At 46.6% G+C, this 225,202-nt stretch overlaps 4 protein-coding genes and 1 pseudogene across 7 annotated transcripts; 2 read left to right on the top strand and 3 right to left on the bottom strand.

Annotated features, from left to right (window-relative positions):
• Positions 1–5,251: 5,251 nt before the first annotated feature.
• SFXN2 (sideroflexin 2) lies at positions 5,252–29,329 on the bottom strand. 3 transcript variants are annotated; one of them, XM_055300367.1, is made up of 12 exons: positions 28,852–28,900; positions 15,850–16,034; positions 15,506–15,676; positions 14,108–14,206; positions 13,103–13,178; positions 12,707–12,792; positions 11,332–11,392; positions 10,920–10,986; positions 10,110–10,159; positions 9,723–9,772; positions 7,347–7,394; positions 5,252–6,538 (listed from the first exon to the last, which is right to left on the bottom strand). In XM_055300367.1, exons 2-12 carry the CDS (start codon positions 16,008–16,010, stop codon positions 6,439–6,441), a joined length of 969 nt encoding a protein of 322 aa, XP_055156342.1. In that variant the 5' UTR covers positions 16,011–16,034; positions 28,852–28,900; the 3' UTR covers positions 5,252–6,438. The 3 variants fall into 3 exon arrangements, with proteins under 3 accessions (XP_055156342.1, XP_055156341.1, XP_055156340.1); XM_055300366.1 differs by lacking the exon at positions 28,852–28,900 and adding an exon at positions 20,311–20,373; XM_055300365.1 differs by lacking the exon at positions 28,852–28,900 and adding an exon at positions 29,194–29,329 and having other exon boundaries at positions 5,253–6,538.
• Positions 29,330–29,601: 272 nt separating this feature from the next.
• Positions 29,602–64,634, top strand: ARL3 (ADP ribosylation factor like GTPase 3). The gene is made up of 6 exons (XM_055300607.1): positions 29,602–29,630; positions 36,890–37,033; positions 42,401–42,517; positions 53,839–53,889; positions 55,392–55,577; positions 64,354–64,634. Exons 1-6 carry the CDS (start codon positions 29,628–29,630, stop codon positions 64,399–64,401), a joined length of 549 nt encoding a protein of 182 aa, XP_055156582.1. The 5' UTR covers positions 29,602–29,627; the 3' UTR covers positions 64,402–64,634.
• A 14,176-nt stretch (positions 64,635–78,810) lies between these two features.
• On the bottom strand, positions 78,811–93,797 carry TRIM8 (tripartite motif containing 8). The gene is made up of 6 exons (XM_055300425.1): positions 92,215–93,797; positions 82,374–82,469; positions 81,840–82,073; positions 81,012–81,043; positions 80,764–80,879; positions 78,811–80,413 (listed from the first exon to the last, which is right to left on the bottom strand). Exons 1-6 carry the CDS (start codon positions 92,782–92,784, stop codon positions 79,806–79,808), a joined length of 1,656 nt encoding a protein of 551 aa, XP_055156400.1. The 5' UTR covers positions 92,785–93,797; the 3' UTR covers positions 78,811–79,805.
• Positions 93,798–102,033: 8,236 nt separating this feature from the next.
• Positions 102,034–223,623, bottom strand: SUFU (SUFU negative regulator of hedgehog signaling). Of its 2 annotated transcripts, none has more exons than XM_055346342.1 (12): positions 223,253–223,623; positions 219,004–219,138; positions 182,047–182,183; positions 139,976–140,118; positions 138,970–139,055; positions 138,624–138,696; positions 134,274–134,430; positions 131,906–132,017; positions 118,012–118,146; positions 116,327–116,465; positions 107,645–107,713; positions 102,034–105,221 (listed from the first exon to the last, which is right to left on the bottom strand). In XM_055346342.1, the coding sequence occupies exons 1-12, from the start codon at positions 223,432–223,434 to the stop codon at positions 105,132–105,134; spliced, it is 1,458 nt and encodes a 485-aa protein (XP_055202317.1). In that variant the 5' UTR covers positions 223,435–223,623; the 3' UTR covers positions 102,034–105,131. The 2 variants fall into 2 exon arrangements, with proteins under 2 accessions (XP_055202317.1, XP_055202318.1); XM_055346343.1 differs by having other exon boundaries at positions 134,274–134,427.
• Positions 214,128–214,295, top strand: LOC129493992 (U2 spliceosomal RNA; annotated as a pseudogene).
• Positions 223,624–225,202: the final 1,579 nt, after the last annotated feature.

Here is a 225,202-nt window from a genome sequence, read left to right as displayed (position 1 = left end):
TTTTCCCACACTTACACCAAACACTTAAGAGATCCCCAGTGTGCTGCGCTATAGGACACATTGCCATACAGTTCTCTGTTTATAAACTCCTAGCTCCCCCCCCCCCCCCCCCCGCCGCCACCGCCCTTGTTTCTTCTGGATTCTCATAACACTAACACACATTATATCTGATCTATAATATCTGCCTGGCTGACACCTCCCACTAAATCTGCAGCTTCTTGTATAGCACAGCAAGTCTTACTCTTTTTTTTTTTTTTTTTTTTTTTTTTGAGAAATCCCTACAACATCCTGTACAAGGCCCAACCACGAGCCCAACAATGTTGGTAAAGTAAATGAACAAATGAAGACCTAGGCTGGAGAAGCCAGATGCCTGTAGCTGCCAATTTCCTCTCAAAATCCTGCCAAACCATTTTGCAGGTTGGCCTAGTCTAGCCCACAGCTGAGCCCAGAGGGAGTTTGTTCTTGGCTAACTGGTGGCAAAGTAGGAAACAGGTAAAAGTGAAGAATTTGGCTCTGTCCTCAGCTTAAGAACATACACGGTTGGGCAGCCCCGGTGGCGCAGCGGTTTAGCGCCGCCTGCAGCTCAGGGCGTGATCCTGGAGACCCTGGATCAAGTCCTACGTCAGGCTCTCTGCGTGGAGCCTGCTTCTCCCTCTGCCTGTGTCTCTGCTTCTCATTCTCTCTGTGTCTCTATGAATAAATAAATTAAAAATCTTAAAAAAAAGAAAGGACGTCCATAGTTTTGCCTCTTCTTGATCCTGCTTTCCCAAGTGTTACAAAAGGTGACAAATATTTTTGCCAATCTCAAAAGCCTTAGAAATTCATTCATCCAATCAAGCTCCTTAGGGAAGAAATAAAGATTCAGTATTAGGCAAGGGCCAAACTACTTTCATAACACAGGGTGTCAGTCCTGGCCTCAATTTTTTCTAAGTCCTCCTATGTAAAAGCCAGGTATTATCATCATTAGGAAACCCCAATAGTTTCAACTTAACAAACACAGGATGTTTTATCCTAACTTCCCTTCCTTTCTTTACCTGAGAGCTTAAACTGAGCCACTGGATGGGACAAACACTAAAGCCTGCCCAGTCTGGATTAGTATTTCCCAGACAAAGTCATTTGAGTCACCCTAACCACCTTGCTTTCCACATCTCACAGGTGCCAACTCAAAGAAAGCAGAGAGGTCTTACAAAATGGAACTGAGATGCAGTTTGAATTAGTGTGTTTTAAAGTGCCTCTAAACTATAGCCACCACATATTCCAGACTTTTCCAAAAAAGCCATTGTCTATAAAGGGAGGAGGAATGCCAGAAAGATTTAGGAGCTGGGTAGGAAAGGAGAAGGTTGTCAATTCTCAAAAGAACATCAGTGTGGGGGCGCCTGTATGGTTCAGTGGGTTATGTGTCTGCCTTCCGCTCAGACTGTAATCCCAGGATCCTGGGATTGAGCCCCTGTTGAGCACCCTGCTTGATGGGGTGTCTATTTCATCCTCTGCCCCCTGCTCCTGCTCTCTCTCTCTCTCCCTCTCTCTCTCAAATAAATAAAATCTTTAAAGAATCAGTTTGGAAATGTTTCCAAGCTCTGCTAGCTCTGGTAATGTTTGTCCTATTTGTCTTTGGAAATGCATTAAGTGGGATCCCTGGGTGGCGCAGCGGTTTGGCGCCTGCCTTTGGCCCAGGGCGCGATCCTGGAGACCCAGGATCGAATCCCACGTCGGGCTCCCGGTGCATGTGTCTCTGCCTCTCTCTGCTTCTCCCTCTGCCTGTGTCTCCCTCTGCCTGTGTCTCCCTCTGCCTGTGTCTCCCTCTGCCTGTGTCTCTGCCTCTCTCTCTCTCTCTCTCTGTGTGACTATCATAAATAAATAAAAAATAAAAAAAAAGGAAATGCATTAAGCTGAAGCCAGATCTCCTACCCTAAGAAAACTAGCTCAATGACACAGTTTTCTGCTAGAAATCAGCTAAAATCAAATTGCACATGTTACAGCATGGATAAACTTTGAAAATATTATGCTAAATGAAAGAAACCAGACACAAAAGACTACACATTGCGTGGATTTCTTTTCCGTGAAAAGTACAGAATAGGTCAATCTATAGAGGCAGAAAGTAGATTAGGGGTTTTTGTGGGTTTTGGTGGGTTGAAGGGGATGGAGAGAGACAGCCAAAGGGTACAGAGTTTCTTTGGGGAGTACTAAAAGTATTCTGAAATTAGTGATGAGGATTGCAACGTTGTGAATATACTAAAAAAAATATGCTGAATTATACACACTTTAAAAATATGAATTTATATGAATTATATTTTAGGGATCCCTGGGTGGCGCGGCGGTTTGGTGCCTGCCTTTGGCCCAGGGCGCGATCCTGGAGATCCGGGATCGGATCCCACGTCGGGCTCCCGGTGCATGGAGCCTGCTTCTCCCTCTGCCTGTGTCTCTGCCTCTCTCTCTCTCTCTATGACTATCATAAATAAATAAAAAAAAATTTTGAATTATATTTTAATCTTGAAAAATAGGGAGAAAATTAAATTGCAGCCAGAACCGTGGCCTCAGGGAAGAGGCTTTTTCTTTAGAGCAGTAGTTCTTTTTTTTTAATACTTTTATTTATTTTATTTATTTTATTTATTCTAATTTAATTTAATTTTATTTTATTTTATTATTTTATTTTATTTATAGACACACACAGAGAGAGGCAGAGACACAGAGGGAGAAGCAGGCTCCATGCAGGGAGCCCGATGTGGGACTCCATCTCCAGGATCACACCCCAGGCTGCAGGCGGCGCCAAACCGCTGCGCTACTGGGGCTGCCCTAGAGCAGTAGTTCTTGAAGTGTGCTCCCCAGACTAATAGAAACCACATCACTGGGCAATTACTAGAAATGCACATTCTCAGGTTCCACCGCAGACCTACATAATAAATTCTGGGGATGGGGTACCACATTTTTTTTTTCATTTTGATTCCAGTTAACATACAGTGTTATGTTAGTTTCAGGTATACAACATAGTGATTCAACAATTCTATACATTACTTAGTGCTCATCATGGTATGTGTATTCTTAATCCCCTTCACTTATTTCACCCATCTCCCACTCGCCTCCTTTCTAGTAACCATCAGTTTGTTTTCTGTATTTAAGAATCTGTTTTTCGGGATCCCTGGGTGGCGCAGCGGTTTGGCGCCTGCCTTTGGCCCAGGGCGCGATCCTGGAGACCCGGGATCGAATCCCACATCGGGCTCCCGGTGCATGGAGCCTGCTTCTCCCTCTGCCTGTGTCTCTGCCTCTCTCTCTCTCTCTCATAAATAAAAAATAAATTAAAAAAATAAAATAAAATCACCTTTAAAAAAAAAAACAAAAAAAAAGAATCTGTTTTTTTTTGTTTTGTTTTGTCTCCTTTTTTTGTTGCTCATTGATTTTGGTTCTTAAATTCTATATGAGTAAAATCATGGTATTTCTCTTTCTCTGACTTATTTCACTTAGCATTATACTCTCTAGATCCATCCATGTTGTGCAAATGACAAGATTTCATTTTGTTTTATGGCTGTGTAATATTCACTTGCATATATATGTACAGCATCTTCTTTATCCATTCACCTATTCATGGATATTTGGACTGCTTCCATAACTTGGTTATTGTAAATAATGCTGCAATAAACATAGGGGTGCATATATCTTTTTGGTGTTTTTGGGGACACGGGTGGCTCAGCAGTTGAGCATCTGCCTTCGGCTCAGGGCATGATCCTGAAGTTCTCGGATCAAGTCCCACATCAGGCTCCTGCAGGGAGCCTGCCTGCTTCTCCCTCTGCCTCTCTCTCTCTGTGTCTCATGAATAAATAAGTAAATCCTTAAAAAAAAAAAAAAAAAAGAATTAGTGTTTTTGTATTCCTGGATCACATGGTAATTTACTTTTAATTTTTTCAGAAACCTCCATACTGTTTCCAGTTCCATAGTGGCTGTACCAATTTGTATTCCCGCCAGCATTATCCACATCCTTGCCAACACATATATTCTTTATTTATTTTTTATTTTAGCCTTTCTAATAGGTTTGAGGTATTATCTCATTGTGGTTTTGATTTGCATTTCCCTGATGATGAATTATGTTGACCATCTGTATGTCTTCCTTGGAGAAATGTCTGTTCATGTCTTCTGCCCATTTTTTATTAATGTCCACACCCAATGTGAGGCTTGAACTCATGACCCCAAGGTAGAGTCTCATGCTCTACCGATGGAAACCTTTTCTGCCCATTTTAAAATTGGATTATTTGCTTTTTTTGTGTTGAACTGTAATACATTGTGTATTTTGGATACTAACCCTTTATCAGATGTCATTGGCAAGTATCTTCTCTCATTCTTTCAGTTTTGTTGTTTCTTTGGCTATGCAGAAGCTTGTTTTAAGATTTTTATTTCAGAGAGAGTGAGAGAAAGCACAAGCAGTAGAAATGGGTAGAGGGAGAAGTAGACTCCCTGCTGGGCAGGGAGCCCAGATGTGGGATATAGGCTTGATGTGGGGCTCCATTCCAGGACCCCAGGATCATGACCTGAGCCAAAGACAGACGCTTAACTGACTGAGCCACCCAGGCGCCCCAGAAGCTTTTTGTTTTGATATAGTACCAATGCTTTATTTTTGCTTTTGTTTCCCTTGCTTCCCTCAGGAAACATAACTAGACTCACAATCTGTGTTTTAACAACCCATCCACAGGACTCTGACACATGTTCTAAAAACCATGGCTCTAGGGCAGCCCCGGTGGCGCAGCAATTTGGCACTGCCTGCAGCCTGGGGTGTGATCCTGGAGACCCGGGATCGAGTCCTACATCGGGCTCCCTGCATGGAGCCTGCTTCTCCCTCTACCTGTGTCTCTGCCTCTCTCTCTGTGTCTATGAATAAATAAAATCTTAAAAAAACAAAAACAAAAAAACCCATGGCTCTGGAGTAGGGGAAACTTTTAGTATAAAGGGTCAGAAAGCAAATATTTTATGTTTTGCATGCCACATATTCTTGGTGTCTCCCCTTCACCCCCTTAAGAATATAAAACATTCTTAGTTCCAGGCACACAGAAACAAGTAGCAAGTGACTCTGGACCCTGGCATCATAGTTCATCAACTACTGCTCTGAAACAACAGTTCCCATTTTGGAGTCTCCAACAAAGATGGGTGGACTTTTCCTTTGCAGAATAGGAAATAAACAATGGCCTCCAGGCATCAGAGCAGTTCCCCTTACAGTTCTTGCAACCTCTTCCACACCAAGGACAAAATCAGACCAGATCCTGCTTTCGTTCCGGCTTTATTAACTCAGTCTGCAGACAGTTCCTTGTGCTCTTTCAAGAAATTTATTTGATTCACAGTGATATCCTTTGAATGGTCAGTAAATTCTATTAGAACTCAATACAGAGATTGAAAAAAAAAATGAAAAAAAAAATACAGAGATTGATCCCAGGTAAGCCACAGTGGTCCCCTTCCACCCCCACCCCAACCTCCTGAGCCTGAAAAATCACCTAGAGCAGCTGAGAGGGAAAAGGATAAATGGCTGCACTTTGCTGTGTGTCCTTCCAGGCTCTTTGGTCCTGGTTGATTACTTCTCAGAGATATCCAAATAAAACTTTCCTATTCAATACACACCAGTCTTTAGTGTTTAGCCCAATGGGCTGAGGAAGAGAGGCAGCTAGGAAAATATACCCACTAAAATGTGTAATTAATACCTCCATTCAATCTGTCTTACTTATAGTTAGTGGACTTATCTTTTAAACACAGAGACGTAAAATTGGACAGGATTTTGGCACAGAACAGATTCAGTGTTACAGGCTCAGAGCACCATGAAACTTTGTAGCCTCATGTGATGGCCTTTTTTTTAAGCACTAAGAACTCCCAGATGCCTGATCAACCCAAGCCTAGCAGCACTCCCAAAGACACCTTCTGACAAGGGGGCACTGGGGACAAGAAGGGGGAAGAATGGAGAAGAGCCCCAAGGGGACAAAGACTTCTTCCCTCTCCCTTCCTGGGTTAGCTAGAATTACAGGGGCAAACATTCTGTATTGTGACACAGATGAGGAAGAAGGGAAGAAGAAACAGAGGTAGGAGCTTTCCTTAGTCCCAGGGGCTCTTCCCCCGTCCTGGCTGGAACTAGAATCCCAAAGGTTTCCTAATTTTTTCATATGGTTTGCTTGAGTATCTCCCCCCAGGTTCTAGCAACTTCTCCCCAGGATGTCTCAACTCCTGGTCTCCAGGGGATGGTGGTTAAGGGGGTAGCAGAAAGAAGACTTGGCCTTTGCTCCCGTTGTTCACTTCTATCCCCTGGAGTCCAATAACCCAGGTGCCTGGATGAAAACATGAGGCTCCCCACCCCCCAAATGCACCCTAACTTTCAGGCCCCTTTGGCAGAGGAATGAGGGCACAGGTGTACAAGGCAGCTAAGGAAAGGCTGGTGAGTATGGGTGCAGACTGGTCCTTGCTGGGACAGGGCATTTAGAGGCCCTTATTGAAGTAGATATAAGGCATAAGTTCTCCATACTTGGCCTTGATAGTGTCTTGGAGTTCTGATTCCAGATAAGAAACTGACAATTCACTGAAAAGAGAAAAGAAGGGGATTATGGGCATGCCAAATGGATAAGTAACAAATTACCAGCAGATAAAATCTAACTCAAATGCCACCTCTAAGAAGCCCTTCCTGATTTTTGCATCAGAACTAATGGCCCCTGTACAACATATGTTGCTTTTTCTTCTACTCAGGCCTGACTGTATTCTCCCTGCTGCTAAACTTCCATCTTCTCTGTTAGATTATAAGCACAGTGCTTGGACCCAGGCGATGCCTGCAGAGGATACTGAAATATGAGTAGGAAGGCAAAGGAACCTGGTATCTTCTTGGTGTACATCCAAGCTACACCTAGTCTCCTGGAGCTAGTCCTCTCCCTCCCCCAGTCTGATGCTTTGTTTCCCTCTTCCATCATCACTTTGCACACTCCTTCCCTGCCAAGGCATACAAGGGAAGTAGAGAGGTCCGAGTCATCCAGCCCCAAGCGAACACAAGCCAGAATAAGTACCTATCCCTTTGTTCAATTTCAAGGACCAGATCTAGCCAGAGAAGATGTGTCTAACAACCCAACCAACGGGGACAGAAAGTCTCTTGTTCCCCTACTTCTCTCCAGGGCAGCCCTTCCTCGACTGGGAGGGAGCAACTCATCTCTCTGCCCCTGAGAGATCTGTTTTGGTTTACCATTCATCCAGAGTTAAGAGGCCCAGAGTTTAGGCTGATAGGCACCTGTCCTTGGCAAAGGGTGCCCTTACTGCCCATCCTGGTCTGCTTCAGGACAGCAGGCAGGTCAGGGGGAACAGGAACAGGGCATTTGGTAACGTGAGGAGCAAAGAACTATTACCATTTCTGTGGGAAGAGCCCACATGCCACTGGCACCATAAAGATGAGGCTGGAAGAAGAAGAAACAAATCGTTAGGGACATCTCCTACAGACCTGCTCACACCCCATCTCTGAGCCCCCCGAAGGAAGTAGGGAGATGCCCATCACTACCCTGCCTTCCACATTGCCCCATGGCTCCCCTTCCTGCAACTCTTCTCCTGGCCTCTCAGTGCCAGGATATTTATTCTGGCATGGCATGAAATCGGCCTCCTCTACCTCCCATCCCTCACTCCACATCCACCTGTCGTTCAAGCAGGTGAAGATAATAAAGGCAGGAGAAGATAACAAAGGCACTGGGATTATAAGTAGCAGCCCTAAAGAACACAAGCACTGAGCAGTGAGGAGTATAAAACCCAAGGTTCTGCCCCTCTGGCCATGAACCCCTAGGCTGGCCAACAACAGAACCAGGCAGTCTCTCTAACCTCCCTGAGCACACAAGCACCTGGAGGAGCTCATTAAGAGGCAACGCTGGGCAGCCCGGGTGGCTCAGCGGTTTAGCGCCGCCTACAGCCCGGGGTGTGATCCTGGAGATCCTGGAGACCCTGGATGGAGTCCCACATCAGGCTCCCTGCATGAAGCCTGCTTCTCCCTCTGCCTGTGTCTCTGCCTCTCTCTCTCTCCTGTGTATTCTCATGAATAAATAAATAAAATCTTAAAAAAAAAAAAAAAAAGAGGCAACGCTAATGCAGTAGGCCTGGGGAAGGGCCTATAGTATTTCTAAGGTCCTCAGATGCTTCAGGGCCAGAGCCCTGTCTTACAGGACATGGGAATCTGACAGAACAGGGTTCAGATCCCACTTGGCTACTCACTTGCTGTGTGAACCTGGGCAAGTGAGCCCTGAGCCAGCAGAGGGAGGACACGAGTGCCTGTTCTGCAGGGCTGCTGTGGTGTTCAACCCATGGGAACCACTCACTCAGGGGTGACTCAATAGCAGAAGGTAGCGTGGTGTGTGAAACTGTCGGGAATCAGACCTGAACTCCAGCAATTATGAGCTACAGAGCCCTGGGCAAGTCTCATCTCACCAATCCTTGGGATCTTCGTTTGTGTTTTTTTTATTTTTATTTTTAAAATTTTATTTATTTATTCATGAAAGACACAGAGAGAGGCAGAAACATAGGCAGAGGGACAAACAGGCTCCCCGTGGGACTTGATTTCAGGACCCCAAGGATCACAACCTGAGCCAAAGGCAGACGCTCAACCACTGAGCCACCTAGGTGTCCCGGGTTGTTCATTTGTAAAAGGAGATGATGACAGGACCTAGACCTTTGGGGCAGAGGGGATTAAGTGAAATTATAGATGTGGAGCATGAGCACAATGGGGACACACAGAACACCTTCTGCATGTGTTGGTTGTTTCTGTTGCTGTCATTAGCCCCGTGGCCTCACAAAGTGTTACTGATGCTAGGATGTGGCGAGTCACTGGCAGGCACCGAAGCACGTTGCCGTGACCAATAGTGTTTTCCTTTTGTGTGAGGTTGGGACACCTGAAGCCCCAGGCTGTCCCCTCATTTTTTTTATGTCTCAGTATATTTATTTATTTATTTATTTATTTATTTATTTATTTACTTATTTACTTAGTTTATTTATATTGAGATATAGCTGATATACAACATTGTGTACAGGTAAGATGTATAACATGCTGATTCAATACAGTGATACGCTGCAATGTGACAACTAGAGCATAGGCTAACACCTCTGTCACTGTCATAGAATTATCACTTCTTTATTTTTATTTTTTTTTATTCTTTATTTTTAAGTAATCTCTACACATCCAACATAGGGCTCAAACTCACAACCCTGAGATCAAGAGTCGCATGCAAGGCAGCCCGGGTGGCTCAGCGTTTTAGTGCCACCTTCAGCCCAGGGCGTGATCCTGGAGACCCGGGATTGAGTCCCACATCAGGCTCCCTGCATGGAGCCTGCTTCTCCCTCTCCCTCTGTCTCTGCCTCTCTCTCTCTCTCAGTGTCTCTCAGGAATAAATAAATAAAATCTTAAAAAAAAAAAAAAAGAGTCGCATGCTTTACCAACTGAGCTAGCCAGGCGCCCCTAGAATTATCATTTCTTTTTTGTGGTGGGACTGTATTGTGGTTTTCATCTCTTCCTGAGTCTGCAGGTCAGAGGACAGGAGGGAGCCCACACATGCAGATGTGTGCATGGGGCCTAGCCAGCCTGGTGCCCTCAACAAAGATGGGGCAAGAGCTCTCTGGATGGCCCACGGGTGTTCTGAGCTCAGGCACTATGGAAGTCAGGTAAAGGAGTACATGTTCGCCAGCACGGGAAACACAAGAAGATAGTTCTTAGGACCATAGGACCCAAACCAAGAAAACATGCTACTCACAAGCACCCAGACAGTAGAACTTGCAATGGGGCATGCAGGACCTTGACTTTCTGCACAAAAACAAAGGAAAGACCCACATAAGACATACAAAGGCTCTTAATGTGAACCCCACACCTGCCCTACCCCTGATCAGCCAGCTGGAAACCCACAGGCACAAAACTCCTGGCCATGAAGGAAAGGAGAGAGGGGCTCCTCTCGCTCTCTGCGGTAAGGCCAAGCAACAGGCTATGGCATCTAAAGCAGGCAGCTGGCAGGGACTGGTATGGGCCCTTCTTGAGCAAGATGAAGGCCAATTACTAGAGGGAAGGATGAGGATCAGGAGCTCTTATGTGTAGATGTGGCTGGGGGGCTCTGGGAAAAAGAGATGCAAAAGCGAACCCCACTCACCTTCATGAAATGCAGCTTCTCCAGCCTTTCCATGATGACTGGCAGCAAGACTGGAAGAGACCAGGGAGAACCCAATGGGAGGGCTGTAAGACTCTCCAAAATCAGATCAGGGACCAGGTGATTCCCCCCACCTCCCCAAAAGTTCCAGAAAATACTTTTGGAATGGAAGACTGTGTAGGCATGGTCACGTCCCCCAAGACCTAGCAGAAGGGTGCTTCCCAAACTTCTCCCCCTGCACACCTCTAATAGGGCATGTACCACAGGCCCAAAGAGTCCTTCTCAAAACTCAAATCTTTGAAGGTTCATGCAAACCAATCTCGTATCCTACTTTGTAACATATCCCTGCTGGATGCAAAACCAGGGCAGGGGATTTATTTTCTTTACCACTGTCTTCCTGGCACCCTGCACTGTGTCCAACACTGTGAAGGTACTTAAGGAATATCTGTGGAATGAAAAGAACTTTCTTCCCTAGACCTCTGATCAACTGATGTTCCAAGATCTACAGTGTGGTTCTCTCATGGGTTTCTGCATTCAGCACTATGTAGGACACACAGAACACCTTCTGCACTATGTAGGTATACCATATACAACATGTGGATTTGATACATTTATACACTGTAAAATGATTACCACTGTAGCATTACCTACAATCTCTATCACATCAAGGAATTTTTTTATTGTGGTGGGAAAAGTTTGAGAAGCATGGCTGTAGAGGCTGGGGCCCCACCTCCCATCCAAAAGCTAAGTGTGGCTAAGGCCTCCATCATGTGTTCCAGGGACTGCCAGGATGGGAGGACTTCTCTATCTTACTCATGCCAGGGGCTGCCATGGTGATCCGAGAAATAACCACTTGGGTGATGCCTATGGCTGCAGCTCTCTGAGGAAAGAAAAGAGTAAATTGTCAGGAATGACCCTTTCAGTATCCAAAGGGCTGAGTCAAGGGTCACGGTCAAGTCAGACGTGGTAAAGGGGAAGGGGTGGATCCACCAGGGGCTGTGTTCTCACCCAGCTAGACTTTTATGGCTTCAGGACCAGAAATGATGGAGAAAAGACATGACAAGCCTGTTCTGAACAAGAAATGTAGGGAAATCAAGGGGAATGAGAATGGAATCAGGGGAATCCTGTAACAGAACGAGGGCCTGCTCTAATCAGAGTAGTAAGAACAGGACAGGGTATAAGAGAGAATTCCCTCCTCCCACCCCAAAGGGATGCCTCTGCTTACCCGGGAATGTCCAATCTCATTGTTATTCCTGTCCTTCACGCAGATGCCCTGGATGAGTTCCCTAAACATGGACAGGAGTTGCTGGACGTGAGAAAGGGGTCCTGGAAGCCTGCCAGTGATGTGACACACTAGGGGACCAAGCACACTCAAGCTCTAGGAAGCCACCTCCTGTAGCCTGGCCCTTTGGTCTTCCTTTTGCATTTCAGTGAGTGGTGTCTCAGAAGTGATCTAGGGCAGTGGCTAAGAGAGCTAGGCCGGGGCTCAGACTGCCTGGGTTGAATCCTCAAACTGCAGAGTAAGTTTCTGAACTGCAGCAAGTTCCCCAATCCTTCTGAAGCCTCAGTTATCATCCCCTGCAAGATGGGGATCAGACATGGCACCCAGGTCATAGGATTGGTGATGATTAAAGGAGACAATGCCTGCAAAGTGTTTAGTTCAGCGCCTGACACAGAGTGCTCCACAAACACTAGCCATGCTTCTTCTCAGGCCAGTTCCTGAAAGCACTCAACCCCAGACCAGGTAGGTGGCTGGGATTCCTTCCTTTGTTGGGAAGGAGCACCTGGATGGGGGAGGGAAAGAGGAGAGGAACAGTGTGTATGCATGACTATTCTGGTAGTGTGCTCCTTCTGCAAGAGCTGTTGTGAAATGTACCCATTTGCTGGCAGTCCCAAGAAAACGTGGCTTGTGAATACTGGTGTTGGTGATGAAGGTGATGATGATGGTGATGGGAGCAATAAAAGCTAACACATACCATGTGATATCTCCCAGGCGCTATCGTGAGTGCTTTATGTATACTACATAATTAAGTTTTACAGCAGAAAAAAAAAGTTTTACAGCAGAGGAATATCTATGCTTTCTCTAGTCAAAAAACAAGAACTGCAAGACACACGGGTTTCTCCTTTTACCTTTCCTGCTGTGAAGCTTAGAGCCAGGTGCCTGGAAAACATCTATCTATTCCTCTGGCTTATTTCAAAGCTTCTTGGCTCTGTTCTATCTTTGGACACCTCCCTCTGCTACATTTCATTCTGTAAGCCATCAACCAGGGCTTTGGAAGTAGGCAGAGCTCACAACTTCAATACAGTTGCAGTTGAAAGGACATGATCTTATATAAATCCCCATAGGTCCACCCCACTCCCTGCCATCCCACACCATACAAACAATGACTCCCACAATACTCATCATGGATTAAACTTAAGTCACCTGCCACTCCCAATGGCCATCACCGTTGGAGCAGCCAATCCTTTGGAACCTTTCAGAGGTGCAGCCCAGCGACCCTCCCCATACCCACCTCAGTCCCCAAAAGCCACCCACTGCCATGGTTTCCTGCCTTTGCCCCACTAACCTTGTAGTTTGTAAAAGGGATCCCCATACTCACTGCTGTCGCATCATTGGGATGTTGACACAGTTAGCAGCAGCCACAGCAGCAAAGGGTACCCAGCGGCCCACCAGGGGTGGAGCTCTCTGTTGGGGGAAGGGAACAACAGAGTTCACTGGAGATGGGAGGGGAGGGGGCTTAAGGACTACAAAATGTAATCAGACTTCACTACTGATGCATATTCAGACACTTAGTCTAGGAACCCAAATTCCCTCAAAGACCCGAGAAAGAACAACCTGGGGAGAGTTCTGGTACATTTCCCACTAGTTGGCTGGGCTCTGGCCATACCCAACTCACCCAAACAAGGGCAAAGCCAGGCTTGGGAGGGGGAATGTTTTCCCTAGGACTTTGCTGCCACCTAGTGGCCACCATGCCCACAGCAGCCCCACACAGTACCTTTGTCAACATGTTCATGCCCACAGCAGTGGCCACCGCAGTGGTTGTGGCTGTGATGTAGGAAAGGGCCATCTGCCTAGTGAAGGAGAGACACGCTTGGGAGTGGGGAGCCCTGCCAGCTGAGGGCAAGACCATGGCTTGATTGAGAAAGTCCGGAAATGAGGCTTCAAGCCTGAGAAGCTCATGAGCACTCTCCCCAGTCTCATCTTGTGACATCCCCGTCCTAAGCACACACACAACGCTCCAATCCCATTGGCCCCCTTTCAGTACTTTAAATATGCCAAACTCTTTATTGCTTTAAAACCTTTGCATGCTGCTGCTCCCTCTCCAGGAAATTCTTCTGTAGGCTAAATCTATATCCTTCAGAAATCAGCAGAAACATGCACTCCACAGAAAAGACTTCCCCAACCAGCCCATCCACACAGATGTCCCTCTTCTGTTTGCTATCCTGTCACCTGTTTGCTTCCTTAATGGCAGGAGTCACAAGCCAGGATTACAGTGCTTGTTTGCTTTAAAATACCTCAAATTCCACAAGAATAAAGACCCTAGAACCATGCCTGGCACTTAACAACTACTCAAGAAATAGCTGAAGGTGCCTGGGTGGCTTAGTCAGTTAAGCATCTGTCTTTGGCTCAGGTCATGGTCCCAGAGTCCTGGGATCAAAACCCTGTCAAACTCCCTCCTCAGTGGGGAGTCTGCTTCTCCCTCTCCACGCCCCCCAACGCTGCTTGCTCACTCTCTCTTAAATAAATAGAATCTTTAAAAAAAAAAAAAAAGAAAAGAAAAGAAATACTTGAGAATGAATGAATGAATGAACTTTGGTCTAGGAAAATATTCTCTTAGCCGCAGAAAATACTTGCAAACCCTAAGAGGGGGGCTTGGTCACCAGCTCTGTGTGACTTTCACCCAAAGACAGCCTGAGAGCCCTTCAGAAGGGCTGGAGACAAGAGGACAGGCACCTGTGCTCCATACCCAGATGGACAGCCTAGAATTCCAGTCTCCTACCTGCCGGACGTGGGGGAAGCTGCATTCCTGTTGGTGTAGTTGACTAAGGCATTGAAGGACTGGTTCACCCATTGCCAGAAGATCACCGCCGGCATCGTCCTACCATAAAGGAGGCCCAGAGGGCAAAGAAGAGTCCAATGGAAGGGAGGCCTTGGTGTACACCAGTCAAACCAGACTGCCTGCTGTTCCCCAAACTGTTCCCACGTTGTTTCACGCAACAGGGCTTTTGCATAGGCTGGAGTATCTACACACGCGCGCGCGCGCGCGCGCACACACACACACACACACACACACACACACACACATCCTTCCATACATGGCTAAATATTGCTCTGTTGAGAGGTCACTTCTTCTTGGGAACCTTCGTGACCCTTCCTTCCCCTGCCCTTCCTGGAACAGTGAGTCATTTTGTGCTCCCTGCTCTCACAACTCCATATTCTCCCTCTGACCTACCACCTAGCAAGCTGGGCTATAACTGTTTACTTGTTGGTCTCCTCAACAAAACTGGAAGCTCCTTTAAGGGAGGGGCTAAGTCTTTATATTCTCAACCCCAGGCCCAAGGCCTGGCTCAATAACTGGACAAATAGATGCATGGGGGAGGGGAGCAGAAGTAAGAGAGGAAGGAGAAGGGGAATAAAATATCCAGTAGCTACAGAGAAAGTTTATTCTCTCTCCATCAGGCTGAAAAGGTCTTCCTATTTTAAGGGTGGTATGGGGGGAGGTCATCTCATATTTTTTACTAGGACATCACATTATAAAAATACATTAGGGGCACCTGGCCAGATCAGTTGGTTAAGTGCCTGACTCTTGATTTTGGCTCAGGTCATGATGTCAGAGTCGTGAGATCAAGCCCCAGATCAGGCTCTGCATTGGGGGTTGAACCTGCTTGGGATTCTCTCTCCCTTTCCCTCTGCTCCTCCCCGTGGCCACCCTGTCCCCGTCCTCCTCCCCCACCCTCCACCCCCGTTCACGTGCTCTCTCTCTAAAGAAAGTACATAAATGAAATAAATTCTAAAATAAACATACATTAAAATTTCATTGTTGAATAAGTACTTTCTAAAGAGGGGATTAGGATGGCTTATTCATTGAGAGAGTTCTAGAGACAACTACCTCAAGTTAACACCCAGGCACCCATATTTCCTGGCTGTGTCAACTTAGACAAGTTACATAACCTCTCTAGAACCTCGGTTCTTCATCTATAAAATGGAGATGACGATAGTGTCTCTCTGTAGGGCTGATGAGAAAATTAAATGGGGTAACACACAGAAAGAATTTAGCCCAGTGCCTGGTATTTGGGAAGAGGTCCATAAAGATGGTTATTATTCTCATCACAATATGGCTCCCTGCCTAGCAGATCCACATGGACACACTGCCCACTGCCTCGCTCCCAGGTTCTACCTGTAAAACTGGAGCATGAAGCCCGTGATGATCATGCCGCCAGGGACCTGGAAGGACATCCGCCCAATGACGTTCATCTTCTCCCCAGTGTCAGGGTGGAAGGCTGAGTCATACAGCTTCTTGGCATACAGCAGCTGCTCCACTTGGGTGCCTGGTGGCACGACCCCCATTCTGCCACCCAATGACAACACACAGAGTTACCTCCCAGGCCCCTCGCCCCAAGTCATCCTGCTCCCTCTTTCCCGAGAGCTCTGCCTTTTCCCTCATATTCAGTCTCCACCTCCTCTCCAGGGGATCTACCAGTGTGATCCCAATGCCTCCAGTCCCTTCCCGTAACTGCTCACCTGCTCTTCTCCACCATCACTTTGGCCCAGTCCAGCTCCCGCTCTGGTACCAGGACAGTGCGTGGGTCTGTGATATTGAAGAAGTGTTTCACCCGTCCCAGGAAAGTGCACTGGTCCCAACGGGGGGCATCGATGTTAAAGCCAGACAGATCAGTCTCCATGTTGCTCACACACAAAGCTGTGGACTTAAGGAACAGAAGGAAAATGAGGATTGTCCCCCAAACCAAAGTCTGCCCCTGAGGCCCTGAGCACCTCTCATTATAGAACCTCTGCTTTCATCAGCCACTAGCATCACTTGACTAGGCTCGGGAAGGTCCCAGTGAATGGGCACCAGACCAAGTAGCCAGGCCAACATGTTTCCTGAGTACCTGGGGTAGCCAACCCTGTGCTGGATCATGCTGTAGGAGATGCTGGAAAAAGGGACAACACAGTGCCTGTCCCTGTGTCCACAGTGCCTGTCAGTTACACCCTGAGCTGAGTGTAACTGGGGAAGAACGGCCTACCCAAGTAACGGAATATAATCTATACAGTAACGGTAAGTACAAGAGATGAGAGAAAGCAGAGACGGGGGAGCACGGCTAGAAAAGGAGGTTTCCAGGGATCCCTGGGTGGTTCAGCGGTTTAGCGCCTCCTTTGGCCCAGGGCGCGATCCTGGAGTCCCGGGATCGAGTCCCACGTCAGGCTCCCGGCAAGGAGCCTGCTTCTCCCTCTGCCTGTGTCTCTGCCTCTCTCTCTCTCTCTCTCTCTCTCTCTCTCTCTGTCTATCATAAATAAATAAATAAATCTTTAAAAAAAAGAAAAAGAAAAAGAAAAGGAGGCTTCCAGAAGAGATGGAATGTGAGCCCCAGAAGACAGATTTATCTGAAGGAGGGAGAAGGCATGGATCATATTCAAAGTAGGAACAGTTACAGACAAAGGTAGAAATGAATGTGGCATGATCACTCTCATTATTTGTGTGTGTGTGAGTGGTGTGTGCACGTGTATGGTGCACGCAGCCCTGTGGAAGATCCCAGGCCATGGCTGTGGGTGAGGCACCACGCCTGCCCTCAAGGAGTTACAGAATGGGAAGTAAATGACAAGTAGAGCAACAAGGATGGCAGTGTGGACATGTCATCCTTGGCATGAACAATGATGTGGACAGACAGTGAGGGCAGTGGGAAACCAGAGAAGCAGCATCTAAAAGTGAGATGACCATATCTCCCAGTTGTCCTAGGACTGCTGTCCTGGTGTGATTATGAATAGCAGCCCCTTTCACTCTCAAAAGTGTCCTGATCTGGATGATAAATTATATGGTTACCTTATCTAAAATGGTTGAGACATTCTGAACACGTTCTGTGAAAACAAGAAATAAACAATGTTTTGAAGGATGAGTAGAAGTTAGCTAGCTAGGTAGAGGAGACATTCCAGGCAAAAAAAAAAAAAAGAAGAAGAAGAGGAAGAAGAAGAGCCAGTGTTAACGGCACATAGGACACATGGGGACCAGATAATGATGATCACACCTAACACCGAGCTTTGACTCTATGCCAGTCACTTTGCTTGGGACTTGATGTGCATTTTCTGAATCCATCTTCACAATACTATGAAATAAATACCCTTTAATCTAACTCCATTTATGGATGAGAAAACCAAGGCACAGAAAGTAACCTTACCAAATCACACATGCATAGCCAGTGACAAAGCCAGGATTTTAATTCTGCCTGATTTACTTTAGAACTTTTGCCTCTAACTGGGTTCTGGTATCCATGTCTTGAAAAACTAAGGCAGGTCTGACATGTAAGGAGCTTGGAAACTGTCACTCCTGTCCTTCCAACAAGAAAAAAGCTGAACAAACTAAAAATCAGCAACTCTTCTTAGACCCATCAATGAATTGAGGTCACAGGGCAAACCACCATCCCTAAACATGGAGAGACAGGCAAGTACAGAGAATGACAGCTTGCTGGGAACAGAAGCCCTCCTCTGGGTAAGTACCATTGGAAAACTTAAACTATAACTGACAAATTGCTGGAAGCTCAATGTGAACAAATTAAAAATTCCAAGGGGATTCGATCTTGAGTGTGGGGGCCACACTTTTGAGTTTACCTTCAGGAGTCCACCAGGTTCTCAGGGTGAAGATCAGAGAAAAATCATCTAGTACTTCTGACAGGGAGATGGAAAAAATAGTCTTTTTTTTTTTTTAAGATTTTATTTATTTATTCATGAGAGACACAGAGAGAGAGGCAGAGACATAGGCAGAGGGAGAAGCAGGCTCCATGCAGGAAGCCTGATATGGGACTTGATCCCAGGACCCACAACCTGAGCCAAAGGCAGACCCTCAACCACTGAGCCACCCAGGTGCCCTGAAAAGTAGTCATTCTGAAGTACACCCAGAGCCCCCTGTTCTTCTTAACAAGGCCTGTCCTCAAAAGAGCCTATTTTACCAGAGCCTAGCCATTTGGGTTTTAGTAGAATCTAACTTATTTGGGAAAAGGTAAATACCCAACTCCAGCCCTTCCTAACCTTCCTGTTTCATTTAAAGAAGGTGAGAAGAGCCTGAGAAGCACTTGTGAAGGTCCAGGGGTACAGGCTCACTCAAAGTCTGAGAACTAATCACAGGACTATAGAACACTCTCTCTTCTCACACACTTGACCACTATAGGTGGTACAATGCTCCTATGTGATAACAGGGAGAACTGAATAACAGAAAGAATCACAAGTCTCAGACCCTATTTAAGAATTAAGAAGTCTTTAAAAAAAAAAAAAGTCTTTAGAAACCTAAAGATAACAAGAGAGACAAAACAAGGACACCAAAGAAAATGTTAACCTCTGCCACCTAGAGTTTCCACAAACAGTAAATACAACCTAACATCTCACCAGATAAATGTAAAACTGCACACACATCTGGCTTTCAACAAAAGAGTACAAGGTATACTAAAGAACAAAACCATAGTTTGAAGAAAGAGCAAGTGTCAGAACCAGATGATAGAGATTTTGGAATTATCAGAACAGGAATTTAGGGGCGCCTAGGTGGCTCAGTCAGTTAAGTATTAAGCATCTGCCTTCAGCTCAGGTCATGATCCCAGGATTCTGGGATTGAGCCCCACGTCTGGGCGCCCTGCTCAGCAGGGAGCCTGCTTCTCCTTCTCCCTTTGCCTGCTGTTCTCCCTGCTTGTGCTCTCTCCCTCTCTCTTTCTCTTTTTTTTTTTCTCTCTCATTCTCTGTCAAATAAATAAATAAGATCTTTAAAACACAGACACACACAAAAAAAACTGGGACGTCTGGGTGGCTCAGTGGTTGAGCATTTGTGTTTGGCTCAGGTCGTGATCCTGGGGTCCTGGGATCAAGTCCTGCATCTGACTCCCCGCTCAGCTGGGAGTCGGCTTCTCCATCTACCTCTGCCCCTCCCCCTGGCTTGTGCTCTCTCTCTCAAATAAATAAATAAAATCTTTGAAAAACAAAAAACAAAAAACCACCAAACCCTCAATTATAGAGAATGAACTGATGGTTACCAGAGGGGTGGTAAGCAGGGGGATGGGTAAAATAGGCAAAGGGGATTAAGAGTACACTTATCGGAATATGAATAATAGTGAAAGGGAATATAAGGGAAGGGAGAAGAAATGTGTGAGAAATATCAGAAAGGGAGACAAAACATAAAGACTTCTAACTCTGGGAAATGAACTAGGGGTGGTGGAGGGGGAGGAGGGCGGGGGGTAGGGATGAATGGGTGACGGGCACTGAGGGGGACACTTGACGGGATGAGCACTGGGTGTTATTCTGTATCTGTATGTTGGTAAATTGAACACCAATAAAAATTAATTTATATATATAAAAAAAAAAGAGTACACTTATCATGATGAGCACGGAGAAATGTACAGAATTGTTGAATCACTATGTTTTACACCTGAAACTAGTATAACACTGTATGCTAACTATACTAGAATTAAATTTTTTTAAAACTCTACACCTGGGGACACCTGGGTGGCTTAGCAGTTGAACATCTGCCTTTGGCTCAGGGAGGGATCCTGGAGTCCCAGGATCAAGTCCCACATCAGGCTTCCTGCATGGAGCCTGCTTCTCCCTGTGCCTGTGTCTCTGCCTCTCTCTAGGTCTCTCATGAATAAATAAAGTCTTAAAAAAAAAAAATCTACACCTAGTCACATTATATTATATTCAAACTGCAGAAAATCAAGCCAAAGAAAATCAAGGAAAGGGGTGCCTGGGTGGCCCAGTCAGTGAAACATCTTGCCCTTGATCATGATCTCGGGGTCTTGGGATCGAGCCCTACTTTGGGCTCCCTCCTCAGTGAGGAACCTCCTTCTCCCTCTCCCTCTGGTTCTCCCTTCACTTGTGCTCTCAGTCTTTCTGTTGCTCACTTGCTCCCTCGCTCTCTCTCACTTACTCTCCCTTTCTCAAATAAATAAATAAGATCCTTAAAAAAAAAAAATCAAGCAAGAAGTCTGAAGCAAGGAAAAGAAAACACCTTACCTATAGAGGAACAAAGATATGAGGAAGTTCACTTCATTGAATTTCTCCTCAGACGCCATGCAAGCACAAAGAGCACAGAGTGAAATATTTAAAGCACTGAAAGATAAAAGCCCCACCAACCTAGACTTCTACATCAGCAAAATTATCCCTTACAATGAAGGAGAAATACAGGCTTTACCAGACAAGCAAAATTGAGGGAATTTATTACCAACAGACCTGTCTTGCCAGATGCTAGAAATTCTTCAGAAAGAAAGTGATATAGGTCATAAACTCAGACCTACCTAAAGAATGTCAGAAGGAATAAATGGAGATAAGATAAAATTTTTATTTTTCTTATTCCAATTGTTAAGTTAAACAGATAACAGTTGGTTCAAAATAATAACAGCAACAATGAATTTGATGATTATAGCTTATGTATAGGTGAGATGAATGACAATAGGGCTATAATATATGGAAAAGAGAAGCTGGGGATACTGGTATAGATTACCTGTACTACTGGAGAGGTGCTTTAGGGTAATTCTTGATCTTGGGGTTGTGATTTCAAGCCACACATTGTAGGTAGAGGTTACTTAAAAATAAAATCTTTAAGGGGGCTCCTAGGTGGCTCAGTCAGTTAAGCATCCTACTCTTGGTTTCAGCTCAGGTCATGATCTCTGGGTTGTGAGATCGAACCCCACATCATGCTCTACATCAATGGGGAATCTGAGATTCTCTCTTTCCCTCTCCCTCTGCTTACCACTCCCCATGCATGCATACTCTCTCTCAAATAAATAAACAAATCTTTAAAAAGAATTTTTAAAAATAAATAAAATCTTAAAAAAAAAAAAGCTAAGTCTTTTGAATTTTTGCCTGAGAATTTCGGGAAGCCATTAAAAAGTGTTAAGCGGAGTGACAAGATCAGATGTATCATTTAGAAAGAAAACTCTGGGGCAGTCCAGGTGGCTCAGCAGTTTAGCACCGCCTTCAGCCCAGGGTGTGGTGATCCTGGACACCCTGGCTCAGTGGTTTAGCACCGTCTTCAGCCCAGGGCATGATCCTGGAGACCCGTCCTCCAGACCCCTGGAGATCCTGGAGATCCCTCTGCCTGTGTCTCCGCCTCTCTCTCTCTCTCTCTCTCTCTCTCTCTCAAATAAATAAATAAATAAATAAATAAATAAATAAATAAATAAATAAATAAATAATAAATAAATAAAATCTGGGGATCCCTGGGTGGCGCAGCGGTTTGGCGCCTGCCTTTGGCTCAGGGCACGATCCTGGAGACCCGGGATCGAATCCCATATCCGGCTCCCGGTGCATGGAGCCTGCTTCTCCCTCTGCCTATGTCTCTGCCTCTCTCTCTCTCTCTCTCTCTCTGTGACTATCATAAATAAATTTTTAAAAAATTAAAATTCTTCAAAAAAAAATAAATAAATAAAATCTTTTTTTTTTTTAAAGATTTCATCTATTTATTCATGAGAGACACAGGCAGAGACAGAAGCAGGCTCCACGCAGGGAGCCCGATGTGGGACTCGATCCTGGGTCTCCAGGATCAGGCCCTGGGCTGAAGGCGGCGCTAAACCACTGAGCCACCCAAGCTGCCCAATAAATAAAATCTTAAAAAAAAAAAGAAAGAAAGAAAGAAAGAAAACTCTGGGCAATGACACGAAAATAAACTTTGGTGTGGGAGGACCTCAGAGGATACAGAGAGATCAGCTGAACGGGAATTTGAGTAATCCAAGCAAGAAGAGGTGGGGCTCATGTGAACCCAGATGCACTGGAACAGACAGGAGAGAACAAAAGGACAGAAACTTTTAAAGCAGCACAATCTCAGGATTTGCTAAATGACTGGTTATAGAAGGAATATTCTATTAGTCAGGTGTCAAGCACAGATGCAGAATCAATAGGAAATACATATCCTTTAAATATATTCATGTGATATTGATAAATTTATGAAAATGGATTGAGTACAAGAAATTAGTAAATTGGCTTACGTAATTGTGGGTGTTGGCTCAGCAAGCCTGAAGCCACCAGGGCAGGCAGTTAGTGAGGGTCAGGCCAATCCTGGGGAGGGAAGGAAGCAATGCAGGCCCAGCTATGGCAGGACTTGTGACCCCAGGGGATGCCTAGCCCTCTTTTAAAGGGATTCCATCTGATTAAATCAGGCCACCCAGGATAATCTCCCCTTAGATTAACTCAAAGCTAACCAATTAGGACTTTAATTGGTTTGATTTGCAAAATCCCTTCACCACAGCACCTAAATTCATGTTTGATCGAATAACTGGGAGATGTGTGTACTACAAAACAGCTGCTTCTTCCTCCTGGCCCACTCTGGCTGGAAGCTTACCAGAAGGGGGATGCAGGGGATCCCTGGGTAGCAGGGTGGGGGGTTGTTTGGCCTAGCTAAATTGATACATCACAAGTATCTAGAATGATACCAGGGTTTCTGGCTTAAACCATAATGTGCAGAGACAAAGAATATAGAAAAATAGGCTTTAAGGGAAAAATCAAGGAGTTGGATTTTCCATGTGTTGAGTTTCAGGTGCCATGGGACTTTCTTAAATGCAATAGGACCTGTCTCAGGTCCTCTATAAATGCCATTGCTGGTCCAGAATACTGTTCCTTTCCCTCTTCCCTAACACCTACTCATCCCTCTTTTCTTTCTTTCTTTTTTTTTTTTAAGGAATAATTTTCAAATTTAACTCTCAATCTTCTACTGCTAGGTCACTTTTTTTTTCCTTGAAAAATGTACCCTGGGGGATCCTTGGGTGGCTCAGTGGTTGAGTGCCTGCCTTCAGCCCAGGGCATGATCCTGGAGTCCTGAGATCGAGTCCCACGTGGGCTCCCTGCATGTAACCTGCTTCTCCCTCTGCCTGTGTCTCTGTCTCTCTGTCTCTCTCTCTCTGTGTGTCTCTTATGAATAAATAAATAAAACCTTAAAAAAATTTTTTTTAAAAAAGAAAGAAAAATATCACCCTGAGGATTTTTCATATATATTATATTACAAGCTCACAGGCACAGGTTGAGCAAGATTTAAAGTCATTTTGAGGGGCACCTATGTGGCTCAGTTGATTAAATATCTGCCTTTGGTTCAGGTCACGATCCCAGGGTCCTGGGATGGAGCCCCGCATCTGGCTCGAGCCTGCCTCTCCCTCTCCCCTTCCTTGTGCTCTCTCGGTCAAATAAATAAAATCTAAAAAAAAAAAAAAAAAAAAGTCATCTTGAGTTATATAATCCTCAAAATTCAAAAGCATTCACAAAATTGAGCAAACAAAGCCAGTATTTGAGTATTAGGGAAAGAAAATACATTGCAGATGGAAGCTACAGAGCACTCAAAAAAAAAAAAGTTTTATATTAAGTAGTGGTAAAATGAAAGGAGAATTCTACCCACGACTCCCACCTCCATAGAGCCCCATGTACCACTGTAGCTGCAAGGGAAGGCCACAGCAAAGCCACCTCAGAATAGAGAGCAGCCTGAGGGACACCTGGGTGGCTCAGCAGTTGAGCGTCTACCTTCAGATCCCAGGATCAGGGATCCAGTCCCTCATTGGGATCCCTGCAGTGAGCCTGCTTCTCCCTCTGCCTGTGTCTCTGCCTTTCTCTCTCTCATGAATAAATAAATAAAATATTAAAAAAAAAAAAAAGGGCAGCCTGAAAAGTAGATGTATTATCACATAACATCAGGGTTCCACCCTCTCCCTCAAAATGTAGCCTTTTGCTCTCCAGGACAGTCTAGAGTTACTTTCAAGGAAGCACCTACTCATCCTTCAGATCTTGACTTAAACCTTTCCTCAGGGACTCCTTTGAAAGACCTTTGAGCCTTCTCTCCCCCAACCAGTAGATCAGGCGCTCTGCTATAAGCCCTCTTGGCTCTGTTCTTTTTCTTCAGAGCTATTTCAGTTTGTTCTAACACTCTGTGATTTTATTTTAATTAATTAATTAATTAATTAATTAATGACCTTCCTCTCTCGGTCATTAGCTCCTTAGAGCCAGGGATGGTGTCCATTTTGCTCAGCACTGCTACCCCAGTGCCTAGCACAAGAATTCAAGTATATGCTAAGTAAGAGGTCCAGCTTGTCAGCAAATGGATATTTAGGATTAAAAGAAAGTACAGAGATCTGAGTTAGAAATAAAATAATGAGTCAGCAGCATTAAGGTAGTTTAAGAGAAAGTTTTCCAGTGAGGACACACAGAATAGGAAGAATAAAGTGCTAAGGACATAGCCTGAAAACCACTATATTTAAGAGGCAAAGGAAGTCCAAATAGATGAGAAAGAAAAACCAGAGACATAGGAGGCATGAGGAGCCAACAAATGCAGTCAAGGAAGAGATGGTCAATTCTTAGATTTTTTGTTGATGTGGGAGAGACTTCAGCAAGTTGACATGCTGCAGGTGGGTCATTTCCTGGGAGGAAGGAGCCAGGAGAGAAGAGGAGGCCTAACTTGGAGTTTTCATGGCACCCTCACCTGGCCCTGAGGCCACCATTGAGTGGCAACCTCTGGAGAAGTTAGAAACCAGACAGCGAGTGTCCACTGCTAGAATTCTGACACTCTCACTCTGCCACAAAGCCCAAGGAAAGCTGACTTGACCTCCTATAGGCTGGTTCAAAGACCAAAGGTATTTCATGCAGTCACAACTGAACCCAAGAGTGGGAGAGAGGCAAGAGTTACATGAGGCTAAAAGGAGTTGCTGGCCTGGCTGGCAGATCACACGCTGTCTGGGATTCCAGAGCCCCAAGCTGGGGCCCCAGCCCCTCTCCTGGAGAAAGCTGAATAGAACATGCTATGCTTCCGTTTTTGTTGTTGTTGTTTTTCTTAAAGACTTTATTTGAGAGAGAGAGAGAGAGAGAGAGAGAGAGAGAGAGAGAAAGAGCATGAGGGCACACAAGCTGGGAGGAGGGACGGAGGGAGAAGTACACTCCCTTTGAGCAAGGAGCCTGATGCAGGGCTCCATCCTTGGACCCCAGGATGATGACCTGAGCCAAAAGCAGGAGTTTAACTGCCTGAGTCACCCAGGGTCCCGAACATGCTGTTTCCTTCTTAACACACACACACACAGCCTGTCCTTGGACATCTCTCGACTCTCAACCCAACACTGGGAAGTCCTCTGCCTTTCATAATGGAAGCACTTCTACCATGAAGGAGTAATCATTTGCTAAACTATTCAAAAAACCTTATCCTCATTACCGAGGTCAGCATAGGAGTTCCTGTCCTGACCTCGGTTCCTGTCTTACATAAAATAAAAGGCCAGGGGTGCCTGGGTGTTTCAGTTGGTTAAGCATTTGCCTTCAGCTTGGGTCATGATCCCAGGGTTCTGGGATGGAGCCTCACATCACAGGGAGTCTGCTTCTCCCTCTCCCTTGCTCATTTTCTCTCTCTTTTTTTTTTTCTTTTTTAAGATTTTATTTATTTGTTCATGAGAGACACAGAGAGAGGCAGAGAAATACACAGAGGAGAAGCAGGCTCCCTGCAGGGAGCCCGATTCAGGACTTAATCCAGGGACTCCAGGATCACACCCTGGGCCGAAGGCACTCAACTGCTGAGCCACCCAGATGTTCCATCCCTTGCTCATTCTTTCTCTCTCTCTCTCTCAAATAAATAAATAATATCTTAAAAAAAAAGACAAAAAAAAAATCTAAATTCTATGTCTAAAACATTTCCCCCGGGATCCCTGGGTGGCGCAGAGGTTTGGCGCCTGCCTTTGGCCCAGGGCGCGATCCTGGAGACCCGGGATCGAATCCCACGTCGGGCTCCCGGTGCATGGAGCCTGCTTCTCCCTCTGCCTGTGTCTCTGCCTCTCTCTCTCTCATTCTATGTGACTATCATAAACAAATACAAATTAAAAAAATTTAAAAAAAAATAAAGCATTTCCCCCTACACCTGCTGCCCCCAATGGGCACAGTTCCATGACTCCTTCAGGGCAAACTCAAACCCTTCTGTCATATACTCTCCTAGCATCCTGTCCTCATTTGCAACACACTCAGTTTTGTAATCACTTTCTTGTTACATACAGTTATTTGTATAAAGTTGGCCTCCCCTGGCAGATTGTAATGTTATTGCTGTAGCTCTCTCAGGCCCTCTAAAAATACTTACTGCTTGCCTAAAATACATTTCAACTTATTCTTGGGCTCTCTGGGCATGGAGGACATCACTCTTTCAAGTCAAACTCAGAACCTGTCTTGGTTACAGAAGTAAGAGCAAGTTTTGGGTCACGAAATTGCAAATGGTCTACCTCTCCTCTACTGAGTCCTATCTGGTTTCTAGGTTTTTCTCTAGAATAGTTATTCTCCCTCTTCCCACATAAACTGCATCTAGGTATTCCCTAAAGAGGTCACTACCACATCCAGGGTGGCCCCAGTTCCAAAGGAATATAATTCTGCTACTAGGAACAAGGGGAGAGGGCAGCCCTGGTGGCTCAGCGGTTTAGCGCCGCCTTCAGCCCAGGGCTTGATCCTGGAGACCCAGGATGGAGTCCCACGTTGGGCTCACTGCATGGAGCCTGCTTCTCCCTCTGCCTGTGTCTCTGTCTCTCTCTCTCTCATGAATAAATAAATAAAATCTTAAAAAAAAAAAAAAAAAGGAACAAGGGGAGAGCTGGACATCAAACAGGTGACCGACCAGTAATTCTCTTGCTCTGAGGAAAATATCACAGCTCAAAGATGTGGGGATGCAAGATCTCAATTTACAGAATGGAAACTGATGCTTAGGAAGGTCCACATCGATTGAGCCAATATGCTGAACATTACACACAACCCTGCCCTAACCAGAGCTCCAGTCTTGTCCATTCATCCAACAATCTGACAATAGCTAGGGCCTACTTTCCCAAGGCCACAAAGCTTGGGGTCACTTAGACGGATCCTCTGTCTACTACAGGCCAAAAGAAAGAGAGAGGAAAGAAGAATAAAAAATAGAGAAAAGAGGAAAAAAATGAAACAATCCATTACCTCTCCTGAAGTCATCCTTCTTAGAGTTGAGTTCTGGGACACCTAACTAGCTCAGTTGGTAAAGTATGCAACTCTTGATATTGGGGTCTGAGTTCAGGCCCCGTGCTGAGGATATAGTTACTTAAAAAAAAAAAAAAAAAAAAAAACTAAAAAACTAAAAAAAACAGAGAGTTGATTTTCTCTGGCAAACCGTATCAGAGCTCAGAGAACAGACTTCCAAACTCTCTCTGGATATCCTCTTGCAAGGGGGTAAAGTACTCAGGATTTCCCTGTCAGTATTCCAAGGCAGGAAGAAAAACATCATCACTAACACTTGCACCAGAGGAAAATCAAGGCAGCCAGACTCAAGAAGGTCAAACACAAAGACCACTTGAGATAGGTGACAGCTGGTGCCAAGGCTGTCTACAGAAACTTGGACAATGAGGTTAATAATTACACACGCAGGCCCAGGTACACTCCCGTGACCCCAAGGCAATCATGATGTTAGACACCAGAAACTCAGAAAGTGAAATCTGCCCTGCCTTTTTCAAAACAGAACCAACAGGCTAGAGATGAGTAGGTTGCAGGAGTGTATCCTCTGAATTAGCCATTTATCTTGCGTCTACTTAATCAAGCTTCTGAACAGAGCTTTCTCTCCAATGATCTGAAGCAGGTATGCAGCTAGCAGATGTTTAAAAACATATTTTAATTGAATGCATAAATAGCTAAGAACCATTCAAGAAAAATCTGCCTTCATTCCAGTAGTCTTAAGTAGACTGTTAAGCCTGCTGGTAGGAAGAGGGGCAAAACACCCAAACCTAGATGAAACAGTAACAGCTAAACTCTATGTAGCACTTCCCATGTGCCAGTAATATTTTATGTACTTGACACAATAATTCACATAATCCTCACAAGAACTCAATGAGGGAGGTAAGAGGCACACACATGCTGCAAATGTCTACGTTTATCATCAGTGCCAATACTTTACCAATTCTTTTTTTTTTTTTTAAGATTTTATTTATTTATTCATGGGAGGCAGAGAGAGAGGCAGAGGCACAGGCGGTGGGAGAAGCAGGCTCCCTGTGGGGAGCCCAGTGCAGGACTCTATCCTAGGACCCCGGGATCATGACCTGAGCCAAAGGCAGACGCTCAACCACTGAGCCGCTTTACCAATTCTTAAAAAGTTCTGGGTTTACACCACAAATATAAGCCATTCTGTTCCTCCTACCTAGACAACACAATAGTGTTAAAATCGCTTTCTCCAGCGTCAGAACTGGGTTCAAGTCCCAACTTTATATGGCTTAAACAGCCAATTCCTAGGGCTGTGAGAATGAAATGAAATCTTGTGTGAAAAGCATTCCACTAGGAAGTATGTAATTTCCATAAGGGCAGATTTCGTCCCTTACTGTTCTGCAGAGTCTAGAACAGGACCTGGCACACATGTGATTAACTCTTCTTCCCGTCCTCAGCAGGTAGCGCCTCTCAACCCACCCAGAACCCCTTTCGCTCTCGCGTGCCTGCAAGTGCAGGCCCATTTTGGCCTTTCTGGGGCTGCAGATGGTGCACCGGTGCACCGTCCGGTCCAATGCTGCTTAGCAAAACCTGGCCATTCCAAAACGTCTTTCACTCCTGCTGTCTGCTCACCTCGGCGTTCAGGGCCAGTGCCCAGGCTGCCCCTTGCCCTCCGACAGGCGGCCTCCCACCACCGGGACGCCTCCATCCTGGATTCTCCACAGAGATGTGGAGATAGATGCACAGCCCATAACGCCGTCACCCCTCAGCTGGGACCTCGAGCGCCGGGGGCCATTAAGCGAGCGGTCCCCGCACAGCCCCAGACCACTATTAGCGCCACGTGGCTTCGGCAGGTGGATGCCCAGCCCCCGCAGCAGCCCCGCCTGAGCAGTCAAGACAGAAATCCAAGCTCCCTCCCGAGATGTGGGGTCTAGAGGAAGGTGTGGTGGGCGGCCTCCTCCCAAGACCCCTTACCTCGTCCCGGGAAGAAAGCACCGGAACAACTGCCAACAGAAGCAGCCCGCGTCGGAACCCTGGCCTGCATTAACCTGCGGCCTCGGCCCGGGAACCGCCCCTCGGCCGTCCCGCCCTGCTCCCCCCGACCAATCACAGGCTGAGCGGCGCCCACCAGCCACGTGGGCGAGCTTTAACCAGTCGCAGGGTCCCCCCGAGCCGGCAGCCGCCTCCAGGCGCTCCAGCAGCCCGCCCGCGCAGTGGGCGGGCACTTTGGCGCGCTTGCGCACTTGAGGAAAGCGGAGCTGGACCCCGCCCCGGACGAGTGCTTTGCTCCTCCACTGTGCGTGCGAGGGACGTCGGGGGCGGTGCCGCAGCAGTTGCCCCTGGTAACCGGGAGGCAGGAGGAGGAGGAGGAGGAGGCGGAGGTGGAGGAGGAGGGACTCGGCGGGAGGATGGTGAGTGTGGGGGCCCGGGCCCCTCCGGAGCTGGCCGGTCACCCCCCCGCCCGTCCCCAGGCCCAGGGCGGGGCACTGCGCTTGAAGCCAAGGAGGGAATGAGAGCCTGCTGCCTGGATCCTGGATTGGTTTCAGGGGGCAGCGGGGAGCGGAGGGTGGGCCCTTGGAAGGAGACCTGGGCCTGGGGAGGAAGGCGGGGCTTGCAGCCAGTCCGAACTAGGGGAAGGGGCTGGAAGGTTGCGTGGCTATCCCGGTACCGAGCCGGGGCTCCATCAGTACTAAGGACTGAGATGAGGGCGGATCCGAGTAACTGCGGAAAGCAGCCTCCGCCTGCAGGCTTAGATCTTCCTAGGGAATCGGCCTCCCCGCACCGCTGGAAAGTGGGTCCGCTGGGGTCCGGCCAGAAGCGGGAAGAAGGGTCTGCGCTACTGTCTTTGAGGTCGCCCTCGCGGTACCAGGGGAGATGGTAGCCTAGCTCTCCTCTTCCTCGAGAAGTGCGGGCCTCTGGGGGGAGGGGTGTAAATCCCAGGATACAAAGAGGTACGGCTCAGAAGGGATGCCTGGTGGATTTTACGCCGTCTGGGTGTCTCCGTGGCAGGCGCACTTCTGCAGCGACGAGTTATTTATTTGCTGAGAGTTCTGTAAAGTCTGGTTGTTGGCGATGATCGACGTTCCCTTCAATATCTAATCCGTGTTGATGGAGACAAATTTGCTGCCCGGTCCTAAGTATTTCATTTCAAACCTGTTGCAGCCTTTTGCATATGACCACTCCAGAACCAAAGATGAGGTGAGAACCAAAGATCTCACCTCAGGATCTCCAACCTAAGAAGTATGGGAAGTTAAAACCGGAGTGGCTATCAATTGGCTTTCCTCTGTCAGACCTAATTAAAGCTTTCCCTAGATTATGAATTATGATGCGTGACAGATTTGACCGTTGACATGTTATTCCTTGTTGATTTTTGTGCAGTTGGTTGGAGGGTATTGAAATGGAATTGAGTAGTTTTTGAGCAAGTCAAAGCAAAATTGACTTTGAAGCATTTAGAATAGGTTGATTGGCTTACCAACTGCACAGAGCCAGGCACTCACAGGTACTTCCCCACCCGCCGTACCTTTTGACTTTCAGAAATGTCGAACCATGTTCATTAATTTATGAAGAAAAGACTGGGGGTGGGGGGTGGTACGCACCTTTGGTATTCTAATGAGTAAATTTTGATAGGAAAAAGAATTGATTTTACATTGTCAGGTTGCTAAAGAAGAATTACTTGATCTGAAGTTGCCAATCACATTTCACACTTGCTACATTGCAGTTTTATTAACCGCAGGCTAAACAGATTTTTACATGTTATCTTTTTATTAATCATTTATACATGAGCTGTCCATTTAAAGGCGAAATTTTTCTCAACAAATGAATACAGACATAAATATTTACACAGAAAATAACTAGAATTGGAATGAAAGAAACATACCAAACCAACAGAGAATGAGATACCATCATAAATGAGAAACACATGAGAGTTGGCTAACTTTTCCCGGTTTATCAATTAGGTGGACTGTGTAATTTCATGATTGTTTAACTTGTAATTACTGACCACAATAAATTAACCACTGCTCATGTTTCCAGGTGCAAATTGACACTGTATACAGCAAATTGACAGTGCTGTAGCACTACTGTATACGACTGTTGTGTTCATTGATCAAGACAGACTTTGTCTTTATTTTTTCCTAAAATGAACAATGTGAAATTAGGGCAAATAATTCTGGATTCTTTATCTGGTTCCAAAACACATTTTTTTTTTTAATCTCCAAAAGTATAAGCTATTCTTAGAACTGAAAGTGGAACATAGAATTTAACCATCACTGGTGTGATTAAGTGTGTCACATCTGGTATCCCACCAATCCCTATGATAACTGTACAACTAAAGACTGAGTCCAGGTTTTTGTTTTTGTTTTTTAAACTTTCAGCTGGAACTAATACATTTTATTTTTTATCTAAAAACCTAAATGTTTTCTCCAAACATTTAGCCATCTATTTTACCCCTGCCTTTTGGTAGCAAGTCTTTGGTGAAATACTAAGATGACAGTAATGTTAGTGCTTAAGTAATCACTGCTATTTAACAGATGACTCCTTCACTCAGGAATTATGTATGGAGTACTTTCTACATACATGAACCTAGTGGTAGTTATCAAGCATGTTAAGCATTTGAAGATTGTTCCTTGGGACACCCGGGTGGCTTTTTTTAATTCTTTAAAAAAAATTACTGAAGATTGTTTTCAAAATTGTGTTTTATGGTCAGAAAATAGTCAGTGAAAAGTTAAAACAACATAGCTACTGCTTTGAGTGCCTACTACATATGTAATGTTTTACATACATTACTTCGCTTAATCTTCATAGCATTTTTCTTTTTAAAGATTTTATTTATTCATGAGAGACAGAGAGAGAGAGGCAGAGATATAGGCAGAGAGAGGAGCAGGCTCCATGCAGGGAGCTTTGATGTGCGACTTGATTCCAGGACTCCAGGATCACACCCTGGGCCAAAGGCAGATGCTCAACCACTGAGCCATCCAGGCGTGGCTTCATAGCATTTTTCTTTTTTTTTTTTTTAAGTTCTTTTTTTTTTAAGATTTATTTATTTACTTATTTATGATAGACATAGAGAAAGAGAGAGAGAGGCAGAGACACAGGAGGAAGGAGAAGCAGGCTCCATGCTGGGAGCCCGATGTGGGACTCGATCCCGGGACTCCAGGATCACGTCCTGGGCCAAAGGCAGGCGCTAAACCGCTGAGCCACACAGGGATCCCCTCATAGCATTTTTCTTAAGATCCAGGTATTGTTCCCGTTTTCTAGATGCCCAGGGTTACACATGTAAGAAAGGTGAAGTCAAGTCTATGAAATTCCAAAACCCATAATGTTCTCTCTTTTTTTTTTAAGTTTTTTTTTTTTTTTTTTTTTTTTTTTTTTAGTAATCTCTACCTTGAACTCAACGACCTGGAGATCAAGAGTTGCATGGTCTAGGGCAGCCTGGGTGGCTCAGCGGTTTAGCACCGCCTTCAGCCCAGGGTGTGATCCTGGAGACCAGGGATGGAGTCCCACGTCGGGCTCCCTGCACAGAGCCTGCCTCTCCCTCTGCCTGTGTCTCTGCCTCTCTGTGTGTGTGTCTCTCATGAATAAATAAATAAAATCTTTAAAAAAAAAAAAAAAAGAGTTGCACGGTCTACAACTGAGCCAGCCAGGTGCTCCCCCCCCCCCCCCCCCCCGCCAGCCGCCAGCCTTATTAGGACTCTGGTGAGATGGGAACCCACTCTTCTGAAGAAATGTCCATATTTTGTTCCTCGGAAACATTGTATTTATTTAATAGAGAGGTGAAGAGAAAGACGACAGGTTTGGGTGAGGTTCTCCCTATCAAAACTATAGGAGTTCCTGGAAGTTAATAAGGTCTCCCTGAGCGGCATAATTTTTTTGTTAAAGAGGTTAAATACAGTGAAGTCAGTTACACTTAAGCTAGTTATGGGGAGTACATGTACTTGATAGTTGGCTTACTAATTTTTTTTTTAAGATTTTAGTTATTTATTCATGAGAGACACAAAGAGAGGGGCAGAGACACAGGCAGAGGGAGAAGCAGGCCCCATGCAGGGAACCCGATGTGGGACTTGATCCCAGAACTCCAGGATCACGTACTGGACCAAAAGGCAGACGCTCAACCAGGCGTCCCTGGCTTACTAATTTTAATATTTAAATTTTAACTGATCCTCACAGCCAAGTACACTTTCCATCTACTATGACATTCTTCTCTCACCCTCTACCACCCCAGTTTCTTTAAATGACCTAGTTTGTATCATTTTAGGTCAATGCACCATGCCTCTGCCAGTAGCTGAGTTTAAGCTGATTTTGAGGCAGATAAAATATCTGCAGTCAATAGTACATCTATTCATAATTTGCCTGTAGAAAGTTTGTTCAGATGTTTTATGACTGAGTCAGACCACTTCTGTCCACCAGGGTGCAGATAACTTATATGCACACATACTGATAATAGACTTTATACAATGAACTAAAGTTCTGATTTCTTAAATTGCCTTTAATGTCATAGGAGTACAGATCCAACATAGAAACCATGTCTGTGGGCAGCCCCGGTGGCGCAGCGGTTTAGCGCCGCCTGTAGCCCAGGGCGTGATCCTGGAGACGCTGGATCGAGTCCCACATCAGGCTCTCTGTATGATGCCTGCCTGTGTCTCTGCCTCTCTCTGTCTCTATGAATAAATAAATAAAATTTTAAAAAAAAGAGATGGCCAACTTAAAAAAAAAAAAAAGAAACCATGTCTGTTTCTCTCCATTGTACTTGGAGCACATTGTGGGTATTTAATGTGAATGAAGGAATGAATGAATGGGTATTTTACCCAAAAATGCACTTTAAAAATTTGTTTCCTTGTATCTATACTGCAAAACTCAGCCCCATAATAAAATTAATTTCTAATGGCTATTTCCATTTGACATTTAGAATAAAGTATGGACATTTATGTTTAGAAACATAGACTTATTCTGCTCTCTTTCCTCCAGCCTCTTAAATCAGCTTACTTTGTACCTTTCAGTCAGAACTCTGATATCTATAAATATCCTCTTCCCTATTTAGCAAACCCTGATAATCCTGTGATCCCCTGTCCTCAGTGTTGGGTTAATATGATGCTGTACTGTATTTGCATTTGTCTTCCCTAGACCACACTTCAGATGCCATTTATCATTATGATAGAAGAAAATAGTAGCTGAACTTTCCATTTCTCTGTAATTTCACTTGAAGGTGAAGCATATAAAGTTATTGTTCCCCAATAATGAAAATCATGCATTAGAAATATAAAAGTATTATTTTTTATACCATTAGGTTAATAAAGTTTAGGTATAGTTAGAATGGTTTTCTGTGCTTTGCTTCTCTCCTTTTAAGATGAATAGAGATTACTTTCTCTTCATTATTCAATTTCAAATATAATGAGTGTACAAAAAGTCTCAGCCTGGGACTCCTGGGTGGCTCAGCGGTTGAGTGTCTACCTTCAGCTCAGGGCCTGATCCCAGGATCTGGGATCGAGTTCCACATCCGGCTCCCTGCATGAGCCTGCTTCTCCCTCTGCCTATGTCTCTGCCTATCTCTGTCTCTCATTAATAAATAAATTAAATCTTAAAAAAAAAAGTCTCAGCCTGCAGAGACTTTTTTTTTTTAAGATTTTATTTATTTATTTATTCATGAGAGACACACACACACAGAGGCAGAGACATAGGCAGAGGGAGCAGCAGGCTCCTCGAGGGTAACCTGATGTGGGACTCAATCCTGGGACTCCGGGATCACACCCTGAGCCAAAGGCATACTCTCAACCACTGAGCTACCCAGGAGTCCCAGAAATAGTATTTTTATTTACAAATTTGTTTTAAAAGAAGAGACACATAAGGAAAAACCTAAAACATTGATTTTGAACCTTGAAAGTATTTTATAGAAATACCTTTCATGATTTCTACACTCATAGATAATGCATGAGAATTTTACCTGTACTGTTGTTTCATGTACTGATGTGATAAATTCTGGTTATTTTTTAATTTTATTTAAAAAGTAATGAGGACATCTAATCAAGAACTCAGGATGAGTAGTACCATGTGTTTTCCCTGTTCTAGCCTTTTTATATTACCAGTCCCCTGAGGATCTCAGAATTCTAATTTTAACAGTTCTGAAAGGTGGTATTATAAATGAGTGATTGCAATGTAGCTAATAGAAGCCAGGGAGACGTCTCATAAATATAGTTTAAAAAAGGAATGGTGTCAAAGTATTCAAGGCCAGATAAGATAAAAACAAAAGAAAAATGTCATGCCAAAAAAAAAAAAAAGAAGAAGAAGAAGAAGAAGAAGGCCTGCCTATCTTTTTGTTTGTTTGAAATCTATTCAATCACTTTTCCCTAAATCTTTTGGTATAGAATTTGTCTTTCTGTCTTAAACTAAATCTTCCATTTTATTGCTGGAAAAAATTAAGGCACAGAGAGGTTAATGTAATCCTTAGCAAGTCAGTGCAAATACAGAATACTAGAAGTGGTAAACAAAGAGTCTCTGAGACAGAAAGGAATTCTTAATAATTATGCATATTTGTATATCATTGTCCAAAGACTCAATTGTTGAGAATTATTTCACAGAAGTGTTATTTGATCTTAGTGAACAGACTGGTTTGAATTATTGCCGGGTGCAATAAGGATAAAAAAAATAACCATTTTATATAATTCTAAGACAGCTTGAAGGAATTTCTGCTTGAGCTGGGAGATTAGATTATATGCCCTTTAAACTGTGGAATTCTTTGATTCTTGTTGTAACTCATGCCTCATTGGAACAAAATTGTCAGCTGCAGGATGCAACAAATAACTATCTTATACAATTTTTCTTATGTTTGTAGCTAAAAAGCAATATGGTTTATTTCTAGCCATTAAAAAATAATAAAAGCAAGAAACAAATATTATATTACTAGTCAGAAATACCTGGTTAAATTTTATTCTTTATGACTGACTTTGACAATTCTCTAACTTCTCTGATGTATCCGATTCTTCATCTGAAAAACATAAGTTATACCATGCACTTATAAGGGTCTTGTGAAAATTAGATGGTGATAGAGTTTTGAAGTTTTTTTAGATGATGATAGAGTATTTTGAGTGATGAAGTCTTAAATGTAAACTGAAATAAAGTCTTAAACAATTTTATACAACTTTTTTTTCCTGTGTGTGTGTGTGTGTGTAGCACCATAAAATCTTGTACTTGCTTGGGTGGGTAGTTGTATTTAATTCAACAACTAGTAAGTGCCAGGCATTGTGGGAGACCAAAGCTATAACTCTTACCTGCAAGAAACTTCATTCTAGGAGAGAAACACAAAAATCAATTATCTATAGTCTGATATGATGCATGCTCTATAAGTGTATATGAAGGGCTTTAGGAACATGAGTTGAGTAGTAGTTCATACTCACAGAAGATGTGGAGTGACTGCTAAACTGGATTAATAGGAATGGAAATAAGCCATGCCATTTATTGAGTTGCCGAATTTATTGAAGTACTTCTGCCAAAACTTAGAAGGTGGAAGCAAATGAAATAAATGACATTGAACTGGAATATACATATACTATGAGCTCTCTACAACCAAGAACTTTTGTCAAAAAAAAAAGAACTTTTGTCAAGGAGAAGATATTCTTATACCTAATAACATCAAAGTCAGTGCCCCAAAAGTAATCTCTCTTCTTCATGGTTGTTTAAGGGCTTGCTCTCAATTTTGCGCAAATTGAAAAGTGCACCAGACCAGGAGGTGAGAATCCTTCTCCTGGGCTTGGATAATGCTGGCAAGACCACTCTTCTGAAGCAGCTTGCATCTGAAGACATCAGCCACATTACACCTACACAGGTAAGCACTGCCCTGACCCCAGGTGCTTGTGTGACTTATGGGAAGTGATCATAGCCATATGGAAGACAAAATGGGAAATATAGTTTTGTACACTCTCAAGTTGTGTTAATGAGGGGCACCTGGGTGGCTCCATTGGTTGAGTGTCTGCCTCTAACTCAGGTCGTGATCCCGGGATCCTGGGATCGAGTCCCACGGTGGGCTCCCTGCTCACGGGGAGCCTGTTTCTCCCTCTCCCTCTGCCCCTCTGCCCCTCTGCCTTCCTTGTATGCTCTCGCGCGCTCTCTCTCTCTCTCTCTCTCTCTCTCAAATAAAATCTTTAAAAAAAAAAAGTGTTAATGAGAAAAGTTATACAATTTAAAAATAATACAAGATTTCAAAAATATGTCAAGAGATTCCATAGATATAAGGTTCTTAGAGTAGTCAGATTCATTCAGACAGAAAATAGAATTGTGGTTACCAGGGGTTGGAGACAGGGGAGATTGGAAGGGTCATTGTTTAATGGACGCAGAGGGTCAGTGTTGTAAGTTGAAAAAAGGTTCTGTGGATGGCTGCTGGTAATGGTGGCACAACAGTGTGAATGCACTTAGTACTACTGAATTCTACACTTAAATTCTACACTTCTACACTGGTCAAAATGGTAGATATTATGTCTATTTTACCAATTTTTAAATAAAGAATTTAAATAAGCATATGTATATATCAAGACAGTCAATTCCCTCAGCTCTAAGTGATTACTTTTAAAAAATAACTTAATCTTCTCACTATGAAATTAATATGTGTAGAAAATACAGAACGTGTAAAAGAAAAAAACCCAATACCGTGAGGAAAAACTACTGCTAATATTTTAGGGTGGATTTTTCAGATTTAATAAATATATATCTTTTAATTAAAAAATAACCTATATTTTTTAATCCAGCCTCTTTCCTAAGGCTAAGCCAAAAAAAATACAAAGGATAAGGCAACGGTGGTGCTGCCAGTGTGGAAGTTGAAAGACAGATCCTAAGTGGAACAACCCTCCTCCTTTAGACCTCTTTTCTTTAGACCTCCTTCCCTGTAGGAAATCCTGAGAAAGCTTGACCTTTGCCCAACTCATTGGGTTTCCTAACTAGAGGACAGCCTTTTTGGTCTTAGTCACTTTAAAGTATTTGAGCATTAGAGGTTTTAGCAAAACCAGAGGGGTTTTTTTTTAGCATTTTCCATCACTGTACTGTGATACGAGTTTGGTGTCAGGTTTGAATGGCTGTGCTGGTGTGTGTACTTCACGGCTTGGGAGTCTTACTGATCTGCAACTTCTTGCAGAAAAGTCATTTCAATTGCTACCAAATGAGCAATTTTACAGCTTCTGAACAAATTTAATGTATAGCCTAAGGAGGAGCAAATTACAGTAGTCTAGCCTAGAAGGGCTAAAAAACACATATTACTGTGTCAGGATTTCTGCCAGAAAAAGAAAAGTCTAGGATTTTTTTCTTTTTAATTGAGTATTAGCAGTAGGCTGTATCTCTTAAGAGTATCACTAAAATGAGAACGGCCAGCACCGTGAATATGGAAATGAACTCTTAAGTTATGGGTTCAAAGTTCCAATTCTAACTTTCAGGCGTTATTTGATGTATTATAGGTGACTTTGTCATTATATGATGTGAAGGTTTCATGTTTATTTTAGTTTATTTTATTTTAAATTTCTTTATTTGTGGGAATCCCTGGGTGGTTCAGCGGTTTGGCGCCTGCCTTCAGCTCAGAGCGTGATCCTGGAGACCTGGGATTGAGTCCTGCGTTGGGCTCCCTGCCTGCTTCTCCCTCTGCCTATGTCTCTGCCTCTTTCTCTCTGTCTCTCATGAATAAATAAATAAAATATTTTAAAAATAAATAAATAAAATAAAATTTCTTTATTTGAAAGAGAGAGAAAACATGCATGTACACGAACCGGGGTGGGGGGGGTGGGCAGAGTGAGAGAATCTCAGACTCCCAACTGAGTGCAGAGCCAAATAGGAGGCTGGATCTCATGACCCTGAGATCATGACCCGAGCCAAAATCAAAAGTCCAAAGCTTAACCAACTGAGCCACCCAGGTGCCCCCCTTTTTTGGTTATTTTTAAGTAACTGGGTGTGGAGCTCAACGTGGGGCTTAAACTCACAGCCCTGAGATCAAGACCTGAGCTGGGATCAAGAGTTAGGTGCTTAATTCACTGAGCCACCCAGGTGCCCCCAACTTACTCTTTAAAAACAAGCTTTCAGGGATCCCTGGGTGGCGCAGCGGTTTGGCGCCTGCCTTTGGCCCAGGGCGCGATCCTGGAGACCTGGGATCGAATCCCATATCGGGCTCCCGGTGCATGGAGCCTGCTTCTCCCTCTGCCTGTGTCTCTGCCTCTCTCTCTCTCTCTCTCTGTGACTATCATAAATAAATAAATTTAAAAAAATTAAAAAATAAAAAAAAATAAAAACAAGCTTTCAGGGCAGCCCAGGTGGCTCAGGGGTTTAGCGCTGCCTTCAGCCCAGGATGTGATCCTGGAGACCCGGGATTGAGTCCTGCGTCAGGCTCCTGCATGGAGCCTGCTTCTCCCTCTGCCTGTGTCTCTCTCTCTCTGTGTGTCTCTCATGAATAAATAAATAAATAAAATCTTTAAAAAAAAAAAAAAGCTTTCAGGGTGCCTGGCTGACTTAATCAGAAGAACATGTGACTCTTGATCTCAGGGTTGTTAAGTATGACCCCCACATTGGGTGTAGAGATTATTTTAAAATAAAATCTTTTAAAAATTAAAAAAAACAACAACCAAGCTTTGCATTTTTGTTTTATATTAGAAAAAGTAATAGGTGCTCATTATAGTAAATTTGTAAAACATTTGTAAAATTGCAAAACTAGAAATCACCTATAGTGCCCAGACATAACCACTGTTAAAAATTTTTTTTACCACTGTTAACATTTAAGAATGTATCCATTTTTTTTCTATGTATGTATGTGATAGGTTCATTTAAAGATTTTATTTATTTAAGATTTTATTTATTTTAGAGAAAGAGAATATGAGCGGACGCTGAGGGAGAGGGAGGGGAAAGAATCTCAAGCAGACTCTGCACTGAGCACAGAACCTGATGTGGAACTGAATCTCATGATCCTGAGATGATGACCTAAGCCAAAACCAAGATTTGGATACCTAACCAACTGAGCCACCTAGGCGTTCCTTAAAGATTTTATTTTTAATTAATCTCTACACCCAACATGGGGCTCATACTTATAATCCTGAGATCAAGAGTTGCATGCTATGCTGCAACTAAGCCAGCCAGGCACCCTTATGATGCATATATTTAAAATAAAAATGACGGGCGGCCCGGGTGGCTCAGCGGTTTAGCGCCGCCTTCAGCCCAGGGCCTGATCCCAGAGACTTGGGATCGAGTCCCACGTCGGGCTCCCTGCATGGAGCCTGCTTCTCTCTCTGCCTGTGTCTCCGCCTCTCTCTCGCTGTATATCTATGAATAAATAAATAAAAATCTTTAAAAAAAAAAAGACTAAAAAAATAAATTAAATAAATAAATAAAATAAAAATGACTCAGAATATATCATATCATCATTTTCACTGAATAAATACATCTTGAACATCTTTCTACTGTTATATATGTAAATACTTACGTATTTACATTTCTAAATGTTTGCACCCATTATTATTTCCTTAGAATAATTTCTTAGATTTGTTGGTCTTAATAGATTTCTTTTCTTTTGATGACTTTTAGAATTTTAAGGCAGTTGATACATATAGTTAAATTCTAGGAGCTACTCTTATTTATCTTCTGCTTCACTCCATAAAGATTTGACATTACTGGCTTTGACATTTAATATTGTAGTTAAGCGTACAATTTTTAAGCACACAAAAGTGGTTTTGTCAGTGAGTCAGAATGAAGCTGCCGTTTACAATAAACTTAAGCCACTTCCCTTTGGAGTTCTTAAACTTCTAATTTATTCAGTTGTGACATCTTACAGGAGCTATAGTCAGCATCATCCCCAGGTATTCTCTAGTGCCCATTTATCCTCAGTGGAAATTGGGTGGCAGTGCTCTGTACTGTCATATTGTGCCTTGTCCTTCTGCACTAGGCAGTAGTGTTGGCAAGCTGCCAGGTGAGGCAAATGTTTATGGAGACATCCCCAGGCCCACTTCCCTCCAGCTATCCTGGATGAAACCTCACTTTTGTGGTAGCAATCTATTGATTGGATTTTTCAAGTCTTGATTTCACTATGTCATTCTCAGAAAAAATATTTCTTTTTTAATTATTGCTCACGAAATGCCTTTTCTCCAAACCCCAGAGGTCTTGTTAATTTGTTTCTCTGCACACCAACTCCCAGCTCCACTTGCCCCTGATTTGTGCACCTTTCCCAGAGTTCCACCTTGAGTCACTGTCCTGAGAAATGAATACTTTCAAGTTCATCAGAGATGCTTACGAAAGAACAGTTTCCAATGCCTGCTTGTTTATTTTCATCACTGCTTATAACTGAGGGCCCCCCCCCAAAAAAAATAAAAAAATAAAAAAAAAAAATAACTGAGGGCCCCACTTCAGAGTTTGAACATGCTGTTCTAGCAGGCCATCCCTTCCTCATTGGGCTAATAGTCCGTTTATAAACCAGCTTCTCCCATAGTGTCCTAACTTCAGCTCCTTCTTTTTCCTGATTTGATCCATATGAAGAAATTTCTTAAAGAATCCTATCTTCCAGTAGCTCTTGCCTCTTTTTATTTTTTTATTTTTATTTTTAATTTTTTTAATTTTTATTTATTTATGATAGTCACACAGAGAGAGAGAGAGGCAGAGACATAGGCAGAGGGAGAAGCAGGCCCCATGCACTGGGAGCCTGACATGGGATTCGATCCCGGGTCTCCAGCATCACGCCCTGGGCTAAAGGCAGGCGCTAAACCGCTGCGCCACCCAGGGATCCCTCTTGCCTCTTTTTAAACTCAGGATTTGTTCTGTTCTGTTGAATCTGCAGATTCAGCTTCTGTTTTTTTGTTAGTTAAATGTAATGTTCTATTAAATGTTATCATCTTGAGGATCCATCAGAAGGTGTAGTCTTTGTTGATTATTAGAACTCATTCCAAGTTGTCCTCAGCAGTTTTGTGTGTGTGTGTGTGTGTGTGTGTGTGTGTGCACACGTGCATGTGTGTACACTTACTAGAGAAACTGTCATGTTAATATTAACAGTGACTCCAAACCTGAAGTAAGCATATAAAAACCCATTTCTTTCTTCCCTATCATAGCAGACAATTTTCAATATTACCAGTATCACATCTGGCAGAGTACCTCATAATTAATAAATAACACAGCTGTTAAATATAACTTTGTCAGAACTATGATCTAAAGCTTAATAAAGCTTGGTGTTTTGCCTCTCTTTCAGGGTTTTAACATCAAAAGTGTACAATCTCAAGGTTTTAAACTGAATGTATGGGACATTGGTGGACAGAGAAAAATCAGACCATACTGGAGAAATTATTTTGAAAATACTGATATTCTCGTAAGTACTCCTTCTAATGCACTAATTCATAATATGTTCTGCAGTGTGTTAGGAAATATAAACTGTAATGTTCTTTCTTGTCAGTAATTCCACTACTATAAGTCACTATGAATTTAGGGCTAGCAGAAGGCTGCAGATTATGAGAAACATTTTTGTATGGTTTGTATAAGAGTTTTGCTTTTGCTCAGTGACAATGTTGTGCCCACACTCACCTTGGCAAAATAAAATATTTATTAATTTAACATAGTGATCTGAATATCAGAAGGGAAATCAGAAGATAGTGCCACTAACTCCATTATCCCAAGGAAATCAACAAGAGTATCCCAAAGAGCCAATCAAGAGGGTGGAAGTCCTGGAAATAATGATGCATATGAAATGGCTGAACAACAGATGTTCTTCCCCCCCCCCTTTTTTTTTTAAAGATTTTTGTATTTATCTGAGAGAGAGCGCACAAGCAGAGTGAGGGGCAGAGGGAGAAGGAGAAGCAGACTCCCTACCGAGCAAGGAGCCTAACATGGGACTTGATCCCGGATCCATGGGATCATGGCCTGAACTAAAGGCAGCTACTTAACCAACTGAGAATATCCCCAGATATTTTTCCTAGAAAAGAAACTTGGAACTATTTTCAGTTGCTTCAAGAGCTATCTTGAGCAAGAGAGTTCTCTGCCTTATCATGAAGAGTTCTAGAAGACTGGGTGAGGAGCGATTTGGGGAATATTAAGTGGTAGAGTTTAGCTCAGAGTAAGGAAGAAGTCTCCTATCGTTTTAACTGTCCAAAAGTAGAAGCAGGGCAGCCCCAGTGGCGCAGCGGTTTAGCGCCGCCTGCAGCCCAGGGTGTGATTCTGGAGACCCGGATCGAGTCCCATATTGGGTTCCCTGCATGGAGCCTGCTTCTCCCTCTGCCTGTGTCTCTGCCTCTGTGTGTGTGTGTGTGTGTGTGTCTCTATGAATCTTAACTCCCAGCTCACTGTCACATTCTGTGACATTCTGTAGTACTGCTGTTTCAGAATTCTTGAAGATTTCACTATCCACATACTTGATTTCTCCAACGCCACAGCCTCTCAGTTCATTCACCTTCACTCCAGTGATTTTGTCATTCCCCTTACCTTAGTTACTCATGGTCATGATCATAGCCTAAAACCAGGGAGTCTCATGAACTTGGATAATAAAAAAACCTGTATGCTATTTTCATTAAACCCTAATGGAAACTCTGCATTTACTACAATTCTACCCATAGAGAAGGAACTGCCATAAGGTCAGCCATGTTGGTGACTTCCATTACCAGTAGAAACCATCTTGCATCTCAAATAACTTTGCTCTCTGCTTTTGCTTCCTATGTGTCTTTCAACTAGATCATTCTGTCGGCATGCACACAGCCTGTGGCAACTCTTTTTTAGAAACAAACGAAAAAACCTCTTGTCCTGGCTGTGTATCCCATCCAGATACTGTCTTATTCCTCAGTTTCTCTTTAAAACGAAAAGAGTTTTCTGAGCTCTCTCCTCACTTCCTCCTCCCATTCTCTCTTGAACCCTCCATTCAGGCCCCCCAGGAATTCCCCATTGCTAAGGTTTGCCATATTCCTCTTACTTGACCTAGCTGCACAGTTAATAAAGTCAGTCATGGGGTCCCTGGGTGGATCAGTGGTTGAGGACCTGCCTTTGGCCCTGGGCGTGACCCTGGAGTCCCGGGATCCAGTCCCACATCAGGCTCCCTGCATGGAGCCTTCTTCTCCCTCCGCCTGTGTCTCTGCCTCTCTCTTTGTCTCTCATGAATAAATAAATAAAATATATTTTTTTAAATCAGTCATAGGGATGCCTGGGTGGCTCAGCGGTTGAGTGCCTCCCTTTGGCCCAGGGCATGACCCTGGAGTCCAAGGATCGAGTCCCACATCAGGCTTCCTGCATGGAGCCTGCTTCTCCCTTGGCCTGTGTCTCTGCCTCGCTCTCTTTCTGTGTCTCTCATGAATAAATAAATAAAATCTTAAAAAAAAAAAAAAGAACTTGCTTCAAATGCAAAAAAAAAATAAAAATAAAAAAATAAAATAAAAGTCAGTCATACTGTCATTGAAACATTATCTTCCCATTTTCCAGAATACCATTCTGTCTTGGATTTTCCTCGTATCTCGCTGGCCACTCTTCCTCAATCTCCATTGCTATTTTCCCCCTTGTTACCCTCCAAGTGTTGGAGTGCTCCAGAGTTCAGGCCTGTGCTTTGCTTCTCTAAGTTGTAGCGTAGGTGACCTCATCCAATTTCAAGGCGTTAATTACCACCTACATGCTGGTGAATCCCAACCTATTATATTCAACCAGAAACTCTCCCCTGAACCTCAGTTTTATATATAGCTAACTACCTATTTTACATCTCTACTTTAGTGGCTAGTAAGTCCCTTCATCCTCAGTATGTCCAGAACCAAATTCCTATCTTCATCCCTCCCAAAACCTGCTGCTTCTACAGTCTCCTCAGTAAACAACAGCTCCATTCATCCAAAAGCATTGGAGTCATCCTTGACTCCTTTCCTTCTCACTCCCCACCTCTGACCTATGCCAATCCTGTGAGTTCTACCTTCAGAATATTTTTAGAATCTGACCACTACTTTCCAGCCCACTGCTACTGTGCATTGATTATTGCCATGTCATCCCCACTAGTCTCCTTGCTTTTGCCTTTCCTCCTGAAAAATCTCTTCTCAAAGGTATATCCATAGGGATCCTGTCCCATCTCAGAATAAAGCTAGAGTTCTTACAATAGCCTACAAGGCCCCCTGCCTTCTGGCTTGGCTTATTTGTCTTGTCTTCCCCCTTCTAACTTGGTGCCAGCCGTACTGGCGCCTGCTTTCTGTCCCTACAACACAGCCATATTCCCACCTCAGGTCATTACTATTTGCAGTGTTAAGATTCTTAGATATCCTTAGCTATCATCATGGCTTATTCTCTACCTTCTTCAGTCTCTGCTCACATGTCACTTTATGCCACTGAGACCTTCTCTGATTGCTATATTTAAAATTGTGGCTCCTATCCCTACCTTTCTGGCACTGTAATTTTTCTCTGCTTTTTTTTTTTTTCTTTGATCAGACCTGTTGGTACCCATCACCATCAGAAATATTTTTATGGGCAGCCTGGGTGGCTCAGCGGTTTAGCGCTGCCTTCGGCCCAGGACGTGATCCTGGAGACCTGGGATTGAGTCCCACATCAGGCTCCCTGCATGGAGCCTGCTTCTCCTTCTCCCTGTGTCTCTGCCTCTCTCTTTCTCTCTGTGTCTCTCATGAATAAATAAATAAAATCTTTAAAAAATTCATTTAAAAAATATATTTTTTTAATTTATTATGCTTCTCCCCACTGGAATGTAATGTCCACAAAGATAGGGACTTTGCTTCCCCTGCCCCGCCCCAAGTGTTGTATCCCCAGTGCTTAGAAAAGGGCCAAGTGAAATGGACAAAAATTTATAAGATACACTTCATTAGAATTTAAAACTTCTGCTCTGAGAAAGACACTGTTAAGAAAATAAAGCCACAGACTGGGGAAGATATTTGCAAAAACACATCAGATAAAGTACTCATATCTAAAATATACAAAGAGGGGCACCTGGGTGGCTCAGTTGGTTAAGTGTCCGACTCTTGATTTTGGCTCAGGTCATGATTTCGGCTCAGGTCATGATTTCAGGGTTATGAGATCAAGTCCCTTGTTGGGTTCCATTGGGCATAGAACTTGCTTAAGATTCTCTCTGTCTCCTTCTCTGCCCTCCCCACCCTCTAAAACACACACACACACACACACACACACACACACACAGCTCAACAATAAGAAAACAAACAACCCAATTAAAAATGGGCAAAAGACACCTCACCAGTGAAGATACAGAGATAAGTATATGAAAAGTGCTTAACATCTTAGGAAACAGAAAATTAAAACAATGAAATTCCACTACATACCTACCAGAATGGTTAAAATCCAAAATGCTGACAAAGAGAAAAAACAACAGGAACTCCTATTCATTGCCAGTGGGAATGCAAAATGGTACAACCACTTTGGAAGACAGTTTGCATTTTCTTACAAAACTAAGTATAATCTTACCAAACTATGTGATCCAGCAATCACTCTTTGAGGAGTCTACCCAATTAGATGACAACTTATGTCCACACAAAATTCTGCACATGAATATTTATAGCAGCTTTATTCATAATACCAAAAATTGGAAGCAACTGAGATGTCTTGCAGTAGATGAATGAATAAATGAATTGTGTACATCTATATAATATTATTTCTTGCTAATAAGAAATGAAAAAAAATTTTTAAATGAGCTATTCAGCCCCAAAAAGACATGGAGGAGACTTAAATGTGTATGGCTAAGTGAAAGTCAGTCTGAAAAAGGATATGTACTCTCCGTTTCCAACTATATGACATTTTGAAAAAGGCAAACTATAGAATTTAGTAAAAATCTCTACAAGTAAAAAATTAGTGGTTGCCAGAACTCCCAGGGGAGAGTGGAGGGATAGATGAATAAGTGACATATAGAGGATTTTTAGAGTGACAGAACTATTCTGTATGAAACTATAAGGTGGATACATGTTAATATGGGTCAGTCAAAACCATAGAACTTTAAAATACAAAGAATGAACCTGATGTATTGGTTCAGTACTGGTTCACGAATTGTGAGAAATGCATCACACTAATGCAAGATAATAATGCAAGTTACTAGGGGAGACTGGGGGAGGGAATGGAGGTGGGGTAGGTATATAGAACTATCCAATTATTTTGTAAATAAAAAACTGCTTAAAATTAAATTAATTAAACTGTAGATTCAACTCAAATCATTATGCTATACACCTTAAACTTATACAGTGCCATATGCCAATTATATCTCAATAAAACTGGTGGAGGATGAGCTTGTGTTTTTTGAGTCAAGAGTTAGGAAAAAGCAGGTGCCTGAGAGAAATAACAATTCAGTCTGTTCATCTGCTAGATTAAGGTACTTTGAAAGAAATAACCCAAATAAGAGTAATACATAAGGACATTCGTGACCATGAGGCTAAATAAGGAGGCCTCAACTTTTCTTGTCTACAGGTCAGGGTAATTTTAAAGCACAAGCTCTCACACTTTGAGGGTAGACTGACTGCAAGGTAGTTGTAACATGACCCAGATTCTACACCACTTATTAGCTGAGAGTGCCCAGGAATAATCGGAAAATCCAGTAAAAGTCAGTTCTGAGCTACTCCAGAGGAGCTTTCTCCAGCTACTTTAGGCTGCCAGTTCCAGACAGGGTTTTGGATTCTGAGTTAACCTTTCATTATTTTCCTGTGCCGTTTGAGATTAAACAAGTCTGGGGGAACAGCTGAGTCCCCAGGGTTAGATTCTAAGGCCTTGTGACTCAGCCCTGTCTGCCAGTTTCATAAACAGCTTGGAGTGGCAGTGGTTGATGGGTTAGGTTATATTAGTTTGTCTGTATTTAATAGTCTTTCATTATTGGTTAAGAAGACCTATTACTCTAGTCTCCACACTGCCTAGAAGAGTAGGGTTGAAGCTTGACACAATTAATTGCCTAGTTAACTTTTCTCATTTATCTCTAGAGTGCAATCAGAAATTCTTTATTTTTTTAACAGACACATTCAGTGTCATGATCAGACTATTACATTTAGCAATCAACAGCATGTGTGCAAAAAAATAAATCTACATTAAAACCCTTTGTTGGAATGCTTTATATTTTCCATGGAACAGAAACAAAAACAACCTATTATGCAATTAGTCACAAATACAGTCCTCTAGTTTTTTGCCCATACACATGAGTATTGTCTAAAACATGTCTTCTTTGTAGCACATAGGGCCGGCCACCACTGTGCTTAGCTGAGGCCACAAATCTGTTATAACCTGTAGCTTCCCTGTCGCTTCTCTGGTTCTCCTCTCCTGCTAAGCTTTGCTTCCTGGCAGTAGTGAAAACCCACTGTCACTGCCATAGCCACTGCAGCTACTGGAACCGCCATAGGCACCTTGGTTTTGTGGTGTGGCAAAGTACTGGCCTCCACTACCATAAGACCCAGAGCTTCTGCCTCCAAAATTTCCTCCTTTCGGGATCCCTGGGTGGCTCAGCGGTTTAGGCCCTTTGGCCCAGGGCGCAATCCCTGGAGACCCGGGATTGAATCCCACGTCAGGCTCCCGGTGCATGGAACCTGCTTCTCCCTCTACCTATGTCTCTGCCTCTCTCTCTCTCTCTCTGTGTTATTTACTATCATAAATAAATAAAAATTTAAAAAAAGATTCAAAATCTCCTCCTTTCATGGCTCCAAAATTTGAGGATTGATTGTTGTAATCATTATGGCTTCTGCCACCTCCAGAGTTGCTTCCATCATTAGTAAATCTGTAAGAGCCATCCCCACTGCTGCCATGTCCACCACCACCTTGACTGCCACCAAAGCCACCTCACCCACTAAAGTTCCCTCCATGACCAAAGTTGTCATTCCCACCAAAACTACCTCCACGACCACCACTGAAGTTTCCAGAACCACTCCAACCTCTTTGGCTGGATGAAGCATTAGCCATCTCTTGCTTAGAGGGGGCTTTCCTTTCTTCACAGTTGTGCCCATTCACAGTATGGGATTTCTGAATGACAATCTTGTCTACAGAGTCATGGTCATCAAATGTTACAGAAGCTAAACCTCTCTGTGCCACCGCCTCGGTCAGTCATGATCTCAATCACTTCAGTTCTCCCATACTGTTCAAAATAATCTCTTGGGGACGCCTGGGTGGCTTACTGGTTGAGCCCTAGCCTTTGGCCCAGGGCGTGATCCTGGACTTCCAGGATTGAGTCCTGCGTCGGGCTCCTGGCATGGAACCTGCTTTTCCCTCTGCCTGTGTCTCTACCTCTCTCTCTCTCTCTGTCTATCATGAATAAATAAAATCTTTAAAAAAATAATAATAATCTCTTAGATGATCTTCAGTGTCTTCTTTCATGCCACCAACAAAACTCTTTTTCATAGTTAAGTGGGCACAAGGCCTTTGAGAATCTTGAGACAGCCCTCTTTGGTCCCACAACTCTTCCATTTACCTTATGTGGCCTTGCATTCATGGCTGCATCCACCTCCTTCACATTGGTGTACATGACAAACTCAAAGCCTCTGGAGCCCTTGGTGTTAATGGTGGTCATGGATCTCTCATTACTACATAAGCCATAAGCATTCCCCATTGCTCAGAATGGCCCCTCAGATTCTCATTAGTTGTTTCAAAGCTCAAATCTCTGATGAAGAGCCTCCACAGCTGTTCAGAGTCTTTGGGAGACCCTGACTTAGACGTGATGGCAGTGGGAGGGGAAACTTTAACAATGCTTACTTGGCGGTGTCCATAGGCAGAAAGAAGTAGTCCCAAGAAATTCTTTAGAGGAGGTGTTGACAAACTGAATCAGCCTGCCTCCTATTATTATATAGTCTGAGCTAAGAATGGTTTTTATATTTTAAATGGTTGAGGGGAAAAGTTGAAAGAATAAGATTTCATGACACATGAAAATAATGTGAAATTTAAAGTTAGAGTCCATAAATAAGTACTATTGGAACACAGCCACATCCACTTGTTTACAGATTTTTTTTTTTAAGATTTTATTTATTCATGAGAGACACAGAAAGAGAGAGAGAGAGAGAGAGGCAGAGACACAGGCAGAAGGAGAAGCAGGCTCCATGCAGGAAGCCTGATGTGGGACTCGATCCTAAGTCTCCAGGATCAGGCCTGGGCTGAAGGCGGCGCTAAACCGCTGAGCCACCCAGGCTGCCCCGTTATGGATTTTTTATGGTTGCTTTTGCACTACAGCAGCAAAGTTCAATAGTTATGAAGAGATTACATAGGCCACAAAGCCTAAAATATTTACCACCTGACCCCTTACAGGAAAAGACTGACAGACCCCACTTTTGAGCATTAAATTGTTGTCTAGAGGTTTGAAAGAGTCAGGACAACTCCTAAAAGTGCCAGGTATTCTCAGGGAAGATGATGTTGAGAACTGCTGACTTCAGCTTTCATGATTTGGGGGAAGCGACTAAGAAAAAAAACTTGAGGGGTCATAGAAGGGAGGGGACAAAAGATCTTCCATTTCTCTTAGGCCTGAAGGTAACAGTTTTTTGATAGATTAAAAATACACAAATTTTTTCAAGATATTGTCATATTACTCCTAAGCTCCATTTACTTTATTATCAGTTCTGTGTTCAGATGCAACATAATAGAAACAAAGTAACTTTGTCATCATTTCCATATCCAAAGTGTAGGACATCAAGTGAGGTAGATCTCAACCAACCATCACTTACACTGTTTCTGTGATATCACTTGAGCTTCAATACTTCTAGAGCACAAATAATCAAAAACCTTATTACCCAGAAGCCTCATTTCTCAGTTTCAACTTCCTCTTAGACTTTTCCTGGAGCTAACATACAAAGCCCACTTCTTAGTGTCATCTTTCCTTATCTCTGCCTATCCCTCTTGATGAGAAATACGTAGGAGCAGTAAAATGGCCAAAAGGTGGCAGCAGGAGGGAAGAGGAATGGAAACTAGAGGAGAGACAAAGAGCCCTCCATTCACATGGCTGGATAACTAGTCTCTGGGTATCTGGAGTTGGATTAAACTTCCATCAAGAAAAAAATCTTCTCTGGCTCTTCCTCCCACAACCAAATAAAACTTTCAAAGCAACTGCCAAGGAAGATATGAATTGGCTTTGCTCACGTAAAGCATCATTCTAAGTGCCGTGGAATATAACTTCATTTTAGAATAGCTTTATGCAACCTTTTTTTTTTTTTAAGATTCTATTTATTCTTGAGGAGCACAGAGAGAGAGGCAGAGACGTAGGCAGAGGGAGCAACTTCATTTTTGAAGACCATAATGTTTTGTTTTTGTTTTTTTAATTTTTCTTATTTTTAAGGGATGCCTAGGTGGCTCAGCAGTTAAGCATCTGCCTTTGGCCCAGGGTGTGATCCTGGAGACCCGGGATCGAGTCCCACATCGGGCTCCCTGCATGGAGCCTGCTTCTCCCTCTGCCTGTGTCTCTGCCTCTCTCTCTCTCTCTCTGTGTCTCTCATGAATAAATAAATAAAATCTTTTAAAAATAAATAAATAAAAATAAACCGTCTTTCCAAACCTCCCTTCTCTCCATTTGTGTTTCATCATATCAAACATCAATTTCTTAACTGTATCTTTGTCTTCTCAGCCTTGTCTCAGTTTCCTCTTTGCACTCTTACCTTCCTACTCACACTCTGCTCCCAAGTAGATTTTCTTACTTTGTAAATTTCTTTCTTGCCCAGTGACTTGCTCCCTGCCTTCAGGCAGCCTTCTGAGCCCGGAAACCCCCTCCCAGTGATCACTTAACCCTTTCTTCTTCCCTCCCATCTTCTTGCACTGATGCCTGAGTGAAGATCATCCTAATCCACTGTAGACTCCCCACTAATTCCAATCAATTCTATATTTGTATTGAGATTTACTTTCCCATTGCATTGCTTCTTTCCACATCTATGTTTATACGACGCCTGCTATTTTAAAAATGCCAGACCCTCTGGGGAAAAAACAAAGCTACCACCTTGTTCTCCATGCTGACTTATCAGACAATCAGTATCAAATCTGGGGTATCTGTGGGCAGAGCCCATTAATGTATGTATTGACATTGAGTCACAGTAATATTGACAACAACAATAATAAGGCTGCAAAAAAAAAAAAAAATTACCGAGACCAAACACATCCATCTTTCCTCTTCCTGTGATTCTCCATGAAAGAAGCATAGGTAGAAACGTAGGGTATTCAGAGGAACAGCTGAAACTTGGTTCCTGGTATAACATTTAGTATGAGTGACTCTAAGTGAGAGAGCACCAAGGAAAGGAATTTTTTTCTTTCAAAAGAGAGCGAATGTTCAGAGTAGCACAGAATTTGACATGCATACAGTGCATTACAGTGTACCAGTTTATGTAATTGAAGGGAGGTAAAGGTGAGGCTTGCAGATTGTTCTTTGCTGTTTTTATGTGAATATGCTTTCCCAAAGGAGTGTTTTCATAATACCATTAGTTTAAAAACAATTTTAAATTCTTTAAAAAAAGTTTGCAAATTTGATAATTTTTTAAGATTAGCAACTGGGAAAACATTTAATATGTCTCTAGTGGAAAAAAAGGCCTATAAGGGGCTCCTGGCTGGCTCAGTTGGAGGAACATGTGACTCTTGACATGAGTTGGAGCCTCACATTGGGTTGTAGAGATTACTTAAATAAATAATATTTTTAAAAGGCCAACAAAATTATATCTATATTTTTTTTTAATTATGAAGAAAAACTAGAAGGGAACTTTCACAAGAAATTAAAATAATTAATGTATTTGGGTTCTATAACTAGATAATTTTTCTCTTTTGGTCTTATTTCATTTCCCTTATTGTTATTTACGCAATTAATAAAATTCAGTGATGGGAGATAAAGCTTGAGATTTATACTTTACGGTGACTCTTAAGACTTGTCTTAGGTCTGGCAAAGCTTATGCCCTTTCTATTCCCAATACTTGATCTTAACCTCTCAGCAAGCCTGAGAAGGTGGGAATGAAATGGAGATCAGTGGGTCTCCTCCCTTGGCACCTGAAATCAGTGTATAGTTAAGACTGCAGAATGTACTTTCAGAGCCATGATGTTCCAGGACTGTGGTATTTGTAAATGCCTCAAAAAACTATCCCTTCCTGACAATGTGGACTTTACTGTCAGGTAGGCCTGAGTTTGAATTCCAGTCTTGTTAGAACTTGGGCATTGGGCAGCCTGGGTGGCTCAGCAGTTTAGGGCCACCTTTGGCGGGGGGCATGATCCTGGAGACCCAGTCCTGCGTAGGGCTCCCTGCATGAAGCCTGCTTCTCCTTATGCCTGTGTCTCTGCTCCTCTCTCTCTATGTGGGTCTCTCGTGAATAAATAAATAAATAAATCTTAAAAAAAAAAAAAAAGGACTTGGGCATAATACTTAACTTCTTTAGGCTTTTGTTTATCTACATATAAAATGGGAAGATAATGTAACCTATCTCATAGAGTTGTAACAGGGATTGATAGGGTAAATCTAAACAAGAATTTTTAGTGAATGTATAATAAATGTACCTATTTTTATCCTGCTTGGCTTTCCTGACATCTACTTTGAAGCTTTGTTTGGCATATTTTCTGGGTATCCGTATTTAATCAATCAGTTAATTAATTAATTTGTTTATTTGGCATCCATAGATGAGGTAAGACTTTTCAGCCAGTTTCCATTTGCTGTGCTAATGAGAAATCTGACTGAGGATCCTCTGCTCCTTCTGCAGAAGGTACCCTGTCTTTTTCCATTTCTGCTTATTGAAGTAACCTTCTTTTACTTTACAGATATATGTCATTGACAGTGCAGACAGAAAAAGATTTGAAGAGACGGGTCAGGTAAATAATTCTTCTGTTGAGATATTTTCCAAATAACTAGGTATTCATTAATCTACCTTGTAAATGTATGAGAGCGAGGGAGGTATTTTTTGTTTAACCTTTGCAGTTTAAACAACGCAGTCATTCTGGCAAGCAAGCAAAAATACCAGTTACCAAAAAAAAGTTGCATGAAAGGAAATTAGTTGAGAGTCCCTTAAACTATTTTTTAATGATAGCCTTTTAGTTTTAGTCAAATTAAATAAATAAGATAGAAGTAAATGGAACTTACCCCCATGCCCAAAAGCTCTTCAGGGTTCTTCCCAGGCCACTTAGAAATGAACCCAGAGGAACAATTCACTTGTCATTTCTACGTACATTTTTCAATACCAGCTAATTGATCCAAGGGTACCTCTGACAAATTTGTGAAGGGATGGGAAGAAATATGTAAGCCAAGACTAAGTTCCTCTTGTTTCCAATCAAGAGGTAGATATACTTTGAACCCAAATGTGCCTTAAAATGCAAAGTACATGTCAACATGATTACATGGTGAGATTTGTGTACACAATTTTAAATAGAGAAGCAGTGGGCATAGACCATTTTACCCAGATGGAGTATACTGATAAGAAGCAAAGAGTAGAATGACCTCTTTAGGAAAGTGTGCAGAGTCCTTGGCCTATATCCTAAACTATCACAGGTGGCCTTCCAAAAGTAGCATTCCCCGTGTTTATGTTCCTTTTTCCTAAAAATTAGTTTGGGAACTCTTTTCCATACCTTGATGATTTCTATATCATCACTCATGTGAATCAATGCTAAACATGATCTTAGAGGTAAAAAAGTTATAAAATGATCTGTCTCTTGAACTATCCAATTCCCTTTGACAGCCCAAGTGTCCTAAGTAGCTAAAATGAGAGTTTAATAGGGAAGAGTTGGGTCCTTTCAGGTAAATACACACCATCTCCTATGCTTATTGCAGACAGAATCAACATACAATTAAGACCCCAACCAATAACCAAAATATCAGACATACTGCCAGGTGGACTAAGATAATTATTCTAGGATGTGAGTTTGATGAAGTGCAGTGCACATGCATTCTTGCTTTGAAAGTAAGATTAATGAAGCAGAATTATAAACTCTAAAGTCATTGTCATTTCTAGTTTAAAAATGTGTGTGTGTATTGAAAGTCATTTGTAGATAGCAGTCCTAAATTTTAAATATCTATCTACAACTTGTTTTCTCCTTTGACCAGTGTTTCTCAATGATCTCTGAATCCATAGCAGAGCCACCTGTTGAAATGCAGATTCCTAGGCCCTATCTCAGACTTTCCAAAGTCAGCATCTCTGGGATGGGCCCAGGAATCTGCCGGGAAATTCTTCCATAGGCTCAAGTTTGAGAACCATTGCCCTTGGAAGTTGTTAGTTTATTAGCTTAACACTTCTGTTTGTTTTTTTTTTCTAATTAAAAGTACATGGTTAAATATCATAGATTTCATCCTTCCCTTCCCATCCATTCCCAAAATGATCCAGGAACTAGCTGAATTACTGGAGGAAGAAAAACTAAGTTGTGTGCCAGTGCTCATCTTTGCTAACAAGCAGGATTTGCTCACGGCAGCCCCTGCCTCTGAAATTGCAGAAGGACTGAACCTGCACACCATCCGCGACCGTGTCTGGCAGATCCAGTCCTGCTCAGCTCTCACAGGAGAGGGCGTTCAGGTGAGATTACCAGAAGGCTCAGTTACCTGGCAACATGGTGCCCAACCAACATAGTCTGTCTTATTGGTTGAACTGAGCTAGATAGAAAGAAGATATAAAACAAATAGCCTTTGATTGGCAGATGAACCACTCCAGGATGTGAAGGGCATGGAGGAGTTCGGTTCTTTTTTACTTAGCAACCAATCTGATAATCATTAACTGTTGCAGGAAAGCCATAGATAAACCACCCCACTTGAGGGACAAACTACCCCATTGGGTAGGAGGTCAGAACAGAAGATCTTCAAAGATGCTTTCTAACTAGGATTCTTTGATCATTGGGTTGGGGGTTTTGTGTTGTGTCTAATATTATGGATGCTAAATACTTGTGCTCCCAAGGTAACAGCCATCAACAATCATGCATACCAGTTACCCTAGAAGGGTTTTGATTTTTCTCTTGGCTAACTCCACTGCCCTCAGGGCTGGTGTCTCTCCTGCTACTTCAGGTTGGTTTCCCACAGGGAGGCTTCTGCTGACAGCCCCACACTTTATACTGAGGAACTGCAAACTGGAAGAGCATTCTCCCCCTCATTTGATATGAATTTAGGGCAGAAAATGGTTGTATCCCAGATACCTGAGAGCCTACATCTTCAAAGAATGATAGTTTCAGCTCTGATGCTTCCCACCAAGCAGCCTCAAACCCATTGACACTCAGGGCTGCTTCTTTATTCTGGAGCCCCAGAATGCCGCACAGACTTCATTTTTTTAAACATCTGGTGTACCTGCCAGGGAAGTGACAGTGCTGTGAGAACCAGACAGTACTATTCAAAGATGCTGGGGGGGTTTAACAACATCTGAAGAAATGATATCTTCCCTCTTTGCCATATGGCGTGTGTCATAACTGCATGGCCAGTTTGCTTTTCTCTCAATTTGGTCCGTTGTGATTGGATTCTCAATTTTTGTCCTGCAGCCTCTTTCTATTTCCCTTCTAATGCTCTTCTTCCCTCTCCCCTAAGACATTTGACATTGATTGGTCTTAAAACTATCTGACTGTTTTTATCTCAATCAAATAGTCGCTTCCAAGAATTATCTCAGTTGTTCCATCTGTTTGCTGCTTTGGCTTTTTTCTTGTTACACAAACAGCCAGAGCCCGCTTCTATGCTTGGCCTCTAGATTGGAGGGCAGACCAGTCTTCACAGGAGGAGCACCTCCTCCAGACTCCTCAATCCACGAAGCTGTGTGTGTGTGTGTGTGTTGGGGCTTTCAAGTAGCCAGAGTGGCTGGCCCTCGGCTGCATCCCCAGAACAGATGCTGGAACTCTGGGGGGGTGGGGGGTCTCTGTGAGATTTAGGTTTGGGAGGGGGCCAGTGTTGAGTCTTAGGTATTTCCTTTAGTCCCAGACTCTGGTTAGGAAAGTAATATAGTCTCATTGTTAATCATGTACAAGTATATAAAACTAAAACCTGAAAAGTTCTTTCCTCCCCTCTAATCCCACTTGACAAAGGAACTAATCACACTAGTAGTTTTTTCTTCTCAAGTCTCTTCTATAAATTGCAATTACATATGTGATTATAGGTCTATCAGGTTTCAAATTAAGTGCATTTTTCAGTTTAATTTATAAGCTGATCCAACAAGTATACTACAACCCAGCATGTTTTTGATAGGTAAACTCTGATCATTTTATTTAGCTTCTCACTGTAAAAAAAAGAAACCCAAGTTTTGCCTAAGGCGGTTCCCTGGTTTGTGCATAAAATGGTATTCACGAGGCCTGGGGTTATTTTGGTGAGGAGGCGGCCCGGGGAAAAGATAATAGCTTTCTTGTGTTTGTACAAACTACCTCAGGAAGAGGATTCTGCCTTTCTAACTGGTTTAGAACACAAATACAGAAAATAGAGAACAGGGGTGCCTGGTTGCCTCAGTTGGTAGCGCTTGCGACTCTTGATCTTGGGGTTGTGAGTTCAAGCCCCATATAGGTATAGATAACTTAAAAATAAAAAGGGAAGGTAGAGAGTGTCTTGAGTTGCAGACTCCAAAGGTGGTACTAGAGAAAATGTATGTTGTAGTCATATCCCTGAGAAAATGGGAATTGACAGCTCCGTAATCTTCCCTGGGCCAGAGTATTGAAAGGAAGAAAAAGCAAAGCTGGAATTAACAGTGAGGCTCTTGTTTCTTCAATCAGCCTTAAGGATGGATGTCAAAGGAGGACTAGAGTTATCTAGAATCAGTATTTAGAGTATTGGCATTCAAGTCAAGGGTGCTTCTTCAGAGGAGCCTGGAGGTTGGGAGAGAGCACTCCTTATTGTCTGTCCAGCCCCCACTCTCCTCCTGCAGTCAGGCAGAGATTAGGAAGGTAGAGAGCTCTGTGTTCCTGGCTATGTCAACCATAAGAATGGAGTTCCCTTTAAGTAACAGGATCTTTATGCCAAAAAAGAGGCAGGAAGCTATCAGACCCACGGTGGGGATAGGCAAGGGTGGTCTTTAAAATCAACCAGTTTGAATCAACTGAGATAAGTCATGTGTGGTTTGATTTTGTTCAGAAAGTGCTTCTCAGACCAGGGACCTTCAGCAAGCAGGTTCGCAGGAAATGATATCAAGAGAGATACAACAAAGAACTGTGAACAAGAAAAATAATGATTTTATATGGAGGAGAAATAGTTTGAAGGTCACTTAATTAGTTTAGTAGATAGTACCATGGTGTATAGAATTGGGTAGTTAAGACTGGGATTTCAAGGTTAATGAGATTAGATTATGGTTAATAGAATGACATAAATTTAGAGAATTTAACCATTATTTGAAATGAGTTATTTAATAAAAATGTTAATTAAGAAGGGAATCTGCTGTCTATTGTCCTCTAATGGTAACCTTTGGGGAGGGAGAAAGGTCGGGGAGTTTTCTGTGGAAACACTTTTCATTGTGAGGCACCGATTGACCGACTGTGTCCCTCCCTCAGGTAATGCCTCCTACCTCAGCTCTTGCCCACTCAGCCAGTTTCTTGGGTTTCACTTTAAAAAGAGTCACTTACATGGAATTCTTTTCTTGCATTGCTTAGGTCAAGTGCAGGCCTTTAATAATTCTTATTAATTAAGGCTTTGAGTATTCCTTAAAATCAAAGACGTCACTAGAAAAATGTCCATAAGATCACTTTCAGGCATTGGATACTGTGTCATGAAGACTAAAATGCCCTTAATTCCTATTTCATCCTTCCACTCTTCCCTCCCACCCTTCCACCTACTACTCCCTGAAAGCTAGTCAGCCATGGGCAAACCTACCAAAATGATCAGACATTAAATGGATCAAGTAACATCTGGCACTGCAGTTCTAATGACCCTGAAAGAAGATGTACAAAGGTTTTTTTTTAAAGACCTGGGATTTCTGTTACAGTTTCAGGTATTCAAAGACAGTGTCCCTATTTGCATTGTGTCTGAGCATAGGGGTTTAATCTAAACACATTTGTGAGACGGGTCTCACACCTGTAAGTAACAGCCTCCAGTGGGTGAGCAGATCCGCTAGATAAGTGAGCTAAACCCTCCCGATGGATAAGGCAAATAGATTGCTTCTGCTTAGCTGAGTAGCTTAAACACATGATTTGAGACTATGAAAGTGAACGATTCCTGGGATGGATTTGAGATTCTTGCTCTACCTGATATTCTTTTTTTTTTTTTTAAGATTTTATTTATTTATTCATGAGAGACACACAGACACAGGCAGAGGGAGAAGCAGGCTCCATGCAGGGAGCCTGGTGTGGGACTCGATCTCAGGTCTCCAGGATCAGACCCTGGGCTGAAGGCAGCACTAATCCGCTGAGTCACCCGGGCTGCCCATCTACCTGATATTCGGAAGGCAAATATGTGCGATCTTTACAAGGACAGGCAGCGCATATGTTGTTCAACATCCCTGCGCCGGCTATGGAAATGGATTTTTGAGGGCTTCGGGAGAGTTGAGAACAGGTCTCTCTTTGCCTGATTGACGGCAATGGGGAGGCCTGGCCATCATGTGATTTAGGCAGGTTTTCATGGGAAACCTTCAAGAGCAGAGCCTAGGTAAATGGCACTAGAAGCTGAAAGAGAACATCAATCTTGGAAGCTGTCCTGCTGAGAGGCCCACAGTCCAGAGGGTGGTCGGAAGAGGCCCAAGTATATCAAGGGGCTGAATGCAGAGAAAAGGGAATCTGAACTATATCTGGGATGGGAAACCTGCAAACCCCCCCCCCCCCCACAAGGCTGACTTGGAAGCAGCCTCCCTGCATGCCCTCGGGGCTAGGCCCTATCCCAGTGCACAGCATCTAGCTCCAGGAGTCCCTTCTTCCCCCTGGGTGTCTAGAAAATGGTTAACAGAGGATCTGGCTTAGAGCCAGAGAAAGGTGGAGAAATCAATCCCTCTTCTACCTACAAACCTGAATTGGAACCCTGAACCACAGCTCTCCTCTGCTCTTATAGTTATATGTGGTTGAAGATATCCCCTCTCTAAAATGCTGTATGTGTTTAATTAAAATTATACTGGATTAGAATTTCCTTTCAAAGCAGAGATCAGCAATTTCAGCCTGGTCTCCAGCCTCAGTCATAACAGAGGCCTGCCTCCACTAGGAGCTCTGAGCTAGCAGATTTCCCTACGGATTACTCTCCGTGCCCTCCACCTTCTGCTCACCTTTTTTCCCACATCTCTTCCACATTCTGTCTTCCTTCTCCAAACAAGAGTCATGATCCAGCTCACAATCCTCTCGCCTACATGGAAAAGACCACCAACTATCTGAGCCCTGCCTGATGTGAGCTTTGCACACCACCACTAAACATTCACTAGCTAAGTTTCTCGTTTTTGTTTCTTTTTTTCCTTGATTGAGGGGACTTATCCCTTAATAAGCCAACAGAATTTCAGTATTTTAAAAAATGACATTCACCACTTCTTTCTAAGGCCTGACATCAGTTATTTTTTACTCCAAGTGTACATGGAACTGCTTATCTACAAGTCAGACCTCAGGTTTATTTTTAAATTTTCAAGCCTCTTTATAGACCAAGAAAGCAAACTCGAGACATGTGATTTTGCTACCTCTCTGATGCAGTACCCTTTGTCACCAGAAAAAATATTGATAGCAATATTTTATGTATGCTGCCTTCAACTACACCTTGACTCCTTGAGCCCAGGGGCACAATGGGATAGGCTGCACTGCTCAGCAAGGGTGCAAGCTCCTCCCTTCTTAAAGCAGTTAACTAATGTGATCGGGTAGTCCTCCTGGCATTAAAAACCAGGCCCACGCAACCACGGCTACTACTGCTTCCTTCCAACCATCAGGCAGTGGTAGATACATGGTAGAGAGAGCAAGGTCAAAGGAGCATGGCAGTCGGAAGCCACTCTTCCCCTAGAAAGGAGCAGCATACCTCCAGGCTTGGAGTGCAGGGGCCTGGGACTTCTGTGTTTCCACCCACATGATTAGGGGCAGCCTTGTGTCTCCCAGTATTTATCGGAGGCAATCATATCATGACATAGTAAAATGTAAAAATGTTTTTCCTTTCCATAACGCTAAACCAAGCTCAGTTGAGGTCCAAGGACTCTCTTTAGTCTTAATGAATTGAAGCTAATCAATTCAGATTGGGTTTCAGCAAGGTTGGTCAGGGGAGGCACAGAGGAGGGACTACCCATGACTTCGTCATCCCATGACGAAGATCAGATGTGCAGAAATTTGGTCAAACCAGTTTTTAACAATAAAGGTCCAACCATTAAACAGACCTATGAGTTCACTTCCTTCTCTGGAGGCAAAGCAGTAACCTACTTCAGGTAGACAATCACCTTTTCTCAGTCATCTGTTTAAAAAAAAAAAAAAAGGCCTGGCCAAAGTAAGACAAGGGCAGTGCGGTGCACGGACAGGAGCCTGAGGAGCAGAAGGCCCCTCCTCTTGTTCTCCCTGAGTATGGAGTCGCACTGCAGGCAGTGGTCCGGCAGATAGTTAATACGCTGGGGTCGTGCAGCCGGGTAAATATATGCAGTCTTCCACATGCAGCCCGGGGGCTTGAGAGTTAAGTGACCAAAACCAGCTTTGGATACCTGGTGAGCTGCCTCAAAGCCACGCGGGTTGCTTGGCTGGGGGCACGTCCAGTGTGGTGGCCCTGCTGCCGCTGGGAGTCCTTAGGAACATGGACCCGGGTCTCCCCCCTTTCCCAGCTTCAGGGTGAGGCCTGCCTTCTCTCTGAGCTTGAGGCATTCACTGAGAGGTGCCACTGACTAAAGAGCATGGGTGCTGGAGTTCTTGCCTGGGTTCATGGCCTGCCCCTGCCTCACACAATTCTGTGTCCCCATTTCCTTATTCTGACTGGAAATTCTAACAGAACCTACTTCGCAGCGTGGTTATGAGGATTCATTTAAAAGATACCAGTTTAGCATCTGCTGTAGGCCAGATACCAGGATACCATGCTAGGCTCTGTAACCACCTCCTCAGGCCAGTCCAACACAGACCCTCCTCTCAGGGATCCCAGACAACACTACTGAGTTCCCCTTCCAGGGGCAACTTGGCACAGCTTGTCCCTACTTGATCGAAGGGGCATCATCCCCATTGACTGTGGCCTCCCCAACACCTCTTATCTCCAGCTCAGGTTCTCCCCTGGATAATAACAAGAAAGGTACAGCTCCTCAGCCTCCAGACACTGCAGACCAGGGCAGCCCCCAACCCCCCCCTCCCCCAGAGCCAGGGCAGCCACAAGCCTTTGTCCCATTTAAATCTCCCCATGCTTCCCACCCTCCAGGTTCCCACACTCTAGGCTAGAGGCGGCAGCTGTGGAGGGCCCAAGATCCCCCCTTCTCCCCTCCCCCCGCAGGTCAGCTGGTGGCTACTGACCTCTGAGCGCCCTCTGTCGGCAAGGCTGGCTGGAAGGGGCCTGCCACCCCTGGCCCTCATGGACATCTGGAAGACACTGCCTCTCAGCAGGACTCCCCGGGTTAAATCCCCTCTACCTCCATAACAGATACCCAGGAAGAATCTGCCCCTCACCCTCCACATTCTGCTTTGGGTTCCTGCAGCTGAGTAAATATTTTTCCTATCTCTTTTGACCGCATTCATGTTCAGTTACATACAATAAAAGAACACCCCCCCCCCCATAATCAGCCATAAAACAAGAGGAAAAAGTACCATTTGTGTAGTGTGGGAACACAGTTCTTGATTTCTCTGAGAGGATGATTTGATAAAATCAGCAAGTCTCTTTAGAGGAGAAAATATTGAGGTGCACACACCGTTGATAGTGTTTGTACGGGTTCCTGAAAGTGGAAAGTGCTAGAGAAGTGCTGAGCTATTCAGCTTCAAAGGCAAGGAGAAGATGGTTATCATACTCATCCCTCTTTTATTTGTAAAATCTTTTTGTCTCCTGGCAGGTGAGCATTTTTTTTTCCTGGAAACCAATTAGCTACTAAAATTAAACATGCTTCTTTAAATTAATCCTTTTCATAAAATGGTCTTAAAATTGGCCTCAGCTTTTCACAGTAAGTAGCTGACCCAGTTGTAACTGGAGACACATTTGGAGTCCATCTTCTCCCACCTCGGCGCTCCCCCATCCTTGCCCACACTGCTGCTGCCAGGTGCTGTCCACCTTTGGGCTTTGGGCCGTGGCCAGCCACATCTTGGCAAACACCCTAAAGTCTGCCCTGGGACAGCCAACGGATTATCTGGTTCTCCTGCCCAAGTGCCCTGATGGCAACTGGCAGAGTTTTAATCACTGTAAATTCAGGTTATGGTCAGATTAGCCAGGAGATAGGATGCCTGCTGGTTGTTTTGCAGTGATGTATTGTTTATGGGATTAATGCTCCAAACGGCCAAGGGTGTCAGCTGATATTTATTACTTTAAGCTGTCTCAGCTGTTCAGGTTCAACTACTAGCTCCATGGTCACAGGAAATGCAGGGCTCTGCATGTCATGAATGCCCTGAGATGTGCAAATGTGACTGGGACCTCAGCGAGTATGTGTTACAGATGCAGAGCAAAGGGATTCGTTGCAGGAGCCTTCTTTGATTTTGTTCTGGGCTTCTGAGGGAGCTCTGCACACCCCTGAAGGTCGGAGAGAGACTCTGGGGAATGGGGGAGCATTCAGAGATGGCTCCAGAGGGGGCTGAAAAGGAGGTCATCTCTGGCAGACCTGGCATCCAAGAGAAATCATGCTGCCTGCCAGGTGGCTGTAGACATTGTGTGGTTTTTACCGCTGCCCCTCTCCAGCCTAAGAGAGGACACTTTCAAGGTCACTGTGCCTTTAAGGGAACCTTCTCCCCGAGTCCCTCAGCTTGGTGGTGCTTAAAGCTGCAAGAATCAGACCAGCCCTTTGGAACCTCTGTGTAGTGCTGCACTAAGAGAAATAAATGCACATTGCCCCAGTGTGTGTCTAGTAACACACACTGCAGTTGGTTTGTTTTTCCAAAAAAATTTAATTTAACCCAAGTGTACACTGTCACACTGTAAACACACTGGGGCACCAGAAGGGTGGCTTATTGAATTTAATGCCCTGGCAAAGGTCAGCTTTTAGAAAAAGCCAAAAATGGCTGGAATCTCTGATAGCTCTTCAATCAGGCCTTGGATCCAGGCAGATGTGTTTATTTTTTCAGAGGGAGTTCCTGAGGATCCATCTCAAGTTCAGACACTGGGCACTCCCCTCCCATCTCCCTCCTGTGCTCTCCTCCCCAGGAGGCCACTGTCCCTAGTCACCCAAGTGGGCCCCTGGGGGTGGGGGAGGGAGGACCCAGGACACCCCCACTCCCCCCACTCCCTGCTGGGGCTTGAGTGTGTGGTGCCCTTCTTAAAACTAATACGCCTTTCTCTGCCCATTTCCCTTAAAGGACGGCATAAACTGGGTCTGCAAAAATGTCAGTGCAAAGAAGAAATAAAATCTAGACGAACGGAGAGACGCAGGAGCTGCGGGAGCTGAATTCTGTCCTGAAAAACACTAATTTGCTGCTTTCTGACCAAATGTTTTTCCATCTGTGTACAGCTACAGCTGTTTGAAGAGAGGGAACAACACAGTTTAAAAAGAATCCCCATTCCAGCAGTAGATTTAACTGATCTCTGAGGTTCAGTATCATTTTTCAAATAAAGGAATTATATTATTTCCTCTGCATAATTGAAATAGTATTAAATGTCTCAAAGCACATGATTAGAAAATGAGATCTTTTAAATGAGCAAGAGATTACATTGCAGTTTAGACAATTCCAGTGGGCTTTTCTTTCAAAAAAAAAAGAAGAAAGAAAGAAAGAAAGAAAGAAAGAAAGAAAGAAAGAAAGAAAGAAAAAGAGGAAGAAGCAGCTTATGCTGCATGCATTTATTTCCTGACCTGTCCCTTACATCCCCCTCCTCCCCCTCCCATGGTTCTGAAACCACAGACTGTGTTCTCTGGTGCTGGGCAGTGATTTTTACCATCACCAACCAAGCTAGGGTGGGAAGCGGCTGGTGGGGGGAGGGGAGGGATAGCAGATGATTAAACCATCTTGTCATGCAGGTAGGAGACTGTGTATGTAATCCTCACCCTTTGGAGAGAGAGGGGGAAAAAACCTTTCTTGCAAACAAGTCACCACAGAAACATACCTCATCCCCACCCCACCCCCCAACCCCCATGGCCAGCCACACAGGGAAGCAAATTCTTATGACTTCTGACTGTAATGACATCTGGAATGTAAGGAGAGGTGGGAGGTTTAATTCCAGAAAAATTACAAGGTCCTTAAAAAGCCCTCACATGGAGGGCTCAGGCTAGCGTAAACAGGCTTTCTCCAGTTCAGTGAAGCAGTGAGCCTCAGACTCTGAGATTAGCTGACTTCTCCATGGCCGTCCTATAGAAGGGATTTCTAAAGCTCAAAGAATTCTGTTTAAATGATCACAATAGGCTGCTGCTATCAGATTTTAAAAATAAATGCGGCTTTACCATGAACCTGCTCCACTGAGAAAAGGCTGGCAGATCGATTTTTAGAGGAGATCAATTTTTACAGTGCTGGCGACTTGGTGGTGTGGGATGCTCGTGGGTGGAGAGGGTTTGCTGCTGGGAAGAGCTTGGGTGTGTATGATCACCGATCGCTGGGGCCATGCCGTGGGGAGCCAGGGTCACCCTGGCTGCTGGCGTCCTCTGCATCTGTTAGCAAAATGTGCCTCTGAGAGTTGAATGGAGAAGAAGGGCAGGAGTGTCCTGCCCTGCATTGCCAAAAGAGCTTGTCTCCTGGAGCTGTAAGAAATCCCCAGCTTCAGCTGCAGACATGGGAAAGCAGGCCAGAGCCACACTCGGCTCCTGAATTGAACTCTGTTCTGGTGCCTGAGCGCAGGGGTTTTCAGAGTGTGAATAAGAGACTGTTCAGTGGCTAGTGGGTCCCGGGAGGCCAGCTGCCTTCTCATCCAGGGAGGTGGCCCTTCCCAAACCCACCAGGGCCTTGGAGCATACTAAAGGGATCACTCTAGCCCCTGGCCCTCAATCCTCAGCACTTTTTTTTTTTTTTTTTTTTTGACTAAGTTGTGCAGGTGAGGCTGCAGCAGGGCCAGATTCAAAGACGGTCTGGGGTGAAAATCATTAACAATGCCAGACATGAAAAGGTGCCCTGGGGGTTGCTGTGGACAGACCAGTAAGGACTTGCAAAACAAAAGCGGGTGAGGTTTTTTAAAGCGCCAAGCTACTTGTTCCCTGCAACCTCCCTCTCTGGCTTCTCTGTCTCCCCCAGGTGCCTCTCTCTTTGAACAGAGGCAAAACAGAATGATAAGGAACCAGAAATCTGTCTTCTGTGAGGCTGAAAATGTGTCTATAGTGCCTGCAAAATGGTTTTTCCCCTCCAAATAGAGCACCAAGGATGTTACCTGAGGGGGCAAACTGCCTGCCTTGAGGTCTGCAACCGAGAGCACTGTGGCATGGAACTTTGACTCTGCCAGTGGATGGTCTGCAAAACGTTTCTGTTCTTTTACCACCAACTTAGGGAACTGTCTGGGAGAGCCCTCCCAAGGCCGCGGCCAGCCCGCAGAAGCCACTGGCCCTCCTCTGATAACAGCCTCTGTGAACGCTCAGATTTGCTTTCCAGCTAAAGACAGAGATCCTGCGGCCGGCCCGAGCTTTCATCTTCCCCCTGAGCCCTCCGGAACCCCCCAGGGGCCAGTGGGATAGATGAGCAAAGGCTGCAACACGCAGAGTCTGAAAGCTCCCATTTGTAAAAACAAAACAAAACAAAACAAAACAAAAAAAAAAACGCCTCTAAAGTCCTCCCTCCTCTCCCAGCCCCGCCCCGCCCCACCCCTGTGCCGGGACCAGAAGGTGGAATTCGGAGCCAGGAAGGGGACCCCGGGCCCGGCGTCCTCCCAGCCCCGGGGCCGGGGGGCTGCCCCGCAGGCCTGGTGCCCTGCAGCCCCGGGGGGGGGGGGCGGCGGGACGGGCCCCTCCCCGGCTGCGCGCCCACCCCGGCGGCGGCTGGAGGCCCGCGCCCCGCGCCGCACACCCTTTCCCCTTCACTCTCCCTTGGTTACTATGGAAACAAGGGTGTCATTGATGTGGGCTGAGCCGGGGAACATGTCGGCGCACAGCTGAAAGTCAGCGATTGTGCCGGCGGGTGGAAATGTGCCGGGGTGGGAGAAGTCCGCAGCTCCGCAAACTGCGGCAAGGACGCGGTCCTGCCCCTCCCTCCCACTGCACCCCCCCTCTCTCCTGGCTTTTGACAAATTTCTTTATTCCCCTCTGGGCTCCGGCGGCGGCTATTTTTGTGGCACTCGGTGCCCCACCCTCGCTGTCGGCCGCTCCTTATCCGGCCTGGCCTGGAGGGTGACACTGTGTCACCCTCGCCAGGACTCGTCCCTTGATTCCCGTCAGAGTTTGCTTTGATTTCTCTTTCCTTCTCAGGGGCCAGTTCTTACTTCCTTTTATTTTTAGCTCTGCACTCCATGTGGTTTCAGGGTTCAGTCTGATCCATGGAAAGGTTCTTTTTTTATCGTCCCTTTTGAAAATGATAATCAAAGGAAGGGACGTGGTATTTGGTCATGTGGAAAATTCAATGTATAATTTAGACGTCTGTCAAAAATCTGACAAATAAAATTTAGCTGAAACGAAGGCAGCCCGGAACGTGTCGTGTTCTTTGCCAGCGCTCGGAAAGGGCTTCGAAAGTGTTTGTCCTTTCGGAGGTGAGCGTTCCTCAAGGTGCTCCTTCCAGAGGGATATAATGTAACACCGCCACCAACAGTGCAAACAGTACTTTATGGAGCCCCTGCTCCGCATCAGGCGCGTTAGGTTCGGTTCCAGGCAGCATGAGACCCACTTTGCAGTCGAGAAGACAGAGGCATTGGCTTGGGTTAAGGACTTTGCCCGACATCGTAGAAACTTCAGTGCAGGAGGGGCCTGGGGCCTGGGGCCTGAATGCTGCTGGAGCGAGCTGTCACCTGTGTGGGACAAAGACAGTCACAGCCCCTTTTTCTCCCCCACCTTCCAAGTCTACACTGGCAGTGCCCCCTGGGGTTCCTCGTCCCCGATGTTTGGTGTTCCCTGTCCTCACCACAGTGCAACCATGGATTTTGTACAATCTTTCGCAAGGATGGGAAAAAGTGACAAGACATTGGGGAAAGGCTTGGCGAGGAGACTTGCAACAACCTAGTACATGATACTGCGTCTTCCTTTTTTTTTTTTTTAAGATTTTATTTATTTATTCATGAGAGACACACAGAGAGAGAGGCAGAGGCACAGGCAGAGGGAGAAGCAGGCGCCATGCAGGGAGCCCGACATGGGACTCGATCCCGGGACTCCAGGATCACACCCTGGGCCAAAGGCAGCTGCCAAACTGCTGAGCCACCCAGGGATCCCCATTGCATCTTCCTTTCAGAGAGAGAAACAGACTTCCCCAAAATCACACAGTAGATGTTGGAGCAGGCACCTGCTCTGGGTTCTGCCCCTGGAGCAGAAAAGCATGTCTTCCCCTTGGGCAGCCTCACTTAAGCTGCCTGGCTACACACCCGAATGGCTGGTCCCAAGGGCCCGCCTTTAAAGGTAAGCTGTTGACAGAAAAGAGGGGTGCTTGAGTCAGGAGGAGCAAGGCCTAAGGTTGCCAGGTAAATGGCAGGACATTTAGTTAAACTTTTATTTCAGATAAACAAGGAATTGTTTTTATTTTTATTTATTTATTTTAAAGATTTTATTTATTTATTTATTCATAGAGAGAGAGAGAGAGAGAGGCAGAGACACAGGCAGAGGGAGAAGCAGGCTCCATGCAGGGACCCGACGTGGGACTCGATCCCGGGTCTCCAGGATCACACCCCAGGCCGCAGGCGGTACTAAACCGCTGCGCCACCAGGGCTGCCCAGGAATTGTTTTTAATACAAGTATATCCCACACAGTATCAGGGACATACTTCTAATATTCAAAAAAATTCTTTGTTTATCTGAAATTCAAATTCAAAAACTGTCCTTCTCAGTGTTTTGTTTGTGTTATTTTACTAAATCTGGCAACTCCATCCGGAACACCCTGCTCAATGAAGGGGCAGGGGAGGTACAATTCAAAAGGCCATTCTCTGGAGTCAGAGAGGCCCCGGGGTTCCATCCTTGCCTCTCATGAACCAGCTCTGTGATCTTGGCAAGTTACTCTCGTGGAGTCCTGCCACTTCATCGATGAAATGGTACTAAAAAGGTAGAAAGATTTAAAAGAGGTAGGGGCACCTGGGTGGCTCCGTTGGTTAAACATCTGCCTTTGGCTCAGGTCATGATCTCAGGGTCCTGGGATCGAGCCCCACATGGGCTCCCTGCTCAGCAGGGAGCCTACCTCTCCCTCTGCCCCCCTCCTTGCTTGTGCTCACTTGTTCTCTCCCTCCCTCTCTCTCTCTCAAATAAATAAATAAGTTTTTTTTTAAGTTTTAAAAGAAATATAATGTAAATAATAGGGCAACAGGTAGCACCAAGTAGGGACACTGTGTGCCTCAGTTTCTTACCTGTAAAATGAGGTACCATTATCCAATTCCCCAGAGGACTGGACAAAGTTAGGCATGTCCAGTGTATAGTAGGTGCTAAACCAATGGTAGATCTTATAAGAACTGGCAGAAATTCTGAAGTCCAGACCTTCCCAGGCCCCCAAGTCCTCTGCCTTCCCTCCTTTCCCCCCATGTAGCTCTGGAACTTTCAAGGCAACAAGCAAGGGGCCAACAGTCTCCTGAGGTGCTGGCAGCCCCCTCCTCTCCAGGGCTCCCAGGGCCACCCAGACACACCTCTTGCAATTAGATTTGTGAGTGGGAACAGTCTCTTTTCTGAAGCTCCTGATTGGCTCCAGGCAAAAATACAGTTTAGCGCTCAGTCAAGCTACATTTTAGGGCCTCTGTCTCTCTCTCCCCCCTCTCCCCTCTTAATTGCAATCTGTTCAGTAATTTCCTCTTCCAACACTGCAGAACACAGGGAAGCTGCAGCGCCAGGAGTTTGGTAGGGAGGAGGGAAAGAGAGCTCCTGCTCCCTGCAGTGAATCTGCTGGTCCAGTGCCCTGTGTGTGTGTGTGTGTGTGTGTGTGTGTGTCCGGAAGCAGACACATACACACACATGCGGGGATATGGCCAACAACCAGGGCAAGTTGTCAGACCGGGGCAAGTTGTTAGGGGGCACCCACTAGCATGGGGTACTTCACAGTATCTTATTTAATCCTTGCAACATTATTATTAACTATGGGTATTTTCACAGTTTGGAGGTAGGGCTCACATAAGTTGAATCACTTGCTCAGAATCGCACCGGAAGAGCAGGGCTGAACCAGATTTGCACCCGGGTCTGTGCTCCTGGGCCCCAAGTACACATCATGACACAGGTATTCCTCATTTTCCGAAAGCTCATGTTTCACCACTTTGCTATTACAAAAGACCTACATTACTACCTGTTTTCACTAACCAAAAGAAATCTGAAGGGGATTTTCACTTTTACAAAAAAAAAAAAAAAAGCCATTACCATACTACCGTAGGTCTTACATAAAAGCAATGTGGCGTAATGTGAACTTCTGGAAAGCAGGGTATACTCTGCTTTACGCCATTCTGTCTTGTGAAAGGTTTCATATGAAAGCTCTGCTTTCAAAAAAAGAAAAAGAAAAAGAAAGAAAGAAAGCTCTACTTTCAGATGGCAGGGGAAGAGGGGCCTGTACCTTTTCACCTTTTGGCTTCTAAGCTCAGAAAAGGAGCTAAGGAAGCCTCCTGAACAAAGGAACATGAGGAGGTTTCTTTCCCCAGAGTGAATAGCAGTGTCCCAGGGACAAAAAGCCTTTGCTAAAGAAATAAAATATTAATGGCAGAATTGCAGAGATCAAGCTAAGTCAAAGAGGGGCAGAGTTTATAGGAGAACTTGCTCAAATACCTGAAGCCAAAAGCTACAAGGGCTGGGGGCGGCTTTGCTAAGCAAACTGCCAGCCCTGTTCGTCAGTCCCTGACTAGATCCTTCTAGTAGCCTTACAAATATTCCCATCCTGATTTCCTAGTTGGGGAAACCAAGTCTCCTAAAGGTAAGTCACTTACCTAGAATCACACCACTAGGAAATGGCTTGTCTGGGATTTGGGCTGCCTGGAAAGCCCATTTTTCTCTAGGATGCCCTGCTGACTAGACACAGGGCTGTGACGTGCTAGGAGCAGGGGTCAGGTGAGGCTCTGGGAAATAGGGAGGTGAGTAGGAGGCCTATCTTCCTCTTTGTCACCCCTCTCTTCAGGATGCACAAGACCCTTCCCGGAGTCCCAGAGGTGGCTGCTGCTCTGGTGGCCACCGGCAGAGGGGGCAGGGGGGCCCAGCCCCTCCCTGACAACAAAGGAAGAGGCTGGGGAGGCTGTTGCTCCCTGGGCCCTGGGCTGGCATCAGTTGCCTCCATTCTCACCGGGGCTCTGCAGCTCCCACCCAGTGCCCTGGCCCAAAATGGAATAGAGGGAGCACTCTTTCCCTCCTTGGACCACCAGAGGGAAGAAGGATGGGCAGGCTGCCAACAGATGCACACCAACACTGCCTGGTCTTGCTCCTTCTTTGCCTTGTTTGCAGAATGCATGTTCCTGAGACTGGACAGGCCTGTCACCTGGGCCACTGCTGACTCATGTGGGAGAAGAGGCCACACATCAGGGCACGAGGCTTGGCACTAGCTGAGAGTCCCTCAGCTGGGGGCCCTTGTGTAGGTCACAAGCTGCTCAGCCCTCCCTGGTGGCTGGGCATATCCCTCCAGCCAGACCCCTCCCTGGGCCTGGCTTTCAATACTGGGCCCCCTGACTCCCAGCTGGTCGACCTGCTCTGGAGAGTTGGAGCCCAGCAGCCTCCCTTCCTCAACCTTTCTCACTTCAGAGAGGTGGAATCAGGCAAACTCCTGCCGGTGCGCCACCCCCACGCCCCAACGGATTCTGTCTGGGGGCACACAACAAGCCTGATCTGGGGCTTTTGGTATGAATGAGGCTCCTCTGGGGCCTCTAGATGACAGGGCCAAAACACTTTTCCTGCCTGGATGCCACAGATGGCTTGGGGAGAGAAAGGGATAAGGAGCTTTGGTTTGTAAGCAAAAGCCCATCCGTGTGGCAGGGTTGTGGGGAGGACACAACCCAGCCCACTCTCCCCTTCGTTCCCCCCAGCTCCTGCGGGTTCCCCCTGACTCCCTGGGCCCCTTTCCCACTCCAAGACCTCCAGATCTACCAGAGCAGCGAGTGGGGAGGCAGAAAGAGGGAGGAAGGGAAATTCAGGGGCTGGGATGCTGCTCCAGGCAGGGGGAGGTGTCTGCACAGCTGCAAGCGGCCCCCCTACTCCCAGTCTGTGAATGGGCACATCACCCCCTCCTGCCCGCCTGCCACCACTCCTGAAACAGTTGGTCCTAATGAACGCAAAGCAGGCAGGGCAGCTGTGAGCATTATCCATATGCATGGGGTTGGGGGTGCTTATCCTCACGTCCCACCCCACCCTGCAGCTGCTGCCACCCCCTGTGCAGGAGGGCGAGTGGGCACGAGCGCCCAGGCTGCTCCAGGCCCTGGGCCTCCTCTCCTCCCGGCCCTCCCTCCCCAGCCCACGCCCACAGCCTTCACTTGACCCATTTCGGAGGCAGAAGTTTGTGTGTGTGTTTGAGAGAGAGAGAAAGAGAGAGAGAGAGGAGAGAGAGTGCTAGTGCGCACACATCATTTCCCCAGTTGGTGCTTTTTGATTTCCTCTGAAGTATCTTGATTGCGGACGTACAATGGCATCTTGCTGCCAGTGCTCCCTCAGCAGCTTCTGGCTTTGCACCGCCTCCTCCCCGGGGCCTGGGGTTTTCTGCTGACTCCAGGGCCCCGGCCGACTGGCAAGGAGGGAGAAGGCCTGATCCGGGCTTCCATTCCTTGGCTGAGTGGTGGGACCTGGAGGCCCTTCCTGTCCTGGGCCCAGGCCAGCCTGCACCCCGCAGCCCTACCTACTCTTTCACTTGGGCCTCCCTCTGCCTCCTACGAGCAATCTTGTCCTGGGCTGTCTGGCCTTCACGCACTTAGTGCTCAGAACCATTGTTCTGCTCAGATGTCCTCGGGGGGCCTGCCAAACTGTTTATCCTATCTTTCCAGACCCCTCTGAGCTGACCCCAAACCTTTTTTACAGATCTGTCAGTCATGGCCTCTCCTGCATACACTGAGCTTCACATGAGCTATCCCTCAGTCCCCCAACCTAACCCTCTCAACTTTATTTCCCCACCTGGGCTCATAGTCACCTTCTCCCCAGAGGGTCTGCCCTTCTTTTGTGCTTTTCTTTTTTTAAATAAATTTTATTTTATTTTAAGATTTTTATTAATTTATTCATGAGAGACACACAGAGAGGCAGAGATACAGGCAGAGGGAGAAGCAGACTCCATGCAAGGAGCCCAATGTGGGACTCGGTCCTGGGACCCTGGGATCATGCCCTGAACCAAAGGCAGATGCTCAACCACTGAGCCACCCAGGCGTACCTCTTTTGTGCTTTTCTTACTCCTCTCTTAGGGCATGATTCAAGTCCCATATGCCCAGGAAGATGGCCTGGGATCATCTAGCCACAGGATTCTCCTGTGAAACTCCTAGAGCCCCAAAAGCCTTGGCATTTGGCATCCATCCATCCATCCATCCATCCATCCATCCATCGATCCATGCATCTAACCATTCATTCATTCATGGGTTCATTCATTCAGTAAATTATCTCCTAAGCAGAGGCAAAGCACTTATAATGCCTCATGCCCTGGGCCCCTTCCCTCATGTCTTTTTGACTTTATTATTCACGGCTCTGCCTCTCACTCTTCCCAGCCACACACAGCCCCTTACTGTTCCCAAAACAAGCATCATCTGCCTCTGGCCTTTGCACTTGTTCTGTCTGCCCGGAACACTGTTGTTTCAGATGCCCTGAGACCTTGCCTCCTCACATTCTGAAATATCTGCTCAATGTCACCTTCTCAGGAAAGCCATCCCTGACCATATATATATAAAACTCCCATGCTCCTTACCTTACTGACATGTCTGACCCCCCTCACCCTGTTTTACTTACCTTTATAATACTTATCACCAACTCACATTTATTGATTTATGGTTTGTCATCTGTCCCCTCCCCACTAAATTATCAGCTCCAAGAGGATAGAGTTGGTCTTATGTTAACTGATGTATCCCCAACGCTGGAACGTTGCCCAGCATTAGAGGGACCTCAATAACTATTTGTTGAATGAATAAATGAGTGAATGAAACAGGCACTGTCTTGGGCTCTGAAAAATCAAAGATGACTAATATTTCATGTCCCCCAGGGACTTACAGGCTAGTTGGACATGTATGCTATGCAGGAGGTACCCTGACATGTAAACCACAATAGTTAGAATACCGTGTGAGGCCTAAGTACATAGGAGTGTGGTTGCCTCACAGGAACATAAACATTGTGATTGCTATCAGTGCCTAAAAGTGTACTGCGCCAGCAACAAACCTGGCACTTTGCGTGCATCATTTCATTTGCACTCACACGTGACTTCCTGGGGAGGGAGGGGGACACAGAGGAGGCAAAACTCTGACCCTAGGTGTACCATCCAGGCAGAGGGCTCAGCAGAACCACCAGGGCATGGAACCACCTGGCTGCTGGAGACTGACTGGAAGCCTCTGATGGGATAGGCGGAGCTTCAGTTGCTGCAGCCAATGGAGATGGCATTTGGTGGGACTGAAGAGTCTGTATCCCTTAGGCTGGGAGTTACCCATTTGCATGTGAACCCCCTCCCTGCTCAGTGCCCTGCAGCAGACACGGACAGGGAGAGTGTCGAATGACAACATCCAATTCACAACCAGGCAGCCTGGACATCCATATGTCAAGTGACTCATTGCCATTTTTTTCCAGGTGGACCAGAAGTCCACACCATCCTTAACACCCAGTTCTTGGATACCTGCTCCTGCATGTCATTCTCTACCTGCAATTATGAGATGTGGACGGTGCCACCACTAACACCCCATTCTACAAGCTGTTGAAAACTATGCCACACACCATCCCATACATTTCCCTCTTCTTGCCTCAATGCAAATAAAGAAAAATAATCTACGGCACTGAGCAGATGGGTTCTTTCTCAAGAAAGATCCAATTATTGAAGATCTAATGCAAGGGGAAGTCATAAATATCCCAATTTGTTGCCGTTGAGAGGAATTAACCACACAGCAATTAAAGAAAACTGGTTGCCCATGGAGGAAACATGCAGATTTCCAGTGTAGAACACAGAGGTAAGCCTCTTACCAAGGCCCTGCGTCATACACACCAGGGACAGGGGATTTTAGGGAAGAAGCCCTGGGCTCTTGAAGGCTTCGCTCACTCAGTGGGTGTGATTTCTATATACCATAGAGAATATGGTAGAGATCAAAGCTCTACCCACCAGATTTCTATTTATCTGTAAGAACTTTCCCTGTGGAAGCAGTGTCTTGAGGAATTCAAGCAGAGAGTGACTATATCTTGTTCTGGAAGGGAAGAGAGTCTTTGGAAAGTATAGAGTGTTGGAGGAAGAGAAAAGCTGCCAGAAGAAGGTGATATTCTTGAAGCCAGCCTACCTCCTGGCTCAGAGCTATAACATCTCACCTGATGGGCCTCCAACCTGGCTGCCTCTGTCCCACTCTAGGATCTGTCTTATTTCCTTCAGCCTCCATGGATGTTTCTGGTATTTTAGCCCTGAATCACAAGGCTTCACCCAGAGTATATGGAAGGGGCAATCCAAGACTGTTCTCAATTTCCTTCCTTGCCCCTTAACTAAAGGAAACAGGATTCAGAAGTTTCTAGAACCAGAGCAAGGATCACAGGTTCTAGAGACCACTGTTTCTAAGGTACCTCCAAGGGAGAGTTTTCCAAAATCATACAGGGTAACCTTCACCCTAAAAGAGGGCTGAAATGTGGTGGGGAATCGGTTTTCTACCTCCCTTTCCTCGGCAGCCCCAGCAGGTCAACATCCCACTCCCCTTCTTTTGTAGGCCTACAACACTAGGTTGGGGAAGGACATATCTGAGACCCTACAACCACCCACCTCCGATTTACAGGGCGCAGAGGTGGGGTAGGGAATCCCCCAGGGGGCCAGGCTCGGTCTTGAAAGTGTGCCCCGGTTCTCCCCCACCCTCAGATGGGAGAAATTGAAGGTGTCTGAGGAAGTGGCAGGGCGACAACGACAGGGCCTGAGTGGGTAGGTGTGAACAGGAATGGAAGAGCTCAGCAGTGAGGTGAGGAGGTGGGGTCTGGCCTCAGGAGAGGGGCCTGGGGCGCTGACTCAGCGGCGACGCCTGCAGGGTGCTCCAGGCCGCCCACCGCCGGCCCAGCCCTCGGGCGCCCTTTTGAAGCCGGGAGGGGGCTTTGATCTGAGGCCGGCCCCTCTCAGCTGGCCCTGCCAGATGCGTTGGGGGAGGGGCGGAGGAGCCGGCCACCCCGGCCACCCCGGCCTCGCCCTGCCCCCCCGCCCCTCCTCCCCGGGCACCGGGACTGTTTCCGGCTGTTGCGGGGGCACCCGACCCTCCCCCCACGCCTTGCAGCTGTTCCCCAGCTGCGCGGCCCCACCCTGAAGACAGCTGGGAGAGAGGCTGGGGGCGGGGAGCGGGGCGCAGCTGCCGGGCCAGGCCGGGGCGGGGGCGGGGGGGCGGGGGGGCGGGCAGCGACATGAAAGGGCTCGGGCGGCGCGGGTGGCGGGCGGAGGAAACCCCCCGGCGGTCGCCTCCCCGAGGCCGCGCACATCTGGGCCACAGCAGCCGCCGCCCCCCGTCGGCCGGGTGGGGGAGAGGCGCTCCTGACACCCAGCCCTTCCGGGAAAGGGGAGGAGTGGCCGCCTCTCGGGGAAGGCGGGCGGGCAGCGCCTGCGGGGGGAGCCGCTATCTCCGAGCCGTTCGCGGTGTGAGGCACAGGGTGTGTGCCTGCGGCGCCCAGAGGTGTGGGAGTGCGCACACCGGGGCGGGGTGCGGAGGGCCCCTTCACACCTTCTCCCGCGGGCCTTGTGTCTTGGGGCGGTTCCAGCTCTTTCTGGGCCTCCTCTGCCCCTGACCCTTTGGGGAGGTGGGTGACAGCTGCTCCTGCAAAGCCGGGGACAGCTGGGTGGCTGGGGACAGCTGGATGGGGTTAGCAGCTCCCTGCTTCCCTGGCTGCCCAGGCACCCCCAGGCTGTCCTACTGGCAGCTGGCTGCTTTGCCTGCAGCCTGTGTGCCTAAGTGTGTAATTGGGGTGGGCCTCCAGAGCCAGGGCCTGGTGGGCTCAAACCTACTCGACCCCCACCAGGGTCTCCCTCCATATCCCAGTCCCACTGCTCTTTCTGGAAAGAGGACCCCTCCCATCAGCTAACACAAATATAGGCCAACTGAGAGAAATTGGGCAGCTTTCTGTCTTAGCTGCCAATCCTTGGCACAGAAGATGTCCTAGGGCCCCTGAACCAGAGAAAGGGATAGTGAGACAGGGGCAGATGTGAGTGGAGTTAAATGTCTGTCCACCAGCACCTGCCCCCAGGCATCCTTCCACCCTGGGCTGCAGGGGCACTGTGCTCCAACCAGCTGCCCCCTCGCTTTAGTCCCAAACAGGTGCAGGGGAAGAGAAGGGGGCAGGCCAGCTGTTGTCATCCTGTCCTGGCTCTGGGTCCCTGCCAGAGTGGGGAAGGGGGAGCAATGAGGCAAGGGTCCACCCATCCAACACAGTCATTTTTTGTTCCCACAGGATGGGCAGAGCTTCTACTTAGCAGGACCAAGACTGTTTTTGTCTGGCCAGCCCAACGGGCCAGGGGAACATGGCTGGACCATGCCCTCCACTCTGGGTCCTTACTTTTATGAGGGGGGGGGAGGTGACTAAGGAAGGTTAGATGAAGCTTGAACCCTTGGGACAAGACAGGACTTACCCATGGCTCTCTGCCTTGCTCTAAGCTTCCTGGCGTAGGAGGAATCTAGGCCCTGATTCTACACAGACGAGAGGAAAGAGAACTAGGCACCAGCAAAGCTGCCCCTCCTAGTATGGAAGAAGGGCATAGGCTGCTTCATGGCAAGATCCGTGCAAAGTGTTAGGCAGCAAGCCAGAGATCCCTTCTAAGGATCACTGCCCCACCCCCAACAGAAGTGTGCTCTAGCCCCTCCTTCTCTCCTCAGAGGCACGGGCATGTAGACCCTAGCTGCCAATCCTTCCTGGCAGCACTCATTTTAACCAGAGTTAAAAACACAGATTCCTGGGCCCCTGATGGTTTCCATGGAGCCAAAGCCGGCCCCAGGAATCAGCCCTTTTAATAAACTCCCAAGAGACACTAGAGTGTTTGAGCAGCTCTGCCAAAGGGGACGGCAGTAGGATGTCTTCTTCACCCTGTTGCCCTGCCTCCTTGCCTCTCAGAACCAAATATTTTCCTGCCTGCCCTTCCTCCGTGAACAGGGGAAGGGGCCTGGGCCCAGGTCACTTAAAGGAAGCGTGGAGCTCAATGACTCCTCCAGTGGGGGCCAAGGTCCCTAAGTTACAAAAAGAAGGACTGCTTTGTTTATACCCATGGCCCCGCACAGTACCTGGCACTTAGCATGTGCTCAATAAATATTTGTGGACTGAAGGAGGTAATTTTGCAAGACTCATAGAAAGGTATTTCTTCCTTTGTCTGTCCTAGCTAAGAACATGCCGGCAGAACCTCAAAGAGATGCCAGGACCTCTGAAGCAGGGGGCTGGGTCTGGGAGGCCCTCGCTCAGCAAATATTTGCCAAACGAACCCCAGGCTGAAGGTAGATGGAGTTGACAAACTGATGAACTGACATTCACAGGCCTGGAACAGTCTAGGCCGAGCACAGAGCCAAGGCAAAGAAGGCAAGGGCTTCCCATCCCTCAGTGGCCTTTCTTGTACCAACACCTGGAGACCCTTGGCCTGGGAGAGGGAGGGGAAGAGGCGAGGCAGGGAGTGGGACTGCGCCATTATGTTTATTAGAAGGTTGGATTTCGGTGTGTGCTCTAGAGAGATTACAGAATAAATACCTGCGCCTTGAGAACAGGAAGTCCACGATTCATACAAAGTGCTCACTACAGGAAGTTGCTGTGTCAAAATCCAGGCAAGGACCCAACTTGGGGCAGCCCCTCCTCCCCCACTCACCTCAACAAGGGCTGTGCTATGTTTTTTTTTTTTTATTTTATTATTTCTTTTATTTCTCTTTATTATTATTAATATTATTATTATTTGCTTTTGCTGTGGTCACTATCATTGGCAAAGTTCCTTTTCCCCTTTCCTGGACATGGGGTTCCTGTCTTTAAGATTCCACTCTGAGGCTGAAGGTGCCAAAAGCTGCTTGAGAAGTGGCCTTTGAACTCCATCTGGGAGGATGTTGAGAAGAAGGAAGCAGGAGAAATCATTCTTGGTTTAAAAAAAATTAAAAAACAAAAAACAAAAACAAAAAAAAAACCAACCCACGATCTACAGGTCATTTCTTACTCAGTCAGTGATCAAACTGCCCAAAAGAAAAACGAGAGAAATAGGCCAGGGGGTGGGCACCACTGGTCCTTCCTCCCAGGGCTGGGTCAGAGGGTTAGATTCCCCCCCAAGGCTTTAGGGGAAGCTGAGGCTTCTTCCAGCCATGGAGGTGGGAAGGAGAAGGAGTGGAAGAAAAAAGGACAGAGAGAGAGCTCAATGCCTTGAAGTAGATGCTTTCCCAACTCCAGGGCCACCTGTAGCCCAGGCCAGGCCAGGCCAGCTCTCACTGTCGCCTCTGTGTCCAGGAGATTCATTAAAAAAAAAAAAAAAAAAGCCCCAAACAAAACAAAATCCAAAAGGAAAAGACTTGGGGGAGATGAAGAAGGGAGGGAGGGGAGACAGGAAGTGGAAGGACAGGTCTCTGGATGCATAATTCCCGAGCCACTGAGGGTGCGGGGGAAGATTCCCCAGCACCCCACTGCCTGCGTGGCGTTAGCTCGTCACGTAGTGTTTGGTGGATGGCTGCCCATACACCCTGTAGAAATCCTGGTGACCAGGCTGCTGGGAGGCGTCGAGCCAGTCTCTGACCGCCAGGCCAGGAAGGGACTGGGGGACGGAGGGTGTGGGTGGGAGCGGGTGTGAGTACTCCTGCGAGGGCACTGTCCAGGGAAAGTGGCCGGAGCGGGGGTAGGGCTGGTGGCCACCATGGTTGGCCACGGAAGAACAGTAACAGTTGTCCACAGAACAGACGAGAATCTTGCGGCCGCCATACTGGGGGAGCATGGGCTGCTGGGTGGCAGAGCCATTGGGATACTGTGATGGGGGGAACACAGGACTTGAGTGCACTGGTTGGGCGCCGCCCGGCAGGGCCACCAAGTGCTGCGTGGAGCTGCAGGGCCCCAGGGGCTGCCCTGACTGGCCCTCGCTGCTGGCTGTGCCTGCTGCCCCATATTGGCTGCCCACGGGGCCTGACGATGTCTCTAGGAAACTGGCCTCCGGGAAGGCCGTTGAGTGCTTGCGCTTCTCCGCCCCAGAGCTGCTCACGCCACAAGGATACAGGGGGACGCTCTGCAGGAAGGGCACCGGTGTGCTGAAGGGGCCTGTGGAGAGTTCGGGACAAAAGTCGCCAAAGCTCCCATCCCAAGCAACCCAGGCCTCCGCTCCCCACTTTCTATCTGTAGGACTAAGTTCTTATATCATGCACTATCTTGGTCGATGTTGCCTATGCCATTAGCAGGTAGATACTATTATTATTCCCATTTTACAGCTGAAGAAACTAATGTCTAGGGAGGTGATACAGCTTTTCCCAAGGTCCAAAGCTAGAAGTGGCAAAGCCAGGATATAAAGAAAAGACTATCTGATTAGGCCATGCTGCCTCTCAGAGAGAAGGCTCTGGCATTTTTCCTTGCCCAAAGGGCTCTCTCCTTTCCATTGAGGATACCACCCTCACCTTCTAGCATCTTCCGCAGCTGCTTCTCCTTCTTGGCCACCTCATTCAGGAAGAGCTTGGAGTTCAGGTGGCCGATCTTAGGGGGAGAAAGGCTGCTGCCCGTGCAGGTCTGGGTCCTGGGGGCAGTGGACGGGGCATCTGCTGTGAGGAGGTATCACCGGTGAGCCTGCCCTACCTCCCCCCAGTGGGCCTGGCCCTCCCTACCCTCCCCCAGATGTCCCCCTGGGGGCCAGTGGTCATCTGCTCACCTGTCCATTAGGATTTTCACAGACTTGGTGTTCTGGGGGAGAGAAAAGGATTAGTCAGTGGGAAAGGCAACATGGGAGAGCTGCCCCTCCTCCCTCTCCCCAGGCAGGGCTGACCATCTGATTCCAGCCAGAGTGTGGGGGGAGGTGGGGGAGCATCTCCATCTCTACAAGATAAGAATAGCTAACATTTATTGAGCACTTACTATGTGACAAATCTATGTGACAAATCTATACATCCATACATCCATCATTCTCTACACAACGACCCTAGGAGGAAGGTGTTGGAGATGCTCAGTCCTTTATCCGAAATCCTTAGGGCCAGATGTGTTCTGAAATTAGGAATCTGTAGGATTTTAGAAGGGAAATAAGCTGCTTGTACTATATATTACATATTATTCCCAGTAGGATGCCATCACCCAATACATCAGTGTTCCTGCAGCAAAATGTTTGAAGACTTGCATCAAGCAAGGTAAATAAAAACGATAAACTGCCAAGATGAGTTCAGGCCAATTTGTTCTTTTAAATGACCGGTCAGAATTGTTCCTACTAGTTTTCAGAGACTTTTAACATTTGGAATTGTGGAGAAAGGACAGTGGCTCTGTATTACGAACCCAATTTTATAAGTGAGGGGAACTTAAGCTGGGGAACATCAAGGACCAAGCTCACACAGTGAGAAAGAGTGGGGTGGGAGGGTTCTGAATCCACACAGGCTGCCTCCAAGACCTGTGAGCACACCGCTGGGGAGATTCGTCGGGGAGCAAGGGCTGTTGGACTCCACAGCCTGGGAAAGACCCCAGGTGCCCTCACAGGTGGCCTGGCCGCGCCCACCTTCATGAAGCTGACGTCCTCCGTCTTGTCAAAGAGCAGCTGCAGGGAGCCCAGCAGCTTCTTGGCCTCCTGCATGCGCTCTCCGAGGTGCAGCGCCTGCGCTGCGTTCTCGCTGCAGAACTTGGCCTGGGCCTTGTCCAGGACCTCCACCGTCTGCCGCAGGTCCTCATCCAGCAGCTGGTGCAGCTTTTCATACTGCAGCCGCACCTCCTCCTTCAGCTGGCTCACCTTCTCCTGTAGCCACAGGGGTGAGGGTGGGCAGCCGGTGGGCGCTGGGGGCCTCTGGCTGCCGCTCCTGCCTGTCTCCTGGTCCTGAATGGTGGAGTCTGAGACCTCCTCCCTACCCCCCCGGCTGCCCAAGGCTCCTGAGGGCGAGGGCTGCTAATTCCCTGCTCCACCACTGACAGTTCACTGAATAACTGACCAAGGAGTTCTGGCCCGGAGTTGACCGCAGAACAGACCCTAGCCCAAATAAGGAACCAGGCCCTGCACCCAAACCTCCCCACCCCATACCATGGCCTTGGGCTTAGCTACCTCCACCAAGCGCTTGTCTGACTCAAGTTTGTACAGCTGGTCTTCAATATCCTGCTCTCGCTCCTCCAGACGGTCCTGTTGCTTCATCAGCATCTTCTGCAGGGACAGGTGGGGAAGGGGTGTCAGAGGGGGCTGCAGCTCTACCCCTTACCAAGGATGGGTGAGCTCCATCCTTCCCATCCCATAGATTCTTTGACTCAGATGGCCTACATTTCTGCCTTCTAATCCTTTCTGGCGCCCCCCTCCCCCCAATTCCAGGGGCCTGGTGACAGCTGTCTGGCCAGCCCATTCCCAGGAACAGAAAGCCCTGGAATAGCTTCCCACACATATCTAAACCATGAGCTTTCTGAGGGCAGGGCCAGGCCAGCCCCTGTTCTAAGTGCTTTTCCAGTATACACTTATCTAATCATCCCAGTAATGCTATGAGTTAAGTACTATTATTATCCTCAATTCAGAGAAGAGGAAACCAGAGAGATTAAGCAATTCATCCAAAGTCACACAGCTAGTAAATGTCAGAGCTGGGATACAAACCTAGGCGATCTGGCAGTAGGGTCTATTTTTTTTTTTTTAAGATTTTTATTTATTCATTTGAGAAGAGAGAGTGAGAGAGTGAGAGAGAGAGAGAGAGACAGAGAGAGCGCACACGCACAAGCAGGGGGAGGGGCGATGGAGAAGGAGAAGCAGTCTCCCTGCTGAGCTGGGAGCCCAAAGACATAGGGCTCCACCCCAGGACCTGGAGATCATAAACTGAGCTGAAGGCAGACGCCCAACCATCTGAGCCATCCAGGCGCCCCAGTAGGGTCTATTCTTATACAAGTCATACCACCTCTCTCTGGGGAGCTCCTTCTTAGAGATGAGTACCCTAAGATGCAGAGGGACACCCTTCCAAGGTCATACAGGCCTTCTGGTCTAGTCTACAGATCTCATCCTCTACTTGCCTTACCTGCACTTGGGACCCAGGGGCATGAAGGGCAGCTAACCCTTCTTTTATTCTTGACGCTGAGAACTAGGCCTCTAAAGTCCTTGCTAGGGATCCCTGGGTGGCGCAGGGGTTTGGCGCCTGCCTTTGGCCCGGGGCACGATCCTGGAAACCCGGAATCGAGTCCCACATCGGGCTTCCGGTGCATGGAGCTTGCTTCTCCCTCTGCCTGTGTCTCTGCCTCTCTCTGTCTCTCTCTGTGACTATCATAAATAAATAAAAATTAAAAAAAAAATTTAAAGCCCTTGCTAGCTCCCTCAGACTCTTAGCTGGAACCCGGTGGGAGGGAGAAGCCAACTCTCCTAAGAACCTGAGGCCAGTTTACTGGAAGGTGCTGGACCATGCTCAGCCCTTTATCTCCCATCTCCACAACCCCTCCTCTCCCAGCCCGGTCCACCCTGGCTGTTCCATCCATCCTGTCATCCTCTCTCACCAGAGATGCCTCTTCAAACATGGTTTCTTCCTGCTCAAGAACCCTCAGTGACTCCCTCTTTCCAATACTTTGGCAACAAAGGCTCTCTTACAACTTGACTCAGCCAGCCAGGTGGGCTGCTATCCCGTCCCCAGTGCTCTCTGTGCACATTTGAACTCTCTGCACCCTGCTGACATTTTTCTATAGGCCACAGTGCCTTCTTCCTCCCTCTGTCCATCCTTCAAGGCCCAACTTAAGGTAAACTTTCTATGGCCTGTGCTGGAACTTTGTACCAGTCCCTCCCTGTCCTTGCCATGCAGCCAGGCTGTCATATTGTGCCTTCCCTCTGTAGCTCTCCTGTCGAATATGGTAGCCATTAGTCACATGTGGCTATTTAAATGTACATGAATTAAAATAAATTCAATCAAACATCAGTTCTTTAGTTGTACTAGCCTCAGTTTCAAGTGCTCAATAGGTACACGGAGCCAGTGGCTAATGTACTGGACACGAGAGATACAAAACATTATCATCATCACAGAAAGACCTACAGGACAACACTATTCTGTAGCCTGCCTCGCAAAGGGTGGTCTGATCTCCTTGCAAAGCTCCAAGGCTGCTGAAAATAAGGTGTTACCGCTGTGTTTTTCTACCTCCCTTCCCAGTCAGGCCACAGAGAGGCCCCAGCACCCTACAGATGCATAACAGGTTGGCTGAAGACAGCCACAGTTTTGCCCCCAACGTAAGGTTTGCAAAGATTGTGCAGAACCTAGCTCATAGTAAGTGTCTACCCAACATGGAGTGGTTCTTGTTCTTCCTCTGTGTGGGCCTCAGAATGACCCTCAAATTTGACCTTTGACCCCCACCCTTCACCTAGACCCAGCTGGTTTCCTAGAGACAAATTGCCACGAATCCCTTCCTTGTTGCTCCAACCCATTTTACATTTGGAGAAACCAAGGCCAGCCAGAGAATTCAGTGACCTCATTATGAGTTGGTGGCTGCCCTGGAAACAAACAGGACCCTGGGGACAGGAGGAGGTAGGGGGATAAGGCTCTCAGATTCCAAGCTGGAGGGATGCCTGAGTGGCTCAGCGGTTGAGTGTCTACCTTCGGCTCGGGGCATGATCCCGGGGTCCCGGATCAAGTCCCACATTGGGCTCCCTGGGAGGAGTCTGCTTCTCTCTCTGCCTATGTCTCTCTTCTCTGTATATGTCTCTCCTCTCTGTATGTCTCATGAATAAATAAATAAATCTTAAAAAAAAAAAAAAAAAGATTCTAAGCTAGAGAAGCCTGGGGAACCCCCTGCTCCAACAACTCGACCAACGACTTGGACAGAACCTCTAAGCACCATCCCCAGGACACTCTGATCTGCCCCCAGCACTTTGGCCTCCAGTGAGTCCCCACACCAGTCCAACACACACAGGGGTCTGTCAGCCTGAGAGTCAGGGCCTGTAGGGAAACACAGCCGGTGGGGGGAGGGAGGGGCAGTCATGCATCCTCCCTGCCTGCCTGTCTGTGAAACTGCCTACAGCTCTAGGAAGAGGGTAGGCAGCACCTCGTAGCACCGCCCAGAACATACAGGAGCATGTGTTGCCACCCGTGCCCTGGGACCACCTCATGCACACAGCTACACATATACAGGCATCCAGTCCCCTATGCTATGAGGACTAGGCCTCTTGAAAACCCTAGACAATTAGGGGAGGCCTGCCATATAGGCAAGGTGGTCACGATACCCCTTCAAGAACATTAGGGCTTTTTATCTCCCTCTTAACTACTGGCCCTCAAATTTTTGCCTTCTACCCACAGTCAGAGAACAGGGCACCACCCCCCTCCCTTCAGATGTGTCTCCGATTCCAGGCCACTCTCATCTTTCAGCACTGAGGATATCTGAAAGCCCAGGACCCCACCCACTCACACATCTGCGCATCATGGTCTCCCTGCCTAGCTACTTCTCAAGACCAAACACATCAGTAGCAGATTAGGGACACGCCTGGGGCTGAGTCCCAGATGAGACAGCCCCAGGTAGGTTCCCCGCCCAGTTTCCCCAGAGGATCAGAATGGGGTCTGTTTCACTCTACCCTCTCCCGCCTACCTGGAACCCCTTCAAGGAATTCATGGCTGACTCCTCGGGGGAGAGCCAAAGGAGGCACCTCCTGTCCAGGCCTAGGAGTGGAGCTTAGCCCTGTCCCTCTTCTTCTAGGCTTTTCTCAGAGCCTTTCCTGGCAGTACTTCTACTCTGGGGCCTTGCATGCCCAGAGTCCTCTGGGTTGGGAGCCCAGTCCAGGCCTAGCAAAGGCAATGACCACACTCTCCAGCAGGTGGCTGAGTTTTACTTCCCCTCCCCCAGCTCTGAGGACATTGAGCTCCTGTGTCTGCTGCAGGGTAGGTAGGGGAGGGGGTAGGGATGGGAAGGAAACTGGCCAAGGGTTGCCAGCATGGAGGGCTGGGAGGGGGACCTGGGGGCCCTGTGCTGCCCAGCTCAGCCTTGCAGGAACTCCCCTCCCTGAAGCCAGATGATTAATCCTGCCACTGACAAAACCTGGGGGAGGCACGGGGTGGGGGAGTTACTGTCACCTTAGGGGCTGTGAAAATGGGGGAGGGGGGAAATGTCTCCTTACTGCCTCTATACTGGCCCCCACCTCTGTTCCACCAGATGATTGAATCGAGTTACTGAGAAGCTGGAAGATGGGAGAGAAGAAGCGAGGCTGACACCCATCCCCACTACCGGCAGCCTCTTTCTGTCCCAACGTCCAAGGAACTGCTGAGAGCTGAGGCCCCATTTCCCATCTGGGAAAAACACACAGTTGAGAGATAGGACCAGATTTTCCAGCTTATTCAGAGCATGGGGCTCTTAATGCAGGGAGCACAGAGCGGCAGGGGAGGGTGGGGGGTGGGGGGCACCTCACACAGGGCTCCCAGCCCACAGTGAGTCACCCGGACAATGGCACACCTCAAGGGCGCAGGTGCAGGAGCGGAGCAGAGTGGGGGAACCATGGTCTAGACTAGCGCTGGCAGTAAGGAGGAAGAGCAATAGGAGGCCTTGCTCCACTCAGCAGCCTCTGGCCCCATGGACCTGCTCACTTCTGTCCCTCCCTGAGGACCTAAGCCTTCTGTGGTCTGCTCCCGGGCCTGTGAGGGAAAAAGCATCAAAAAGACTTGGGGGCAAAATAAAAAAAATAAAAAGACTTGGGGGCACTCCATTCCCATCTCATCATACCTGGCAGGTAGGAGGAGCAGGCCCCAGAACATCCTGCTCCTCCTACCTGTCGCCCAATGTTTTAGACTTTGCCTTGAGCTGCTCTTGGATGCCCCTCCCAACTCGGGGCAGGGTGGGCACCTGGAGCCCCTTACATTCCTGCCCCAGGAAAGCCTCACATCCCTCTGGAGTCTAACTGGCTAGGCCCAGCTGGCATTTTTGACGCCAGACTGGACTGGGCAGACGGGTGAGGCCATGGGGACTCTAGGCTGCATAAAAGTTAATAAATAATAATAATAAAACCCTCAAGTCAACCTTGAAGAGAAGCAAGGTCAGGAGGAAACAGGGCCCCAGGGGCTGGGCCAGAGGCAGGCCCGAGGTTTTCAGACAGGGCCAGGGCTGGATCTAGCAGCTCCTGTGCTGGTGGCGGTGGTGGTGGTGAGAGGTATGGGGGCAAGAGGGAGCTGGGCTGCGAACACCTCTCTCTGCTCAAGCCCCTGCCCAGATAGCTCTTATTCCAGCTCCAGCTCTGGCTGTAGCCCCTGCTCAGAGCTACCCCATCCTAACCACCCCCACTTCCAACCCCCCGCCCCCCCCCCCCCCCCCCACTGAAACCCTCGGCCCAGGAGTATGCTGGCCTCCCTCTCCCTGGGCCAAAGTGCTCTCCCCTGTCTCCCAGCAGCTTCTGGCTGACCTAGACACTCCTTTCCAGGCTCCTCGGCCTCTGCCTTGAGCTACCATGTGGATCCCTGGGGCAGAAGCAACCAGAGACAGAGAGAGAGAGGAGGCCGTGGGGCAGGAGCCAGGGCAAGGAGAGAAGTGGCAGCTCTGAAACAAGCCCCGGCAGACCCCAGAGAAGGTTTCCCAGCTGCAGAGTGGAATTAGCTTTTGCCATGCAGAGAGCAGCGCTCTGGGGCAGCAGAACAAAGAGGCGAGAGAGAAAGCCCCCCTTTGTCTGGGTTTGAATGCCAGGCCAGCCGGGAAGGAAGACTTTCCCAGAGCCAGGGATGAGGCCAGCCAGGCCTGCCTGCTCAGTCCGGGGCAGGGGCCCAAGCTGGGTCCACCTTCTTCCTCTGCCCACCCACACTGCCCCCAATACAGCATGGCAGGATCTGCCTGGACCTCTGCCTCCAGGACCTGCCACAGGCAGCAAGTTCACCTTAGGGTGAATTCCATCTTTTCATCCCCTCTGCAACACCTCCACCAGTTGACAAAGTCACACAAGCCTCAGAGCCTGAGCAGGCAGCCACACGCCAGCAACATGGTGCTGACAGCCACGCATACCCACTCGACTTCCAATCACAGGTGTACAGCAAGCAGGCCATGCCGTCACCTTCCTCTCTCACGGACACACACTCGCAAGCCTTCCTGGCCCCGCAGCCACACACCAGACAACTACACTATCAAGTCAGTCACTCACCCGGTACCTTCTCAGAGATACACATGGGAGATACAAAAAATTAGTCACATGTAAGAGACACAGCCAGACACGCTGGTTACACACAAGCGTGCACACACACCTGCAGACAGACATGGATGCGCGGCCACCCGGAGCTGCAGGAGGCAGAGTAATCAATAGGGCGTGCATGACAGGCGCCTGGCTGTGTCAGCAGGATCCTGGGTGGAGGCTGGGCCTCTGCCTGAGACTCCTCTCTGCCTGGAGCCTACCTGCCTTGCAGACTCAGGATAGTCAAGGAAGGGGCACGTCACACACACCCCAGCTACCACCCCACCTGAGAGGTCAGAAGGGAATAGAGGAGCCTGGTGCTGCCTGAGACAGCTGGGTCCGGGCAGGCCTCGCTCCCACGGGTCACCCAGAGACAGATCCTGGTCCAGGGTCCCCATGGGAGCCCTCCAGCCAGGGGCAATGCGAGCAGCATAACCTTACCTCTAGCAGCTACAAACCCCAAGTTGGCCTGAGTAGTGGGATCCTCTCCCCTGGGATCCCCTCCCCCCTTCCCAGAGAATATCTCCTCTCAACACTAAACCTACCAGAATGCAAGGAAAAAAGGTTCTGGCAACATTTCCAGCTTTGATCTGAGGTCCTGGGAATGACACAAGAGCAAAACTATGACCTGAACACACACAGGTGCGTGCAGACATACATACGCACACACACACCCTCATCCATATAACTAGGCCTTATCTTGGGTTTTCTTTCCGTGTTGAAGGTGGTCCCAACTTACCCCAGTTCCTTGTTGCTCAGATGAGCCCCTAAACCAGGGGGCTGGAAGAGGGTTTTACCACCTACGGCTGCCAGGCTCCAACCTACTTGGATATCCCAATTTTGGGAACTTAGCCTCTCAAGGCCCCAAAGGAGAATATATTTGGGGTCTAGGCTAGTCCCCAAAGAGTGGTCTTTGGGGTCAACCCAGTGCACAGCCAGGTTTCAGGGCAATGTGGCCTACACACTGGCTTCCCAAGGACAGAGCAGGGCAACAGGGTTTGCAGACCTGACTCCAGGTTCCCTGCTGTCCTCTGGCCTGGAAAGGAGCCCTGGTTGCCTTCCTGCTGGGACCCCTGCTCTAGACTCCTGGCCCGTGCACATGTGGGTGCTTGTGAGTAGGCGATAAGGGCCGCTAGGGCGCGAACGATCAGTTTCCTATTTCTAGCGGATAGGGCACAGCAGCAGGCCCCCCACGCCACCGGGAGGGCAAAGGAGAAGCACAAGAAGCAGAGCTGTATTTTAAGGCAGGTGCCTATATGGAGAGTTCAGTCACATTGAACAGGGCCGCAACAGAGGCCCTCAGGCCAGGGAAAAAGGAGCCAGGAAAAGGCCCTTGCCCCTTGGCAGGAAGCTGATCCCAGGAGGGGTTCTTCCATTCAGGTTCCCCACAGCTCTTCCCTTCCCCTGAGGGTGAGGCTTCTCTTCCTCCACAGCCAGTAAGTCCAGCTCACACGGATTCGTGCTGGCCTGTTGAAGGGTTTCCAGCTCCAGGGCCCTGGGTCACCAGAGCAAACCTGGAGGGCCTGGGCTGGGGGCGCCTGGAGGGGGGAAAGACTCAGGCTGCTGGGCACAGATGCTAATTAGGCGCATGGAATTACATATCTGGTATGAAGCAACCCCACTATTTGTGAGCCTGTCCACACCAGGAACAAGAATGAACACATGAACACACACGCACGCACGCACACAGCTGCTGACAAAGTTCAGCACTTCCTTCCCATCCAGTTCCTTCCATGAGCCAGGAACAGGGACCTGCTGGTGGGAACCCTGCAGTATACTCCGCATGCATGGGCAAACCACCTCCCCCCGCCCCAAATCCCCAACTGTACAGATGAGAGACAGGTGCACTTAAGGGCAAAGCAGTCTCAGAGACACTTGCAAACACAGACACCCATCTAAAGAAACCCTCCTACTACCGAGTCAGACACAATTATGTTTTCTCCCCACCCAAATGAAAGGCACCCCAGCACTCAGACACAGTTAAGAGCAGAAGCGTGGGTGCAGGCACACGTTCACTCCTCACCCTGGCTGCTGCCCCTCCCCAGCTCCTTTCAGCCACATCCCCGTCTTTCCCTTCCTGTCACTTTCTGCCGCCAATCCCAGGACACAGGACTGGACAGCGCTCCTTCCTCCTGCCTCTGCGCCTTCCCCTCCTTCCCTAGTCTTTCCATCTTTATTAATAGCAGCAGCTTCCCAATACTGAGAAAAGTCTGGGCTCTGCCTGCCCTGACTTGGAGGTGGACACCAGGGGCTCATCTGCTTCTCCTAGGCCTCTGCTTCTCAACTCCAGGGAAAGGGAAGAGAATGGCTCCTTCCTCTCTCCATCCTCTACACTTCCCTTTCAGAAACCAGAGGTCCTGTCCTGGTACAAAAAACCCAGAGCTAGCCCATCCGATTAGAAACTAATTATACAGCAAATTGTATTTGTCATCCCTGCCCTCAGCCTGTGGCGGCCCCCCTGCCTTTTGTTAGTTGTATGTGTATGTTTTTTAATTGCTAAACAGTGACTCATTCTGACTGGTCCCCCCCCCCACAGGAAACAGCCCCCCGTCGACAACCGTCCCCTATTCAGAGCTTCCTCATACCCCAGCTCCCCACTGGCCTCAACTAGCCTCCAGGGGCCCCCACCCATTAAACACTCCCAGTCCGACCAAAGCCCAACCTCACCCCCATGATATCACACCCAGGCTTCAAGCTGGGGCTCTGAGATGGCTCAGTCTCAGGCCAACCCCTTCCTTCTGGTATGACTCAACCCTGAAAGCCAAGGGACCAGGGAGGGACCTAGGAGGAGCCCCCCTCCACTGAAGGGGACGGAAGTATTGCCTCAGTCCAGCTCCAAAGCCAGGCTCAGAGGCCTGAGGGGGAAGGCGGTTTTGACATTGGCCGCTGCTGCCGGGTGTATACAATGGGAGGGGATGCGGTTCTGTAATCACCCAGCCAGCAGCCCAGGGGAGCCAGCTGCCTGAAACCAGATTGCAAGGCAGCTCAACCTTAAACCCACAGGATTCTTTTTCCGTCTTCTACTTCCCCTCCCCAAATGTGGGAGGGCTGTGATAGAGGGCTGGGCTGGGAGGAAAGGGCTCAGGGTGATGAAGACACATACTTTAAGGTTTGTTCATGCAGACGCAGGCCACATACATCAGCACACAGAGGGCAGTGATTCTCACACATGAAGAGTGGGCTATTGGGAATAATCAGAATGGCTGCGACACTGCTCAGCGGTGCCTCCGGCTGTCCAGGCCTTGTCCAGATAGATACCAGAGTTCTGTTCTCCCTCCGGAAGCTCCCCTCCAACCCCCCCCCCCCCACAGTGTGTTTCCAATAGGGCTTGAAACTAACATGGCTGCTTTTGTTTACTTCCTCATTGGTATGCCAGCATCATGGATCATGTCAGCCACAGCAGCGGCACCAGGACACTCATTACATAAACAGCAGCTGGAGAAGCAGGACCTGGGTCACTGCCTTGGTGACTTCCCACAGGGCCTACAGAAACAAGGCTGGGGAAGGGAGCTGTGCGCAGAACAGCAGAACAGAAAAGCAACACCCAAACTCCACCCCTCACCTCAATTCTATAAATGACTCAAAAGATGGACCCTATGAGCACAGGTGCAGGAATGTATCAAGTAGCAGGGGACCCTTCCTCCCAGGACCTTGCCCCTAAACTTTCAGGGTAGAAGTGTTTGGAAGCGGGCCTCTGGCCTGATGTCACAAGAGTTGGCCTGTCTGGATGGGTGGTCCCCACCCGGTAGGGAGTGTGTATGTGTGTGTGTGTGCGTGCGCGCGCGCGCGCGCGCGCGTGCAAGGTACTTGCCCGGATCTCATTCCTCCGGATCTCCACGTCGCACACCGAGTGTCCCTGATGCGCACCGCTGTAGTAGCAGCAGTACTGGCACACGGCCACCTGCTCGGCCTCACAGTGGTAGAGGCGGTAGGCGTTGTGCTGGGGGCAGCTCCAAGCCCGCACGTCGTCCGCCTCCACCAGGAGGTGCCCGCGGGCGGTGGAGGGCTGCTGCAGGTGCGTCTGCACGTGGGACTGGCAGCAGGGCGCCTCGCAGCGCAGGCAGACCTTCTGCGCGGGCAGCGGGGGGCCGCGGCGGCAGAACACGCAGTGCAGCGCCGCCGGCGGCTTCTCCACGTGCAGGGCGTTGAACTTCTCCACGATGTTGGTGAGCTTCAGGTTCTTCTCCAGGCCCGGCTTCTGGTTGTAGGCCTGGTTACACTCCGGGCAGCGCACCAGGCCGCTGTCCTTGGCCCACGCCTCGCCAATGCAGCCCCGGCAGAAGTTGTGTTTGCACGGCAATTGCACCGGCTCCACGAAGACATGCAGGCAGATGGGGCAAATGAGCTCCTCCTCGAAGCAGTTCTTCCAATTCTCCGCCATGGCGGCTGCGGGCAGGGGGCCCGGGCAGGCCTCCCCAACTGCCCAACTCTGGGGGTCCGTCCCGTGCAGCTGCAGGCCCACCGAGCCCCGAGCTCCGGCCCCAGGCAGCCGCGACAGTCGCTCAATCAGCAGCGCCTTCCGCGCGCCTGCCCCCCAGAGGAGAGAGCCTCGGTCCTCCTGCCGCGCGCGCAGCCGGCTGCGTCTCCTCCTTCTCCCGAGCGCCTAGCGGGAGGCGGCGGACTGCGCCAGGGCCGCGGCCGGGACACCAGCCCTGGAGGGGAGCGCCGGGGTCCAAATTCCATATAAGAGGCCGCCCCCCCCGTGCGCGCGGCTAGGCCCGCGGCGGCCCGCGGCCTGCTCCCGGCTTCGCGGCTGACATTGGGGCGCGCCCCGCAGCGGACAGAGCCCGGGAGCCGCACACTTCCTCCGGCGACGGCGACGGCGGCGGCGGCGGCGGCGGCGGCGGCGACGGGGCTCCCTCCCGGCTCGCCCGCGCTGCACCTCACCCGCCTCGTCCGGGGTCCGAGGGGCCGCGGAAGTCGGGGCGGCCGCGCCGAGGGCGGCTAGATCGGCGGCGGGCGGGCGAGGCGGGCTGGCGGTTCCCGGGCCGCGGCGCGGGCGCCCCCCGGCTGGCCGGCCGAGAACGGGTGCGGGCTGCGGGGCGCAGGCGGGCCGACTCCGGGGCGCTGCGTGCGCGCAGGGGCAGTCATTCAGATGAAATTCCAGTCCCCGGCCAGAGACACCAGCCCGCCTCTGCCTTCCTCCTCCCTTCACAAATAGAAACGGAAGGGGGAGGGAGAGAAGTGGAAAAAAAAAAAAAAAAAAAAAAAAAGCCAACCAGAAAGGGAGGGAGAAGCCCCGGCGGTGCTCCGGCCTGACCCCTCTTCGCGACTTCTGCGCTTCCCCGAGGCCCGGCGCCCCCGCCGCAGAGACCCCGCTCTCGGTCTCCGCGCTGGGCGGGCGCCTCGGCTCTGCCGAGGAAAACAAGGATTGATCAAACTAGAAAGGAATTTTTCTCAACTGCTAATGAACAGGAGGCTCGGCTCCCGGCCCTCCCCTCCCCCCCGCCCCGGCCCTCCCCCTTCGCCACCCCGGCCCCCCTCCCCCCCACTTTCTTTTCTTCTCGGCCTCTGCTCCGGCCTGGAAGGCTCGGGGCTGCGGTCGGAGCTAGCCTGCGGCGGCGGGGCCGGGCCGAGCCAGCCGGGCCAGGCTGCCTCCCTCAGAGCCCAGCCATCTTGGGGTCCGGCGCGCTCGCTCGAGGGTCCTGCAGCGGGCTTTCTCCGCGCTCTCGCTCGCTCGCTCGCTCGCCCTCTCGGTGGGATTTTTTTTTTTTTTTTTTTTTAAGGGGAGGGCTGGCGGCCTCCCTCAAATTAGGAGAGAGAGAGAGGAGAAAATGCCAAGTCCCGATTTCTCTCCACCTCTGCTCCACCCACCCCGGTCCTTTCCAAAAAATAAAAAAAGATTAGAATTGGAAGAAGTCGGCAGAAAGGCGAGCACCGGCGGCCCCCGGCTGCTGCCCAGGCGACGCGTCCGGGGCGGGCCCACGCCAGTCGCTCTGCTCTGTCTGTGGGTCGGTCGGTCCGCCCGAAGCTTCACGACTGAGGGGAGGGCACTCCGGGCAGGGTCTCCGCAGCGGCAGTCGCCTCAGAGCTTTATCCTCAGATCAAAAAAAAAAAAAAAAAAAAAAAAAAAGAAAGAAAGAAAGAAAAAAGAAAAAGAAGAGAGAGAAAAAACCCCAACACTCTCATCAGGGCCACCTTCAGCCATCTTGCGCTTATTATTATTATTTCAGGAATAATCTGTTTAATAAAAATAGCTGCGTCTCTAGCCCCCTCCCCCCCATTCTTGGCCCCCGCCCCCTTTTAATAATAATCTCGATAATAAAAATGATCTGCGCGCCGGGCACTGCTTTCCCTGCCTCTGCTCGCTGGGGCTCTGGCGCTCCCCCCGGGAAGCGGGCGGGGAGGGGGCGCCGCTGGGGCGGGGGTGAGTCCCTGTTGCCGGTCGGTCGGCCCCCTCCGCCTCAGCAGGGAGGGAAGGGCGCCCTAGCCGCTACCTAGCCGAAGCGAGGAGGGCGGGCGGGGGAGGGGCCCCGGCTCCTGAGACCCGCTGCAGGGGCGCACAGGGGTCCCCGATCTTCCCGCCACGGCCTGGCCTCGGAGTCTGCAGCTGGGGGCGAGGGGATACAATGGGCTCTGGGCAGAGTGCGGCCGGCAGGGCGGGGATGCGGGCGGGCGGGCGGGAGGGCAGGGGGTTGCGGTGAGCCGGACTCTCGAGCTCGAGCGGAGACAGGCGGAGGGTGGTGTCCCTACATCAAGGCCGGTCCCGCTACACGGGAAGGGGGCGGGGAGGCCGGGAGGGGGATTGGGAGAGAAAGCGGCAGAGCAACTGCGGCGCCTTTAATCAGCACCCGCTGGTTCGGCCCACCCGGCACTGGAGACCCAGACGGACCCGGAGGGGAGGGGGGCATGGGGCGGGGCGTATTGTCCGGAAGTGCTGTTACAGCGGCTGGGGCTCCCGGCTCCTCCCCTTTTCCCTGTCTGGAGTTGGGGCTGTTCCGGAGGCTGCGCCTCTTATTGGTCCCCAAGCTGAGGCTCCGCCTCTTCAAGGCGGGGCAGACCCGAGAGCCTCACGTGACTCGCACTTACTTCGGTACCTTAAACACTAGGGTGGGAGGAGAGTGCCGTGTTTCTTAAAAGGGCGATGATGCCGCTGCGTAGTGGGACCACCTCTTCCTGGGCCTTTTCACCCATAGCTCTTTTTACCTGGGAGGAAAAGGAGGGTTTGTCGGATCCGCTCCTTCGGTCTGATGGAAGAGAGCGGGGAACTGCAAAGGTTCGCTGTGGGGCAATTTCCCCGATGTCCTTAACACTTTCCCCCACATTTCTGACGTTTAGAACTACCAAGCAAGATAGGCATTATAATCCCTCTTCTATGAATAAGGGAACGAAGGCTTAAAGAAGGGAAGTAGTCTGCTGGAGGTCGAAGGGTCAGTTAACAAATACTTAACAAAAGCCTGCAAGTGCCAGGCATTTCTCTAGGCCCTGGGGATTCCCTGGAGAACATATACCTAATAATAATAATAATATAACTAAATATACAGGATAATTCCTGTGATAGAGAGTAAGGGGCTTACACAGGGCTCTCCAGAAAAGTGACATCTGAGTCAAGACCTGAATATTCAGGAGTCAGGCCATTAACAACCCTGGGAAAGAGAGCTTCAGTCAGGAGAAACAAATGGGAAAGCCATAGATTAGTAGGCATGCTCCAGGACAGAAAGGAGGCCATGTGAAAGACAAGGACATACAGGGTTTTTTTAGGTCATGGTAAGGAATTTAGACTTGAAGCTGATTATGAGAAGCCCTCAGATGTGGGATATATTTTGGAAATAGTGCCAGCAGGAATAGATATGGGTTAGATACGGGGTGGAGGGGAATCAACATGTTAATAGGAATGGGATCAAGATATGCTTATCACTGTATATAGTATATCCTCTTGAACTTTTTTTTTCCTCTTGAACTTTTTTTTTTTTTTTTAAATTTTTTATTTATTTATGATAGTCACACACAGAGAGGGAGAGAGAGGCAGAGACACAGGCAGAGGGAGAAGCAGGCTCCATGCAGGGAGCCCGATGTGGGATTTGATCCTGGGTCTCCAGGATCGCGCCCTGGGCCAAAGGCAGGCGCTAAACCGCTGCGCCACCCAGGGATCCCTCCTCTTGAACTTTTGAAATGTTTCCAGGTATGTACAATTTTTTAATCCCTCCAAGAAGTTGTTGTGTTTTTTTTTTTAAGATTGTATTTATTTATTTATTCATGAGAGACAGAGAGAGAGAGAGAGAGACAGAGGCAGAGACACAGGCAGATGGAGAAGCAGGCTCCATGCAGGGAACCTGATGCGGGACTCGATCCCAGGACTCCAGGATCATGCCCCGAGCCAATGTCAGGCACTAAACCGCTGAGTCACCCAGGGATCCCCCTCCAAGAAGTTTTTAAATGACTCTAAGGATTTGGGCCTCATGGCGGTGGCCTCATTTGAGTCTGCATGGTGATACCATTTACCAAGAAGGAGAGAATTGGAGAGAATTAGATTGGGTAGGGAGATTTTTTGGTAGTTCTAAGTTAAATCTTTTTTTTTTAATTTTTATTTAGTTATGATAGTCACAGAGGGGGGGGGGCGGGCAGAGACACAGGCAGAGGGAGAAGCAGGTTCCATGCACCGGGAGCCTGATGTGGGATTCAATCCCGGGTCTCCAGGATCGCGCCCTGGGCCAAAGGCAGGCGCCAAACCCCTGCGCCACCCAGGGATCCCCAGTTCTAAGTTAAATCTGACCTAGCTCAGCTATCCCAGTGGAAATGTTGTGAAGACAATCATATATATACAGATTTGGAGGAGGTTTGTACTGAGATTATAGATTTTGGAGTCATCAGCAATTACATTCCAAATGGTAGAACTGAGATTCAAATCCAATTCAGAGTAACCAATGAGTCCCTGATCCCTCCATAAAACCAGAGGGCCTCTCTGATCTAGGACTTCCATCTCCTTATTCCTCATTGGGGGGCTAATGTGGGCCCTTCAAGGACAGAGCCCATGTCTTAAGTACTTTGCATTCCCTCACATGGGAGATCATATGTTGAATGAATGAATGCTGTCTGTCTGACTGAACAAACCAAGGCGAAAATGATTTTCAAGCCCTAATCCTAAATTCTATGCTTAAAGATGGTATAGAGAAACAATAGAATCTAGCTGGCAGCTGTTGGAGGGTCCTTCTCTGGCTTTCTCACCAATACCCTCCAGGATAATCTAAAGGATTCTTTACATTCCTCACCTTTCTAGACCACTCCCCTTAACTTGTAAGATATCATACTCCTGGTTTTTTTTTTTTCTTGTCTTTCTAACCACAGACTTCTCCAATTTCCTTTTTTTTCTTTTTAAGATTATTTAGTTATTTATTTATTCATGAGACAGAGAGAGAGACAGAGGCAGAGAGGCAGAGAGATAGGCAGATCCATGCAAGGAGCCTGATATGGGACTCAATCCCGGAACCCCAGGATCACGCCCTGGGCCGAAGGCAGGCGCTCAACCTCTGAGCCACCCAGGCATCCCAACTTCTCCATTTTCCATCTCATAAATGTTGACAGTCCTCAGAGCCCTGCCCTCCATCCTATTCTCTTACTAATCTACCTGGAGCCTCTCCTAAAGCTTTATTACTGTCCTTATACTGATGGCTCCCTACTCAGTATCTCCAGTCCAGAAGTTCACCCTCCTGGTGGCAGATCAGTGTAGTCAACCATGCCATCCACCCAGATGTCTTACAGGCACCTTGATTTCAATGTATTGAAACCTACTTTTTTTTTTTTTAAGATTTTATTTATTTATTTGACAGAAAAAGAGACCACAAGCAGGGGAGCTGCAGGCAGAAGGAGAGGGAGAAGCAGACTCCCCAAGGAGCAGGGAGCCGGATGTGGACTCAATCCCAGGACTCTTGGGAGCTGTAGGCAGACACTTAACCGACTGAGCCACCCAGGTGCCCCAAATCTTAACTACTTCTTAACATTCCCATTTCCTCACTGTATCTCTAGCCTGGATTATTTCAGTAGATCTTTTTTTTTTTAATTTTTTTTTATTTATTTATGATAGTCACAGAGAGAGAGAGAGAAAGAGAGAGAGGCAGAGAGAGAGTCACAGAGAGAGAGAGAGAGAGAGAGAGGCAGAGACATAGGCAGAGGGAGAAGCAGGCTCCATGCACCGGGAGCCCGACGTGGGATTCGATCCTGGGTCTCCAAGATCGCGCCCTGGGCCAAAGGCAGGCGCCAAACCGCTGCGCCACCCAGGGATCCCCATTTCAGTAGATCTTAACCAGTTTCTCTGCATCTACCCTTACCTCCCCAGTCATTTCTCAATATAGTAGCCAGAGAAATCTTTTAAAAATATGCCAGAATGTGGGGCACTGACGTGGCTCAGTTGGTTAAGTGTCTGACTCTTGATTTGGGCTCAGGTCATGATGTCAGGGTCATGGGATCAAGTGGCTCCTAGGGCTTCCGCTCAGCCAGGAATCTGCCTGAGATTCTCTCCCTCTGCCCCTCCCCCTGCTCACTTTCTCTCTAAAATAAATTTTAAAATCTTTTTTAAAAATGTCAAATTGTGTTACTCTTCTGTTCAGAATCTCCCAATGGCTTCCCAACTTCAACCAGAATTAAAGTCAAAGTTTTCTAATTGCCTGCAAGGCCCTATACAAGCTGCCCTCTGTACAAATGATCTCCTGTTATTCCCCTTCTTTTATTCTGCTCCAGCCACACTGGCTTCTGCTTTTGTTCCAATACACCTGGTGTGTCTCTCCTACCCCCAGGGTCTTTGCAGTTGCTCTTCACTTTGCCTGGATCATTCTTCCTCCAGATGTCCCTATTGCACACTTCGTCTTGTCATTGAGATCCTTTGCTCAAATGTCACCTATGCAGCAAGGCCTTCCCTGACTTCTGTATTTAAAAACACACCCCACCGTATCCCTCTCTCTCCTCCTCTGCTTTATTTTTTCTCCATAGTACATATATCCATGTACTATGTATTCTATTTTAAACAAATATTATCTATCTCCCATCACGAAAACATAAGATCTGTGAAAGGAGGAATTTTCTTTAATAATGTTATCTCTGGTGCCTAGAATGGGACCTATAACATAGTAGGTGCTCAATAAATATTTGTTGAATCAATGAATGAGTGTCATTCTCTGTCCCTACTGCTTCCACCTTAACCTAGGCCTGCCAGGTCCTTGCCTCTAATCTTGCTCTCTTTCAGAATATTTTCCATCCAACAGGCAGGGGAATGGTCCTCAAATGAAAGCTTCATGCCTTAAACCTTAAGCAAGTTGAGCTCTACAAATCCCAAGAGTTTGGGGGCTTTTGCCCTTGTTGTTCTGTCTGCCTGGAGGGCTTTTGATAATAAAGCCTTTCTTCTTTTACCCTTCTAGTATCCTTCCGTTTTGACTTAGATGTCACTTCTTTCAGGAAGCTGGTTTTAACCTCCCCAGTTGGGTTGGGTACTTTTTCTATGTCCATAGCATTGCCCTTTAATAGGGGTTACCACTAACTGAGCAATTACCATGTGCCGGGCATCTCAGGCATATTATCTCATATAATCCTCCCAAAACTCTGTGAAGTGAGTATCTGTTTGCAGACGAAAAAACCTGCCTAAGGTCACACTGACAAGTGGTGGGGTTAGGGTAGGATAGAAGGCAGCTGACTGCCTTTCTCTTCTGTGGCTTTTCCTTACAATTGTTTCGTTGTCTCATTTCCCCACTGCACTACATACTCCTTAAGTCTCCCAGCATATAGCAGAGGGCCTGGCATGCACTTGTTGAAAGAAGGAGTGAATGAATGCAGACTGTGGATACCCACCAGCAGGCATCTTGCCCCTTCCCCCATCCTGTCCTTAGCTCCCTCCCCAAGACTTCCTGGCAGCAAGGAGGAGAGGAGGGGACTGGGTCAGTCCCATGGTGCTCCCACAGAAGGGGCCTGGAGATGGTTGCTCCTCCCAGACCACATCCTGACCTGCCTCCCCCATGCCTTTTGTGACAAATCTCTCCCTTCCCTGGCCTAGCACAGCACTTCCTCACCCCCACCCTGGCTTCCCCACCTCTTTGATGCAGCCTGCAGCTGCCTCAGTGCCTGGCAGGCTGGGCTGACTCACTTCCAGCTGCATTCTCCTTCTGGTTAGGCCAGTTTGGCAAATCTCTTAGGCTCCCTAGATCCATGGCTCTGGAGCCTGTGGGTTCTCCTCACCCAGGGCCCTGACACTCTCCCACCCCACATGGGGCAGAGCAGATGCCTGGAGGAATGTACAGGCCTTTTGGAGGCAACATGACATCACATGGCAGATTTCTTCCCTCCCTAAACCTAGGGTGGGGTCTCTGCTATAGGCCCAGGAGCCTTTTTCCAGAAATAACCTCAGCCTAGTCCTGTCTCTTGGAGCCACCTAAACACAGAATCTTGCTATTCTGTACTCTCTGGGGCAGGAGCTTCACTCTGCCCCTGGGTCTTTCTAGGCTGGTCAGATGAGGAGGATTAGATAATAAGCCCTTCCCTCCACCCTGCCCCCCAATCTCCAAGGGGAAAAGAAAAGGGGAAGGGGTGTGGCCCAGGCCATTCTGTGATTGTCAGTCTGGCTCCAAATCCTCCTAGTTCCCTTGCTTTGCCTGCCAGAGTGACTGCCCCCCCCCCCCACAGGACCTGCCCCACTGCTCCAGGGGCCAGCCACAGTTCAGTAGGAGGTCACAGGGGAAGGAGTACTGACCTCTGCCTGGGGAAAATCCCCCAGCTACAGCTGGTTCTCAAAGAGGACAGAGTGCCTTCATAAGAACTGACACCCTCCTCCCCCTCCCTTCTCATGATACCCCCAGGACTTCTGCCACTAGCCCCAGCAGAACACCCTGGATGCTACAGTCCATCCTGAGGACTAGGAGAAAAGGCCCTGCTGTTCTCCAAGACAGACAACCAGGCCTAGCACGGAGGGTAAGAACTCGGGGAGGTCTAGAGGTCTGTGGGTTCTGGGAACCCTTTCTGGGTGAGGACATCCTCTTGCCTGCCTCTAAGATCCCAGGCTGTTGCCTTCTCCTCATGGGGACTGGGCTCTGTTGTGCCATGTCAGGCCCCAGAGAGACAGGAGCTGGGTGATCTACTACCTCCTCACCAAGGCCTTGGCCCAGAGGGGCTCACAGGAAGGGAAGGCTGGCTTGTGTGTCACCCAGTGGGTGTGACGGTTCTGAAGCTGCCTGTCCATCCCACCACTACCAGGTCATGGGTTAGGAGGTTGAATTTCTATGTTGAGGGGAGTGGCCATCACCTGACCTGAGCTGGAAGGGACATAAGAACCCTAAAACTAGAGGGAAGGAAGGCCCATCTTCTCAAGGGGAAAGGGCTTTTTGAGAAGAGAGAAGAGGAATAAAGAGGGTCTTGACCCACCCACTCCTCTCCCCAGACCTGTTCCTTGCTCCCACACCCCATGACCTTAGAGGAATTTAAGACCAGTGAAAGGGAGCCTGTCTCTGCAAAGTCATTTCTGCATGACTCTAGAGTCACCAGCTGTGTGATCCTGCTCCTTGGCACCCCCTTCACTCCCAACAAGAGTCTTTGGGGACCTTTCCCCACCCTGGCTTCTTTCTAAGTGGCTGAATCCAAACCCACCCCCTCAGCCAGGCCTCAGGCTTGCCACTCCCCTACTCCAGGCATCCAAAAAGGAGCACAAGATCCAAACTTCTGCAAATATGTTTAATGCACTTAGATTACACAGAGGAAGAGGGAGCAAGAAGGAAACAACATCTAAGTGAGTCACCCAAAAATTCTTACAAAAGTCCCAGGCTGGGTGCAGCCCCCAGGAACCGAGTCACTGTCGACATTAGAAACTAATATAAAATTTTATAAAAGTCTGCTCATTGCAGCATTCAGGTACTTGTACAAAAGGAAGGCTCTCTCTATAGGGTTCCTGACTTGTAACAGGGACCCAGGTACCTCACCTGGCATGGAGGACCTGGAAGCCAGAGAGGAAAACAACTGGATAAAAAAATACAGTCAAGGGAGTTCTCTGCTGGTTTGCCCCATAGGGGCATCGACCTTCGTAATTTTTTCCCCTGCTCTCAACTCAATCTCAAAACTCAGTCCCAAGACCCTCTGTGCATTTTTTAAAATGCTCTAGCCCTTTAGACTCTTCTGAGGCTTCCTAGTCCCTTCCCTGAAGCCTGGCCTTTGGAAGAGGAAGAGAAGGGCAGGAAGAGGCACCTGCTCCCTGGCCAGACCTGAGACCTTGCATGAGACACTACCCCTCAGAATGACAGCTGGGTCTGCAGCCCTCTTGCAGTCCACCCTGGATCTGAGGAGTCCAAGAGTCTGCCATATGTAGGTGGCAGGCCAACTGCATGGGGGAGCCCCTTCCTCTCAGAAGCTTTAGCCAGAGGGACTCAGAAGGAGGGGGGTAGGACCGGGCAAGCCACAAGGGAGAGAGGCAGATTTAGAGAAGGAGACTTCTCACCTCCCCAGCTCAGTATGTCAGGGCTCCTGAAGAGCTGCAGGGAGGGAGAGAAGTGGTACATTTAGTGAGTACTCACTCTATGCCAAAGGCCATGCTGGGCATGCTACACGGTAAGCCTCACTTGGTCCTCAGTGAGGGTCCCCTCTTGCCAGCCAGCAGAGCCCCCTCCCAGAGGAACCTCTAGAAGGCCTGGTCAGAGATGGTGGATGCTCTGCTACTCCTCCAGAGCCAATGCACCGTAGGGAAATGAGACAGAGGCCTGGCCCCAGCTGGACCTTGGAGGTTCCTGACGTCATAGGACAGGAAGGGGCCACAGGTTTCATGGACTCACAGTCTCAGAGCTCACCTGCTTCCTGCCTGCCTCCCATACTGATGACAACACTTAGTTCAGAAAATACCTCCTCCCCACCAGCCAAAGCAGGCAGGCAGAGGCAGGTCCCCAGAAAGAATTTGCGGAGAGGCAAATCAGGGTGGCATGGAAAGGACACAAGCTAATGGCACCTCTCTGGCCATGAAACATTAAATGATAAGAGCTTCAAAAGCAGGGATGTTGTGATGGGCAAAGGCCAGAAAATGTCCTTTTGGAAAAGTCCTTGGAGCAGAAGGCACAGCTACTGCCAACATCAGTTCCAGAGGAGCTTCCATCTTCATTGGTGGAGGCCTAGAGCCTCTCTCTCCCATTATTCCAGGATGATCCACCTTGAAGCTCTGAGTTTGATGGAGTTAACTGGGTAGCCCTGAGAGTGTGTACAGAGAAGCAGCCAGGGCCTTGTAGCCCTTTGAAAGTCCAAATCTTGCTCCCTGGAGAGCCTGGCCACTGCCCTCATGACCACTGGAGGCAGCTCTTTGGCTGAGTCTCTCATCAGAGGGGTCTTGTACCCCAGGGGCCACCTATGGCACTGTTGTGGTGCCCATGTGGGTGGCAGGTGCAGACAGGGCAGTGTCTGGTCCTCTGAGCCCCCTGACAGACCAAAGGACTTTGTTTTGGAAAGGCCTGAAGGGAGATCTTGAAATAGCAGTCCCTAGAGTCAGGGGTGAGAGGGCCCAAAAGGGAATTGTTGATTCAGGTCAGACAGTGGTGGGAGACAACCCAAGAGGAGCCCCAAACCCACAGGCCAGAGATAGGTCTATTTCTGGGAGGAAGACCATGAGATCTGCAATAGTGGGGCATGGGACTATGAGACCAGGATGCAGGAAAAGAGGCCCAGGGAATGAAATGGGGCATGAAAGACAAGAAACGAATGGACGCAGGGAGGATGAGGGCAACACAGTGCAGTGTTTGCAAAATCAAAGTGAAGGACATGGTGAGAGGTTGGTTTTTTCCATTTTTAATATGCCAGAGTCTTGCAGCCTGGAGGCTGGGAGGCCTAGGGTAGGAGGGAACAGGACAGGAGCTGGAGACCTAGCCCCTGAATGGCAGGTGGGGATGGTCTACGTGGTGCTGGGCCTCACCCTCTCTCAGGTAGACCTGGATGGGTGGACAAGGCCTGGAAGAGGAGGCTGGGGTTACCAAGTCTCTGAGACCATGGTGGTCCTTGAACTTTGCCAGGGGGCCTAGTCCATTTGAGAACCAGCAGCACCTCCTCTTAGCCCCAGCTAAACTGGGCTGAAGACTGCACCGGGACGCATCTCAGCTCTCCCCCCTTCCCCAGACTCCACCAGGCCCAGCTGGGAAGAAAAGCCTGTGAAGCTGGCTCCTCTGGGGCTCTGGGCTGGCAGGCAAACACTGGCACCATCTCTGGTGGTGGCTCATGGGGAGACAGCCCCAGGCCCTTGTCTGAGAGAATGAGAAAGTTCATCTGGGAATAAAGTTCTGTTTAAAAAACATTATATACACGGCTTCTGGACATCTTTGAAGACCAATAAAATACCATCCGGTTTCTACAAAATAAAATAAGGAGGAAGAAAACCAAACAGGATCGGAGGGATTGTTCCGTGGCCAGAGGAGCTGGCCTAGCAAAGGCTTCCCAGAAGAGAGCTGGGCAGTGTGTGCACCGGCCGTTCCACTCCCTCCTGCCGGACTGCGTGGCAGGGGATAGGTGAGAATGAGGCCTGTCTCCACCTACGGTCACATCAAAGGTCCAGAGTCAAATCTCAAACCACAACCTATGGCAGCAGCAGGAGGGGAAGGTTTGCGTTTGCCCACTCCCAGCCCAGAGGGCTTGGCCGGCTGCGGGGGTGAAGCCCCTGAGCTGCAGGTGAGGCAGGTGCGGTGGCTGCGCAATCTTCCTCATACATGTCCTTTTATTTGCGGGAATCTCTTTTACGCAGTTGTTACACTGGAAGCAGCTGGGCTCTCCCTTGGCCCCTGCAGGGCCCAACTCAGGCTAGTGCAGTGGACTGTCGAACACCACATCAGGCAGAATGGAGACTTTCAGCTTCTTTTCAGGCCAGCTGTACTCTTTGGGAAGTTTGAACTATGGAAGGGAGCAAGCACAGAGCCAGAGTGTACACAGTTAGCAGAACTCACTGCCTTCTTTCCAAGTTGCCTAAAGAGATCCCAGAGCCCTCACCTATGTGCTGTCCCCCAGGTGCTAGGGGCAAGGGAGGCCAATGGTGCCTGGCTTCGATTGCAAATGCTATTCCCAGGTGGGTGGCTGGGGTTAAGCTGCTGGAGTTCCGTGACCCCTTCTTTCTCCTGGCCCTGCCAATAATTAACTGGGGTTGGAGGAGGCATGTTTTCTAACTCTTTCTTGACTGTGCTGACCTCCCTCCAACTCACTTCCTTGGTTCTGCCTCCGGCCACAAGCATGTAAGGAATCTGCTCCCTGAGGCCCTGGGGCTGGGGGCTGGGGGGCAGGGAGGAGGGTGCAGATGCTAGAGGGAAGTGGCTTGAGGTCTGGAACTCTGTGGTCCAGGCTCTGCCATGGCTTTTCTTGCAGAGGCTGGTGCCGAAGGACCCCGGAACCCGCCCTCTGTGGCCTTTGCCAAAGGGTCCAAAGGGAAGGAGGCCCTGGCTCGGCCTCAGTTGGGGAAGAGGGGCCAGACAAGGGTGGCTGAAAGTGATTTCTTGGGCCTGGTGTGCCCCCATCCTGCTCCCCTTTGTTCAAGCTCATCTGTTCCCGAGGGTCCCCAGCCTGAGCATGGTGCCAGTGGGGGCCGGGGAAAGCCCACATTCTTCCTACTCCAGTCCAGGGATCACTGATTTGCTTACAGTTCTGTGTCTCAGCCTTTGGTGTGGGGTGGGGGAAAGAGGCTGCTAGATCTTATTTCCTCTGTATTCAAGGACCTTGCATGTGGTCTGGCACACAGCTGGTGCGCTCACGCTCACGAGATGCTCACTGACTTGAAAACAGGGTCTGCCTCTTATGACCCCTACTGCCTCAGGGCGAGGTGAGAAGTCAGGCCAGACTGGAAAGGAGGGAAGAACAGGGCCCTCAGCCTGCCTAGAGCTGGAGCTGGAAGTGGACAGGCCTGATGCTTCCTGGTTGGCTCCCTCTCCCTCCCTCTGAAGGGGAACTTCTCCAAGCCAGGACCAAAGTGGAGAGTGAGGCAGGGTGTGGGGACAGCCTCTGGACAGAGAAGCAAAAAAAAAAAAAAAAAAAAAAAGTCATTTTTAGTGACCTACTTTCCTAAGCTCCCCCTGGCTCCTGTCCCTCCTGCCTGGACTGTCCCCCTCCTACCTCAACACCCAAGCTCAAAGCAGCGGTCTGGCGCAGCACCATCCCAGTGCGACATGGCCTCTCCGGAAGCACTCCTGGGCAGCTGGCTCTGGTCTGACTGAATAGAAGCCAGGCCTCAGGGATCAGTGACTCGAGGGGGTTGATTGGCTGGCATGGATCGGGTACTTGGTGACTTTGGAATGTATAAATTTGAGTGAACTTCTGAAGCCACATCCCAGAGGATTGAGGTGACCTCAGGCTCTGAGGAGTTGCTGTCCACCTGGAGACCTGGATAGGGTAGTCTCACCCTGTGTCCTCTCCTCCACCTGGTTGATGTCAGAGGCCACCATGTGATGGCCCATGTGGCCCTGGGAGCACTGGCAGCTGTAAGCTCCAGCCCTGGATGAAAGCTAGCTCCTACATGGCCTCCTTCTGGCTTAAAAGGCTGGCCCCTGTGTGTACTCCCCCAGACACACTTCCCGGCAGAAAGGGCAATGGAAGGGTCTGTCTGTCTCTGCCACAACAGGCAGGGGAGGGCCCAGAAGAGCTCTCCAGAGGCCTGGCTAGGTTGCTAATGTTCCACTAACCTATGGGGCATTGAGGCCAGGAAGGCTCAGATCCCACTGGGGTGCTGTAGGAGGCTGGGGGAGGGGAAGGGACTTTCCAGAATGAGGTAAGTCCCTGCAAATGAGGATGCCAGGAACAAGGAAGAAAAACAAAGGGGATTATGGGCTCCATTCCTGCACCCCAGATGAGTAGCCAAGGAAGGCACAAGCCCCCACCTGGCCTGCCAGCATCTCCGCCTGGAAGAGGCAGACCCAGAGGGGAGAGCTCATGGCTGGAGAAGGGAGGAAGGAGACTGACTCCTGGGTGGCCTGAGGCAAGAGCAGGAGTCCCTTACTGCCCACCAGAACTCCCCAGTGGAATGTTCTCTGGCAGCAGGCGTGGGCTTTCTGTTCAGAACCTGCCAGGGAACAGCAGGGGCTGGGGAAGAACTACCAGCCTGAGGGCCCTGGCTGCCTCCTCAGTGAGGTTCTCAGGAGCCGCCAATTCAGACAATTTGCTGAGTGTCCTTATAACAGGGTGGGGCAGGGGGTGGTGGGAAGCCAGAAATAAGCTGTTTAACATCCCCAGGATCTCCTTTCTGGCCCATCCCCACACCTCCGGGACAGACAGACTGAAAGACACACATGGGCTCCTGGGGATTGGAAGCCGCTGTTAGAATGAAACAGGCTTACTTCCTCCGGAGAAGTCAAATCTTCTAAGTCCTCCAACATTTTCTCTACAAACTCTTCAGTCAACAGAATCTGGGAAGAAGGTACAAGACAAGCGTTTATGATTATTTTTTAATATATGGTCTTTTTGTCAACTGCCAAGCCACAGCACTTTCTTCTGGCCATGGAGTAGATATGAGCCTGTTTTAGGGACAGAGAGAAGTGCTCGAAGCCTCTCCCAGACCGTCATTGTTCTCCCCCACCTCCACCTGCCTGCAATATGGCTAGGACCAGGGCAGAGAAGGAAGGGTGTCAGAGGACAATGGGGAAGCAAGGCGGGGGATGTGGGAAGAGAGCATCGCTGGGCCCCAGAAGGGATATGAGTCCCTGTTCCAGCAGTCTGCGCCTCTTGCACGCTGCAGTGAGTAGAGGGGGCAATGGAGAAGCAGGCACTAGGCAAGAGCCCCATGCCCAGCGGGGCTCACATGCTCCCCCTTACTCCCAACTTGGTAGGACAAAAGGAATCTGTTTGGATTTGGAATACAAGCCATGTCTGGAATCTGGAAATGCCCCGGAAGGTACATCCAAGAATGTCTGAGCTGGAGAATTTGTGGAGATTATGCACCAACCTCTCCCCTTTTACAGACAGGAAAGGGACTCTCAAGTCCTCTTTCCATCTGTAGCATCCACACTTTCTCAGGTCGGAAGCTCCCAAACCCCTGCCCTGCTGACCTCATTCAGCCACTGAGTTCTTCAAAACTTCAAGAACCCTCTTCTGCAGGTCACCTCCCAGCTGTCCCACTTCGCTGTTCTAGTCTGATGCCTCATCACCTCATGGCCCCACTATTTAGTGGGCACCACCCCTCCCCTCTTGGGCATTCCTCAACCCAATGGGCCATTTTCCCAATGGCTCCTCTGCCCAGGCTGGCTCTGCAGAGCCAGGCCAAGCTCACACCAGGCCCAGGCTGAGGATGTCTTTCCTCTTCCCTCCACCTTTCTCCTCCCTGTGCTGGCCCAGGGGGCCTCCTGGCCTCGGCACCAGATCCTTCTACACCTCCCCCGGCTGTGGCTCCACCAACTTCTGGTTTGCCTCCTCCAGCAAACTCTGAAGGCCCTGGGTGAGGCACAGAGGGGGAAGGACAATGAAGACCAAGGTGAGGGACTCCAGTGAGGGAAAGCCCTCTAGAAGGATGGGGATAAAGAACTTGAGAAAATACCCCTCAGGTTCTCCTGGGAGTTGTCCACTCTGGTAAGTGGAATATCTATACATCTAAAATACAGTCAGCTTGTGAGATTAAGTGAAATGGTGCAGAAGAGCAGCAAGCAGGGTCTCTGGGGACCCCACAGGATGGAGGACTCCAAGGGAAGGAACCTGATGGGGTGAAGGTACGAGCAAGGAATGAGAAGCCTGAGTGAGGAAACCGCCGATATACTAGGCATTGTGCTGATGGCTCATGTAGCTTATCTCCTCTAGTCTCCTCCCAGATGAGGAAACTGAGGCATAGGCAGGTTATGTAATGTGCCCAGTGTCACATGGTTTGTGAGTGGCTAAGATAAGACCATATCCCAGTCATGTCTGGACTCTAAAGTAGTGCCTGAGGTATAGTGTCCACATCTGGGGCTCTTCCCCACACAGCATTTATGCATTTATTTACTCTTCCACTCATCTGCCCACCGATCCATTCAATTCCACAGCACTCCCTAGGCGCCTCTGCTAGGCCTGGCCCTGGATGGAGCCCCAGGGACACAGGCATGAGAGCAGTCCATACTCTACCTGGACATCCACCCTTTCTTGGTTGACAGGGAGCCAAAGAATGTCTCCTTCTCAGGCTACAAGCCAATAGTCAGCAACAAAATAGCTCTGACCACTGGCTCCCATCTCACCAAAGGTTTTTCTGTTTGAGGAGCTCAAGCCTCAAGTGAGGACAGAAACCAGATTTAGATGGGCAAAGTCAGTCCAGGGAGATGCCCACCTGAGGTGGCCCCTACCGCCCCCCTTCTTCCTCCAAGTGCCCCAGGTGGCTCCTTCCAATCATGCCCCAGTCTTCCCACTTCCAGAGCCCTCTCTACTCCTCTTACCCCAGGGTTTTGTCCCCCCCTCCCCCCCGTCAAAGTCCAGAGTTTCCCTACCAGTTATCACCAGTCTGCTTGAGTAGCACAAAAGTCACATTCATATTTTTGGCATTTCCGGGGCTTGTTGCCATCTCTGCAAATGCTAGCACAAACACAAGCATACCTAAAACCCAATTATATTACAATGGCTCCAGTCCGGGCCAGGCTGGGCTGATTTCTAACCCACAAATAATTTAGAGGGAGGGACTTTCTGCCAGAAAGGTAAATAGGCCTGGGACTGTAGTGCTGGGGCTGAGGTAGAGGGGAGGGTTCCCAGGGACAGCGACCACCCAGTGAGACACCAGAGAGCTGTTACTTAACAAGGGGAAAGGCAACCCCACCAATGCTGAGCTCAGTCCTAAGCCAGTTCCTCTGACAAAGGTCTGGAATAGGTAGTGGAGAGAGGGTATGTTATGGTGGCTTTTAGCAGAACCACCACCAGTGCACACCATCTGTGTGTGGACTCATTTTATACTCAGCTGGGGGAGGGGATGGCAAGACCAGAAAAGTGGATAAACCCTGGTTGCTCCTCAATTTTCACTTTTGGTGACTTGCTGGTTCCTGCTGGAAACTTCACATCATTTTAAGAGAATTGAACAGAGAAAATTATACACAAGATCTGCATGATATTAAGGGTGACATTCCCTGCAAAGAAACACGACAGACTGTCATAGCTCCAGGCATCTAATTTAATTTCCTTTGGGAGTTAAACCTTAGAAGCTTGGATTGAACAAACAGGCCCGTTCTTTGTATATTTCAGACCTGGAGCTGAGAATGTTAACAGATCTTATCAACAGGACACTGGAGATAGACAACTGTGACGGAGCAGCTCCTGGGCGCTCTCCTGAGCAACAGACGCGCCGTTGTGATGCAACTGTGGGAAAAGCCTGTGCAGTCTGGGGCTTGAGGCGCTGGAAACTCACTGTGTCCCCATGGGGCTGCCTGGTTCTGCCACAAATAATAACAGGATGGTTACGATGCCAGTAGTAATGGTAACACCACCACCAGCAGAAGCACTAATTCTTCCATGTGCCAGGCACTGGGCTAAGGGCTTGACTGGCATCATTTCAGTGAGCCCTCCTGGCGGTCTTGCAGAGGAGGTAACTGTCACCCCCATTTTGCAAATGAGCAGGTGTTGAGAGGAGATAAGGCTCCTGGACTTTAGAACAGTGATCTGACCCCATTGTGGTATAGGATACATTCTTCCGGCCTGGGGAAAACACCCCAATTCTAGACGCCTTATATACTCAGGACTAACTCTTCTCTTTCCTCTGATGGGGGAGGTGAAGGTGACTTTGGCTTCTACCAATGGCTGAGAGGACCAGTCATCCCAGCCCAACCAGCCACACACCTCCTCAAGAGGAACAGCCCTGCTCACCTCAAGAGGGCTGAAGTCCTGAGCATCAAAGGCACCCAGCTGCTCAAAAACCAAATTGACCACTTGGAAAGGAAGGCAAACCATACCCAAAGATCATGTCCAAGTGGGAACAGCAAGGCACATTTACAGGCCAGCTTAGTAAATGCATACATAAGGCAACAGTTACTCTAGCCCAGAAAACAGCAATAGAAATAACAGTAATAATACGGAAAATGACAATACTACTCAGTAATGTCTGCACTCACCAAGAGCTGGGCATAAAATGCTTATGTTTGTGCACAAATAGCCTGTAGAGGGAGGAGGCTCTCTAGAGAGCAGCTAACTCCTCTGGGAATCTTCTGAAACTATGGAGATGTCATCCAGACGTTCTAAATCGGAATACCCCGACAAGGCCAAGGCACCTGCATTTTTGAGGCACCCCAGGAATCGTGGAGTGGAGAATACTCAGACACACACGGGGGCGGGGGGGTTTGGGCACAGGTTTAACCAACAGAGGTGAGTTGGTGGCTGCAGCTTTACCATCATGTAACTGGCCAAGCTGTGAGGGGAACAGTGGCTCCCTGCTCCCCACCTCAACCTCCACTCTTGGAATCCAGACCAACAGCCTTCTCCAAGGTGTTCACACCAGGTGCCTTAGGACAACCAGGCTGGTTAGTGATGAGGGAGGGCTGTCAACCATCTCCCAATTCCCCAGGCCCCAGCAAGTTCCAGAAGGAACCCGAAAAGTGATCTTTTGTGGTGCCTGCTCTGGGCAGGCTCTGCGTGCTGCAGGCAGAAGCCCAGCTGCTGCAGATCTGATTCAAATGTCTGTGGTTGGTGCTATTTCTGAGTCTGCAAACAGCGCTGACAATGCCCACTCCTTCCCCTCGATATGACAATCCACACTTTGTCCGGGGCCCTGTTTGCTCTTCGTGTTGACACGTTGTTCTTGCTTCCCGACAAGTTTGGCTTTCTTTTTCCTTCTCTTTCCTTCTTTCAGAGGCGGAAATGTGTTGTTTACAGGGTAGGGCCTGCCAAGGAACTGCTCTGGTGCCCACAATGGCCAAGGAGGAGGCAGGATGAGGATGCAGTCCGGTCTGTGTACCCCCAACTCCAATGGGTCAGACGAAAGCCAGAAAACAGCTTGGAGACCCCCCAGACTTGGGAGCAGAGGTGTGTGTGGCACACATTCATTTCCTGTTCTCAGTGGGTGGTGAGAAGTTGGCTCTGGTGGCCAGGAGCAGGCTCAGACTCCTCCTGCTCTGGTGCCTGGCTGATGAGGGCACAGTGGGCCATTACAGTCTTCTCCCCAGGCACAGTGGTGGGATTTAATCATATCTGGGTGTAACCCTGGATAATGAGGTTCCATGGCAGCCCAAGCAAGGGTCTCTAGGGAGAACAGGTTGTGGCCAGGTTCACCAGTAGAAGGAGAATCAGTAGAGGCGCTGGAGAGGATCTGCACAGGGCCTGGGCTAGGGACTGCCAAGTGTCTTCCACACAATGTCCAAATGGGTGGATGGGGACAGGAGGAGGTGGGGACTTGTCCAGAGGACAGTGGTGAGTCAGCCACCAGGCTAGGATGAGAGCCCAGCAGTGATTCCCAAACTTGGCCTGGAGTGGCGAGCCCACTCAGGACAGCAGCTGGGCATCTTCTCCCAAGCTAAAGCCTCCCATCAAGGCTGGTTGGGAATGGCTGGGAATGGGGGTGCCACCTGGGTGAATTGTCAGACACCACACAGCTGAGAAAGCATTGCGGGGCTTAAAAAAATATTCTCATATTTGGTGGTGTGACCTCTGGGGCAGACTTCTCCCACTTCAGATCAACCCTAGCTGGGGACGGATGAACGACTCAGTCTGGGACGGGCTCCTGCTCAGAAGACTAACAGCCCAGTGTTGACAGACTCAAGGGAGAGAGGCTTGTTAAAGCTACCAGGCTATGGAATGCTGGGGGAAGGTGTGCAAGAAAGGATGTTGGCAGGCCTCCCCCAGGATCTGAAGACCCTCCTGCAAAGCTTTGGAGTTGGCTGACAGGCCTTCCAAACTCCACAAGGATGAAAACAGCAGATGGTAGGGCAGATGGAGTCAAGGTGTTGACCTCCGGAAACTGCGAAGCCTATAGAATTGGAGGATTCCTGCCTTTCCAGCTCCTCCAGGAAGCAGGGAGTGTCCACTGAGTTCACCCTGGGGTTGCAGACAGCCCTGCCTTTCCGTATGCTGGGACCTGGGCTTCCTTGGGGCTGGAGAGATGGGGGGAGGAGAGGTGCAGGACCAGGAGAAGGCAGGTGCGCAGGCCTGTTTGGGGCCACTCCACATGCTCCAGTGAGGTCCCCGATTCCCTCTACCTTTTTCTTTCAGCCTCTCCTCTGTCGCTCTTCTCTCGTGCAGGGTGTCTCTGCCATGCCTTTTCCCCAAGAGATAACAGGCCTGGGCTGGTAGCCAGAACAAAGTGCCAGGGCTGGGCGCAAGGGCTTCCAAGGCTGTTGAGGCTGATGTAAGAAAGTCATCCTGGCCCTCCTCATTCAGCTGGGATCAACAGGGAGCGTTCAAGTAGCAGCCAAGAAAACAGAAGTCTGGAGCTCTTCATGTATGTGGGCCTGCTGTATTCAGCTCCTTCCTACTCCTTCTGTCCCCAACAGGCCTGGTACACACAGGGGCCAAGGAGACACCCCTGCTCTTGGGAGAGTGAGTGAGAGACTCCTGTGGGGGGAAAGGGTCAGTCCCCTGCATGTTGGGGAACCCCCTCCAGAGGGGCCTGGCACCCTTCTTGGTCCAGTGGAGTGGCCCTTCCTCAGTGATGAGCCTGACACCAGGCCTCCATGAGGTCCTGCAGACTCCTGGTAGACCAGCAGCGCCACAGGGAGCCTGAGAGGCCCCCAAGTAATTATAAGCCTGGATTCCCACAAGCTAGGGAGCTGCCTGTAACCACAATGGCAAGACCCTAAAGGGGAAGGCAGGCTGGCAGTCAGAAGCAGAAAGTGCTGACTGCTTTGGGGGTGGGGAGGAGGGCTGCTGTGGGTGTTGGCTCCATGGCTGAGGACTGGCTGGGGGCAGAGGCAGAGGGTTTCCCAGAGCTCCCTGGAAAGGGCCTGAGAAACCCCTCGGTGAGTTGAGGGTGCATGCTTGGGGAGTGGGGCCCCAGCCAGCCTTCCCGGGAGCTCCCCTGTGAGCTGGCCCATGGTGGACCACACTAATGAGCCCATAACACAGGCCTTTGATTAAGCAGCTCCCAGCACAGCAACTTTATTGAAACATGCCGAGGCAGCGGCTGGTTCCCACCGCTCTGGTTCCCTGGGCAACAGTGCATGGGAGGGGCCATGCCCAGTGCTTCGTTGCCTGAGGGGCTGCCCAAGGGTGAGGGGAATGGGCCTGGGAGCACAACACCAGTAGCTCTGGGATAAGGGGCCCTGGGACTGGGGTTGGGGTCAGAACTCTGGGGGCACGGAGGGGCAATGTCACATCTGCTGAGTCCTTTGGGGGCCAGGGCTCCTGGGCTGCTGAGAATGGAAATGGTGAGCATCCCTTCCTCAGGGTAGGAAGGTATTCCAAGAATGGCAAGACTCCAAGGACAAGTTCAGAGGTGAAGATATAAGATGTAACAGGGGAGAATTTCTTCTTGAGTTTGGAGAGTCTCTGGTCCCTACTTTCCTAAGAAAATGTTCTTGAACCTTCAATACACATAAGTGCTACCTGAGGGACACTTCTGAGACCTGTGAGCACAGTCACCTACTGGGAATGATGACCTGTGAACTCGGCTCTCAGGGGATGCTGGGTTCTCCTGCTGGGGCCCTACCTCCCCCTTCCTTGTCAGTTCTGCCCAGGTAGGAGGCAGCCCTCCTCCTCTCCATGGAGGCAGCCTGGCTTTGGAGGACATAGCTGGGGGTGATGGGGAGGTCCTTTCCACTTGTGCAGTCCTAGTTTCAAATGTTACACTTCAGAGCTTTTGCTACAGTAACTACCAACACCACATGGACAGAACTCTAATGTTACCAAGTGGGACTTTTAAAATGTATTTATAACTTTATGGTTCAAAGTAATTTTGTTATGAAACAATGTAATAACAACAGTGGAAAAAGGCAAGATAATTTATGGAACACAATATTCCTAAAGCACTAGCTTCCATTTCTACCTCGTTCTGTCTGAGGAGTGTGGTTGGTGTCCTTTGTTTGCTGTTTGTTTTAATTAAGGGTTAGTATTTGGGTGGGGGGAGGAGGGAAGAGGCCCAAAGGAGGAAAAATTCAGCTGCAAGCTCTCTCTCTCTCTCTCTCTCTCTCACACACACACACACACACACACACACACACACACACACGCCCCCCCCACGCCCACATTACCAGTAAGTATGCTTCACAGACCCCCCAGACTGGGTTAAACCCACAAAATCAGCATAATTCCCTTCCCCTCTACTATAACCACCCCTCCACACACCACAAACAAGGCATAGTCAAGTTGTGCATTAGGAACAGATCCCCTTTCTGGATACTCCTGAGAGAGGTAAGGTAGATGTTCTTCCTCCCAAATGCCAACAAAGAAAAAAGGGTGTTGTTTCCCTAATATATCTGGGAGTGTGCTGGACCAGCAAAGTACCCATTAGAGACCTGGGACAGGGTGGGGGCTGGAAGGAGGCCTGTGACTCTCAGGCCCCAGCACCCCACTTGGCAGTGTCTCTGAAGCTGTGCTCCAGCCAGAAGAGCAAAGGAAGCACAGAGTGTTCTGGACAAGCCAGCAGGTTTCTGTGTAGAAAACGTTTCCACTAGGAGGAAAAGGAAAGCCATTAGATGAAGAGAATGGGGAGGCTCTGTCGGCTGAGGCCTGTTCATCCCAGCCCTGGTCCAGGTCCACATGCCCATTTTCTAGGAATTCTGGTGGGATTTCCACCGAGCCACTTAAGAGTGGCTTCCATACTTCCTCCTATTCTGTTCACTCTTGGTTTCCTGGACTTTGGTTTATTTAGGGTGCAGAAAGTCTCACATCCCTCAAATCTGGATTTCCATGGAAAACCAATGGCCAAGGCCTAGAGAGTCATCCCTGGTGTTGAGTGATGGGAGGAGAGGCCAGGAAGTGCTCTAGAGCTGATGGGATAGGGAGCAGCATTCACACTCCACAAGGCTTCCCATAGCTAGGCCCTCAGGAAGGGAGCCACCAAGAGCTGCTGAGGGAGGAGAAGGAGGGGAGGGAGAAGGCGGGTGCGGGAAGAGCCCACAGAAAGAAGGTAGGGACAAGAAAATGAGCCTTCTCACTTGTAACCAGGGTCCATGGGCTGCGTAAGGGTGCTCCTCAGTGGCAAAGGCGCCTTCCACTCCCGTGGAAACGAATGTGATGGCCATGTCACCTGTGATACTTTTATATGTAAAGTGCCGTCCATGCAGGAGTCTGCCCCTGGGGGTGGGAACACAGAGACAGTGAGTGGCAGGCCCCGGCCAAAGGACAGGGTGCCCAGCAAATGCCCTCCTGCCTGCCCACCTGCCCAACAACAGGGGACTGTAACTGAACATGTTCATTTCAGCACCTTCCAAGGGAAGCCTCTCATAAGCTCTCTACTGTCATTCCTCCAAAGTGCTCAAAGCTAGCAGAAACATTAGATCAGCATTCAAAGGGTCTGCAAGGGAGTGGAGTACACCTCCTTCATGTCCTGGTGAGGAAATTGAGGCCAGAGAGGGCAGTTAGCAATGTGCCCAAGGTCATGCCCAGAACTAAGAGTGGGATCATGTCCCCCCTTTCGAGGGTGAGGGTGAAATCTCCTAAACATATTTCCCAAGCCCCTGGGAGGATGGCATAGTACCTTCACAGCACAACCCCTGTGTCCAGGGCAGAGTCGTCCACCAGCTCCTGGGCTCTCCCATAAGATTAAAATGGCTAGCCCCAAGGCCACAAGCACGCCTCAAAACAAACCAATAACAACAATAATAATAACAACAACAATAACAATAACAACAACAATGGCTGAAGCCAAATGGGGTCACTCTGAGGGAGCCAAAAGAAGTTACTGTTAATCCCCAGTCTAGAAATACACCTGGGGGAAGGGCAGGCAGGGACAACCAGGGAGGCAGAGATGCCAGTCAGTAAAGGAAGTACCACCTGCCCTTTGCTTTCTCAGGCTGCCTCAGATTAACCCTTCAAAAGTCCTGAGCTTGAGCCAGAGAGGGAGCTGGGGAGGAAATGGCTGGGGTCCTGGTGGGGGACCTTGCCAGCCCCCGTTCATTCAAACCACTTGCTATCTTTGCCCTGCTGCCCGGGGTGGCCAAAGCTGGTTAGCATCCAAACTTCTTTCTCAGGCTCTGGGGACAGTGGGAAGGGACCAAACCAGGGCAACCCCCTTCTTCCTTGTCACTGTTGTCTGAGTTTAGAGTTATTCTGGTCACCTCCCTGCTATAAAAGTGAGGATGGAAACCCCAAGGGCTATGCAAGAAGCCAGCTGAACAGATTAGGCCAGTACATCCCCAAACAGAGAGCTGAATTCTGGCCACAGGGCTAGATTTCTGGCACTGCAGACAGCAGCAGAAAGGACACAGCTGGGCTTCTCGGTCCCTCAAGGAGTCTGTTGTGCTGGCCACTGGGTTTGGGGGAACTGAGTGTTTTGCATGGGAAAAGTAACCAGTGGAAGAAAATAAGAGTCCAACCCACTGGAGCCCCTGCCCTGATCCCCAGTGCTACTGACCCTGGGCTTGTGGAACAGCAGGGGCATCTGGGTTTGCTAGGCCGCTGAACTCCCTAAGGGACCATGGTGGAGGGACACCTCTCTGGACAAAGGAGTGTTCTTCAGCACAGTGGGGGTGACAGGCTGGCTCAAGAGTCCACAGCTCCCCCACCGCAGGCCCAAGATGGAATTGCCTGACCACCTCTCCTCTCTCCCAGGATCCCTGGACTCTACCCAGGGGTGGGGGAGAAGGCTCCCCGAGAACAGGCTGTGTGCTGCAGGGCTCACCTGAGGCAGAGGGGAATGAGAGCCCCTGACTCCTGGTTGAATTTCAGATGCACACTCTCCAGTTGTCGTGTGCGGATCAGCTCGTGGGGAATGATGGCTGTGGAGCTGTCACTTTCCAGGCTGTCTTTGCGGCTCCTATGAGGCAAGCACAGGAGCAGGTTCAGCACAAGGTCAACACCATCGGGAGGAGCAAGACAGGAGTCTTAGGCTGGGCTCCTGAATAATGACAATGATGGTGAGTGACCACGGTGGGGTGGTAACAGCAGCCACCATTCACTGTGTCCTTGCTAAATGCCAGACGTTGTGCAAAGCACTTCTCACTGACTACTCCTCTCAACATCCCCAGGAGGTAGGTACTAATCCCTTTTATGGATGAGGAACTGGGGATCAGGGAAGTTAAGGAACTTGTCCAAGTCACCCTGTCTGAGAGTTTGGAGCTGGGATTTGGTCACAGTTAGAATGTGCTTTACAGCCTCATCTTTGGCCAACACACTTCTATAAAAGTTTATGTCACAGTGGCTTATTCTTCCCCATACAGCAGCAAGAGCATCTGGGAGCCCTTCTTCCCCTGCCCTGGAGCCTCGGTTCCCAAGTTCTCCAAAGCTGGAGTGCTAGAGTATCAGGAGGCATGGCTCCAAGAGTTTCCTTCCAGCTGACCCTGAAAAAGCTGTGACTTTCCGCAGGCTCTGAGCATGCACACTCCTGCTAATGGCCAGGAGCTGCAGTGACATACACATCCTTCATCTGACCAGGAAATGATACAATCCTCAGTGAGGGGGTGGAAACCAGACTCTCAGGAGTCAGACTAGTGGGCCTGGCTGGGCAGCAGAACCAGGCCACCATCCTACCGGGTTTTGAGGCCCCAGGAGCCCTGTACCAGATTTCTCCTGACTGTGGCCTTGGCTACAGTGAGTCTGTCACTGCTGTCTCACACTCCCTCCTGTCCTGCTTCCCACCAACAACTTATCCCACAACCGGGCCATGGGATCCCTTTGCAATCTAAGATATGCTCTTTCAAATTCAGCTGCCCCCACTGACAGCCTCTCAAATCTGCCTCAGCCGGAAATGAGGGTTACCCACTGATCCTATTCAAAAGGCCGGATCCTAGTTTGGGCTGTGAATCTCAGAACAATTCCCCAAGTGTCCATCAAAATACTGGGTGAGAGGCTCTAGTTGTTTATCATTCAGGAGGCAGGAGCCATCCAGGATGTCTAGGCTCACAGTCAGACAGCCAGTGAGGGGCAGGCCCAACCTCCTCACACACTGGCGGGGGGGGGGGGGGGGGGGGGGGGTGGCAGGGGCGGGCACTGAGTGGCCAATAAGGCACCCTGACAGGCAGAGAACCTCCCCAGAGGGAGGGTGTGAGGTCAGCAGGCAAAAGGATGGAGGGCCCAGGGCCCTTTAGAGGCAGTGGTTTATAAAAGCCTCTAAGGTAATGGGGACCCTTCCTACCAGCTTGTGTGGATCTACTCCAGATACAACTGCTCTTTCACAAAGTGGTCTCTTCCTCTGGTTTCCCAAAGCAAATTCTGAAACTGCCCTTTGCCCTAGCTTCTCCTTTGACAAACCCTTTCACAAGACCTGTGAAGGAGACAAAATGCTATGGCCAAGAGGGTCATGGAAGTTCAAGACTGGAAGGAAACTCTGAGGTGATTTAATCTACTTCTTCCCTTCACGAAAGACAGCTGGTGACGAGTCCAAGGCCACAGACCTGGTCTGGGGAAGGCCAGCATGGGAGCCTAGGACCTCTGACTATATCTCTTTCCCTAACACTCTGGTTGCTATACCTCCCTTCTGAGGAGGGAGACAACACACACCATTTCTCAGTGGGTGCCATCAGGGCCCAGACAAAAGCAGAACTCAGAAGACAGGCACCCTACTCTGCTCCAGAGCAAGGAGTCCATAGACTCACTGGACAGTGAGCTCCCCATGTATATTCTATGGTTGTCCCTTCTTTCACAGATGAGGAAATGGAGGCTCAGAGAGGTGAGGTGATAAGCCTGAGGTCAGAGTGAGTTTAAGGGGAAGAGCCTGGGTGTCATTCTTAGTGACTGCCCCATGCCACCTCTGACAATGGGCCCATGTAGAGACATACCAACATGTGGCTGAAGGGGGCTGAAGCCTGGCCGCCAGGCGGGGCCTCAGAGCCCATGGGGCCCACTGGAGGACCGCTGCCTCTCTGGCATAAGCAAAAATGCTGATGAATAGCAACTGAGGTGGGGGTGGGGAGCTGAGAGAGAAGAATCAACAGCACACAGGGCTAGAGACATCTCACGCTGGAGGGAAAAATAAATTGTTGAAAGTCAGCTAAAGTCACCTTGGTAACTGCTACAACACACTCACCCAGAACGAGGACATCAAACCCAAAACTGCAAACAGCTTTAAAGAAATGGAAAAGAACTTAATCATCTGAAGAATTAATGTGACAAGTGCCCACATTTACACCTCCCACCAACCTTCAATCATTTGAAAACGTACTTTAATCTTTTAAGAGAAAAAAAATTGCAAAATGCTAGATCTGCAATCCTGGAGCTCGGGTATTTCCGGCATGCTGCTTCAATGGAAACGCTGCTGCTACACACACACACACACACACACACACACACACACACACACACGCAGGAGCCCAGCTTTCTGCTGATTTGTTTTTTCTGGACATCGATGCAGAAGCATGAATTATTTGTGTGGGCTGGGTGAGGTATTAAATCTGCAGCCAACACAGGTTTGCAATGTTTTGCATGGTTGTCAGCTTAATCTTAGTCATAAAAAAATAAGTACTGTGCTCGCCAGCGTGGCCTAATTTTTCAGCTGGGCTGTTTTCTCCCTGAGTTCCCAGTGGAGGAGAAGGCAGAGCTTCGGGGGGGTTGGAAGGGAGAAGGACTCCCAGGGAAGTATGCCCTACACCCACTGGGGACTGCTAGGGATACAGGGCCAGGGGGTGAAGGATGAGCTATCACTCCAGGTGGCAAAATGGGTAACACATAGGTTCTGGGTTCAACTCTCACATGAGCTCAGGCAAATAACTTACCCTCTCTCTAAGCGTCAGTATCCTCTTGATGGGAATAGATAATAATACCCTTTCGTTATAAGGATTAAACTAGATGACCCATGTGAAGCATCTAACGGTGCCTGGGGATGTAGTAGGTGCTGAAAATACATCTGGAATGCATTAACAGGATGTTAGGTGGCTACCTCTAGAAGTTTATCTGCACTTCCTGCAAGACAGCTTAGGAGGGAATTATTTGGCTTTACCAACTGCCTCTGACCAAGTCAGTCCCACTTCTGAGCAAAGGTCCCTGCCCTGAGCTTGGGAGGGGGTACTTCTGAGCTGGGGCCTGAAGGGCTCCTGATTCCCTGAACAGATACTACAGGCCCTGGTCAACCACTGGTCCTCTTGGAAGGCACAACTACAGGCCAACAAAAACCCTTGAGGCTTTTGTTCTGCTAAGGGAGGTGCTGGCAGGGCCGTCTTCCTTCTACAGAGCACAATGGTCTTCCTGCAATTCTCATCTGCTGGACCTCAAACTGCCCAGAAGTAGTTTAATCCCTCATCCCATGACAGCCTTGCAAATCCCCAAGGCTGCTCTCACAGACCATCATCAGCTTCTCTTTTCCAGTATTTGTGAACTATATTCTTAAGACGTGGTTCTGAAATCTTCCAGCCACACAAGTCACTCTCACTTGCATTTACTCTGGCTTGTCAAAGCCAGAATGTCATGTCCAGAAGTGATGTGTCATGTGTGGAAATAAATACAGCATGTGGTCTGACCAGTGCAGATCAAAGAGGGACTATGAGCTTTCTTATTTGGGAAACCTTATTTCTATTAAAACTGTCATCAAATGGTCTATTCTTTGTAACCCAATCATACTACCAGCTCTTACAGCATACCCTCTGTCAACAACCTTTCCCTTAGGCTCTCTCTCATGGCCTGTGCTTGGACCTCTTCTTTCCCATCTTGTACGTACTGTGTATTAGCTGGAGCTAAAAGCCCAACTCTGCATTATCTGGCTACTGTTTCAAGCAGTTCAGGTATTTCTGAAACCCGGCTCTGGCATTCATCATACTGGCATTTCGCCCTGACTTCATATCACTGATGAAACTGTTAAACTCACCATCAATGTTCTCATCCGAGGCTTTGATTTAACAGTGAACAGGACGGGGCCAGGCAGACAGGCTAACAGAATGACATTATTACTTTTGAGGCATGCTCATCTGACCAATTATAAATCAACCCAACCATTCCATCACCAAGCCCTTCACCTTTCTGGATGCTCTCTGCACATTTCTCCATCATGCCAACAATGATGTCAGAAGACATTCTGAAAATGTCTTGCTAAACTCCACCTATAGAAGTCTACAGTACTTCCTTTGTCTACCAGGTAGAAATAGGTAACTATTTTTTTTTCTTTTCTGTTTTGTTTTCTAAGGTAAAGTTTTTAAAAAGGCTTTTCTTTATTCATTTAAGTAATCTCTACACCCAACGTAGGGCTCGAACTCACAACCCTGAGATCAAGAGTCTCATGTTCCTACAACTAAGCCAGCTAGGCAACCTGGTAACTATTTCTAAAAATAAGGAGAATGGTCTGGCAGGCCTGATTCTTTCTGGATCCATGCTGACTCTCAGGGCTTACTGTTCCTCTTAAAGAGTGCTCATAGTCTGCCTGCTGAATAACCTGGTCCAGAATTTTCCCTGAGAGTTGACACTGGGCTCACTTGTTTGGAGAGTACAGGATGCTTTTTACACGTTGAAACTCCTGAGTGCTTTCAGCCTGCCAACATCTCTCTCTTATTCCCTCGAAGATGATGGACACCAGCTTCATAAATTTCATTTGCCAATTTGTCTGGTGTTCTGGGGCATCATCAATGCCTGTTTGACTCTTCCTGCTCTGATAACTTTTTTTTTTTTTTTTGAGATGGAAGCATAACAGAACTTGAGTAAATCTTGTTTTCTCTCTGCCACTGATTAAAGTTACTCTGTCCAAACAATGGGACCTACGTTTTCTTATTCTTGTTGTTCCAAACAGTAGTACAAAAACTAAAGTCCTTTTTGCTGGTCATAGCACTTTTTTTTTATAAGACTCAGTTCTTCTTCAGTTTCAGCTTTTCTCGACCCTGTTCCTTAATAGTCTGTGCTGGTATAACATACTTCTCCTTCCAGATTTTGTTCAAATTCTTCAAGAAATCTGAGTTATGTAAAAGATTCTCTACATACCTATACTGGTCCCTGGAGGTATTACACTTCATTTTAGTTTCCAGGGGACTGGTGACAATGATAATATTAAGAGGCACCTTTTATTGAGTGCAGACTCTGATGCCACCTCCTCTGCTAAACCTTTTAAAACTTTGCTTCCTTTCATTTTCATGGCAACTCTATCAAGAGGTATTATTTTCCCCATTTTACAGATGAAGAAACTGAAACTCAGAGACTTAAATAACTAGCCCAAGGTTACACAATGAATGAATAAAGGGCTGAGGCAAAATCCCCAGGTCTTCCTGACGCCAGCTAAAACAACCACAGTTTTTCTCCTTAAGAACTTCCCATTCCTTTGAGTGGGCTTTCCTTCTGGGGCTTCAAGGCCATGAAGACACATCTATTTTTTTCCCTGAACTCTTAAAAAAACTGCTTCCTAGAAGTCAAGGCAGGACTTCCCAAAGGGTATTTGATGGAATTTTAATTTAAGGGAAGCTTCTAGGAAAGCAGATGGGGCAAGGGCTAGATGCAACACACTGCATCTCAGATGAAAGACCTAAAATGTTGGCATTTAGAAGACCAAGGCGGGGGGGCTGTGGAGGCCAAACCAGCCAGTTTCATTCTAGGTGAGCCGGCATCTTCCAATCTTAGCCACAGAACCACCTCTTCACTTAACACCCAACAAAATCCCCTGAAAGGCTGCGAAGACCCCCGATCTGGGGATAGCAGGGCACAGGGTTTTCCTTTTTGATCTCACTCTGCCCAAGGTGCTTTCTTGCAGCGCCCTGGCACTTGCACTCTGAGCACCTCCATGGCTGGTCAGCATCAGGGGCACAGCTGAGTGCCCCTCATCATTCCCTCTACATGGAGACAGGCTCTCAGGAGGCCTGTTGGGCGGTCACAGCCTTATAATCTTCAACTCTTAGCCCAGTGCAGGGGCAGTGGAAGTGCCTCTGCACAACCAGGGCTGCCTCAAGGCCAATTCTGTGATATCGATCTATCTATCTATCATCTATTTATTTAAAAAAAGATTTTATTTATTTATTAATAAGACACACACACACACACACACAGACACAGAGAAGCAGAAACACAGGCAGAGGAAAGCAGGCCCCCCACAAGGGGCCTGATATGGGACTTGATCCCAGAGCCCGGGATCATGCCCTGAGCTGAAGGCAGACACCCAACTCCTGAGCCACCCAGGCATCCCTGAGTCTGTGATTTTTAGTTGGAGCGGGTTAGCTTTTCCTTTCACTGGACAGGGCGAGCTGTAATAGCTCCTACAACATCACTTCTTGGACTTTTACTTATGACTCTTTTTTTTTATTTTTATTTTTTAAAAGATTTTATTTATTTATTCATGAGAGACACAGAGAGAGAGAGAGAGAGAGGCAGAGACACAGGCAGAGGGAAAAGCAGTTTCCATGCAGGGAGCCCGATGCAGGACTTGATCCCGGGACTCCAGGATCACACCCTGGGCCAAAGGCAGGCGCCAAACCGCTGAGCCACCCAGGCGTCCCTATGACTTTTTAAAGTTTAAAGAGTCACAGAGTCCTATTGGATTCGCAGTCACCAGTCTTCCCACCCCCCTTTTCAGAGACAACCACTCTCATTGCTTTTAGCAGACTTTTCCGGTATCTTCCTCCATACTTCTAATGTACTTCACTTCTATTTCCTGGTATTCCTCTTCCTGGCTTCACCTACTGACAAAGGAATATGAGCTCTTAGCTCTCTTCTGTACCACCCTCCCACCCTCCCACCTTCCCAGGAGACCTGTTCGTAAGTCTGTTTGGATCAGCATTAAGTGTCTACATTATTATACGAAACTAATGCTTATTTACTACTGAGGCGTGTAATACATTATCGTACATACTTTTAGAAAAGTATACTTTTCTGGTGTAGTTTCCTATTTTCCTTGGATTTAATAACAATCTTGGTTTTCTGTGTGTTTGTCACTAATTCAATCCTAAACTAACTACCAATGGTCTACAGATTTCCTCCAGGATATTCAGATACATCAAGTTTTTATCAATGTTATCTTTTTTAAAGCCCTTCCTCTGGAGGTGGCTTCCAAACTGGCTGCCTTCTATTCTTGCTGCAAAGCTGCCCTCACAGTCACCCTAGTGATTCCCCTGGCCTCTTTCCCATGCTGGACCCCATTTCCTGTACCCCACGTCTTTCTTACTCATTCTGGTGGAGTATATCCTCGAACAGATTTCACCGTATTTTTTGGCATGCCTTTGTCAACCAAACGGTGCCCACTGACCTGCCAACCTTATGGGTTTCAAGACAAACTAAAACACCAGCTTTACTCTATACAGTGGCATATATAAACTGCCAAGGCCTACTTTCCAGTTACTTTTTCCTTGAATTGGCAGGAAACCACTCCACATTTATCCTCTTTTACAGGCAGTACCCAGTGGTGGTGAGGACTGGATTAAACAATCTAAGGTTCAAATCTTGGCTCTGACACTTATTCTAGCTTACCGACCCTAGGTAAGAACACTCTGTGTTCTAATTTGTAAAATGGGGACAACAGCAGCTCACAACACAGGGCCTGGCATGTGGCAATGCCCAATCAAGACTGCATGCTCAGTCACTAGACACTGTCCAGCCCAAGGTTCTTCCTGTAGTGGGAATGACGAGGGGTGGTTTACAGGATGGCTTAGATGCACACCTAGGTAATTCAGGAATTGATCTAAATTCTAGCATTTATTTCTTCTTTACCACCTGTCTATATAACACATTCTATATTTATGCTTCCCACTGCATACGGTGACTTTTCACATATTCTAAAACACTCTCTCCTTCCACTGTCAGGATAGAGTCCTGATTTTCTAGTACTGTATAGTTCATAGCATATGCCCCTGTTCACCCTACCCACACTTTATGGACTGATGGAGCTACATCCACGTTTCCTCTCCATCCAGGTCTCTTCAGATAGAAAAGTCTTAATTTGCCCATTTAAGCCTAAGGGTATCATTTATTGGTCATGTTTTATCAATGGCAGCAGGTGTGGAAAGGAGAGGAGCTGAACAACTGAGCCTCCATTTAGCCAGAGTCCCAGTCCTGGGATAGTGGTGACATCTGCACTGGCCACACAACTTCGGGCCTTCTCCTTGGGGATGCCTGGGAGTGGGAACCAGGGCATCGGGGTTGGTAACTATTCAACCGTGAAGTGGATTTGGCCTACTAAGCCAGCCCAACCTCTGGCTTCTGCCTCTAGGCTGGGAGATTATTTCTTTTGCTTTCAGATTGCTGACAAAAGCTCTGAACTTTCCAGAGAAAGAATCACTTGAAGGTCCCCTTTGAGGCAGGACTGGGACAGGGTATAGGCGTGGGATGGGGGTAAAGGCACCGGCTCACCTCCACGACAACTACTAAATACAAGGTTGTATTACCTGGTACACCAATAACCAAATGATAAAGTATGGCATTTTTATTGTGAGCACCCCAAGGACGGGATGTGATGATGGAACAGTGGGGCAGGGTGTGACTTAAGAAGAGAGAGGGAGCGAAACTGGCATGATGATTAGAGGATTCTTTATTCAACCATTAACTCCTCTGGGCACCAGAGACCTCTGCCCCCTGCCCAGCCTTCTGACTTGGGTGGGAGATAAGGATGCCTGCTTTCCTGAGCGAGCTCACTCTCACCAGAACGCTTGACTTTCCGTTTTCTGAGACATTGAGTCATTTCCTCTCTCCAGCTCTCACCTTTGAGCCTTCCTTTTCCCTTCCCTGGAGAAATGACTCACTGGTGAAGTGTTGGGTGACACTGAGGATCAAAGATGGGTGATAAAAATACTCCTGATTGTGCAACTTTGAAGATGAGGGATGCGCTGTGGACTGAGGATTCAACATGCTGGCCATGAACTCCAAGGCTACGGTGTAAACAGTGGCCATGGCTCCATCTCTCTGGGGAAGTGGAGCAGAGAAAGGAGTTCAAACAGAAATTTACCTGTGCCATATTTGCCATGAAGCCCCTTGTCCTGCCCTCTCAAATATGCGTCTCTGAGAAAGGCACACAAAGGCAGGCACTCAGCAGGACACGTGTGAATCACAGAGGCCTGAGCCCTTCCTCCCATTCGCCCTGCAGGACCTGGCTGGGGCTGAGAGCAGGGCTGTTTCTTTCTGGGTTTTCTCTCCAGCAAAAACAACGTACTTCCCTAGTGTGGAAGTGGTGAAAGAAGCCAACGTGACGTGCGGGCTCTGGGCTGGCTGCTGCGCTGATGTGATAGGCACTTTGGGCAGGGTCACCCAGACTGCCCTGTGTGTGAGCTGGGAGTGTCAGCGGCCCAGCTGTTTTCTCAGATGGAAACTCACCTAACTTCATCCAATTCACTAGATGTAAACTAGATATTTTCTTCTTCTAATTAATTATCATGGGCCTCATAGGGTGAGTAAAACAAAACATAAGTTTCTCTAAAGGATGATTCCCTGGCCAGGTTATAAGGTATTCAAGATGAGAGCAGAGACAGCAAAGTCACCTCATCCAAAAGGCAAACAGATGGGAGGAGAGAGACACTCTAAAAGTGGAGAGAAATATATATGCATGCCTATGTGTGTGTTGGGAGGGTTGTGCAGCAGAGGAAGTCACAACCAGAGAATTCATATACAAAACCTTAATTCTTCAGGAAATTAAGGCAAAAAGGCAAAAAAGCAAAAAGGCAAAAAAAAAAAAAAAAGAAAGAAAGAAAGAAAGAAAGAAAGAAAGAAAGAAAGAAAGAAAAGAAAAAGAAAAAAAGAGGCCTTAAAAGTTGCTGGCGTGATTCCAGAAGACTGAGAAACTTGGCTCAGAAATTATAGTTAGTTTGCTTTTTAAAGGTGCCTCAACTACAAAGTGCTTTTCTCACAGTCAGGGACCTTCCCCTGCCAACACATATATACACACACAGGAGCACTGCCCCTCTCTGGGAGGATATGTGACCCAGAGAGCTTCGTACAGGTCCTCCAACCTCAGGCAATGAGACCCTGGCAGAGGGAAAAGGAGGTCCTGGAACAGTGCTGTAGGTTCCCAGCATCAGGACAAAAGTTTATGGAAATGAAAGCTCCCCACCCCAATGCACCTGACCACACACATCCTCTGAGTCCCTGTGGAGAGGCTGGGGAGCCAAGTCCAAACTCTGCAGAACAGTCCAGGCCACCTCAGACAGAGAAGATGCCCAGAGCCTTTTCTCCCCCTCAGGTCCCTACAAACATTGGCAGACACAGCCTTAAGCCAGGCTGTCTTCAGTGGCAAGAAGGGAGTTGCTTCCCATGCTTCCCAAACTCACCCAGGCCGGCAGTGGGAAGGGCGGCGCCAGCAAGCCGAAAGAGGCTTTTCTCAACTGATCATCTTGGGAAAAGCCAGATACAAATTTCACGGTTGGAATGCAAGGGTTGTGAAACCCTGAAAGAAGCCCCAAAAAGGGCCAAGGACTCTCCTTCTGGGAACGCGGTGGAGGCGGTGGGAGGAGGCTGGTGAGGGCAAGTGGGAAAGGAGCAGGTTACCCAGAGGGGCCTGCCTTTCTGGGAAGCAGGAAGTAAGGCCTCAAGAAAGAAAGAAAGAAATCCCCTAGCACTGAGGTGGTAGAGGGGACAGAGATAGGCTTGGTTTTGTTTCCGAACATAAGGAAAACAAAGCTTTGTGTCAAAAAGTAATTCTGATATAAATGAGCCAATTACGATACAGCTTGTTATCTCCGGGATTTGGAAGCACTAAAGCTGACCACATGTCCTCCTTATAGTCAAATATGCACAGTAAGCTTCTAACATGGGGCTGAGTCTTGTCTTCAATGTCATGTGAAAGGTTCCTATTTCTGCTCCAACTAGATAGATGAGGTCCACCAATGAGGGCCACTATTACCTCAGAGACACAGCCTTGTGTATCTCTAATGGGATCCCTGAGAATGGGGTAAGGAAGGACACACTAGGGAAGAGAGTCCTAAGTGCCACCCTTTTCTAACCTTGTACAAGTTGCTGACTGGCCTCTCTGTTCCTGGGTCTCCTCATCTGTAAAAGGGGGATTATTAGAGTACTTCACAGAGTGCCTGTGAGAATGAATGAAGGTCATGTGTTGTAAAGCTTTTGGAACATTACTTGGCACACTTGGCACATGATCATCACTGTGTAAGTGTGAGTTGCTAGTGGGATGTGAAAAGAGCAAGTGCTTGACCTCCTCTGCGCCTCACAAGTAGGCCAGAGCCCAGCTGCTAATACCCAGGATCCATCAGCCCTTCTAAACCATAGCTTCCTCAGACCATTCCCAGACTCACGTGGAACCAGAGCGCCTCAATCTAGAAAGCCTGACTAAAGGAAAATCAGACATGCACACACAATAAGGCCTGTGCTGGTTGCTCCCCCACAGGGAGGGGAGCAAACACTAGTGCCAGCACATTTTGGGTTGGCTTTCTCAGTCGCAATCTATGTGGTTTATCTGAAATGGGGTCAGGTCCCAGAGTGGGCAGCATAGATATTATAATCATGCTTGCTGATCTAAACTGAGTCCATCATCATCGATCATGAGATAACAGTGAGCTAGAGCCTTGAAACACTTGAGGGGTGTGTTGGAAAAGGATCTTGGCAAAGCAGAAGGAACCATTTCTCAACCAACTGCTAACAAATTGGTAACTAGCGCTGAGAGCCTCAAAAGAGACATTCTGATTCCCTCTGGACTGCAGATTCCAGCACTTTGGAGACCTGACTGGTTACCTGAACTGCAGGGAGGGAAGATGACCCCAAAGGTCTGGCACCCCTGATCTACTTCCATCCATCTATTTGTAGCTCAGTCAATTCAGGCCAAAGGTAGAGGCTGTAGCTCTTTCCTTGTGTCTACAGATAGCTGTTGGACCAGATCCAATGTCCCTTTGCCCAATCAGGGGTGGGCTGAGTCTGGGCTGTATGTATGTATCCAGGAACCCTGAGCCTTGTGCACTCTACAATGTATGAAAGTGCAGCAGCTGAACGTATGCCCAGGATAGGGGGTGAGACCTAGAGTCTGTTCTACATATACAAAAATAGCAAGTGGGGTGTTATCTCTGCAGGAGTCCCTGCCCTTCTGCCCATAAACCTGGACTTTCCAGAGGTGACATGGCCATCTGAACTGAGACTTGTCTACAAGTCATAGGCAATGTGCTTGAATGTTTAAGCCGTCAAGTACCTCCCAGCCTCCCCGCCAGTGCCAATGGGGCCTAGAGGGTGAAGCCAAGCTCAGGGCATGGGAAGGAGCATGGCCCTGGGACAGGATCCAGACTCATAGGTGGAGAGCTTCCAGATGCCCCATGCCTCAGCCTGGCCATCTGCTACTGCCAGGGGAAGATCATGGTGCCTCATGCCAGCTACTTCAAAGCAGATGGCTAGAGAAACCCACTGGCTGGAGTTGAAAGCTGCTCGGAGGTAACAGTGGAGACTTCACCAGGCTCTTGCCAAAAAGCTCAACTTGCTTGGCTTCTGGATGGCAGATTCCAGGTGAGCCATCTTGGCCATCCAGAGTAACTCTCCCCTACCCCACAGTCTGCTCCTAGGTTACAACCTTGACTTTAGCTAGCCAGGCCTCCCCTGTTCCATCCCTGTCAGTTCCTTTCCTGCTTAAAAATTTTAGGGCAGCTTTAAGGTCCAACTCATGTTCTTCTTCCTCTCAGAAGCCCTCCTTAACTATTCCAGATCAGGCTGACTTGTTTTTTCTGTAGAATATTAGATAGCTACCACTTTTGGGGATCATGGATGAGCAACTGGAGCTGGAATTCAAAGAAATAGCTATTTCCAACAAAATGCATCTACAGCCAGACTTACACCAATTTCAGTTCATGTACCCCCAAAGGAAGAGCCTATATTCCAGATGGCTCCCTGAGCCCTTAGCTTGCCACACATCAAGTGTGTAATAAAGACTTCTCAGAAGGACAGATTACACTGGTCTTGCAGGAGTGCTGTGCTTCCTTTTAAGCCCAGGGCATAGCAACTTCCTCTCTGGCAGGCAAGGGTTCTGCTCTGGGCTGCCAGCTCCCAGGCATCCCCTGCCAGCAGTTATTCCCTACAGCTTCCCTGATTCAAAGGGCAGAAGGGGGTGCCCAGCTCCAGCCCTGCCTACCATTTATCCCCTATCAGAGGAAGAGAGGTCAGCAGGAAGAGGATTTCACCTCTGGGGGTGGCCACAGTATCTCCCAAAGGGCTATAGGGGCCCCTAGACAGGCAGCCAAGGCCTGCAAAGGACTTCCCTTCCCTTCTCTGGGCCCCATGGAAGGGAGGCAGGAAAAAGGGCCTCAGCAGCAGGCATCCACTATGGGACTGGCCAGACAGGGAGGCCCCTGGGGCTGCAGCTATCAGCCGGAGACCAGGCTCCAGGAAGGAAGGAAGGGCAACTCTGGCCGAGGCCGAGATAAGGAGGGGAGTCGTGCTCAGCACAATGGGCTCCCTCAAGGCTGGGATTTTGCCCCAACTTGGCCTCCTGTCTGCTCACACAGCCCATGTAAATATTTACTGATGTTTATATTCCCGGTCCGCTGGGTCCCCTTTGAGGCCCTTTCCTATGACCCACAGATCTGTGTGCCCCAGAGACCCTGGGCCCATCTAACAAGAACTATGGGCATGGTTCTATCTCTCATGCAAGCCCCAGGCACAGACACTTCAGGACAAAAGTGCCCCCCGTCCCCGCCCCACCCAGCACCAGCCCTGGGACACTGCTATCAGGAACCTGTACTAACGCCCTCTGTGTTCAGGGAACTTACGGGGCCCGGTCGTGGGTGAAGCCATTCTGCCTCTGAGGGTTGATTGGCGGAAGGACAGGTTTGCTGTTGATCTCAAGTCCTCTCCTCAGGGTCTCCCGGATCTGTTCCGTGTCTGCAACAACACCACTTAGTTGCCTGATGGCCCTTTGGGCTCCTAACAACCCTCAACCCTGCGTTTGGAACCTGGCTCTGTAGACATGCTAGGAAAAGGCCCTATGAAAGCCATGAACCCACTCTAGACATCAGCCATGAGAGCTGAGTGAGAGCAGCGTGAGGACACAGGGCAGATGAGGCAACCGTGTTCTTGAGAAATTCCTGGTCTGAAGAGTGCCATTCTTGTAGAAGATAAGGGGGTGGCCTCTGGATGTCAGGAGGGCACCTTCCATGATAGGGCTTTTCACTGTCCTCTCCCTTCCTCTGCCAAGGCCTAGGTTCACCGTAACATAGTTCCAGACAGTCACCAACAAGGTCTTTGCCACTGCCCAAGACCACCCAGGGATTCTGCCCACTGCAATGGATGCCACCAAGGGCCGCAAGGGCTTTGCCATGAATGAATTCTTACATAGTTTCTGGGTTCTGGGTGGTCAGATATCTGGCCCTGCCACCCTTCTCCTTGGGCTGGCCAGTGGGATACTGAGGTCATCTCCCCACGTTGGGTGCAGGGAACCCTGCCTATCCATGGTCTGCCAAGGGTAAGAGAGGAATCTCTTGGTGGGACTAACTCTTTGCAAGGTGCTCTGCTGATCTTTGGAGTGAAGTTCACTATTCTGGTCCCCTGTAGAGATTCTGGTCTAAGATTTACCTATACAAACAGCAAACACATCCAGAAAAGCAAATTAGTGCTGGTTGCTCAAAGGGTGGGCTTAGACTACAGATGCAATAATACTAACTTTTCTGTCTGACTTATTACAGTGGTATGAATTACTTTTATAATTTTTAAAAATTAGCCAATAACCATTGAAATTTTGGACAAGACTGTGAATCCCTCCTTAAATTACCTCTTTTGTCAAAAGCAACTTAATGATTTTATTTATTTTTTATTTTTTAAAGATTTTATTTATTTATTCATGAGAGAGAGAGAGAGAGAGAGAGAGGCAGAGACACAGGCAGAGGGAGAAGCAGGCCCCACGCAGGAAGCCCAACGTGGGACTGGATCCCAGGACTCCAGGATCACGCCCTGGGCCGAAGGAGGCGCCAGACCGCTGAGCCACCCGGGCTGCCCCCAACTTAATGATTTTAATAACTATATGCTTTCTCTCAGAACCTCCCATGGGCTTATTAGCACATCATCAGAACAAGCAGAAAGGCAAAAGGGGATCAGATATTTGCACTAGGGGCTTAAGTTATCCTTTACAGAAACAGAATAGCTTCCATAAGTGCTATCACATGTGAAGGTATTTTATTCATGACTGTAGGCATCTTATTCTTTTTTTTTTTTTTAAGATTTTACTTATTTTTTTCATGAGAGACACAGAAGGAGAGAGAGGCAGAGACACAGGCAGAGGGAGAAGCAGGCTCCATGCAGGGAGCCCGATGTGGGACTCGATCCCAGGACTCCAGAATCATGCCCTGGGCCGAAAGCAGACACTAAACCACTAAGCTACCTAGGGATCCCATGGTATCCTATTCTTGAAACAGTAAGAAAAGGTGGAAGAAGTAGACAAAAAAAGTAGAAAAACAAGCGGTAAACATACATATATATAAATGGCTGCTTTCCTTTTGGAGTTAGGTAGAAATGCCCTTAGCTAAGAACCACAGCTGTTTCTATAGCCAAGACCACCTTGGTGAGCTTCCAGCAGGAGAGTCTATCCTTCTTCCCCAAGGACCCACTTGGAAAGCAGTGGGCATGGGGTGTCCTGCACACGGCCCTCTGTGCAGTATTTGCAGGACAGTGAGGCAGGGAAGTTTGTGAGCTGGCCTCACACCCAGGCCTCTCTCATTTCAGGCCTGGGAGGGCCTGAGGCCAGAGTGATTCTCGGGTCTGGCATGGCTTTCAGGCCAGAGCTGGGCCTTGTTTCAATTCTGTGGGTGGCCGATGCTTGTTCTTTTGCATTTGGGTGGACTATGGCCTTTTCCTGTAACTGTTCTGTGGCTTCCACTCACCTCCGCGACCTCAGATTGCAAGGGGGCAAATCTAAAACACAATGGTCACCACTGGCAGTGCATCTGAAATACACACAGGAAACACAAGAGAAATGGGCCAATAAAGCTCTCTTCATGCCACCCTGCTGGAAGACTTCACTTGCTGTTTAAATCCTGCCAGGAAAGGAACTATTGAATGGGCTACTGATGCTGGAGCCCCATCCTAGAGAGCCTGAAAACTGGGCCTGAGGAAAGGGGAGGAAGAAGGCTGGGTGGTAGCAGCTACCTTTGCCAGAGAGCCTCCGTGGCTGTGTGCCGATACAGATGCTCCGGCTGTCCTCATCGTCCTCAGGAGGTCGGCTCAGGTCATCCCAGGCACACTTGGCACTGACCCCGCTCAGGTTGGAGCCATCCGTCTCAATGCCTTTGTCAACTCTCTCCTGCTTAGAAAGAACCAAACAGCCAGAGTTCCTTCAGCGAACCGGTGGCCCAAGGTTACCACCACCTTTCTAGTATTTACTGAGTTCTTGTAGATGCTGAGCACAGAACAGATGCTGGAAGAGCAGGACGGCTGATCTTGTTCTGCCCTGGTTGCTAACTCATGATGGTCTCTGCCAGCCACTGGATTCCTCCAGGGGAACAAGGGATCAGGTGAAGCCAGGAAGCATGAAAATCCCAAGGAAAGCTTGTCCTCTATCTCCACCTCCCAGTAAAACCACCTGCCCCCCTGTTGCAGAACCCTAATTCTGCCCACCCCATGTCGGCCCCTGGAGCTGATGTGGCAGAGCCAGGAACTCTTTCCCTAAGGAAAGGAAATGACTTCTCCTCCCTGGTCATTCAGGAAGAACCCCGCAGCTACTGTTACAGAGGACAGGGTGGAAGCCTGCCACAGGCTGGAGAGGCCAGGACATGGCCCAACTTCTCTAACTTCACGCCTGCACTTCCCTCTTCTAACAGCAGAGGGTGCAGTCACCCAGGAAAGCGCCACTAGGGAGCAGAGGGGCAGGACTTCCCCTAGCTGCCTCACTAACTTGTTTGGCAGAGGATGCAGTATCTTTTCCGTTTCTTAGACCGAGATGGAGGCCTGGAGGGCAGTGGCCATCTGCAGACCCCATCAGAGGCCCTGCCTTTGGTGTAGGCCTTGGCCCTGTGGAGTCCCAACACTCTCCAAATGGCCTCAAGGAAGAGTTGTACCCAAACATCCCTGGGATTTCTGGTAAAACATAGTTCTGTGATGCTGGGCGTTGGATTAAAGGCCGTCTGGAAGGCTCTAGCAACGTTGCTTATAAATAGCCACGTGAGCCAAATAAAGCTCGTAAGTGAAAGCACCTCAGTAAGAATCTGCCTCTCTGTCTGCCTGACCCTCTCTGGTGGCTCCACAGGCACCACATGGGCCTGCTGCTCAGCCAGGAAGCCTATCTGTGGAAACACAAGGTAAGGTCCTTATTTCTTGAGACCAGTCAGCAGATCGCCCTGCCCTGATGCCTCCTTTCTGGTGCTACAAGCAACTCGGGGAAAGTGGAGATTTTCTTTTTCTTTTCTTTTCTTTTCTTTTTTTTCTTTTCTTTTCTTTTCTTTTCTTTTCTTTTCTTTTCTTTTCTTCTTTCTTTTCTTTCTTTCTTTCTTTCTTTCTTTCTTTCTTTCTTTCTTTCTTTCTTTCTTTCTTTTCTTTCTCTCTCTCTCTCTTTCTTTCTTTCTTAATATTTTATTTTTAGATAATCTCTACACCCAATGTGGGGCTCAAACTTAAAACTCCAAGATCAAGAGTCACATGCTGTAACTGGCTGAGCCAGCCAGGCTCCCCAAAGCTGGGGATTCTGAGCACAAACAGGGAGAGGCTAAGTACAGGAGCAGTTCCGTGCTCCAGGCAGGAGTGTGTGGGCTCTGCTTTGCTCAGGGTAGAGTCTGAGCTTTACCTTCTCTACTGGCTGCCCTGGGGCCCCTCACCTAAGCAAAGAGCTGAAGACACCTCTTGACTCAACTAGTTCAGCCCACTTACTTTATAAGTAAAAAAGACACACAGCTGGCTAGTAGCAAAGGAGAAAAGGGACAGGAGCCAGCTCTAAAATGAACCACCTGCAAGCAAGCCCCAGACAGCTACAAAGGAGCACAGAAGAGTTCCCACTTGGTGCACAGGGCCCAGGAAAGAAAGCTGGACTTTCTCACCAAGGTCCCCCAGCTTGCTTGTTTTTGCTTTTGTTTTGTCTTTTAATTTTTTATTTTTAAGTAAACTCTATGCCCAACATGGGGCCTGAACTTATGATCCTGAGATCAAGAGTCACATGCTCCACTGACTGAGCCAGCCCCCTCCCACCACCACTTGCTTTTTTTTTTTTTAAAGGTGTTTTAATTTTTTTTAATTTTTATTTATTTTTTATGATAGTCACACAGAGAGAGAGAGAGAGAGAGAGAGAGAGAGAGAAAGAGGCAGAGACATAGGCAGAGGGAGAAGCAGGCTCCATGCACCGGGAGCCCGACGTGGGATTTGATCCGGGGTCTCCAGAATCGCGCCCTGGGCCAAAGGCAGGCGCCAAACCGCTGCGCCACCCAGGGATCCCACCACCACTTGCTTTTAAAGACTACTAGGTGCTCTGGGTCCTGCTGGCTGGTCTCAGTGGAGCCTGAAGACTAGGATGGAGAACTGTTCTTGGCATGCAGAGAAGGATGGGCTGCTTACTCTCTGGTTCAAATGACCAAGTTCTTTCTTAGTACTTGGCACTTACGACCGGGGCTAAACAACAGCCCACAGTGCCCCATGCTGGATCCCAGGGTGGCTGCAGAACAAGGACATAGGGACACATAGCCTTCGTGGTTCCTGGTTTTTGCATAAGCAGAAGATAGAGGGAAACCAACTTTAGAGATAACAGAGGACCCTGGCAGCAATTTGAAAACTTCAGTGTTAAAGGCACTAGGAAAATAGAGGGGCGTCATCTGTGAATGAGCAGGGCTTCTGCCCAAGAACTCACAGTTCTACAGTAAAGAACCCACAGGGTCTGCTGGTTGTGTATCTGCCTTCTACCTCTCTCCTGCCACCTCTCAACCATCCTACAAGACATGGAGCTCCTGGTGGCAGCCCACAGACTACCAGCTTTTTACAGAGACATGAAAGGCTCAGGGATGGCAATGGGCTATGACTGGTGGGGGGGTGGGGGGGTGGGGGCAGTGGGGGATGGGCATAGAAGGAAGTGTATACATGCCAGGAACATTCTTAGTTGTCTTGCTGTCCTGTTTCATGAGCAGCCCCTTAGGAAGGAAGTTATGCTCTAGGTGGTTTTCAAAATTAACTTGCATGCAAAGAGTGTTTCTTCTGGGAAACCAAAGATGTCACTGCACAGCTGGGCCACAGGGAGTGGGCGACTGCAGGTCTGCACGTATACAGACTTCCTTTATACATCCAGGAATGCCTGCCTCCCCAGGGGAGGAGCTTGGAATCTGATTGCCCAAGCTGAAAATGTATCTAGAAGGGGCATGCGATCACTAGACTCATCACAATTCCCACTGCAGCTGGGCCATGGGGTCAGTATCACCTACCCTGTTACCAGATGCTGGCGGTAGGGAGGTGGCTCCCTGAAAGAAAGTTTGTGTTCTTTTAAGAAGATGGAAGTGGGAGGATGAATCCTGGGTAAGCAATATTGATTTTCTATAGTGAAAATCTGGTGATATTATTTTTTAAGTCAGGTTTATTGATGTATGACTTGCATACAATAAAATTCATCCTCCCCCCCCCACTCTTTTATTTATTTATTTATTTATTTATTTATTTATTTATTTATTTATTATTTTTTATTGATTCATTCTTTAAAGATTTTATTTATTTATTCATGAGAGACACACACACACAGAGAGAGGCAGAGACACAGGCAGAGGGAGAAGCAGGCTCCATGCAGGGAGCCCAATGTGGGACTCGATCCCAGGTCTCCAGGATCACACCCTGGGCTGAAGGCGGCGCTAAACCGCTAAGCCACCCGGGCTGCCCTTTATTTATTTTTTTTTTTATCAGTACAAACAGTTTCTAGTTTATTTGTTCCCTTTGATGTAGTTCCAATTATCTCAAGAACTGCTCTTACATTTTTAAGGTGTCAGAGTAAGCGTGGATCCTCATTTTTTTATGAGTCTAGCCAAGATATTACTGTACCATCATCCCAATCTCAATATTATAAATTTCCATTTATTCATAATATAAAAGTCAATTTAATCTCACCCTTTTTGGCAGCCTCGGTGGCCCAGCAGTGTAGCGCCACCTTCAGCCTGAGGTGTGATCCTGGAGACCGGGATTGAGTCTCCCTGCATGGAACCTGCTACTCTCTCTGCCTGTGTCTCTGCCTCTCTCTCTCTCTCTCTCTTTCTCTCTCTCAGTCTCTCTCTCTCTCTCTGTCATGAATAAATAAATAAAATCTTTTAAAAAAATCTCACACTTTTTAAATGCAAAAAAACATGTGTCTGAGGCCAGCTTTCCTGGCCTGAAGTCTCCGCTCCCTATGTGCTCTGCAGAATTCAGGGGACAAGTTCCAAATCATGCCATATTTCTACTCATTCACAAATAAAGCTCCTCCGTTTTCCCAGCATGAAATCCAGTGTTATTTGGAAGAGGCCTAGGGATAGTGTGCTAGAAAGATTTTCCTTGCTCCAGACATACTTGCAGGTGTGGATCGATCTCAAATATGGTCTCTCCCCTCCGCATGTCAGTTATCAGCCAGGGGCCGCCAGCGCTGTGGACAAGGAAAGGGGACAGGATAGTAACTGAGGGTCTGGGGCTGATGGGCTGGGCCTTCAGACTGCCCTGTTTGCTGCCCCAGGCCCAAAACAAAGGGGAGCAATGAGGTCAAGGACTGTCAGGGAGTGAATCATCAGGAATCCCTGATACGAAAAACCAGTGCCTGAAAAACAACGTAAGGGGAAGCCCACATGTGGGGGTAAGGAGGAACTCCCACCCCCAGGCCCAGGAAGCCAGGCCCCACCTCATTGGGCTGGTGTGTACTCACACGGGCACCGTTCGCAGCAGCTCCAAGATGCCCTGCCCGTTCCACTGCTGGGCTGCGTGCAGCTCCTCGGTGCAGACGCCAACAATCTGAGACCCGGGCACAAGAAGCCATTGTGTGTTAATGGCCAGTCCACCCACCCACCCAGGACTGCCACCTAGGCTTTTTCAGGATCAACTCAAGTTGGGGGACCACAAGAAGGATCTATGGTCAAGGGCTTGTCTGTCAAAATAGGATTGTTTCCGTAGGAGGGAACAGCCGCCTGGCTAGGAGATTTCCAAAAGAGTCCACAGATAGGGCACTGGGGCCTGAGGCTTGCCCTGCTATAAGGAGTCAGGTGTCTGGGTGACACGACGTCTAGCCCCGGACGGCAGAGGTGAAAATCAGATGGGTCTTTAGCCCATGTCTCCGAAGGCAGGGGGGGTTTAGGGAGATGCTCCTGCCTAGACTAGGATCACCGGGAATGTAAACACAGGAGATTCTGAGACCCTTTAGGCTCCGGGCAATGACAACCAAAGGGCCCAGCAGTTTGCAGAAAAGCTCTCTTTCCTCATCAGGGGCAGGGCCTTTGTGTAAACCTCAAGGGAAATAAGTGAACCTTCACATGGACCCCATCATGATCACAAGCAAGCCCAGCTGCAGCGGGGGTGGATGGATGCACACCCCTTCTGGGTAAGGGCAAGGCTGGCTTGAAGTTGTCTTCCTGCTGGGTGGTCCTGTGCCTACAGCCACCTGGGACTTTACCAGTTCACCAAAATGCCTGCCTTGTTAGGCTTAGCTGCTCAACTACAGCCCCCCGCCCCCTCGACCGGCCCCACATGGCCCCTTCCCTTTCCCCCTTCTCCCATCTCAGCAGGCTCCAATCTACCCAACCAGCCATCAGAGGGAAGAGAAAATGCAAGAGAAGGAAATCTCCTGTTGCCTTCACTCCCCCCTACCCAAGCCCTCCTCTACTACAAAGACTGTTCCCTCAGAGAATGCTTGGGCCCACATCCAACCTCTGCCTCACCTGGAGGAATGTAACCACCCCAAAGGGTGTCTGTACAGGTTGCATTTGTGGGTCTTCTGTCAGCAACATGTGCTGAATTCTTGACTCACTGTTATCCAAAGGGCTGTGCCAAGACACGTGGTCCCCGCTGCAGAAGGTGTTCTCTGTGGGAAGAGACATGAGGATGCTCAGTGTTGGAGGCCCTGCATCCATGCCTGGAACCCTGATACCAGAGGAGTCCAGACTGGGAACCTCCCCAGTCTACTAGGGGAAGCATTCACTCATATAGGAGAAAAGATTGTGGAGATTCCCCCAAACCTAATGTGTTCCTGCTTGCCAATTCTGCCAGCCTTTGGTAGAAAAGGACAAGCTGCTACTGTAGATGCTCACTTGGTGTAGTACATCCAAAGACTTACTTGGGATTGGGGAGCCATGATCAAGTCTGCCAGCAAAGAATACGGTGCTTTAGTGTGGGGCCACCTGGTCAGAAATCCTCAAGGAGGCTGGAGGGCAGGGAAAGAACTTCACCACAGAAAAGTACATCCCTGTTTCCAATCCTTTTCTGTGCTGCGGAAAGTATTTCTAAAAGGAACCACCTACTGTGGAGGGCCTTTGAGACTGGCCACTGGTTTCCCACAGGTAGACAGATAGAGGGATTTCTGAAGAACACTGGACGCTTCAAGGACGTCTGGATTGTGCCTCACACACCTCTGCAGAGATGTATAGCTGGAAGGGTGGGTGTTTCCATGAAATTACAGACACTGTGCCCAGACTGACCAAGAGAAACATGCAAACATGGCCAACTCATAGCCTCACCACTGCACTTCACATAGGCTCATCACTTCAAAAAATTTTCTAGAATAGCATAATCACAAGGAAGAAAACATCCATGTGGTAGGAAGTCTCTCCCCACCCCTGACCCTTCTGCTAGGTACCCTGTCCTTTTTTTTAAATATTTTATTTATTTATTCATGAGAGACACAGAATGAGAGAGAGAGGCAGAGAAGCAGGCTCTATGCAGGGAGCCTGATGTGGGACTCGATCCAGGGACTCCAGGATCACACCCTGGGTCAAAGGCAGGCACTAAACCGTTGAGCCACCCAGGGATCCCTGGGTACCCTTTCCAAAGGTACTCTGTATTTAATAGCTTGTGTGCATCTACAGGTTCTCTCCACCTTTTTTTCCCCCTAATATAAATGGTAGCATACTGTTTTGGACATTTTGTTTAATGATATATCTTGGGAGATCATTTCATATCAGCACATAAAAACCTACCTCATTCTGAGATTCCTGTGTGGCTCAGTGGTTGAGCATCTGCATTTGGCTCAGGTCATGATCCCAGGGTCCCGGAATCGAGTCCCACATCAGGCTCCCTGTATGGAGCCTGCTTCTCCCTCTGCCTGTGTCTCTGCCTCTCTCTCTGTGTGTCTCTCATGGATAAATAAACAAAATCTCTTTTAAAAATCTACCTCATTCTTTTTTTTTTTTTTTTAATTCATGAGAGACACACACAGAGGCAGGGACACAGGCAGAGGGAGAAGCAGGCTCCACGCAGGGAGCCCGACATGGGACTCGATCCTGGGTCTCCAGGATCATGCCCTGGGTTGAAGGCAGCGCTAAACCGCTGAGCCACCCGGGCTGCCCTACCTCATTCTTTTTAAGATTTTATTTATTTGACAGAGCATAAGCAGGGGAGTGGCAGGCAAAGGGAGAAGCAGGCTCCCTGCTGCCTCTGGTGGGGCTCAATCTCAGAACCTGGGATCATGACCTGAGCTGAAGGTGGAGGCTTAACCAACTGAGCCATCCAAGTGCCCCCCTCATTCTTTTTTAAAAAAATATTTATTATTTATTTTAGAGAGAGAGAGAGAGGACAGACAGAAGTGGGAGAGGGAGAGAAAATCTCACAGACTCCATGCTGAGCATGGAGCCCAATGCAGGACTCAATCTCAGGACCCTGAGATCATGACCTGAGCCAAAACCAAAAGTTGAATGCTTAACCGACTGTGCCACCCAGGCACTCTGCTACCTCATTCTTTAAGTGGCTGTATGGTAGTTCATTGTGGTCTATTACTTATGATCTGGGAATCTCAACAGCTGGGGACTCTACTTTTTATCAATATTTAAGGCCAGGCAGAACATGAAAATACATACACAGGAATGCCTGGGTAGCTCAGCGGTTGAGCCTCTGCCTTCAGCTCAGGGCGTGATCCCAGGTCTGGGCATCCAGTCCCACATCGGGCTTCCTGCATGAGCCTGCTTCTTCCTCTGTGTCTCTGCCTCTCTCTCTGTGAATCTCATGAATAAATTAATAAAATCTTAAAAAAAAAAGACAGAAAATACACACCCAAAACACACACTCACCTAGCTTGAAGCCTCCCAGGAAGGCCTGAGAAAGCCTCTCACTTGTCTTGGTCTGAATATTAAATCCCTCCTATGTCAGGTGTGGTTACGTTAACTATTTTTTTCCATCTAAGAGACAGGCTCAGCTTTTTGATCCTAACCTCAAAAGCATTCACTCACATGGGGTAATAAAGGTAGAGAAGGCACAGCTTCAGGCAGAGCCAACTAGAAACCTTCAAATTTCCCAATTCCTGCTATGCCCACTTTTCCCAGATTCCTTCTCCTTTTACAGAAATGTGTCTATAAGCAGCTTGCATGATCTACAAGTTAGAAACAAAGCACTAAGTAAAAAGATTCAATTAGTAATTCAAAAGCTTATCCTATAACAAGCTTACCCCAGATGGCTTCACTGGTAAATTCTACCAAACATTTAAAGAATTAATACCAATTCTTCACAAACTTCCAAAAAATAAGAAGTAACACTTGTCAATTCTTTCTATAAAACAAATATTACCCTGATACCAAAGCCAGACAAAGGCATTATAAGAAAAGAAAGCCATAGACCATTATCCCTTATTCATACAAACACAAAATTTACACTAGGCAGTAGCAAACAGAATAAAGGGTTATACACAATGAGCAAGTGAGATTTATCCCAGAAATACAAGGTTGATGTAACATAAGAAAACCAATGTAATATATCAATAGAATGAAGATTAAAAAACGTCCCACATGATCATCTTAATAGACACAGAAAAAGCATTTGCAAAATCTAATACTCTTTATTTTTTTTTAAAGATTTTATTTATTTATTCATAGACACAGAGAGAGAGAGGCAAAGACACAGGCAGAGGGAGAAGCAGGCTCCATGCAGGGAGCCCGACGTGGGACCTGATCCCGGGTCTCCAGGATCACACCCCAGGCCACAGGCGGCGCCAAACCGCTGCACCACCAGGGCTGCCCTCTAATACTCTTTAATGATAAAAACATTCAAACTAGGAAGAGACAGGAGCTTCCTCAGTCTATAATAGGGCATCTACAAAAAACCTACAGCTAACATCATACTTGATTGTAAAGATCTGAATTATTTTCCTCTCAGATCAGGTACATAACAGAGATGCCCACTCTTACCACTTCTATTTAACATTGCATTAGGGGTTCTAAGCAGGGAAACTAGGCAAGAAAAATAAACAAAAATCCAAGTAAGAGGGCAGCCTGGGTGGCTCAGGGGTTTGGCGCCGCCTTCGGGCCAGGGCATGATCCTGGAGACCCGGGATCGAGTCCCATGTCAGGCTTCCTGCATGGAGCCTGCTTCTCCCTCTGCTTCTGTCTCTACCTCTCTCTCAGTGTGTCTCTCATGAATAAATAAATAAAATTAAAAAAGAAATGTACATAATGATCCTAAAATTCATATGAAAATTCAAGGGATCGAACACCAGTCTTCGGCTCAGGGCGTGATCCCAGAGTCCCAGAATCGAGTGCCACATTGGGCTTCCTGCATGGAACCTGCTTCTCCCTCTGCCTGTGTCTCTGCCTCTCTCTCTCTCTCTCTCTCTCTCATGAATAAATAAAGCCAAAGAAAAAAAGAAAAAGAAAATGCAAGGGATCCAGAAGAGGTTGAAACAAGCTTGAAAAAGATAAAAGTTGGAAGACTTAATCTTCCTGACTTCAAAACTTGTTACAAAGCTACAGTTACCAAGGCAGTGCGGTAGTGGGGCTCCTGGCTGGCTCAGTCAGTGGAGCATGCAGATTCTTGATCTCAGGGTTGTGAGTTCAAGCTCCACATTGAGTAGAGAGATTGTTTAAAAATAAAGTTAAAAAATTTTTTAAAAGATTTTATTTATTTACTCATGAGACACACACACACACACACACACACACAGACAGGCAGAGAGACAGGCCTAGGGAGAAGCAGGCTCCATGCAGGGAGCCCGACGTGGGACTCGATCCCAGGACTCCAGGATCATGCCCTGGGCCGAAGGCAGGCGCTAAACTGCTGAGCCACCCAGGGATCCCCTAAATTTTTTTTTTAAAGACAGCGTAGTACTGGCATAAGGAGAGGCATTTGATTAATGTAACAGAATTTAGAGTCCAGAAATAAACCCTCACATTTATGGCCAATTAATTTTCGGCAAGAATGCCAAGACAATTCAATACAGGAAAGATAATTTTTTCAGCAAGTGGTACTGGAATAACTGGATATTCACATATGAAAGAATCAAGTCGGATCTCTTCCTTACACCACAAACAAAAATTAATCAATTAACTAATTTAAAAAAAGATTTTATTTATTTATTCATGAGAGATACAGAAAGAGAGAGACAGAGACACAGGCAGAGGGAGAAAAGGCTCCATGCAGGGTAGCCCGATGCAGGACTCAATCCCAGACCCAGGGATCACACCCTGAGCCAAAGGCAGGTGCCCAACCACCAAGCTACCCAGGTGTCCCAAAATTTAATTTAAAATAGATCACAGACCTAACTGTAATAGCTGGAACTGTAAAACTTTTAGAAGAAACATAGTAATAAACCTTCTGACCTTAAATCAGGCAATGGTTTCTTAGACAGACACCAAGTGCACCATCAACAAAGGATAAATTGGATTTCATTAAGATAAAAATCTTTTATGTTGCAAACAGTACCACTGAGAAAGTAAAAAGAAATGCAAACCCAAACCATAATGAAATACCACTTCACAACCATCAGGATGGTTATCATAAAACAAAACAAAACAAAATAAAACACCATGTAGAAAATGGCAAGTGCTGGTGAGGCTGTGGAAAAACTTTCAAGTTGGGTGCACTGTTCCTGGGAGTGTAGGATGGTACAGCCACTGTGGAAAACAGAGTGACAGTGCCTCCAAAGGTTAAACACAGACTTGTCATAGGATCCAGCAATTCTACGCCTGGGTACACACCTGAAAGAATTAAAGAGACTCAAACACATACTTATACACCCATGTTCACAGCAGAATTATTCACAACAGCCAGAAAAGAGAAGCAAGCCAAGGGTCCATCAACAGATGAATGGATTAACAAAACGTGGTATATATTTTTCAGCCTTAAAAAAGGACATTCTAGGCAGCCCCTGTGGTCCAGCGGTTTAGTGCCGCCTTGGGCCTGAGATGTGATCCTGGGGACCCGGGGTCGAGTCCCACGTCGGGCTCCCTGCATGGAGCCTGCTTCTCCCTCGGCCTGTGTCTCTGCCTCTCTCTCTCTCTCTCTGTGTCTGCCATGAATAAATAAATAAAATCTTTTTTAAAAAAGGACATTCTAATACATGCTACAAGATGGATAAACATTGAAGACATTATGTTAAGTAAGCTAATCTGCCCAAAACGGACTTCACTCATATGAGGTACCAGAGTAGTCAAATTATTATAGAGACAGAATGTAGAAGGGTGGTTGCCAGAGGCTGGGGGAGGAGGGAAGTGGAAAGTTAGCACTTAATGGGTATAGAGTTTCAGTTGAGAAAGATAAAGTTCTGGAAATGGATGGTGGCAACAGCTGTACAACAATGTAAAATGTATTTAATGCCACGTAATATACATATAAAAATGGTTAAAGTAGTAAATTTTGTGTTATGTATATTTAACCACAATTGTTTTTAAAAGAAAGTGAAAAAATAAAAAAAATAAAAAATAAAGTAAAAAGGTAACCTACAGAATGTGAGAAAATATTTACTAGTTGTACATCTGATAGGTACCCAGAATATATAAAGACTTGCAACTCAATAATAAAAAGACAAATAACTTTAAAATGGGGATCTAAATAGAGCTTTCTCAAAAAAAGATATAAAAATAGCCAATAAGCACATGAAAAGATGCTCAGCATGATTAGTCATTAGGGAAATGCATATCAAAACCACAGTGAGATACCATCACTTCACATCCACTAGGGTGGCTAGAATTACAAAGACAATAACAAATGTCGGTAAGGATAGAAACTGGAATCCTCATACACTGCTGATGGAAATATTATTAAATAAGGGAGCTGGGGGGGGGGGGATCCCTGGCTGGCTCAGTGGTTTAGTGCCTGCCTTTGGCCCAGGGTGTGATCCTGGAGTCTCGGGATCAAGTCCCATATCAGGCCGTCTGCATGGAGCCTGCTTCTCTCTCTGCCTGTCTCTGCCTCTCTCTTTCAGTGTTTCTCATGAATAAATAAATAAAATCTAAATAAGTAAGTAAGTAAGTAAGTAAGTAAGTAAGTAAGTAAGTAAGGGAGCTGGGATGCCTGAGTGGTTCAGCGGTAGAGTGTCTGCCTTCAGCTCAGGTCATCATCCCGGGGTGCCAGGATAGAGTCCCACATCAGGCTGCTCGCAGGGAGCCTGCTTCTTCCTCTGCCTATGTCTTTGTCTCTCTCTTTCTCTGTGTCTCTTGTGAATAAATAAATAAAATCTTTTTTTTAAAAAAAAGCTAAGTTTGTCTAGATTTTTATTTTTACTTTTTTAAAAGGTTTTATTTAAAGGCAGACGTTCAACCACTGAGCCACCCGGGTGCCCCTTGTCTAGTTTTTTAAAAGTGAGTCAATCTTAGGGGGAAAATACAGGTAGGTTATGTGATAGGCATAACACAGAAGTGTTATGGATGACTCAAAAGTTTGGTAAATGTGGCACTGTGCCCCATCACTGACTTGTCCCATGACCTTGGGCAGTGTCTCTCAAGGATCTTTTCCTCATTTGTAGAAAATGGAAGTGTTGGTCATTCAGGTCATGTAGACCTATAACATGCCAATGTGTGGGCATTGTAAGTCAGATTTCTCTCAGGCTGCTGCTTACCCTGAGAAGGTAGTAATCAAGAATCCAGGACCTTGGCCTTGTTTTGCCCACTTTGCCTTTCCCCCAGGATTCTTCCCTTTCACCTAGTATATTTTTTCTTTTTTCTTTTTTTTAATGACTAATGAGATGTAATTCACATACTGTGAAATTCACAGTTGTGAAACCATCACCACAATGAACCCCAGAACATTTTCATCACCCCCAAAAAGTAATGCCTACAAGTCACTACCCATTTCCCCCTAACCATTCTAGCCATAGGCAACCTCTAATTTCTCTGTCTCCATAGATTTGCCTCTTCTGGACATTCCATATAAGTGGACTCATATATGTCCTTTTGTGATTGGCTTCTTTCACTTAGTATAATGTTTTTAAGGTTCATGTTGTAGCATGTATCAATACTTCATTTTTATTGCCAAATAATATTGCATTGTGTGCATATAGCACGTTTTATTTATCCGTTAATGAAGTTAAGAACCCGCCAGAGCCTGTAGCTCACAGCACAAGCCAGTAGGTGGCACCATCGCTCCTGGTTTAAGGAAGCGTTGCTTCAGTTCTCTTCCCCCCACTCCACACCTAGCTGCCTGGTCTGTAAAAACGTACCCCAAACCCGGCAAGAAGATAAGCTGGAAATAGGGAAAAGGCTGAAACGGTTTGGAGCCATGACCTTTCATTAGTCAGAACTGACCTTGGCTTAAAAATAAACGTTGTACAGGGCTAAAAATAAACGTTGTACAGGGCAGCCTGGGTGGCTCAGCGATTTGGCACCGCCTTCAGCCCAGGGCGTGATCCTGGAGACCCGGGATCGAGTCCCACTTCAGGCTCCCTGCATGGAGCCTGCTTCTCCCTCTGCCTGTGTTTCTCCTTCTTTGTGTCTCTCATGAATAAATAAATAAAATCTTAAAAAAATAAACGTTGTACAAACCAAAACTGTTTAAATGAAATAAGAATGACAAAGGAGGGATCCCTGGGTGGCGCAGCGGTTTGGCGCCTGCCTTTGGCCCAGGGCGCGATCCTGGAGACCCGGGATCGAATCCCACGTCGGGCTCCCGGTGCATGGAGCCTGCTTCTCCCTCTGCCTGTGTCTCTGTCCCTCTCTCTCTCACTGTGTGCCTATCATAAATTAAAAATAAAAATAAAAAAAAAGAATGACAAAAGAAAAAAAAAAACCTTCATACAGACTTAATTTAGAAAAGGGCTTAATTTAGGCAGCTGGAAGGGGAGACCCTAAGGCAGAAAAGGGAGACAGGCTCAGCTGCTGCTCTGGGACCAACACGTGTGGATCAGGAGTGAATCCGAAGGAGGGAAGATGGAGGAGAACTCATAACTACCCACAGAAAGGTTTGGGGTTAGCACACCATGCTAACAACCTTCCTGACTGGGACTCGGTCTTTCTTCCTCAGCCCTGCCTGGTGGGGGGACAAGACTTATTAGCTCTGCCGTGGCCAAGAAACGGTCTTTCTTAACAATGAAAGAGCCTTGGTCACAGTTTTCAAGCCTGGGACAAAGCCACAATGGGCTCATTCTTGAGTCCAGTCTGGTCTTTATGCCCTCGGTGCTTGGCCCCATTCTGTGTGGAGCCACCGCGGGTCTCAGCACTCAGGCCTCAGCGCCCACCCCAGGAAGTTCTCAGCCCCTTCAGAGGGGTTTTCAAATGCTAATAACGCCTCAGTCAGAGGCCAGCTGTTCAGGCCAGTGGTTAGAGGGGCACGTTACCTCTCTCTTCCTCTCTTTGGCTCCCAGAAGTGTCCTAACCAAGACATTAGGATGCAAATCCCTGGGACCTCCACCCAAACCACACAGCAGAGGGGCCTCCTGGAGTCTGAAGGCAGGCCATTCCAGGTGAAGCCTGGATGCTCACTTGCCATTCCCTTCCCCTCCTCTGAGCTCTGCCACCAAGAAACCTCCCTCAGCTGCTACCTATTTGGCAAAGTCACCAGAGAATACCACGCCAAAAAACTGCTAGGTATAGGTCTGCCCCTTGCTTCACTGAGAGAAAGGTTTCACCACTCTATGTCTCCTTCCCCATTAACAACTGCCTGGCAAGAACTCTTAAAAGTTGAGAGTGCTGTATGGGAGTGCAGGGTTTTGTATTAAGACGTTTATTTTTAAGTAATCTCTACACCCAATGTGGTGCGCAAACTCACAACACTGACATCAGGAATCACACGCTCTACCGAATGAGCCAGCCAGGCACTCCGGAAGTGCAGCTTCTGCTCAGCCCCTCAGATTGGCCCTGACCCTACCCCCACTTCTCAAACATCCATGCTTTAGTCTTGGTCGTTTGAAGTTGGATTGTGCCGGATATAAGAAGTTACCAAAATCTAGGGAAATGGGTTGCAGAAGAAAACAGCCATTGTTTGTAAAATAATTAGTGTTGCCTTTGAAACACTGAGGAACAAATACATTCTTCAAGAATTCTTAATTCAACCCAACTCCGGAAAATGTCAGTCTACCATTCTGTGTGAAAATACAGTCCCAGTAATGTTTTTGCATAATAGTTCGGAAAGCAATGCTCCACCCTCCACACCCTATCCCACAATTAATATACTTGGTCTGAGGGGAACAGGTTAATGTCTTCCAGAGCCAAAAAGACTGGGTTTCTCATGGCTGAAGCTCGGACCCCCAAAGGCAAAGGCACTTTTGAGTGAGGCTCTGAGAGGAAGAAGGGAGGAAACACAGCTGAATTGTACCAGGTATCAAATGAGTGGCTGGTCTACAAGAGGTATTTTGGAGAGATTTGGAAAATGTGAGAGGGCACAAAACAGGCTGGCAGACTGGAGTCTGTCAACTTGGAGGTCAAACTTTTTTCTTTTTAAGATTTATTTCTTTCAGAAGGAGGGAGGGAAGGAGAGAGAGAGAGAGAAAGATAGCACGCCAGCACAGGAAGGGGAGGGAGAGACAGAATTCCAAGCAGACTCCACGCTGAGTACAGTGCCCAAAGTGGGGCTCAATCCACCAAGATTCGGATGCTTAACTCACTGAACCACCCAGTGCCCCTCAAGGTTAAGCTTTTGAACAATGGGGTAGCCATCAGTTTTTCAAGAACAGTTTCCAGTTTTCTTGCCTTCTTGTTGCTCACAAATCACACCACTGATCACACCTGGTTTGACAACGTGTACTTAAATGTCCTATATGAGGAGACAGAGCTGGTTACTAGGAGGGCTTAGCAGTTCTTCCCTAAAATGCCAGATGTGCTAGACACACCCCCAAAAACACAGGCTGATGATAGGGAAGGGTCAGGTAGCCCGTCCTCCTGTCTCTAGAGAGTCCCAGCAGGAAACCAAAACACATGGGGAGCATCTGATGACTGCCCAATGCCACCCTCCTTTCTGAGAAGGCCCAAGATGCTACTGCAGCCATTGTAGTCTGTGGTCTGCAAAGCGGAGCTGGGTCCACAGGCTTCCTTTGAGATTCAAAGACAGCCCCTTAAAGTCAGCTGAAGGCTCACAAACTGAAATGTGAAGGCTGAAACCCAAGTCTGCACAGCCTCAGGCTGCCTCATGATGCCCCAGTGAGAGGAGATAACCTGGAGTTTTTACTGAATGAATCAGTTCTGGTTTGGGCAGTGGAAGAGTAAAGTTCAAAGTCAGTTCTGCTGGCCTATTCCCAGCTCAGATGCTCCTAACTGGGGCCACTGAGTTGGCCCACTGCCCCCCAGTGGATCTTGCATGTAATCCTATCCTAATTTCTAAAGCCCAGGTGCTTTCTCCTTGCTCTAAGCCAAGCTGGGGGGAGGGGTGAGGATGTGTGTATTTAGTCTCTGTTTCTTCAGCCTACAAAATTTCAGGAGGTCATAGGGTGTAGGACAGCCTAATGCCACTGCCACAGACTACATTTCTGATACACCCATGAGATGCTATGCTCATTATGGGGAAAGTATGAGCCCAGGCACTGCACAGAAGATGCTGTCCTAACACCTTCCAGGCCTCCACTACTTTAGGTACCTGACAGTACCTACCAAAGGATGAGTGGCACAGACCCTCTTCTTGCTCGGAATGATCAGCAACTCTCCTTCCTCCAATAATCCAAGCAAAGCTGTGAGCGAGCACTTCCCTGCCTGCTAGCTCCTACTCCCCTTCTCCAAGCCAAGGATAAGAATTTAGCTCAGAGCCTTGCAGCAGTGGTGAGGCAAGGCCTATCTCAGGAATTCTGGATAGCAGTTAAGGGCAGTGATGCATACACATCACATAGGAGGAAAAAAAGAAAAGTATGTCCTGGGTAATTCCCCTCTAACACTCGAACAATACAAGGAGAGGATAAGGATGGGATACTCTAGAGCTTAGAGGCTTCAACTGGTACAAAGCAACTGAATTCGGCACCCCTGCCTTTCTCCACACACATGCACAACAGAAAGGATGCTTGCAGAAAAGGAGGTCTCAGGAGCATGACTATACAATCTCTGCATTGTGGGGTTTCAAATCAAACTCCTTCAAAGAAAGGCCATTTTCTTTGGAGAAAGGAAAAACAGGAAAAAGTATATACTGTAGGGGGAGGGAAAGAAACAGATTTACTGGACATGTGTTAACAAGGCTAGGAGAGGCTAGCAGGCAGAGTCTTCATCGCTGGATAGTGTGGATGGTGGCCGGCTGTCAGGTTTTTCCAACCTGGTCAAGTGGTGAAAGCGAAAATGAACTGTACTCCCCCACACACTACACATACCTTTTTAAAATTCTGAGTGCAGTTTCATAACCTGAAAAGTTAAATTGAGTGTTTATGGTTAGAGAGCTTCCCTTAACTAGTTCTGTCTGATATTAATTTGGCTAAATGTGGTTGCAAGACAGAGGGAAATGAATGGGCTGTACTGCTTAATTAAATAAGGAAGAGCAAGGGGACATGTTTGTTCTTATAAAACTGCAAGGAACCATAAAGGATATTCCTTCTAGGTTTTGCCCAGAATCAAAGGAATCACCAAGGATTAGAAAGCCAGCCAAAAGAGGCTCAAAATTGTTTCCCTATGTATTTTCTCAAAAACCTCTGGCTCCCCAGCTCTCTCCCTCTCCCTCAAAGCCACGATCATAAAGACAAATAGTAAAGTGTAAGGAAAATCCCATTTATAAGCAGAGAAGCTCAGCAACCTGGAATAATGGTTACAGCAGGGGAGGTAGGAGGCTGGAGGGCTGCTGGGGCCACTGGCAGCTCTCATCCAAAAGTGAGTCTCTGGGGGCTGCAGACCTTTCAAGAATGGCTCACTACCTGCCAATAGTGTGGTTTCCCCAGAGGCAAAGTGCGGATCCCTGACACTCACCTTGCGTCTGCACACACTGGGCCATGGCAGGACTCATTCTTCCCACAGGAGGGTGAATGCCTCGGTGCAAAAATAGCTCAGTAGAGTTTACCTGGCATGGCGTGTGGCTGTCACTAGTCAAGTCCTATCCACTCACCCTCTATGTGCCATGCTCTCCTACAAGGAATACAGATCCTTACTCTCCATTTCCAGAGAGCCTTGAGTCCTAAGCAGGCAGATGCTTTCACTTTTCTTTTAAAGTAGCTCCATCTGTTTAGACACCTGTCGGCATTGGAAGGAAACGTCTTTTGCCCAGAGGCTTGTAACTTTGCAAAACCCATTTCTGCTCTTCTCACTCTCCTGAGCCTACACACAGGGCCTGCCACCTGCATGCAGGCCCTTTGTTCTTAAAGCCAAAATAACTATGGAAGGTTTTAAATTTGCAGTTCCTATATACATTTCAACCCCCAAACAGTACCAGAAGATGCTTTGAAGCTTTAAAAATCAAGCACATGCGTCTAATCTTTCCATCTTTTTCCTGAAGAGATTAGGTAAATCTACAATGAAAATCCATTTAGCTGCCAAGCATCCGTAAAGTGGCACAGTCACTTTGGAGGGCCACAGAGCAGAATCTACTAATATAAAAGGACTTTCTCTTTGACCTAATCATTCCACCTCATGGTACGTATCTGCCCTAGAGCAAAACATGTTCACAAGGAGGAATGAAAAAGAATGCTCACAACATCTGTGCACTGTTTGTGATAGTGAAAAAAATGGAAACAACCTAAATGTGCATCAAGAGAATGGTTAAAATATGGTTTATGCATACTCTGAAATCATAGGCAGCAGTAAAAAGGAATTAGATAAATTTTTATATTTTGACATGGAAAGATCTCCAAGATGCACGGTTTTTCTTTTAAAGATTTTTTATTTGTTCATTCATGAGAGACACACAGAGAGAGGCAGAGACACAGGCAGAGGGAGAAGCAGGTTCCCTGCAGGGAGTCCAATGTGGGACTTGAACCCGGGACCCCAGGATCACGCTCAACCGCTAAGCCACCCAGGCGTCCCCAAGATGCACAGTTATTTAAAAAGTCTGATTCTGAAGGAAAGTACAGTTTCACTTATATTAAAGAAGGAAAAAATATGAGGTGCCTGGCTGGCTCAGTTGCTAGAGCATGGGACCTCTGATCTTAGGGTTGTGAGTTCAAGCCCTGCATTGGAGGTAGAGTTTACTTAAAAAAAAAAAAAAAGGAGGAAAAAATATATACATAAACCCAAACCACTTCTACAGGTACCCAGGAGAAGGTGAATGCATAGAAAAAGTCTGGTTGGGTACAAGGAAGCACATCAAACAGATAAAGTGGTTTGGGGAGGGGCCCAAGATTGGGTCAGGTAGTGAGGGAGGATTTTGACTTTATTCATAGAGTCTGAATCATTAACTTCCAAATGGATTTATATATTATTTGTATGCTTAAAAAAATAAAATGGGAAAGATGTACTCCTCCTTCATCCCTCTGACATGCAGTGGGTATTCCTTTGGCAACTCCAGTGGCCATCACACTGGCTATTGTGCCACCAACTCTGAGGACAGCAGTACAGACTTGGATGGTCCAGGAATCTAGGAGATCATCCTTGGCTTGTATCTAAGAAGTTACCAGTGGCACTTTCACCAGCTAAGCATTTAAGTTCTTGAACAAATACCCCACCTTCTCCTAAATTAATCAGACTAATGATATTGGTACTCTTGCCACAGATTTCAAAATTTTATTTATTTTTTTTCATCTTTTAGTGGTTATAGTCAGTTACATAAAAACAATCCCCTTTCTCTCCCTTGCTGTTTTTGTTCTTAGTCCTATTTCTGTACACTGTACATTGTTTCCTATTAGCACTTTCAGCATTCTTACCGCTGTGCAGCTCAGGGTTAACACAGCACTGAAGCAGCTAACATCTAAGATCAAAATGGTAGACACATTTACAGACTAACAACCAGACAGGGCTGGGTGAAGATGGGGTGGACAGAGCTGAAGCACTTTTGCTTTGGATCAAAGCTCCATCTCTATCTACGAACATTCCTGAGTCAAAGAACTTTAGTGTAGCCTTCATTTTGCCTAGATTCCAAAGAGGAAAGGCATTTTGCCCCCTTTGCAGAAGTCTAGAAATCTGGAGGGACACACTAGTCCAGGATAAACTTTTTTGCTTTGTTATTTGGTGTTTGCTTTTGGGAGTGGAGAGAGTTGTATTCTTAGCATTTACAGGCTAGAGAGGAACAGACAAAATAAGCATCTTTGTTTTTCCTTCAGGAAAGAGGATGATGAGGACAGAATGTAGCTCTGGCACCCTCAAAAGAAGAATCTGGTTCTGCCCTGGTCCTATGTACATAAAGCATTCGGTTTCCAATTTACAAAGAGAGAAACCTTCTGGGGCCAGGTAAGAAGTTAAGTAGATCAAAATTCTTTTTTTTTTTAAGACTTTATTTATTTATTCACGAGAGACACACACACACAGAGGCAGAGACACATGCAAAGGGAGAAGCAGGCTCCCCACAAGGAGCCCAATGGCGGGACTCGATCCCGAGCCCTGGGATTACACCCTGAGCCAAAGGCAGATGCTCAATCGCTAAGCCACCCAGGCATCCCTAAAACAGAAATTCTTAACTCGAGTGCTACACTTACTACAGAAAAAAAGTCTATCCCCATGCAGACTGCAAGTTCAAGGGTAACCAAGTGTGAAACTATCTGAGTGCAGGTCTGTTACAGAGATCGAGGTTTTGCCCTAACACTCTCAGGAAGAAGCCGTTTCTAAGTGAGTCACTAAATGCAGTCTGTGGCAGAGAAAACTGGATGAACCAATCAAACCAAACCAATAAACCTCAACCCTTCTTCCTATCCACCAACCATACTAAAACAGTAGGAGGAGAAGGGAAAGAACATGGTAGGAGGTGACCTGAGTACTAGAGAAGATGGTCTCTAAGGAATTCTTTCTCACTAATCCACTAGGGCTTGGCCAACCCACCATATAGCTTTGAACTTCAAATGTTTCCAAAGCACATTAAAAACACCCCTCCTCTACTTCTGGTCTGAAACTTAGGCTTTAGTTTCAACTAATAACTCATGAAGGTGATTTTTCAACCAAAATAGAGAAAATAATACAATGAACTCCTATATATCCATTATTTGGCCTCAATAATTATCAACTCACGGTCTATCCCAAATCATATATATAACCCTACCCCTCAAATTCCCACACTAACCCCACAGGATTATTTTGCAGCAAATTTTAGACATCGTATCATTTCATCCATAAGTATGTTAGTACAGATCTCTAAATGGTAAGGACTCTTTTTAAAAACATAACTACAATTATAAGCATCACACCTAAAAATTTGGCAGTAGGTTTTTAGTATTATCAAATATTATTAAATGTTATTGTCTAAATTGTCTTTCTTTTCTTATAAAAGATTGATTGTGATTGATTTATAGAGAGAAAGCATGCATCAGGGAGGCAGGGGCAGAGGGAGAGAGAGAGAATCTCAAGCAGATTCCCTGCTAAGCGCAGAGCTGGACCTGGGGCTTGATCTCACCACCCAAGCAGAAATCAAGAGTCAGATGCTGGGATGCCTAGGTGGCTCCGTGACTGAGCATCTTCCTTTGGCTCAGGTTGTGATCCTGGGATCGAGGATCGTTCTCCCTCTCTCTGTGTCTCTCTTGAATATAAATAAATAAAATCTTTAAAAAAAAAAAAAGTCGGATGCTTAACCATCAGACTCATTCAAGCATCCCCCAAATTGACTTTCTACAAATGTCTTCCAAGGTTGGTTTTTTCAAATTACTATCCACTAAGAGTCATACAATGTATTTGGCTGTTTTTTTAAATTTTATTTATTTATTTATTAATGAGACACACACAGAGAGAGAGAGAGAGAGAGAGACAGGCAGAGGGAGAAGCAGGCTCCATGCAGGGAGCCTGATGTGGGACTCGATCCCGGGACTCCGGGATCACGCTCTGGGCCAAAGGCAAGTGCTAAACCACTGAGCCACCCAGGGATCCCCTGGCTAGTTTATTTTTAAAGGCTTTTTAATCTGAGTTTCTCCCTTCTCCTCTTTTTTGTTTTTTGTTTTTTTTTTTTTTAAGGAAACAACCTTGTCTTTTTTTTTTTTAAGATTTTATTTATTTATTCATAGAGATGCAGAGAGAGAGAGAGGCAGAGACACAGGCAGAGGGAGAAGCAGGCTCCATGCAGAGAGCCCAACATGGGACTTGATCCCGGGACTCCAGGATCAGGCCCTGGGCTGCAGGCGGCCCTAAACCGCTGCACCACCGGGGCTGCCCCTTTTTTGTTTTTTCTTATTGAAGGAACCAGATTGTCTTTCCAGTAAAATTCCCCAAAGTCTGAATTTTGCTGACTGTGTCCCTGCCATGTCCCTTTGTCTTTTGGTGTTTCCTGTAAATACCAAAGGTGAGAGCTAGAAATTGTAAGCTCATAGTGGGTCACACCATGGTGACAACTGCTAAATTCAAGATTTCATTAGGAGGCTCCAAAAACTACTCTATCATTCTGTATAATTTTTTAGCTGGAAATCTTTAATTTACAGGGAAGGCAGATTAAATGTATGGTTCTTTTCCTTTATCACTAGTTTTCAAGAATACAAGGTGTCAAATCTTCTAAAGATGATCAGTGTTTTTGTTGTTTGCCTTTTTATTTATGAACACATGGATTTTAATTTATTTGATGTGTATCAATCCATTACAGTTGTTATTGTTCTTAATACTTATATTATCCCATCTGTAGGTGGTAGAGATCTCTAAAATAGAGACTCTGCTGCATCTGTTGATATGATCCTCACAATCTTTGGTAGCTTCCTGTTTTCTGGTATAAAAAGATGTCATAGGCTTAGGGTGCCTGGGTGGTTCAGCTGGTTAAATGTCGGACCCCTGACTTCAGCTCAGGTCATCATCTCAGGGTCTTGGGATCGAGCCCCACATCTGGCTCCTTGCTGAGTGGGGGGAGTCTGCTTCTATCTCTCTCTCCCTCTGATCTTCCCCCCACTTATACTCTCTCTCAAATAAATAAAATCTTTAAAAAAAGATTTTTTTCAGTAAACAAAGATAAAAATATTGTGTTTTAAAAAAGATTTTATTTGAGAGAGAGCATAAACAGGGGAGCAGGGAGCCCAAAGCAGGGCTCAATCCCAGAACCCCAAGATCATGACCTGAGCTGAAGGCAGACGCTTAGCCAACTGAGCCACCCAGGTGCCCCCAAAATACTGTTTTTATTTTTATTTATTTTTAAATTTTTATTTATTTATGATAGTCACACACACACACACACACACAGGCAGAGACATAGGCAGAGGGAGAAGCAGGCTCCATGCACCGGGAGCCCGACGTGGGATTCGATCCCGGGTCTCCAGGACTGCGCCCTGGGCCAAAGGCAGGCGCTAATCTGCTGCACCACCCAGGGATCCCCAAAATACTGTTTTTAAAAGGAAAAATAATCTCAAGTTCATCCTGATATTTCCAGTTAAAATTTAAGAATACAGGGGCACCTGAGTGGCTCAGTCAGTTGAGTGTTTGACTCTTGATTTTGGCTCAGGTCATGAGCTCAGGGTCATGAGATCAAGCCCTGCACTGGCTCCACTCACAGTGTGCAGCCTGCATCAGATTCTCTCCCTCTGCCCTTCTAATAAATAAGTAAATCTTTCAAAAATTTTAAGAATACAGAATTTTTATTTATTTGATTTTATATGTTTCTTTTTCTCTTACTGAAAATCTTGGTTTCTAAATAATGATTTGCCTTATACTATTATTTACATACACTAATTTCATAATAATACCAATATTATTAACAATGTGATCACTGAAAATAGGGGGATTTTTTGTCTTTGTGATATATCTAACAGAAATATACAGTCGCATTACTATGTTTTAAAATCTATGCACATTGTTATGACATCAATTAGATATGCTGTGAATATCATTTATTTCCTTTTGCTTTTAATTTTTAGGAAATATTGGCAAGCCAATTTTAAGGTGGCCCCATAATTCCTCCTCACCTCTAGTGGTCATAACTGTGAGCACCACTTGCAACTTGTCTCTGGCCAATAGAATATGACAAAAGTGAAGGGATTTTATAGATGTAATTAAGATCCCAAATCAATTATTCTTTGATAATTTAAAGTTAAATTAAAATATTTTATTTATTTATTCATCAGAGACAGAGAGAGAGAATGAGGCAGAGACACAGACAGAGGGAGAAGCAGGCTTCACGCAGGGAGCCTGATGTGGGACTCGATCCCAGGACTCCAGGATCACGACCTGGGCCGAAGGTAGGCGCAAAACTGCTGAGCTACCCAGGAATCCCCTCAATTATTCTTTTTTTTTTCAATTATTCTTTTTAAAGACTTCTTTACTTTAGAGAGAAAGAGTGAGAGAGCAAGAGTGGGGGGGATGGGGCAGAGTGGAGAAAGACAAGCAGATGCCCCCATGAGTGAGGAGCCTGTTGCAGGGCTTGATCCCAGGATCTGGAGCTCATGACCTGAACTGAACCAAGAGTAAGAAGCTCAACCAACGCAGCCATTCAAGGGCCCTGAAATCAGTTTTTTAAATTTTTTAAATTTTTAAAAAGATTTTTATTTATTTATTCATTAAAGACACAGAGAGAGAGAGAGAGAGAGAGAGACAGAGACAGAGACAGAGAGAGAGAGAGGCAGAGACACAGGCAGAGGGAGAAGCAGGCTCTATACAGGGAGCCTGATGTGGGACTCGATCCCGGGACCCCAGGATCATGTCCTGAGCCAAAGGCAGATGCTTAACTGCTGAGCCACCCAGGCATCCCTAAATTTTTAATTATAGTACAATACACACAGCATTTGCCATCTTAACCATCTTTAAGGTTATAGTTCAGTAGTGTTAAGTACATCCACGTTGTGCGATCAATCTCTAGAATTCTTTTCTTACAAAACCAAAACTTTATACTCATTAGACACTAACTCTCCATTCCCTCCCTTCAACCCCTGGTAACCACCATTCTACTATGAATTTTTGTCTGTATGAATTAAACTATTCCAGGTACCATATATAAGTGGAATCATACCATATTTGTCTTTTTGTGACTTTTTTCACCGTAACATAATGTCCTCAAGGTTCATCCATGTTATAGCATGTGTCAGAATTTGCTTCCCTTTTAAGGTTGAATAATTTTCTATTGTACGTATAGACCACATTTTGTCTACCCATTCATCTGTTGATGGACTTGTGGGCTGCTTTCACCTTCTGGCTATTGTGAATAATGCTATGAACATGGGTATGCAAATATCTCTTTGAGAGCTTGCTTTCAATTCTTTTGCATATATACCCAGAAGCGGAATTGCTAAATCATATGGTAATTCCTTTTTTTTTTTTTAAGGTTTTATTTATTTGAAAGACAGAGAGATAGTGAGAGAGCATGAGCTTGGGGTGGGGAGAGGGAGACACAGGCTCTCCACTGAGCAGGGAGCCCAATGCAACATTGTTTTATGCAGTGTCTAGTTGGCTGATAAATTCATCCATTAGGTCCTTAATATTACTGTGTTTTATAGTTCCAACATTTTCATTGGAATTTTATAATAAATTCCATTTCTCTGATGAAATTATCCATCCAGGATCCCAGGATCATGTCTTGCACCGTAGGCAGACACTTAACTGACTGAGGCACCCAGATGTCCCCATCACGTGGTAATTCTATGTTTAACTCTTTTGAGGAATCACTGACTATTTTCTACAATGGCTGCACCATTTTACATCCATCCCAGCAAAGCACAAGGGTTCCAATTTCTCAACATCCTTGCCAGAACTTGTTATTTTCTGGTATATGTTGTTTTTAAGATTTTACTTTTTAAGTAATGTCCACACCCAACTTGGGGCTGGAACTTACAACCCCAAGATCAAGACTGGCACGCTCCACTGACTAAGCCCGCCAGGTACCCCTTCTATTTTTTAAATAGCATCCATTCTAATAGAAGTGAGGCCAAATCAAATAATTTTTAGTTAATTAAAAGGGAAATTATCTTTGATAGACTTGAAGGAATCATGTGAAAGGCCTTAAAACAAAGGACTGTAAACCTTTGTAAACACCCCCCCCCCCCACCTTTTTGCATTGCTTGCTTTGAAGAAGCAAGCTGCCTTGAATCCTACAGCTACAAGGAAAGGGATTCAGCCAACAACCACCGGAGGGAACTTGGAAGCAGATCCATCCCCAGTAGAACCTCCAAATAAGAATGCAGCCCAGCAAACACTTTGATTTCAGACTGATGAGACCCTATAAGACCCAAGCTGTACCCAGGCTATTGACCCAAAGAGGTAATAATAAATGTATGTTCTTTTAAGCCACTGGTTTTATGATAATCTCCTTTATAGCATACACACACACACACACACACACACACAAAGGGCAAAAATATTCATTTTGATTTGCCTTATAATTATATAAATTTTTACATGATTCCAAAGTCACAAATCTAAAAACAAAATATATTCAAAGAAGTTGGCTTTCTGTCCTCTCCATCTGTTCTCTCCTTCTCCCATAGATTACCATTTAAAAAATATTATGGTTTACCCTTCCATTTAAAAATATAAAGAAAAACATGTTTTCTTATATAAGTGAAACTTACTATAGATACTTTTCTCCACATTGCCTTCTTTTTCTTTTTTAAGGTGCAATGGCTATAGTTTTATTTTGGTTACAACACCACCACACACTTGATTCCGTATCCTGAATATTCAACAACTTTTTAGGCTACATTAAAGAGAGAATTTTTTTGCTTGATTAATTTGCTGGACATTTTAAAAAGCTCTAAGAACACTGCACAGACATTCTTTTTTTTTTAAGATTTATTCATTTATTCATTCAGAGAGAGTGAAGAGAGAGGCAGAGACACAGGCAGAGGGAGAAGCAGGCTCCATGCAGGAAGCCCGATGTGGGACTCGATCCTGGGTCTCCAGGATCACACCCCAGGCTGCAGGCGGCGCTAAATGGCTGTGCCACTGGGGCTGCCCTGCACAGACATTCTTTTTTTTTTTTTTTAATAAATTAATTTTTATTGGTGTTCAATTTACCAACATACAGAATAACACCCAGTGCTCATCCCGTCAAGTGTCCCCCTCAATGCCCGTCACCCATTCACCCCCACCCCCCGCCCTCCTCCCCTTCCACCACCCCTAGTTCGTTTCCTAGAGTTAGGAGTCTTTATGGCCTGTCTCCCTTTCTGATATTTCCCACACCTGCACAGACATTCTTGATGAGGCAGTTCCACTGGTCATCTTCATTGGTGTTACCACTATCACCATCAGCTCTTTTACTGCACAGGATGATGAGGATTCATAACTCTCAAACATAACTGCTTAATGTATACTGAAATATCTGAAATAGAGTAGTTGGATTTATACATTTTAAGAGACATCTTGTTTTTTTTTTAAAGATTTATTTATTTATGATAGACATAGAGAGAGAGAGAGAGAGGCAGAGACACAGGAGGAGGGAGAAGCAGGCTCCATGCCAGGAGCCCGATGTGGGACTCGATCCTGGGACTCCAGGATCACGCCCCGGGCCAAAGGCAGGCGCCAAACCGCTGAGCCACCCAGGGATCCCAAGAGACATCTTGTTAATTTGGAGTGTATTCTATTTATATGATCAAGATCAGAAATCTATATAAACCATGCTGTATAAATTACAAGAAAGATTCTAAGTTCCTTACAGTAAACTGATTGTACTAACAGCCTCAGTGAATACCCTCTCTGAGGGTATTAACTTTGTAACTTTGTAGTCCCCTCCTTTTCTGACCCTAGGCTTGGCAACCTGACTTATTTTGACTAATGGGATGATATCAAACCCAAGCAGAGGCTTGACAAAGCATGCACACACTTGCACTTCCTCCCATAGACCCATTGCTGTCATGAGAAGATGTTTACACTAGTTACTACAAATGCTCCTTCAATTAATAGCCACTTATGAGCATCTTTTTATGTTTTTGCTCATATCTTTGGGATTCCTAGTAGAAGTGGCATTGCTGCATCAAAGGGTAAGTAGATACTGGATACTGATATGTTCTCTCCTACAGAGAGAGCACCGTTTTGCATCCCAGAGTGAACACATGGAAATGCCTGCTTCCTCACAGCTTGACACCAGGATATGCTATCAAACTTGGAATCTACTAATCTGACAAGTAAGAAGTAGTATCTGAGGGTAGTTTAACTTGCATTTCTCTTATTTTGAGTGAGGCAAACATCTTTCTTTTCATGTGTTTATGGGCCATTCGCTTGAAACATCAACATTTAAGCCAGAGAGCTTGTTGGTTGGCATCATATCCAGCAACCTCAGAAAATATAATTTTTTAAAGATTTTATTTATTTATTCATGATAGACATAGAGAGAGAGAGAGAGTGAGAGAGAGAGAGAGAGAGAGAGGCAGAGACACAGGCAGAGGGAGAAGCAGGCTCCATGCCAGGAGCCCAATGCGGGACTCGATCCCGGGACTCCAGGATCGCGCCCTGGGCCAAAGGCAGGCACTAAACCGCTGAGCCACCCAGGGATCCTCCAGAAAAGATAAATTAATAAAACATTGACTTCTCTTAGTTCTGTCACTGGTCACTATAGTATGAGGTGAAAGCATCGCTGATTGGTTTTCTTCTACGAGATCATAGGGGCAAACAGTCACCCTAAATGTATTATATTTACCCTCAGGTAAAAGGCAAAACAGGGGTGCTTGTGTGGCTCAGTTGGTTGGGCATCTGGCTTTGGCTCAGGTCATGATCCTGGGGTCCTGGGATGGAGCCCTATATAGAGGTCCCTGCTCGATAGGCAGCCAGCTTCTTCTCCACTGCTTGTGCTCTCTTGTATGCTTGCTCTTTCTCTCAAATAAATAAATAAAATCTTAAAATAAAAGGCAAAAAATAGATCTTCAAGTAAATATTCTCCATGTAATGGTACTTCCTTTTGCTTTATTCTTTGGTGTATTTTTCTTTGCTGTATAACCTTAAACAAGCCATTTAAATTCTCTGCATTTGTTTTTTTATGTACCAAAATATGATGATGCTATCTACCTTGCAGTGTAGTTTTTAGAATCAAAGAATTAAAATGCATGAAAATCGCCTTATATGCTGAATGTACTATACAAATGAAGCAACTGTTGTTCATTTGAAAGGTTTAGCCACTGTTTACAAGAAAAATATTTGAGGCAGAAGGACATGGTAGGAAGTGAGACACAGAGTCCATCCCCTGTGGCAGAGCAGACCCTTCCTCAGGGAGCCAGGATTTTACTTTTTGGCTCAGGAAACTAAGCCCCTCCTTCCATAGTTTACATCAAGAAACACAGTTACAGTATTTATGGGTGTTCTCAGAAATCATCCAGCTGGATCAGACCTGGAGGGTTGTGGGACAGAAAGCACCAAGAAGGGGGAAGCAGCCTGTTTACAGAAAGTTCGACTGGAGTACAGCAGTGGCAGTCATAAGTATGCCAGATTAGAAGAAAAACAAGCCTGAATTAAGTGGCATCTGAGCTCAGTAGTCTGAGCTCCCAGATCACCAACTCCATACTCAGCACCTAAAGCCCCTCTATGAAGGCCTTAGCCAGTACTTTACTTAGCCCAGACTTTACTGGGACAACTTCAGAGATGGTGAGTTTACTGCCTCCCAAGGCTTATCCATGTTAGAAAATGCTTTCATGGGGCACCTGCATGGCTCAGATCATGATCTCAGGGTCGTGAGACTGAGCCCTGTCATGGGCTCCACGCTCAGTGGGGAGTCTGCTTGATATTCCCTCTCCCTCTGTGTGCACTCTTGTGCTCTCTCAAAGAAAGAAAGAGAAAGAAAAGAAAGAAAGAAAGAAAGAAGAAAAGAAAAGAAAAAAGAAAGAGAGAAAGATAAGATGTTTCCACATCCAGAAGAATAGTTAACAGCTTTCTAGTTCTTTCCTCTGGTTAACAAAGAAAAAGTCCAATCCCTCTTCCATATGGCTAGACCTCAAATTTTATTTTTTAATTTTTTAATTTTTTTAATTTTTATTTTTTTAGACCTCAAATTTTAAAACACCTGTTGTAGGTCATTGTTCACCACCTCCCACACCTCATCCCCATGTCTTTTCTTCTCCAGACTAAATGTTTCCAGTTTCCTTACTTTTTAAAGCCATTCCTCATAGACCACGGTTTAAGAGAGCTTTTGCCACTCTCAAAGTCACTCTCTGGGGATACACTCTGAATTGTCAATGTCCCTTGTAGAATGCAGCATCCAAGGTGCCGTTGGGTTGGAGACGGAACACGAAGCAGGCACTTATTTCCGAGTATACATGTAAAGAAAGACTAGACTCCCCAGCTCTCTGTGTGTCTGTCCACATACTTCCAAAGTTCCCTACCAATCAGACATAGGAAGGGGTTGAAAATAACCAGTTTTGGGTGATCTGGTTATAGGAAGAGGCAGTAGTAAGCTATGAGTGATCACATTTTGGCGTTTCAGCCAGATTCCTTGCCAGGACATTTTTTCTTGCTTAGAGGGATGGAACAGGGAGTGAACATGAGGGTGAACTTGGAAGTTTAGCTGGGTTTTCCAAGGGCCATGGAGTTTGCTAGGCCTAAAGGCCCCCAACCTCAAAGAACTTCCTTAGCATTGGAGTAAAACCAACCTTGATGTTACCAAAGACTGGAAGACTTTTGTGACTCATTCTGTGAACTTTAAAGGCTGCATAGTGCCTCCTTAGTGGCTCGGCTGCCAACTGGCCATGACTACAGGTTACAAGACAGGGGCAGTGTGTGGTCAGGAGTCACTTAGCCTCATGGAATCACCTTCATTGAGGAAAGCTGGGCATATGTACCAAACTGCAAGATGTGTAGTCCTGTGACTCAGAAATCCCACTTTAGAAATTTATTCTGAGATAACTGAACATGATTGCCAAGATGTACATACGTGGATGTTCCTTAGAGCACTGTTTAAAGGGAGGAAAACTGTAAACTATCTTAGGGGCTGTTTACTCTTGAGTGGTCTGTTATCTTAGTATCTGTGATATCATGTTGTATTATAACATGATAGAAATATATACTTTGAAAAAAAAAAGAAATATATACTTTGGTGTTTGTCCCTGGCTTTTTTTTTTATTTATTTTTATTTTTTTATTTATGCTAGTCACCCAGAGAGAGAGAGAGAGAGAGAGAGAGAGAGAGGCAGAGACATAGGCAGAGGGAGAAGCAGGCTCCATGCACCGGGAGCCTGATGTGGGATTCGATCCCGGGTCTCCAGGATCGCGCCCTGGGCCAAAGGCAGGCGCCAAACCACTGCGCCACCCAGGGGATCCCTGTCCCTGGCTTTTGACCAGAGCTCTTAAAACCTACACTATTTCCTAAATAATAAAGATGCAAAGAACTTCTTTTGTTGATCTTTGACCCCAATTCATGACACAGAATCCTAAATCCCTTGGAATTTCCTGGATGACAATGGGAGTGTCTTTTGTTGTAATGAGGCAACTCTTATGGACTTCTGGATAGCTTCAGGATGGGGGCTAGTCACCTCAACAACCACTCCATGATTAGAAGCTCTGAACATTCAGTCTCAAACTCTCTCCTCCAGGGAGGTGAGAGGGGCTGGAGATGGAATTAATAATCGATCATGCCCACATGATGAAGTCTCCATAAAGATCCCTAAAGTATGAGGTTCAGAGACCTTCCAGTATGGTAAACATGTGAAGACATTGGGAGGGTGGTGCACGTGGACAAGGGATGGAAGCTTTGTGCTCCTTTCCACATACCTCGCCCAAACAACACATCTCTTCCATCTGGTTGTTCTAGAGTAGTATCTTTTCTTTTTTATTGAGATATCATTGGCATATGGTATTATATTATTCTGAGGTATACAACAAAATGATTCACATTTGTATATATTACAAAATGATCACCACAATAAGTCTAGTTAATATTCATCACCATACATAGTCACAATTTTTTCTCTTGTGATGAGAAATCTTAAGATTTACTCTAGCAACTTTTAAATATACAATACAAAATTATTATCTATAGTCACTATGCTATTTATTACACCCCATGACTTATTTTATAACTGGAAATTTGTACTTTTTGACCACCTTTACTTGTTTAATCAATTCTCTAGATCTATTAGGGTTTTTTTTTCTTTTTTGGGGGGTGATTTTTTGACTCCACATATAAGTGAGATCTTACGATATTTGTGTTTTCTCTGAGTCATTTCACTTAGCATAATGCCCTCAAGGTCCATCCATGTTGTCACACATGGCAAGATTTCCTTCTTTTTTATGGCTGAATATTATTCCATTGTATGTATATATGGTTATTTTCTTTATTCTTTCATCCATTGATGGACACTTAGGTCCCTTCCTTGTCTTGGCTACTGTAAATAATAATGCAATTGAGTTGTATCCTTTTATAAGAAACTGGTAATATAGTAATAAACTGTTTTCTGAGTTCTGTGAGTTGTTGTAGCAAATTCTTGAACCCAAGGAGGGAGTCACAGGAACTCTGATTTATAGCCATTTGTTTAAAAGTACAGGTGACATCCTGGGGCTTATGACTGGCAGCTGCAGTAAGAGCGGTATTGTGCAGGGCAGTCCAAGTGGCTTAGCGGTTTAGCACCACCTTCATTCCAGGGTGTGATCCTGAAGACCCTGGATCAAGTCCCATGTTGGGCTCCCTGCATGGAGCCTGCTTCTCCCTCTGCCTGTCTCGGCCTCTCTCTCTCTCTCTCTCTCTGTCTCTCTCTCTCATAAATAAATAAAATCTTTTTTTTTTTAAATAAAATCTTTAAAAAAAAAAGAGCAGTATTGTGAGACTGAACCCTTACTTGGGATCAGACACTAACTACAAGGAAATAGTGTCAGAAGTGAACTGAATTGTAGTCCTTTGATTTTTTTAACGTCATTTTAAAAATTGTAATAACAGGGCAGCCCCTGTGGCTTAGTGGTTTAGCGCTGCCTTCAGCCCGGGGTGTGATCCTGGAGACCTGGGATCGAGTCCCACGTAGGGTTCCCTGCACGGAGCCTGCTTCTCCCTCTGCCTGTGTCTCTGCCTCTCTCTCTGTCTCCATTTCTCTCATGAATAAATAAATAAAATCTTTAAAAAAATTTTTGAATAACAGGGCACCTGGGTGGCTCAGTCAGTTAAGCATCTGCCTTCGGCTCAGGTCATGATCCTGGAGTTTCAGGATCAAGTCCCACATCAGGCTCCCTGCTCAGCATGGAGTCTGCTTCTCCCTCTGCCTCACATGCCACTTGTGCTCTCTCATGTGCTCTCTCTCTCTCTCAAATAAATAAATAAATAAATAAATAAATAAATAAATAAAATCTTTTAAAAAGGGATGCTTGGGTGGCTCAGTTGTTGAGTGTCTGCCTTCAGCTCAGGGCATGATCCCAGGGTCCTGGGATAGAGTCCCACGTCAGGCTCTCTCTCTGTGTCTCTGCCTCTCTCTCTGTGCCTCTCATGAATAAATAAAATCTTTTAAAAAAAATCTTTAAAAAATTAACTGGAAAAACAATAGTTATTTTTGTTTGGGAGAATAAAAGTACATCAGTCAGGGAAGAACACAATGCATGTGTGATCTGAGTGGCCCAGTGAAAAGAGGCACAGGAAAAAGGCTTCCTGTGTTCAGGTCACCATACTGGTCACTATGGGTGGGGACCATGACACACCCAGTCAGCCCAGGAAATTGATAAGTGTCCCGTTCTCCCTAAATCTTTGAGCCAAAAGAGGGACTGTTAGAGGTAGGCCTGGGGCTTAGGAAGTTCTAGACACTGGGCTGCAACCTGCCCCAGAAATGCCTCCCCTGAACCAGTGCCCCTAGGTGCAGTTTCCATGGACCTAAGCAAGACAAGGCAGAGGAAGGCTACTTACTCACTGCCATTTTGGAGGCCCCCTGCTGCATGTCAGCAAACAACCCATTGCTTGGGCTTGCTACAATCCCTCTTGAAAGGCACTCAAGTTCCTTTCTCTTTTCCTCCCCTGGTTCAAGTTTTGATTGTCATATTCCTGGAGAAGGGGCTCCGTGAGGGGTCAGAAATTCTGCTGGAACCTCATCAGAACTCTGTGGAGAGGGGCAGGCTCGTCTCCTGGCCCCTAAGTCCTGGGAGAGAAATCAAACAGCAAGCCTGTCTGCCCTGCAAGGCAAAAAGACAGGCTTGGTTATGGAGACCCAATGCCAGGGGAGCCAGAGCAGAGCCGTGTCTGGCTTAGGGGAGTCATTTATTTCCCACAGAGAGAACTATGAAAAAACTGAGCAAGAAAGCAGACCCCTTGCACTGACAGATCACTGCATGGTATTCAAAGCTATTCCAGTAACCACACCAGAGAACACACCCTGAGGTGGTGACTTGTCCTGTGGTATGGCCTGGGGCTGCTTCTTGGGTCTCACTGTCCTGTCCTCTGGGCAGGTCTTTGAAAAATTCACTCGTGTTATCCTTTTGGTTTTTATTTTCTGATAATAACACCATGCTCTGTGCAGAAAATTCTAAAATGGCAGGAAGGTCCTAAAAGGAAAATGTCAATGGCTCATAACTGTATCATCCTAAAATGGCCTCTGTGATTCATCTTCACATATACCTCTTCCAGGCAACTACATGGACATGTATATATTGTTAAAAGGATTAGGACCCGACTCTATACAGTGAAATATGCTGCTTCTTTTTTTTTTCTTTTAAGCCTGTTTCCTTTTTCTTGCAATATGCTTCTTAAATGACAGCATAATTAATATTAATTGCTTTTGTGTATTATGCCAAATACTGTACTAGGGGCATTAAATATATTAGGAAGTAGATATTACTATTATCTCATTTCATAGATGAAATAACCAAGTCTTAGAGATGTTCAACCTACCTCCCTGGGCTCCTATTTCCTTCCATGCATTCTCCAGCCTCCTTCATTGAACATTCCACCATGAGCCATTAGGGTACCAAAGAGCTTTACCTCCTGCAGAGGTGCTGGTCTACTCCTAACTCTCCAGCTGCTGTGCTCAACTTGCCCGGAGGCTGGCACTACCCCCCGGAGGGTGGACCCCAGAAATGCAAGTGCTAGAGACAAAGGAGCCACATTCTGCTCAGAGCCAACCAATTAACACCCCACAGGGGGCCAAAGATGTGAGAACTAGTCTGAGGGCGAATTATCCCAGTTTAACGCCAGTATCCTTTTTTTATACTTTTTTTTTTAGAGATTTTATTTTTTTTTATTTTTTTTAATTTATTTATGATAGTCACAGAGAGAGAAAGAGAGAGAGAGGCAGAGACATAGGCAGATGGAGAAGCAGGCTCCATGCACCGGGAGCCCGATGTGGGATTCGATCCCGGGTCTCCAGGATCGCGCCCTGGGCCAAAGGCAGGCACCAAACTGCTGCGCCACCCAGGGATCCCTAGAGATTTTATTTTTAACTAATTTCTACACCCAACATGAACCCCAAGATCAAGAGTCACATGGTCTACCGACTGAGCCAGCTAGGCGTCCCTCCAATAACTCCTTTCTACTGAGAAGCTCAAAACATTTCATGTGGTTCTCCAAGTAAGATACAGACCCATGTAAGCTACAGGAATTTGCCTCAAATCCTGCAGCAGCTCAGCAGGGGATGCATTCGTCTCTCCCCAACAAACCTCTAGGCACGTGCTCCTTCAATCATGGGCCGGGGCACAGGCCCCAGCTAAGGCAATTCATTTCACAGGGCATCTGGATATACTGCTGAGATTTAAAGATGCCACCCCTCCACTTACGCAGTTATTCAGAAGTTGAAAACACTAAGTCAGAGTCAGACTTTTCAGTAAAAGGCCAAATATCAAATATTTTGTTTTGAGAGCCATAGAGTATCAGTTATGAATTACTCAGTTCTGCTGTTGCAACACAAAATATGCCCTAGATAATATGTAATGGGCATGGCTGTGTTCCAACAAAATTTTATTTACAAATACAGGTGGCCATCAGGATTTGGCCTGCTGGCAGTACTTTGCCAACCTCTGCTTTCCCGGTTTGAGTCTTTCCTAAAAACACCTAAATTTAATATAAGATAAGACTATAATTTACATGCAAACCACTTAAATTTTATGGCATAAGCTCATTTCTGAGGGGCTGGCCTGTTTTACATTTTTTTTTTCCAGCGGAGTAGCTTTCAACTATTAATCTAAAATCTTGAGAAACTGCAGAAAAATCAAGGATTGTTTTGTCCTATAGTTGGTCAGTATTACTAACAGATGAAAGGGAAAATATTTTACAGACCCATAGCAACCAGAAAAGAGGATAAATCAGGCTGAGGGAAAGAAAACGTCGAGAAAATTAAAAAGAGTATGAGGAAGAAAAATGATATTAATATAACCAGGCAGTTCCATTTGGCTTCAGTTAGCTGACTGGGGCAATGGGCAGCTTATCCAAACCAGGAAACGAGAGACCTCGACAGCTCTCATTGGCAATGATGGAGCGTCTCCTTTAAGAAAACTTTACTTGAGGCAAAGATATTAAGATCACATCCACTTGGGACCTCTAGAAAAGAAAGCCAGGTAAACTGCTGCTGAGAAGTTGAACTGCAGCCTAGCAATATCTCACACCTGGGGACATGCTCTAAGCTCCTCACTCAATCTTCCTGACTTCCTTCACTCACCTGCAGAGCAGAGGTGAGGAAGCAAAGCCTAAACTGCCTCCTGGATCTGGAAAGAGAGCCCCATGGTATGCTGTGGGGCATAGGTATGCAGAGGCTGCTAAAATCCCCAACAGAGATAAGGCGCCCCTCCCTAGGCTGGAGAGCCTTAGAAGAGGCAAGCTGGGGGCAGGATTATACTAAATTAAGGTCCCAAGGGTTAGCATGGGAGGATTGAGAAGAATATGAGACTCCAAAGTGCTGCAGGCGTCCTAGCACCTTCCTGGGAAAGAGCCTCTCTCAAAATCAGCCGGAAAGTCTCCAACACCTCGAATCCAAGGACGTCTTAATTTTTTTTTTTTTTTTAAAGAGAGGGGTTCGGGCAGCCCGGGTGGCTCAGCGGTTTAGCGTCGCCTTCGGCCCAGGGCCTAATCCCGGAGACCTGGGATCGAGTCCCACGTCAGGCTCCCTGCATGCAGCCTGCTTCTCCCTCTGCCTGTGTCTCTGCCTGCCTCTCTCTCTCTCTCTGTCTCATGAATAAATAAAATCTTTTAAAAAAAGAGAGAGGGGTTCATCCCCCTAGACTGGTCATTTCACCTTCCTCCTTCAAATGCTTTCAACTGCCCTTCAAACAGAAGTCACACTCATCATCAGGACTTTGAGCACATGCAAGTGGGAGCCCCAGCACTTCCCCACGCCTGCTCAGCCTCCAGGCTCCTCCAGGCAAAGGAGCCTTCTTCCAGCTCCTCAAATTCCTGCAGCTCTTCCCCTCCTCAGGGGCCTACATAGGATGTTCTCTGCAAAGAATGCTTCCCCTCACCTTCTGGCTTCAGTCCTGTCCTTGCCTGATTCTATAATCTAAAATGAGTCCACCACCTTCTCTTTGGAGAACCCTGCTCTTTCCATTTCCATGACCTTATGGAATCAAATATTTTGGTGCCTGTGTTTTCACTGTCTCTCTCCAGTGCCTAAGGGCAAGGACCCTATCTGTTTGTTCCATGCGGCTTCCTCAGCATCTGGCACAATCCTTGGCATGCAGCATGCCCTCAAATAAAAAATACAACTGATGAAAAATAGCTTCTTTCCTCCAAGTCCTTTCCTCATTTAAGATGGATCCTTGAGGGACGCCTGGGTGGCTCAGCGGTTGGGTGCCTGCCTTTGGCTCAGGTTGTGGTCCTGGGATCCAGGATCGAGTCCCACATCGGGCTCCCTGCATGGAGCCTGCTTCTTATCTGCCTGTGTCTCTGCCCCTCTCTCTGTCTGTGTCTCTCATGAATAAATAAATAAAATCTTAAAAAAAAGATAAAAAAAAATAAGATGGATCCTTGGAGGTTCAAGAGTGGTTCAAACCAGTGCTGGTCAGGGTGTCGCTGGAGGCTTGCTCCTGCCACTCACCAGACGCAGGAAATTCTGCAAGGCCTGCCACTTCTCCTAACCCATTTCCCCATCTGAGAAGTGGCAATCCTAGTATCTCCTCATCAGGCCACCTACAGCAGAGGTTATGTAAGAGAATGCAAGTGCCTAGGATAGCTTGGAGCTTAACAGCCACTGTTCTATGCACTTACTTTCAATTATAAAAAAGCAAATGGGGAAAAAAAAGGGAGGGGGCCTCAACAGGAAAAGACTGAACTGCAAGTATAATTTTAACTTTAGAAAAGGCAGACGAAAGCAAAACTCAAGAAAATGCCATAATTCATTGATATTACTTTTGTATTGAAGATCTCTCTCGGGGATCCCTGGGTGGCTCAGCGGTTTAGCGCCTACCTTTGGCCCAGGGCGTGATCCTGGAGTCCCGGGATCGAGTCCCGCATTGGGCTCCCGGCATGGAGCCTGCTTCTCCCTCTGCCTGTGTCTCTGCCTCTCTCTCTTTCTCTATCATAAATAAATAAAATCTTAAAAAAAAAAAAAGATCTCTCTCAAAAAAAAAAATAAATAAAAATAAAGATCTCTCTCTCGGGCCAAAAACCTAAGAAAAGGGACCAATTCTCAAGGACTCAGGAGAGTACTTTGTCATTATAAAAACAATTTTATATAACAATCATTCTGTTGTTTGTTGAAAACAATGATAATATTTCCTGGCCAATCACAACAGTATTACTCTAATGATATAATCATTTGTCTCAATAGCTACCGACATGTAAAATGTTCATTTCACCTAACCTAGCAATCGTACTTCTAGGAATTTATCCCATAGAAATTCTTAGGCAAGAGTACAAGGACACACATATACAAGGATACTCACTGCAGATCTGTGGTAGGGAAAAGCTGGAAATTACCCAAACTCCCAACAACGGGAGACTAGTTAAATAAAATACAGTGTATCTAGATAATAAAAAAAGCGCAGTTAGGAAGAACACACTAACATCGGAAGATGTCCAAAAGATATTAATAAAAAAAAAAAGCAAGTTGAACAGTATGAAAAGTATGGTCCATTTTTATAAAGTAATGATTCTTCTTCTTCTTCTTCTTCTTCTTCTTCTTCTTTTTCTTCTTCTTCTTCTTCTTCTTCTTCTTCTTCTTCTCTTCTTCTTCTTTCTTCTTTTAAAGATTTTGCTTATTTATTTGAGAAAGAAGGAGAGAGATCACAGAGGGAGAAAAAGACTCCACACTGAGCAGGGCGATCCTGGATCCCAGAACCCTGAGATCATGACCTGAGCCAAAGGCAGACACTTAACCGACTAAGCCACCCAGCCACCCCAATAATGATTATCCTATATAGATCTATGCATTGAAAAGAAAATCTGCAAATAGGAATAACAACGTTTTCTCAGTGGAGGGATGCATTATGAAGGATTTTCACTTTCTAGGTCATAAATTTCTATGTTTCAGTTTTTATAATGAGCAAGTATTTGTTTATATAAATTGGAAAGGGAAAGAAAATGAAAAAAAAATCTCTATTGGCTTTAGTTTGTCAATCCCTCAGAGTTCAATCAGCTGTAAGCTTTGATGGCTCAGGATCCTCCATGGTGCTGCCCCGTCTCCTGACTTGGGCCCAAATCACAAATTGAGCAGACTCAGCACATGTCAGGAGGTTGCCATTAAACAGCAGCCGGCCAAGGCACTTGAATTTCCACAGTGTCAGTTACAAGGTTGAGGGGCCATGTTTCTCCTAAAATTCAAGTGAAATTGCCTTGGAATTTGTGGTTAAGGCCTACCAATGGCAGAACGGAGCAGCAGACAGCCTCTCCAGCAGAATTCTAAAGCACAGCTTGGAAATCAAGCTGTGCTGAGTTGGGGGAATGGTTTCTCTTTAATGAAACCCAGAGGGTAGGGGGCAGGGGAGCAGTCACTGGCAATCTGAGAAGAAGGAATAAGCTGATCATAAAATTAAAAGGGAATGGGAAGGAAGAGACATTGGGCTGCAAAGTGGGAAGGAAAGAAGTTCAAATGTCTGCTGGTAGTTACTGACGGAGAGACTGCAGAATTTACCAAATGATTCATGCCACGGCTGGATTTGATTCTAAATCTCCTGTAGCAGGTGAAACAACAGCTCCCCTGTCCTTATGACTAGACTATTCTCTTTCTACTTGACACTTGTATACTGGTCCTGTGTCCAGATCAATATGCAAGGGTCCTCTGATCCCAGACAGAGGGAGCCCAGCTAGGGCTTCTTGGGTGGAAGTGGGAGATACTGTTTTGCCCACCTGGGGCCATTCCTTAAAAGAGAAGCCCAAATTCCTTCTCCTGCCTTTCCTTGGCTGTGCCCCTCAGGGAAACAGGGCCCTTCCCAGCCCTAGAAAGTGGATATTGATTAGTAAACCAACTTGATTTCCTCACCTTCCTGACATAGCTCTGGCCAGTGAGATGCAAGGGGAGGTCAATGAGGGCAGTTCTGTGGGGGTGTTGATTGGTCTTTAAAAGAGACATAGGACAGAAGTTCCCTTTTACTACTTATAGACTCTGTCAAGTGTGAATCTAGGATGCTAGGGATTATGGCAGCTATCTTTGGACTAAGAGGGAACTGGTTTTAAAAGGCAGGCCAAGGTGCTGAGGGAGGCAGAGTAGGAAGTTGGAAAGAATTCAGGTCCGAAACAACTTCAATGAACAGATGACAACCAACCCTGGAACTGCCCTACCTCCAGATGATTTACTACATAAGACAAGCGCCATTATTGGTAGGTCATTTTAGTCAGGATGTTCTATTATTTATAGTAAAAACCACCCAACAGATACAAGGCAGAACAAATGGTGCCTGCTCCATCTATGTACTCTAAGGATTTGACTTCTGAGCATAACTATACACCAGGATTACTAGGTGACAGATGCCCCTGTGGCCTCATGACAGTAACTGATTTTACCTACCCAGAGCTATACCTAATCTTTTTCTGCCAGGAGTTAGTTACCCTTTGCTTTAGGGGATTTCTTTCCTACTCCATATGGTTAGAAGTGAGGAGAGGGGAAAAACTTAACATAAATTCTGGTGCTCCATCTCAACTACCACCACCAACCAGGGTGGTCACATGACCCAGGCAGAACCAATCTGAGTTCCTCCCCAAGACTGATGTAGGAATATTGGAAGAAAAAATCCTCCTGCTTGCTAGGACTACAAACTGAGAGAACCAGGAACTGACTGGTGTTCATCTTTCGTGGCATGTAGGGAGAGTCAGTCTATAGTATAAGATCAACTCATGTATCAGAGCCCTGAGGATGCTGTCTGAACATATAGATCAAGCCATGCCTGAAACCCGAGACAACCCATTCACCTGAGCCATAAAGCCATTAAAGTAGTTTGAGTCTCTGTCATTTGCTTATTAACTTGAATAAACACTAATGTGCCCCACCCCTACATCCTTCATCTTCTCTAGATACTCTCCTTTCCCAGGTCTCTCATTTCTACTTCTTTTTCTCTACAGAGAGAGCAAATCAACCTCTGAGCAAACCAACCAACTGTCCTCCAGCTAAGTTACAGGACCCTTCTGAGTCATTCTTCAGAGCAGTCTTCAGAGGCAGCCTCACATGGCCTCACAACTAGGTGTGTACACTGCCACCCGCCACCACACTCCCCACAGCTTTGTCCCTCTTTCCCTTGCCTACCGTGCCCTGATGCCTTTTCCAAGGCTGTGGATGCTATTTCGACCTGGAAAAGCAGGTTTAAGCATTCCACTTACTTGATGGCACTGCTCAGCATGTTCATACATGCAAACAGGTGGGGTGCTCCACATAGTCACTGAGTTTAAGGTAGGCAGCACAGGTGAAGCAAGACCATCAAACAGAATTATACTGCTAGTTATACATGTACTTATATCTGTGTGCACATCAAACGTAAAACACGTGTTGTGTATCACAGCACATATGTAACCCTTGTAGAAGATGACAACTCAGCGGCTAGAGGAATGCCTACACATCACAAAGGAGGTTCTCTGCAGCATCAGAAGAATGTGCCACACTCTGAAAAATCCTGAAAGGCCTAAACTTAGTCTTACAAAACAGTTACAATAGGGACAATTATTCACATTTTAAAAAGATTCTTCACCTAATAAATGAAGTTACTACAAGGTCCCACTAAACTGCATGGGCCCTATTGCATTTGGAATATGAGTTGATTTGTATAAGATTTTACATGGACTGTCAATTATATAAATCAAGGAGCCCCAGTTTAACTAAATTTGGTTTTTGGTTGTATAATGTGATGACACAACAAGGCAATTTTATTTGTATCACTATTATTGATTTTCTGTGTGGAGAAAGATAATAGCACCAAATACTATCATATCAGTTGAGACAAGTGTCTGATTCAGAGACAAGCAAGGCATTACCTTCCTAACAACGTTTTGCTGTTAAATGGCATCTTTATTGTCATTGCAAAGGAAGAACTAAGGTACTCACTTTCTTCATCCATATAAAGTTTTTAAAGATGAAATATGAATAATAATAATTGTGGGTAATATTTACATAGTTCTTACTATATGTCAGGCACCATTCTAAGTGCTTTATAGGTATTAGCTCATTTCATCCTCTCAATAACCTCATGTGTAGTTACTATTATTATGTCTGCTTTCTAGATGGGTAAATGGGTTACACTGCCCAAGGTCAGGAGGCAGTAACTGACAGAGCTAAGAATGATGACAGTCTGGGTCCAGGGGCCATGCTCTTCACCTCATACTAGGATGCCCCTTGACCTGGCAGTCATGTGCAGGATAGTGAACAGTACAGGCGGGAGGAGCAGAAATGGGGGCTGCTTAGCTTAGAACTAACAAGTTCAGGCATATGGTACTCAAGAACTGTATTATGCAGTGAAGTGACGGGGGTGAAGAAGAAAAGAAAAGAAAAGAAAAGAAAAGAAAAGAAAAGAAAAGAAAAGAAAAGAAAAAAGAAAAGAAAAGAGAAAGAAAAGGAAAAGAAAGAAAGAAAGAAGAAAGGAAGAAAGAAAGGAAAGAAAGGAAAGAAAGAAAGAAAGAAAGAAAGAAAGAAAGAAAGAAAGAAAGAAAGAAGAAGAAGAAAGAAAGAAAGAAGAAGGAAGGAAGGAAAGAAGGAAGAAGGAAGGAAGGAAGGAAGGAAGAAAGAAGAGAAGGAAGAAAGGAAGGAAGGAAGGAAGGAAGGAAGGAAGGAAGGAAGGAAGGAAGGAAGGAAGAAAGAAAGAAAGAGAAAGAAAAGAAAGAAAAGAAAGAAAAAAAAGAAAAGAACAAGGAATGGTGATTACAAGTGGGCACAAGGGAGATTTCTGAAGAACTAGCTTGTTTCTTGATTTGGGTGACAGTTATAAGGGTCAGTTTGTGAGTCATCAAGCTGTATTTTTTATATACATACTTTCATGAATAAAAAGTTAAGGGGGGCAGCCCGGGTGGCTCAGCGGTTTAGCGCCGCCTTAAGCCCAGGGTGTGATCCTGGAGACCCGGGATCGAGTCCCACGTCAGGCTCCCTGCATGCAGCCTGCTTCTCCCCCTGCCTGTGTCTCTGCCTCTCTGTCTCTCATGACTAAAAAAAAAAAAAAAAAAAAAAAGTTAAGGGATGGAAGGATAGATATAAGAGGATTTTGGTAATATTATGAATGCCTTCTGCATTTTCCAAGACCCATTTTCCAAATGTTCCAGAGTGACGGGGTGAGAGAGACATCCTGGAGCTCACAGGCCAAGTGAACCAGTGAAGTCATCCATATGGAGGATTCTCAAATCTCATTTCCAGCAGCCAGACATCAGCTGAGCTATAGGCAACATAGCATCATGGTTAGGAGAACGGCATAAAGAACTAACTTGCCTGGTTCAAATCTTTTTTTTTTTTTAAGATTTTATTTATTTATTCATGAGAGACACAGAAAGAGAGGCAGAGACACAGGCAGAGGGAGAAGCAGGCTCCATGCAGGGAGCCCGATGTGGGACTCGACCCTGGGACTCCAGGATCATGTCCTGGGTGGAAGGCAGGCACCAAACAGCTGAGCCACCCAGGCATCCCCCTTGGTTCAAATCTTGCTTTTCACCTCCTAGATGTGTGATCTCGAACATGCTATATACTTTACCTTTCCATACAGTCTTGTTCTCTGCAACTGTAAAGCTGGTATAACACAGTGTCTAACTCACAGGGCTTTACTGCAGATTAAATGAGCACTTGGCAATTGTGGCTGGCGCATGGAACACACTAGTAAATGTGAGCCCTTGTCTTCACCATGTAGGCCCATAGCCATGGTCTCCTACCTTGTATCAGTTACCATATACTTTTAAAAATAATCTTCCCATTATTTAAATAATTTATTATTATTCCCTGCCATGTTCTAAAAAGCATTTCAGGTAGATTTGTTTTAGCTATTATTTAAGTGTGATCATATTATAGAAAATCTGGAGAACAGAAAATCAATCATCTTTCAAGAGGGTCATCCTGCTGCTGCTGTGTAATGCCTAACGTGATCTGAAGTCACATTACAGACACCACAAAAGGGGCCACTGGTGCACAAAGGACTGTGGAGCACACACCTGCCAGGCTACTCAAGAAACAGCCACAACTTTTTCTTTCAAAAATTTCAATCACATAGAAAAATTAGGTCAGTATAGCAAATATCCATAAGCCCTTGACCTAGATTCATCAGAATTGTTAACATTTTGCCACATTGCTTTCTCTTCTCTCTCCACACACACTTTACTTTTTTGCCTAATCATATGAAAATTAAGTTGCAGAAATTATGTCATTTTATTCATAAAGACTTCAGCTTTTATCTAAGAACAAGCACATTGTCCAATATAACCACTGTATTATATTGGACCCAAAGGATTTCAGTTGTATGATACTATTATCTAATATACAGTCTATACTTTTCCAACTGCCCTAAAAATGACTTCACCTTGCCCCAGTTCAGGATCCAATCAAGGATCATAAGTACATTTAAACTGTCATGTGGGGGATCTCTGGGTGGCTCAGCGGTTTAGCGCCTGCCTTTGGCCCAGGGCGCGATCCTGGAGTTCCGGGATCGAGTCCTGCGTCGGGCTCCCGGCATGGAGCCTGCTTCTCCCTCCTCCTGTGTCTCTGCCTCTCTCTCTCTCTCTATCATAAATAAATAAATAAATCTTTTTTTAAAAAAAACTGCCATGTGTCCTGTAATCTAGTACACCCGCTGCCTCTTGTCCTTGTGTATCTTTCACAGCACTGACGTTTTTGAAGAGTCCAGGAAGTTTTCTTATAAAATGTTCTGCAGTCTAGATTTGTTTGACTGCTTGCTCATGATTCAACACAGGCGTAACATTTTTAGAAAAGTGCTACCCAGTGGATATTTTATACTGTCTACTGCCACACATAAGGAAGTACATAATCATAATTTGCTCCATTACTGGTATTGTTATGTTTGATCATTTCGTTAAGGTGATGTCCACCCAAATCTTATCATTGTAAAGGTGTTTCTCAGGAACAAATAAGTAATCTCTGGAGGGTTTCTTTGAGTTCCTATGAATGAATATCTTGTCCCCTGACAATATTTTTATTTATTATTTTTTAAAGATTTATTTATTTATTTGTGAGAGAGAGAGAGAGAGAGGAGAGAGAGGCAGAGACACAGGAGGAGGGAGAAGCAGGCTCCATGCCGGGAGCCCAACGTGGTACTTGATCCCAGGACTCCAGGATCGTGCCCTGGGCCAAAGGCAGGCGCCAAACCACCGAGCCACCCAGGGATCCCCACAATCTTTTTATCCAATGGTTTTTGGCATTTGTTGATAATCTTCCTGAATTGATGATCACATTAATGGTACAAAATGGTCACTAGTGATGTTCACTGTATGGGTGAAAAGTTAAATTTTATTTTAAATCTTATTTTCCCACTTACTTGCACTATTACTTCAGAACTATAATATCAGAACTATTTCAGAAGTTCATCTGCTTGACTCCTCCTGACAGTGATTCATAACACCTATTTTTATATTTCTCTGATCTCTATCCACCTGAGCAAGTACATTATGTGGAAACAAACATTTAAATGCACTGGCTTAAGCAGTGGGCAAGGAGTTACCTGTCTATACAAGCAAGAGGTTGTCTAGTGTTTAGAGCCTTCTTTGCTACAGCCAATCAAATTCCCCATCAAGAAAAGTCTATTTTTCCAAAGACAGTTCTCTATCAGGGTCAGCTTCGAGCATCCCAAGAAGGGAAAGAGAGAGGACACAAAGGTTTAGGTAATAGACTCCTGGCACAATTTTAAAAGATTCTGCAAACCACATTACGGCAGTACCAAATCACATGGGCCACTGCTTCAGGGAGCCTGCTTCCCCAGTCCCCGTGAACAGTACTTCTTCCTTGTCAACAATCCTTTAGAACCCAAACATCATTCTTAGATCGACTGCATTAGAATCTCCTGGGAAGCTGATTAAGAAACAAATGTCTCTGTCTCTCCTCTGACCAACTGCATCACGGCCACACAGGGGTTTTGGGAATCAGAGTGTGGACAGCTCCCCAGAGGACCTCATGAGCAGCCAGGTTTGGGAACCCTCGCTTAGAAAAGACCCACTATAGTCTCCCAAAGGTGATTATTCCAGAGGACACAAAATGGTAGATAGTAGTTAAGGATCAGTCCAATTATGTGATAGCCACCCTACCAACAACTGACCCCAGGGGTCCAGAATGAGGACAGATGAGTTCAACCTAGAGGACCTATTATACCCCCAATTTATAACCCACTCAAAGCTGGGGGGAAAAAAGTCACTGTCAGATCTATGGTTCTCCAAACTTAGTCACTACCAGAAGCATCTGGGAACAACACCCCTAAAGGATACTGAGTCAGAGATCTCCTATGGGGTCCAGGAATGTGTGGTTATAACAAGCTCTCAATATGCTTCTGATGCAGGGGATCCAAGGACCGTACTTTGAGGGACTCTGGCCTCGATGCTGCTCATCTATGGCAGTCAAAGAGCAAAAGAATTGGATAAAATTGTCTTGGCCTTCATCTGAAGGCTACTTAACTAAATAAAAAGAAAAAAATCTGAGGCCATATGAGACATATTACTGAGCAATTAATTTGCCACACAAAAACATCCAGATGATATGAAACCTTCCTTAAAAGGTATTAAATTTTGCTCTAACATTTCAACCCACTGGAGGACTATAAGCAGGATGAGCTAAGAGCAAGAGACCGAGATCCTGACACAAAGTCCCCACTTTGGGTACCATGTTAGCAGTCTCCAGAGGGGCACCAGGAGCATAGAACCATCCCCTGGTAGCCACTTAAATCACGCGAATCAAATATTTCTGATTGTCAAGGTCTTGCCTGATTCTAGCTTCACCCTCACACAGTGAGGGAACAAACACCCAACAATTCTTTCTGTCACACTCTCCACTGTTAACCCAAGGCTTAACCAAAATTAACACGTGTGCTTGTGACCCCAGAAATGGAGATGCCTAGGCCACTGGTAGCAGGGAGCAAGGACATTATGGGAAATGGGACAGACAGAAAGAGCTGATCAGCTCCATGCTGAGTTGGAATTTGGCTCACTGGGAATCAGAAGTATGGCTAGGCTCAAGGTATCAGAATAGTGGCTGCTAGAGGTCATAGTGGCAAATCCTTCTCTTCCCTGGCCCAGGTAGCTTCCCACCCAGGAAACACCAGGCAAAACAAGCCACCTTCATAGTACAAATGATGTACAATACTCTCAGAAAAGGTAACTCCACAGATATCAAAATATGCCTATGAGTTCCCAAAGCCAAGCAGGCTCATAGCAAAAGGATCCCCACGTCAGCCAGCTCTTAGAGTTCTTACCTGACTGGAACACGTATCTGGCCAAGCCCTGCATTAGCTCTGCTGGCCATGTTGGGGGGGCAGACTCCCCTGTTTCTCTCTTCAGACGAAATGTCAATTCAAAGCCAAAACCACTAGGCCCATCTGTTCCTGTAAATCTGAAAGGAATAAAAACCAAATGTTTTTAGTTCAACCACCTCAGGAAAACACTGTTTTTAAAGTCCAATTAAAGTTTTCCCCTTTTTTTGGTGGCCTTAGCATCCAAACCCCTTAATCAGAGAATCTCCCTCAATTGCCTATAAAGAGCCACAATACTAGTCTTGTGCTCCTGCCAGCCATGGTCCATGGCTCTGACCTTGGCCCAGCCAATCAAATTCCCCTGGTGGCACTCTAAATTATGAGTTCTACATTCTGTGGCTCTGGAACATTCCTCTTGATGATGATGAAGTCTCTATTACTGAAAATCTTCCTTATTCACACTCTTCATTCCTTCAAGCTGTTAATAAGCACCTACTTAGTTTGCTAAGGACACAAGGCCCACTGTATTGTGAGGAAGAGATCATTTCTCTCCACACCCACCTTGGGATGGTACCCCACAAGGGTACAATCCTTGGAATGGGCTGGCTGGTCTCCAAACTCAGCATTTGAGGATAAGTCCCAAGGCAGATTCCAAATATTGGGAGGGCCTATATTCTTCCTGAAACCCAGCATCCCACACGTCCTAATTGATCAGCACATGCTCTTCCTGAAACTCGCTGCCCCATGTGCATTCTTCAATCACTGGAATGCTCAGGAAGCATGATTTGTGCTCCCTTCTTATCCCCAGGTGGTCAAGAACGATGACAGTTAAGCCTCTATGGCCATATTTATCACGGTGATGATGAGGCGAGGGAGGAATGCCAGCCTCTCACTGCTAGGAAACACTCAGGAGAGCACCAGATCTTCAGGGAAGTCCCTGAAATGGACTTCTGTCAGAAAGGAAAAATGATGTGGATGAGAAAGCAAGGCCTGGTTAGGGGGGTGACATGCCCCCCTTATGGGAGGGAAGCATCCAGGGGGGAGTTCCTGAGAACTTAGGAGGTTTGCCAGCATGGGAAGAGTTAAAAGTTAAAATAAGTTCATGATATAATTTACAGTAATTATATCTTGTACAAACATGAGCCACAATGATTATACACATGTAAACTCCTCAGCATACAAATACAAACCATAAACTAAGATGACAGCCAACACCTCCTTGCTAGCCAAGCTACCCGAACAGGAGGCAAGAGTTGTGAAGGGATAATGACGATGCCCAACCCTAGAATTCCACATGGCGTCTTTCCTCCATCGTCCTCTTCATCACCCTCAAGAGGCCAGGCCAGAAGATGGGACAGAAAGAGATTCCAAGTCTCTGAACCTCGGACATCAGTCCTAACCTTGTGTCTGTGCCTGGGTGAGCTCAGCCCTCCTGCACTTGCTACAGTGGGGAGATCACCTCTGGGAAGCTATGTTCTCCAAAGGACTGAAAAGGAATCAGGCCTTAAAGTTGTTATGCTCGGCCTAATTATATTTAAAGGAGGTGTCCATGGTTTGCATTTCCTCTGGGTACCTAACAGTGTGGGAGGCAGAATCCATTTTGAGGGTACGCAACTAGAATTTCAGAGACCAGATGAGAAGAAGTTGTTTGGCAGGACACGGTGTAAGCTATTTTTTGCCCTTACTGAACTGTCATATTTGGGAGCAATTCGATGCAAGGGGGCTGGGGGAATAGCTAAACAAGCTGAGGCTGGAAGAACCACTTCCTCGGGGCTGCAGGCTTGAGAGGAGTGTGAAAATCTAAGGTAATGCAACACTGACTCAGAGTTAAAATCCCACTGAAGGAGATGGGTCACTAGGCCAAAGGGAAGATTTCAAGCAGCCTCCAATAGAAGCAGCTTCGTAAAAATGTATTAGACCATTATTCCAGGGCTTTCATCTTGGGCCAAGAAAAATACATGATTTCTAACCACAAAAACTTGAGAAACAAACAAAAAGAAAATCCTCTTCAGATTGTATGATGGGAAGAACCCTCGATGCAGAGAGAAATCATATGCATCCCAGCAGCACCACCCCTCTAAGGAAGCTGTGTACACATATGCACACATGTATGGGTGTGCATGTGCACATGTGCACATGTCCACCATCTGCCTCCATGCGGGATGCTTTTTGGGCCAGCTCTGTGGTGGGCAGGCCAGCCCTCACTTGGCTAGCTGGGAGGGACAGGCCTGGCCAGATGGTATCCACCTGCATTTGATTACCACCCACCAGGATGGCTGGACGCAACCTCTAAACTCTGAAACATGCGTTTGGAATGGCCCTGCTTCAGGATAAACACACAACCTGGAGCCTGTCAGAAGTTCTCTTTTTCAAAGCAGACTGCCCAGGAAACAGCCAAGCGACAAGGTCATTCAGTCTTTAAAGTCCCCTGGGAGAGGCCTGGCTTGGTCTCGACTTCTTCACGTGCGGGCTTCTCCAGCCAAAGTGGTTTTGTCTGACGAGAGGATGAAGCCCCTCCTAGGGGCAGCTGTCCCACATCCTCTGAGGAAGAAAAGCATGAGAGGAAACTGGCATGTGCTACAGAAGGAGGGAGATGGGTCAGAGCAAAGAATTTTTCTAACATAGAAGGCTACTAAAATATTAGCTAGTGGTGAAGGGTTCTAATGGTCTTGTTGCAGAAGGATGGTTGAGACTGTTTCCAGCTCAAGAATTTCTGATCCTGCTCGCTGCGGTACCCAGGGGAGAGGCTGGCTTTGTCCCAGCCATTTAGAGAGCTTAGGAATGGATGTGGCAGCCTCAAGAGTAACGTTAAACCTGCACACAGAAAGAACCTGTGCCTTTAATCCCAGACACAGTTGCACGACCACTGGAACCTGCCCAAAAGCCTGCCCCAAGCAGCTGGACTAAGAAGGTACAAGTCAGCATCTAAGAAGCCAAAATAACCACTAACACCAGGCAGAAGATGAATGGGAACCCAGAGGGACTTTCTGGAGGAAACACAACAGCTAGGGTGGGCAGAAAAGACCTGACCTAAAAGTTGGCATCTCATGTTCAACACCCTTAGTTAATAGGGAAATTCAAATAAAAACCATGGTGAGATACCACTCCATACCCTCTAGGATGGCTAAAATAAAAGACAATAACAAGTGTCGACGAGTATGTGGAGAAATTGGAACTCACACACACTGCAGGTGGGAATGCAAAATGGCAGCACTGCTCTGTAAAACAGGCTTGCAATTCCTCAAAAAGTTAAACACAAAGTTACCACATGACTCAACAGTTCCACTCCTAGGTATATACCCAGAAGAATTGGAAATGTGTGCTTACACAAAAACTTGTGCATTGGGTCACCTGGGTAGCTCAGTTGATTAAGGTCTGACTACAGCTCAGGTCATGATCTCAGGGTCCTGGGACTGGGCCCTAAATCAGGCTCCCTGCTCAGTGGGGAATGTGCTTGTCCTTCTGTCTCTCCCCATGCTTGTGCTCTCTCTCAAATAAATAAAATCTAAAAAATACAAAAACAAAAAAAATTTTAAACCTGTACATTAATGTTTATAGTAGCATTATTCATAATAAGCCAGAAAGTGGAAGCAACCCAATGTGGTTGACAGATGAAGGGACAAACAAAATGTAGCACAAAACAACAGGATAAAAAAAAACAATGTCCTGATACAACATGGATGAACCCTGAAAACATTATGCTGAGTAAAGCCAGATAGAAAAAGGCCACATTGGGATCCCTGGGTGGCGCAGCGGTTTGGCGCCTGCCTTTGGCCCAGGGCGCGATCCTGGAGACCCGGGATCGAATCCCACGTCGGGCTCCCGGTGCATGGAGCCTGCTTCTCCCTCTGCCTGTGTCTCTGCCTTTCTCTCTCTCTGTGTGTGACTATCATAAATAAATTAAAAAAAAAAAATTTAAGAAAAAGGCCACATAACGTTACAATTCCATTTATACAAATGTCTGGAATAGGGGCCCTATATGGCTCAGTCAGTTAAGCATCTGCCTTCGGCTCAGGTTCCTGGGATCCAGCCCTGCATGGGGGCTCCCTGCTCAGCAAGGGGTCTGCCTCTCCCTCTGCCCCTCCCTCCTACTTGTGCTCTCTCCCTCTCTCTCAGATAAATAATAAATAAATAAAATCTTTAAAACAATGTCTGGAATAGGGATGTCTGGGTGGCTCAGTGGTTGAGTGCTTGCCTTTGGCTCAGGGCATGATTCTAGAGTCCCAGAATCGAGTCCCACAACAGGCTTCCTGCATGGAGCCTACTTCTCCCTCTGCCTGTGTCTCTGCCTGCCTCTCTCTCTCTGTGTGTTTCTCATGAATAAATAAATAAAATCTTTAAAAAAAATGTTTGGAATAAAGAAATCCAGAGACAGAAAGTAGATTAGTGGTTGCCAGAGGCTAGGAGGAGTAGAGAATGGGGAGTGATTGCTAATGGGTACAGTTTCTATTTGGGGTGATGGAAATGTTCTTTAATTAAATGGTGACGATGGTTGTACAACCTTATGAATATACTAAAAAGCACTGAATTGTATACTTTAAAAAGGTAAATTTCATGGTATGTGAATTATATTAAAAAAAAAATCCTGGTATCTCAGGTACACCTCAGTGCTAGGAGGGACAAGGCCAACCACGCCAACCAGGTCTTTACTGGACTCCAGCTACTAACAACCACTATGATTAACTGAATGCCTATTAAGTTTTAGACCTTGACCTAAGTACTTATGTCACAGCGTTTAATTCTCCAACAAGATTCAGCCACTGTTATCTTCATTTAACTAACATGAAAAAAAGAGACTAGAGTTTAAGTAATATTCTATATGTCACACAGCAAGCAAGTTGACTTGGACTTGAAGTTGGCCTAACTCCAAAGTCTAGCTTCTTACTGCCATGTGACCTCAGGCAAGACATTTAACCTCTCTGTGCCTCAGTTTCCTCACAGTAACAATTTCAGAGTTGTGAAGATTAAATGTTAGAAACTGCCTGGAACACTTAGAAGCATTCTATCAGTTACACTAAGTAAAAGGAGCCAGTCATGAAAGACCATGTATTGTATGATTCCCTTGATACATGATAAATATAATAACTTAGTTTTTATTTATTTTTTTTAAGATTTTATTTATTTATTCATGAGAGACACAGAGAGAAGGCAGAGACATAGGCAGAGGGAGAAGCAGGCTCCATGCTGGGAGCCCAATGTGGGACTCAATCCTGGAACTCCAGGATCATGCCCTGGGCCGAAGGCAGACTCTCAACCACTGAGCCACCCAAGTGTCCTGGTTTTTGTTTTTGTTTTAAAAAGAGATTTTTATTTATTCATTTGAGAGAGAGAAAGAGACACAGAGACAGAGAGCACAAGTGGGAGGGGGAGGGGCAGAAAGAGAGACAGACCCCCAGCTGAGCAGTAAGCCCAACTCAGGGCTCAATCCCAGGGCCCCAAGATCATGACCTGAGCTGAAAGAAGATATTAACCAACTGAGCCACCTAGGTGCCCCATATAACTTGTAATATAGAATACAAATTATGTATATATTATATAAAATGTCCACAACAGACAAATCTGCAGAGATAGAAAGCAGATTAGTGACTGTGTATGGGTAGGGAACTGAGGACAAATGTGGAATGACTGCTAATGCATATGGCATTTCTCTTTAGGGTGATGAAGAAGTTCTAAAATTAGATTATGCGATGGTTACATAACTCTGTGATGTACTTAAACCATTAAATTATACATGCTAAGGGGGTGAATTGTACAGTATGTGAATTTTATCTCAATAAAGCTGTTCTTAAATATTGAGGGGGAAAAAGAAAAGATTGATAGTAAAAAAATCACAAACTATAGATATATAGATTTAGGTACAGACATACAAAGAGAGGTTCAACCTCACTCATGATAGGAGAAATGCAATTTAAATACAAATTAAAGCAACAAGAAACATAGTTCTCACCCATCTGATTGGCAAAAATTAAAAAGTCATTCTATTGGTGAGGCTGTGGGGAAAGATACTGTCAAAAAATACAAAGATACTGTATTGGTGATACAGGTTAGTACAATCATTTTGGAGGGTAAGTCAGCAAAAGCTAATAAAATTATATATATTTTACCTTTTGACCCAGCAATCCCATTTCTATGAACTTCTAATTGCCAAATATTGGAGACAACATAAATGCCCATTCATGGGAGAGTGGTTCAAAGAGTATTAATGCAGCTATGAGGAAGAGCTAACAAACCGATATGGATATTGACAAGTAAAGAAAGCAGAAAGTGGGATGCCTGGGGGGCTCAGTGGTTGACATCTCTCTTCTGCTCAGGTCATGATCCTGGGGTCTTGGGATCGAGTCCTGCTTCGGGCTCCCTGCAGAGAGCCTGCTTCTCCCTCTGCCTATGTCTCTGCTTCTCTATGTCTCTCATGAATAAATAAATAAAATCTAAAAAAAAAAAAAGCAGAAAGTACTACAGTACACTACCTGTTGAGGAAGAAAGAGGGGGAGATAGGAAAATATACATATATCTGCTCATTTGTGCAAAAAGCAACACAGGAATAATAGATCAGAAACTAATAAGATTAACTGCCTACAGGCAGGGGGTAGGAACAAGATGGAAAGAACTGCAGGATGCGGGGCAGGACACATTTCTCTGAATATGTATCTTGGTGTATAATAGGTGCTCAATAAAGATGAAAAGAATGGGCTCAGAGGCTCAGGCAGCAACCCTTTCCATCAAGACCTAGTGTGACCTCAGAGGAAGTGGCCCCTGCTGGCTTCCAGATCCTCCAATACCCTGTGGAAGTGCTCTGGCTATCCTATGGCGCAGCTGGCCACATGCCTTACTCCTCTCACGTCACAAATGTGACCATTCACCTTCTTTTCAAGATGTGTTTGCCTACTATAAGCCCACAGCTCAGGATTTTGCAACATACCTGAGCTGCAAGGCAAACACTCTTGGCATTGTATAATTACACTCAAGGGGCTCTGGGCTGAAGAAGTGTGCTGCAGGGGAAGGGTGGGGTGATAGCCAGCTCAAATATCCAGGACTCTTTTACTCCCCTCTCCAAAAAACAGCAAACATCCACCAACCATCAAAAGACAATTGGTCAGGAAGAGTCAACACATAATCTGATCTATTGCTCTGTCTGGGCAGTTTAAGTTCCAGAACAACAAGGAGGAGGCCTGGTCAGTGTGCCCAGAAACAAATGTGAAGAGGCCAAGAAACAGGAAGTGGATTGGGCCCTTCCCCTCATCCTTCTGGCCATGTCCAGGCTTGATCTGAGGAGGATCCAACTCTTGACCTAGTTACTAAAAAGACCCATTGTAGGCCCGAGGACTATTGTGTCACTGAAATAGGGCGACCAACTTGTCCTTGTTTTCGCAGGACTTTCCTGGCTTTATAATTGAAAGCCTCATGTCCTGGGAAAGCCAGGCAAATTGGAACAATCACCCAACATTGAAGTGTCACTACCCAACATCAAGAGCCACTGAAATGTCAGCAGAGTCTCTGGAGCCAGGCTGCCTACGCTCAAGTTCTGGTTTTACTACTTCCTCGCTGGAGGGCAAATCACTTATCCTCTCTGTGCCTCAATTTCTCCATCTGTAGAAATGGGAGATATGAAGAATAAACCAGGTAAACTATGGAGTCTGGGTGATAATGATGTGTCAATGTAGGTCCATTGACTGTAACAAATGTATCGTTCTGGTAATGGATGCTGATAGTAAGGGAGGCCATGCATGTGTAGTGGCAGAGGGTATATATGTGAACTGTACATCACTTAATTTTGCTGTGAACCTCAGCTGCTCTAAAAAATAAAGTCTATTTTAAAAAATAGTAAGAAGGGCTAGGGGCACCTGGGTCACTCAGTTGGTTAAGCATCTGCCTTCCACTCAGGTCATGATCTCGGGGTCCTGGGATCAAGCCCCCCGCATCAGACTCTTTGCTCTGCATCAAGTCTGCTTCTCCCTCTGTCTCTCCCTCTGTGATCTCTCTGGCTCTCACTCTCTCTCAAATAAGTAAATAAAATATTTTTAAAAATAAAAATAAAAAACAGTAAAAGGTCTTATTTATTTATTTATTTATTTATTATTTATTTATTTATTTAGGCAGGCTCCACACCCATCATGGAGATGGAGCCCAATGCAGGGTCTGAACTCATGACCCTGAAATAAAGTCCTGAGCTAAGATCAAGAGTCAGACGGCCAACCAAGTGAGCCACCCAGGCACCCCTAAAGTCTATTTATTTTATTTTATTTTATTTATTTATTCATGACACACACACACACACACACACAGAGGCAGAACACAGGCAAAGAGAAATAGGCTCCCTGCAGGGAGCCTGACGCGGGACTTGATCCCAGGTCTCCAGGATCACACCCCAGGCCGAAGGCAGCGCTAAAACAACTGGGCCACCAGGGCTGCCCTAAAGTCTGTTGTTTTTTTTTTTTTTTAATTTTTATTTATTTATGATAGTCACACAGAGAGAGAGAGAGAGAGGCAGAGACATAGGCAGAGGGAGAAGCAGGCTCCATGCACCGGGAGCCCGACGTGGGATTTGATCCCGGGTCTCCAGGATCGCGCCCTGGGCCAAAGGCAGGCGCCAAACCTCTGCGCCACCCAGGGATCCCTAAAGTCTGTTTTTTTAAATGGAGATGTAAGTAGCTATCATATGGAAACTATTTAAATAAGCTAATATATGTGAAACCCTCAGAGCAGTGACTGGAATATAATAGGTACTGTCGGATCCCTGGGTGGCGCAGCGGTTTGGCGCCTGCCTTTGGCCCAGGGCGCGATCCTGGAGACCCGGGATCAAATCCCACGTCGGGCTCCCGGTGCATGGAGCCTGCTTCTCCCTCTGCCTATGTCTTTGCCTCTCTCTCTCTATCTGTGTGACTATCATAAATAAATAAAAAATAAAAATAAAATAAAAAAAAGATAGGTACTGTCTCGGTGACAACTATTATCTATGGTAGTCCCCAGTTCTAGAAATTCACCCTAAGAGGATAATCTTGTATTTGGAAAAAAGTCTTTTGTATAAATATATTCCATGGTATTTATAAGAGTTAAGAATTTAGAAACAGGGCAGCCCTGGTGGCTCAGTGGTTTAGTGCTGCCTTCAGCCCAGGGTGTGATCCTGGAGACCCTAGATTGAGTCCCATGTCTGGCTCCCTGCATGGAGCCTGCTTTTCCCTCTGCCTGTGTCTGTGCCTTTCTCTCTCTGTGTCTCTCATGAATGAATGAATGAATGAATGAATGAATGAATGAATAAAAGAATTTTGAAACAGCCTAAATGTTCTACAAGCTGAAGTATTCTGAGTTCTGGTACATGGTGTGGCAGGATGTGACACAGTCATTAAAAATAAGAGTTCTAAAAACAGGGGGACTCATCTCTGAGCTTTGAGAAGAAAAGGGCTTTGCATTCCTCTCTAACTGGTGAGGAGAGAAGGGAAGGTTACATCAGATACCTACTTTGAAGCCTCTATTGTTTGCTGTTCACCTATTTATTGTTAACTACAGGATAAAACTATAAATAATTCTTCTTAAAGTGGTCATGAAGTTGCAAGCCTTCTACATTGCTGGTGGGAATGTAAAATAGCACAGCTAGAAAACAGTATGGTGGTTCTTCAAAAAAATAAACATAGGTTTATCATATGATTCAGCAATTCCACTTCTGGGTATAACCCAATAGAAATGAAAACAGGGATTCAAATAGACGTATACCCATATGCACAGCAGCATTGTTCACAATAGCCAAAAGGCAAAAACAACCCAAATGTCTATTTATCGGTGAATAGATAAGCAAAATGTGCATGTCTACACAAAGGAATATTTTTCAGCCTTAAAAAGGAAGGAAATTCTGATATATGCTACAATGTGGATGAACCTTGAAAACATTATGCTAAGTGATATAAGCCAAACACAAAAGGAAAAATATATGATTCCACTCATATGAGGTACCTAGAGTAGTCAAATTCATAGACACAGAAAACAGAATGGTGGCTGCCATATCTCCATAAAACATGCAGATATGAGCAGCTAGAATGAGGTGGGGGGCGATGGGGAGTTACTATTTAATGAACACAAAGCTTCAGCTGGGAAGCTGAAAAAGTTCTGGAAATGGATGGTGGAGATGACTGCATAAGAATGTGAATGCAGGGATGCCTGGGTGGCTCAGCGGTTGAGCGTCTGTCTTTGACTCAGGGAGTGATCCCGGAGTGCCAGGATCGAGTCCCACGTCGGGATCGCTGCATGGAACCTGCTTCTCCCTTGCCTGTGTCTCTCCCTCTCTCACTGTGTCTTTCATAAATAAAATAAAAAAAAATCTTTAAAAAAATAAAATAAAATAAAATCTCTTTAAAAAAAAAAAAGAATGTGAATGCAGGGACACCTGGGTGGCTCAGCCGTTGAGCCTTTGGCTCAAGGGCTGCCTTTGGCTCAGGGCGTGAGTCCCATGTCGGGCTCCTTGCATGGAGCCTGCTTCTCCCTCTGCCGGTGTCTCTGCTTCTCTGTGTGTGTGTCTCTCATAAATAAATAAATAAAATCTTAAAAAAAAAAAAAGAATGTGAATGTAGGGGCATCTGGGTAGATCAGTGGTTGAGCATCTGCCTTTGGCTCAGGTCATGAACCCAGGGTCCTAGGATCAAGTCCCACATCAGGCTCTGCATGGGAGCTTCTTCCTCTGCCTATGTCTCTACCTCTCTCTCTCTCTCATGAATAAATAAATAAAATCTTAGAAAAAAAAAGAATGTGAAAGTACTTAACTTCATTGAACTGTAAAGGTGGTTAAAATAGTAAATATAGATTTTACTACAAAGAGTCATTGAAAAAGCATTAAACAAAATCTCATACAAAGTGTGATTCAAAATATTTGTGCAGGGGTGCCTGGGTGGCTCATTCAATTGAGCATCTTGATTTTGGCTCAGGGCATGATCTTGGGGTCATGGAATCAAGCCCCATGTAAGTCTCCATGCTCAGTGGGGACATGTCCTTCTCCTTCTGTTCCTCCCCCTGCTTGTGTGCACACACTCTCTAAAATAAATAAATAAGTATCTTATAAATATATATTTGTGCATACATGTACAATGTAAAAATATATGTGAGAAAAAGGAAGAAAATGCAGTAAGATTATTATAGTAGCTATCACAGTACAGTTTTTCTTTTTCAAACTTCTTTGTATTTTCCAAATTTTCTACTGTTTATAATCTCTGGTCTAGACTATAAACACCACAAGGACAGGGCTATGTCTTATTCACTACTGTATCTGCCAGACTTCTCACAGAATCTGCTGGCTGAGTGTACATATTGTACACTCAGGGTATGATAGGAGAGGTCTGTGGTCAGTGTCCTCTTTCCCTGTGAGTGGCTGAAGCATTGAATGCTGGGCCAACTCAAGGCTCCACCTTGTGAAGTTAGTACTTCTAAAGTCAGGTCTGGGGACTGTGACTGTCTCAAGCTTGATATTGTTACCAAAAGAAAAGAAAGAGTACATTATTTGCCTCAGAAAACATATGCCACAGGAGGCCAGGCCAGTCCAATTCCAGAACCAGAAGTGATGTCACTTCATTCCCTATAAAGCCTCCTATTGGGTCTTCTTTCCCCTTTCTCTTTCCCTACTTCCGGGATCCCTGGGTGGCGCAGTGGTTTGGCGCCTGCCTTTGGCCCATGGCGCGATCCTGGAGACCCAGGATCGAATCCCACATCGGGCTCCCGGTGCATGGAGCCTGCTTCTCCCTCTGCCTATGTCTCTGCGTCTCTCTCTCTCTCTCTCTCTCTCTCTCTCTGACTATCATAAATAAATTAATTAATTAAAAAAATTAAAAACTCTTTCCCTACTTCCTGGTTGGTCTTCCCCCTCTAACCAGCTCTTCTTGGAAATTAGGCTTAGTTCCCAACTTTACTGGGTTGGTCATTCTCTCCCAGAAGAATGGAGCTTCTAGGAATGCCTGGGTGGCTCAGTGGTCAAGCATCTGCCAACAACTCAAATCATGATCCCAGAGTCCTGGAGTCGAGTCTCACATCAGGCTCTCTACAGGAAGCCTGCTTCTCCCTCTGCCTATGTCTCTGCCTCTCTTTCTGTGTCTCTCATGAATAAATAAATAAAATCTGGAAGAAGAAGGAAGAAGGAGGAGGAGGAAAGAAGAAGAAGGAAGGAGGAGGAAGAAGAAGAAAGAAGAGGAAGGAAGAAGGAAGAAGGAAGAAGGAAGAAGGAAGAAGAAGAAGAAGAAGAAGAAGAAGGGTCTCTAAGTCCTGTCCCTGGGGAAACGACCTGCAGACCTTTTCCTTTGGTGGCTTCCCTCCAAGGGCACACACAACCTACATTTATGTCTCTAATAGGCATAGGCAAAGCCTACCCTTCGTCCAGGCTGGACCCAGAGATTACAAAAAGACCTAAACTAAAGACCTCCAATATCTCTGGGGCTCTGCAAGGAGGCTACCCACCTCTTCACCTCTGCCTCCCAGAGCAGTGCCAAAGCAATTTCAAGGACCACTCATCCAAACTCCAGTACATGCTTGGAGTACCACGTTTCTTGAGGTTAATTTGCTCCAAAGCCCTCAGTGCTACCCCAAACCTCATAACGCCCTGGAATTAGCCACTGCTCCATCTCTTTCACACATACAGAGAATAAAGATCTGCCTGGCAAAGAGAGGGCATCACTGGAAAGCACTTCCCTAGGGAAAAACAGAATGTGAGCATTTCCCTGTGCATGATCTGCACTTGTTTCCTAGGGTACTTTCTAGGTGAAAAAAAGGACAGAAGCTAAAGCCCAACTTTCTGCGGGGCCCGATCCCAGCCATCTCATATACAGTCTCTGCAGGTAACCTTACTAAGTGGCTTTAGGCACCATGCCTCTGTTGAGGATTCCCAAATCTGTCCTCAAAGGACCAGACCCAGATACCTCAAACTCAACATATGCAAATCTGAACTCAGTATCTTCCCAAACCTGATCCTTCTCTATCTTTCCCTAACCGAAAAAGAGTACTACTATAACAGCCTGTGTAATGGCTCGACAAATACGTCCACATTCTCATCTCTAAAACCTGTATATGATACCTTACATGGCAAAAGAGACTTCACAGATATAGTTAAGGATCTTGAGATGGGGAGATTATTCTGGATTATATGAGTGAGCTCAATCTAACCACATGTATCCTTCAAAGAAAAAGTGAGAGGTAGAAGAAGTGGGAGAATAGGCAGACAGGTGTGGTATGAGAACTTAGTCTGCCTTTTACTAGCCCTGAGATGAAGGAAGGGGCATGAACCAAGCAATATGTGTCACTTCTAGAAGATGGAAAAGGGAAGGGAATGGAATCTCCCTTATAGCCTCCAAAATGGAATGCAGCCCAGTTGACATCTTGATTTTTTTTTAAGATTTTATTTATTTACTCATGAGAGACACACACACACAGAGAGAGAGAGAGAGAGAGAGAGAGAGGCAGAAACACAGGCAGAGGGGAGAAGCAGGCCCCATGCAGGGAGCCCGATGTGGGACTTGATCCCGGATCTCCAGGATCATGCCCTAGGCCAAAGGCAGGTGCCAAACCGCTGAACCACCCAGGGATTCCAGACATCTTGATTTTAACCCAGTGAGATCCATGTCAAACTTCTGACTTCCAAAACAGTTAAGATCATAAATGTATGTAGTTTTAAACCACTAAACACATCGAAATTTGTTATCACAGCAATAGAAAACTAATACAACCACCAAACCAGAATCCTAAGTGTTTTCCAGTCCGGCCTCATCCCCCTGGGTAGCCAGGAAGGCAGTCACCAAGTTGTCAACTCTTCCTCCTCCCTCCTCAGCAGCTCAAATGTGTCCTCTTCTCTCCATCCTAACTGCCATACTATGGGTTGGCCATCCGCATTTTCCCCTGGATGTCCATAACACTCCTCCTCACTGATCTCCTTCTTGCCCTATTTAGTTGTTTGTTCTGACATTCCCCAAAGGAAATATGATATGCCTCTCCTCTGCTTAAAATTCTCCAAAGCTTGCCCCCACTAAACCTTCGCTAGTAAGTCCAGACCTCTCAGCAAGTCTCACAATGACCTGGGTCCCATCTACCTCCTCTGCCTAACACTCTAAGCACCAAGCCCAGTGAATGGAATGGCAGATGTCTGGACACCCTAATGACTCAGACACTCCAAATAAGTTGTTCCCTTTATCTCTTCCCTCTGCTAACCTTCAGGGAGGCTCAGGTATGGGCGCCTGAGTGGCTCAGTCAGTTAAGCAACTGCCTTCAGCTCAGGTCATGAACATGGGGTCCTGGGATCTAGCCCCACATCAGGCTCCCTGCTCAGAGGGGAGCCTGCTTCTCTCTCTGCCCCAGCCCCCACTCACATAAATAAATATATCTTTAAAAAAAAAGAAGAAGAAGAAGGCTCAAGTGTTACCTTCTCTGAGCTTGGTCCCTAAGCTCAGTATCTTCTGTGTGCCCTTGCAGACTCATCCCCATTATAGCAGATAGATCCCTGTGATATCTGCCCCTGGTGCTCATGCCTTTGTGGAATCCCTCTCTCTGAATAACAACAAGACCTTGACCTGCTTCTAACAACAGAATACAGGTAGGTGACAGGATAGCACTCTCACGAATATGTTACATTATATAGAAGACTGCATTTTGCTAGCAGTCGCTATCTCTGTTGCTGGCTTTATTTTTTTAAAGATTGTATTTATTTATTTGAGAGGGAGAGTGCAAGAGAGAGAGAGAGAGAGAGCACAAGCAGGGGGAGCGGCAGATGGAGAGAGAGAAGCAGACCCCTAGGTGAGCAGGGAGCCCATTGCAGGGCTCGATTCCAAGACCCTAGGATCATGATCTGAGTTGAAGACAGACACTTAACCAACTGAGCCATCCACAAGCCCCTGTTGCTCTCTTTAAAAAAGCTTTCATGACTCCAATAGCCACAAGAAAAGGAATTCTGCAAACAACTTGAGGGAGTTTGCAAGTAGATCCTTCCCTAGTAGAGCCTCAGATAAGAATGCAGCCCAGCTGACACTGTGATTGCAGCCTTGTGAGATCAAACAGAACCCTAAACTAAGCTACACCTGGACTCCTGACCCAAAGGAGATGTGAGGTAATGTGTGTTATTGTAAGCTGCTAAGTTTGTGGTAATTTTTTAAGCAGCCATTGGAAACCAACATATTCACCTTACTCTCTGCCCTGTAAAGCTGACCTGTGTGGGGCTCCTGAGCCTTCTGGCTTCCAATTGGGTTCAGCCAGTGGAAGCTCTGAGAGGAAATTAGAGAGAAGGAGGAGAGAGAGGCCAGGAATCCCTCCTGCAAGATAGCCTGGGGCTGGCCATGCCCCTAGATTGAAGTCACTGCTTAAGGTCACTCTGAAAAGTGATGCCCTACACAACTCTTTTCCCTGTAGGTTCTCAAATCTCAATCCCTCCTCTATTCCCTTTAGCACTAGGAGAGGGGCAACCATGCCAATCACTATACACTTACACGATAAAGAAATTACTATTTTCTTTGTTCACAAATGTGGATACATTTTTCATAATTGGAATTCATTTTCCCCATTGCAAAAGAAGTATAACTGTCTATTACAAAAGAGGAAATTAGGGGCACTTGGATGGCTCAGTCAGTTAAGCATCCGACTCTTGGTTTTGGCTCAGGTCATGATCTCAGGGTCCTGGGATCAAGCCCCATGTTGGGCTCCATGCTCAGTAGGGTCTGCTTAATATTCTTTTCCCCTCCTTCTCCCTCCCCCTCTGTTCCTCTCCCTGCTCATGCTCTCTCTCTTTCTAAAATAAATAAATAAAATCTTAGGAAAAAAAGAGGCAATTATATATGGTCCTATACTTGACCATTGTTTTCTTGTTGAATAGAAGGCTGCTTCCAAAGCTGCTTTGGAAAAGCTGCTTTTGTGCTTTGGCAAAGATCCTGATGCATATTGCACATTTTCTTTTTTTCTCTCAAAGAACTTATAGTTGGGGAAATCCATATTATTTCCTTAGTTTAGGAGCCCCAGAATAAGAGATTTTAGAAGTTGGTCTATGAGCACTAAGGAAAGAAGGCATTCTTCCTAGGATCCAGGTGTGTACGTGTATGCGTGCATACATGTGTGTTATCATGTGTGGCTAACTTCATCTACCTTTTGTGTAAGGTCACCAAACTGGTAGGTCAAGAAAATGAGGCACACCACAGGTGTTGAACAGCATTTCTGACATCGACCAGTCTTTCTGCTCCGAGGTCCCACTATATCTATGCCAGTACCAACACTGTGCTGTGATGCCAAACCAACTCCCATGTCCCAAACACAACCCCCACCCCATGCCATGACTACTGCTAACCCCTCAGCCTGGAAGGTCCTTCTAGTCCAGTCTTATCTTCCTAAATCTCTTGTCAAAGCTCTTCTCAATAATCACGTCTTTAAGTGAAATTAAGCTCTTTTCTTCCCATACTATGTTCTCTCAAGGTACTATTTTAGCTCTAATACAGTGCTTTGTATGGTCTCCTTTACATTTTTAAAAAAGATTTTATTTATTTATTTGAGAGAGGGAGAGAGCACAAGAGGGGAGTGAGGGGCAGAGAGAGAAGCAGACTCCCTGCTGAGCAGGGAGCCTGATGCAGGGCTCCATCCTGGGACTCTGGGATCATGACCTGAGCCAAAGGCAGACGCTTAACTAACTGAGCCACCCAGGCATTCCTCTCTCTTACATTTTAAGCTAAGGTCTCTCATGTTATACTGTGGAGTCCTGCCATTCTTCTACTTCTTTGTAGTCCCCTGAAGTGACACAATGAACACAGAACCATGCTGGGTACTTAGCAGTATCAAAAGATATGAATTGACCAACTACGGGTGACATGCACATACTGAGACTGAACAATGTTTACTAACTAAACTGAATCTTGAAGGCAGCCCCGGGTGGCTCAGGGGTTTAGCGCCACCTTCCACCCAGGGAGTGATCCTGGAGACCCAGGATCAAGTCCCACGTCAGGCTCCCTGCATGGACCCTGCTTCTCCCTCTGCCTGTGTCTCTGCCTCTTTCTCTGTGTCTCTCATGAATAAATAAATAAAATATTTTAAAAAAATAAACTGAATCTGAGAAAAGAGGCAAAGTTTTATAAGACTTAGAGTGGTAGGTAAGGGGTAAAGACGGAAGTGCTAGCTCCAGGTTATGGGCTGAAGGGCTCAGGCAGAGTGGTAAGCCCAATGGCAGTGACCAGGAAGCCAGGAAATGAGAAAGGTAGATGTCAGAAATTCTTAGTCTTTGTCTCCCTGGACCCTTTGGAGGTCCCAGGGTAGACTTAGAGTGGAAATTACAGAAAATTATGCCACCCTAGGATCCAATAAGAGGATTGGATTGCCAAAGAGGATTCCAGTAAAATGGGCAAGAATACAGGCAATGGAGGTCACCTGAGCCAACACAAGCCACAACCCACCACTGACTAGCTGACTGTTGGGCAAGTTAACTTCCACATGTCCCCTGTTTCCTCAGCTGTTAAACTAGGATAAGGGTAGTTCCCTCAAAAGCGAGTTGGGAGGCTTAAAATGGGATGGCCCAGTATCTAGCACCCAGGCAGCACCCCCTACAGAAGCTAGCATTCACCCTTCCTTTGCTTAGTGCTCAGTAAAAGCAGTCTCTGTAAATCATTTTTCCCTTAACACACCAGCATATGGGGTGCCTGGGTGGCTCAGTTAGTTGAGCACCTGACTCTTGGTTTTGGCTTAGTTTATAATCTCATGGGTCGTGGGATTGACCTCCATGTTCAGTGGGGAGTCTGCTTGAGATTCTCTCCCTCTGCTGCTCCTCCCACTCACATATGTGTGCATGCTCTCTCTAATAAATAAATAAATCTTTACAAAAAATCAGCAGATGACTCTAGGTTCCCAACTCCTAGACTCTAGAGTTTAATCAGCCCATCCTTCAAGGATGCCCATGTCTTCCAGCTTTGCCCAAGTTTCCAATCTTTGATCTAAACATTTGCAAAGGTGATGTTCTTATATTTGAACAATTCACAGTTACAGATTCTTCATTAGTTTTTTGAAATGGTGTTTGGTGACTACACAAATACAATACTAAGTAGAGAAACTTTGTAAAATTCTTTTGAAATATGTTTATATGGTAATATTTTGACATAGTTAAGATTTTTAAAAAAAACATCCAGCTATATTATATTAATTTTGTATAATCCTAAGAAAAGAAAGGGGAGGCAGAGGGGGAGGGGGAGGGAAGAAGGCAGGAAGGAAGGAAGGGAAAATGACACTCCCTGAGACTGCATTCTTACACTGAGCTGGGAGTCTGATGAGGCCACAGTGCAGGGCAGCTGCCTCTGAGTTTGAACTGAGTAGCAGATGCTCTTTCCACTACACAGCATCCACAAGATTCACAGAATGCATTTGCCTCACTCAAGTAGATGTTTCCTGAGGTCCCTTACTGGGAGCCAAGGACCACATTCCCAAAGCCTTCCTCAAGGTTCAAAATAGTAGCTCATAGGACTGATTCAGCTGAGAATCAACTGAACTCACTTGGCTCTCAACACTTAGGGCATTTAACTCTATCCCAAGCTTTCAGTGAGCAAAGTGCTTCCCCAGACTGAGACATCAAGTCTAAGAAAAACAACAGGTGCTCAAAAGGTACAAGCTTCCAGTTATAAGCTAAGTCCAGGGGATGTAATGTACAACATGATAACTGTAGTTAACACTGCTGTATGGTATATTTAAAAAAAATTTTATAAGTAAGCTCCACACCCAATGTGGGGCTTGAACTCACAACCCTAGATCAAGAGTCATATGCTCTACAAACTGAGCCAGCTGGGCACCCCAATTTAAAGTTGCTGAGGAAGTAAATCCTAAAAGATCTCATCACACACACACATGTGCACGTGCATGTGCACACAAATACACACACTTTTCTTTGATGGATAACTAAACTTACTGTGATAAGGATTTCATAAAATATGTGAAGTCATTATGTTGTACACATTAAACTTATACAGTTGCTGTATGTCAACTATATCTCCATAAAACTAGGGAAAAATTTAATAAAATCAAGTAATTTTTAAAAAGGAAAAACATCAAGCCAAGAGCAGTAGATCCTTTTTCTGCAAGGTAGTAAAAGCTCACAGTTCACCCTCCTTAGTGGAAACCTGCATACCTTCTCCCCTCTACTCCCAACCACCAGCAAAAAACTGAAAGGTTGGTCCTCTAGGGGGAAGTCCAAACCAGCCTAGCACTGAATAAAATTTCTGCACCAAAGAAGAGCCTGGTGGGTTTCTTGGCATCATTACAACAGCTCCCACTCTTGGCTTTGGCTTAAACAACATCTGTACAAAATCTTGAAAATAAGAAATAAGAAATATTTCTTAAAATATTAAAATAAGAAAATAAGAAAATAAGAAAATAAGAAAGCACCTGGCTGGCTCAGTCAATAGAGCATGTGGCTCTTAATATTCAGGTCCTAAGTTTGAGCCTGACATTGGGTATAGAGATTGCTTAAATAAATAAACTTAAAAAAAATAAGAAGAAAAGGCAGGCCAACAGTGACAAGATCTAAGTCTGATCTGGGAAGCAACCATCTGCATACAGGTGTACAGCTTGGGGCTTCTTACAGACCCAAGGGCCAGCATTCTGCCCAAGGACCTTTTGTCCACCCACTATCCTCCAGGACTCTAGGAAGCAGCTGCCCCTGAAGATCAAGACATCTGAAAGAGGATAATGGGAAGAAACAAATCTTTGCAGCATCTCAGTTTGCCAAGGGCAAGAATTGTCTTTTTTGTGTGTTCTGTACATGGGTACATCATGTCACAGTTGAGCAAATGCTAAATGGTAATCACATTCCCATTGCCATCCAAAGAGATAAAAAGGATGAGACATTCAACAAGCAAGATAAGACAGTATTAAAAAAGCAATGAGCCTTCCTTTCCGTCACTATCAAAGTCAGACTCAAATATCTTAATGGCATTTCCTTTGAGCCACTTTTGCTGCTGCTTCCTTTTTAGGGAAACGAAACACATCACTCAGCTCTGTTCCCATGTCTTCATACTGGTGCTAAGGTCCCACACTACTGGAAAAGTTTCCTAAAACCACACTCCTGCCTCCCCCCATCACATCATCCCTTGGCTTCTCTCATAAGTAAAAAAATATGTGGAATGTCACATTCTTTATATTGCCTTCAAACTCTCCTGCCTCATCTTGCTCCATTGCCCTCCTCTCTTACCAAGCCCCAGACACACTGGCCTTCTTTCTTTTCCTTGAACACCTCAAGGTCTCTCCTGCCTCAGAGCCTTTGCTCTAGCTTTTTTCACTGCCTATTATCTTCACATGATTGAGTGACCAGAGTACTGTACAACTCCAGAGAACACTAACTGCAAAGGATACTATGAATGGTGCCCGTGGAGTTATATGATGTGACAGCCCTGGCTGCCACTTTGTCATTGAGTTCAAATGTTACATTTTACAAGGAAACCATCATTGGTTACCTGCTAAATGTACTCTCTCCACCCACCTCGACTCCTACTTCTACCCAAGTACTCCCCAGCACATCACTCCTGCTTTATTTTCAATATGGCACCTGCACCATCTAAAACTATACATACTTTTACATGTTTCTCCCATAAGAATGTAAGATCCATGACAGCAGAAACTTTGCCTTCTTGCTCCCATGGTACTCCCAGCATGTAACAGAGCACCAGAAATTTACATAATGTGCACTAAACAGTCAAAGAAATCAATTAAGGGCTTATCATGTACCAAGCACTGTGCCAGGTGCTGGTGGTACTCCACCACCCTAATAAAGTTCAGACATTTCTACCAAAATCACACATCTCCTTCCAAAGGAAGGCTCTGACTCCTGTGGAAATATAGTGCACTTGGATTATCTCCCCTCTCAGGATAATAAGGGTCCAGATTGAAGGAAGCTCCCTGAAAGAGCTAAGTGCTCCAACTTGATGCTGGACTGAGAGAATTCCCCACCTCTGGTGTGAGAATGCTTTCTCAACAGCCAGAGAAAGCCCAAAGTGAGGGCTACCAGTGGGAAGCCACTGGATGGTTCTGAGCAGAGAGGTGACATGTGTGAGATGCTGTGGACGACTACTCCTGGCCACAGAGCTAGTAGAGAACCAAGGGATCCATATCAATAGCATTCAAAGCCTCAACCCCAAAGGCTCTCTGTGCAGCTACTGCCATCCTCCTGGGCCTTTCCTCTGCACAAAACTCTGGCCACGAGAATGAAAAATTGTGAGACTGGCTCCAGGAAGGCAGGAATCCAGCATGTCTGCAACCCGATATATTGGAAAAGCTACAGCAAGAAGAAGGGGTTAGGGAAAGCCACAGCGTCAGCTGTTGGTTTTCACTATGCTTTCTCTAACTGACCAAGCTGTTCAGAAGCATTTAGAAATCAAAATCCATCACAAGGAAAAAGTGCAGCCAGCCAGTTTGACCCCCTGGGATAGGATGGAGAGCCTTGGCCAGGCCCCATTCTCTAGTTGTTACCCCTCCCCACAGACAGGACTCCTGAGCTCCTGACCTTATGTTGAAAGGCATGAGATCAGAGTAAGGAAAACCAGTGGTCAGAGGCAGGGCTCCAAGAGCCCCCAGGCATCTCATGGAGGTCAGCACTGGAAAAACAAAAGCATCTCCTTGACTGGTCTTCGGTGGCAAAGTCAGTTCTATGACTGGAACCTCAAGAAGCCTGAATAACGTAGAAGAAAGTAGGAAGGAAAGGAATCTTTGAAAGCCCCTATATTTTACTAACACACTAAGAAAGGGCCTGGAGTCCAGTGGAACATGTCCCTCTGAGAAACTACTATGAACCCACATTCTCCCTGACAAATGGGCAGCTGATCTAGCCCCAAACACAGGCCTGGCCATGTTTCTGAGTCTCAGGACTCCTATTTGAGAAAGTCTTCCACCAGGCCTCAAGGCATGGACTGTAGAAAAGAAGGCAAGGAGGTTCCAGGTGATGACCTAAGGTTCCCAGGCTGTATGAAGCCCATCTGCCCACAATGTTTTCCAGTTCAAGGACTCTTCAGCCAAAAAGACTGGAAGCTCCATGAAGACCAGACCAGGAGTATGCTGCTCATTAATATATACCTCATACTCAGAATTACCCCAGCAATGATCATCTCTGTAGTAAATGAATGGCTGGGCTCCAAACAGGCCAGTGATTAATGCTGGATGGGAACCAAGTGTACCCACCTCCCTGCCGCCCCATCACCTGGGAGGCCCACTACCAGGACAGATCTTCTATTATTAAATTATTTGATTCCTATGTATGACAGAAAGTCAAATGGTACCCTATTTATTTTAGGAAATTACCTGAAAAGGATCTCATCCATCCCTTGGCGCTTTTGCTTATACCTATGAAACTTCTGTGTACACTGGGTACACGGAGCCTGTAAGCCTGGTCTCCATCTTCTGTATCCATACATCCAAGAAAGGGAGAAATAAGAAGGCTCATGGTGTTCATTTCCAGGTGACAATGATCACCAGATCTAATCACTATCACCTTTCCTTTTTTTTTTTTTTAAGATTTTATTTATTTATTCATGAGAGACACACAGAGGCAGAGACACAGGTAGAAGGAGAAGCAGGCTCCCTATGTGGAGCCTGATGTGGGACTTGATCCCAGGACCTTGGGATCATGACCTGAGCCAAAGGTAGATAGATGCTCAACTACTGAGCCAGCTGGGCATCCCTCACTGATCACCTTTCTAACAGGAAAACAGAGGTGCCTGGGTGGCACAGTTGGGTAAGTATCCAACTCTTAGTTTTGGCTCAGGTTATGAACTTAGGGTCATGAGACTGAGCCCCCAGTTGGGCTCTGGCACTCAGCAGAGAGTCTGCTTAGAGACTCTCTCCTTCTCCCTCTGCCCTCTCCATCCAAATAAATAAATCTCTGAATGAATGAATGAATGAATGAATGAATGAAAAACAACAGCAGGAACAACACACCCACTTGGACTACCACCATGCATGGGGTAGATTTGTTTCTAAGGGACTAAGAGGTAGGTGGCCAGTGCAATCAGTATGTTTACTACCTAACCTGCTCTTCATCCCTATGAGAAGTCTAGCAGCAAAAGAAAAAAAAAAAAGATGTAGTTGGGGCATCTGGGTGGCTCAGTCAGTTAGGCAGCTGGTTCTTGATTTCAGCTCAGGTCATGATCTCAGCGTCCTGGGATGGAGCCCCTAGGGTAGGGCTCCACACTCAGCAGGGAGTCTGCTTGAGAAGTCTTTCTCTCCCTCTCCTTCTGCCCCTACCCCCACTTGCATTCTCTCTTTATTTCTCTCTAAAATAGATCAATAAGTCTTTTAAAAATTATAATTAAAAAAAAGATGTAGTAAATGCAACACAGCAATGGGTAGGAAGTGTCTTCCCCAGCAAATGTGCTGTTTTCAGAATTTGGAAACCCTGGCAGCTGTGGGCCAACTGAATTTAGAAAAAAGTACTAGCTGGGCAGTGAGGAAGCTTTGGAAGATGTTAATTCCCAAACTGAGTGGGAATAATTATGCACACCTGGGCCAGCAACACTCACCATGAATTATTTATATAAATCTTCATGAAGACAGACACAAGAGCACAAGAAAAAGGTGATAGGATCAGGAATATTTTTTCTTCTCTTCTCTAATTTCCAACATTTTGGGTAAAATGGTTCAACTGTCTTTATAAGTGAAAAGAAAAAAGCAAATATATAACTAAAATGTAACAACAATGATGGATGGAACAAGGAAAGTAGTGGCCAGGAAAATTTGGGGTTTTGGAAAGTCTTCTCGATGCTGGTTCAATTAAGACAGAAAGTTTGAGGTCTGGCTGGGATCTCAAGCAACCTGGTGTACTCATTTCTCATCTAAAGCAAGGTTAAGATCACCAGGAACAAGTTTGCACACAAGTTTTTCTATTATCTGTAACTGGAAGGCACAATCAATCTTGAACCTTGGGATTGGGACTATAGGTCCCAGTACCAGCTACAGACTCTTTGGTCGACATCATCACTGGGAAAAAACTACAGAATTCACGAGCCAGCCCCAGTTAAAACCAAGAGAGACAAAGGAATTCAGATGTGGACTCAGTACCTACTCAGAGAACTAACTCACTTATCTGCTTGAGAAGTGACCAAAAGGCAAACATGCCAAAAATATGATCAGCCCCATTATTATATGTCTGAACCCATAATGTGAGAAAAAAGGTATGTGTGGTTGAGGGTGAAGTGGGGAATTGGATGAGGAGCAAAAAACAAGATATGTCACTAAAGGAGAGACAGAGGTGGAGATAAGCATATATAAAGATGCTCAACATCATATGGCATCAGGAAATTGCAAATTAATACAACAATGAAATATCCACTTCACTCCTCTTAGAATGGCTAAAATCCAAAAAACTGACAATACCAAATGCTGGTGAGAACACAGAATAAGAGGAACTCTTATTCACTGCTGGTGGGAATGTACAATGGTACAGCCACTTTGGAAGACAGTTTGGCAGGACACCTGGGTGGCTTGGCGGTTAAATGTCTGCCTTCAGCTCGGGGCTTGATCCTGGAATCCGGGATCGGGTCCCACATTGGGCTTCTTGCAGGGAGCTGTTTCTCCCTCTGCCTGTGTCTCTGCCTCTCTCCCTCTCCCTCTCTCTCTCTCTCTCTCTCTCTCTCTGTCTCTCATGAATAAATAAATAAAATCTTAAAAAAAAAAGACAGTTTGGCTATTTCTTACAAAATTAAACATACTCTTACCATATGATCCAGAAACTTTACCCAAATGAGTTGAAAACTTATGTCCACACAAAACCAGCATATGACTGTTTATGGCAGCTTTATTCAAAATTGTCAAAAACTGGAAGCAAGATGTCTTTCAATAATAAATGAATAAACTCTAGTACATACACACAATAGAGTAGTACTCCGTGATAAAAAGAACTGAGCAAATCACAAAAGACATGGAGGAACCTTAAATGCATATTGCTTGGTGAAAGAAGTCAGTCTGAAAGGCTATGTACTGTATGATTCCAAATGCATGACATTTTGGAAAAGGCAACACTGTAAAACCATCAGTGATCGCAAGAGGCTTGGGGGGAGGGAGGGAGAGATCAGAAGGCAAAGAACAGCACATTTTTAGGGCAGTGAAACTATTCTGTACAATACCATGGTATTTCAGGACACGTATTTATCAAAACTCACAAAAACTATATAACACAAAGAATGAACCCTAATGTAAACTGTGGACATTAGGTAGTAATAATGTATCAGCATTGGTTCATCAATTTTAGCAATGTTACAATTGCACTAATGCAAGATGCTAATAACAAGGGAAACTATAATCAAAGTAAAGGTATGAGACTCTGTATTATCTGTTACAATTTTCTGTAAACCTAAAGCTACTCTAGAATATAAAGTCCATTAATTTTTTAAAAATCATTATAGTAAAAAAAAATCATTACAGTTTACTCATGGTGGAATTTAAGAAACAAAACAAATGAGGGGAAAAAAAGAGACAAACCAAAAAACAGACTATTCACTACCAGAGGGGAGGTGGAGGGGGATGAGTGAAATAGGTAAAGGAGATTAAAGAGTACATTTATTATGATGAGCACTGAGTAATGTATAGAATTGTTGAATCACTATATTGTACATCTGAAACTAATATAACACTACATGTTAACTATACTGGAATTAAATTTTTTTTTAAAGATTTTATTTACTTATTCATGAGGACAGAGAGGCAGAGACATAGGCAGAGGGAGAAGCAGGCTCTCTGCAGGGAGCCCAATGCAGGACTCAATCCCAGGATCGGGGATCAGGACCTGAGCCAAAAGCAGATGCCCAACCCCTGGGCCACCCAGGTGGCCCAGAATTAATTTCTTTTTTTTTTTTTCATCTGGGTTGCTCAGTGGTTTATGCATGCCTTTGGCCCAGGGATGGAGTCCCACATTCGGCTCCCTGCAGGGAGCCTGCTTCTCCCTCTGCTTGTGTCTCTGCCTCTCTCTGTGTCTCTCATGAATAAATAAATAAAATCTTTAAATTAATTAATAAATTTAAAAATTCTTAATGATTTATTTTTATTTTTTTTAATCTTATGTATTTATTCATGAGAGACACACAAGAGAGAGAGGCAGACACAGGCAGAGGGAGAAGCATGCTCCCTGCAGGGAGCCCGATGTGGGGCTCAATCCCGGGACCCCATGATCACGCCCTGAGTCAAAGGCAGGCACTAAACCACCGGAGCCACCCAGGGATCCCCTTAAATTTTTTTTAAAATATGGGGAGCCCCAGTGGCTCAGCGGTTTAGTGCCATCTTCATTCCAGGGCGTGATCCTGCAGACCTGGGATTGAGTCCCATGTCAGTCTCCCTGCATGGAGTCTGCTCCTCTCTCTGCCTCTCTCTCTCTCTCTCTCTCTCTCTCTCTCTCTCTCTCCTCTCTCTCTGTGTGTGTGTCTCTCATGAATAAATAAAATCTTTAAAAATTTAAATGGCTAAAATAGGGATGCCTGGGCAGCTCAGCGGTTGAGTGTCTCTGCCTTCAGCTCAGGGCATGGTCCTGAAGACCTGGGATCAAGTGCCGCATCAGGCTGCCTGCATGGAGCCTGCTTCTCCCTCTGCCTATGTCTGCCTCTCTCCCTCTCTCTGTGTCTCTCATGAATAAATAAATAAAATCTTTTTTAAAAATGGCTAAAATGGTAAAGTTTATGTTATGTATGTTTTACAATAAAAATATTAATTAATTAATAATTAGTTTTTAAAAAGTGATATGACAGGATGCCTGGGTGGCTAAGTCTATTAAACATCTGCCTCCTGCTCAGGTCATGATCTCAGGTTCCTGGGATGGAGCCCCGTGTTGGACTCCCTGCTCAGTGGGGGGTCTGCTTCTCCCTCTCCTCCTCCCCTCCCCCTGTTCCTATGTGCACAAGCTCTCTAAAAACTAAAATCTTTTTTAAAAAAAGTAATACAGGGATCCCTGGGTGGCGCAGCGGTTTGGTGCCTGCCTTTGGCTCAGGGCGCGATCCTGGAGACCTGGAATCGAATCCCACGTCGGGCTCCTGGTGCATGGAGCCTGCTTCTCCCTCTGCCTATGTCTCTGCCTCTCTCTCTGTGTGTGTGACTATCATAAATTAAAAAAAAAAAGTAATACAACAATTCACATTAATATAAGGGCAGAAGAAAAAAATATCCTCTCCAGGGTGACAAGATATCTTACATCAGAACAAATATCCCTGGGATGCCCGAGTGGCTCAATCAGTTAAGCAGCTGTCTTCAGCTCAAGTCATGATCCTGGAGTCCTGGGATTGAGTCCTACACATCAAGCTTCCTGGTCAGTGGGGAGTCTCCCTCTCCCTCTGCCCCTCACCCTGTTCTTGCTCTCTCTCAAATAAATAAAATCTTAAAAAAAAAAAAAAAAAAAAAGGAACAAATATCCTCTCCAGTGCAGTTCAGACACCTCAGTGAGATGGTGCGGGTACTTTGAAGTGTCCCTCATTTCCCCATGTCCTCCCCAGAGACATGATCAGACACCCCACACACCCTGGTCAGAACATACTCTGGGCTGTTGGAACAGAGGGCACACCTCTGACTACTGAAGAGGCATGACCATGTGAACTTGACACCCGAGCCAAAAGCATCACCTTTGTGCTTTTTAAGAGTTGCAGGATTTCCCAACAACTTACTAAAAATGACTACAGTAAGGCTGCAGAAGCCTTGACTGGAGAGATGACACAGGATCCTGTCATTTACCCTCCAATTTCACCCTCTTGCCATCACCCAGCAGGACTCTTTCTTCTCTACAAAGTTGCTTCAACATCCAGCTCAACATTTCTCCTACAAAGCACTTCCTGCTTAGCTATTCACACTCTATTAAGCCAAGATACTTTTGAACTTAGGTGTATAACTGTAACAGAGGCCTCCAGCGCAGCTGCCCCCACCCCTGCCTGAACTCCCCACCCCATGTGGGTAGAGGAAGGGAGGGGTGGGGACTGCTGGAGCCAGACTGCCTAGGTTTACAGTCCAGCTCCAGCATTCACTGGCTGGGTGGTAAGTTCCTTAACATCTCTGTGCCACAGTTTCCTTACAAAAAAGATATTAATATTTACCCCATGTAAATCTGACACATGAAACGAGTTTATATGCACTTAGAACAGTGTCTTCGACACAGTGAGAGCTATAAGTGCTTACAATTATTATTACCTGTTTTGAGTTTCTCCAAGTGCTGAAGATCACAGGGTAAGGGGAAGTAGCCTCAAAGCCATAGAAGTTGTGCAAGGCCAAAAACATCCCAGCAAACCTCATTGTCTTCTTCTTTTCCGGGGTCTCTGCTATCTTTTACCAAGCAGATGTTGAGTGTTTCAAGGACAGAAGTTAGATATAACTTCTCATTGTCCCCCTCAACCTCAACCAGAACACAACATTTTCCCAAATATTCTGTCTGTACACTCAACATAGCTCTGCTAGAGGGGAGTGCTCTGCAGCCCCAGGCTCTGTATCAGAAAGTTTGGCAGGCAGGGCAGCAATCTGCAAAGGTATATGTAGGAATGAGGAGACCATTCCTCTGAGGCTTGGGTCAGAGAGGATAAGGTCACTGCACGAGTACCTTAAGACCCAACATCAGAACTACACTACAAACAGGAAATGAGACTCAGTGGGATAGCTCAGAAGGAGGGTGGGAGAATAAATTGAGGGGTCAAAGGCCAAAGTCTTGGGTCAGGAGCTCTCAGTCAGAAATCTGGGCAAGGATAAAGCCTCAGGTGTGGAAAATGGGAGCTTAGAAGGGCGGGCTGAACAGGGACTAAGAGATCCAATCATGTCAAATCCATAAAGGCTTCCAAGTCTTTGCCTGTCTCTGTGGGAAGAGAGGGAAATCTGCCAGTGCTGAGCAGCCTGGTGTCACTCTGGCTGGCAGTCACTCCTGATAATCAGGCTGCTTGAACCTTTTAAAGTGAGTTTGACTGGGCCAGCTCAAGGAATCTCTTCCCAACTGTCTCCTTACTGCTGAGGGACTCTCTTCATTGGAAAATATGGAATCCTCACCCCTTGAAGGAAGAGATAATCCACACTGCAAATGAAATGCTTTTCAAAGGATGAAGCCACATACCCACATAGATCTGCTGGGAGCCTCACAGTGCCTTAGGTCTTCCTGTGGTTACAAAAGAAATGGAATTCTCAACATTTCAAAACTCAGAGATGTGGGGCCTGAAATTCAAACCAAAGTGGTGGTTTCAGCTTCGAGAAGAGCTGTAGCCCTGCTGCTGGCCATTACTCCCTGGACAAGCACCAAAGACACTCACTCTAAGTAGCCCAGAGCCCTTGCCCATAGAAGAGAGCACCACCATTTCACATAGTCCTCCCCAAACTCAACACCTCAGAGATGAAAGGCTGGGTGACCAAAGCTTCGGGGAGGCCTGCCCTGCCATGAGACTCCAGAGCACTTCCTCAGCCTGCTGTGCCAGCAACAGGGAGGGCCAGCCTGTCATCTGTGGGTGGTTTATGGAGGCATTCTGGTTGTCAGCTTCATGAGAGTTCTGGGAAGAAAGCAAAGGCCCAACCAGAGAAGGGATCAGGACAGTGCTCCCAGGACAAGTGTGTTACGGCAAAGGTAGGATTTCCACTGGAAACCCCAGAGGATGAAACGACACATTAAAAAGTTCCTGCAAACGAAGCTTTGAGAAGGGAAAATTAGCATTTCCCAACTGCCGGGGACCAAGGCCACACAAAACAAGTGGAAAAGTTAATCTGTATCCAGTGTTTTAATAAATAACTCATTCGGTACAGAGCCCAATTTAGAGGAACCTAAAGGGAAAAGGAGGTTCTCTACCAACCCAGTCGAGACAGACACGGAAAGCTAGTCAGCAGCAGTTCCAGCCCCAAGGAGGGCAAGAACAACTCCAAACTCCACAGACACATCCGCCAAGAAGCCATTTGTGGGGCAGAGCCCAGATCAGCTACGGGTGGTAGAGGTGAGGTGCGGGCTCTATCCTGTGCAGCTACCAGCCTGTGAGCCAACACCACACAAAAGCCGTCTTTGGAACCAGCTGACGTGTATGGAAGATGACTTGCCCAGTGGAATCCCATCAGGAAAGTCAGCCTGAGATCACAAACACGCTCTGCGACTAGCCAGCCTTTTGTGCCCTGTAGTTCAGATCCAGCTAGGGCTGTTGGCAGTACAAAGGGCAGCCAGAAATCCTCATAGAGAGTAGTGCTGAAGCCACATCTTCTACAACCCTGCAAATCTCCACATTCCAGTCCACAGCTGCTGGCCACAAGGGGAATAGCCAGAGCTGGAGGCTTCCAACAGGCTCTTGGCAACTGAAGATCAGCTGTCTCACACCTCCCAAGTCCAGGGGAAGAGCAACAGGACAATCTCTGCCACTGAAGTCAGTTGAGGGTAGCCTTAGAGTTCCTAGAAAAGCACTCCATTCTCTCCTGTGGCTGCCCAGACTAGAACTTGTTCCATCTCTCCAACTTCAGAAAGAGCCTCTTAAGAGCCTTTTAATCCAAACAAGTGCTCTCTTGTCCTATTTCCTTTGGTGAATTTGAATACGGAAAGAACCCAGATGGAACTGGCCATTCCAGGACTCAGGCAACCAGCTTGCTCTTCACGTCTTTTAGGAGTACAAGGGTAGGCGTCCTCTCCTACTCCCAAAGCAAGCCTGCTAGGGGCAAGAGACCCTTGACCCTAGAGACAAGGGACCCCTGGACTTCTGCTTAACCTATCCTTGGCTATCTGTGAGAAGGAGAAATCTTAAAGGGAGGAGGCATACTGGAGGCATTGAATAAATGGTGACTGATCAAAATGTAAAGACCGTAAGTAGAGCACAATGGTTTAGAACACTGGCTGTGGGATCACTAGACCTGGCTTCTCATTTATTACCTATGCAGTAAGTTAAACTTAAATTTCTGTATCTATAAGTGAGACATAATAAGAATTCCTTGTGTCATAGAATTACTATGGGGATAACATAAAAAGATACCTTTATGAAAAGAGGTTTTTTTTATTTTAATTTATTTATGATAGTCACACACAGAGAGAGAGAGAGGCAGAAACACAGACAGAGGGAGAAGCAGGCTCCATGCACTGGGAGCCCGACGTGGGATTCGATCCCGGGTCTCCAGGATCGCGCCCTGGGCCAAAGGCAGGCGCTAAACCGCTGCGCCACCCAGGGATCCCGAAAAGAGTTTATATAGTGTATATATAACCTGGAATACAGTAAAACCTGGGGGGGGGAAAAGTTTGCTTATATTATTATGCTAAAGACAAAAAATGTCCATACATTCCTTTCTCCCCAATCATGGGAAGAGCATAGGAGCACATGGGTGGCTCAGGCAGTTAAGCAGCTGCCTTTGGTTCAGGGCATGATCCTGGGGTCCTGGGATTAAGCTCCGCCTTGACTCCCTGCTCAGCGAGGAGCCTGCTTCTCCTTCTGCCTGCCATTCTCCTGCTTGTGCTCACGTTCTCTCTCTGTCTCTGTCAAATAAATAAATAAAATATTTTTAAAAAAAGAGAGAGAGAGAGCATAGAATAGAGCATAGAATAGAGCATAGAATAGTGGAGACTCTAGGAGATCCTGCCACTCTCATTAGCTTGCTGTATGGCCTTCAGGGGGTTACTGTACTTTCCTCCACGTACAATTAAGGGACATGAACTAGATCAATGTTTCCCATTTTTAACAATAATAGTACTGAATCATACTTTTTATTTTTATTTATTTTATTTGAGAGACAGTGAGAGAGAACATGATAGGGTGGGCAGAGGGAGAAGCAGGTTCCCTACTGAACAGGGAGCCTGATGTGGGGCACAATCCCAGGACCCTGGGATCATGACCTTAGTTAAAGACAGATGCTTAAATGACTGAGCCACCCAGGTGCCCTGAGAGAAAGAATTGTAAGCACACTCCATGCCCAGTGGGAGCCTGAAGCAGGGCTCCAATACACAACCTTGAGATCATAACCTGAGCCAAAATCAAGAGTTGGACACTTAGCCAACTGAGCCACCCAGGTGCCCCTGAATGATACTTAAAAAAAAGTTCCCTTTACAATTCACTTTCAATTTTTCTAATCATGCCTAGGGTCAGGTTCTATTTGGTGTTAGCGTATCTTTTTAACACCTCTAAACATACTTGCTAATCTCTTGAACAAAGAGAAATCTGGCCTCAGATTTAGAATCTTCTGTGATCGCTTCTCGGCCTTTTGGCTAAGATCAAGTGTAGAATCTTCTGTGACAGGCCACAGTATTAAGCTACAATTTAATAACATTGCTTTGTTATCACTGCATTCATTTCCATAGTTACCTTTAAATTATGGCAAACAATACTGGTTTCCATTTGTAATAATGACTTAACTTTTAAAAATATATTTATATCAGTTTCAAAAAGGGGAGTTAATTAATTAATTTTTTAGTGAGCTCTACACCCAATGTGGGGCTTTAACTCATGACCCCGAGATCAAAGGTCCCATGTTCCTCCAACTGAGTAACCCAGGTACCACAAAAGGAGGGTTAGTTTAAAAAGAACATAAACTAGGGGATCCCTGGGTGGCTCAGCAGTTTGGCGCCTGCCTTTGGCCCAGGGTGTGATCCTGGAGTCCCGGGATCAAGTCCCGTGTCGGGCTCCTGGCATGGAACCTGCTTCTCCCTCTGCCTGTGTCTCTGCCTCTCTCTCTCTCTCTGTGTGTGTCTATCATGAATAAATAAATAAATCTTCAAAAAGAAAAAAAAGAACATAAACTAGATGACCTACTACATGGCAAAAATTATGAAGATGGCACTAGAAGTTTGGGAAACACTGGGCCAGAAGATTGTTAAAGTCCCCTCAACCCTGGAAGTGAGTGCTGGTGCCCTAGGGTGTCAGGCTGTGATCTCCCCTGGCCCGCTTCCTTCTTACTGGCCTTCAGCTTGCAGACACCTAACAAACTTCACCTCCTCCCTGGAGCTTCTTCAGATCCAACAGCCTGACTAAAAGTCATATCCCTCATTCTGCTCCCAAGTCATGTTCATCCATGGATTGCAGCATTTATTTCCCAGTACCATAACCTTCTCTTTATGTTTATCTCCCATCTAGAACATGAACTCCTTGAGGTAGGAATTATGTCTTGGCATTTTATCCCCAAGACATATATTAAGATGTTCTGCATCTTGAGGGTACTTGAGGAACATATGCTGAATAAATGAGCCCATGCTTGGTCCCCCCTTTTTTTTTTACTGAATGCAAAAAGACAGTGGAAGAACACTACCAGAAATTCATCTACCATAATTTCAGTTCAACACTTCTTTAAAAGTGTTCTATCATCCATTTAAACTGGATGGTAGGACACTCACCTTTCTGATCTCAGCTTCAAGCACTAAATTAAATAAGAATCTTTAAATCTGTTTCAAAGAGGCCTTGCCACATGAAATGTTCATAAAAGCAAACTTTTCTTCAAGAAACTTACCAGGATTGAGAAGAGATCAATCACACCAGCACAAGACCACTTACAAATGTACTTATGACTTCTGCAACACAGACCAGAACTGGATAAATATCCAAGAACACTCCTTCCATGTCCTTCTAGGGGTAGGACATAATACCAGAAAACACTAGATTCCATTCCAGCAGTAAAGTACGGTCCAAACTGAGGTCTAATGTCATAAATGACATATGAACATCACAGTGCTTTATCATACAGAAAGGGGGTACTTTCAAATGTGAAAAAACATTAAGGAAGGCCCTCTTTAAAATTCAGAGGTTGCAGAGTCCCTGGGTGGCTCAGTTGGTTAAGTGTCTACCTTCAGCTCAGGTCATGATCTGCGGTCCTGGGATGGAGCCCTGCATTGCGCTCCCCGCTCGAGGTGGTCTGTTTATCTCTCTCCTCTCTGCCTCTCCCCCGCACTTGTGCCTGCTCTCTCTCTCTCAAATAAATAAAATATTTAAGAAAAAATTCAGAGGTTGCTCCCTCTGAAATATGAGGCTTTCTCAATTATATTCTTCATGTCACTTTGGGATTGGACCCATCCCTCATATGCAGGTATAGTGTAAGAATCTTTAAGCCACATAGGAAATGATATTCTTTTGACTGGAATAAATCTGTCAACAAAAAGGTACAGGTTAACTACACTAAATATCCTCTGCAGGTTCTTTTTTTTTTTCCTTATTAAAAATACACATTAAAGTCCAGCATAGTGCCTTTATTGCCCACATCTGTTTGCTATTCTATCTCCATTATTAACACTGTAATGCAGGGTCCCTACTCAGGCAAGATTAATTCGCTGTTGCCAAAGCCTTCTGACATTGCAATGGATCAGTTTGGAAGGCTATCAAGGCAGGTCCAAGCATTGCTCTCAACATGGGATTAGTAAGGAGATGAGGCCTGGGCCCCCAGCTTGATGAGAGAGAAGAGGAAGTTGGGTTGGACCTGTGATCAGAGAGGTAGAAGACTCTAGTGGTTAAAAGCCCAGACTTTGGACTCAAGACAGTTCAAGTGAATCCTAATTCTTTTATTTTAGGCAATTCATTTGCCCCTGAAGTGACTCAGTTTTCTCCTCTATAAAACGAAGATAATAAAAGAACCTGGTAAGATTGTAAAGTATTTGATGCGATGATAAAGTTGATGCTAAGAACTAAAACAAAGGGGAAAAAAACCCTGATGATTATCATCTTCTTTATCATGATACCATCATCACCCCCAGAATCATCCCCTTATGCTGCTGGGGCAGGGCAGGAAGAGCCCTGCTAGTCTTTCAACCTACACATGCTAAGTAGTCATCACCAAGATACCAAATGATAATATAGAAGGGAAAAAAGACAAGACAGAAAGCAAAAAGCAGGAGAGGATATGGTACAGAAATAGAATCAGTTCTTGATTAACCATGCTAATGAGGGGGGAGGAAGACAATATTTAAGTTGAAGAAAAAGAAATCTCACAAAAGACTGTAGAAGAAAAAAAAATATATATATATTTTTTTAATTCTAGATAGTAACTTGCTCGAGGACATGATATAATTGTCTAAAAGCACAGTCGTTAAGAGCCTGAGCTCTGGAGCCAGAATGCCTTGTTAGAATCCTGGCTCCAGGGACCCCTGGGTGGCTCAGTGGTTGATGGTCTGCCTTTGGCTCCCAATGTAATCCCAGGATACTGGGATTGAGTCCCACATCAAGTTTCCCACAGGGGGGGCAGCCCCAGGGGCACAGCGGTTTAACCCCACCTGCAGTCTAGGGTGTGATCCCGGAGATCTGGGATCGAGTCCCAAGTCAGGCTCCCTGCATGGAGCCTGCTGCCTGTGTCTCTGCCTCTCTCGCTCTCTCTCTCTGTGTCTCTCATGAATAAATAAATAAAATCTTTTTTAAAAAAAGATGTTTCCCGCAGGGAGCCTGCTTCTTCCTCTGCCTATGTCTCTGCCTCTCTCTGTGTGTCTCTTATGAATAAATTAATAAAACCTTTAAAAAAAAATCCTGGGGATCCCTGGGTGGCACAGCGGTTTAGCGCCTGCCTTTGGCCCAGGGCGCGATCCTGGAAACCCGGGATCGAATCCCACGTCGGGCTCCCAGTGCATGGAGCCTGCTTCTCCCTCTGCCTGTGCCTCCGCCTTTCTCTTTCTCTCTGCGTGATTATCATAAATAAATAAAAGAAAAAAAAAGAAAAAAAAATCCTGGTTCCACCCATCCAAGCTGTGTGACCTTAAGCAAGTTATAGACTCTTTGTATTTCAGTTTCCTCATCTGTAAAATGGAACAGATAGGAGTATCTACCAGTATTATATGGTTGTGGTGAAAATAAAATCAGTTTATACATGCAAAGTGACTATAATAATACCTGGCTCATAATCAATGCTTAATAAATGTTAGCTTTCATTATTAGTATTGCTGTTATTGTTTCAGCTGACTTAATACTAAGTTGATGTTTAACTTAATATTAAAATTTGTTTAAATTCAGTGGCTATAGGTGTACATAGGAGGGCAGGTAGAATTTAGAAGTATACAGGGAAGGGGCACCTGGGTGGTTCAGTCAGATAAGCATCTGCCTTAGGCTCAGGTCATGACCTCAGGGTCCTGGGACCAAGACCCGCATCCACTCCCTGCTCAGTGGGGAGTGTGCTTCTCCCATTCCCTCTGCTCCTCACTGACTTGTGCTCTCTCTCACACACACGGAAATAAAAAAATCTTAAACAAACAAACAACTCGGGCTCCCTGCATGGAGCCTGCTTCTCTCTTTGCCTATGTCTCTGCCTCTCTCTCTCTCTCTCTCTGTCTCTCATGAATAAATAAATAAATAAAATCTTTAAAAAAGAAAAAACAACTATTAGAAGTATACAGGGGGCAGCCCAGGTGGCTCAGTGGTTTAGCGCTGGCTTCGGCCCAGGGTGTGATTCTGGAGATGCAGGATCAAGTCCCATGTCGGGCTCTGTGCATGGAGTCTGCTTCTCCCTCTGCCTCTCTCTGTCTCTCATGAATAAATAAATAAAATATTTAAAAAAAATAGAAGTATACAGGGAGAAAATGGGAGACAAACTAGAATAAAAAATGTACTATGGATAATCTGAGCACAGACAACTGCAGGTGATGAGGAAGTAGGTAAAATCAATAGAGGGAGAGAGATGGATGCATTCATGATAAAGCAAGTAAAGTAAAATGTTAATTGCAGAATCTAGGTAGTGGATATTTGCTTGTTGGCTATAAAATTCTTCCAGCTATGCCTTATGTTTAAATTTTTTTATTATAAGCTAGAGGGGGAAAAAAAACAAGTAGACTTAGAGACAACAAATCAAATTCTGCATCAGAGCTACACTGCCTGTCCTCTGAGCTCAAACACCAGAGCAAGCTTAGAAAAACCTAATGGTTTTGGAACACTTGCTCATCATCAATACTGTCCTGTACCAGATGAGCAGAGGTCAGGTGCTGACTTGGATCACTTTGGCACAAGTAGATATAAGCAGAAGGTAGAAACCCAAAGGTTCCATCTAAGAAGTGCCAACCTCAGAGAACTATGACATTATCACCCCTGCTCAGGGAAACCCCAGAAATAAGACTCAAGGCTAAAGAACAGACAGGTGGAGGATGGGCAAGTGTCATACACTTACTCATGGACTCTGCTGTCACCATAGAGATCACTCAGGCCAAAGCTGATGTAGTGCCAGTGTTCAGGGATATTGGCAGAAGGGCTCCCCACATTCCTGTACATGCTAACATAGTCCAAGGGGTCTGGGCCACCCAACCTGCAAAAGACAAAACACAGTCAGTGAGAGCCTGAAAGTACACAACGTGAAGCTAAGACATTATGCCTTACAAATCTAAAGACCCCATCCTGGAAGAACCTGGAATGAAAGATAACTAAAAGGAACATCTCTGTGATAAGACCAAGGGACAGGTAGCTAGAAGCTGCCCAATTCCATAAGCACAAGACGCTCCCTTCTATCCCCAACATGCAGGACCTCTTTTAAAAAATAAAACAGACTGGGTGGTTGTCCCTTTTGCTTCTTCCTAATTCAAATTACCAATCCCAAATGGGATTGGCAGGGATTATCTCTCTTCCATGGTGCCTGTAAATATAACAAACTTCAAGGGAAGAGGTGCATCAGTCAATCAATCAGCTTCTGTTGAAAGATCATCCTGAGCATCCCCAATGGGCATTGTTCCTGGAAGCAGAGGCTCGGCTCCACTCCTGCCTCTTAGACAGCTAATTCCTGAAAGACTATATTGTGCCCTATGTTAATTACAGTTTGTTCTAAACAAACTCAATGGCTCCAGACTCCAGCCTGTACCCCACAGACCAAAGCTGGTCTTTTCTCATGCAAGTGACAAAGGCCATACTTAGGCTAGCTCAGCCCTGCACAGAGAACTGCAGCAGGCCAGACTGACCCGTGAGAGTGCCTGCAGTCAGAAGATGATCCCAGGAGACTGTCGCCTCAAAGGTAGGGCTAGAATATTAAATGATTTGGGGCCTCTGAGGACCACATTAAACTTCCCCCATAATTCTAACAGACAAGAAGCTGAGGAAGAGACTCAGTCATTAGCTCACTCTGAGGATTTAATTCCATAAGGGTTTCCTTTAGTAGAGCAATTAATGTTCTCTCTTAAAAAAAAAAAAAAAGTCCTGCTTTTCTTCAGAATGGATAGGGAAACTTAATAGACTTGAGAAACAGCCTAAATGGAAACAATCAGCGGAAGGAAGTCTGCATTTAGCCCACAAACACTCTGCCTGGGAGCTGCCTCGGACATCTGACTATTCCACAGACTGCAAAAACTTTGCCTGCCCCTAGGACGTTGATGGAGTACACTTTGCAATTGGCATCATATGCTGCAGGAACACTAATAACCAAATAAAAGACATGCTACATGTGATCCCAGCAAGAGTTCCAGTACCATGCAATTTAAATACTATTTAAAACCAGTAAGTCTGGTTTCATCCTCTTTTGCCAGGATATTATTTGCCTTTATAGAAATCCTTATTCTCTGCTAGGAAATGCTAAGTTATTTATAGATCTTGTAAGAAAGTTGCTACAAATAGCTCAGAAACTCAACTGAGTGGATTAGGAAAAGAGACAAATCCCCATGTCCTTCCTTAACTCTGATTTGACCAAATCATTTGAATGTTTCCACAACTAGTTGAATATAGAAAAGTTTGCTGGGGGAAGGAGGAAACATAGGGGTAGCTATCTCTGAAAGAACCACATGATAGCTGCAGAACCCCAGAACAGATGGGAGTGACTACAAACTCCAGAGCTGCTCCAGTTTCCTGCTGCAAATTCCCAGTCTTGCCCCTTTCAGCCTAAGTGCATCCAGCAACAAGTGGCAAAACTGTATCCACAGTTCCATACTCCATCTGTCACACCTCTGCAGCCCTCTCTCAGGAGATACTGCATCAAGGATCGAGGCTTTATCTTAAAACCACAACTGTAAGGAATAACCAAGAGTCAGACAAAATTAACCTTGTCCCCAAGCACAGTGTTCTGTTCTACTTACTCAGACACCTGATGGGAAACAGATGATTATGTAGAAAACAATCATATCTTGCACTTAGAAAAATATGTTATCCAAAGACCCAGAGTATCCCTTGATGCTCTTCCTTGAACTTACTTCCTTGAACACCTAACTTCATTCCACATGACAGCTGTAGGACTGCAGTGGCTCCTGGGTACAAGCTCTGCCTCTGTGTTTCTATTCCCTGCCCACTAAAGTATCAGCTTTCAGCCAGGATGTCCCCGCTGGCCAAGGTTCACTAGCCAAAGAACCAACCTTCTGTCACAAGAAAAGGAATCTCGAGGGACCGTGGGCCACAGCCAGACCCAGGTAGCCTTGGTCAGTCAAACTGCTAACGAGGCCTTGTGGCATCCCAAGTGTGATGTATATTAATGAATTAATTTCAGAATCTTAATTATGCAAACCCTTCCAAATCTCAGAAAGAACTAGTCACTCAGCTGCTCCTTCTTATATTTTTCTGCATTTGGCCAGCATTTCTAATCTCACAAAGTACTCTTTATTAGTCATTACATGTTGGCCCATTTCTGAAGATAAATCCTGCCTGGTTAACAAGCTTGCCCAAATCAGACTTAGTGCTTTAATATCTTCTGCACAGAATTCTATCCTTCATGGCCAACTGGATGACATAAAAACAGTTGCCTAAGTCTGTGTAGGGATTTCTCTGTTCATTCAAATGAGACCTGAACCAATAGCATTGCAGAACCAGGCCCTCTTTCCCCATGACGCAATCCAATACAGTTCATCACAACACATACTTAAATATAGACAAGAAATGAGAATGGGTGATTAAGTTATCAAGAGCTGCTTTTTCACTCAGAAGCTCTCTTCAAAAACTCCTCTCAACCAAAGAACAGTTTGCCTGCTGAAGAGAGAAGTGTACCACTGGCCACATCTCCTTCTGGCTACCAGACATGACCCTCTCATAGGAGGTGGCTGGTCCCCAGGCCCTGTCTCTTCATATTGTCCCACTGACACAGGCAACTGGCCAGAGCCCCAGACAGTCTGGTTTCTGCCATCCCCAGAGGAAGTTAAGAGGTTATCCTGGAGAATCTTCCATCCTAAAAGAAGAGGTAACCAGCAAAGACATCCACTCTCTCAACCTCCCCCTTTGGTCTACCTGCCCCCTTGGCACATCCCAAGCTTTTTTCTGAACAGTCTTTCAGGACTCAGTGAAGGGGATTATTTAATACAGTGCCTGCATGAATGCAGTTCTGGACAAATTCTACCAATTCCTCAGTCAATATGGTCCAGAAAGACCATGAAGACAGGTTCTTTGTCAGAGTCCCTCTAACACCTGTTTTGCCCAGTGGCTGTGAAAAGAGATAGGTTGCAAACAGGAATGGGAAACAAGAAAGGACCATTCCTACCCCAAGGGCAGGCCTTCTATGATCCTGAACAGAGCCACTTGAGGGTTACTCTCAGCTTCCCTGAGAGACTCTGGTCTAAATCCTGAAGCTTGGGCCAGGAAGCCCCTCTAAACATCTGGCTGCACTTCTTTGCTCCGTGTCTCAGGTCTTCATCATTTACTGGGGTCCCCGGCAATCTGAGCCAAACCATGGATCTATCTCCCTGACCGTGCCTCTGTTCTAGCCAATGTCCTAGGCAAAGCGGGTGCAGAGCCAAAGGAAGCTCTGCTTGGAGAAAGAGAACTGTGCCGAGTAAGCAGAAAGTTTATCAAGAAAAGTTGCTCCGTGAAACTTCAAACGCAAAAGCACTGCACCGATAGGACTGACGTCTGAGCTCATGGGGAAGGCATCTTAAAAGGAGACCTCCTCTTCCTCTCTTCACAAGCACGACTCTCGCAACTTGCCTCCCTCCTAACCTATGGGAGAGCGGGGATCCCCAAATCCACCGTACCCTGTGCAGTCTCAAGCCCTCTGAGCTCGCCAGCCGCACTCCTCCAAAGCCCTCTCTTGTGCTCCCCAGGCCCCGCCTCGCCTCCCCCATCCCACTTCAGCCGCCCTTCTCCACACCCCCCCCCGCCCCCGGCTTCCCTTAGCCCACTAATGACCCCCTACAGGCGCCCCCTCCTTTCACCACGTTTACAGTTCCCTTTCTCCTATCGCCCCCCCCGCTCCTACACACCCCCCCAATTCACTCTATTCTCCTAATCCCAGTTAACCCTTCATCCTCCCCCCTCGTTAACCCTTCTCTACCCAGAGGCTCCGTTAACCCCTTTGTCCCCGTTCCCAACTTCAGCCTTAACTCCTTGCCTCGCAGCAGGACGCCCTCTTTCCAAGTGCTTTAACCATTCTTCTCCACCTCCTCCTCCCCCGCAGATGACTTCCCCCGGGCGTTCTAACCCTTCCCAGCCCGCCCTCGTCCGTCTCCCCGCGGCCCAGGGCATACCAGTACTTGACGATAGCGGTAACCTGGAGCGGGTTCGGCTGGTCAGGGTAAAGGCGACGGCACTCTCCGTAGATGGCGTGCAGTCCCGGGGGGAAGAGCGAGGCGAAGGCCGGGGGTGCACTAGGGCCAGGGGCCGGGGGCGCGGCGGGGCCGGGGGCGCCGCTAGGCCGCAGCTCCGCCATCCGGGCGCGTAGGGCGCTGGGGGGACCGGGGAGGGTGGACGAGGGGGAGAGCTCTGACGCGCCAGCAGGCGGACTCCGTGGGTGCGACTCCCCCAGGCGATGGGGGCTGCAGCGAGGTCTAGGCTCCGCGCCTGCGCACGGCGCACCGTCTGCCCAGGCCGTCGCCGCCGCAGAGACAGCCGGAGGGTGCCTCGGGGGCCGCGGAGCGCTCGAGGGGGCGGGGCGTCGGCGCGCCCTATCCCGGTATCCATTGGCTAGTGTCTGTGCCAGTCACAGATGGGGAAGGCGTGACTTGGCAATAGGTCCCGCCTCCCTCTCCTTGTGTTGGGGGGGTCCCAAGGCTCTTGGCCTCCCCCTAGTGTTAGGAGGAACCCAGATTTAAATAGAAATGTTGAGGCATCCTCAGGTGCTAGGGTCCCAGGAAAGCTGTGGGAAGCTCGCTGACAAACGACTTGTCGCTATTCTGCTGACACCCTGCTAACAAGAATTTAAGCACAAATTTGACAATAGTGGATTGATTCATTCGTCCATTTAGCGTGGTTTTAGTTGTAATAGATTATAAATCTGAATGTTTCCTACCATCTTTGAATGTCCATTTACCATATTTACTGACACTAACCCAGCCAAATTCAGGGGTTGTATGTTGAAATATTTACTTTGGAGTCTTGTTAAAAAGTAGCAAGAAAAAAAAAAGTAGCAAGAGTTAGGGACGCCTGAGTGGCTTAGTGATTGAACGTCTGTCTTTTACTCGAGGAATGGTCCCAGAGTTCTGGGATAGAGTCCCACATTGGGCTCCCTGTAGGCAGTCAGCTTCTCTCTCTCTACCTATGTCTCTGCCTCTCTCTCTGTGTCTCTCGTGAATAAATAAAATCTTTTTTTTTTTTTTTAAAGTAGCAAAGGCAGCCCCGGTGGCGCAGCGGTTTAGCGCCGCCTGCAGCCCAGGGCGTGATCCTGGAGACCCTGGATCGAGTCCCATGTCAGGCTCTCTGCATGGAGCCTGCTTCTCCCTCTGCCTCTCTCTCTGTGTGTCTCTATGAATAAATAAATAGAATCTTTAAAAAAATAAGAAAGTAGGAAGAGTTAGGTAAAGTAAGACTAGTTTTTAAAACTTGGTAATTTTTTGTCTTTATTTTTTAAAAGATTTTATTTATTTGAAAGAGAGAGAGAGAACAGTGGGGGAGAGAGGCAGAGGGAGAGGAAGAAGCAGACTCCCTACTGCTGGATTCCAGGATCCAGAGATCATGACCAGAGCTCAAGGCAGACACTTAACCTACTGAGTCACCCAGGCACCCCAAGACTTGGTAATTTTTAAAATAAATGTTTTTAGTGATGACAATCTCTTCTTTGTTCTGTTTTATGCAGATTGCCTTGAGGAACATCAATATTCATTATCTACTATAGACCTGTTCTTTCCCATTACCATTGGCTTTCTGTAACTGGGAGAATTTTTTGTTATTTTAAGTAATCTCTACATCCAATGTGGGGCTCGAAGTTACAACCCCCAGATCAAGAGCCATGTGTTCTACCGATTTAGCGAGCCAGCCACCCCTGGGAGAATTTTTAATTCCTAAGCCACCTAGTTGAGAATTATTTTCCAGGATACAATAAATAATTCCAAGAGAAAGGAATAAAAGGAAGTCCTAATTACCAGTGCTATTGACTAAAGGGTCTCCACTATTTGAACGGGAGGGATTGCATAATCTAGAGATAGATGCACTGGTCTCATTTGAAAGCAGTGACACATAACTTCTCCTTACCTCCATTTTCT

Source organism: Nyctereutes procyonoides, unplaced genomic scaffold (assembly GCF_905146905.1).
Source record: "Nyctereutes procyonoides isolate TBG_1078 unplaced genomic scaffold, NYPRO_anot_genome, whole genome shotgun sequence".
Taxonomy (NCBI): Eukaryota; Metazoa; Chordata; class Mammalia; order Carnivora; family Canidae; genus Nyctereutes; species Nyctereutes procyonoides.
This window is presented reverse-complemented; position numbering and strand designations above follow the sequence as displayed.

Bases quoted from the DNA above. Each gene is read 5' to 3' on its own strand.
- ARL3 (XM_055300607.1), top strand. The intron at 42,518-53,838 runs GTAAGTACTCCT...TTTACTTTACAG, and splicing joins TTGAAAATACTGATATTCTC to ATATATGTCATTGACAGTGC. The intron at 55,578-64,353 runs GTGAGATTACCA...TTTCCCTTAAAG, and splicing joins TCACAGGAGAGGGCGTTCAG to GACGGCATAAACTGGGTCTG.
- SUFU (XM_055346342.1), bottom strand. From the start codon at position 223,434: ATGGCGGAGCTGCGGCCTAGCGGCGCCCCCGGCCCCGCCGCGCCCCCG. The intron at 140,119-182,046 runs GTAAGAACTCTA...CTCTTCCCACAG, and splicing joins CAGATACGTGTTCCAGTCAG to AGAACACCTTCTGCAGCGGG. The intron at 116,466-118,011 runs GTGAGCCCTGCA...TCCCACCCCCAG, and splicing joins CTCATTCCCCTCTGCCTCAG to GGGCAGACTCCTGCATGGAC.
- SFXN2 (XM_055300365.1), bottom strand. From the start codon at position 16,010: ATGGAGACTGATCTGTCTGGCTTTAACATCGATGCCCCCCGTTGGGAC. The intron at 13,179-14,107 runs GTAGGAGACTGG...CTCCTTCACTAG, and splicing joins GCTTCCCCCACGTCCGGCAG to GCAGATGGCCCTTTCCTACA. The intron at 10,160-10,919 runs GTAAGATAGAGA...GGTCTCTTCCAG, and splicing joins CATGGCAGCCCCTGGCATGA to TCTTGCTGCCAGTCATCATG.
- TRIM8 (XM_055300425.1), bottom strand. From the start codon at position 92,784: ATGGCGGAGAATTGGAAGAACTGCTTCGAGGAGGAGCTCATTTGCCCC. The intron at 81,044-81,839 runs GTGGGCGCGGCC...TCTCTCCCCCAG, and splicing joins AGGACGTCAGCTTCATGAAG to AACACCAAGTCTGTGAAAAT. The intron at 80,414-80,763 runs GTGAGGGTGGTA...AACTCTCCACAG, and splicing joins GCTGCGGAAGATGCTAGAAG to GCCCCTTCAGCACACCGGTG.